The sequence below is a fragment of the Malaclemys terrapin genome, chromosome 5 (genome assembly GCF_027887155.1).
Source record: "Malaclemys terrapin pileata isolate rMalTer1 chromosome 5, rMalTer1.hap1, whole genome shotgun sequence".
NCBI lineage: Eukaryota > Metazoa > Chordata > Testudines > Emydidae > Malaclemys > Malaclemys terrapin.
The window spans coordinates 134,827,656-135,047,158 of record NC_071509.1 but is presented as its reverse complement, the minus strand read 5'-3'; the positions used below and the strand labels follow the sequence as shown (position 1 = coordinate 135,047,158).

General features: G+C 47.0%; 4 protein-coding genes across 11 annotated transcripts; 1 reads left to right on the top strand and 3 right to left on the bottom strand.

Annotated features, from left to right (window-relative positions):
- Positions 1-9,195: 9,195 nt before the first annotated feature.
- Positions 9,196-98,155, top strand: CSGALNACT1 (chondroitin sulfate N-acetylgalactosaminyltransferase 1). Of its 7 annotated transcripts, none has more exons than XM_054030358.1 (10): positions 9,196-9,432; positions 9,929-10,015; positions 56,601-56,704; positions 58,930-59,837; positions 74,180-74,396; positions 75,795-75,896; positions 84,559-84,737; positions 85,212-85,306; positions 89,386-89,467; positions 97,128-98,155. In XM_054030358.1, exons 4-10 carry the CDS (start codon positions 59,204-59,206, stop codon positions 97,409-97,411), a joined length of 1,593 nt encoding a protein of 530 aa, XP_053886333.1. In that variant the 5' UTR covers positions 9,196-9,432; positions 9,929-10,015; positions 56,601-56,704; positions 58,930-59,203; the 3' UTR covers positions 97,412-98,155. The 7 variants fall into 7 exon arrangements, with proteins under 7 accessions (XP_053886333.1, XP_053886334.1, XP_053886332.1 ...); XM_054030359.1 differs by having other exon boundaries at positions 56,601-56,738; XM_054030357.1 differs by lacking the exon at positions 56,601-56,704.
- A 2,819-nt stretch (positions 98,156-100,974) lies between these two features.
- SH2D4A (SH2 domain containing 4A) lies at positions 100,975-131,755 on the bottom strand. Of its 2 annotated transcripts, XM_054030366.1 has the most exons (10): positions 129,287-131,755; positions 127,927-128,294; positions 125,197-125,344; positions 122,699-122,864; positions 112,947-113,027; positions 111,398-111,536; positions 110,040-110,256; positions 107,960-108,090; positions 105,298-105,518; positions 100,975-103,568 (listed from the first exon to the last, which is right to left on the bottom strand). In XM_054030366.1, exons 2-10 carry the CDS (start codon positions 128,099-128,101, stop codon positions 103,476-103,478), a joined length of 1,371 nt encoding a protein of 456 aa, XP_053886341.1. In that variant the 5' UTR covers positions 128,102-128,294; positions 129,287-131,755; the 3' UTR covers positions 100,975-103,475. The 2 variants fall into 2 exon arrangements, with proteins under 2 accessions (XP_053886341.1, XP_053886342.1); XM_054030367.1 differs by lacking the exon at positions 129,287-131,755 and having other exon boundaries at positions 127,927-129,272.
- Positions 131,756-136,864: 5,109 nt separating this feature from the next.
- Positions 136,865-179,423, bottom strand: GSR (glutathione-disulfide reductase). The gene is made up of 13 exons (XM_054030365.1): positions 179,244-179,423; positions 175,759-175,785; positions 175,162-175,250; positions 174,515-174,584; positions 170,748-170,895; positions 165,920-165,974; positions 164,225-164,324; positions 158,770-158,856; positions 155,335-155,496; positions 154,532-154,643; positions 151,848-151,979; positions 143,605-143,738; positions 136,865-137,310 (listed from the first exon to the last, which is right to left on the bottom strand). The coding sequence occupies exons 1-13, from the start codon at positions 179,400-179,402 to the stop codon at positions 137,161-137,163; spliced, it is 1,425 nt and encodes a 474-aa protein (XP_053886340.1). The 5' UTR covers positions 179,403-179,423; the 3' UTR covers positions 136,865-137,160.
- A 9,981-nt stretch (positions 179,424-189,404) lies between these two features.
- PPP2CB (protein phosphatase 2 catalytic subunit beta) lies at positions 189,405-217,617 on the bottom strand. The gene is made up of 7 exons (XM_054030102.1): positions 217,345-217,617; positions 205,991-206,200; positions 205,584-205,757; positions 204,167-204,256; positions 199,929-200,090; positions 196,689-196,807; positions 189,405-190,095 (listed from the first exon to the last, which is right to left on the bottom strand). Exons 1-7 carry the CDS (start codon positions 217,444-217,446, stop codon positions 190,023-190,025), a joined length of 930 nt encoding a protein of 309 aa, XP_053886077.1. The 5' UTR covers positions 217,447-217,617; the 3' UTR covers positions 189,405-190,022.
- Between the last annotated feature and the right edge of the window lie 1,886 nt (positions 217,618-219,503).

Below are 219,503 nucleotides of genomic sequence, written 5' to 3'. Positions count from 1 at the left end.
AAATTATTTGATTTAATTTGCTTGTTACTGTATAATTTACATATAACCATTAACTTGATCCCCCATGTATTTGCATGCATTACTTGTGAAAGGTGTAGGTCTGATAGCCCTGGACTGGTGAAAGAAGTCCTGTACTGATCTACAGGGGCAATATTCCTCCACACACTGCCCTGCCAGCATGTCTCAAGGGATTTGGGGATGGGGGAGGGGAGTCTACCTGTAGGGGTAACAGGGCTAGTGCAGACTCTGTGGCCTATGCAACTCTTGGCCTCTCTGATGAGTCTGCAATTAGCAGAAGATGGGAACTGGAACTGACCCACCAAATATCCATAAGATGGAAACAGCATTCAGCCCCTCGCCAGCAGAGCTGGATTAAAACTGGCGATCTGCAGATGAAAGCTTTTGCAGCTCATTAGCAATTCAGATGCATCAAGTCTCTCAATAGGTACTGACGTAAAAGGGGGTCTATATTACATTGAAAAAAGACAAAACAACCCCACAATCAAACTACATTACAGAGCATTAGACTTGCAAGATCAAGCACTCACAAATTAGGCAATGCCAGCATTAAAGCGGCCTGTGGAACCTTAGTTCTGCCCCCATGTGCATAAGCATTATGATACAGTCTTTAATTATATGCCTGTGTTTGCTAGATGATAGTAAAATGTTAGGAATTAAGATCCCAGAGATCTAGTCCTGGCTCAGGGAGCAGAGTGTGGTCTGAACAGAGGTTACAAACAGCATAGCCCAGCATGTTGATCACAGTGGTCAACCTTTATTGAAGCTGTTGCTGGCACAGGGGCCCGAGGACAGCAACAGTGGGGTTCGTTGCCCGGAGTGCTTCACGCCAATAAACATACCGGGGTGGAGAAACAATCAAAGTTTATTTGAGATCTCAAAGTGGTGCAAGGAGACAGGCAAGTCTCAAATCAAGCACACCAGCAAAAACAGTTTCTCTTCTTTATACATTTTACAACTAAGCCCCCCCCCCTCTCACCCTCTCTATCACCTCCCCTCTACTCCCCCTCCCCTCTCTACCGAAGGCATGTTTATACATTTAAGCAATTAAATCATTCTAGGGCTATAAATCTAGCTTGTTAGTAACACTCCTCTAAACAGTTATTTGGTCCTGTTTACCCTTAGTTTATTACCCCTTCCCCAGCTAGAAACATGCAAACCTCATCATTATTGTTTGGTACCTGGTTTGAGCAAGGTCGTAATTGCTAACTGGCTGTTTACATATTCCAATTCCTGTCCTTGGCTTTTGAGGTTGATTAGAGTTAAACATGGAAGGACAGAGTTTAAACATGGAAGAACTCTGGCTCAGGCAGGCCTAGTAACCCCAACAAAGCTAAAATTCCTGAAATCCAGAGCACTCAAAACCCCAGGGTGTAGAAGCTAGAGCTGGTCCGGTGCTTGCCACGGCGCTCCGTATTTTAGGATATGTGCCTCAAATCTTTGTATTCAGTGCTCTGGGTTTCTTTGTCTGGAATTTAAGTGGGTGGCAGTGAATGAATTTATCACCAACTCACTTAAGTGTTACAAGGCAAATTAAAACTGCAGAACGTTTACAAGAATAAGTGCATCCTCACAACTGAAAACTTGCTGTTTTGTTAAGGAATAGTACATTTTGTTGACACTTGCGAGCAGTTCTGATACTATGTCTGTTTTGCAGGCACAAGCGAGGAGGAGTGCAGAAGGACATGTGTGGTTACACCAGAGGGAAGTACTTTATTCATGATAACACAGAAGAAGTGACACGGGCAGTCAACACTACTTTCAGGTGAGTGTGCAGTTAACTTCTCCCTTTCCTTACTGCACAGGGATTGGGGTATCCATTCAGTGACCAGTTAGTCCTGCCTCCAGAGCCTGTGGATTCCCTGAGCTCCATCTAGGACACTGGTCCAAAATAAGTTCAGCGAGACAAGGGACATTTCTTTGCAATTGGAACTGTCTGGCTGAATATGGGACCAGTGACAACCACACTGGGCCTCCATGCTGTCTCCCGGCACTCTTCCCTGCCAGCTCAACTGCAGACATGCTGCCAATCAGGGCCTGACCTGGCTGAAGCTACTCCAGATCCCTCTTTATATGGCAGGGTTCTTCAGTGTAGAAAGGGTCAACAGAAAAGGCAATGTGGTTTGGGACTATATTACCTTTTCCAGGTGTGTGGAGCTGGCAGTGTCTCCCTCTGGTTCTCCCCTAGGCCCACATGTTCCCTCTTCCTGCACAGATCCTGGACCCCATGGAGACTCAAGAGGGTTCCATGTGGGTCCAGTGGTCTGCGTGCATGGAGCTGGTTGCAAGATGGGGTGTTAATATGGAGAAGATCACCCTCCTAAAGACTGTAACCTGCATGGACTGTTTTTCTCCTGGAAGCTTCTAAAATATATCTTAACAAAGCCCATAGATAGCACCTATCAAAGTGTAACAATGTCCCTGAACAAGCCCTGTGTGGGGACTGAATCCTGGACCTGTGGATTTAAAAACATGAGCCATGTCTGATTGAAGTAAAGAATCAGACTAGTTATCTAAGGGTAATCTAGCCTGCAGTTAGATACCTGTGGCTGGCCCATGCCAGCTGACTCGGGCTTGTGGGGCTGTTTAATTGCGGTATAGACCTTGGGGCTCAGGCTGCAGCCTGAGCTCAGGGACTGTCCCACCTTGCAGGGTCCTAGAGCCTGGACTCCAGCCCGAGCCCAAACATATACACTGCAATTAAACAGCCCCTCAGCCCAAGCCTCGGGAGTCCCGTGGGCCACTCACAGGTTTTTAATTGCAGGGTAGACATACCCTAAGGTACATCTAAGCAGGGCCGGCTTTAGGAAGTGCGGGGCCCAATTCGAACATTTTCGGTGGGGCCCCGGCAGGGATGACTAACAACAACAAAAAAAACGTTAAAAAAGCCTTTCATTTCTTCCATGTATTATTTACTTTCCATAACTATATAAATAATGAAATTATATATTATGTACATTGCATCATATATGCTGTTGATCGGTTATTAATGAACTTCATTTCACATGTGTGGGTCCCCGCCACTCCCTGGGGGTGTGCTAGGGTGACCAGATGTCCCAATTTTATAGGGACAGTCCTGATTTTTTGGTCTTTTTCTTATATAGGATCCTATTACCCCCCATCCCTGTCCCGATATTTCACACTTGCTGTCTGGTCACCCTAGTGGTGTGCACATGTGTGGGTCCCAGCTGCTCCCTGCCCCCCTCATGGAAGCAGGTGTGCAGGGTTACTGCCCTGGGAACTGCAGGGCACCAGTGGACATGGGGCTGGCTGGAGGCAGGGCAGGGGCTGACTGGAGGTAGGGTCTGGCTGCAGGCAGGGCAAGGGGTGCAGGGCTGGCTGGAGACAGGGGTGTGTGGGGCGGGCTGGCTGGCTTCAGGCAGGGCCGCAGGGGGGTGCGGCAGGGGTTGGCAGGGCTGGAGACAGAGAAGTGCGGGACTGGCTGGCTTCAGGCAGGGGGGTGCGGCAGGGGTTGGCTGGAGACAGGGCAGGGGGTATGGGGCTGGCTGCAGGCAGGGCAGGGGGTGCAGGGCTTGTGTGGGCAGGGCAGGGGGTGCAGGGTTGGTGCGGGCGAGAGAGGTGTGGGGCTGGCTGGCTTCGGGCAGGGCCACAGGGGGGTGCGGCAGGGGTTGGCTGGAGACAGGGCAGAGGGTGCGGCAGGGGTTGGCTGTGGGCAGGGGGTGCGGCAGGGGCTGGCTGTGGGCAGGGCAGGGGGTGCGGCAGGGGCTGGCTGTGGGCAGGGCAGGGTGTGCGGCAGGGGCTGGCTGTGGGCAGGGCAGGGTGTGCGGCAGGGGCTGACTGCAGGCAGGGGGTGCAGAGCTGTCTGGAAACTGGGGCTGGCTGCGGGCAGGGGGTGCGGGGTTTGTGTGGGCAGGGGGTGCAGCAGAGGCAGATGGAGCCCTGGCCCTTTAAATAGCCCCCGAACCCCCCATTACCCCAGGGCTCTGGGGGCAATTTAAAGGGCCCGGGGCTCTCCTGCTTCTACCGCCCCGGCCCTTTAAATAGCCATGGGAGCCCTGGGGAAGTGGCGGGGCTCCCGCGGCTATTTAAAGGACCGGGACAGCAGAGGCAGCTGGAGCCCCAGCCCTTTAAATAGCTCCCAGAGCCCCCCGCTATCCCAGGGCTCTGGGGGCTATTTAAAGGGCCGAGGCGGTAGAGGCAGCGGGAGCCCCGGACTTTTTAAATAGCCCCCAGAGCCCTGCAGCCCTACCCCAGGGCTCCAGCAGTGGGGCTCTGGTGGCAATTTAAAGGGCCTGGGGCTCCAGCCTCTGCTGGGAGCCCCAGGCCCTTTAAATTGCCCCGTGGGGAAGCCGGGCCATCCCGGTACGGCGCACCGGCTCTTGTTGGTACACCGTACCGGGCTTGGGTGCGGGGCCCTCTTAGGTGTGGGGCCTGATTCAGGGGAATTGGCCTAAAGCCGGCCCTGCATCTAAGGGTATGTCAACACTGGAATAAAAGACCCCAGCAAAGCTGCAGCTGGCCTGGGTCAGCTGACTCGGGCTTGGGGGGCTCAGGCTGCAGGACTCAAACTTGCTGTGTAGATGTTCAGGTGGGACCCCAGGCTCTAGGACCATCCCCCTGACAGTCTGTACCCATGTGTTCTTCACCCTTTTTCAAAACCATAATGAAATTTGTACAAAGTATGCTTTGCGGGGTGTCATTTGAAAACTCATCATTTGGTTGCTGACCATTATTCTCCTGGTAAAATACACGTGGCAACATTGTATGTAAAGTTATACAATTCCACTGTATAACATTACTGAGACAGGTTCAAGTTTAGAAAAGCAGCCACAAACCAATTCCTCAAAATAAAAGACAAACTGATGCCTCAGCAAGGTGTCATCAAAATCAAATGGATTATCACCTGGTGAAGCAGCAACTCTTCGGCAGGAAAAAGGGTGTGATATTATTTTCAAAGAAAAAGAAAGCTATAAGAAAGGATAACAGTGGCCCCAAAATACTCCTTCCTTTCTCTGTGCTCACGGCATCAGCAACACCTGAAGGACAAGGAAATTAACACTGAACACGGGGAGGGTTACTGACTGAAAGGATTCCTGCCAGTAAGACTGCTAGAGTATGTGGTAAGAGAAACCTTTGCTTTGAATTCATTTGGCTTGTTAAGTTAAATATTAATTGTGTTTTATCTTTTATTTTCTTGTGACCAATTCTGACTTTTATGCCTCATTACTTGTAATCACTTAAAATCCATCTTTCTGTAGTTGATAAACTTGTTTTATCTAAACCAGTGTGTGTTTGGATTGAAGTGTTTGGGAAACTTCATTTGGGATTATAACATTTGGGCGTATCACTTTCTATTATGAAATGATGGACTTTATATGAGTTTGTATTGTCAACAAGGGTGCTGGGCAGAATATTTCTAGGGGAAAGTCTGGGACTGGGAGTTTGCTGGTGTTACCCTGCAGAGTAATTCATGGGTGGCTGGCCACAGCTCTCATACAGCATAGTTAGGAGTAATTTACATGCTGGAGGCTGTGTGAGAGCAGACCAGGAGTGGTTGCTCGCTAGAACCAGAACGACCAGAACACCCGGTCGAAAAGGGACCTTGGTGGCTCAGGTCAGCACTGCCGCTCGGGCCGTTAAAAGTCTGGTCGGCGGTGCTGTGGGTCTAAGGCAGGCTAATCTCTATCTGTCCTGGCACCACCCTGTGCCCCAGAAGCAGCCAGCAGGTCTGGCTCCTAGGCAGGAGGCCACAGGGCTCTGTGCACTGGCCCCGCCCCAAGCACCGGCTCTGCACTCTCATTGGCTGGAAACCGCAGCCAATGGGAGCTGGGGGGGTGCCTGCGGGCAAAAGCAACGTGTGGAGCCTCTTAGCCCCCTGCCTAGGAGTCGGACCTGCTGTTTACTGCTTCCGGGGCGCAGTGCGGAGCCAGGACAGGCAGGGAGCCTGCCTTATCCCTGCTGCACCATTGATGGGAGCCCCCCCAAGGTAAGCCCACGCCCCAACCCCCTGCCCCAGCCCTGAGCCCCCAAAACCTGGAACTCCTCTTGCACCCCAAACCCCTCATGCACAGCCCCACCCCAGAGCCTTCACCCCCCCACACACCTCAACCTCCTGCCCCAGCCCAGAGCCCCCTCCCACACCCTGAACCCCTCATCCCCAGCTCTATCCCAGAGCCTGCACCCCCAGCCCAGAGCCTGTATCCCCTCCTGCACTCTAACCCACTGCCTCAATCCACAGCCCCTTGCAGGGTTCCAGATCTGGGGCTCCAGCCTGAGCCCAAACCTCTACACAGCAGTTTTACAACCCTGCAGCCCGAGACCTGCAGGCCCAAGTCAGCTGACCTAAGCCAGCTGTGGATGTTTAATTGATGGGTTGACGTACCCTTAGAGTAGCAGTTCTCAACCCATGGGACGCACGTGGCCCTATTAGCACACAGCTGCGGCTCACTTCAGCTGTGTGCTAGAGGCCAGCCTATGTGCCGGGGTCTGGCAGGTTCCCAGCTGCCTGACATAGAGGGGTCTGGGTTTCCTAGCTGCCCATCGCAGCAAAGTCAGGGCTTCCGGGACAGCCCCTCGGGGTTGGGGGCCTGAGATCTGGGACAGCTGCTCAGCCCTGGTCCAGGGTCCGGGGCAGCCGGCCCGCCCCATGTGGCGGGGGTCCGGGGCTGGGGCAGCCTGCCCCATGGGGTCTGGGGCATCCGGCCGGGCCTGTGGGGCTCGGGGAAGCTATGTGGTGCGGGATCTGGGGCTGCCGGTCCACCCCAGGTGGGCTGCCCTGCCACCCACTCTCTGCGGCCCAGGTAACACATTGTGGGCTACATATGCACTTAAGTAACCCACCAAACAGTAATAATGGGGACAGAGCAAACTGTATGGTACTTAAGTCCCTTGTCCATTGTGTTAAATGCCAGTTCTCCTTTGCTTACGTGCCTGATGTTCTTTATCCTTCTAGTACCTTGGGTGAATGTTGTTTGCAGCTCACTGTGGTTCCAGCACCATTACTCATTGATTTCTCAAAATAATCTTTTAAAAATCGGTATTGATTTTACAGGAGCTGTCAGTTACTGCCCCTGCAGCCTCCTTCTGGTCTCAGCTTGCTGGCTTTATACAAGCTCAGCCTGCCCCTGCCCATCTGGGCGTCAGCTGGCTCTCAGGCAGGTGCAGCCTATCAGGTTAATTGTCCTCACAACCTGCTCTGCCTTTTGTGAGATGGGCACTCCATTGCATCCCTCTCTTTACTTCTCTCCCTTGTGAAAACTGGCCATTTATTCCTACTCTTTGTTTTCTGTCTTTGAACCAGGTACTGATTCATGAGAGACCGGTCCTTTTATCCCATGACTGCCTACTTTGCTAATGAGCCTTTGGTGTGGAACTTCATCAGAGGCTTTCTGAAAGTCCAAAACCTGCCACAAAGAGGAAACAATGGAGTTTTGGAAACAAGGGAGGAGCTGACAGAGATGTTCCGGATCCAGCAGGTATCCATCTCTGTCCTACTGTCCTATCAGTGTGACAGCCTGGGATGCATGCACAAATGGCAATTTTCCATAGTTTATAACTTGGATGGATTTTCATGGCACAGCAAAAGGCACCTCTCTGACCCCAGGGCTAACCTCCTCCTAATTCCAGTTCTCTGTTCCAAACCCCTGAAGTGCTAGAGCTGTTCAAAAGTCCAGTCAAACAAAGGTATAGCCCAAAGCACTGATTATTCATTCATCTCATTCTCAGAAATGACTAAACCTTTTAGGATCAAATTTAACAAAAAAATTCAGCAGACACCACACATGGCACATTTCGATCATTGAGGCTGAAATTTCAAAAGTTCTAGGCATCTGAAAACTGCTTTATAATAGGAAGTATTAGGCAGCCTTAATAGTAGGTATTGCTACTGCCCATCATGCAACTGTTGTACTATTTGTTACTCCTCTTAGCCCTGCCCAGCTATTTGCCCTGGTTTCTGTTCCTCCTACATGCACTGGTGAAATTGTTAATTGAATTGTGAACATTCTCTTCACAGCTACTCCTGTGCAAGGCCACTAAAGGCAGTTGGTTCACCTGGGCTACCTCCCTGCACACAATGAGTTGGCTAGGTATAACGGAGGCCAAACAACGAGCAAGTGGTCTGTGGACCATCAGTGGTCTATGGAATCTCTAGCACCAAGTAAGAGATGCATCATATAAGTACAGTCCCTTCCTAAAACTACTTTCTAAGCCAGGGGTGGGCAAACTTTTTGACCTGGTGGCCAGTTGGGGTATAGAAATTGTATGGCGGGCCATGAATGCTCCCAAAATTGGGGTTGGGGTGCAGGAGAGGGTGCGGGCTCTGGGGTGGGCTGGGGATGAGGAGTTTGTGGTATAGGAGGATGCTCCGGGCTGGGACCGAGGGGTTCGGAGGGCAGGAGGGGGATTAGGGCTTGGGCAGGGGTTCAGGTTCTGGCTGGGGGTGCGGGCTCTGGGGTGGGCTGGGGATGAGGAGTTTGTGGTATAGGAGGATGCTCCGGGCTGGGACCGAGGGGTTCAGAGGGTGCGAGGGGGATCAGGGCTGGGGCAGGGGGTTGGGGTGTGGGGAGAGGCTTAGGGGTGCAGGCTCCAAGCAGCACTTACCTCAAGCGGCTCCCGGAAGCAGCGGCATGTAGTGGCCCCCCACCCTCGGAGCGGGGCCATGCCGCGGCTTCTGGGAGCCGTGTGGTGCGCCCCCCAACCCGGCACCCCGGCTGGAGCGCCAGAGCAGAGCTGAGCTGCGTGATGCAGCCCCCGATCCAGCCCCCGGCTGCAGCACCAGAGCAGGGCAAGCCCCAGACCCCGCTCCCGAGCAGGAGCTCGTGGGCCAGCTTAAAACGGTTTGCCCACCCCTGTTCTAAGCATACATTGAATAACATAAAGAGTGGGTTATGCAGTCAATAGGATTCTCTCTACAAGTTCTGGTAATTCAGTGACAAGACTGCCAGTTGGAATATGCGTAGATGTTTTCTCCACTTCCTATACATAAATAAACACTGCTTGTGTGTGTAACTGTCCTCATGCTATGTCGGAAAGCCAGCTGAATGGCATGCGGACAGAAACCGTCCTTTAGTGATTGTCTCTTGAAGTAGCATGGCTCCTCTGTAAGAGCCTGAGGAGTGGGACTGGATCCAGCCAGCCCTGGGAGAGGATGCTGAGAGCATACTGAAGAGCTGTCTTCAGCCAAGGCTTGCCAGTTTAACAACTCAGTTCACTGTTCCATTTGCACACTGGGCTCTTTGACGCAACAGAGAAAGATGCCTTTTTTTTTTCTTCCTCTTAAATCTGCCTGGCCAATTTAAAGCTTGTGGATTCTTTCTTCCCCCTCAGGGAAAGCTTATGAGAGGATTTTCTTTTTTTAACAGTTCATTCCATGAAACTGTTTTTTTTTTTCCCCCCCTGTAGATTGTTTGCTGTCAGGAAACGTTGAAGCTGAACACAAGGCTTTCATTGCAGGTCAGTAGCTGAACTCTCGACCGAAGCATTTAACGTTCAAGTGTTGCTTTAGCAAGTACCAGAGTTTGCTAGAGACAAGTTAGCAAAGTTGTATCATTCCAGTCAATGCAAAGCTGCCTTCTTAGTGGAAATGTTAGTTTAGCTCTTCAGGGGTTTGCAAGATTAGTTTTGTCATCTTTGTCATGGAGACAAATGGGCCAAATTGATGCCGGTTGTCACTTTATTGAGAATAGTGGTGTAACTCTAAGGGTCAATCTGCCTCTGTGTCATTTAATCACTGTATGGCTTCGTTCACTTAACATTTAGTAAGACCTACAAGGAATTTTCAGGACAGCAATCTTCTTTTTCTCTTATTTTGTAAGAATTATATTTTTGAGTTGTAATTTGTTCACTCACTTCTTTTTACCGGTGTTCCTTCGAAAGCCTTTTACTACTTTGTACAGGCACTCTGCAGGGAAGGCAGTTATATACAATTGTCTTTTGTATTTCCTTTTAGATTTCTATCAAAAGACCTAAAATTAGTTGCATCAGGAAGGAAGGATGTAGGTGTATCATTATTGCCTCTTTCCAGCCTGTAATTGAGGTAAGTCACTTGTTCTTCTTTCCTTGTCTCTGAAATTAGTCTTTGAAATGGATTCGTTATTGTTCTCCTCTGTACTGTATTTATGGGCATCCTCCTTTTATTTGCTATTTATTCATTTTTCTCCAGTCTGATTAAAAACAGATGGTTGATCAAGTCAGAATCGTAAAACTGTTTAATTAAATCCTATACTTTTTATTCCAATGCTACCCTGGGTAGTTCCCTCCCCCACTCCCCCCCCTCCTGTTATCATCATGGTAAATAGTGTGGGTGTGTGAATATTGTTCTGGGCTGGTCAATTCTCACACCAACTTTGCAAAATGGAAAAGATTTTGACTCCAGTATTCAGCACTTTTCTCCTGTGATGGCTTTCCGGGAGTGTGTAAGTTTAATTGGATTGTTTCAGAACACATTGAATGTATTTCTGACCAGGCACGTTTTTTAAAAATGACATCTTGAAGCTAAACAGGCAACCCACAAAATAATAATTTCCATCAGGCTGTGGATTTTCATTCCCCTCAAAATCCCCTGGGATTATGAAGAAATTTATAACTTTCCAAAATATCAAGTCAATATTGATAGAGCCCAGTTCATGTGACAGATGTGGTGGTGGCATTGGCTCTACACAATTATAGAAAATAAAATTGTAGTGAAGTGATTAGTCTGAGTGATTATTCTCTGGGGAACTAAAGAATTATCACTTTAGTTAATTTTATTTTTCAAATGAGTTGAGCTCTGGTTAGCACTGTGGAGAGACTGATTGTCCTTCCAGAGTTAAGATTGCAGCAAGCAAGTTATTATGAGTCCGATTTTGACACGCACTCTGTAATTTCATCATTATTAAATCAATCAATTGGGAACTATACGTGGCACATCTTAGCCAGGGAAAGTTTAGTTCAAGGTGAACACTCTGGTATGCGGAGATGGGGCTTAGGGGGGTGGGTCAGAACACTTTCAATTTTGAAAATCCTTCTAGCCCTTTCTTTTGGCTCCTCACATCTCTGAAATGGTTTGCTCGATGACTTCCAAACTGGGCTGGCCTGGCTGAGGAGAGGTGCTTTTTAGTGGTTCGTGGGAGTTGAGATGCAGTGAAGATTAGTGGAGGAATTACAAAGCTACACAGAGCTGTTTTCAAGCACCTATAACAACATATCATTTATAATATCTCCACATGAATAACTTAAGAAAAAGATAGTTAAGGCTCAATAGATTTTAGAACTTTCTTTGACATCAAGCCAAATCTTTGCAACCCTCTCTATCAGATATTTCTGAGGGGGAAAAATATATATATATCCTCTAACTTGAAAGATTAGAAATGCACAATGAAGGATTGTAGCCAGTTCCTCACTGACCAGTAATTGCATATTCATTAACACAACAACCAATTTCCAGTGTGCTCTTGACTTTAATTTTGCCTTCTTAAGTCTTGAAACTCAACAATGTAATCAACTAGTGTCAAAATATAACACACCTTTTCCTAAATGAATTTTCAACAGAATGGGTATGACTCTCCAGTGTATTACGCTACTGGGATTATACTACCTTTCTTATTGCGCCTGCTCTGGGGTGGGGAACGTGCCTCACTCATTTAAAAGGGAACTGGTGGGGGGTGGGGAAGAGGGTGAGGATAAATGACACCAGGATTCCAAAGCCAGTGCCGAGCTACTGGATCACTGATGGGGAGTTGGGTGTGGATCTGCAGTTCATTCTCCCAGGGGCCAGACCCCACCTCTCCTACAGAATGCTTAGGTAGAGATTCTGAAAGCTGGTCTCCTCCATAGGTTTTGTTGCAGGAGGGAATGGTTTTCCCCAAATAGTTATGCTTATGATACCGGCTATGTTGTTCCTGTCTTGGTGACATTGACTGTAGTTGTAAAATGCATTGATATAAACACAGCTAGCTAGTTCATCCCATTTTGATCTTCCTTATATAAAACAAAACCTTTACATGCTTCCTTCTGAGATGCTTGGATGGGAACAGCATATGCACATCTGCCCTCTTGGGTAAGTATCTATCTCCATCTCAATCAATTCTGTCAGAGGTTTGTGCATTCTTTTGCATCTTGTCCTTCATGGTGAGAGCAGTAAAATTGGCATAGCTGGCTGGTAATAACTTCTTCCTGCAGTCATGAAATACTTCAGCCTTACGGCACAACTGAATTTGCTGTATGAGGGGCAGTGTGTCAAGGCTGCTAAGCCCCAGGCAAAGCACCTGCTTGTTAGAAAATGGACAGCAGTGCAAAACGGTATGCTGGAGCAGCAGAAGCCGCTTTGTAGTGACTGCTGATGCTGGCTTCCCGTGCAACCCCATTAAGTCTGAGGGCATGGGGACCTGAGAATAGGAGACCAGGGGAAATGCAGAGGGGCAGGGATCTAGAAGGGGGTGCAGAGAGTATGTAAGGGGCTGAGAGGGATGTGGACTGGGGGACACATGGAGGGTGGCAAGGAATCAGGCTCTACCATCTTAGAATAGGGTGTCCTGGAGGTGGGACAGCATGGAGTTGGGGGGGAGGCAGGAGATTGGTATGGCATGACGGAATGGACACAAAGGGGTGTACAGAACATGGGGACATAGCAGAAGGTCATAGACAGAGGCATCAACAGGATGGTCCAGTGGATGTGGGTGACCTGGGTTCTATTCCTGCCTGTGCCATTGACCTGCTATGTGCCTCAGCTTACCCTCACATCCCTTTGTCTGTCTTGCCTATTTAGATTGCAAGCTCTCAGGGCAGGGTGCTTTCTCACTGTGTGTTTGCACAGCACCCACTGCTGTTGGGCCCCAATCTCAGTAAACGCCTCTAGGCACCAATTTATTTATTTAATAAGGAACCCACAAAATACTATAAAAACAGTCCCCTGGAATTCTGCAGCCAAGAGAAGCCTTTGGCAGAGCTCTGTTCTGCTGCTGGAAGGCTGCAGTGAAACACAGTGTTTGCTTCTTCCTACGTTTTTAAGTAAGATCCTTTCATTGTCACTGGAGCACTCCTAGGCTCAAGAGAAAAGATTTAAATGAAAATCACCCAGCATAGGCGTGTGCACAGGGTGTGCTGGATGTGCTCAGGCACACCCTAATGCCCGCGGGCCAGATCCGGCCCCTCAAGGCTTTGGATTCGGCCTGCGGGATTTGTCCCCCGTGGTGCCGCAGGTCCCGCACCACTCTCAGAAGTGGCTGGCACCACATCCCTGGGGCCTGGAGAGGGATGGGGGGTGGGGCAGAGGGCTCCGTGCATTGCTCCAAGCACCGACCCCCACAGCTCCCATTGGCTGGGAACGGGGAACCACAGCCAATGGGAGCTTCGTGGGAAGTACCTGGAGGCGTGGCAAGGGCAGCGCGCAGAGCCCTGTGCCCCCCTCCCCCAGGGCTGCGCAGGGACATGGTGAGCGGCGTGGCATGGGGCCAGGGCAGGCAGCCAGGGAGCGCGCCGCTGCAGGTAAGCGGCACCGGGCCGGAGCCCGAACCCCTCCTGCACCCTGCCCCCCAACTCCCTGCCCTGAGCCCCCTGCCTGTACCCCGCACTCCTCCTGCACCCCAACCCCCTGCCCTAAGCCCCCTGCCCTGAGCCCCAGCTGCACCCCGCATTCCTCCTCTGCCCCAATCCCTTGCCCTGAGCCCCTTCCTGCACACCGCACCCCCTCCCACCCCCTGCACTCCCTCCCACACCCCAACCTTTATGATGTCTGCCTTAAAAATAAATAAATAAATAAAATTCCCTGGGTGCACACCCTAATGAAATGTGCTACGCATGCTTATGTCACCCAGTCCATAATTTCAGGATTCCTCTCAGCAGTGATCAGTAACTGAAGACAGGCTTATTCTCCCCCTGGACAATGACCTCTGCCCTTAGAATCTTCTCCCTTCTCTGTCTCACTGAAGTGTTGAAACAACAACAACAGCAGCTTCTTCCAGATGTTGTGTTTGGGACTCCAGGCTATGGTGACATTCTTAATACAGTGACTACCTGAGGCGCCTGAAATGACCACATGTGCATTAGGAAAATTAATGAAGAAATTGGCACAGGCTTTGCTGGGGTGTTTTTTTAGCTGCTTCTTCCAAAAATACTAATGTTGAGTCTCTCTAGCTGAAAAGGTGAATTGCAAGTCAAGGGCAAAATCATTTATTCAGCTGCTGATCCTTCTCTCGTTAGAACAGCGAGACTGACCAAGAGAGTTGTAATTATTACATCTCCTCCCTAGAAAGTCGAACAAAACCAAAACCACCCGGCCTCTTCCATTTACTAGGAGTGCTGGAATAAATGCATGTTCAGCTGTGTAGAACAAGCGCCTTCCTCTCACGTTCCTGGAGTCGGAGCAATCCGTGTCCTGTCCCTAGAAGAAGCAGGCATTGCTCTTTATTCTTGTTAGCCTTGCAGACCCAGAACACCTACAATGCGAGTGAGTTGGATTCTGTTCCATTTTGTGCATCATCAATAGACTTCGTTTACTGCAGGCCAGATTGGAATACTGGGAGGCAAAACTGCAGCTGGACCAGGGCTGCTCACTCAGCTACAATGACTCACCCCCCTTCTGCGGCATGAGGGAGACCCTGGTGCGCATCTACCTCAAGTGCACCAGGTTGCAACCCCTTATCCCGCCCCTTCCAAACCTTCTCCTTAGGCTCTGGCTGCACTTTCCTCCACACTTCCTGCTCTATGCACACCCATTCCGTGGCCCCATGAAGTTGCAAACCTCCTCGTTCACCTTCTCCTGGCGCTCGCCAAGGTGGCCATCCACTGTACTAGGAGGAGGATGCTGGATGGGGGAGGTACTCTGCAAATGCACAGCCTCTTGCCGCTCCTCCCGGAAGTCACGTCTCTGGGCAGAGTTCCTCTGGGCCACATCCACTGGCTCCCTGGATGCCTTCGAGGAGCAATGGGCGCTGCCCAGGCTTCTCTGCTCAGTGTCCCCCTCTGGCTCCCTGCTTTTGACCCTATGACCTCACTCCCATCCCTGATTTCTCATTTGTTGCCCCCCGAACTCTTTTGATGCCTGGGTCCAGTGGCTCCTCCCCTTAGGCTGGAGGAGGGCCTTTAGATGTGGGCGGGCTTGTGCCCGCCCAAACCTGGCAAATCAATAGATACAGTGACTCACCCGTCCAGCAGAACCTTCCATGACACATTGCCCAGGCATGCTTCAGCAACTCAGCTGCACTAACTCATCCCTCAAGAGAGCCTGCAGTGACTCAACACTCAGAAAAGGTGCAGCAACCTATTCATAGGCAGAGCCCTAGTGAGATGACCCCAGGGCACAGATATTTCATCCTCACCACCCTCCTGATGCCTTGTCGTGTTACAGACTCCCTAGACTTCCCTCCTGCCTTTGATCCTGCCCCAGCCTTGTTCCAGCCTTGACTGTGCTCTATTCTGACCCTGCTCCAACCCTACACCTGCCCCTTGACCCCCCAGATCCTTGGACTGACTTGAGCCCAGTATCAACTTCAGCCTACTTCCAGACTCTATGATCCTGATTTGGCTTGCCTTTGGACTCTGACCCATAGCCTGTCCCCCTGTTTCAGTGCTGCCCTCGGCCCAGTTCCAGCTCTATGTCTGCCTTCGAAAACGTTCCAGCCACCAGAACTGACAGCCTAGAACCCAGAGCCCGACAGATAACATGGACTAAGGTTCTACTCCGTATGAGCAAGGCTAAGTTCCACTGGAGTCAGTAGGACAATGCACAGAGTAAACAACTACTGAATGTAAATCAGGGTCCTAAATTCTAGTCAGTTACACTTGTGCAACCCCATTAAGGGCCTGAGCCAACTCCTGGTGAAAGCAGTGAGTCTTTCCCTTGATTTATGCGGGCAGTGGATCAGGCCCTAATGGGGTTGCATAGCAGGATGAACTGGGATGCCCAGGATATCTGATGTTCTTTTTTGGCGTACAACATGTTTATTCTTATTGATGGTGATGTGTGGGCTGGAAAGAGCTTATCCTGACTTTCTGATCCCAGGCTGCGTGTACAAGACTGGCCGTTTACAAAAGCTGCCTTTCTGTTTGTAAACTGAGCACATTTGACATGGAGATTGCTAAGAAATGATAAACTTGGCCATTTTTATGGAGTCCCCTTTTCAGAGCAGAGCTTCCTGCCAGTGAGAGCTGTTAGTCTATGGAAGGTGTTCTCCCAAGGAAGTGTTGGGAGACCCATCACCAGAGACATTTAAAACTGGGTTGGGCAAAACACTGGAAAATATTCTGCAGGGAGTGATCTGCCATTGTCAGGGGGGTAGCATAGATGACTTGATTCGTTTCTTTATCAATTTTTATGGTGCATTAATGGAATGGGCCATCCCTTCAATTATTTTCGATGGATGCATCCTTAGTGTTAGGTTGCTTTGGGAGTACTGAAACACGAATAGCTCAGTGGTTTGAGCATTGGCCTGCTAAACCCAGGGTTGTGAGTTCAATCCTTGAGGGGGCCACTTGGGGATCTGGGGCAAAATCAGTACTTGGTCCTGCTAGTGAAGGCAGGGGGCTGGACTTGATGACCTTTCAAGGTCACTTCCAGTTCTAGGAGATGGGATATCTCCATTAATTTCATTTCATTTACCTTTGCACGTACATCAGCCCAGTTTTCAGGAAGGAAAAAATATGGCTCTAGTGAAGCAACCTGGAATCCTTCTGAAATGAGACTCCTGGAAAAAATATTTTTCCTCCCTCCTGCCCCCTGCAATTTTAAACCACAGAGAAATCTTTGGGAAAACAATGGGAGTGACTTGGTCTGTGGATGTCTCTCTCCCAGGTTGGCATACACTGGCACAGCTGGTACTCCTAACCATGCAGCGGGCATGCCACTGGCAGGAGTGGGCATGGCTGGAGCACAGTGAGGTCTAATGATCCTGGGGGTGTGTGTTGGAATGACCCTTTGCGACCGTTTGCAAGTTGGAGCAGCCGTGAGGATCAAGAGGTTGGGCGGGGGGGTTTAAGCTATGGTGACTATTTCTAGGCCAGGCCTTCTTGCTCTTCCCCTTTGTGTGGAAAAAATCCTTTGGACTTGATCTAAGATCTCTCTGTGCTACCAAAGTGACAAGTTGCATTCCTTAAGCATTAAAATGCAGGCCAAATTTCAGATGGTCCCCAAAGTAATCTGAAGGGGAAGCCGATAAAGAAGAGAATATCCGTATTAAAGACCATATCAATCAGAGATAATTCAGAGACCATCTTTGTCTCACAGCTTCCTACAGCAAGGGGACAGTATTCATCAACTCCTGTGTGACAGGAATCCCAGGGGAATCAGCTGAGGGGTCACTCAATTAGGCTGAACTGCAAAGAATGGGGCAGACAATCCCCAAAGCTGGTGGATATTCCAATACTTAGATTTACCAAGCCGGCACAAAACCTTCTATAATACTCCACTGGTTACCCAGAAGTCAATAACATAGTTCTCTTAAAGTAACCCAGCCTCAGGCCTCCACCTAGGTACCCAAGTCAAATATGATGAAGATTACTGAAAATCTTATTCATCGTATAAAAAAGTTCTACCAATCCCAAAGAATCGGACACATTACCTCCCTGGTTACTGAATATTCCAGATCTTGCCCAAATACATGCTTATAGCCAATTCTTATTAACTAAACTAAAATTTATTAAAAAAAGAAAAGAGAGTTTAGGTTAAAAGACCAGTATACATACAGATATGAGTATAATTCTTGAGGTTCAGATTCATAGCAGAGATGGTGAGCTTTGTCATTGCAAAGAGTTCTTTCAGAATTGGTCCATAGGCAATTGTCCAGATTATATTCAGGGTGGTCCAGTCAGAGCTGGGATCTCAGTCTTGTGGTTTCAGCTTTCCCTGCATTGGAGCATCAAGCAGAGCTGAGATGACAGGATCCGGACCCAAGGGTCTTTTATACAGTGTTCTAGCAGCCACGTGCCCACACAGTCCTGGGTGAACAATAGGCTTTTGATGTAACCTTCTGTCTCCTAAGCACTAACGATAATTAGTTACACAAATTAACATGGGGCAATTTATCCATTAGGCAGTCTATCACAAACTTCAAAGAGACATACAGACAGTGACATTATTTCACCCAAGATTCATCTAAATGTTAATATTCCCTTTTGACCTCGGAATTAATAGTTATAGTGCCAGACAGGAACTGTCTGTTTACATGGCTAGCATTTATGAATACATGCATACAATTAGTATCACTTCTAACTTCTAAACATAGGCTAGAACTTTGAAATGCAAACCTATCTAGGATTGAATGGCCCTCATTACCATTCGCATACTTTCTAACATGACTTTAAAGGTTGGCTCTGGGTTATTTAGCCTGCAAGCTGCTTAACCTTTTCCAGCCATGTGTCACACTTTGTGTAAGATTTGTTGCAATTATATAACAGTGGTAGCAATAATGATTTGCATGATTATATTTTAATTAGACAACATCACATCCTGTATTCCCTTAGGAGGAATGATTATGTCAAAGCAGTGGTTGCTTTGGATTATCACTCAGCTCCAGTGTAGGATTTTCAGAGGTTTATATATATATATAGAGAGAGATATACCTATCTCATAGAACTGGAAGGGACCCTGAAGGGTCATCAAGTCCAGCCCCCTGCCTTCACTAGCAGGACCAAGTACTGGTTTTGCCCCAGATCCCTTGGCCCCCTCAAGGATTGAACTCTCAATCCTGGGTTTAGCAGGCTAATGCTCAAACCACTGAGCTATCCCTCCCCCCTCTGATGTTTGCCCATCAGTCGGAGTTTAGGCCAATCCCTGCTTTTAACATATAGTGCAACAGCTCCTCAAGATCAGTGTGATGCCCCTGGTTCTTCCTCATTGGGCTAACTTGACATTGGTCTCAGAGAAAAATGCCCATTTCTTTGTAACCTATTTCTTAAATGCTGGGTGGGTGAAGTCTGTGGCTGCACAGTTTACTCTCTGGTCAAACTGAAGTTATGGACCAAGATCTTCAGAAACAGAAGCCTGTGGTTAGGTTATAAAGCAATATTTAGGGACTTAAATAAACAGCCTAATTTTCAAGAGTGTTAAGCGCCCAGCAGCGTCCACTGATTGGATGGGAGTTCTTAGGTTTTCAGCACTTTTGAAAGTCAGATCACTTTTGAGATCTGAGTAAGGATTTAGGAGTAAAATTACCCAGAGCACCTGAGTGATTTAGGAACCTAACTCCCTTGAAAATGGGGCTTAGGCTGCTCAAATTTTGAAAATGTTACCTTCAAAACCTAATTTTAGAAAATCTTGGCCACTGTGATTAGAGCACAATCAGTAAGTCTTATATGTGTCTGATGTCTGTGTCAATCACTCAGTAGTGGAGAGAGGGTGTGATGGGCTGCAGTCATGAGAAATCCCCTAGCTACCACCTGAGTGGAACAAGGACTGTACTGGGGAAAGGACCGTGCCCAGGCTAGAAATGAGTCTAGTCTGTGAAAGAAGCTTACTGGAACATCTCAGAGTGAGATTTCATCTCTGTTCAGTTTCCTACTGTATTAGGCTTAGACTTGCGTGTTTTTTATTTATTTTGCTTGGTAATTTACTTTGTTCTGTCTATTGTTACTTGGAACCACTTAAATCCTACTTTTTATACTTAATAAAATCACTTTTTGCTTATTAATTGACCCAGAGCAAGTAATTAATACCTGGGGGAGCAAACAGTTGTGCATATCTCTCTATCAGTGTTATACAGGGCGAACAATTTATGAGTTTACCCTGTACAAGCTTTATACAGAGTAAAACTGATTTATTTGGGGTTTGGATCCCATTGGGAACTGGATGTCTGGGTGCTAGAGACAGGAGAACTTCTTAAGCCGTTTTCAGTTAAGCCTGCAGCTTTTGGGGGACGTGGTTCAGACCCTGCGTCTGTGTTGGAGCAGACTGGCGTGTCTGGCTCAACAAGGCAGTCTGAAGTCCCAAGCTGCTGGGCTCAGAGGTAGTCTCAGCACATCAGGTTGCACTCCCAAGGGGGTTTCTGTGACCCAACCCATCACAGAGGGGTTAAAAGGTCATCCGTTCTGGAGGATGCATTGTGTGGATTTAGGCTGCTCCAATGTACACTTGGGACTGGACCAAGCTCTAATCAATCCCAGAATAAGGTGGGCATACATGTGGCTTTGCTTCTATTCCCATCCCATCATTGCTGCACTGGGTGCATCTTGGCCTGACCAGAAAATCTGGCCCTGTATCCCTAAAGATTTGTCAGCATTAGGGATTTTTGCACTAGTGTAGCTATACCAAAGCACTTGCTCCACACTGGGGGTGAACATTCCCATAGCTACATTGGTGTAAAAATCCCTAATGCCGCTGGGCCCTGGGAGTTTAATTTATGCTCAATTGTTGACTCCCGCTCTGTTCCCATGCACTTTATTTAGGAATAATTGGAAGCATATATCTGCCCAACCCAGCCTCTTTTCAGTTTGGATGTTTTTGTTGCAAAGTTTATACACGGATATTGACAAGATATAGAGTATTGTTCAGTGTGACATAAATAACCGACATAAAAATTGTTTTTTCATAAATTACCTTTAAATAAAGAGCTTCATAAGGGAAAATATAACACACCTGAATGGTGCTTCAAATGCTAGAGCTTTAGAAATAAATCAATACACACTTTAGATTAACCATTTTATCATGACAGTGGAGGTGGCTGGCTGAGCACTATATGTGTTAGGCTGGTTTTAATTATGGATGCACAAAACAGCCTAAAGAAAATGTCACCCGTCCTCCAACTTGTATGACTGTGAAATGTGATTTTACTAGTGGTCAGGCCCTGTGGTTTTCTAACACCTAACCACATCAAATATACGTCCCTGGGAATGAACTGCCCTCCAAATATCACAGTTCTCTCCAAGCATTTGTCAGGAAATGGAAAGCACTTAATGCAAAAGGAATGAGAGGAAAGAGTCTCAAAGTCATAGGAGAGAGGGAGAAACAACCTTTCCCGCTAAAACTCCCAACAATTAATGTTACTAAGATACCAGTGTTTTTAACTCCACAACCTTAGGGTATGTCTACACTACCCGCCGGATCGGTGGGTAGTGATCGATCTATTGGGGATCGATGTATCGCGTCTCGTCTAGACGTGATACATCGATCCCCGAACGCGCTTCCCGTCAACTCTGGAACTCCACCAGGACGAGAAGCGGAAGCGGAGTCGACAGGGGAGCGGCGGCCGTCAATCCCGTGCCGCTAGGATGCAAAGTAAGTCAATCCAAGATATGTCGACTGCAGCTACACTGTTCTCGTAGCTGAAGTTGCATATCTTAGCTCGATTTCACACACACCCCCCAGTGTAGACCAGGCCTTAGAGCTGCAAGAAAAGACTTTTACTAAATGGTGTAACGTGCATCTCAAGTCAATGAACTACTATATAAAGAAAGTCTGGGCTCCTGGTCTTTAGCTGCGGCCAAGAAAGAGCTTACAACACACCGTGTGTGTGTGTGTGTGTGTGTGTATGTGCATGCACATCTCTAAAGATGGATTTAAACATCCTTTGTGCTCCTTAGAGCCTGAGGCTGCTCTACATCCCATGCACAACCACTTACCCTGGTTGCCAAAGGTTTCAAGGGGCCAACACGTTAGCCAGGAGTTGCTGGGGTCCATGTATCAGAGGGGTAGCTGTGTTAGTCTGAATCTGTAAAAAGCAACAGAGGGTCCTGTGGCACCTTTAAGACTAACAGAAGTATTGGAGCATAAGCTTTCGTGGGTGAATGCCCACTTCATCAGACGCAATGGGGGTCCATGGAATCCCTGAAGTTGCCCCTTACAGCAGCTGCAGGGATGGGTTTGTGTAGGAGCCACTGTGCCAGCTCTGTGCCACTGGGGGAACCCGCTCTGTGGGATGATCAATGCCTGGCTGTTTACACTGCTCTTAGGGTCACTCTTTCCTAGTGGAATGGTACAAGGCAGCGCCACCCCAGGGAGAGTGTGGCCCTGAGATTTTGACGCATGATGTAGATGTTTCTACAAATCAGTCTGCGGATGTGGTGTCTGGTTTTCTTTGCTGGTCACCATTTGCTTCGTCTGGTGAGTCAGAGAGTCTAGGTCCATGTGGAGAAAAGATTTTTTACTTTGTCGGATACAGAACAGTCTATTGGTTTCTTACATGCTGGGTTGAAATCCTGCTGACACAGAGCCACTTGAAAGATCAGCCCCCTTCTGGAGTGTGTAGAGCTTGGGCTGGTTGGTAAACGGATAATACCATGACCCACACCCACAATACTAAGTCTGGGTGACTTTTGTCACTAGATTTAGGAATTAGTGCTTATGTTATGCTTCGTTTCTAGACTGAGCGCCTGTAGGAGCTGAATTTTGAAGAATGCTACTGCAGTCTTTCCTTTGGAGCCTGTGGGAATTTGAGTGATGTGCATGTTTTTATACTGATCCCTGATTTCAAGGTCTTTGAATTTCTCTGAGAAGTGCAATCTTACTCTCCGATGAGTCTCACCTTTTAGCCGTGCCATGTATTCCTCCATTCTGGCAGTCCAGAGTCCAGCAGTTCCTCAATTTACTTCCACTCTCATTGAACTCTCTAACCTGTGCTTAATTTGTGCTAGGGCTGAGCCCCCGGCACCTCTGGGCTGGGCAGTTCAGAGCCCCCGGCACTTCTGGGCTTGGTGCATCCGTTATGAATGTAATAAATTGCTTGAGCCCCGGCACCTTTTTCATTACAAATTAAGCACTGTCTCTAACCCCACAGTCAATTGAAGCAGTCAGTTTGCCGGATTTCTTTTCCATTAAATAAGCAATCAAGTCAGATGGTGCTTATATTTTTTCCCCCAGAGAGCAGAGCTGCAGGTGATGTGTCATTTGCAATAGGGTCTAGCACAGGGGACGGCAACCTTTCAGAAGTGGTGTGCCGAGTCTTCATTTATTCACTCTAATTTAAGGTTTCGTGTGCCAGTAATACATTTTAACGTTTTTAGAAGGTCTCTTTCTATAAGTCTATAATATATAACTAAACTATTGTTGTATGTAAAGTAAATAAGGTTTTTAAAATGTTTAAGAAACTTCATTTAAAATTAAATTAAAATGCAGAGCCCTCGGACCGGTGGCCAGGACCCGGGCAGTGTGAGTGCCACTGAAAATCAGCTCGCGTGCCGCCTTCGGCACGCGTGCCATAGGTTGCCTACCCCTGGTCTTGCATCTTTGATGCAGAGGCCTTTGGCATTTTCCTGACTTTCTGCTTCTGGTACTTCCCAACAGCACAGCAGTGGGCTTTTTCCTTAATATCTATGTTGGTATAAGATGTAAGATTCAAGTTTTAGAGGAGACAGATCAGTGAGAGGAGGCATTGAGGGGGAAGGAAGGCTGAGTAACAGGAGTGGGTGTACAGATAGAAGCCTGCATTGAGGTTGCACAGGTGGGACTGAGAGCATAATTTGGAGACTCTGGAGCTGGATGGGTGTAGCTAAACCTTTAGTACTAATCATGATGCATGTGATGGAAGAATCCAGCATTGCTCTCAGATCCCAGAGTGAGGTAGTCCAGAAACAACATCACTTTGCTTGTACAGTGCACGTTTGATCAGGAAGTCACTAAGAGAGATGATAAACAGGGGACCCACAATGGCATTTTTATAGAGTCCCTTCTCAGAGCAGAACTGCACTTTAAAATCCAGTCCCTTCTCTTGCAGGGGATTGTTCCGCATTTGTAGGCAGATGGACTCTCTAATCTGAGGATTTTTCTGTCTCTAAATTCGATGAGTCTATGGAAGTAGAATCCCTCAGGAGGATGACGGCATTAGTGGACCGAGAGGACTACTCCTCAGGGTATCTGTTGATCGGAATGCTCACATATTCCAGTTATCAATAACTACCAGATGCTATTGCAATTATTGGCGGACTGCAGTAATTTCCAGAACTCCCTCCTATCATTTGGTCTGGCAAATGCATTATGAGTTTCCTTTTCAACTGGTCTGGAAATAGCACAGCCCTCAGGGAGGCTAAATTTTGGTAATTCCCTTCTTTCATTAGCATATGAAGGCATCAGTGGCCTGCTCCCACTTCCATGGAAGTCAACGCTAAACGACCCAGTCAACGACCCAGTGCAGGACCAAGCTCCAGCCTTTCAGGAGGCTAGATTAGCAGCTTGTCAGGTGATATATCTGCTGTCAGGCGTTGGTCGGTCTTCTCCACTGAATTTTGCTCCCTTGGGAGAGTCATTTCGTATTCAGGATTCAGGTCCTGTTTGGATTTGTTTTAAATTTAACCTTAACTCTGAATTTCCTAGGATTGTAATGCTTGGTTTGGGGGTAATTACAACACGCATGTCATATTTTTTAGCCTTAATTTACTGATCTACACTAGAGCTGCTTGCCAAATTTCAAATTGTCAAAGTTGAGGAGGAGGTGTTTCTGTTTTGTTTTTTGAATGGGGCAACATTTTCAAAAGTGCCTAATCCCCATCTTCAAAAGTGAGCTAGACACCTAGTGAACAGCCATACTGCAAGGGGAGGTGTGACTGTAGCGCAGGTAGGCATACCTGCACTAGCTTTAATCATAGCTTTCAATAGCGAAGACTTGGTGGCACTGGCTTCAGCATGGGCTAGCAACCCAAGTAGGTACCCAGGATCCCTGGTGGGCTTGTATTTGGGTGGCTAGCCCAAGTACAAGCCCATGCCACCACATGAGATGTGAGCATGTCTACCTGTGCTACAAACACATCTTCACTTTGCTAAAGTATCATGATCTCATCTGTACTCTCCCCTTTAACTCCAGTTTGGTGTAGCTTCTTGTCTGAGACTTTCTAAAACCATGTGAAGCTGCTGAGCTAGGAGGTGTAAAGATCTTTCAATACATGCAAAATTCAATTCAATTAAGTGCTGTTAGTGAAAGCTGTTAGCACCTCCCTCTCCTCATCTGCTCAGCCAGAGCAATGGAAGGAGGTGGAGGAGGAGAACTGGAGACATTATACGTAGGAAGATAGAAACTGGCCTAGTGAATCCCCCACTGGTACATGGCAGTATTTATTCCATCTGCCACAGTGGGCAATCAGTAATGCTGCAGAGAAAGTCAGTCCCCACCCTGCTTCAATATTGCTTCTACCCAGTCGTGCACTGGTGAGTATTTCCTTATTGAATCCTAGCAGGCAGTTAGGCTGAGATTTGATGGGTGGGGTTCGGGGGTACAGGTTGTTTGAGGCTCCAGAGAGGAGCCCCCTCACAGCTTTTCATCTCAATTTTACTAATAAAGGAAAGTGCCACTGCGCGTCAGGAAACCAAGGGGGAAGTGAGAGGCCATCTCTTGCCCTGGGGAAACTCAGATCCAGGGGAGTTCCTTCTTCATCTTAGGGGAGCTGGAAGAGGACAGCTGGGCTGCACCTTGCCATCAAAAGGACTCTAAAGCATAGGCAAGCTTTCCCTGAAGGTGAGTAGAGAGCTAAGGGAGACTCTGCCGAAGGACGGTTTGGAGCCAGGGGAACGGCTGATAGATTTGCTGTGTGTTACGCCTCTTGAGTGCATCCCTTTCTCTTTGTTCAGGATTATTTGGCCAGCCAAACCACAAGCTTTGCATGACCACTTGGGTGCTTTTGTGGAACTCATGGGGCCACACCCTGAGCTGGTATACACAGCTCTGTTGAAGCCAGTGTAATGATCCCAATGTACATCAGCTGAGGAGATGGCCTATTGAGTATATCATGGGCATAACCCTGGCAATCAACAGGAAAGTCTTGCCAAGAGGCAGGGGGTTGTTTTCATTGTTCTAAACAATTCCGCTGTGAATTCAGAGGGATTAAGGCCAAGGCCAAGGCCTGGCTACAATTCCCCTTTACTTACGATGCAGAACTACGAATGTTATTAGTGATATAATTATCTGGCCATTGAACAAAGCCAGCTTTTGATTTGATTCTGACTTACTGTGACAAGCCAAAGGCTTTAGTTATCATCTTATTGGCTTATGCATCTTCTCTTGCTTGCTCCACTGCAGCTGTAACTCGCAATCCGAGCTGTTGGTTCCTGATTTTCATTGTGCCTGAGGCAGGGAGGATCTCATGATACTGCATAACAATACAGTCAGTGGAAAAACTGGGTTTTCTTTTTGGTATTTGATGTAGACGTTTTGGAGATGCAGTGTCCAGCACATTAGTTTAGGCTCTGCGCCTACCAGTTCATGATGCCAGGGAGAATTGGCTTGCAGAGCTAAATGATATTCTATTACTGAGGTTCAAGTCATATGCCATAACCGTTGCTTCTTTTCCTCTGATCTACCAATTGATTTAGGCTGTCTTCCAGACTAGTTTGCTGACCCCTTTGCCCTGGAAGAAAGATTGAAATCTGTGTGTGCTAACACAGCAGGTACAATTAATGCTTGTTAGCATTTCAGAAATGCTCTGACATTCTTCACCTCGATGCTAAGCAACGATTCTCTCTCTCCTGATGCACTCTTGATCTTCTCTACTCTTCACCTTCTGACAAGTATCTGTAGCCAAACTGGTTAGTGCAGCCAGTAGCAGATCTATGTCAAAAGTTTAGGTCTTTTAGGCCTGAGTCAGCAAAGCAAAGCATTTAAGCATGTGTAAAATTTTAAGCAAGCAAGAAAGACAATTGAAGCCAATGGGATTATTTCCATGCTTAGGATAACCAGATGTCCGGATTTTATAGGGACAGTCTCTATATTTGGGGCTTTATCTTATATAAGCACCTATTACCTTCCACCCCTTGTCCTGACTTTCCACATTAGCTATCTGGTCACCCTATCCAGGCTTAAATTGACACACGTGATTAAGTGCTTTGCTGGATGGGGACAGCAGATGCTAGTAGGTGAATTTGGGGTATGCTCATATGGGAGATGCTAAAGTTTTTAATATGGGAAATCAGGTGTCCTTGTACAATTAGGGTTGCATCTGGCTTTTGCCTTTGACAGGACCTTAGAAGCTCTCAAGCTAAAAGTGTGACTTATTTTACAAAAAAGAGAGAGAAGTGGCTAATGCCCTCCGTATGACCCCACTTAACAACGAACCATTGATAACTTCTCTTTCGACATGGTCTTTCCGCCAGTTGTGCATCCACCTTATAGTAATTTCATATTTTCCTAATTTGCTTATGAGGTGGATGTGGAGCTATGTCAAAAGCCTTATGACAATCCAGATATATCACATCTACAGCTTCCCCCCATCCACTAGACCAGTGGTTCTCAACCAGGGCTATGCATAACCCTCGGGGTATGCAGGGGTCTTCCAGGGGGTACATCAACTCATCTAGATATTTGCCTAGTTTTACAACAGGCTACATGCAAGGTACTAGCGAGGTCAGTACACACTAAAATTTCATACAGACAATAACTTGTTTATACTGCTCTATATACTATATCAGTGTTTCTCAACCTGGGCGGTCGTGAGTTATTTTATAATTATATGGTAAAAATGAGAAAGTAAGCAACTTTTCAGTAATAGTGCGCTGTGGCACTTTTTTGTATTTTTATTTCTGAGTTTGTGAGCTAGTAGTGTTTAAGTGAAGTGAAACTTGGGGGTATGCAAGACAAACCAGCCTCCTGAAAGGGGTACAGTAATCTGGAAAGTTTGAGAACCACTGCACTAGGCCAGTAACCCTGTCCAAGAAGGAAATAATGCAGGGCTTCTCACTGCTTATAGTGTATTCCCACGTGCAGCAGCACACTTAGGGTGTGTCTACACTGGCAGAGTCTCTCCACCGGCAGTTACAGCGCCGCTCAGAGAGCGCTGAAGGGAAACCGCTGTTGTGTGTTCACGCTGTCCGCTGCCTGCACACTAGCGTGTTCACTCTTGCGGCACTTGCATCGGCATTCGGAGCGGCGCACTCTGGGCAGCTATCCCACAAAGCATTTCTTCCTCTTCTGCCACTAAGAGTTGTGGGAAGGCAGAGGGGGTCGCAGGGCATCCTGGGTCCTGTCCCAATGCCCTGTGATGCATTGCTTTGCATTACAGCAATCCCTGTGCTTTTGTCCACATTTGACGCCATCTTTCTGCGGGTTGTGTAGTGCATGCGCTGCCTTTTCGGTCTGCAGGAATGGATCCGGCATTGTTGACCAGTATGCTGCTCACTCCACGAACATGTCACGAGTGGCAGTGGAGTTATTCCTTAAACTACAAAGGCAAGAGGTGTCCGACATTGATGTCGCCACGCGTAGTAGCTATGACATGAGATTGCTTGTGGCATTCACGGAGGTGCTGACCACAGTGGGATTAAAGATTTGTGTATGTCCAGGTATCGTATGCAACCTTGTCCTTTGGAGTACAGTGCAGTGGGTACTGGGAGTCGGCAAGGCTGGACTGTGACAGGGCAGGAGTGGAATGCAGCGAGTACAGACTGGAGCCAGAATGTTGATAAGAATGTGTTGGCGGTGTCTGGGGGGCGCATGGGAAAGAGTTTTGCGACAGCGGCCGCAAGGGAGGGTGGGTGCGGAGGTGCTCGATTTGCAGTGCTAAGAGTGCCTGGAGCATGTCCACTTGCCACTCCATAACGTTTAAGAGCCGCTCTGTGGCTTCGTTTTGGTGTGCCGCGTTCTCCTTTCGTTCCCTCTTCTCACTGTCCTGCTACTCCTTCAATTCTTGTTTTTCTGCCTTGGAGTGCTGCATGACATCACGCAGAAGGTCCTCTCTACTTTTTCGTGGCCACTTTCTAATCCTGCGCAGCCGTTCAGCTGTCAATAACAAAGAGGGAGGCTGGGCTCTCAAGGCCATATCTGTGAAGCCAAAATGCAACATTTTACAGAAGCAGTATTGTTTGCAACACACAGACCACAGTATCAGTGTTTTAAAACACAACCACTATTCACATACCTGTCACTAACTGGCTGACCCCCCAGGCAAGCACACATGAGCCACAAGACCCCCAAAATGGTGAGTAACCACAGGGGCAGGGGAAATCAGTGTTCCAGGACAGTACTGTGCACTGGGCATGTGGCTCTTGGGGAGAGCCAGCACTATAGGGGTGGTGTAACAATGCGGTTCTGGCGGGACCCAACTGAGAGTGCCAATTCAGGACAAATCGCTTAAAACAGGGCAGTTACAGCCCTAGGTTGGGGTTTTTCCACCTCTAAGGCAAACCAAACCAGCCAGACAAAGAGGACTTTGGTCTCACCCCACTGGCTAACCACAAGTCACACAAGCAATTCCCTTAGACACTCCAGTTTCCCAGAATCACCACCAGTGCCACTCATTATGGGAGCAAATGGTTATGAAAACCAATACTCCAGTAAAAGAAAAAAGGTTCTCTCGATCCCAAAGGACCAAGACCCAGACCCAGGTCAATATACAAATCAGATCTTATCCACAAATCACGCTGTTGCCTATCCTTTAGAATCTAAAATCTATAGATTTATTCATAAAAGGAAAAAGATATAGATGAGAGCTAGAATTGGTTAAATGGAATCAATTACATACAGTAATGGCAAAGTTCTTGGTTCAGGCTTGTAGCAGTGATGAAATGAAATAAACTGCAGGTTCAAAATCAAGTCTCTGGAATACATCCCCAGCTGGGATGGGTCATCAGTCCTTTGTATAGAGTTTCAATTTGTAGCAAAGTCCCTCCAGAGGTAAGAAGCAGGAATGAAGACAAGATGGAGGAGAGACATCAGCCTTTTTATAATCTTTTCCAGGTATAAGAAAACCTCTTTGTCCTTACTGTGGAAAATTACAGCAAAATGGAGTTTGGAGTCACATGGGCCAGTTCCTGCATACTTTGCTGAGTTGCAAGGCGTATTTGCCTTTTCTCAATGGGTCAGTTGTATAGCTGATGGTCCTTAATGGGCCATCAAGCAGGCTACGCAGAGCTAACACCAACTTGTCTGGGAAGTTTCCCAGAAGCATAGCATAAGTTTGAAATACAGACAGTATAGAGCCAATATTCATAACTTCAACTACAAAATTGATACACACATAGCATAATCATAACCAGCAAACCATAACCTTGTCTTAGACACCTCCATTTGACCCCCCCTTTATACAAGATTTGGTGCCACTACAGGACTTTGGTTGCAACCATGTTCTATATGGTCCCAGTTCAAATCAATAACATGACAGGGGAGCATTAAAATCATTCCTGTCCCCACATTTTCCACAGGCTGTGTTCATTATGGAAGATATTTCGCTGCTGAGGGTGAGCAGGGAATCAAGGGAGGGTCTTCTCCAAGACTGCGGCTTCCGCCCTGGCCCTTACACGGCTCGCCTGTGTGCAGCTATGGTGTGTGTCCCCCTCCTGAGTGGCTTGGGAAATTTACCCTTAATGGGGCAAGAAACAAAGCAACTCTGCCAAAGACCCTGTGGCAGCGGATTGCCCAGTATCTCCATGAGAGTTTTGTGGAATCTGAGGCAGATTCATGTGAAGTGAAGGAGTCCATCAAGACTCTGTCTCACCGCTCTGACTAGGCATTTGGTGGTACGCGCATCACACAGACACAAGCCTGCCTTCTGCAAATCCCTCCCTGCATGCACAGCACACAGAAAACAAGCTAGCCTTCTGCAACCCTCCTTCCCCCAACAACTCGCTTCAGCAATTCCCCAAATCAAAGCCACTTACCAGGGGCCTCCTCTCCTGTTTCCGCTTTGCCAAGCTCCGACCGCAGTGACTAGCTAGCCACCTCCGGCATAGAGAAGAGTTCCTGGCTGCATGCATCTCTGAACATCGAGTCGTCCTCTGCCTCTGGGTCCCCATCCCCCTCCCCATCCTCATCCAAGATTTCCTCCTCCTGGCTCAGTCCAATCTCAACTGGCACGCAAGCCCCCAAAGTATCCCCGGGGCTCTTCACAGTGGAGGTGGGGTCGCCACTGAGTATCATGTCCAGCTCTTTGTAAAACCGGCAGCTTGTGAGCGCAGCACCGGAGCAGCGGTTTGCCTCCCGTGCCTTGTGGTAGGCGTTCCACAGCTCCTTCACTTTGACCCTGAACTGCAACTTGTCCCAGTCATAGCCCCTTTCTGTCATGCATCATGATATCTGTCCGTAGGTATCCTAATTCCTATGGCTGGAGCGCAACTATGACTGCACTGCTTCCTCTCCCCAATTGCTGATGAGGTCCAGCAGCTCGGCATTGCTCCAAGCGGGGGATCGCCTGGTGCACGGAGCAGCCAGGGTCACCTGGAAAGATGCACTGAGACCACTGCACGCATTGCCAAGCAAACAGGAAGGGGACTTTCAAAATTTCCAAGGAATTTAAAGGGTGGTGCTGATGGTTGATCACCTGAGGGCAGGGCAGTAGACTTCAAATCGATGGTCAGAGAGGTGAGAACAGGCATTGTGGGACACTCCCGGAGGTCAATCACAGCCCTATAACGGCCACGGTGTCCACACCGACACTGTAGCGCTGTAGCCCTGGCACAGAAAACTGTACGCCTCTCGTCGGGGTGGCTTTTTTTACAGCGCTGCAACTGTGCAGTTTCTGTGCACAAAGTGGCTTGGCAGTGTGCACACCTTGGGAGTTACTTTACTGCTGCTTTACTGCGCAGAAACTTGCCAATGTAGACAAGGCCTAACTTGCCGGTCTAAGCAATCATGAGCGTGTTACGCCCGCGCTGTGTTCTTCACACCAGCTGCCAGGAAAGAGGCAGATTGACTAATTGTAAACTTCATGGCGTAGGTTCTGGATGCATTCCATCCCTCTTGGAGACTGTTTCTGGTGTGGATCTGTGGATACCGCCTGAGGTTGGCATGCCATTGTCTTTGCTGTGATGAGCCCTAGGGTGGGGCACTTGCTCCCCCACCCCCAAAATCCATTTCAATCCATCTGAACCACTTTGAACAGCTTTCTTCAATGGTGAATGACCATTCTTTGCCATCACTCTAGATTTATTGCATCTACCTCCCATGCCTTTTCCTCCTCCTCTTGGAGTGGACCTTCTGGTTTGACCCTTTTAAAATTCAACCCTTTTCATTGCTGGTGGCTGGTTCAGGGCTAGGGGGCAGGGAATGTTTTCTACATAAATTATGGCTAGTGTTTTTGCTTCTGGACAATGAGGGCAGAAACGGATGCTCCAAAAAGTGGGTTTATACTTTGACTGATGGGTCAGTCATCCTTAATTAAAATAGATTTTATTTTCATCTTCCCCGATTGTGGCACAGGGTCCTTCTGAGCTGGCTATTAAAGAGACACCAGTGTTGAAAATCACTTTTCCATCTGAAAACGTTGGCACTGATATTGTTAGAAGCAATCCCCAGAGTACTAGAACAAAGCACAGTACATGCTGTTAATATGTTTTCTTCCCATATGTTGGTGCATATTGGCAATATGGACAACACTTTAATTAGTGAGAGTTGGATTAAGGGTTGGAAAACAAAACTACCTTCTATTTTTCTACAAATAAACTTACCTTTGCTTGGTTACTGGGCCAGATTTTCCCCCCCCCCCACTTCCCTCCCCCAAGCTGGTGTAAAATGGCATAGCTCCACTGAAATTAATGGAGCTATGCCAATTTAGTCAATAAAGATACTTTTCCCTTAACACAGAACAGCTTGCGTTGAGTTAAGCTTTCTAGGTGATTGAGTCCTTAACTTTCCTTTTCTCTGAATGGCTATGGTGCTCCCTTTTTTTTGTTCTTTGACCTGATTTTATCACCCCTTGTTACACTGCCCCTGGGACAGATTAAAATCCATCTTCTCCCCGTGTTGAACTGTCAAACCAGTGTGACAAACTAGAGGAGGAGAAGAGAGAGGGGAGGGTATCTGGAAGTTCAACAGCTCAGAAGGCAATTTTCCAGATCAGAAAACAGCTAGAATATGGAGAGAGTTAAATAAGGAATGATTAAATAAACAGGTGAAAAGGGCTGACAGGGTTTCAGTAAGAGGACACCTAAATCAGCATTAGGCCCTGATTCTGCTCTTGGATGCACACGGGCCTTACTCACCCACTCATTGCACAGAGCTAGCTTGAGCTAAAACCAGCATGAAGATATATTTTGGTTAGGGTTAGTGTTAGGGGGGTACCTATATAAGAAAAAGCCCCCAAAATCGGGACTGTCGCTATAAAATTGGGACATCCGGTCACCCCACTGTTATCAAGTGGTTCACCCATATTTACCTCTTAGACCAGATCCTCTGCGCCACTTAATTAAATCTGGTATTGTCTCTCCTCTTATGGGTTCCAGGACAAGCTGCACCAAGAAGTAGTCATTAATGGTGTCTAGAAGGTTTATCACTGCATCCTGTCCTGAGGTGACATGTACCCAATGAAAATGGGGTAGTCGAAATCCCCGATTTTTATTGACTTTTCTATTTCTGTAGCCGCTCTAATCTCCCTGAGCATTTCACGGTCACCATCACCATCCTGGTCAGGTAGTCGGCAATATATTCATACTGCTGTACTCTTATTATTCAGGCAGGAAATTTCTATCCATAGAGATTCTATGGCACAGTTTTATTCATTTAAGATTTTTACTATATTCGACTCTCTGATTTCTTTCACATGTAATACCACTCCCCCACCAGCACGACCTACTCTGTTATTCCTATATATTTTATACTCTTATTACCATGTCCCATTGATTGTCATCATTCCACCAAGTTTCTGTGATGTCTATTATATCAATATCCTCATTGACTACTAAGCACTCAAGTTCACGCATCTTAGTATTTAGACTTCTACATATGTATATAAGCACATATAAAATTTGTCAATATTTAGTTGTCTGCCTTCATGTGATGTAATTGAATGGGACTCTTTCATCTGACTGTTTCTCTTCCACTCCTACCCTGTACTTTATTAACTTCTATCCTCTGCTCCATAGGCCTCTGTTCCCAGGGGGTGCTTGACACCCCCCCGCATCTGCCCCAGGCCCAGCCCTCACTCCACCCCTTCCTCCAAGCCTCCATCCCGTCTCTTCCTGCACCCCCCCCGCTAAACAGCTGATCTATGGTGGGCGGGAGGTGCTGGGAGGGAGGGAAGGGGAGAAGCTGATGGGCGGGGCTGCTGGTGGGCAAGAGGCACTGATGGGGAGGAGGAGAAGCTGATCCGCGGGGCTGCTGGTGGGTGCTGAGCACCCACAATTTTTTTTCCGTAGGTGCTCCAGCCCCAGAGCACCCATGGGGTCGGCACCTATACTCTGCTCTTTAGTAGAATATAGAGAATCCCGTTAATAGATCCTCCCCTAAGGGATGTCAGTCTGAACCATGTGCTCCTCTGCTTCCCCCCTGCCCTTTAGTTTAAAGACTCCTCTACAACCTTTTTAATTTTACATGCCAGCAATCTGGTGCCATTTTGGATTAGGTGGAGCCAAGGCTTCCTGTACAGCTCCTCTTTTCCCAAAAGCTTCCCCAGTTCCTAATAAACCTAAAACCCTCGTCCCTACACCATCGTCTCATCTGCCCATTGAGACCCTGCAGCATAGGCGCTGACTCTGTGGGTGCTCCGGGGCTAGAGCACCCATGCGGAAATATTGGTGGGTGCTTAGCACCCATCGGCACCTCCCCGCCCCAGCTCACCTCTGCTCCTCTCTGCCTCTGCCTTCTCCCCTGAGCGCGCTGCCTGCCCGCTTTTTCCAACCAGCTCCCAGCTCTTGCGCCGCAAAACAGCTGTTTTGCGCAGCTGGGGGTGGGGAAACGCGGCTCGCTCGGGGAAGAGGTGGGGCCGGGGTGGGGATTTGGGGACTGGGTCCAATAGGGGCAGGCAGGGGGCGGAGTTGGGACGGGGATTTGGGGAAGGGGTTGGAATGGGGGCAGAGCAGGGGCAGGGAAAAGGTGGAGTCGGGGCGGGGCCAGGGACAGTGGGCGTGAGCACCCACTGGCGCCAGGGAAAGTTGGCGCCTATGCCCTGCAGTTCTGCCTGTTTAACTGGCCCTGGTCATGGAACTGGAAGTATTTCAGAGAATGCTACCATTGAGGTCCTGGGCTTTAATCTCTTAGCTAGCTGCCTAAATTTGGCCTCCAAGACCTCTCTCTGATCCTTCCCTATATCACTGGTACCTACATGTATCATGACCACCGGCTTGGTGGTCTGTCTAGATGTCTTTAGTGATCTGCAACTTCTCACCTGGTAAACAATTTACCATGCAGTTCTCCTGGTCATCGCAAGCCCAACTCTTTATACTTCTAATAATCTAGTCTCCCATAACTATTGCCTGTCTCTTCCTGATCACTATCCCCCTTCCCCCCCACCCCGGGCGATAGGATACCATGGCATCATCTGGAAGGAGAGTCCCAATTATGGGATCATTTCCCTCCTCTCCAGCTTGATATTCTCCTTCCCAAAGACTTTCATCCTCCTCAGCAGCATAGAAGCTGCCAGATTGGGGATGAGACTGTTCTACTGTGTCCCAGAAAGTCTCCTCTGTGTACCTCTCTGTCTCCCTGGCCTTATCTCCTCCAGTTGAGCCAGTCCGGTCTCAAGAGCCAGAACTCAGTCTTGGTGGGCCATGAGTTGCTTCCCCTGATTTCACACACACATGCCACCTGCCCACAAGGTAGGTAATCATACTGCTACATTCAGTGCAAAAAAGTGGACAGCCTCCACTCTGCTGCTGGACTTCTGCCTGCAATATTGTTACTCCTCATGGGTTTTTTTTGTTTTTGTTTGGTTTTAATTTATTGGGGGGCGGGGAGGTTATTGGCCTACGTTTAGAGAATGTTTGTTTGGTTGTCTATCGGGTGTATGTGGATTTCACGCTCCCTTTCTAAACTCCCTCGCAGATCCCCCCTGTTTGCTGCTCCTGTTTGCTAGCTCCTCTGGTTGCTTAAGAGCTGGCTTCTTAAACTCCTGTTCTCTCCAAGTAGTTCCCCTCCCACCCCCCCGTCAAAGGATCCTGATGGGATGAGGGATCAAAGGAGAGGGAGGAATCCATCCTGGGAGGAGACAGAACTTTTTATTTCTTGACCACATCTTGGCAAAATTAAGAGTGATCTGAATATGTAAATCAGATCAGACCTCTGCTGATGTGGAAGCTCCAGCCTTGACGACTGTGCAAGCCATCTACCCTCAAGCTGCTAAACCAGGATACAGCTTGTGTGGGGAGGAAGAGGAGGAGGGCAGAGGAGTGTCATTCTAGATTCATAGTGGCCCCCAAACATCCATTATTTTTCGCCTATGACTGGAAGGGTCTTAATTAGTCACTTCACTTAAACAGTCCCTTGAGATATGTGTTAACTATTTATGCTAAACAATCTATTCTACCCTGTAGTTAGCTGTGACACTCTGACTGCCTTTCCCAGACCTGAAGAAGAGCTCTGTGAATGCTTGTCTCTCTTACCAACAGAAACTGGTCCAATAAAAAATATTACCTCCCCATCCTTGTCTCTCTAATATCCTGTGACCCACACGCCTACAACAACACTGCATGAACCTTCAGAGACTGAACAAATGAGCAAAACTGCCTTCTCTAAGCCATTCCAGCTGATTGATTCGCTTACTCAGGATTCCTTGTCTCATTTTTTCAGCTTATCAAGTGTCTGTCCAAAGCAGCAGGAATTCTACACCACTGCAATTAATTAAGCACGTTCTCTTTTGTACCACGCCTTTCGCTCTGCAATATCGCAGTGCAGGAATGAATGAGCCTGGTGCTAGCTGGCAAAATACACATCTGAAACTGGTGTTAATTTCAGCCATCACTGCTGTACCACTGCAGCGTGGCCAGGAGAAGCAGGGCTGCTTCCACGTCAGCAGAGGTCTGATTTACATATTCGGATCACTCTTAATTTTGCCAAGCTGTGGTCAAGAAATAAAAAGCTCTTTCTCCTCCCAGGATCAATTCCTCCTTATGCCCGGCTTCTTCTAGAACTTGGTCACTCACATATATTCATGAAAGAATCATTGTCCCTCCTGCAATTCCTTTTTCATCTGGTCTCCTCCTGGATACTCGGTAGTTTTGCTTAACACAAATGATTGTTTAATTATGCTAAAATACAGCCACTTTCTAAAAATCCCATCCCACGGGATTCTCGCGCTTGGGCCTTAGTTTCCCAATGCCAGGCCAGCAGAACTCCTACAACTCTTAGCATTTTGACATCTGCTGGCAGCGGTGGAAGGACTGAATGCAAGCCATACCCCTTACTGTATTTCATGCATGTTACCACCATAGTCATAAACTCTGCCCTCCCAATGTCCTGGTCAGTTTCCTCTTGACTGTCTTCAGCAAAGAAGCTCCCATGCTGCACTTCTGCCTGGTTCCAGCTCTGCACTGGATGGGTGTCCTTTCTGGCACCCCTCCTTCCAGTCGGTTCTGAGCTTTGCTGAAAATGTGAGGCATTTGCTGGTGTTCAGCCCTCTTCTCTGCACCCCGTAAGCAGGTATTGTTTGCTGCCCTAGGACTTTGGGAGCCCCACATCCTCCCTCCAGCACCTCTGTGGCATCTAATTGTTCTCCCTGCTTTGAGATTTTCCTTTTGGGGCAAGTCTTTAAAGGAAGAAAGAGGACAGCATAACAACTTCAAGCATCTATGACCAACGATCTTGTCATCTGACTAGGAGTTAGACATAATCATAGAATGTCAGGGTTGGAAGGGACCTCAGGAGGTCATCTAGTCCAACCCCCTGCTCAAAGCAGGACCAATCCCCAGACATAGTTTTGCCCTAGATCCCTAAATGTTACTCTACGAAAGTCAGGGAGGTAGAATCTGGCCTCAAATTTGAATTCTCTTTTATCATTAATTCTTCCCAAGCGCATGAGTTACACTGCATAGGCATCCCACGACAATGAATTCCATTTGTTGCCATTTAGTCATTAGCCTCCTTCCCCCATCTCTCTCTAGCCCTCCTCGTTGTCTGCCTACATCCTCAGCTATATCAATTATCTCCCCTATCATGAGATTATCTGTGACTATCACACAAAGCAATTTGTATCTGCTTCAAGATTAAGATGTCAGTTAACCCGGGTCTGGGCACTTTTCCCTTTGATATTCTTTGTGTTGTATAAGACAATGCCTCTATTCCGCAGCCGCATTTTAACATTACAGTGTTAGGGCTTTAAAAGGGAAAATTTTGAAGGGAAGTACATTCGATTGCCCATTCCCTTGATATTCTTTCCCACTTTCCCATCTCCTCTCTATCACTGTATTCCACACCTTTCAGTCTACTCTTTTCCCTCCTATCTCCATTTACTAGTAAGAAGAGAAGCTGTTTTCTGATTCATAGTAGAGGGCAAGTGGTTTGACCAGTAACCACCTAGAACCTAGCTTGACGTGTAAGTGAGCAAAAGGAAACCCTTGCTTGGCGTCTCTAAATTAAATTTTACTGCAATCTTAAAAAAAAAATTGTTTGTCGGAACGAAAACCTCATAGGCTAGATTCTGATACCATAACTCACATTGAATAGAAGTTTATTTCATGCTTCAGTGTATTTGTATTCCAGCGTTACTGAGATTGGGGCCCCATTGTGCTAGGCACTGTACAAACACCGAGCAATAGACAGTCCCTGCTTGAAAGAGCTTACAGTCTAAATTGACAAGACAGACCATGTGTGGGAGGGAAGACACAGAGGTCAAATGACTTGCCCAGGGTCACACAGCAGGTGACAGAACCTAGTCTTCTGTTTCCATCCGTAGACAATGCTGCCTTTCATTGAAGTGAGTGGGACTACCTGCAGAGCAGAGAACAGTGCATTGGGAACAAGTGTGGCAGAATCTGCCCCTATACTTGTACAGGGACAAATTTAATTAGCCATCTGTTCATAGTAGACTCTTTTATCTTTTGCTCTTTTATATCCACGTTTGCTTTTACTGGAATATGCCGTGTACTGCAGTTCTAACAACTACTCAAAGTGGTTCTATTTTTAGCCATGTAATAATGGATAAATGTATGACTCTTCAACTAACAAGCTGCTTGTTAGCTTAGATTACTGTCTAATTTGAATTGAATATTACTTTATATATGGAATCAATTATAAATATTAACTAATGTAGGTGGTTTTGGATGTAGCAGAGATAGGCTTATAAAATCAAATGAGGAAGAACTTTTTCCATTTCTTTAACTCTTTTCTTGTCTCCTCTTCCCTCTCCTGTCTTTGTGTTTTTACTGTAATGGGTTATTCCTGTTTCAATGGAAGCCAGCTATCTTCTGAACAAACCCACGACTTAAAGTTGCTGAAGTACTGCATGTAACGTATTGCTACTGCTTTGCGTTGTGCTAAGGGGCTAGACAGTGACTTCAGGCACAGCCCTGAGCAAGGGCTGGAGTGTGAGCTGTGTCACCCCAGGAGTAACCCTGGGAGGTGCTGTGACTCTTAGAAACCCTTCAGAGTCACCATCCCTCCCATGCTCCTGGGTGGTAATCATTTTGGGCTAGGTTCACAAATGAACTTAGGCATTGCAATGCTCAGCATCACCGCATCTAACTGTTAGGCCTAGAAAATGACTAGGATTTACAAAGCCTGAGTTTGGTGCTCCCTTTTACCTTTTTACCAGTGGGTAGGGTGTTCATCTGGGAGATCCTGGGTTCAAGTGCCCCCCATCTGCCTTAGGCAGGAAGGGATTTGAACAGGGATCTCCTACCTCTCAGGTGAGTGTCCTAGCCACTGGGCTATGGGATATTCTGATGCAGGCTCTCTCAGTCTCTCCTGCTGAAGCTGATGTTGTGAAGGCCAAGACTATAACAAGGTTCAAAAAAGAACTAAATAAGTTCATGGAGAATAGGTCCATCAATGGCTATTAGCCAGGATGGGCAGGGATGGTGTCCCTAGCCTCTGTTTGCCAGAAGCTGGGAATGGGCGGCAGGGGCTGGATCACTTGATGATTATCTGTTCTGTTCATTCCCTCTGGGGCACCTGGCATTGGCCACTGTCGGAAGACAGGACACTGGGCTAGATGGACCTTTGGTCTGACCCAGTATGGCTGTTCTTATGTTCCACTGTGGATAAATAATTAGTCGGGGGGTGGGGGGTGGAGGTGGAAGAAGAAAGAGACAGAGAGAGACCGAGCACAAGCATGATAATGACTCTGTGGCTTGGTGGATAGAGCATTCACCCAGGATGTGGGAGAGCCAGCATCCAGTTCCCCCTCTCGAATGGCTCTTTAATTATTGACCCACAGTGGAACAGCTTCAAGTGGAGGGACTGAGGGAGCCCCCCAGCAGACTGTCCCATAGCTCAGTGGTTATACCACTCGCCTGAGAGGTGGGAACTCCCTTCTCCCCTGCAGGCAGAGGGCAGACTTGAACTCCCCCATTCCAGGTGAGTCCCCTAATCACTGAGCAAAAACTTATGAGGGAAGTGCTGGTGATCCTCCCCCAGCTGCCTGGCTGTTTTGTGCGAGCTTGTGTCCGGGGCCTGGTCTGCTAGATGGCCTTCAAGTCCGCCTACCACATTGGGCCTTGCAGGTGAGTTGGGTGGAGGAACACCTATCTTCTACCAATTTGTGCATTGCTCTGGGGCTTAGGAGTCCGGATGCCTAGAGGGAGGCAGTTATGCATGTGCTCAGAGCCAGGAGCATCGGCACCTAGGTAACTTTACTGCAAAAACTTAGGCACCAAGTGAGTTTAGGCACCTACAGACTTCGGCAGCAGCTAAGTGGGGGTTTGGTGAATACTAGTAGTGCCCGGCTCTGGGATTTAGGTACCTAAAGTGTCAGTTATGTGCCTCTGTCCCTTTGTGACTCTAGCCCTTACTGCTGGTCTGTACCAGGAGTAAATGTCTACTGTCCATACCAGTTCAGCTACCCAACTTATGGAATAACATTTTAAGGAGAAGATGAAACAAAGTGATAAATTAAAAAGATACAAGTCATTAGGAGCCAATGGTAGAATCCTAAGGGCATGACTCTCAGAACATGCCTCCCAGCCTGGCTCCATAGACTTGTGTTACTGGGGCTCACGCTAGCGCTCTACGAATAGTTGTGTAGACAGTACTTGGACATTGCGGCTCAGGCCGGAGCTCAGGCTCTCAAGGATGGAGCTCAGGGTCTTGAGTCCCTTCCCCGGGGTTCAGCACATGAACTTCAGCACAAGCTGCAACAGCTACACAGTTCTTTTCACAGTACTAGTGCCAGTCCGTGGACCCGGGCTGGGAGACTCCCTCCCAAACGCAGTATAGACCTGCCCGGAGAGCTGTGAGGGAGCTTAAGAATGAAGTATGAAGTTACAAAAATACGCAATCCCTCATTAAAATCCCCTGTTATACACCTCTACCCTGATACAACGCTGTCCTCAGGAGCCAAAAAATCATACCGCGTTATAGGTGAAACTGCATTATATCGAACCTGCTTTGATCCGCCGGAGTGCGCCGCCCCGCCCCCCGGAGCACTGCTTTACCGCGTTCTATCCGAATTCGTGTTATATCGGGTCGCGTTATATCAGGGTAGAGGTATACTGGAGGATTGGAGGGTAGCAATATTGTACCAATCTTAAAAAAGAGTGGTGGGGTGATTCCGGGAATTATTTACAGGAGGATTCAAAGAAGGATTAAACATTTATATGAATAACGTGAACATCCAACATTTTGCTTCATAGGATGATTTTATTTATTTGTGTTGTTTTTTAATAGTAGGGATACAAACCTTCCTAGTTCAGGGAATAAGCCAACCACTAACTGACAGGGGTTTGGAAGAAATTTTCCCTTTAGACAAGTCATATAAAGGGAAAGTTTCTTCCTAATTGTCTGCTCCAAAGAGTTCTTCCACCTTCCCCTGAAGGAAGAAGTTCCACCTTCCCCTTGCATCTGAAGAAGTGAGGTTCTTACCCACGAAAGCTTATGCTCCCAATACTTCTGTTAGTCTCAAAGGTGCCACAGGACCCTCTGTTGCTTCCCTTGATGTTACTGGCTATTATCAGAGATGAGAGATACTTTACCAGATGGATCACTGGTCCAATCCTGTCTGGCAAATTTCTCTGTTCCAATATATATATTTCAAAACAAAGTATTAAATCAGAGGTGCATAGCAAGCAGAGAAGAGGGTTAAACTAATAAGGCTTACACAGCTGGGTGTTACCAAAACTTGCAAAGAATGGAAAAGGTTTAGATAAGTTCCACTTATCCCAGGTATTCCTACTTCTGGGCTGGGAGGATCCGACTGTCCTGCTGCAGTTTCTGTCTGTCTGTCTCCCACAGTGCACCCCCTCTCCCCTGCCAGGGAAGCTGCTTCCCATGCATATCTCCTCCTACCTTCCTCTCTTGGCAAGGATTTTTAGCAGGTCAGTGTCCTTTTGATCTTAGGCCCACAACCCTAGAAAAAATAAACCTGTTAACCTGGCTGGAGCCAGGCAGGTGGACACGTCTAATTCATAGCAGACCTGCTGTTCTCTTAAGAACCCTAGAAGTATTTTCCCCAAGGATATCTCCTCTGTAGCCATTGTTTTATTTCCTGTTTCCTCTCCCTAACAGCCACTTTTGATTTAACTCCGTGTGGTCAGACAGAATAATATCAAGTAGATAAACTGAGGTACATATAATAGTCATATAAAATAATACAGGTATTTCTCTCGCTCTTTACAACGTTACACTCAGAAATCCTTGTGTACCGATCAAAGATTGTATCCCTTAGGGGCCAGATTGAGAAGCCCTTATTCACACTTACTCATTAGGTGAGCACTTACTCATTCAGACAGTGCCATTGAAACCAGAAGGACTAATTGCATGAGTAAGTGTTCCCTGATGTGAGCAAGGGCTCTAAGTGCTTGTTTTTATAATGAATAAAATGCTGCATAGCACTTACAAACACCCCCAGAAGAACCAATGGTGCAAATACTAGAATGGACGTTTTTAACAGGCTACAGAATCCAGTCACACTTTTTGCTTGTCGTTTAGAAAGTAGGCAGACCAGTGAGCGGATTAAATCGTTGAACTGATGTGAAAAGAGAACAGCTATTAGCTGTATCATTCTGACTTAAATTGAACTGGATTTGCTTTGGAAATGGGGTGATTTTACATTCTTCAGAAAGACTGTATTAAAGCAGGGGGAAAATCTATCCTGATGATTGCCTCTTTTCGACTCCTCTAGCATGCATAGCTGTGCCAGCACACATTCTAGCCAATCCTTGTTAAAATAAAAAACATGCTGTCATTCGCAGGCAGGTTTCCATATGAACAGAAACAAAAAACTTGCTAGCATAAAAGAAATCTCTTTCTCTCAACAATTCTGGTAGGCAGTACTTATTTTTCTGCTTTTCATCTATGTATGAATTTTGGAAATACTAACTTACGTATATTTTATTTCAGGAAACTCTTTGTTTTAGAAGGATAAGAGCTCTAAAAAAGTTGGCTTTGTGTCCACTTTGAGTCTGACTTGCTATATAGAACCAAGTCAGGTACCTTTATGGCGGAATTACAAATACCGTGGCATTTTAGCTTGTTACTGAAGTGTGTGTTTGCAACTTTGCATGTAATGCTAAGCATACATTTTTGTTTGTAATTTAAAGTTGTTGTGAGATGCTGTATTCTTAGGAACCTTTCAGGAAATGTTGATTTGATTGCAGGTCATACTTGTCCTGTTTTCCACAGTTTAAAAAAAAAAAAATCCAGCTGTTACTGGAGAGGGGAAGTTGACTCTCTTCCTTTGGGCAAGGAAGTCTTGATTAGTAAAGCAAGATGTCACCTGGATGAACTGCTGATATTTAACTCCGATTCTATGCTGAATTATTAACAGTTTCAAGAGCTTTTTAAAATTCTTTTGTGTAAACTACAGTTATAGATTGGGTTTTTTTTAAATGTGGAGACAGATGAAAGCCATTAACTTAGGGAATTACCAAAATCTTGGTGCTCCGCTAGAATTTAAGACCTTTAGGTGACTATAAATTGGTACAGTGGGTTATGCAATTTTGATCTTGGGTAAAATTTTCAAAAGTACATAAGTGACTTAGCAGCCTAAATCCCATTTTCAAAAGTGACTTAGACCCCTAGGGGAGTCTAAATACTATTGGCTTCCAGTGATACTTAGACTGCTAAGGGCCAGATATTTAGTTGCCTAACTTCCATTGAAATCAATGGGACTTAAGTGCCTACACACCTGTAAAAATCAGGCTCTTACCAAGTCTGTTTTGAAAATGGGATTTAGACGCCTAAGTCTAGCTGGTTGAAAATGTCATTGAAATATTTTTCCACCGGAAAATGCCATTTTGTCAAAATTGAGATTTTTCCATGAGAAATGGAGCATTTTGACATCAGAATGGAACATTTTAATTTTTCATTTTGAAATATTTTATAATATATTATTGTAATTTATAACATAAAAAATTGAAATTGGAACAAAACGTTTCAGTCGCTCCAAAGCAATGATTTTTTTGTTTTGTTTTGTTTTATGGGCAATTTTTGAATTTGTTGGTTTTCTGATTCGGAATAAAAACAAGTTTTAAAGAGTCAGAATTTCTCATAATATGGAAATTCCAAGTTTTGACCAGTTACACTCCTAAATCACTTACATGCTTTTGAAAACTTTACCTCTAGTTATGCTCTGTGTTGGAAGTGAACTATCAAAGATTTCCTCTACCTAAGGCTGTGCGGGGTCGGGGGGAGAGAGAGAAAAAGAAAGAACTGTTTCTTATATATAGATAGAAGTGACAATATCCTTTTGGAACAAAAATACCCAAAATGGACAGATACACAATTTTGAATGGAGAAAACTTCTCTCTCTCCTCCAAACCAACCTTTGCTGATTGGCATTCTCTGGCCACCTCTGTGGTTCATCTGTTCTTTCTCCAACAGTTATGAACTAGTCAGTACAGCTTTCCTGTTTCAGCATGGTCATGAAAGTGAGCAGACAATATCTGATTATATTGCTCTACAGCCAAAATGCTTCTGAAATAAATGTAGTCAAACTTTACTAATTCTGGGTCACTGAGAATGAAAATGATGCTTAAAATTGTTGATTGGCTCTAGTTTTCAAGATATGCTATTGGGTCAGTATATACGACCCTTGACTTGGGAATGGCGGAGGATAAGTGAGTTATAAAGGGAAGGAATCTCAATTTAAACCAGAAATGACTAAAATACATCTTTGACTGGATCTATGAATAAATCTGACTGGGTTTGGACAGTACTTGCTTTTTAGGCAAAACAATGAATGATGCAATCTGAAGCTGGTATTGCATCATACATGATATGAATTGCATCATGTTATTCCTAGAAGTCATGGATGATGCAATCATAACGAAGTTACATCACTCTGCTGAACAAATTGCCCTATATCAGCTCTAGAAATCATACAGTGTCGTGCTCTCTCATTTGTCAGCGTTTGATTTTGCAAAGGGACACATTTCTGTTTAGCCAAAGTGAGCAGCGATGCCTCGTACTTGTGTGAACAGTGCAGATAACTTCTGCTATGTTTGTGGTGAAGTGACTTTTGCATCACAAAAGCGCAGTATAACCACCATGGTTAAGAAAGCCTATGACCTTTATTTTGACTGCAAAATTGGAGATCAGGACAAGAGGTGGGCCCCACACATATGCTGCAACACTTGTGCAACATCTATGCCTTTTGCAGTGCCAATGATTTGGAGAGAGTCAACAGATCATACCAGCAATTGTTACTTCTGCATGGTGCCTCCAGTTGGGAAAGGTGTGTCGAAGAAGAAAAAGTGGACTGTGCATTATCCAAACATTCCATCAGCTATACGCCCAGTACCCCACAGAGAAGGACTGCCGGTTCCTAATGCACCAGAATCATTCTCACTTGAGTCAGACGAGGAAGAGGATGAAACTTCTGGTCCTGAACCATCAATGTCACAGGACCCACATTTTCTCCCATCTCCTCCTTTGAACCACACCTCATAACACAAGGTGAACTGAATGACCTTGTCAGGGATTTGGAACTACCCAAGAGTAAGGCAGAGCTGTTGGGCTCCAGACTACAGCAGTGAAATCTCCTGGCAGGTGATGTTAGGGTTTCCATGTTCCGTGACCGTCAAAAGGATCTTGTCCCATTCTTCTTCATGGAAGGTGATCTTATAGCCTGCAACAACATCCATGGTGTGACGGCAGCCCTCAACATCGTTCATGATCCAGATGAGTGGAGTCTGTTCATTTGATTCATCGAAGACAAGTCTTAAAGCTGTTTTACTACATAATGGCAATGTTTTGCCATCAATTCCAGTTGGTCATGCAGTCCATATGAATGAAACCTATGACAACATGAAACAACTTTTGAGGTGCATAAACTATGACCAACATCAGTGGCAGCTTTGTGGCGATTTGAAGGTTGTTGCGCTCTTGCTTGGTCTGCAGACTGGATACACAAAGTACTGCTGTTTTCTCTGTGAATGGGATAGTCATGCAAGAGATTCCCACTACATCAAGAAAGATTGGCCACTCCGACAGTCATTGGCACCTGGGAGGAAAAGTGTTCAGCATCCACCACTTGTTGAATCAAGGCAGATTTTGTTACCACCCTTACACATCAAGCTGGGTCTGATGAAGAACTTTGTCAAGGCCATTGACAAAACACAAGCAGCTTTCAAGTACCTCCGTGGAAATTTTCCACAGTTAAGTGAAGCTAAGGTAAAGGAAGGTGTCTTTGTTGGTCCTCAGATTCGTGAACTTCTTTGAGATGATGCATTTGACCATGCACTGCGTGGCAAGGAAAAGACGGCATGGAAAGCCTTCCGGTTAGTGGCAATAAATTTTCTCGGAAACAACAAGGCAGACAACTACAGGTTGTTGGTGGGAAACCTCCTCAAGGCATACAAAAGCGTTGGTTGCAACATGTCACTAAAGATACATTTTTTGCACTCTCATCTAGATTTTTTTTCCACCGAACTGCGGAGCATTGAGCGACGAGCACGGCGAGCGATTTCACCAGGACATTGCAACAATGGAGAAACGCTATCAGGGCAAATGGAGCCCATCAATGCTTGCAGACTATTGCTGGACAGTGACAAGAGATGCTCCATTTAATGAATACAAGAGACAAGCCAAGAAGCGCCGAGTAGACACTGAATAGGACTAAACTATGTACATAATAGTTTTTTGCCTTTTGTTTCATAATAAATTTTATTTATATAACCCTTTTGCTGATTTTTAAAGTGTTCCATAAACAGGACAGGTGAAATATTATCATGTAAAGCAACCATAAACACATGAAAAAACCTAGGTTTACAATTGATGATTAAAACTCTACTATCTCCACAATATACATAGACATAAAATGTAAAAACTTAAATATCTTAGAAACAGTAGCCAATCAGTTGTTTTAATGGTCATATTTGAATTCAGCACATCAAAATACATAATAAATAGCACATTTTATCTCTGAAGCAGGCGACTTCTCAAAAATTGTAGACCAGTGTTGTTATATGAGCTTTAAAAATAATCTAGAAAAACGACCCAGATGTCGTCTGAGAATTCGAGTACTCCAGCAGAGTCTCTCTCTTAGCTAAAGTAATGACAAGAAGTTACTAAATATCTGAGCTTTTTATGGCTTCTGCCCTGCCCCTCCCCAACACCTTCCCCATCCTGCTCACAGTGGGAGTGGTGTGGGGAGGCGTAGAAGATAGCTACACTCCCTCTAGTGGCTTTGCACTAGCAGAAATTCCCACTATACAGGGGAAGCTCCAGCTTGTGGACGTATCCTGGAGAACTCAGCCCTGTATCGCTATTGTCACTCCTCTATTGTTTGTTTGTAAAAAGGATTTTTAATGAGTATCTAATATAGAATAACAACATAAATGCTTTTTTCAAGGCAGTTACTTTAATTCCCTGTCTTCAGCTCCAGCTAAAATGTTGATTATGGTGGCATATAATTGAGCGCTATCTGTCACTTCTCTAAACACACTCTAAAAGTGTACCCAGCATTCCACTCTGCATAGAGGGATGGTTCGGTTTTCCTGCTTCTGGGCATGGCTTATGACATACAAGATCTATTCATTTCCATGTGCTGTATGTGCCTTGTTCATCCAAGTATGCAGAAAGGCTTAGATCTTTCTTCTGTAGTTTATCTTCCATCCCAAAGTGCACTGAAGTCAATGGGAATATTCACAGGCTTAAAGTTATGTGTGTGCTTAAGTACCTTGCTGAATCAGGGCCTAAACCCTGGCCTTATATGTATACTCAGGGTTTATATTTCATCCATGATCTGGCACAGAACCGTGAACATTTATCTTCTGGTACGTTATGATGTAAAGTTGGCAGAATCCCTAGAACCTCTGGCATAAAATGCACTGACTCAGTATATGCAATTTTTAAAACAATTCTAATTTATTAGTAGTTACAAAAACACTCACTACAAAGAGAAAAATTGGCTATCAACCATGAACAACAAACCTGCTTCCCCAGATGGACGTTAAGTCCTTCGTTTTCTACAGATCCTATCTCTACCAGGCTTTGCTATTTCTGGTAAGATTAGTCGTTCCACACTGAATTCTGGGTTTCCATCATGCCTGGCTCTTAAAGGGGCCACAAATTTCCTTCCTTGATGGAGTTCATCCAGTCTTTCCCTGTGCTGAATCACACTGTTGAACAAAACCGAAGAACGTTTGTGATTGATATCTGGGGGGGGGGGGGGGGGAACCACACCATGGTTGTGCCTTTCTCAAGGCAAAGGGCCACCACCGCATCAGAGACCAAACTAAAAATATACCTAAAACCTGATCCAGGATGATTCCTTCCCTTAACCAGCAGAGGTAAAAGAATTTTGTCTTGTTTTTAAGGTGCCCTATTGCAGCCCCGTCCACAATGACCATCGAAGTCATGTTAGAAGCTCAATTTAGCTTGACTTCAACCCTTTTGTAGCTGGGTGGCCCCGACTTGTGTCCCAAAAGGAATTAGATAACCATGTATTCTCTTTTAACAGAGCAAGAATGATGAAAACCCATCTCTAAGCCTCGGGGTTCTCCTTAAGGTCATTGATATGGTTGATGTTGTTACAGGAATATTGCTGTGTGCTCTTCCTTTTGTGGAGTGGGGGTAACATTGGACTGGGGGTTCAGCTCTTCTCCGTGGCACACAGATGAGTTGAGGTAGCACCCATGCATTGGCTCCCCCACATGAAATCTAAAGAAGAGGTTGGCTCTGCAGTTTTCCAACAAGGCAGATGACAGTCAAACGGCAACAGATCAGCCGAATAGTTTGTTAAATTTGGCAACTGCCAAAGGTTTATTAAAATTTACTCCGGGAACAACGCCAGCCAAATGACTGGGCTAAATTCCAGGTCAGTCAAAATCCAGATTGTGAAAAGTTAAGATGATAAATAATGGTTCGCAACAGTTTGGGAACGATCTAGTTATTAGACCCTCCGATGAGAAGTTGTTAATCAGAAATAGCCATTTTATAGAGAGGCACCGTCGTTGTTCCATTCCCATATTTGCTAAGGGCTACAGCATGAGAGGCATCTCTGAGGCAATCAGCCGCACTTTTTATATGTTGTACACGTGTTCCTTGGAGTTGGGGAGAAGATGTGCTCTAACACACTGCATAGTGGCAATGAATGAGGAAATGTGGCTGAAATGAAGAAAGTGGCTGAAACTTCCTGGAAAAAAAATTGACAAATTTGGTGTAATGATGTAATGCCACACGTGTTCACTGTGGGTATTGAACCTGAGACCTTTGGATCTTTAGGCATGAGCCTCTACTTCTTGAACTAAAATAGCCACCTCTGTTAGCCAATACAGGAGCAGACTTATCAGCCTCTGTCTGTGGCTTGGCCTGCACCCGAAGGGAACAGAGCACTACATGAAGTGGGCTGTGTTGGGATTCTCTGGTTTTCAGCTGTTCATGGCTTACTAGGTGGGAGAAGGCTGGCCAAGGCTTAGTTTTTCCAGTGTGAGCAGTGTTCCTCCTAGCCTCCTCCATGTTGCAAAGACAGCTTGGAAGTGGTGCAACTGTCAGGCGATTCCTAAGAAACCCCCGAGGGAATTATGGGAGTTTCCTAGAGAGTGGTGGGAGTTTGACCTCTTTCGCCCACAATTCTCTTAAAAGAACGCCTTAAAATGATGCCTGTTGAAAATCTTCCAAAATACAGCAGGCAAGGAGAGGTGCTGAGACTTATGGGGGACATATTGGGGGGGGCACTGAAGCTCAGTGAGTTTAGCAGAGCGATAGTGTGTCCAGGTGCCTTGTCCACCGTTCAACCTGACGATAGTGGATGCGCCCAACTGTCTGTGCTTTGAGCTGTGAAAAACAGCGGAGTCCTTTACAAATGGCAGCATTCTGGTGTGAAGTGTGTAATTTGGAGGGTGTCATTAAGATAAAATAATAGCTCATTTTGTGAAGTAAAAGGCATGTTGAATTATTTGGGGTGGAGGGACCACACACAGCAGCTAAATGGAAAAACCTTCCGTTTTGGAAGGGTCTGGTTAGGGTTTGAATAATCTCCCCCTAAGCGTTTGTTTTTCTTAGCCTTAATTTTGAATGGCTTGACTTTCACACTTCTTTGCCTTTCAACATTCTAATAATGTTATTTTATCCGGACAGAGTAAATGCTGCAAACAAAAATCTACCTGGATTGTAAGATCACTGGGGCAGGGTCTGTCCTCTTTGTTAACTACCTGTACGGTGCCTAGCACACCGAGGGACTGATCTTTCATTGATGTTCTGTAATAGAAAGAATAACAACACTTTTTTTTTTTCTGGGAATAGTATTTTTTGCTTTTCTTGTGAAAAATGTTTTTGATATTCAAAACAGCTTGTTTATTGAAGGATGTCCAGAACGGTAGCACGTTTGCCCCTTTGCTGCCTGTGTCAGAGAATTGCTTCAAGAAACATTTAGGCTGTATCTCATCTGAGCAGAGAGTGCTCCTGGCCTCAGAACTAGAATCTCCTCTGCAACTCTGTAGCAGACAATGCAGTCGAGATAAAGTTACAGCCCTATCTCACTAATGGGAAACCAATTAAATTAGTAGCACAAGGATATAAAGAGTATTGATGGAAGGAAAAGCAGCGTGTTCCACACTGACTTTTTGTGCCTCTCAGAATTAGAAACCCATTGCAGTATGTTGAATTTAAAACCACTGTCTTTACTTCCAGTTTCCTCCCTGGACAAAACCCCACGATAATACTTCCATGGTCAAGGACACGCTTGTGGGGATTTTTTGATTGTTTTAAGAACCACATTATATCTTTATTTGGGAGGAAAAGACTGGACCTTAACTGTGATTTATAGGAAGAAAACAAAGTAATTGTGTCTCTGTGGGCGGAGTCAGTTACAGAGCATTTTAACACACAGGCACAAGCAGCAACTTCTCTTTCTCCTTGGGGTTACGAAGGGCAGTGCATAGTTTGTATCTCTTTGGTGAAGAACTCTAGCTCCAAAGGTTAAGAAGTCTCTGTACAGTAAGTTTTTCTCTTTTCTCCAAGGGTATGGTATGTGCTATTTATACTTCGATTCTGGACAGGTAATTTTCATAACTAGCCTTTATCTGCATTTCAGTGCTCTGATTCCAAACCAAGTGTGGTAGAGTTTGAAGTGTCCAGGGGATCAGGGCTGCGTGTCACTAAGAGATCAGTATTCTTGTGTATAATTTATTTTAGTAACTTTGTACCCCTTATCTAACCTGTCCTACTGCTTTGTGAATAGAGCAATTATTGCTCCAGGGACAAACCTCTCAGAAAATGAAATATGCAGTCAGACCAAAAAACAAAAAAGCTGGAACAGCTGAGAAAACACTTTTTAAAGGTGTGGGGGCACTTTCATTTTACATTGTGATGGCAAATGTTCTATTCTGTGTGTTGATGTTATGCAAACTAACCATATTATCTGTATAGTTTCATGAATGCATATGGGGCTTTTGTGGATTGCGCACTAGGAGAAAGGGCCGGGTACAGTGAGGGTACAGTAAATTTATCAAAGGGTTGCCTTCTCTCCCCTGTCTTCTGTTCAAATTCCTACCCCTCACCTCTGGACAGACAATTTAGACAAGGCAGACAAAAAAGACAGGACTCTCTTGGAAGAGACTTGGGGGAAAATCCCTGGTCAGCCAGTTAGAAGAAGTCTGTTAAGATTTTCAGAAGGTTTTCTCACCCAGTGAAGGTACGTTTATGTTCTTTGCTCCCAGAGGGTCTGATTCTGGACTCCTTACTCATAGTGGGTAGCATCTCACTCTGTAGTAGCCCAACTGGCTCCATTTTGCATATGGGCACTGTGCATTGAACTGCTGCATTTTGTTAAAATGTTTTAAAAGTTCAAGCAAAATGCCAAGTGCTTCAGGGTACAGTACAGTCCTAGCCCCTGGAGGTTTGGCTGAATGACATGAGCTGGGAGTTGGGGGGGCATTATCACTTCCTTCCTGATCTTTTTACTCATAGATACTGACGTATGCAGTTCATCGGTCGAGGTCTCTCACACACACACAGATTAATCACAGCTTCTCTCATCCCGAGTCCTTTTACCAGGATTTCAGAAGCTTTAGGGGGATAAAGTGAGAGACTAGCAGCAGTCACTTGGGGCAGTGGCGGAGCCACCAGGGCCCAAGAGCTGTGGTGTGAGCGGCAGTCATTGTAGGAATTACACTGCTGAGCCTGTTAAAATATTTAGCATTCTCTGTGTCCCAGGGGCTGGGAGTCTGCCCTGCCCTGCCTTGCAGATAGCGTTCCATATGTCATTGGATCTTCAGTGGAGCAGCTACAGTTTCACTGGCAGCAATTTCCTCTGGGCTGACTTGACGACTTTGCAGTGATAACACTAGGTCATGTGATAAATTAATATTCTTTATACTGCAGTAGTACCTAGAGTGCCTGATCAGGGCCCCTTTGTGCTAGGGGCTGTACGCCATAATGAGAAGGAGGTCTCTGCCCCAAAGAGCTCACAGTCTAAACTGAGGGGAACCTGCTCACCAGAAGGCACAACGTATACCCCAAACTTGGGGAATTAGAGGCATTTGTACCTCTCATGGAAAAGGAGGTGTAGAGAAGGTGGAGAGGTTGTGGACAGTCCCAGTATATGTGCATGGTTTTCCCAGCAGAATCTCTAAGCCCCCAGCCTGTTCCCAGGGATAGCCATCAGCTCTGTGTGGCCCTCTGGCCCTCTTTGGAGCTGCCATTGACTCTGTTCCATGCTCCTGAGATCTAGCTGTCCCCTCCACCAGTAAGTCCCACTCAGATTTCCACTGGGAACCCTGCTTTCTGTGGAGGGAAGGAAGCCAAGCTGCCCTCCCATTTCCATCCCAAGAACACCCCTCTGGACCCACACAGCCATCCAGAAGGTCTCTGCACCGTTTGGGGACAGCAGGACTGTGGCTGTCCACTCGACCCCGTAATAGACGTTTTGGCATGCAGTTCTCAGTTTGTTTTTCTTTCTGTGATTCCGTGGTTGGTATTTGGAGCCAAAATGCTGATCCGAAATGCATGGCTCTCTACATCGTTTTTAACCTCCTGAGACAAATCCCTTGTCATTTGAAATGCTTCTAAAACGCCAAATGCTGGAAGGAAGCAACAGGGGTGTGTGTATTACCCAGAATTCCATGGAAACAAAATGTGGCCCAGATTCCGCCACTGAGCAGTGCCTTGTGCCACGAACAGACCCACTGATTATAGTGAGGCTATTCGCAATATAAGGCCCTACTCACGTGGGTGAGGGTGGCTGCATCTGGCCCTGTGCTGAGAGCAGTGCTATGCACTGCTCTGTGTATGGCATGCAAAGTATATGAAAAACACCCAGTAGGCTGGCAGATTACTACATCTCTGCTACCATTTAGAATTATGGATTGTGACTCACCTGTACATATATTTTATCTGCTTTAATCTCTCAATATCTCTTAGCTAATAAACCTTCCTTTTCTTTTCTTAGATAATAAACCTTTAGTTACTTTACTATAGAATTGGCTACCGGCGTTGCCTTCGGTGTAAGATCTAGGGTACCAAAATGCTGATCTTCCAGGTCTCGGTTAACAGCACAGAGTAATAGGGAAAATGTTCCTGCATATATTGGGTTAAATTACATTAGAGCATCAACACTTTCATTCACTAGCCATGATCAATGGGATTTCATTAGTGCTGCTTGCTTCAGATAGACTAATATTAACCATTGTGCTGTCTGGAGTGCCTGCCTCAGGGCAGACTGCCCAAACTGATGGTGTACTCTGTGATTAGATATCACCAAGCCAGTAACAAATGTGAACTCCTGGATCACTGTGACAGTCTTACCACGGAATCAGGTAGTCCCCTTAGACTCTCAGGTCTGTCTTGCCCTCCAGGCAAGCTGGACTATGTGAAAAACGGTTACTTACACCAAAAATCACACCATATTTGGTTGCTCCCGGTCTCAAGAGACCAGCTACTTACCTCGGATCAATTGGTACCCTAGATCTTACACCGAAGACAACGCTGGCAGCCAATTCTATAGTAAAGTAACGAAAGGTTTATTAGCTAAGAAAAGAAAAGGAAGGTTTATTAGCTAAGAGATATTGAGAGGATAAGCGGGTAAAATATATGTACAGGTGAGTCACAATCCATAATTCCAAATGGTAGCAGAGATGTAGTAATCTGCCAGTTTCCCAAAAGTCTCTCAAGGCTACCCAGAATAACCCTGTGGATCTCTGTCTTCTCGTTCAGTTAGAATCCAGCCTGTCCCGAGATGAAGCATCTTTCCCTGAATCCATACCTATAGCTTCTTCTCACAGAAAACAAGCTGCCAGGGTCACTACCCACGTGGGCTCTTCCTTTGATGATGGAGAGTGAGGAATGCATTTAGAGTCTTTGACCTCCAATCCTCACTTGTTTTGAAATTAGCACTTTTCTGTTAAAATTCTTCATTTGCATTCCACAAGGCTTCTTTCTTGCTTGGTGGGTTATTTAGTTACAGGGCTGTACACAACGTAAATGTTTGCTATTATATTATAACGGGATATAGATAAATGAAAATAATGCCAGTAACATCCCATTAGTTTTCTTGACGTTTAAACACTAAATACACTTAACAATCACTTTGATCTATACTAATACACAAGTAAATTGGCCTGGGGCTTTGGCATGAGCTGGTACCCGGTCTGCCGGAATCACAAGTACACCGGACCCTCGCTAGAACGCGCATCTATATAGCGCGAATTCGCATATAACGCGGTCGCGGCCATGGATCCCAAATTTAATTACTTTAATTGCAATTCATTTGAACGCGGTCCCCGCATTAACGCGGTACCGCGCATGGCTCCCAATTCCCGCCTTCTAGCAAGGGTCCGGTGTACTTAATACAATTAGATATCAAGCACCACAAACACACAGGCATTCTTATGTCATTTTATGGAAAACCTGAGATTGCAGCTGTTTCCCCAGCTAGAGACTCTCCATGTTCTGTAATCTGCTACACATCTTGTCCTCCTAGAGATCCCCCGCACAGTTCCTGCTCTAAGCTTGAGGGCTGCTGCCCAGAAAATGGTACCCTGTCACAGAGACAAGCGGGAGGACACTCATTTCATATCCTGCTGTCAGCTGTGCAAGCAAGGCAGCAGAACTAGCGCTTGTAGCCTGCAGCCCTTGAGTGATCTAATAGGGCTGCTTGAGAAGTTGAGCTAATCAAGGAAGCTGATACATTTAAATGAGCAGATGTGACATGTTGTGGGCGATAGGGGACAGTTGTGTCCCGTCTGTATTCCCCCCACCACCACCACACACACACACACACACCACACACACACACACACACACACTCACTCCCATACAGCACAGGTCAGTGTGATACCACGGTGGAGTTCCCACAGCATCCATTTCTCTCTTGCTATTGGAGTGTCGGTTCAGCGAACAAATCAGTCAGACTACAGAGTATCCTTGAAGTGCATTTAAAGATAGATGTCTGACAAATGAGATTAAAAAATCCCAAAAAAGGAGACCGGGGAGGAGGGGACCCCCTAGACAAAGAGCTGTATGTTTGAGCAAGCATAGCCATGGATACATATTGGAGGGTCAACACTGGAAGAGCTCTTTAACCAAAGCCCTAGCCTGATGCCTCTTTGAGAACTAAAACGGGGTGTTTATCTAAGACATGGATATGTAATTTCGGTTTATGCTCTGTTAGCACAACTAATCCTTTCACTGAAGTTCAGCGTATGCCAATGCAGTCAATGGACTGATTGTGCGAAGTGAAGCATACGTACACAGCAGTTTTTTATGTACTACATCCTACCATTTCCTGCCCTTGCCTCGCTGCCCACTCCCTCTTGCAATCCTTTGGCCACATATGTTCGAGAGTTAAAAATGCCCAAATTAATTTCTGTGCCTTGAATAGCTCCCTTGCATTTCAGGAGACCTGCTTTCATAGCGCATCTGTAGGAAGCAGCTGCGCTCCAGCCTTTCGCAGAACAAAAGGCAAATTGAAGAGGTAGGCAGTTGACAAATGTGAAAGGAATGAAGAGGTGTTACCATGTTGACAGCACCTAGTACACTATGTGCATTTTCAGTGTGAGTGACGGGAAGTCAATTAAAGAAGAGATGATTATGACCAAGTAAGGATTAGCTGGAGCTGGGTGAGCGGCTCTTGAGAAAAGATCATCGAGAAAAGGCAAGGAGAGGTTGATCCACAAGCTCATCTCCGCACTCTCTTCCTGCTGCTCTGAATGTTTTCGTCTATTGCAACAATTCTCCATTGAAATCACTGGCATTTTGTGGGAAATCTTATAAATATTTTATCAGCAGTTCAGTGTCACTGAATAAGTAGAGCTGTATTTTTACAGCCTTCCCCGCAAACAAACCCACACGCCTAAGTGACACCATACAGCTGTCAAATACTGATTAAAAACTAAAGGGCCAGTCATTTCAGTGGAGAATTGCTGTAGTACAAGGCACCAGGGACAATAGAGAGATGGGAAGCCAAGGTTCATACTACAGGTAGCTTTTGTGTATTTTTTTTTTTTTTGTGTCTGTGCTTGCAAGACAATTTCACAACCTTCCCATCTGCTTTCTATCCAGGAATGATCATGTGGGAGATGGCTTGAGCAAACAATCCATAAACTCAGCCTGCTGAAAGTCATCTTGAACCAACAGCGTCTTCCTCCACGATTTAAGAGAAGAATGTGTGTACCTAGCTCTTTTAGGTGACCCCCTCAGGTCAGATTGGCAGGAACCTTTGGGGTTTTGTTTTGTTTTTTCCTCCTTCCTCTGGGGTATGGATCCCCTGCTGGCATCTTCTGGGCATATCTCACCTAATCTATTCTCTGTTGTTGCAGGGACCTTGGGCCTTGGTAGCACCTTGAGCCCTCCTGTTCTCTGTCTGCGACACACAATTTAGTTTCCTGAGGACTGAAATGTTTTGGTCTGCTAAATTCTTTGGGCTCAATATAGAGATATGAGGATGAAAGTCAATGGCCTATAGGCTGTGATATGCAGGAGGTTAGACTAGGAACCTCCTGACTAGATGATCTGATGGTCCCTTTGGTCTTAAACTTTATGAGCTATGAAACTCACATCCACAGCTTTTTACTCATTGTCCCTTAACGTTTGCTCCTACCTCCTTGTCTCCACCTCCATTATATGTACTGGCCTGATCCAAAGCCCGTTGAAGTCCATAGAAAGAACCCCATTGTTTACAGTTGGGTTTGGGTCAAGACCCAGCAATGACCCTAGAAGTTGTATTATTCTCATGACTAAAATATGTTTATCTTGGGATCTGTCATTGTGGGGATATTTGTAGCTAGACTGATGCAGCTGCAAGTAACTGAAGACCGTACCACAAGACAGACATGCAAGGGGGTAGGGTTAAGGCTAACTTTGATTTCATGACTTCTGAGAGCTTAGCAACGCAAATGTAGAGTGGAATTTTCAGTAGCTTTCAGCTCTGCTCCCAGTGAAGTCAATGCTCAAATACTTCAGTAGCAGCAGAGTTAGGCCAACACTGAATGAGTTTGAAAGTCCCATCCATAATCATTTCTTCACATAATTTTTTGTATAGCATTTCCTAGGATTTTTTTTTTTTTTAAAGAACAAAATAATCAAAAGATACCTCCATTATTTACTTAGAAAATTTTCTTTAGATATTACGGAATGCCACAAGTGAAACTGAGGCTGCAAGCCTTGCTGTTGATAATGTTATGTACCCTGCACATAAAATCTGGCCAGATATATCACAGTGCTGAGCTCCTTTGAAAATCTTAATTAGGAACCTGTGTGGGAGCTGAGCTTGCTTGGAAATCTGGTGCTGATTGTGGGTGCTGGGGACTTGAAAATGTGAATTTGTGCTCTTTTGAAAATCTGGCCATGAGATCGCAGCTGCAGGCTTCCTGAAGTGTTTGTAGGATTTAGTAGACTTTCAGGCCTAGACCTTTTGTCCAGTGGGCTTGTCTCCACGGCACAGCAAGGTGCACTGCTGAAGAGCACCAAGGTGTTAAAATCATAGAAGATTAGGGTTGGAAGGGACCTCAGGAGGTCATCTAGTCCAACCCGCTGCTCAAAGCAGGACCAATCCCCAACTATTTTTTTTGCCCCAGATCCCTAAACAGCCCCCTCCAGGATTGAACTCATAACCCTAAGTTTAGCAGGCCAATGCTCAAACCACTGAGCTATCCCTCCTCCCTATTAGACCCGGCTAGCATGCAGTAAGAGTTCCCTAGTGTGCTTTAACTGGGACTACTCAGTGTGTCTAAAGTTTCATAGAGGTCAATGCGAGAAGGGGCCTTGAGTTCATTAGCTCATCTACTCTGACCTGCACATCCCGGGCCATTGCATTTCACCCAGCTAACTCTGTGTTGAACCCAATGACTTTGGTTAAAATAAAGCAATTTAGTCTTCAGGAGACCGAGAACAGGAGAGACCAAGGTGCAACCAATGCCCAAAGCCCCTGGATGGCAGGGAACTCATGAGGTGAGGCCTGCTCAGATAATCCTAGCAGGTGATCCATGCCTAGGATGACCAGACAACAAAAGTGAAAAATCGGGACGGGGTGCAGGGTAATAGGAGCCTATATAAGAAAAAGACCCAAAAATTGGGACTGTCCCTATAAAATCGGGATATCTGGTCACCCTATCCATGCCCCATGCTGCAGAGAAGGGGGGGGGAGGGGGAATCCCAAGCTACCACATGTGTATGTGATTTCCAGGGCCAGCGCCTTAGCACCTCACAGATTTAGCATTGTCCACAGCTGACGAGCCCGTCACAGCATTCTGCACTGCTTAGGCAACTCTCCAAGGCACAGCAGGAAATGCTACTGCACATGTGCACAGTTACCGCCCTCGTCCCTTCTCGACCACTGCCCAGACTATGTTGCGTATGGATCCATAACTGGCCTTTGTCGCTTGTCTTTCAGGTCACCTTTTGCCGACTACTGCAAGCTGATAAGATAACAATGGGAGTGACTGTGGGGAGTGGCAGGTGTCACTCGGCTCACAGCTTCTCCTTTGCAGCTGGGCTCTTAGCACTGCCAAGTACATGTGAGGCTGCACCTGATACCCGAGCGGAGCATGCACTTTAGAAGGAATCTGCCAAACCCACTCGTGTACGTACATGCATCTGTTTAGGGGCTCTGTTTGGACACACACAGCAATGTAGGTGCTGACGTACCCACGCCTGCTCCCGGAGAGATGATGGTTCGGCGAGGGCTGAGTGCCTGGCTCCCTCGGATGGTCGTTCTGCTTGTGGTGCTCTGCTCTGCCGTGTCCGTCCTCTACATGTTGGCCTGTACGCCGAAGGGCATCGATGAGCAGCTTGCATTCCCCAGGGCTAACAGTCCAACGGGAAAGGAGGGGTACCAGGCCATTCTGCAGGAGAGGGAGGAGCAGCACCGCAATTACATCAACAGCCTCAAGAAGCAAATCGCGCAGCTGAAGGACGAGCTGCAGGAGCGGAGCGAGCAGCTGAAGAGCCTACAGGACCATGACACTGACTCGCTGGGCCCAGGGCTGGAGCGCAGCAACCCCGAGAAGACCCCCGCCGACCTGCTGGAGTTCCTGCGCTCCCAAATCGACAGAGCTGAGGTGCACGCCGGTGCCAAGTTGCCCACGGAGTACGCGGCTGTGCCCTTCGAGAGCTTCACCCTGCAGAAGGTGTATCAGCTGGAGACGGGGCTGACACGCCACCCTGAGGAGAAACCCGTGAGGAAGGACAAGCGGGACGAGCTGGCGGAGGCTATTGAGTTGGCCCTGGAGACTTTAAACAGCCCAGACAGTGACAGCAACGCAAATCATCACATGTACGCAGCCTCCGACTTCATAGAAGGTTTGTACCTGTGGGAACAGGGCTCCTTGTTAATGAGGGAGTTTGGTGCTGGTGAATGTCTCTAGTGTTCCCATCTGGGTGTCTGTCCATCCTCTGTCTATCCACAGAACACACATAGTTCAGACAGCTTCAGCCACAGCTTCCCAGTGCTATCCCCAGCCAAAGTGCCTCACCCCTGACCTGAAGGGCTACCTCTAGAGATCAGGGGTAATGTAAAGGGCATTTCTACTCTGAAAGGTGACTTCATAAAAATTGCACCTTCCCCCCCCCCCATCACAGATCTGCTGTCTGTGTGTATTCCCAGGTTTTTACTCCTGCTAGCACTTCAGAGCAGTGCAGCAAGGGCGAGTGAGCTGGACTCGCTCCTGGCTTGTACATAATCATTAACTGAAATGATAGCTAAATTTCAGAGTTTAAGTCCAGGAGGGATCACCAGATCATCCAGCTTGGCCTCCTGTACATCACAGGCCACCATCACCCACACCCAACACCCGCACAGCAAACCCAACAACTGAAAATCAGACCAAAGCATTACAGCCCCCAGGAGACTAAACTATTGTGTGGCACAGGCAGAGAATAGGAGAGACCAAGGTGCACCAATGCCTTAGCTTAGCCCTTAGATCCCAGGTTGAGTTTGCAGGGCTGGCAGCTACAAACCAGCTTTTTACTCATCAATTTGAGATGGTGACTGGGACTGTTTCCCCCCAGGGTGCCACCTGGAACTAGGGTACCACTGAACCCCCCTGACCCACCAGCCTGAGCTCCCTTTATACTGTATTGTTGTGACCAGCCTGCTCTTTCACCAGCACACATACAGGTAGGGGCACACCCCGCTGCAGTTACATGCAGATGCTGTGATCAGCCCTTCATGGGAAGGCTCCCAGCTAGGGAACTTCCCAGCTACTCAGGCATGCACCCCCTCTGGAGTATAAACCCAAAACTATACCGTGTTGCGCTGTACAGGGAACTGTACAGTGTAAGCTCATGAAATTCGCCCCCTCCCTCAATGTGGACAAGAAAATACAACAGCTTTGTGCCCCGAATTATGACTCCCACACACTGATTTTAGACAAAGCAAAAACAAGTTTATGAACTATAAAAGATAGATTTTAAGTGACTATCAGGGATAGCAAACAGATCAAAGCAGATTACCTAGCAAATAAACAAAACATGTAAACTAAGCTTAATATACTATATAGATTGGATTTGAATAACAAATTCTCACCTAAGTGATGATACAAGCAGGCTGCAGATTCTTCAGGGACAAGCTGCACTTGCTTACAGCTTGGAATCCCCAGGTGTGCCATTCACAGGCTAAAAATCCCTTTAACCTGGGTCCAGCACTTCCCCCAGTTCAGTCTTTGTTCCTCAGGTGTTTCCAGGAGTTTTCTTGGTTGGAGGCATCTGTGAAGAACCAAGATGATGTCACTCCCCTGCCTCATATAGCTTTTGCATATGGCGGGAAGCCTTTGTTTCAAAGTTTGGTTCCCACGCCAGTCAGTGGAAAAATACTGATATCCCAAGATGGAGTCCAGCACCAGGTGACCTGGTCACATGTCCCTGTAGTGTCTCAGCATCCATGACTCAGAGGCTGTCTGCAGCCTCCTCAGGAAGGCCCCCAGGTAGGAGATAAGCTTCTCCTAAGGCCTATTGTTTTCCTAATAGCCCTTCCCCACCCAACTATTCAGAATGAAAGCATCTTGTCTAGTCTAGTGGGTGTTCCCCAGGTGAAAACACATTTGTAATACAAATACATAGTCAATATTCCTAACTTTGGATAAAAAAAAAAAGTGCCTCTCGAGCTCTCCTTGGTGTAGGGGTCAGAGGAGAGGGTAGCAGCCATGTCAGTGAGTCTGGGGAGGGTGTTCCATGCGTGGGGGACAGTGTGCAGGAAGGAACGGAGAAGCAGCCAAGTCAGTGGTTGAGTGTCATGTCGATTATGGAGCTATAGGGTGACCTGAAAATGAACAAGGGCAAGCTGAGTAGTAAGGGACAGAGCTGCAAATGTCAGACTTGCCGTACTGGGTGAGACCAGTATCCTGTCTCCAATAGGGGCCTGTACCAGAGCTTCAGAGGGAGTGTACAGAACAGGACAGTTGGAGTGATCCACCTCTGTCTTCTCCTCCTGGCTTTGGGCGGGCAGAGATTTAGGGTCACTCCAAGCATGGGGTTGTGTCCCTGACAATCTTGGCTAATAGCCATTGATGGGCCCATCCTCCATGAATTTATCTAGTTCTTTTTTTGAACCCAGTTATACTTTTGGCCTTCACAACATCCCCTGGCAATGAGTTCCACAGATTAATTGTACGTTGTGTGGAAAAGTACTTCCTCTCATTTGTATTAAACCTACTGCCTGTTAATTTAATTGGGTGAGCCTTGGCTTTTGTATTGTAGGACAGGGTAAACAACACTACTCTGTTCATTTTTCCACCCATTCATGGTTTTATAGAAGGGCCCTGAAGTCAAATAAAAGATCTGTGGCTAATGTGCCAAGTCCATTCCCCAGCCATTACATCACTAGGGTCATTTAAAACTAGGATGTGGCCTATGCAGCTGTGACTGGATCTCTGGGATCTATACTGCTTACGTTGGGAGTGGGATACAGCTATCATGACAAGACCTGTTCATTACTAGAACTGACTGGGCTCTATATAGGGTGACCAGACCGCAAATGTGAAAAATCAGGACGGGGGTGGGGGGTAATAGGAGCCTATATAAGAAAAAGACCCAAAAATCGGGACTGTCCCTATAAAATCAGAACATCTGATCACCCTAGCTCTATAGGTATTGTTTGATATTATATAAAGGTCCAACCAGTTTTTGCAGTTGTGGTGCCTGCACACAGCAGACATGAACACACAGATGTCCTTGCAGGTATTTGGGTTCTCTGTCAGCCTCCTTTCCGTCTGTGCTCTGCTGAACACCTTTCCGTCAGCTGCTCGGATAGACCATCAACTTTCTCTTTTGATTCCATCCCTAGCTGTGTCTTAGGCTGGCATTTTAGGCCCCTCTACACTACAGACATTGCCATGTGGGGGGAACTGCATACTTTGCTGAAGCCTGCCTGAATGTACAAGAGGGACAGGTAGAGCAGTGCCCATGCTGTGGTGCACAAACCTGATTGGGAAGCCTGCCGGAGTAGCACAGCATATCTCAGAACAGGAAGTCGCACCTGGCAAGGATCTGTGTCGGTGCTCTGGGCTGTGTGCAGCCAGCTGAGTGTCACTGCGTGTTATGTTGACAGTGAGGCCTGGTAGAAAAAGGAAGAGTTGGCAGTGCTAGAAAGCAACCTCAACCCTGGTAATACAGTAGCCCTGGATTCACTTCATTTGTGTGCCTGCATTCCCCTTTTTCTGTTTGATGCCAGTAGCTGTAAAGGAGATTTAAGATGCATGGCTAATTAATCCAGCTGAATTTAAGATAAAGGAGGAAATTCATCTCTTTGCTCTTCTGGTAGTTCGGCTGCAGGCTTCTAGCTGACATTTGGCGAGAGTGCGATATGCCTGCCTTTTCCAGCAGGACCACTCTGTCCCTGCATCTTGCAGGATAGGAATGCAGATTCAAGAGCACCTTTGTGGGGTCCCTGCTTTTCGGTTGAATAGCTTATGAACCCTACGGCCTTCGGGTACTAAGGAATGCTTTCTTCATCTGATCCCGATTAGCAAAGGCAAGGCTAACACATTCTCTGGGGTGGTGGAGGCAACCCGTCTCTGCTTCAGTCATTGGTCAGTTGTTACTTTCCCAGCTGCCTCCCCACTGCCGGAGCCTTTCCCCGCTGCCGGAGCCTTTCCCCACTGCCTCACTACTACTGGAGCCTTTCCCCACTGCCTTCTCCCAGCCAGAGCCCTTTCCTGCTGCCAGAGTCTCTCACTGCAACCGGGAAAGGCTCCAGCAGCGGAGAGGCAGTGAGATGCTACACTGCTAAGAATAGCAATGTCGCTGCGGGAGGCACTGTTTGGGCGTGTAGAGCACTGTGTAGGATATATACCCTGGGGATCAGGCATGTAGGGCACTCTGCTCTACTCTACTCTAGTCACGTAAGCCATAGCTCACTGTCTACAGTGCTATTTACACCCGGGCTCGCTGGGAGTGCGGTGTCTGTACTCCACATGCTGCCATACGTGTAGACGTACCTTGGGTTACTCGTTTCTCACCCTGCACCCTCCAGATCCCCAGCCTATTGTTTAATAATATAAAATATATGGTGATGATTTATTCTTTGTATTGCCATCACGCCTAGGAGCGCCAGCCATGGACCAGGACTCCACTGTGCTGGGTGCTGTACGAACACAGAAATAGCTAGATATCAATAATATGGTTCTTATCGTGTACATGAGATAACATATAGAAAAAGATAAATTGAGAGCCAGCGTATTCTTGGGATAGACTAGAACAAAACGTCATGAAATTCTTTTGCCCAAAACCACTATCGGTATAAAAATTCAGACTGGCTACTAGAGATGATCCAGGCCAGAGTCTCTGCTGATGTGAACAGGTGCAGCTCCACTGGTATCCTGGGAAGCAAACCCATTTGTGCCTGCTGAGGATCGGTCGGCTGGCTTATTTATGGCATACCAGTGATTACCTCGAATTCTAGAGCATGCTAAAGCTGCAGGGGAACTGCCTCTCTGTTGGGGAGGGGGAGATGATTAGTAATGATTTATTATTTATTTGTATTACCGGAGCACCCAAGAATCCCAGCCCTGGGCCAGGACCCCATCGTGCAAGGCAAAGCGATGGTATAAGGCCGCTGGCTCCCTGAAGTCACCTCAGAGGGCCAGGGCCAGTTGCAGTGGTGTAACTCAGCCAGGCCTCGGCCTTGTGCTGGCTCCCTGCTCAGAGGTGAAGTTCCCCCCTTTGGCCAGTGTCCTGTTCGGTTGGTGCAGGTTTGCTTGGCCTCTGTGCAGGCTGTGCAAGATCAGGAAGGCGCCCTCTCCCACACTGCAGGGCGGCAGAAGGGGAGAGCAGACTCAAACCCACAGCAAGTAACAGGAGCTACTGTACTGGTAGCATCATTCATTGGCCTAGCGAAGCCATGAATGAGCCCATTGGCCAGGCAGGAGCCCAGGGGTGAAAAAACCCTCTTCTTCCTGCTTCCTAGCAAGACAGCAGCATGTTAGCCTGCATCTCCAGCACCAAATCACTGCTCCAGGTTAGTTCTGGGGCCTGGCTTGGCTGCACAAATGGAGCACTCAGGGCGGACTGAGGAGCATATTTGTGTGCAGAACTACTTGGAAAGTCCCTGATATCTCCCCTCTCTCTCTCTCTCTCTCTCCGTCCTTCAAGAATGAAAAAATGTAATTCAAGCTGCCCAAAGATCAATGGCCCGATATCTCTTAAAGGGGGCAGGGGAGGGGAGCTGGTGTGCCACTTTTCCATCTCAAGTGCCTTGCTACAGAACTTGATTTGGAGGCAGCAGACCTTGCTGCAGCCCACAGGAGACTTCAATAACCAGCTAGATTCACCTGTACGTTCTCGCTGCTCCGTGCCACTCTGGCTGCACAAAGCAGGGGTGAACAGGGTTTACGTGGCCAGTTAAGCCAGGTTTATAGCTGCTTTGTGTCTCTAGAGCAATTCAAAGCAGCTGGAGCCTGCCAGTGAATCTGGCCCATTATTGCACCGATAATGACACTTAACGCTTTTTGTCTTCAAACTGCTTCAAAAACACCGAGGAATGAACCATCTCAGCCCCCTCTGTGGCAGGGTAGGAAGGGTTCTTCTCCCCGCCTGACAGCGGGGCAAATGGAGGCAGATAGTTCAACGTGTCCAAGGCAGCAGGGTGAATTGGTGACAGATCCAGGATTAGAATTCAGGGGTTCCTGAGTCTGACTCTTGTGCTCGGGCCTCTGGATGTCGTGGGGGAAATCCTCCCCCCATTGAAGTCAGTGGGAATTTTGCCATTTGTTTCAGTAGGGCCGGAGTTTCACCCTTTTCTCTAGGTCAGTGGTTCCCAAACTGGGGTTCGGGAACCCCTGGGGGTTCGCAAAATGTTACAGGGGGTTCTCAGGAAAAAATTCCCTAATGGCAGACAGAGATGTCCATAGGGACCCCGGGCCCAGCAGCCCGGAGCCCCTGGACTTCCAAGAGCTAGGCAGATCAAAGCAAGCATCTCTATCACACTGAGGAGATTTAAACTTCAACACTCCTTATAAGAAATGGAAAGGGAGGTGAATATTTTTTGCTGTTTTTAAAATTAAACAGGCAGCTAGTATTGTTTTTAAAATTATTATGAAGAACAAATTTAAGCTTTGTTGTAATGTGCGTTGTTTGCCTGGACTGCTCAAGACCTGAATGCTTGTGTAGGAGGATCTCTTTGAGTTGGCTTCTTAAATACCTTCCTGCTGTTTCACATCTGACACTCCTTGATGAAACATAGGAGCCTTGTCTTATAACAGACTTATTCAAAGTGATACAAGCGACGAAAGTGAGATCTTGGAAGAGTGTTGCCGTTTTCATAATGTAATCAAAATACTGTAATGATAAATAATAATTAATAATAATGTGTAATAAGCATGTCATAAAAACACATTTTATATTTCCAAGATCACTGCTTTTATAATTTATACTCAGGTAAAGGAGAAAATCCCTGGAAATATTCATTTTTAGGAGGGGGTTCGCGAGACTTGACATTTTAGTGAAAGGGGTTCACAGGTTGTTAAAGTTTGGGAACCACTGCTCTAGGTTATGTGGGCCCAGATTCAGCAAAGCACATGCTTAAATCCTACTGATTTAGGCACTTTGCTGAATCTGGGCCTTAATGTCACATCAGATGATCTAAAGAAACCTTGATTCATTGACTCTTGGGAGCTGTTTTTACAGCTGGTATCCGTCACCTTGGTTGGCCACACAGGACCCAATCAATGATTTACAGCAATTGAAAGGTGATAACTTCATCAGGATGTCTCTCAGTTCATTCCCTCTCTTCTCTTTCATATTTCTGTTACTGAAGGAGGGAGTTTGTCCAAGCAGCTCATTAAATTAAAACATTTGATGGAAATGTTTCTGCTGCGTGGTTTGGATGTTTTCAAATAAATTCGTACAGCCTCCTCCTCAGTTCCTAGACAGAACCACTTGTGTTTGGAATCTGCATGCAACACTCCTTCCTGGTGTTTCGGAGTTAAACTCCTTCTCTGCAGCTTTGCTGTAGCCCGAGAATACTTTCCAAAAGTCCAGACAGTTTGACTTCAGTAGTGATATTTGGCAGCGGTTGGAATTTTCCATTTTTCTTGTTCAAAAATGAAAGAGAACCGTACCTCCTCTCGTCTGCTAGTCATTTAGCCTTTGTAGTTGCTGTCTGCTATCTTCATCTTTTCACACAGAGACTCATGTTGTCTGCTTGTTACAATTCTCTCTCTTTTTCTCTTGTGTTCATTGGTTTTCTGCCATGTTTTGGAGTGCTAAGAGGTGACAGTGAAAATTACCATATGGATCATAAACCTTTAATGTGTGTAGCATAAGCATGCAAAGGCATCTTCCCGTCGGGCCAGAGTGAGTCCAGCCAATAGGAGTTAATGAGAAACCTGTTGCTCAGTGGGGCAGGGCAAAATTCAGGGTCAGCTTGTTAATTTGCACAGTGGGTAGTGAAACTGAAAATATTTATAAATCATTCTCCTTCCTGGAGGAAGTAGCTAAGAATAGCTATGACACCATCCTAAAACAGTGTGAGCACTCTTTTTCCTTTGGACCAGTACTAACTCAATGGCCATGCTTTTATCGAAGGGGGCAGAGGCCCACAAAAAGCCCAGAACCCCTTAAAAATGCACTTGCTGAATGAGCAGAGCATTGTGACTTTGTCCTCAGGCAGAAAGGCCATAAGTGATTGTCTAGTAGTTGGGATTTTAAACAAGAAAGTCTCCAGCAAGTCCACTTAACATCTGAGCTCACTCTAGAACAGGTGAGAAGGCAGGGTGAGCTAGTGAAAATGCATCACAAACACCTTGGGACTCTTATAGAGGAGTGAGTTTCTGCCTGAAGGGATTGGAATCTTCTTTGACTAGCACTGAGTTGAGGGAACGTGTGAGGAAGAACATATGTAAGGCTAATATACGTTCTGAAAACATTTGAGATTGTAGGGAGAAATGTAAGCCACAACAAACCCAATTATGGCTCTGAGGGCATGCAACAGTGAAAGAGGAGTTAGCTTAGGTCCAGAGAAAGGTAAAGCCAAGTATGTTTCCATTGATATCAGTAGAGCCTAAGCCCATTTTTAAGTGCTTTGCTGAACTGGGGGTATAACTTTCTTGCGCTGAAGTTATTTTGTTAGGATTCTGTGATTGTATTGGGGTTAGCCCTGGAAGGCAGCACCCGGACTGTTAGCTATTATAACGAAAGCAAGTTTGTCTGAGCTGCAGTACAGAGAGCAGGTCCTTTCCACTTCCACAGCGTGTCTGCACGGTTAGTTCACATAAACTCTGATATTTTTCTCCACGGTCCTAGCTTCTCACAACCCACTATTCCAATTTATTTTTCATCTCCCCATCTGTTTCCCATTAGATTCCAGTTTCTCTCCCCCCCGCATCCCCAAACTCCTGTTTGTCCAGTCCAAATGAGGCTTCCAAGACTCTTCCCTGAGCCCCTATGTTTAACAAAGGGGCCAATCCTTTGTCTTGAAAAACCTGGGACTAATTTGCTTTGGCAGATTACTCCAAGCATTCTGGCAAATCTCAAATATGCTGCTTTGGAAACCAGCAGACATTCTGAAACTAGTTAATGCATTGACAGCAGCAAAAATAACGGATTATCCTGTTCAGATATCATAGCTGCTGTCTACGTTTTACAAAACTTGGTACTTTCTTGGAGAAACTTTTAAAGCAATTTTTTTTTTAGCAAGACTTGTTTGTAGACACAGCTCATTTTCAGTACATTCAAACCCACTTGTCGTACACTTTTGAGTCACAGAACTTGTTAAAAAGGTTTTTGATGGTTTTAGGCATTGTAATGGCAATGAAGGAATTCCTCAGGCAGGGCCGGCTCTAGGCACCAGCAAAACAAGCTGGTGCTTGGGGCGGCGCATTTTTAGGGGCGGCATTCTGGCACGGGCCATGCCGCCCCTAAAAATGTGCCCCGGCCGCCCTAACTCACCTCCGCTGCTGCCGCTCGCTGCAGCTGCTCGGAATCTCCCCCTCCCTCCCGGGTTTGAGAGCCTGGGAGGGAGGGGGAGCAGCGGTGCGTGAATCAGCTGTTTTGCGCGCCGCAGCCGCTTGGGATCTCCCCCTCCCTCCTAGGCTTGAGAGCCTGGGGGGAGGAGGCAGGGCTGGGGATTTGGGGAAGGGACGGAGTTGAGGCGGGGCCGGGGCTGGGGTAAGAAAAAAACGGGGGGGTGGCCAAAATTGTTTTTGCTTGGGGCGGCAAAAATCCGAGAGCCGGCCCTGTCCTCAGGGAATTCAAGGAGTCATAGTACTGAAGCATAAGGGTGTTCTTGTGTTTACATCACTAGATTGTGACTCAGGAGAGGTAGGTTCAACTCCCAGCCTTCCCACTGTGTGACCGTGGGCAAATTACTTAATCTCCCTGTAACTCAGTTTCCCAGCTATAAAGTGGGAATCATATTTCCTTCATCTATTTAGGCTCTAATCCTGCAAAGAATCATGCATTATGGGCTTAATTTAACACACTCTGATTAGTGCCATTGACTTCAACAGAACTATGCTCATGCATAATTTTTGCAGGATGGGTAAGCTTGGATTGTAAACTCCTTGATAGCAGGATGTGTTTTACTGTGTACAGCACCTAACACAATGGGGCCCTGGTCGCTGTTGGGGCCTGTAAATTCTACTGTAATACAAGTCATCAACAACAACAATAATGAGATACAAAAATTGGCATCTAGTTGCATGATAAAGCACCCTTCTTTCCATATTAGTGAACTGCTTACCCAGGGAAAACAAATAGCAGGATAGTTACTGTTTGGCTGGAGTAGAAAAGCATGCAAAGATCTAATGGAAAATTTTAGATGGCTAAATTGTAACAAACAATATAATTTAAGCCTTATTTGCTATTAAAAGTATCTATTTTTCAAATGTATGCAATGTGCTATCAGCATCTCACTCCAATCAAGATTTAAAAAACCCAAACTAATTAAATTTACATAATGTTTAAAAACTAAAGAAAAAAAAACAGACACTAAAGGACCACCTCTGATTCCTAATTAAAGCCTTCTTTCTTGAGCCATCCCTTCAGAAAAAGCCTAAATAAATAGATGCACCTTGCAGCATACTCAAAATATCAACAAACTCTGCATCAGAATAAGGGAGGAAGGAAATTCCAGAGCCACAGAACCTCCATTGATTCTACCTGAATCCCACCTCCCAGACATATATATCCAAGAACTATAAACTCAAGCCATTCAGGTGATCTCAGATGGTCAGCTAAGGCACTGAGAGAGAAGAGAGGCAGTTTCTAAGATATCCAGAGCCCAAACAATACAAGACTTTATAGATCAAAACTCACCTTGAAATGATTAACTTAATGAAGTGGCTGAGCTGTTAACAAAAACATGAAACTTCTCATTGAAATCAGCTACTACCCTGGAGGGGAGCAAATGCTGAAACTCTTTATTTCTAAAAAGGGTCTGGGGTGATCTAGGGATTATAGGCCAGTAAATCATTCTTTTGTACCCAGTAAATTAGCTGAGATTATAATTAAAAATACATTGATAAAATACCTAGACGACGATGATACAGTGGGGATAACCCAGCACAGCGCCTGCCACAGAAAATCACGCCTCACTAATCTATTAGAATTCTCTGAACATGTCCATAAAATCAGAGATAAAGGACAAGCAGTTACCATCATTTATTAGGGCTTTTAAAACAACTGTGACAAAGTCTCTCACAAGAGGGTATCAAGGAAACTAAGTGACCATGGGGGCGAGAGGGGAAAAATACCATTTGTTATGGATCAGACATTGGCTAGGAGACAGAAAACAGAGAGTGCTAAGAAATGGTCATTTGGATAAGGTCATTCATACCAAGATCAAAAAAGAAGGAAACCCCTTTTCCTTGATTTCTTGCAGACCTGCATTTAACTGTGCATTCTGCTAGCCCCTGGAGTTCCTGTGAGAGGCAGAGAAATCCAACTATACTCTTCTGCGGATTATAATTGCTAGGATATTTGTTGCGGCTTTCAAACTGAATTTAAGAAGTGGGTCTGAGAGAGAATAATTAAAATGCCAATGAACCCGAGTAGGACAAAGTGGTTTGCTCAAACACCCAATGTGGGGGTGGGGGTGTCATTCTTAATGGATAAATTCTAAGGCCTGTGGGCCACCTACAGCCCACAAGTCCTTGGAACAGGCCTTTGAGTGGTGCATTGGCCTTGTGCTGGCTCCTCGGCACAGGCTGAATTTCACCCATTAAGTACCTAAAAAGTAACTTTCCTGCAGGAACATAATAATCCACTCCGAGCATTGCGAAATTGCCATATGATATTCGGATGCTGTTAGGAGCGAGACAGGTGCTTTGGCACCATATGTAGTGGTTTATTGAGACACATCAGGTGAGGTAAAGAACAAATCATGTCAAACCAATCTGATAGCTTTCTTTGATAGGATAACGAGTCTTGTGGATAAGGGAGAAGCGGTGGATGTGGTATACCTAGACTTTAGTAAGGCATTTGGTAGGGTCTTGCATGATATTCTTATCGATAAACTAGGCAAATACAACTTAGAAGGGGCTACTATAAGATGGGTGCATAACTGGCTGGATAACCATACTCGGAGAGTAGTTATTAATGGTTCCCAATCCTGCTGGAAAGATATAACAAGTGGGGTTCCGCAGGGGCCTGTTTTGGGACAATATCTTCATCAACGACTTAGATATTGGCATAGAAAGTACGCTTATTAAGTTTGCAGATGATACCAAACTGGGAGGTATTGCAACTGCTTTGGAGGATAGGGTCATAATTCAAATGATCTGGACAAATTGGAGAAATGGTCTGAGGTAAACAGGATGAAGTTTAACAAAGACAAATGCAAAGTGCTCCACTTAGGAAGGAAAAATCAGTTTCACACATACAGAATGGGAAGAGACTGTCTAGGAAGGAGTATGGCAGAAAGGGATCTAGGGTTTATAGTGGACCACAAGCTAAATAAGAGTCAACAGTGTGATGCTCTTGCAAAAAAAGCAAACGTGATTCTGGGATGCATTAACAGGTGTGTTGTGAGCAAGACACAAGAAGTCATTCTTCCGCTCTACTCTGTGCTGGTTAGGCCTCAACTGGAGTATTGTGTCCAGTTCTGGGCACTGCATTTCAAGAAAGATGTGAAGAAATTAGAGAGGGTCCAGAGAAGAACAACAAGAATCATTAAAGGTCTTGAGAACATGACCTATGAAGGAAGGCTGAAAGAATTGGGTTTGTTTAGTTTGGAAAGGAGAAGACTGAGTGGGGACATGATAGCAGTTTTCAGGTATCTAAAAGGGTGTCATAAGGAGGAGGGAGAAAACTTGTTCACCTTAGCCTCTAAGGATAGAACTAGAAGCAATGGACTTAAACTGCAGCAAGGGAGGTCTAGGTTGGACATTAGGAAAAAGTTCCTAACTGTCAGGGTGGTTAAACACTGGAATAAATTGCCTAGGGAGGTTGTGGAATCTCCATCTCTGGAGATATTTAAGAGTAGGTTAGATAAATGTCTATCAGAGATGGTCTGACAGTATTTGGTCCTGCCATGAGGGTAGGAGACTGGACTCGATTACCTCTCAAGGTCCCTTCCAGTCCTAGAATCTATGAATAAGTTCAGCAGCACCACCTTGTGGCTCAGCAAAAATTACACTCCAGCTTCATGAGTTTGGTGCTACATGCCCCAGTGCATGGCGTAAAGACAGGAAATTCACCACAGCAAGCCAATGCAACTAACGCCCCCCAGTGGTATGTGGAGACCTACCCAACTCCTCCACAGGAACATGTCCTGAGGTCTCCAGGCCATTAACAGCCTCGGTGACAAGGCCCAAGGCTCCATCCGTATAGGGGCTAACCCCACAGCCCCTGTCCAGACCTCTCTGCATTCACCCATGGGACGTGACCACCTACCAAACTCTAGCTTCTGGACTATCCCTTCAAGGGATCTAAGCAATTCGGGGGCACTCTGCCTTTGAGCCTGAAAAAATCCTGGAAGAAAAAGACTTTTCTCCCTACTCCAGCCAAAGAGTCGAAGGCCTACTACAATACAAATAAGCTGGAATTTTCCAAGAAGCCTAAGGATATAATACATCCAGCTTTGGTTGCATTTCAATGGGACTTGGGCTTCCAACTCCCCTAGGCTTCTGGGTGTTTTAGGTTTATCCTAGATCTAAAGTGGCTCAAACAGTTTCTGAATTAGCCTCAAGAAAGAGTCCCTGAGATCAACTCTGGCACCACATCCAGAGATTTCCTGGACTCCATTGTTTTGAAGGTCATTACTGTCATACCAGCTCAGTCATACCGGAGATGTCTCAGATTCACAGCTGGTTCCTTGCACTCCAGTGCAGCCAGGCATATGCACCATGGATGGTCTCAGAAGCCAAAGTGGTGATCGCTGCAGCTGTGTGGCAACGAGGGGATCTTCATGATGACATGCTTGGTCACCAAGGTGAAAATCCCCTCAGTGAGCATCCCGAGCAATCTCCGGGTCTCTGCTGCTCATAAGCAAAGGGCAGGGTTCCGTAACATCCTCGCAGTCCCAATGGACATTACTACCCTGGAGGGATAAACCTTCCACGTCTCTAGAAAGCATCTCAAAAATGAGAGCTCACCATAGTCATTTCCTCACTCCCTGGTTTTGCAATTTAATAATGAAGGAGATGGTGTCTACCACGACCTTGGACACTTTCTGTACAGGATTTTTCATCTGTGCCTAATAAAAACTCTCGGGGGGGGGGGGGGGGAGGAACCTGGTAATGTTGCTTCAGATACTTGTCAGTATCAGGAACCTGCTTCCCTGGGGGCTGGATGAATCAAATGTGTGGGGAGAGCTCCTTTCCCAAATCCCCCTGCCTTTTCCATCCCTGTGGACCCAGTGTTTTGGGGGATGACTGGCAGCCGTGTGCATTTGGAACATCTTGAAAATTAAGGAGCAAGCATCTAACAAGTTCTACTGTGGATGTGCAAATGGTGATTCTCAGAGACTTGTCATCTGGGTGGATTTTTACGGGAGATACAAAAGTCATCTTCCTAAAACCTGGGACTGTCCCCCGTCAGATTTTGAGTTCTGGTTTCAAACTATGGAAGAGCTGGTGCACATACTGATTTTTTGTGTCTCATTTATTTGCTGCTAAGTCTAAGTTACAAAAGCCACCTAATATTGCAACTTCTTCATGGGGAATCCAGTTTCATGCTAATGTTTCCCTTCTTTCATATTCTTCGAACAGGCATGTACCGAACAGAAAAAGACAAAGGCACGTTGTATGAGCTGACTTTCAAAGGAGACAGACCACACAAATTCAGACGAACCGTTTTATTCAGACCATTTGGTCCCATCATGAAAGTGAAGAATGAGAACCTCAACATGGCCAACACGCTCATTAACATTGTCGTTCCATTAGCGAAGAGAGCCAGCAAGTTTCGACAATTTATGCAAAATTTCAGGTTTGTTTCTTTTTATGGATCTATAGCTATCTTGATATTTTTATACAGTATGATGCAATTTCTGCAAGCACCAGGGATTTTCCCAGTGGGGAAAAAAATATATTTTTACATAAAACCATCAATTTATCATTAAAAATATCCATTTGCGTTTTGCTTGGATCAACAGATATTTCACATGAACCACAATTAGCTTTAGCAGTGGAGACCAAGGGAAAAGGTAATTTTGCAGTCATCAGTATTTCTGAAGTTGATGCACCATGTACTAGGTATTTCGTTCTTCGGAAACTTGTTATTTCCATCTTTGAGAGAGCAGGTGCCAGAACCACTTCAATGAATGTGTCAGTTTCACTCCCTAAGTAGCACAGGAAGGTTTCTAGAAAATAAGAGTCATTGTATTATCCCTGGACTGCTTGTTGAGGCCTCATTAAAAGGATAGATAGTGACAGAAAGGCAATAAGAAATGTGCCTGGACTCAAGAGTGTTCTCTCCTTGTTACTTTTGATCAAGGCTCTTTCTTTATGCTCTTCTTTCCCAACAGGGCTATAGCAATTGCAGGAATGGATATAATCAAGATGTAGCTCCCAGTCAGAACTAAGAATAACCTGCCCAGTGGTGGGCCTTGCATTCTGATAAGAAAATTGAGAGACACCCAAATAACTTAGCTGTGTAGTTGCCCAAGAAGGACACACATCTTGACAGATACACATATTCTTAGGCCACATGATTTGTTCTCTCTTAGAGAAACGGAGGTGGGTCAGGTTAGGTAATATCTTTCATCGGACTAACTTCGGTTGGTGAGAGAGAAAAGCTTTCGAGCCACACAGAGCTCTTCTTAGGTCTATCTTGAGAGTTTAGTTTGAGTCGATACTCCTTACAGATTTTTCAGGGACCTAACTAGACATGCTAGTATTTAGAAGAAATAGAAATGAGGGTACAGGATTTTATTTCCCCCTTCTCTCACAGCCTCCTGGGGGCTGAGGTAGCACCTGCTGGCTTTAGTAGTTTGCCACACAATTGCTGGCTTTCCTACAGTGGCTTTTCTGTCCATCATCCAGGTGACTGGATGGGCTATTCCAATAGGGTCTGCTGCCATAACTCAGGTAACTACTAGATAACAATTTATAGCCTGCTAATCCAGAGCTGTGAAGGATCTTAGGTTCCATCCTGCAAGCTCATTCGAATGGAGCCAGTGTAGCTCTGGATGGGTTCAAGGATCTCAATGAAGGGCTGCAAAAATCTCACTGGAGCCGTGCAAGGATCTCACTGGAGTGGTACCAGCAGAGAATTTGGTTTGCAAAGTCCAGCACTATCCTACATTCCCAGCTAGAGATGGCAGGTGTTGTTTGGGAAAGCAAACTTCCCAGGGCAATGAATGACTTGTTTTGATGTCTGTTCTAGGGAAATGGGCATTGAGCAAGATGGGAGAATTCACCTCACTGTCGTTTACTTTGGAAAAGAACAAATGAACGAAGTGAAAGCAATACTTGAAAACACATCCAGGTGAGTATGGGTCTACATCGCTGCTTAGTGAGGCATGCTCCTCTCACACGCTGATAGCCCGAGAAGCCAGATTGCCTTTCCCTAGCACTGTCAGTAGGGGAACAGGTCATCCCTCTCTCCTTGTGTCAGTCAGAAATGAGATTACCCTGATGCTCCCTGATCTGCACTTGTGAATATTGATATTTAGAGCCATGGACTTAGGCTAGCGTAACTCCCACTCGACATCTGTAACAATGATCAGGCCTGAATTCCTCTAACCTTTCCATGAGCAGCTTCTATCTGTTGGCACTGAAGCTTAACTCGGAGAAATGTAGGTAGGCTGGGCTTTTCAATCGTGCCTAAGGGCATTAGACACCCAAATCTCATTGAATTTCAAAGGGATTTGGGCACCTAACCCCTTTAGAACTTTTGAAAATGCCAGTCTGAAATAGTTCCTGCACATAGTGAACTGTCGCTTTCCTTTTCTCCACCTTTATTATGACATGACATTTTTATAAGCAAATTACGTAATATGGTCTAGATGAAATTACTATCAGGTGGATACACAACTGGTTGAAAAACTTCTTTAGAGAGTTGTTATCAATGGTTTGCTGTCAAACTGGGAGGAAGTATCTAGTGGGGTCTGTCCTAGGGTTCTGTACTATTCAGGGCTTAAATTCAGCCGGAGCTGTCTGTAGCAGCGCTCTGGTAAATATTGTTAAACCCACAAGGCTGATGCCCCAAGCCCTGCCGCCTCCCATGGGGCGCTCTGGAAAATACTTGTTCAGAATTTAAGCTCTGGTACTAGTCAATATTTTCACGAATGACTTGGATAATGAAGTCGAGAGTACACGTTTCAGATTTGCGGATGGCACCAAGCTGGGAGAGTTCTCTAGCATTTGGGAGAACAGGAATAGAATTCAAACTGACCTTGATAAATTAGAGAATTGGTCTGAAATCTACAAGATGAAATTCATTAAAGATGTGCAAAGTACTACACTTAAGAAGGAAAAATCAAATGCATAACTACAAAATGGGGAATAACTGGCTAGGTGATAGCACTGCTGACAAGGATCTGGATCATATACACTGAATGAGTCAAGTGTGTGATCCTGTTGTGAAAAAAGCAAATCATTCTGGGATATATTAACAGGAGTGTCATATATCAGACATGGGAGGTAACTGTCCTGCTCTATCAGAACTGGTGAGGCCTCAGCTGGAGTACTGTAACCATTTTTGGGCACCCCTCTTTAAGAAAGATGGGAACAAATTGGAGCGAGGCCAGAGGAGAGCAACGAAAATAAGAGATTTTCGAAAACCAGACCTAGGAGGAAAGTTTGAAAGAATTAGGCATGTTTAGTCTAGAGAAGGGAAGGCTGAGGGGAGTCTGTTGTATTAATGTAAATTGAATAAATGGGCCCAAAGGTCTGTAACATGACCCTGTCACTGACTGTTCAACATTAAACCATATTAAACAAGGTTTGGGATTGGATATACAGAGACTTCAGCCGGCTTAGTACCATGGCAAGCACGCCATTAAACATTTTTAGCCTTTTATTAAAATACAGAAAAGAAGGAAACAGCTAACGCATTTGAAATATAAAGTATTACGTTGGGCTTTCATTTTAACCATATCCCATGTTCCTTTCCCTTTAGCTAGAGAGTTTTTAGAAGGAGAAAAAAGCCTTATTTGACAGCCTTTTAGAAGATAATGACTGTCCTCTTTGGAGAAAAGAGATGAAATTCACTGGAGTGGGCTGGAGCTGTCTTTGATGCTGTTGTTGTTAAAGTCCCATTCTATTTCTTAAAAGACCAAACAAGACAAACACACACAAAGGGGAGAGAAAAGAATGGCAAAGATAGAAAATGCAGCTTCTGTCTCTGGTGTTGACTCTCACTGCTGCTGGAAAAACACAGGAACGGCACAGGTCTGATCAGCCACTCTGAGACCTGGCAAACTCGTACCAGCATCTGGCTGGTTAGGGCATTGCATTTAACTGCATTTCTGATCACAGGCGTACAGCAGTGTTGCAAAAATCTACAGTCTTGCCTGACTAAGCCAGATCCTTATTAGACAGAAAGGAAAAGGAGAGGGATAGGAAGGAGAAGAAGAAATAAGGTAGGGAATGAAGAGGACACACGGAGGTGGTGGGCGGAGGAAAGGGGGAGAAACAAAGTCTCAGATCCCAGGTGGTGGTCAGAATTTAGCTGGAGCCACTAGAGGGGCTACTGTCATCTGGCTCCCTCCTTCTGGCCTGGTCTGGTCAGGACTTCTCGTGGGATTCGGACAAAGAAGGTCCAGGGTTCCAGGAGATGGTAGGGCCAGCAGCCATGGGGGTAAAGTGTGCTTCTTCCCCTTCTTTCAGTCAGCCAGTGTCACAGTAGTGAGTATTCCCCTCCAAAGTCTCTTCTTTTAAGGATCCTACAAAAGGAATAGTGGGTGGCATAACCCGTCCCTTCATTATTTTGTCCACCAATTAGGCCTAATTTTTGACAGACCAATTTTGGCTCATTGATTTCAGATCTCACACTTCTCTTAACACTAGGGTGACCATACGTCCTGTTTTGGCCGGGATAGTCAATTTTTTAAACCCTGTCCCAGCTGTCCCGACTTCTTTTTGCATAAGTGGGCACCTGTCCTGTTCACTCTTGCTGACTTCATCAGTTGGCAAGAGCAAATAGGACAAATGGCCATTTTTGTCAAAAAAGTGTGGTGTGGAGGAACGTGCGGGATGGGGGCAAGTGGAGATGCCAGCCCCACGCAAAGGGGGAAGCAGGGCTGGGGGGGCAGGCAGGCTTCCAGCAACAGCCTTGGGGGGGGGGGAGGTGTGAGAGGGGGACAGAGCTCCAGCAACAGTCTCACATGGTGTGTGGGGGGGAAGACAAGGTTTCAGCAACCAGCAACAGCCTCATATGGGGGAGGAAGTGGCGCTCGGGTGAGCAGCTGGGGCCAAGCCCGCAGTCGGGGGGGAGTTCTCTGCAGGAGCTCGGGCGAGTAGCTGGGGGTATCCCATTTTCCCACCCTACTTAACACAGTCCTTGAGTTATTTCAGGAGGCCTTTTTGTTTGGACAAATTCAGTCTTCCTGTTTCCCTTTTGCTCCCTTTTCCCACCAACATTTGTTGCTATAGGTTACGGTGACATTTTGTGAACTGTTACTTGTTTTTCACAGTTGAGCTCACAGGGAGGGCAAATTTGTAGGCCCTGTTATCACAACAAGACCTGAGAACAAACTTCAAATATGTAAAGGGTTGTTATAAAGAGGATTGCGATCAGTTGTACTCCATGTCCACCGAGGGTAGGACAAGAAGTAATCAGCTTAGTTTGTAGCAAGGAAGATTTAGGCTGGACAGTAGGAAAAATTTTCTAACTATAGGGACAGTTAAGAACTGGAACAGGTGACGTAGGGAGGCTGTAGAATCCGTCATTGAAGGTTTTTAAGAACAGGTTGGACAAACACTTATCAGAGATGGTCTAGGTATACTTAATCCTACCTCAGCCTGCGAGGCTGGACTAGATGGCTTCTCAAAGTCCCTTCCAGTGCTACATTTCTCTAGCTCTATCATTAAGAGCTATAAGGAATTACAGAGAAGAAAAGTAGAGGGAGAGAGAGAGAGACTGCTAAACCAGGATCAAAGTTAAAACCGGGTGCTAGCCCAGCTCTGAGCTTTATGCTTCTTCGCACTGTTTCTGTTATGTGACCAAAACAGAGAAATAAAATTATTGTGCCTTTTGAAAATCTGTCAGAAGTCACAGTGGGACTGATTCCTTCTGAAAATCTAGCCTTATCTCAGCAATCTGAGCCGTTGCAGCTTGAGAGTAGATGGTCTGCCTGCTGCTTCTGTTTTTCTCGTGCTCGAGATGCATTCAGCGAGTGCTGCTTTGGAAAATACCAGGCAAAAATACATGGCTCTAGTTCTGAACATTAGTGAATTCTGTTCATTTTGCATTTGCAGTTCTAAGGAGAAAAAGTGTGTAGAGGCCTAGCTTGAAATAATGGATCTATTAAGATAACCCTGCGCTGTTGTCAAAGGGCAGTTCCGTTTGGCAGTTGATTACTTCGCTGTTATTATGTTGTTATTATGCTCAAATGGCATGAAATGGGATTTCAGGAAAAGTTCAGAGTCATTAGCTTGACTCAAACTGTTGGACCATTCCACAGTCTCAGCTGTACCTCGGTTTCAGATTTCGGTCCTGTTCAGTTCTTAGTGCAATAACATCCATTGACGGCGTGGAGGGTGGGGCAAGGTGGGCATTTACTAGAAAATTAGGCTGTATGAGACATTCATGCTGAGGAGTGATGTTCACAAACACCTCTGTGGCCCATGTCGGCACGGACAGTTCGTTTAACAGTGTGTCAGCGAGTCATGGTTAACGCTGTTGTTCCAACCGGTTTTTAACCATAACCAAGTGACATGATGGGAAACACAATGGTCCCTTTCTGTGCTAACAGCTGAGTTGTGTTTGCCATGGGTTCTGCTACCGTGACTCCTCCAACACAACCTAATTTTCTAGTGGTGACCAGCTCTGGGAGAAAGAGCTCTCTTTTAACCCCCCCTGCATGTGATGTGGCTTTTCAGAGGGCAGCTAGAAAGGCCTTGGAAAATTCACCTCAGCGTTACCTGCTCTTGTAGATTATCACCTTCCTAGCCAGGTGACTGTTTCTGGGCAGGTCTCGGGATTCTTAGAACAAGTCTGGCCAGAAAGTGGTACCCGAAGGTACATGAGAGATGTTACTGGAGAGAGCATTCATACGGCGTTATGCTAGAACATGGCAGAGGAGGCCAGTAGGGGGACTGTGGACGGTGGGCCGGCTGTGAACCTACACAGGACCCCTGGAAAGGGCACAAGCGATGTGGCTGGGTCTGCCACTAAATGATCACTCACATGGCTTGTCATTAGGCATATCCCAGGAAGAAGGAATGTGCCTCTCTGTTACTGTTATTAGCAGCAGGATGATACACCGGTGCACATGGCTTCATGCTCAGATAGACTAGCCTTCAGGTTTGGTAGCAGCAGCAAAGGCGGGCTGGAGATGCCGAAATCTGAGTTAGGTAGAATTCATCAGTGGCACAGCCTAGTCCGCACTCTCCTGGTCAGAAAGCTGCTCATGCGTCCTTAGGGGCCAGCACTGCTGTCAGGATTCCGTGGTTCCCACTTCACTGCCAGCGTACAGGGCTGGGCATGCAGGGAGCCAGGGGCCTGCAGGAGTTCAGAGAAAACAATGCTAATGACCCCGGTGTGTGGACCTGCCCATACCTCACTTGTGTCAATGATCCATTTCAGTAGGCTAAGCAGCAATTGGAACGTGATGACGCAGCACAGGAAAAGGGCTGGTTTATAAATATCTGCTCAGCATCATGACCAAGCTACAACAGCTTCTACCGCAGCTGGTGCTGGTGCTGGGAGTTCCTGGCAGGGTGCTGCTGCTGCTGGGGTGATGTGTCTGGCCAAGGCGCAGGGATTACGTTAGACCCATCTGCACATGCCAAAGGAGAAGTTCAGAGCAATGGGATGGAAGACAATGGGGAAATCACCTTCTCTGAGCGAGGAGTACAGCCCCCTGTTACTGAGCCCTCCCTCCCCCTTAGGTACAACCTCCTCCAGAGCACAGCCTCCAATAATGGCTCTGTGGCTGGGTGGGGCAAGGGACTGACAGAGGTCGATGGAATGCCAAGAAGCGCTTGGCCGTTGTCTCTCATGGGTGTGGAATGGAGCCATTCTCCATCATGAGAGGAAGGATGTGGTGAGAGCCTTAATCTGGGACTCCTCCTGTGTGATGTAAGACCAGTCACTTAGGCCTGGATCTTCAAAGGTATTTAGGCACCCGCTTTCCATTGATTTCAATGGGTGTTAGGTGCCTACATAACTTTGAGGATCAGGGTCTCAGTCTTTGTGTGCCTCGGTTTCTCACCTGTACCATGGGGATAACAACATCTTCCTACCTCACAGGGGTGTTGAGGGATCAGTATTTTAAAGATTGCGAGGTGCTCAGATTGTAGGTGATGAGGGCCTGATAAATACCATAGATAGATCATTGTCAGCAGAATTAATTCCCTATTTCTAATGGGTTTGTTAGTTTAACAGAATACTTGTCTTAAACACACTGCCTGTTCAGACCAACTGAGATGAAAGCACCGTGTTCTTCCAGATTGTATTCCACAGGCATTTTTGACTCATTACGCCTTCTAATGATCATTTCAGTCCCTCAGTAAGGCGTTGTCTACACTACACAGCTTTTAGTGACAGGGCCGTCTCGCTAAAAATGTAAATGCTGTTTGTCGGCACTTTTGCTGCCAAAGTACTTCCACCCTCTACGAGCGGGGTTCGCGTTGTCGACAGGAGAGTGCCCCTGCCGACAACGAGCCGTTTACACTGCCACTTGCCGCGCAAAACTTTTGTCTTTCGGGGGGGCTTTTTTAAGCACCTGTGAACGACAAAAGTTTTGTCATTCAATTGGCAGTGTAGACAAAGCCTAAAAGTGATTCCATTTGTTAGCCTATTTTGGAAGCTCCTTGGGACAGACACTACATACTTCTCTGCATCTTCTACAGCTCCAGCTACACCATGCTTAACAAATGCTAAGCGATAAAAATTAAAAGGAAAATCACCATTTGCAATTCGCAGATACATTTCTAATCGGAGAATGATGATGCAGCAGCTCTGCTGTCAAACACAGACGGGATGACAAAGCAGTTGACTTGTGATTTAGCAGCTTGTGGGGTTCTTCCATCTAATGAGATCAGTCACTCCCCACCTTGTGTATCCTGATCAGTAATTAGCCTGGGGATTTAACCAATGTGCACCATCAAAGTGCTGCTTAACGGTCCTAAAATAATTGAAGATGATCACTTTTGGCATCCTTCCAGGAACTTCAGAGCAGACTGCTAGCGCTTCAGTTATTTTGGATCATGCCAGGTTTTAGCACAGAAGCTCCAGGAAAAATAGGGAAATGGCTTACGGACCAGGAGTTGCAGCAAATAGTCATGTTCAGCCTGTCCAGAGTTCAGAGACCCTGACAATTCTGAGCTTGATTTTTCTTTGATGTACTTGGGCTTTGACTGTGAGCTGGCCAATGGCAGGTCAACCAGATATAGGGACGATGGGATTCTTTCAGCACGGGCACACGCTACAGTCAGGCTTCCAGCTTGCCGCAAACCCTTGCAGGGCTAGATGGGTTCTCTGCCTGTGTTTGTTCTGGTTCTTGTATCACGCGGCATTCCCCCAGCTCATATTTACATATACTTGGGTGACCTTCTTACCTTTCCCGTGTTTCACTTTCAGACTTCACTACCAACCTTCTAAGTACCATTGCTAGCTTACCTCACGGCTTGGCGTGGCATAGTTATTGCTTCATGAACCCTTTTCATTTCCCATTTAAGGGCCAGGGCTTCAAACGGTTTCAGCACCTAGCAGAGCTCATTGTTCTCAGTGGGAACTGCTGGGTGTTGAGCATATTTGAAAATCCAGCTACTTCAGTCAGGTGCCTCAGTGGGAGCTGAGCGCTTTTGAAAATCTGGCCCCTAATGTGTTGTGTGTCTCCTGTCTGCTTTGGTATGGCACAAAGGCCTAATTTGCAGAAGTGCTGAGCACCCACAACTCCTGCTGGTGTCAGTGGGAGCTGCAGGCACTCAGCTCCCATGAAGACCAAACCCTGAGGCTACATCTACACTGCAATAACAGACCAGCGGCATGGCGTCTCAGAGCTCAGGTCAACTGACTTGGGCTCGTAGGGCTTGGGCTACCCAGCTAAAAACAGCCCTTTGGGCTCAGGCTGGACTCTGGGCTCAAACCCGGTGAAAGGGGGGGGGGGTGAGGGTCTCAGAGCCCAGGCTCCAGTCTGAGCCCAAATGTCTACAATACTATTTTTAGCCCTGCCTGCAGCCCAAGCCCTGCTAGCCTGAGTCAATTGACCTGAGCTCTGAAACTCGGAGACTTTGGGTCTTTTATTGCAATGTAGTTGTATTCTGAGTCTCTCCGTATTGTTATCCTTGGCTAAGCATGTGTTACCAAGAGCGCAGTTTATCCCTCACACACGTATCCTCTTTTTCACACATGAGCTGTTGAAATAATCTGTTTTTCTGTTATCGGACCACAAGCAGTAAATCCACGTTAGGTTTCTCAAGATGGTTGGATTTAAACCAGGAGCAGTTTTAAGGAATACAGAGTATGTAAAATGGATGTGTTTATCTGGAGGCTGATCCAGAGTCCATAGACGGCAGTGAAAGGACTCCCAGTGACTTCTGTGAGCTTTTGTTAGTTTTTCAATCCAGCTCAGGTACATTTTATTTGATTTTAGGCAATGGTATTTTACATTAATGCACAATGATATCTCTAAAAATTTGAGTGACTATCTCTTTAAAATATTAGTTTTAAAATTTACAACTTGGATATAAAATAGCTAGATGATGGTTTTATTCAAATGGGATCGAACTCCTTCTCTCTTACTGCTGTTTACAGGTTTCTTTCACAGCCTATGAATATTATCCCAGAAATATTAAAAAAGACTTCTAAGTATAAGATCTGAGTTAGATTCCATTCCTAATTTGTCTAGCGTGTCATGGAAATACGCCCCCATTCCTCTTTTTAAATATGTCGTTCAGTAAATACAATGACATTAATGAAGAGTTGACTGCCCCTTTTATCTCTTAAACCTCATCTCACGTACTGCTGCTCCTCCTAGATCAGCTAACTTCAAGAATTTCACCTTTATCCAGCTGAATGAAGAATTTTCGAGAGGGAAAGGATTAGACATAGGTGCTCGCATTTGGAAAGGAAACAACGTCGTTCTCTTTTTTTGTGATGTAGATATATACTTCACTGCTGAATTCCTGAACACCTGTAGATTGAACACACAGCCAGGTATGGCTACCCAGAGCATATACTCCTTTAAACAGGCTTCTCTTTATTGTGTAATAACCTTCACTAACGTGTTCCTTCTTTCCATTCTTAACATTCAGCTCAATTAAGAGTAAAGACCTATATTGCTGATTGTCACATTTTAGATAGAGTGAAAAGAAAAACAAATTGTCAGCTTCCCCTATGATTGAATTCCTTGCCTTTGTCACCTTGTTTTCTGGGGCCCATCTGGGTCATTTTGTCAACCTACATCCGCATGTTCACATTCTCCATCCAAACCACAACACTCGGAGACTGTGGGCCTTATCTAAAACCCAGAGAAGGCAATGGAAGTTTTTCTATAGACTTGAATGGCATTTGGATCAAGCCCTAAGTCTGTTTCCAGCATCACAGAGAAGCACAAGTTTAATCTAGTTTTAGAGCATCAAACAACTTTATTGGTAATAACTTTCTTTTTTAATCCATTGTGATTTCTAGGGAAGAAAGTATTTTACCCAGTTCTTTTCAGCCAGTATAACCCAGGTATAATTTACGGGCACCATGGTTCCATCCCACCCTTAGAACAGCAGCTGGTAAGTAACTGGCTCTAAAAATGCATGCTTTGAACCGCACATAAAACTTCCCCTTCAGGAAGATATCTGTGCTTGCGAATAGAATTTCACCATCTCGGGTCCATTGAGATGCGGTATGCAGAATACGTAATTTATTGTGTCCAGCGCGTTCTGTGGTAATGTTTCACACTCTAGCAGCTTAGCTAACAGCTTTATTTTAAAGCATATTTGATATTTACATTTGTAAATTAAGAATTTAAATGTAGGCTCTTTGTCTGCCAGAAGTGACATTATGTTGACCAGATTCCACTTCAGGGAGTGTACAGCTCTGGGGCTAATGAACCCCTTCATTTTCTTAGCTTCCTCATCTCTCTAAGGTAACAGGACTGTTTCTCTACCTTGTGTTTTGTGAGGCCAAATGATGTCCATAAAGAGTTTGGAGCTCGTTGGACTGATGGTGCAGGAAGGTAATTAATCATTGGAACAGACTCCCACAGGCTGTAGTGTGGATTCTCCATCACTTGAGGTTTAAGTTGAAATTGGATGTCTTTCTAAAAGCTAGGCTCTAGCTCAGGGGTCAGCAACTGCGGCATACGTGCTAAAGGCGGCATGCGGGCTGATTTTTAGTGGCACTCTGCTGCCAGCCGGGGTCCCGGCCGCCGGCCCTGCTCAGCCCGCTGCCGGCCTGGATTACGGAACCCCAGACCAGCAGCGGGATGAGCCGCTCAGCCCACTGCCGATCTGGGGTTCCGGCCGCCGGCCCCACTCAGCCCGCTGCTGGCCTGGATGGATGGAACCTGGGCTGGCAGCAAGCTGAGCGGGGTCGGCGGCTGCCGGTCTGGGGTTCCGTCCACCGCCCGTGCTGCCGGTCTGGCACGCAAAACCTTTTACTTGCACGCGAAACCTTAAATTAAGGAAGAGTTGGCACACCACTTCTCAAAGGTTGCCGACCCCTGATCTAGCTCAACCACAAGGTGTTGGACTCAGTGCAACAATGGCTGGGTGAGGCTGGGTGCTATGCAGGAGGTCAGACTAGATATGATCCTTATGGTCCCTTTTCGCCTTAAAAATGTATGGGCCAGAACATCCACAGGTGTGAATCGTTGTAGCCCCATTGACTTCAGTCCAGCCCCATGCATGAATACGGACAAAGAGTTGCTATTTGAAAGTGAGGCATGCAGTGTGAGTTCAGTCCAGGCGTCTCTGGCGGGCCAGAGGGAAGATAAGTTGGGGAGGAGTCAGAGTGAATCCCCTCTCCAGAGAAGTGACTTTGCTTGGGACAGAAATGTTGCTTTGCAGCACTGTTCTGGAAGCAGACAGCAGAGGTCCATCTCCTTCACGCTCTTGCTCTGTCATGTGCTGATGTTCTAGAAGGTGCTTGAGAAGTTGCTCCATTTACACACACAGTCACTGCACTCCTGTTTCTCCCTAAAGATCCTGCTTATCCGACTGGATCTCCACCCTTGGGCCCACACACATGCGCCCTGGCCTAAGGCGACCCCTGGAGCTTGTAGAATCCAGAAATTAACAAGCCTTATGGCTTCAGCTAGGTTCTCCTCTGCTCAGGTCCGTTCTGACCACAGCCGGTAAAGAGGCCGCCACGGCTTGCCAGAGCTCATTCCACCTCTGTGTCAGGGTTCAGTGTACCCCCTCCCCCCGGTGCCTCTCCCATACAGGAATTGTTTGAGGTGTCATATCAGTAAGGGCCCAACAAGAGCTATAAGGTGGGATTTTGAAAAGGGCCAAAAGGCCAGATTTGCAAAGGCATGTAAGTGTTGCTGCATTCAGCGTTGCAATGGCTAACGGATTTAGATGCCTCATTCTCATTTTCAAAAGTGATTTAGGCACTCACAAGCCTAAATCCCATCAACTGCCAATGAGACTTTGGCTCTTTGGTGCCTAAATCCCATTTGGAAAATGTTAGGCTCCTAAATACATTAGGCACTACACTGCAGCAACACCTTTACAAATCTGGGCTAAGTAACCGAGGCGCACACGCCCCATTGACTTTGCCTTTTGAAAACTCCATCCCAGGTGTTTTAAAATCCTTTCCTGTTATTACCAGACGTACCCTGTCTGAGACATTCTAAAGTGGCTGGCCATATCCATCTCGGATAGAATCAGGAGACACTCCTATCAGATGAGGGGGAAAAAATACAAAATAGGGCTTGTTTACAACGCAGATGATTTGTATGATGAACAGGAAAAAGCTTTTTCCTCATTTACAGTGGGATCAGTGAACAGACAACAGATTCGTGAAACTATGCCGTGTGACGTATCCTCTGTGTTATTAAAACGAGAGCTTGGAAAATCCGTTGAATTGTTTATTCCAAACAAAACCTTTCCTGATACCACCACTGAATTCACACTAGTTCTTATCTTTCTGCTGCAGCCTGGCCCGAGAACCCCAAGCTTGTCAACAGTTTGTATAGGAAAGGAAACAAAAATGTCATTATAAAACTAAAGTTAAACCCCACTGTTCGCTTTGTCAGGACTGCACAAATATTTATAGCTAACATCAGAATCGTGCAATGTGATGCCTGCCTCGGAGAAGCATCTTGCTATAAAGAAGAGACCTTGCCAATATCATTTTTATTTAGTTAATCATATTTTCATTCCAGATTTCTTCCTGGGCAAATGGCCAGCTCAGTGCCATTAAAACAAGAACACTGTTGGCCGCCTACCGTGCTGCGTGCGCAGCTGAGAAAGTAGCCCTCAAAAAGCTTTGAAAGAAATTGATTTGTGCTGTAGCGGCTAGTTCTAATGGGAAATTACAGTGCTAATGCATACAAATAACTTGCTGTAAAGCCACTGCTATGGTGATTTCCTGTTCCAATGCAGGCTTGTAACAGATGGCTTCTTAGTGCCTATTAATGGATTTGCAGTTTATGGCTATTAAAGGGGAAGAAGAAATGAGATCAGAGATGGATGCAGTAGTGGCAGAAAAGCAAAAGGAGCAGGACTCATATAAGAAAAGGCTAGTACTGAAAATGGAGACATGAAAAGAACCAGAAGGGTGGTCAGTTGGCTACACTGGGGCTCGCAATCAGGGGTGAATTCCCAGCTCTGTCACAGACATGTGTAACCTTGGGCAAAGCACATAGGCACCTATTTTTGAAAATCTTGGCCTAATGCCGGGACCCAACACCCCTATTTAGGTGGCCAAGTAGGTGGCCTGATTTTTCAATAGTACTGAGCACCTGGCAGCTCTGCTTGAAGTCAGGGGGCGCTGCTGGGTGCTCAGCTCTTGAGAAAATCAGGCTACTTACTTATACACCACAATACAAACTTAGGCCCATAACTTTAGATCCCTATTTTTGGAGATCTTGGTCTTCACCTCGCTGTGCCTCGAATTGTCATCTGTAAAATCAGGACAATGGCACCTCCGTTGTCTGTCTCATCAATGTAGACGGTTAGCTCCTTGGGGGCTGTGTATTACGTGTCTGTATAGCGCCTGGCACCATAACACCCTGAACTTGGTTAGCTCCTCCGGTCCCAGCGGTATTTCAAATAATATTTCACTCTCACAGGCTCTCCTAATTTTTTATGTCAATTTGTAGGAGGTTTCAAGTCATTTTGTTCCACCAGCCAAATTGCATCTGTAAACAGTGTCATATTGGTTCTGAGTCATTTTAGAAGAGCCCTGATGTCATTTTGCTAGTGCAGCACTCTTGTAAACTGTAATCAAAAGGGGCCACCCATCTGTCCCATACATGAGACTGGCTCACTTCATGATGTATGAATACATCCCCAAGAAAGATTCAGATCCTGTGGAAAATAAGCTGTCATTTAGAATAACAACCTTCCTGGTTATGAAAATAATCTTCAGAAGGTGACTGTTATGATGCAGTGTTTTCCTGAGTCTACAGACAGCCAGCCTGTGGTTAATTTTAGCAGAAACTTTCAGCAGAAGTCTGCCAGTATTGAAGTCAGTTAGAGCTGGGTCAGGCCCTTATCCACTGATGGGGTATAATGCAGTATGGGATAGAAGAAAGTGAGGTGGCTGTCCCCATTCCTAGCCACCCTGTCGGGGTGTCCCTCTTTTGCTCAGGTTACAAATTCTACTGCTCTGATATAAATGTTCCTTTCCCCCCCCCCAGGTTATAAAAAAGGAAACTGGATTCTGGAGAGACTTTGGCTTTGGAATGACATGTCAGTACAGGTCTGATTTTATCAACATAGGTAAGAACATGCACTTAACTAAACCTGCTTTAGAGATGCTGGCTCAGATGCTCTTCCCCAGTGCAGCCCCTTTGTGCAGGGCCGGCCGACAACATTTTGGCACCTGAGGCGGGAGCTCAAATGATGCCCCCATGTCCCTTCGCTTGGCCAAAACTTTGAAAGGTCTCAATTCTGCCTTCTTCCTGTTCTACTCCTCTCATGGTACTGCTCTGCTACCCACCCCAATAAAGGAGAACTAACAACTTAGAATGCCTTGTTCCAAAATTTTAAGTAACACATTTGCTGTTCAGGCGTTTGAAAGTTAACTTTTCTTGTCTGCATAGTAAACACTGGCATTTTTAGCTGTTTGAATAATCAAAGTGGTGCTTTCCGTGCCTTCTTGGCTGCAAAGATTTGAACTGCTTCCTGCTGAAAGTCCACAGTCTGGGCCAGCTCATGCTCCGTTGAGATGGTGGCAAGGCCGACCAGCCTCTCCTGTGTCATTGTGGAGTGTAGATGTGTTTTTATTAACTTCAGCTTGGAGAAGCTGCGTTCTCCAGTGGCAACTGTTACAGGAAGTGTTAGAAGTATGCACAGAGCAACAAAAGCATTTGGAAAGAGGGTGGTCATCTTATTTGTGCACATATATTCCAGAACAGCCTTTGGAGTTGATCCTGCTGAAATGTATCTTGAAAGGGCTTTCAGTTCATCACCTAAATCACTCACATCAATATCGCGCATGTCATCATGTGTCAACACTGTCTCTAGTGCCCTGCATTGCTGGTGTAGGTCTTCTTCAGGTATAGTGAGGAGTTTTGGAATATCATACAACATCCCAAATATACTGCTGTGTTCCTTGAGCTGCATGAAACATTCTTCAACTGACTGTATTGCACAATATAGCACCTGGTTAAAGAATTCCACTTTGAATTGTTGTTTGGGGTCTCTTATGGGATTATCCCGTGCCTCGTAATCAAAATGTCGTCTTCTTCAGTGACTCTTGTATTCTTGAATGGGTGGGAAAATAGCTTCGGTGTGAAGTTCCTCTGCCAACTTCTGTGCACTCTTCAGAATGTTTTGAAATCCCTCATCTGACCGGTAAGACTGTAGGTATGATTGCTTTGTCTGGTTATCATAGAATCATAGAATCTCAGGGTTGGAAGGGACCTCAGGAGGTCATCTAGTCCAACCCCCTGCTCAAAGCAGGACCAATCCCCAGACAGATTTTTGCCCCAGATCCCTAAATGCCCCCCCTCAAGCATTGAACTCGGGTTTAGCAGGCCAATGCTCAAACCACTCAGCGATCCCTCCCCCCAAAATCAAGGAGGGTACTGAAGAGCTGCCTCTTGAAGTTCTTGGGGGATTCCACAGCGGGAAATGATCCCCCCTATACCTGCGCAGGGACTTGAATCCTGGACCCTCTCCCCCACCCCCCTAAAAAGGTCGTTGAGTCCAGCCCCCTGCCTTCACTAGCACTAGTTGTTCCATTGCTCCAGATATATCAAGGTCGACACCTTGGAGTCCCTTGCTTGCAACATTTATTTCAAACAGGATGTCGTGCCACAACACTAAGCCACACAGAAATTGGAAGTTATGTATGTTTCTGGTGATTCCATTTCCCTCTGCCACTGTTCTCCTATGAACAGTTCCTGTCATAGCATTATCCTCCATAATGGCAACTATGGGATCATCTATCTTCCCAATTTGGTGTTTGATAGGCTTTATCGCCTCCACTCGACTTTCCCATCATGTGGCACTCAGTGGTTTCAGAGTCGGAGAGGATATTCCCAGATGTTGCTTCAAAATTTGCCATCGATGAGTTGATGCAGAGAAAAATACATAGATGCTTTGAATTACATTAAAAAATTCGACAAAGAGTCCTGTGGCACCTTATAGACTAACAGAAGTATTGGAGCATGAGCTTTTGTGGGTGAATACCCATTTCATCAGACGCATTAAAAATTCAGCACTCTCACTAGAAGCTGATGCTGCATCACTGACCACCAAGTTCAATGAATGAGAACTGCATGGGACAAAAAAAGCTCGAGGGTTTAACTCTCAGATCCATGTCTGCACTCCTCTGTTCTTTCCTCTCGTGTTGGCACCATTATCGTAGCCCTGACCTCTTATGTCAGCTATCACAATTCCCGTATCTTCCAGCTTTTTAAGAAGCACATTTGTCATACCAGCTCCTGTAGTATCATCAATGTCAATAAATTCTAGAAAATGCTCTCTGACAGTTACCATTGCAGGGACATTTTCACTAAGGTCTGTTGTTGTTACAAAACGCACCATTAAAGTCATTTGTTCCGTATGTCTGATGTCAGGTGTGCAGTCCAGAATAACAGAGTAATGACTTGCTGTCTTCAGATCTGCCACAATCTTCTGTTTGACTTTTGTTGCCAGTAACTGTATGATGTCATTTTGAATTATTTTTCCAAGTGGTGTGTGTACATTTCTTGGGTGGTGACTCTTCTTAGATACTCCTGGAGTACAGTATCAAACTCAGCCATCAGCTCCACAATTTTAAGGAAGTTTCCATTGTTTGGCACATGCAGCTGATCTGAAGTGCCACGCAATGCTAGGTTTTGGGTAGCAAGCATTCTCACAATGGCAATGAGCCTTTTCAGAACATTTTGCCAGTAAAGAGACTCTGGTGCAATTTTCTTTTGATGCTGATCATCTATAGTAGCCTTTAACCTTCGTCACATCTCAAGCTCTTTCCACCTATGGAATCATAGAATATCAGGGTTGGAAGGGAGCTCAGGAGGTCATCTAGTCCAACCCCCTGCTCAAAGCAGGACCAATTCCCAACTAAATCACTGGAATGCTATCTGGTGATTTACTGCCTTCTCATGGCATGCCAGATTTCTAGCCAGATTTTTCCAGTCCTTTGTTCCTGTAGAACCCAATGTGGCTGCAACATTAGACTGCAACAAAAACAGTATGCAGCATTCCGGGTTTTTGAGTACATAAGCCATGGCCTCTCTACTTTGTCACCATTGGGGATTTCACGCCAGTAATGTGGTGAATGGAAACTTCTATTTTCATTGTCTTTGGGGAACATGAAGTTTTTCACTTTCTGTGGCCCATGCAGTACAAGGAAGTCCCTCAGGCTACTGCTCAAGTGGGTCCACAGTCCTGGATCATCTAGACTTAAGGAACTAAACTCAGCAGCAGCTGTTTCTTGCGCCTCCACCACACTCTTCTCTGATCTACACTTTTCTTCAGGAATGTGCATGGTTACATCCATCGGAGATGGAGATATGGATGTTGCAGTAGCTGCCAGGTCACCTGCACTTTGGCTAACTGGAAGATCAGGCACCTCCTCACCACACACATCCTCACTGGGGCTGGAAGGTTCACCATGAACATTTGTGTCTGTGTATCTCAGGAGAGCTCCTTCCTGCTTAGATAGAAAAGCTTCTTTTGCTTTCTGTCTTTTTCTGAATGCTGCCCCAGAGGGGCGTTTTCTTCTTTCACTAGGACGGCTGTTCTGTGCCAGCTATAGTGGCTCTCAACACTCAATTGAAGGGGACAAATAAGCAGGCTGGTAGCAGAGACTGAGTGAGGGAAGATATCAGTGTCTTAAGGGCCTAACTGGCTCCTACTATTTCAGTTGACTGCCTGTTCTCCTCAAGTGGGTTCAGGGAAGCAGCAGGAAACAGGAAGCTCCCTGAGAAGCTGGTGTTAATCAGTCCAGGCTCCTGCGGGTGCTGGAGAGGTACACAAGAGGCTCCTCCTCCTCTCTCTCCCTGCAGCTCCTGCTGCTTTCTGTTATTCCCTATCACCTTTTCGCCTGCCTCCCTGTTATGTCTCTTGTGCCCTCCTTCCTCCAGCACAGCACTCCACCATCTCTGTGCATCTCGAGCAGAGAGAATACATAGGCACCCGCAGCAGACAATTTTCTACACTCTGGGTCCTAGCGACGGCCCCTGCGTGTGCGCGCGCACACACACACACAGAGTTTGGCACCTGAGGCGGCTGCCTCAGTTCGCCTCATGGTGAGGCCAGCCCTGCCTTTGTGCCACTCCCCTGTGAAGGGGCCGTGGCCTACCACTACTGTACTGTGGCTATTCCTACCTGCCATACGGGACGCTGGAGGCTGTAGCCAGCTGGCACACTTTAGAGCAGCCCCAAAGCTACTCTAAACTACTCCAGGACCCTTTGGGCTCCCCAGCCAACCATTAGTTGTGCCCAGTCGCTATTGGGCACAGCTGAGAATCTAGTTCATTTACACCAGGTGTCCCCAACGTGGTGCCTGTGGGCGCCATGGTGCCCACCGGGGCATCTATGTGCACCCACCTACTGGCCGCCAGACAAGCAGCCGCTGAAATGCTGCCGAGAAGCGGCAACGTCAAGAAGTGCTACCGCCAAAATGCCGCCGCATTTCGGCGGCGACGCCTCTCGATGACGCTGCTTCACGGCGGCATTTCGGCGTCTGCTTGTCCAGCAGCCATGGGGTCCTCGGCGGCTAGTCGGCCGGTGCCTGCCCCACAGAAAAGGTTGGGGACCACTGATTTACACTATTTGGGGCTAATTCAGACTGGGTATCAGAAATGTATTATGATGAAACAGCTGTTTCCAGTATAGTCCTTTTAAAATTCTCTATTTAAAATGTCCCTTGGGCCTTTGCATTTGGAAGAGCTGAGGTCAGAGTAGTTGATGGAGAAATCTCACTAGGTCAGTGGTTCCCAAACTTTAACAACCCGCCAACCCCTTTAACTAAAATGTCGTCTGGCGAACCCCCTCATAAAAATGAAATTTCCAGGTATTTTCTCCTTTACGTGAGAATTAATTATAAAAGCCGTGATCTTGGAAATATAAAATTTGTTTTTATGATATGCTTATTACACACTATTATTATTATTTATCATTACAGTATTTTTATTACATTTTGAAAATGGCAACAGTCTTCCAAGATCTCACTTCCGTAGCTTGTATCACTTTGAATAAGCCTGTTATAAGACAAGGCTCCTATGTTTCATCAAGGACTATCAGATGTGAAAGAGCATGAAGATATTTAAGAAGCCATCTCAAAGAGTTCCTCCTATACAAGCATTCAGGTCTTGAGCAGTCCAGGCAACCAATGCACGTTACAACAAAGCTTAAACTTGTTCTTCATAATAATTTTAAAAACAATACTAGCTGCCTATTCAATTTTAAAAATAGCAAAAAATATCCACCTCCCTTTAGGGAATTTTTCCCTGAGAACCCCCTGTAACATTTTGCAAACCCCAGTTTGGGAACCACTGCACTAGGTATAACAGAACTTCCCTCCTTGACATCTTCAAAGAGAGAGGATGAAGAAACAGTGCCTGAGCTCACTTCTTTCTGCACTGTTTGCAGTCAGAGCGAGCGCCCAGTGCTTGGTTAACGGGGGTGTGGGGAGAGGGATGGGTGGCTCCTGGAGAGCATGGTGAATAGCGGGACCCAGTGACTGTTCCTGGCCCTTTTGCACAGGAGTCCCCTCTCCATCAGATGAGAATTCAGATGGCGGGAAGGGTAAGGCATAGCTGGTATTTATGCCTGTGAATGGCCCATGGAGGCAGGCACCACACAGCCTGTCAGACCATTATCTTTACCCTGCCAACCACCATTGACTGCAACAGCAAAACTCCCATTAGTTTCATCCCCAAAGGCACAAACTCAGCAGCAACGCCTCCAGCCGGTAGCCCAGAGCTTTCCTTATAGACACCACCCAATTGCCGCCCTGTGACCAGTGCTGGTGCTGAGAGAGGAGCTGCCTACATTGCCCTGATGGCGACCCAACTCTGACTGTGCAGGGCCTATTTCAGAGCCCAGGGCTCTCCCAGTCCTGCCACCTCTCCTAGTCTCCCATCCCAATTCATAAACCAGAGTCCGAGTGTGCTCACCTGTATACCCTGATCCTGCAGCCAGCAGGGACAGGCTCAGAGATGTTACGGGGGTGCAGAGAGCCCCAGTCAGCCATGTCAGCGTTGCACAGGACAGTAAGCCTGGGCTACACCAGCCTCAAGCTCTCAGTCAACACTCCCTCTCCCACCCCAGGGCTGCTGTGAGTCCAGAAAGGACAGGGACAGGTGCCTCCTTCCTGCTCCCCCCCCCCACTTTTCCCATTTCATCTTTCTTCTCTCCCTCAACCCCCAAATCGAATGGGCTACCAAGTTCCCAACAGCCGCAGGGGATGGGTGACATCAAGCCAGCAGGATGGCTGCTGCTTGGCTTGGGCTCCCCTGGAGTAGTTTATGGCCTTAGAGAATCAGGAGCCACCAGAAACTCAAGTATCTGGAGATCCCCAAGCTCTGGTTGCTCTAGACATTTCCTTCTGGTACCAAGAGCTCCTCTGCAAGCTGCCAGGAGGGCGCAGAACTGCCCAGGGGGCCTGGCTGTCAGAGTATGGTGGAGAGGGGGAGCCCTCTGCCTGCCCCAGACGCAGCCCTTCCAGAATGACCGTCTGCAACCCAGTCAGCAAGGTCAGAGCCTGAGCCGTCACCCAGGAGCAGCCGCGGAGGCAGAACTGGGCGATTCGGGGTCGATTCAGGCATTCCAATCTGCTGGCGGCTTTAGCAGCTGAGAACAAGCACCTAAAAAAAGTGCAGAAGACTGGGGAAGAGAAGAAATAACATTAGAGTCAAAGGACTCCCTCCAGTCCCAGGCAGTTTAGTATCAGGCTTTGAGTTTGAGAAGTGTCATCTGGCCAAAGCTCTAACATACCATTACACTAATAAGCAGCTTCCTTCCTGACACCTGACAGCCAGCAGAACTAAATCACTCCCCTCCACCCTCCCGCACAGCTCTATCCCCCTCCTTCATACCAGCCCACACAAACAGATGCACTTTGCAGGGTACCCTGAAGGTCAACATACCTTGGCTAGTTCAGCCCAGGTGGGGAAGCTTGTTCACCAGCCCTGCATGGAGGATGTTCTGCCCTTGACGCCAGCAGGAGCTTTTGAAAATGAGAAATGCAAATCACAGGCAGTAATTTTTTTTTCTTGGCTTCCAACAGCTGACTTGCTTTCTGACTCCGCTTTGCCCCGGCTTTGCAGAGGTCAAGGCTTATAAAGGAAACGCAATTGCAACCATAAGCTGAGCTCTCATTTAGGAAACGGAGCATGCAAGTGCTGCTCGATGCAAACACAAAGCAGTTTGGTCTGCGGTGGCAGGTCAAGGGAAACAGACGTCTACAAATGTAGGAATGTTTGGCATTTCACGCTGCTTGCTGAAATTGGTCTAAATGTAAACCGCACCAAAGCTGACAGCCACAGAGAAGAGCTGGGGTGTAATACAACCGCAGAACCCCTGTTTTATGAACTAATTGGGGACGGAGGCGTTCATAAAGCTCAAAAAGTTCATAAAATTGAACATCTCAAAATAATAGTAGGCGCAGAGCACAAATTGCGGTGGGGTGCACACCATTGCTTTCTTTTTGTCCTTCAAGCCACTGCCAAGTGAATTCCAAATGTACTGGAGGCATCAGAATGTGATGGGCTGGCAACTTGCTCTTCACTGACCTCACTTTCATTATGTGATCTTTTTTCTTCTGGTCAGGAAAATGGTACATGTAACTGCTCATTTGTAAGACTGGTGTTGGAGGTTTTAATGTAGTTCTAGGCTTACTAGGAGGGATGATTTTCCTAGTTGCGGTTTCCATGCAGAGACCATATATTTCTAGCATTTTGTCTAATTTTCTTTGCACTAGGTGGCTTTGATCTGGACATTAAAGGCTGGGGAGGAGAAGATGTTCATCTCTACCGCAAATACCTTCACAGCAACCTTATCGTGGTCAGGACGCCTGTCCGGGGCCTCTTCCATCTCTGGCACGAAAAGCGCTGCCTGGATGAGCTGAGCCCGGAGCAGTACAAGATGTGCATGCAATCCAAAGCCATGAACGAGGCTTCTCACGGCCAGCTGGGGATGCTCGTCTTCAGGCATGAGATTGAGGCTCACCTACGCAAACAGAAAACCAGCAGCAAAAAGACATGAAGCCAAAACTAGTTGGTCGTATTTTCAAAAAGACTGTAGCTGCTTAAAGAGAGTGCGGGAGCTGGAGCAGAAAAGCTGGAGCTGGCAGGAAAAGGAAGACAAAAGGAAACGCTTGCACTCCCTTTTCTTGCCTTCCTTAGCAGAGCTTTTGAATATGCCATTTAGCCGGCTTTCCCACACTGGCTCATGCCACGGAATTGGAGACAAAGGCAGGGCGAGACGGAAGGTGGTAGAAACCCCCACCTTGTGTTTGATACTCGTGTGCCTAACAAAGGGTTTGTTGCGTTTCACTGGAATATCCATGTGTGATGACAGCTGCCCTGATCCTGCAAAGCCTCATGCCCATCTTTAATATACTCCAGTGGTATTGCTCATACACGTAAGTGTTGGCAGGACCTGGCCTCGCGTGGCCTATGTAATCAAAAGTGAGGAGCGATTTTAGGTATCCACCTTGACACACCTAAAAGGGGCCTGATTTTCAAAAAGCACAGAGCACCTGCCCTTCAAAAAACACTCGTTAAAGGTGGCTCAAATAACATCCACTATCAGTGGTCACATTTGAAAATCTGGGACAGTCTTTAATAGTTAGAGACACATTCGCATGTAGTTTCATAGAACTAAGCATGTAAGAAAAGGCTTTCTAGAATCTAGAAAAGCTAAAGATCAAGTAAAATATGAAATTCCGAAATGCTGGAAAATGGTGTTATACTCCATTCTGTACATTAAACCAAAACTGAAAAGCCATAGCTTGGCGCTTTCTTCGGATTAGTTTGTTACAATGTGTTCTGTTGTTCTAGAGAACTTTAAGTATCTGGGTTGGTTTGTTTTAAAGTGAACATTTTTTTGCTTGTGAGTTATTTTGTGCCGATGTAAGTTTCCTACTTCAGGCCTTACTGAGAAATAGCACAACCTTGCTGTACATTTTGAAAATGGTTTGCAGTTTAGATCATAGATCCATAAATATATCCATTTCTCTCACCAGTCAGGTCTCTATCCTGAAACTGGTTAGCAGGTTGAAATGCACACCTTCTTTCTACTGGAGAAGTGAAGAGAATTCACTTATCTGAAGGAGAACACAAATACTGAAATGAAGGAGAATTTTTTCTATTCCAATAGAAAAGGGAACATAATCTGCAATCCTGATTTAATGACTCTAAATAATTAATGTTGTACATAAGAATGGCCATACTGGGTCAGACCAAAGGTCCATCTAGCCCAGTATCCTGTCTTCCGCCAGTGGCCAATGCCAGGTGCCCCAGAGGGAATGAACAGAACAGCGAATCATCAAGTGATCCATCCCCTGTCGCTCATTCCCAGCTTCTGGCAAACAGAGGCTAGGGACACCATCCCTGCCCATCCTGGCTAATAGCCATTGATGGACCTAATAGGCACCAAAATGAATGAAGGACCTCTTTATGATTTGTTTTTACCAAAGTATTCAGTATAAACCAAATCTAGCATCCCAATGCATAGTGGAGTTTTTTGTAAGTGATATAAGAAATATATTTCTATGAAGGATTAATTGAAGCCTCGAAGACTCAATCCGCTGACAGCATTCCTAAGTGCTTCCCAGAAATTGATCTGCTTTTTAATGTTAAGAGTTTTGTTTGATAGTTGCATCCAGCACTGTTCAAAACATGTCTTATTGCGCTCATAAAATATTTTCTTTTAAGGCTGACTGTTGTTTCATTCATCATTTTAGATTTTATTAACCCACAACAGATGCAATGGCTAGCAGTTTGCTTTCCTAGCTTGATCTCCTTGTTCAGTGGCTTCAGATTCTTTCAAGCCATTTGGGATACAAACTTGTATTGTCATTATTTGTGCATTTACCAGGTGGCAAGCCAGGGGAAGGACGAATGTAAGACAGCAGTGTACAATAGGGTTTATATGGACAGTGTGCAGTAGGCATACTACTCACTACCTCTTTGAAAGCATTCTTTTGCAGGGGGGACATCCTGAAAACACCCTATTGTAAGTACCTTTTTTTACTTGACATTTTGAGTTATAGAAAGTATGCTGAGTTTTCTTTAAAACTTGGTAGAAATGAGTAATAGGTTTTGTGAGACAAGACCTCAGAACACACACCTTGATTATAGTGTCGGCCTATTGAGTTAAAGGGACACCATTCAAATAGTTTATCCCTAGATGTGTGCTGGAGGAATATCGAATGGGAGGCTTTGGATTCTAATGAGCTATTTTACAAAGGGGTAGCACTGTACTGCTTAGAGGAAGAAGTTCAGAGACTTCTGTAGGACCTACCAAAACTGTTTGTCTAAGCATGCTAACTCTGCATAACCAGCTACGTAAGACACCCTGTTTTCAAACCTATGAAAATTATGATAGATAAATCAGTGCACCAGTAGAGGAGAAAGCAACAGGCTTATTTAAATCACACCCTTTGTACACAGCAGATGTCTCCACAGTCCCCGTAAACTGACTTGAGACTAGGTGCGGTGTCTGAGATACTGTGCCTCAAGCTCCCACCCCCCCAAAATGTGATTTGCCTGACAGCACTACCCCGCTTGTGCCCTGTGTGTAGGATGGATCTGAGCACCTTTAAGTCTTAATCCGTCCCTGCCCTTGCCCCTGGAGTATCATCTTCATCCACCCCCTTTCGCGCCATTTCAAGCAGGGCTTTAAATGACCATGCTGTAATCCTGCTGCACCTGGGCCGCAGCAACGCTGTTTCAATCTCTCTGCTGCTCCCTGCAGTGCCCCCTTAATGCAGACGCAGCTTTGGAGAGCACTGGCACGGCATGAATGAGGAGGGAAGGAAGGCAGCCAGCCCGTACAGACTGTGCTGTGCTCTGGACGTTGTGATTGATTACAGCAGCTGGAAATTGCAGCTTGCACCTCTGTAGAAGTTGGACAAAGCGAGGACAGAAGAGAGATCAGGATCCTTGTTAATTACACTCCTCCAGCATAGGACATAGAACTGGCCTCTCAGAACAAGCTACAGCGAGACAATACATAAAGCATAGGCACCGCGGGGAAAAATTGGTGGGTGCTCTGCACCCACCGGCAGCTCCCTGCCCCACCCCAGCTCGCCTCCGCCTCTCCCCTGAGTGCGCCACCGAGTCCTGCTTCTCCCCCTTCCCTCCCAGCGCTTGCACCGCGAAACAACTGTTTTACGCGGCAAGCGATGGGAGGGAGGAGAAGGGGGAGGAGGAGGAACGCGGTGCACTCGGGGAAGAGGCGGGGCCGGGGTGGGAATTTGGGGAGGGGTCTAATAGGGGCAGGGAAGGGGCAGAGTCAGGGTGGGGCCAGGGGGGTGTGAGCACCCACCGGCACCAAGGAAAGTCCACAAATAGGGCTGGAGCTGCCTGGCCTCCCTGCATAGATGCTGGCACATCCTTGGGCTCTGCGGAGAAACACTACCTCAGAAACCTGGAGCAGCTGCCACACTCATCCTGAGGGCTCAGCGAGGCAGCAGCGCCCCTGTATTAGACCCAGGCTTGTACCTTGCACACACAGACCGTGGGTATGGATACGATTTTGTCACAGTAAAATTAGGTAAAATTCACAGAACATTCATGGCAAAAATGTACAAAATCCGGGTATGGTGACGGCAACAAACAATGTGACAATTTAACAAAGTATGACAGTGCAACATTTACACACAAGAACATTAATGCAATCGTTTTCTTTGCCCTGTCAAAGTAAACGGTTTTGAGTTTATATATGCATATTGTGCAATCATTTTTCAACCAAAAATAACAAAAAACTATATACTAAAAATCAGATATTTTTGTTCAAGTCCCTTTTGCAAAGCGTTGCCATTTTGGTCTGACAAGTTATACCTAGACAGCTTGTTGTTTATGCGGCGTCTGTTGTCCCCCAGCACATTTTTACAAGATGAGAAGGAGGGCTCATCACCCACGCTGTAGACTGGTACTGCTAAGCATCGCAGGGCGACTACTGCCAGAGCTGGGAATCTGGCCACCGTGCTTCTCCAGAACTGGAAAACGTCCTTGTTCCGCAATTCTTGAACGGCTCCCCAGTCAGCCCGATACGCTCTCTGTGCTGGAATGTTGTCTTCAAGCAGTGATGTATTTCCAGATCCTGCGAACTCACAAACGTCAAGGTGTTTTGCTTGATTTGGCTCAAATACACGTCCTGCAGTGAAGTAACCGGCAGGTTGGCGAAAGCGGGCGGTTGAGTCAGTGGGCTGGTTTTGCTGGTGTGTGTTGGCAGGTTTCAGAGCGACTCTCTGCCCACACCGCAAGATCGGGCATGTAATTTTTCACTTGATGAGCATGAACTATGGGCTCTTCATAAGCTGTAAGCGTGTTTATGATTCGGGATGCAAACTGTTAGAGCCTGGAGTGCTTCAGTAACTGCTGAGGACTGGTAAAGATCAACAATCTCTGAAACACTTGTACTGCTACGACCAGGCTCCTCTGTAAAAAATGAAACACAATCCTCAGTGTGTTCAGTGTCATAGAGGCTGGAAGGCAGGCGCCACTCTACCATGCAGCAACTACATTTTAAGACCAGAAGTTCCCATGGGGATCATCTAATTTGCCCTCCTGCTTAGCACAGGGCATAAAAACTTCACCCAGTTCTTCCTGCTTCAAGCCCATCCCTTATTGCTGGGCTACAGCGTATTATTTTTCGAACGACAGCTTCCCTTGATTTGAAGACTTCAAGTGATGGCAAATCCACCACATTCCATAGGACACAGATTAGAAGTAAGGTGCCGGATACCCTTTTCAAAATGACCTGAAGGACTTGGTGTTGATGGTTTTCTTAAGTTCTGCAGAACAACCCCAAGCCACATGGAAGAAGAGAAATGAATTGAACTGAAACTGGACTGATTTTTGTTCACAATTTTGAAGCTTGCAAGTTGTCATTAGTGGAGGGGAGGGAGATAATTTGTCGGATTTTCATAATATGCACCATCAATCCTGGTACTGATGCTAAGACACGTTTTAGCATCTCTTCAAGTCTGTGCCTTGATATTTCATACTGCAGCTCTCGGGGACAAAGGCAAGCTCAGCTGTTATGTCAAAGAAAAAGTAGAAGGCCCAGCTCCATTCAGCAGGAGCAGTTCTCTCAGAAATTGATTTGCAGGACTTCAATAAACAGTTACATTACGGAAAAGAGACGGGGGACTTTATTGGCAGGCACCTCTCATTGTTCATGTCCACATTAGACCTGAGTAATACTGACGACTAACAGTAAAAGGCTGCCCAGGAGGCTGGATGTAAACTAGCCCAGGCTCTGTGTGCAAGAGTTAAAACGGCTCAGCCAGATTCCAACTTGGTTTCTTTATTTAACAAACTTGCTGTTTCCCTCCATCTCCAAAGGGCATCATTCCCCCCCCCCCCCATGCAGAGGGGCCAGCACACAGCTTAGTCACCGAGTAAGCCCCACTGAAGCCCTATATACGTGGGTTCATGCGCTGCGCAGGTCTTTGCTGCCCCTCTGCATGGGGTGGATTTTATGGTGGACCCGATGCTGAAGCACACTGAGCGACCTCTACTCCCACTGATTCCAGAGGACTCGGCCTCTTGCAGGACTGATCTGCAATTATGCAACTTACCACTAGGGGCCAAGTCCCCTCCTTGATGCGGCTCCACCCCCTTTGAACAGAGGCGACCCCTTTCTGAGTTTAAAATACCAATTTCACTGCACATCTGGCAACATCCCATTGAATACCAAGTTATGCTGCACTAGCTGAGGGCAAAATGCAGCTTAATCAGAGCCAGCCCCGAGTCATTTACACAAACTATCGCTCTAACCCATGGCAGTATCTTCCTTCAACAGGTTCTTTCCTGAGCTAACCCTGCTCCAGTAAGGTTGAAGCCACTAGCGCTCCTTCATGGCTTGCTAGGCTGCTGAATGCTGCGGCCTGCTGCTGCTAACAGAGAGCAGCGCCCAGCAGTAATCGCCTTTTCACTGCTTTGCTGCTAAACATGTTCAAATCCGGACACTTGTGCGGAGGATTTCACTTGATCGGTGCTGGCTAGGCATTAGGGGGTCCGTCTCTCGGACAACCGTTCATCTGTTCGTTCAGGGGAAGGCACGGGTGTGTGTCACAAGGTGGGAACGGAGGCTTTCACTCAAAGAGATCAAGGTAGTCAGGTTCCAGTCCCTGTTGGCCACATGGGTAAAGCAGCAGCTCCTTCCCCAAAGAAGTGATGGGCTCCTCCTGTTGGCCAAAGGACATTCGTTAAACTCCACAGTCTGAAATGAACACGGGTGCACTTAGGCGCTGATTGACAGCCTGTTGGGGGGCAAGACGTCTTTCCATGGGCTTTGAGACAGAGCAATTGTGACATAGGCCAATCCTCTTTTATTGATATGGTTCGGGCTCACTTCAAAGCCTGCCAGAGTCAAGAGAAAGGCTCCCCTCGATTTCTGGGGGCGTTGGATCTGGGCCTGTATGGCCTTGAGCAGGCCTCACATCCCAACTTAAATGACACAATCCAACACCCTCAGATTGAGAGGAGCTTTAACACTTCGCTCTGCCTCTTTCTGGGCGGCAGCCTCCCGCCAGCCAGTCACCACTTTGGAGGAAGGACTGTCTTCTCCCTCTGCTGTGCCGCAGGTACCAAGCCAGCCATGATCTGCCTCCCCTGGCTTACCGAGGAGATACAAAAGTGAGCCAGTTAACTCAATTACACTGCCCCCCACCCTCCCTCTTCAGCTCCATCTTCCCCACTTGCTGCTGCTGCTCCTCCGTTTTGCTCTGCTCTCATAAGCTAGTAGCAGCCAATGGATTCTCATCCGTTAAAGCACCGTGCTGGGGCGGGGCATGGGGGGGAGGGGGAGAATCCAAAGACACCAACGTTTCTCTTTGTTACCAGTGCTGGCTTCGCTAGTAGGAGCGTCTTTTTGAGACCGGTGGTGTTATTTAAGGGAGTTTCATGCATATCTCATTTAATGTGGGGTGAAATTCACCCCGGGGAGAGGGACTGGTTGAGGACTAAGCAGGGAAGTGCCCTGTTCTGAGAATGGAGGTGGAACAAGCACGTTGGTTTTGTGCCAGCCCTCTGCCCAGGAGTGAGCTTCCCCGAACGCCAACAAATTATCTCTCACTCAAAACAAGTTTTAATACGTTCAGTGAGTTGGCGCTTCCTGTCAGTAGGAGCTGTACCCTCACCAAGTGACACCGGCAATGTGGGAGTCCTGTGGAAACAAGCTCTGCGTCCATTCTTGCTTTAAACACCAGGAGAACGAAGGGCTTTATGAGTTGGCCACAAACCAGACAGTGGTGCCCCAGGAAACACCTTCTCAGAGCAGCTGAATGTTTTAGAAGCGCTCAGATGGTGAAATTCAGTCCTGGGCAGAGGGGCAGCACAAGACCAGGTGCCCAATAATTGCCACCTATGCCTTCACACTAGGGCTGCTGTGGTGCATGACCTGGGTGCTGCACCTGGGCATCCCCCACCCCAAACACGCTCCTTCCAACTGGTCCTCTGCTGACCACAAATGACCTTCATTATCTCCACTAACGGAGCCCCTCGGTTGGAGCTTGGCACGTGAGAAATGCTGATTCCTGAATCCGAAGCAACGGGAAACTATATCAAAGAGGGGCCCAGCCTGCTTCATTCCACACTGCTCTGCGCTACCTTTGCTGCATGTGGGGCCTTGCTTTTATCAAACGGAAAGGTGGTTTATTGCCCTGTAACCCTACAGTTCCCAGCACACAGTTGGTTCATGGAAGGGAAAAATGTAGGGACAGTCCCAAATCATGTACTGAGGTTACCAGAAAAGCTGGTTTGTTGATAAACTTGCCTCTGCCTGCTGGTGGCTTTCCTTTGCATTACGGTAGCCTGTGCTCGGTGCTGTACAAACAAAGAGACAGCCTCCGCCCCAAAGAGCTTTAGGCCAGTTACGAAGATGAATTGTTACTACAAGCATTGAGAGGGGCTCACCTTGTGGTAGTTGACAAGGTCGGCCAGTGTCGCATGCTGCAGCTGGTCCACTCCCAGGAAGCTGTAGGCGCTGCTGGAGGCGTCTATTAGAAAGTGCTTACAGCCCTCCGGGGACAGATGGCAGAGTGCGTAGCCTTTGATCTTCTCACTGACCCGGACCAGAAAGCTCCCGGGCTCCGATTTGCTCAGGAGCTCCTCTGCTTGCCTCAGGGTTAAGATACCTGCCAAAAGCAAACCACAGCGCTTACAGGAGAGAAGCAGTGTGGGGGGAGTGGAGAGCTGAATGTAGCAATGCTAAGAAGGATGCAGTTTTAACCCTCTAAACTAATCTGTAGCATTTACATCAGGCAGTACGTCTCAGCTGCATTTCACAGCCTAACCACTTTGCTCTAGGCCAGATCGTGGCCCAGCTCACACAGCTGCGCTAGCAGGAGCTGCGCGGCAGCCAGCCGGCAGGGCCAGGTAAGGGGGATAAGAAGGGAGGCAGACAAATACCTTAGCTAGCTAGGTTAGCCTGCTGTTAAAGTCTCCACATCCTGAAGGACGTTGGAATTACAGACGCCCTCACTTACCTATGGTTTACAGTTTCTTTTAACTGCTTACTCCTCTCGCCAGGAAACGCTCTCACAGGCCGAGCCAAGTCAAGAGACCGAGCACACTGCTAGGAGAGATGCTCGCGCCCATTCTGTTTTGTACAGAGCTCAGTTGTATAACATTCTTGTTGCACCTTCAGAGTCTTTCGTGCCACGTGAGTTGGTCCTGTTAGCGCTGGCTGTCACATCAGCCCAGAGAACAACTCCGCTCGCGCCCACATGCACAACGTGCGGGGTCTAGTGACTCAGGAGATGTTTGTATTGCAGAGAGAGGTGCAATTGCCGCTCGGGCAGGGCGCTAGTTTAAATCCAGTTAGCATGACTCAAAGCAGTGACATCACAGCCATGCAGGCCAAGAGTAGGTAGCCAGGGTTCCCCCCTTCACTACTATTTTTAGCCACACTAGCTAGATTATAGCTAGTGCAGGTAGTCCTGCCTGACTGCAGTGCAAACGTACCCGTAGGTGCAACGTACATTAAAATTACATGATTGCAGATGTGCTCTACCAAGCAAACGCTCCTCACTGAAGTGCTCATAAAGGGACCCAATGATATTAACATTTTTACGGTTTGTTGCTTTTGCTTGGTCTAGAATTGTTGGATCAGCTTCTCCATGGCCACCCCCACCCGCCTCCTTAAGCCAGGACACGTGCTAGGGCCTGACTTGTTCCCTTAGTGGTATAATAAATACCATCCTTGGCTCTTTTCAGCTGCAGATCTCAAAGCAGTTGACGGAGAACGTTTGGGATCTCTAACCCCATTTTACTGGTGGGAGACGGCGGCAAAGAGCAGAGACGTCACTTCCCCAGGTCAGTGGCAGAGGAACAGAACCCAGGTCTGCTGAGTCCCACCCTAGCTCCCTACTCTTGATAGCACTGCCACCTGCCAAACACCCTGCAGAGGCTTAGCTTAGAAAGCAGCACCTCGTGTACAGAATGTGGAAGGTCTTTTAGGCCAGTCCAATAAGCAGCCAGAAGTATCAAGCTGTGAATTACATTTGCCTTTTGGGCACAAGTTTCCATCCAGAAGAATGGACTAACTGAGAATGCCCTCCTGGTGGGGTAGGGTGGGGTGGGAAACATGGCCCTTCCTTTCTGATAGGCTATGTCTCCTTGCTTGACTTTGTCGCATTAGCGGGGCTGGGCGCGGCACTGCAGACCCACGGAGCCTGTGCGATTGGCACAACATTTACAAAACAGCTGGCCAGGCCTGACATTTTTGGTTTGAAATCATTTTCCTTCTCCCACGTGGCTTACCTGCCACGGCTGATGAGCACCGTCTGCCCAATTAGAGGGGCAGAGCAGGGAAATGACTTGGCCAAGGCCCCCCCAGCAGGGCTCCTGAGTGCCAGGCCTGCACCCTCTGCACTGTACCATGCTGCCTTCCCGGCTAGATCTCCTTGCTGAGAGGGACTATTAGCAAAGCACTCTACAGTCACTCTCTTTAATGGAGTGGAAGAGGTTGGTCAAATTTGTTCATACCCACTCTGGGTCATCGCTCTACCCAGCATGCCTCTTGTGCCTTGACACACTCTTTCCGTGGGGTCTATTATTTGTATTGTGGTAGGGCCTAAGTGCTCCAGTCATGGACCAGCACACCAGTGCGCTAGGTGCTGCACAAACACAGAACTAGCAGGCAGTCCCTACCCCAAAGAGCTTGCAGCCCAAGCATCCGCAGCACATGACAAATGATCTTTTAGGCCCTGATCCAGCAAGGCACTTAGCACATGGCTTTAAATGTGTAGCTGCTCCACAGACTTCAAGTGAAGTTGAGGATCCAGCTGAAGATTTTCCACTAGTAGGAGGCTGGTCATGATGGGCACGGGTGAAGGGAAAGGTGCTATCCATGATATGTAGCAGTAGAGTCTGGCAGCAGAGATTTGGCAAAGGGACACTCAATATAACGTGTGAGATGCAGTTTGTATGTGCTCAGCGTGGGTTACCGTTGTGCTCTTGGGGCACATGCTGTCTGGAGACATTTCTCAGACCAGGAATGGACCTGGCCTGGGATGGCTTTCCACGGACCACTTTCCTAAGGGCAGGAGAGGGGCTGGGAAGCTGCAACACTCACCATGGAACCAGGGTGCTATCCTGTCCGTGGATTTCTCATAACCCGCCCGAAGAGGAAACTGCTCTTCTTTAAACCACCTGATGATGCTCTCCTGGGTGGAAGTGGAGAGGGTCCTCTGCACGCCCGGATTCCTACGGTTCCAAGAGACTCGTGGTTTGTACAGTGAGGTCACACCCCAGAATTCAAGTTCTGTTCTCTACAGGTTCTTCTACCGTGCTCATCACGGCAGTGTGCGAGGCCCAGATGCCCAAAGGTATGTAGGCAACTAACTCCCATCAAAACCAATTGCAGTTAGGCACAGAAATACCTTTGAGAGTCTAGGCCTGAGGACCTACGTTAGCTTTGCCAAAGAGCAGCTGCTTAGGTCTTGGGGCGTGGATGCTCTCTGGTCAGATGGATTAAAGCTGGCCTAATACGCCGGGGGTCATTGTATTATTGGAGGTACCCACATCCATTGAAAGGGGCACTTCTGCCTGGCTCTAGGAGCTCATTGAGAATTCTTAAATATACAGCTGGGACACGGCCCTGCAGCTAGAGCAGGCTAAGAGAGGATTTATTCCCTCTCCCCTGGGGAAAACTCTGCTGAACACACACGTTTACCAGAATCTCTCTTTGAAATTCCCCAGATTTTTTGCCAAACCCCAAAGAACTTCATTTTTTTTAAATCAAACTAAAAAGTGACAAAAATGGAGAGAAAAATTGTGAAGATTTCCACTTCGTCACAAAGCCATTTTCCACAGAGGAAAAAAAGCCGATGGATAATTATTGGCTGGCTCTAGATATCCCTCACTCTCAATCGTTAATCAACACGCCCACTGCAGCCAGCAGCAAAACATGAGATCTGCCCCCAGAGCCAGTGCACTCGCACAGCCTGGAGAGCCTGGGGCCCTTGCAGCATGGCTGGCAGGTCAGTGATTGGGACTAGTTCCCAAACCCAGGGGCTCATGGAGGGCACCCTGCCAGCTGTCCCTCTCTGGTGGGGCCCCAGCAGATCTCAGCTGCAAGGGGGATCTCTCAGAGGAGATGGTCCAAGGCCGTATAAGGCTTGAAAGGTTAAAACCAATTCTGCCAGTGCAGATCCAGGAGCGCCTGGGGTCACATGCTCCCATAACAAACGACCGTCCGAATTCTGCACCAGCTGCAGTTTCCAGGTAGGTTCCAGCGGTGGCCCTGGGCAGTGCACACTTCAGTCGCACATTAGCTGGGAGACGGTAAATAAAAATGGCTAGGAGTCCTGAGCCCGTCAGGAGAACACGTACCCGTCTGTGCAGCCCTAACACAAATCCCTATTTGAGATGGCAGCTGCTAACCCAGCTCTCCCCAGAGGCGAGCTTACAGGGCGGGAGAGGGTCAGGGTGCAGTATTTCCCACCAAATGGAACGTGGAGGGAGCAGACAAGGTCCCAGCAGAGCAGCCCTCAGTGGTGGGGGAGGCTGCCCTTTTCAAGTGAGAAGACGTGCAGGGCTGGGTGTCTGGGATCTCAGAAAGACAGATGGTTCTCAGTGGCTGTGGGTCCCAGAATCCTGTGGCATTTTGGTACCAATTTGTGAAGTCAGCAAGAGTGTACCATGCACCCATCGGCCCAGCTCCATGGACGTCAACGATCCTTTCAGTTCACTGGGTTGCCTTTTACAGAACGTGGCCACCACACTCAAGCTGTGGATCTGGCCCAACATGTTGTGCAGGCCCAAAATTCGGGGCTGCCTGTGGAATCTGAGGGAATACACTGGAGTCACGTCAGGGGGAATATTGCCAGGGGAGCCCAAAGCATTCACTTCACTGAGATGGGCTGCTGGAACCATGGGGTTTACACCAGCTGACACTGATTTGTATCCTTAATTAAATACTTCAAAGAGATGAAGTCCTGGTTAATCATCATCTTCGCTAATAAGGAATAGATCTGTCATGTCCATAGCACCTTGCCTTGGAAGAGCATGCAGCGTAGACAGACTGTGTCTGAGGAAAGGTGTCATGGTAGCGTATGAAGGTTACTAATCTCTAAGCCCTAGGAACACCCCTACTATCCCCGTCCCACAACAGAAAGATCCCAGACACTTTCATCACCGGGGGCAGTTCTTACCTGTTGGGCCTCCCATTGGCTACCCCAGAGTTTAGGGTTTTAGGCTTGGGTGGAAGGGAAGGACGGGGGGGCAAGCTGCGCTCCTTGCTCCCAAAATTCTTGGCAACTTCGGCTACCTTCCCTTTGTGAATCCCTTGCAGCGACAGCCTGTTGTAGTCGTCCCTGGCCTGCTTTGCAATGGAGCGTCTCCTCTCATCAGCGGCTTTGGATTTCCTCACTGGAACAGAAGGGAGGCTTTGAAACCCACTGCCCCTTTACACACCCCCAGGCTAGCTGAAGCTAAGTAGTTGCCTATTTCATATGGGCTAGATTGTGCCTTGAGGTCACCTCTAGACCCAGCTCCTCCCCCATCCCCAGTTCTGCCCGAGGCCCTCTCCTGAGGGCACCTGGGCTGTGCAGTAATCAAAGGGCAGGAAAAAGTGCTTGTGAAACCGGGGGATTTAGGGGCTGTTGTAGGCTCTCAAACTACTTTTGAAACTGACTAGTTTCCAGGGCGGCGACGACCTTGGTAACAGTGCACTGCTGCGTAGCGAGGACTCCAGAGATGGCGGAACGTAGGGTGAAAAGCCCCAAGCCGGGGTACGGTGGCAGAAGGCTGGCGTAACATGTCAATGGGTATGCTACCGGGGATGGGTGAGAGTCAGTGCAGGCACGCCTGGGGTATTTAGTCACCTACGTAGCACCTGATTTTCACAAATATGACACGCCCAGTTGGGAGCGGCTGGATGCTCAGAACTTTGACAATCAGACCAGTTATTTAGTTGCCTTGGTGTGGCCTAACTTTAGGGACCTGGTTTTTAAAACCCCTAGCTGGAAGTGAGACATATTTGTAATACACCATCCCCATCTCCTGGACACCCAGGGACATGGCAGCTTCTGGCCTTCAACCACTAACTGTAGGGCAATGCCCCCTCACAGGGCACAGCAGGAGACGCCTGCCCCAGAGCGCTAGCAGAGTTCTGGAATCAATATGGAACCAGCGGGGACAGCTCTGCCCTGCCCTACAGAGCCAGCTCCCCACACACACTGCAGGGCTGAAAGTATCCAAGCACCTTCCCAGCCAAAACTTTTCAGAATTTTTTGTTCCATGAAATTTTTTGACAATTTGATGTTCTGCTCCAATTCTGAATGGAAACTAATTTCAAAACATCCATATTTCCCATGGGACGACAACCCCATTTCCTAACCACCTGTAGTTGTCATGCTACAGAGCCGGGTGACTCTTGGCCAGCTTAGCTATCTAGTGATGTTGCATTCATCAAGAGAGGCCCCATCCATCAGCCAAGTGACCAGCAGAAGAATCCACCCAGTTAAAGGAAGGGGAGAATAGAAAAAAGGGCAACACCAGTGTCTCTTACAGGATTCCTGCCACTCGGGATCGTCCTTGTCCGATTTCTGCCCTGACTCCTGGGTCTCCTTCCGGTCGTTGTTAGTGGGCAGCTCCCCCTCTGCCGATGCTCTCATCCCTCCTGGCCTCCTCCTTGATAGATCCTTCCCCTGATAGGAGACAATAGGTGTAATGCCTGGTGCCCGGCTTGCTTTCTGCTGACTGCCTTTAGCAGTCTCTGGACACCAGGGATTCGTTTCTTTAGGGTCTCCTGTGAAATAAGTGGGGTTCCCCAAGACACCGACCCTCCCTCCTCCCCACTACCTGGGAGCCCAGGGCTTCTGGGGTCCATTCGTGGGCACAGACTACGCAGCTCATCAGGCCAGGGCAGGTTGAGCTCGAGGGGTAGGAAGTGACATTAAGTGACTCTAAAGGCCAGATGCTGAGCTGTGGCCAAGGAGCGCTCCGGGAGGGAGTGGAGGGGGCTGTTTTATCCTCAGCTGGCTCCGGACCAGCCCACTCCTCCACACAGACCAGAGCAGCTGCCAAAGACCTGCAAGGCCCCATTCTGGGCCTCACTGAGACCTTACAAATATCCTATTGATTCTTGTTTCACTCACACCCCAGGACACCTCAAGCCCCTTTTCCATTGCCAGCTTTGCTTTAAGATCCTCCTGCACCAGGTTCAGAGCTGCTTGTAGAGGAGAGAGTTTGGCGTCAGCCTGGAAAAGCTCTTTGGCTGTCTCTGCCCCGGGCACAGCATCACACAGGAAATCTATGAAGCGTGAACATGCTGCAATGGCCTGTTGGACAATGGTGCGTCCCCTGCTACCATCCTGAGTCCCAGTCTTGGTTACTTGAACTCAGGAGAGAGAAAGCAGAGATCGGAAAGGGCCAGAGAAGGGCAAGAGCGACCGTCTGGCAAAATTGTAATACTGCCAAAGTGGGGCTATTTAGCTTGGAGAGGAGAATTTGAGGGGACGCTGCTGAGATGACGGGTGTGCTGAAAAAGGGCCAGCCCCTCCTTTGCTAGCCCGAAACCTGGGCTGCTAGCCCCCACTCTGCCCCTTCCCCACAAGGCCCCATCTTCATTCTGCCTCTTCCCACCCCCCACTCCGCCCCCTCCCCGAGGCCCCCGCCCACCCACCGCTCTCCACCTCCCCCAAAACCCTCCCTGAGCCGCCAGACAGCTGTTTGGTAGTGGTGCCGCCCCCTATTGGCTGTTGGGAGGTGTCACCCAACAGCTGATGAGCGGGGCAGGGAACAGCACCCATGGAGTCGGCGCCTATGATGGTAGGGAACTCTTGGTACTATGGTACCACATTAGTCAGTGCTGGGAGGCGGTGCCCTGCATGGTGGGGGCCAGAGACATTATGCCTGTATGGGGTGGGACAATGATTCTTGCTACCTAGCTTTTAAGAGATGTAACCACCCCGGGAGCTATGATGCCAGCTGTGGGTCCTGAGGAGCCACCTAGGCTGGGTGAACGTCCCTGGCCAGCTCTGCCTGCTTGAGGGGCTGCAGAGCAGAATCTAGCCCCCTGCCTGGGCGTGTTAAAAGCACGCGGGCTCACTGCTTACCTGCTGAACGTCGTACTTCTTCGTCTGAGCCTTGGAATCTGCCAACATCTGGTGCACGTCTCTGCCTTTACTGGGAGCACCCTAGACGTTCAATGGCAAACAAATCCAGCGTTAGCATTGGAGCTCCTCCCATTCCTCCACGGTCCGTATACACATCAGCCCAGCTCTGGCCCCTGTGTCGAAACATCATGCTGGAGCTTTTGTTTAAAATCGCACTCTTTTTAATATCTCCAGATAGTAAGAATGTGGTGGCCCTTTTACTGCCCATCTCACGGCTGGTCCCTGGACACACTGCTCCCTCCTTGGGAATCTCACACATGTCGTTTATTCCAGACCCTGCAGTTCATCATCAGATGGGATTGTTTCCCAATCAAGATCGAGGTCTGATTGTGCTTGGTGCTGTACGAAGTGAGAGACGGTCCCTGCCCTGGTGAGTTTACAGTGTAAAGAGACAAGAGAGGCAAAGGGTGGCTGAAAGACAGAACCAGCATCCCCATCTCAGAGATGAGGAATTGAGACATGCAGATTAGGTGACTTGCCCTAGGACACACAAAGATGGGACCAGGCCACAGCTCTCATGAGTCCCATTCCAGTGCCTGAGCCCCAAGCCCTGCCTTCCTTTCTACTGCATCTCACTGAGACTGGGGTGACCCTTAGTCCCTACACCGTGGGGGGCTGAGGACCTCACAACTAGAGCTTTTGGACACCCCTGACCTCTGACTTAGAGAGATAAGGAAGAAGGGACCCCTGTAGCCTGAAAGAGCGCTGCATGTGTGTGAATGAAACCTTTTCTGCATTCTAGAGCCCTCCCCTCTGAATACAACTCTCCTGCAATAGTCTCTCTAACCAAGGCCTGCCCATGTCACGGCCTGGCCCTCCTAAAGGCAGTGGCTGAATGGAGAGGAAGGAAGGCCTCGGGGTTAGGACTTGGGAGACCCAGACTCAAGTGTCTGCTCTGCCACAGACTCCCTGTGTGAGCTTGGGCAATTCACTTAGTCTCTCTGTGCCTCAGCCCCCCAGCCATGCAATGGGGATAACAGCAGTGCCCTACCTAACAAGCTACTAGGAGGATTAGTGTGTTAAAGAGTGTGCTTGGATCCTGTGGTGACAGGGACCATGTCAATACTATAGATCGATGCTTGCTGAGAGAGTTTGCCAGCGGCCAGAATCCCGGTTATCAAGCTGGGTTATCGTGGGTTTCTTGTACTTTGAGACAAACACAGCTGGCTTATCTCTGAACCCTCCTACACAGAACTGAATGTGGAGGTCAAAGCCACCTCTGTCGGCGTGGGTGATAATGCTCTTCTGGAACTCCACTGTGGGACTTTATTGGCGTCCCCTTCCTCAGAACCATTATTCCCCCTTAAATATTAACCCAAGTGTCTCTCCCTGCTCTGCTCAGACAGAGACATGGAAATGGAAGTCATTCACCTTTCCCAGGTGAAAAAACAACAACAAAATGCTCAGATGCAGTTACGGATGTAAATCGTTCTCGTGTCAGTTATTAGAACAAAGGAGATGTAAAAAAAGGACAAGCCTTAGAAAGCACAATGCCCATCCCACATCTTGGCCTATGTCTCATCTCAGGATTGCCAGTCTCGGTCATTCAGAAAACATTGAAGGGTTTGACAAATCATGAGAGTGTCTTAAAAATCATAAGATTTTAAAAAATTGGGGGGGGGGGGGGGATTCTTTCCCTTCTGGTTTTTGAGCTTTCAGTGATCGTGTTTTAAGCTCCTCTCTGCAACCATGAGAAATAGAAATCTCCTTCAGTGAGAAAATAAAGCTGAGATTCTCACCTAATCCCATGACTCCAGGAGTTGAGACTTTAAGAAAAACACCACACATTGGAAGACTTGCAATAAAACCCAGGAGAGCTGGCAACACTGAGGTCACCTCATGGATGCCTTGCTGTCAACTCAGGCTCGATGTGGCCAAAACCAAGCCTCAAGTTACCTTGCTTTTCTACATTGATGACAGAGCCACATGTGGTTTTAGACACACACTTGCAATTCTACACAAAAGTAACAACTACGGACCTAACCCAAACTCCACTGCACTCAATGGAAGTCTTTCCACTAACTTGAATGGCTTTAAACATGCCAGTGATATGTGTGGTTAATAGATATTTAGCTCAGTAGCCTGTTGTGTTTCCTCCATGAATAATAAGTAGTGGTTAATGCTGGAATGCATCTCTAATTGATTTCTTTCCAACCACTTTAAAATCATTGATTTGTAATCCCACGGCAAAAATATCGCCAGAGAGGAAACATTCTCAACAAAAAGTTTGACCCAAGCAGTATAAAAGACGGTTACTCACCGTTGTAACTGTTGTTCTTCGAGATGTGTTGCTCATATCCATTCCATTAGGTGTGTGCGCGCCGCGTGCACGATCGTCGGAAGATTTTCTACCCTAGCAACACCGGCGGGTCGGCTGTGGAGCCCCCTAGAGTGGCGCCTTCATGGCGCTGAATATATACCCCAGCCGACCCGGGGCCCCTCAGTTCCTTCTTGCCGGCTACTCCGACAGTGGGGACGGGGGGCGGGTTTGGAATGGATATGAGCAACACATCTCGAAGAACAACAGTTACAACGGTGAGTAACCGTCTTTTCTTCTTCGAGTGCTTGCTCATATCCATTCCATTAGGTGACTCCCAAGCCCAACTTAGGTGGTGGGGTCGGAGTGAGACATTGCTGTGTGCAAAACCGCTGATCCGAAAGCAGCATCGTCTCTGGACTGCTGCACTAGTGCATAGTGAGCTGTAAATGTGTGGACTGATGACCAAACCGCTGCTCTACAAATGTCCTGGATCGGAACTTGTGCCAGGAAAGCCGTCGAGGAAGCCTGGGCCCTCGTGGAGTGAGCGGTGAGGTGCGGTGCTGAGACACCTGCCAGGTCATAGCAAGTCCGGATGCAAGACGTAATCCAGGAGGATAGGCATTGTGAGGAGACCGGTGAGCCTTTCATTCGGTCGGCCACTGCAACGAAGAGTTGTGTCGTCTTTCTAAAGTGCTTTGTGCGGTCAATATAGAAGGCCAGGGCCCTTCGTACGTCCAGGGAATGCAAACGTTGATCCTGGCGAGTGGCATGTGGTTTGGGATGAAAGACCGGGAGAAAGATGTCCTGGTTGATATGAAAAGGAGAAACCACCTTAGGGAGAAAGGCAGGATGTGGACGAAGCTGCACTTTATCCTTATGGAAAACTGTATAAGGGGGCTCGGATGTAAGCGCCCTGAGTTCAGAAACGCGCCTTGCTGAGGTGATGGCTACAAGGAAGGCTGTCTTCCAGGATAGGTACAAAAGTGAACAGGTGGCCAGTGGCTCGAATGGAGGACCTGTGAGCTTGGAGAGAACCAGGTTGAGCTCCCACGTCTGAACGGGCTGACGTTGTTGTGGGTACATCAGGTCTAAGCCCTTGAGGAATCTAACGACCATCGGGTTAGAGAATACCGAGGACGCGAGTTCCCCTGGGTGAAAGGCCGATATAGCGGCCAGGTGAACTCTAATTGAAGATATCGCCAACCCCTGCTGTTTTAGGGAGAGGAGATATTCCAAAATGAGAGGAATGGGTGCCTGCAACGGGGACATGGCTCGTTGTTCGCACCAACAGGAGAACCGCTTCCACTTGGCCAGGTACGTGGTGCATGTTGAGGGCTTCCTACTGCTCAGCAGAATCTGTTGGACAGAGTGCGAGCATTGCTGCTCTGCCTGGGTGAACCATGGAGCAGCCACGCCGTGAGGTGGAGTGATTGCAGGTCGGGGTGACGCAGCCGGCCGTGGTCCTGAGAGATGAGATCCGGACACAACGGAAGCGGGATCGGTGTCTGAACCGAGAGTTCCAACAGTGTGGTGTACCAATGTTGTCTCGGCCACGCTGGAGCGACCAGAATTACCTGTGCCTGGTCTCTGCGCAATTTTAACAGTACCTTGTGGACCAGAGGAAACGGAGGGAAGGCATAAAACAGGTGGTCTTTCCAGGGAAGGAGAAACGCATCCGAGAGGGAGCCCGGAGCTCGACCTTGCAGGGAGCAGAACACGTGGCACTTCCTGTTGTCTCGAGATGCAAACAGGTCTATCTGGGGAAACCCCCACCTCCGGAAGATGGAATGTATGATGTCCGGACGGATAGACCACTCGTGCGTCTGGAAGGACCTGCTGAGTCGGTCCGCTAGAGTGTTCTGGACTCCAGGGAGGAACGATGCCGTGAGATGGATTGAGTGGGCGATGCAGAAGTCCCACAGGCGAATGGCCTCTTGGCATAGAATTGACGAACGTGCTCCTCCTTGCTTGTTGATGTAAAACATGGCCGTGGTGTTGTCGATGAGAACTAACACACATCGGCCACGTAGGAGGTTGAGAAATGCCTGGCACGCCAGGCGCACCGCCATCAGTTCCCGAACATTGATGTGCAGGGCTAGCTGGGGTGCAGTCCACAGGCCCTGGGTATGGTGTTCGTTGAGATGGGCGCCCCAACCCAGAGATGAAGCGTCTGTGACCAGGTGCAGAGAGGGTTGTGGGGCGTGAAATGGCATCCCCTCGCAGACCACATTGTGATCTAGCCACCAGGTGAGGGAGGTCAGGACCGAGATCGGGACCGTGACCACCATGTTCAGGCTGTCCCGATGTGGTCGATATATTGACGACACCCAGGTCTGGAGTGGGCGAAGCCGAAGTCTGGCATGCCTGGTTACGTACGTGCAGGAGGCCATGTGACCCAGCAGGGTAAGGCACGACCTCACCGTGGTAGTTGGGAACGCCTGGAGCCCTTGAATGAGGCTCGTGATGGTGCCAAATCGGTTGTCTGGCAGGATGGCTTGTGCACGTCTGGAGTCTAGAACTGCGCCTATGAATTCTATTCTCTGGGTAGGTTCTAGAGTGGATTTGTCCTTGTTGAGTAGGATGCCCAACTCGTTGAATGTGTGCACTATTATGTGGACGTGAGCTTGAACTTGCTCCTTGGTGCGACCGCGTACCAGCCAGTCGTCTAGGTACGGGAACACCTGTATCCCTTGCCGACGAAGGTACGCTGCCACGACAGCCATACATTTCGTGAACACTCTTGGGGCCGAGGATAGGCCGAAGGGAAGGACTGCAAATTGGTAGTGCACCATGTTTACCACAAATCGCAGGAAGCGTCTGTGAGGTGGGTAAATTGAGATGTGAAAGTATGCGTCTTTCATGTCGAGGGCGGCGAACCAGTCTCCAGGATCGAGGGAAGGGATAATGGCCCCCAAAGAGACCATGCGGAACTTCAACTTTACTACGAATTTGTTGAGTCCGCGCAAGTCCAAGATGGGCCGCAGACCTCCTTTGGACTTGGGGATCAGGAAGTAACGGGAATAAAATCCCCTGCCCCTTAACTCTACTGGAACCTCCTCTATGGCCCCCATAGCAAGGAGCGTGGAAACCTCCTGTATAAGAAGTTGCTCGTGAGAAGGGTCCCTGAAGAGGGACGGGGAAGGGGGGTGGAAGGGGGGGATAGAAGAAAACTGGATAGTGTATCCCCTCTCCACTGTGCGGAGGACCCAACGGTCCGAAGTTATAAGGGACCAAGCACGGTGGAAGTGGGAGAGACGATCCCGAAAGGAGGGGGCTGGATCCTGGGGGATGACTGGGGCGCCGTCCTCGACCGCACCTTCAAAAGTTCTGCCTGGGGCCTGAAGGTGGTCTAGGTGGCCCCTGGTTCTGGCCGGGTTGAGGGCCGGCCCACCTTCTTCTACCACCTCGCCCTCGCCTCCGGGTCGAGTCCTGTCTCTGACGAGGCGGGGGGGGGGGGGTAGAAGCGCTGAGGCTGCGGCCTAAATGGTCTGCGCTGAGGGCCCACAACATGCATCCCCAGGGAGCGCATGATTGTTCTCGAGTCCTTGAGGCTCTGCAGGCGAGAGTCCGTCTTGTCCGAGAACAATCCACGTCCCTCAAAGGGCAGATCCTGTAGGGTTTGCTGTAGCTCCGGAGGCAAACCCGAAACTTGAAGCCAGGAGATCCTCCGCATAGCGATACCCGAAGCCAGGGTCCTCGCAGCTGAGTCTGCTATGTCCAAGGAGGCCTGCAAGGAGGTCCGAGCCACCTTCTTACCCTCCTCTACCATGGCTCCAAACTCTTCCCTGGACTCTTGGGGAATCAACTCCTTAAACTTCCCCATAGAGTTCCAGGAGTTAAAATTGTAACGGCTCAATAGCGCCTGTTGGTTCGCCGCTCTAAGTTGCAGCCCTCCGGCTGAGTAAACCTTACGGCCAAACAAATCGAGCCGCTTAGCCTCTTTTGATTTAGGCGCTGCAGCCTGCTGGCCGTGGCGCTCTCGTGCGTTCACTGATTCCACCACCAGTGAACACGGTTGGGGGTGGGTATACAAGTACCCGTAGTCCTTAGACGGGACAAAGTACTTCCTTTCCACCCCTCTCGCTGTGGGTGGGATAGAGGCAGGAGTTTGCCATATCGTATCCGCATTGGTTTGTATCGTGCGGATCAGGGGTAGCGCCACCCTCGATGGGGCATCCGCTCCGAGGATGTTCACGATAGGGTCCTGTACTTCCACTATCTCCTCCGCCTGCAGGTCCATATTACGGGCCATCCTACGCAGGAGATCCTGGTGAGCCCGAAGATCTATCGGAGGGGGACCCGTACATGAAGTGCCCGCCACTGCCTCATCCGGAGAGGAGGAGGAAGATGCCTCCAGTGGTACTGGATCCAAGGGGGGGTCCTGATCCCCCTGCTCTTGGGCCGGAGCATCACCTGTACTCGGGTCTATGGTGTCAGGTGGCGTGGACACGGAAGCCTCCATGCCCCCTGGCGGAGGCCGAGAGATGGTGGATTCTGGGGCCCTTCTAACCGAGTGACCCGAGCGAGAGGTCGATGGTATTGGAGCCCCTTGCTCCTGGTGGTACGCCCACGGGGTCCAAAATGACCAGTGAGATGGTCCATGAGAGTGGTCCTCTGCCATCTCCTGCCAATGGCCCAAGTTCCGTTCCTCGGCTTGCCCTTGAGGGGGGTATGCCGATCTCGACAGGTCCTCCGAGGAGCGAGACACCGATCTTGACGGCCATGGCGGTGCCGAGAGAGATGAAACGACCCCCGTGGGCTGCGGTGCCGCACGGTACCGGTCCGGAGATGATCTATCTCTGCGCGGTGCCGGCGAACGGTGCCGGGACCGCGATCGGTGCCGATGACCTCGTCGGTGCCGGGAGCCGGATCTGGACCTCGACGAGGACCTGGAGTATGCCCGGTGCCGGGAGCGGCCTCTCGACGTCGAGCGTCGACCGTAGCGGTGCCGAGAACTACGTCTCGACGTTGATCGGTGCCGACGATCATAGCGGTGCCGAGACGTAGACCGGTGCCGCGACGAAGATCTTGGCCGCGAGTACGACCGGTGCCGAGGTGATATTCGGTGCCGGGACTGCGAGCGGCGTGGGGACCTGCTTCTGGACCTGGACCGGTGCCGAGGTTCCAGCCCTTGTGATGGAGGGCGCATCAAGGCAGGTTTCCCCCTTGACTGGACCGGGCGGGTCAACGGTGCCGTCGGTGCCAGTGGTTGAGGCGGTGCCGGCTCTGTGAGAGCTATCAAGTCTCTCGCCGCCACGAAGGTCTCCGGAGTCGACGGGAGTTGTATTACCGCCGGTCTCGGTGGAGACGCTATCTGCACCGGACTCAACGGCCTCGGTGCCGGAGTCGACAGTGCTGGAGGCACCTGTTTCCGGTGCTCCACCGGCGCACTCGGCTCTACCCCCGGCACTGGGGGAGCCGGCGTCTTCGGTACAGAGGTCCCCGTCTTATGGGCTTTTTTATGCCCCGGGGATAATGACCGGCGCCGAGGTGCCTGCTGCGGTGCCGACGAGGTCCGGTGCCGGGGAGGTTTGTCCGACACCGCCCGCGTTGTCGGCATTGCCGGTGCTGCTGGGGCACTGCGCACCGAGGCGCTAGGTGCCTGGGCCTGGCTCGTAGAAGGAGTGTCCGGGCTAAGTGCCGCCTCCATCAGGAGTTGCCGGAGCCGAAAGTCCCGCTCTTTCTTGGTCCTTGGTCTGAAGGCCTTACAGATCTTGCACTTATCTGTTTGGTGGGACTCTCCCAGGCACTTCAGACAGGAGTCGTGCGGGTCGCTCGTGGGCATAGGTTTAGCGCAGGAGGCGCACTGCTTGAAGCCGGGAGCTCTGGGCATGAGCCCGGGCCCGCGGCCGAGGGAGAAAGGGGGCGACGACCCCCTTAGTCCCCTGGACTATTATAACAAATCTAACAACTTTAAACTATTTAACTATTAAACTACAAACACTAGAACTATAACTATAACTACAACTGCGAATAACTAATTAAGCTAGGGAGAGTGGAGAACAGCTATGCCGCGCTCCACAGTTCCAACGACCGTCAGGGGCGGTAAGAAGGAACTGAGGGGGCGCCGGGTCGGCTGGGGTATATATTCAGCGCCATGAAGGCGCCACTCTAGGGGGCTCCACAGCCGACCCGCCGGTGTTGCTAGGGTAGAAAATCTTCCGACGATCGTGCACGCAGCGCGCACACACCTAATGGAATGGATATGAGCAAGCACTCGAAGAAGACCTTCCAGCTTTGGAAGTCATAAAATAGTTTTAACTTTATAAAAAGAAATACAAGCCTGCACTTTAAAAATGCCAATAGCAGACACTGACCTCACGCGCTCGCTGTAGCACTGGAGCGCGGAGGAGAAAAAATCCGACTCTGAATACATTCATTTCCATCTATTGTTAGTTTTACCATAAAACATCTGCCAGAAACTAGGAAGCATCAGGGTTCATTTTGCTCTTAACAGAAACCTGCCTCGTTAGGTTTATTTATTGATCAGAATAAAATCAGTGGCCCAAATTAGTTCCAGCAGTGGAAATCTAGAAAAACTCCAGTGGAGTCATCAGAATTTGGCCCAGAGTTTTTAGTTTTGTCTGTTCTAGTTTAGTGGCAGGACTAGGGTGACCAGACAGCAAGTGTGAAAAATTGGGACCGGGGTGGGGGGGTAATAGGAACCTGTATAAGAAAAAGACCCAAAAATCGGGACTGTCCCTATAAAATCGAGATATCTGGTCACCCTAGGCAGGACTATAATGCCAGACATAGAAACCACTGAAATCATTATGGCACCTGAAATGTTGCTTTCATTGTGGATAGCGCCTCATCCTTCAAAGCAACGTTTCAGATGCCATAAAGATGACTCCTGATAGCTCAGAAACAATGCAATATCAGGGCTCATTTTGATCTCAGCAGAGGATTGCCTCTTTAAGTTTATTTATTGTTTGTATTACAGTAGCACCAGAAGTCCCAGACTGAGAGACAGTGCTCCATTGTGCCAGGCAGTGCACACGTGCAGACATGAACTGTGAGAGACAGTCCTGTCCCAAAGAGCTCGCAGTCTAGACAGACAGACAAAGGATAAGAAAGGAAGTATTAGAATCCCCATTTTACAGATGGGAGACTGAGGCACAGAAAAACAAAGTGACTTGCTCATTACTACAGAGAGAGAGGCTGGTGCGGCTCGTAACAGAGCCCAGATGCCCCAAGTCCCATGCTAGTACTTCAGCCACAAGACTATCCTTCCTCTCAAGGAGATTGCTCTCCTGAGTTGCATGGCTTTTCCAAAACAGAGATAAAAGGAACCTTTAAAAATCAAATGGCGTTTTCCAATTCATGTTTCAATTTATCAAACACTGGCCCCATTCAGCATAGAGTCTTTGCAACCCCCACCTCGTGAAGTTATGCACTTCTGAGCAGTGTTAGGAGAACAGAAAACAAGTACCTGGGCATGATCCCAACTTCTCTCCTCTTTATCAGCTGTTATCACATCTTCCTTCTCCCTCTCTCCGGTTTTTTCCTCCTTCCTTTTGGCATCTGCCCCACCCAGGGCTCCTGGCTGAGAATGCAGGAAGCATGGTACAGCCGGTTCTAGGAATGTTTGACTTCCTCTGTGAAGACACCAAGCAGGAATTTTGGAATAGAATCAATAGCCTTCAGCCTTCCAAACTACTGAAAGGACATGACATGGCAATGAAGCAATTCCGCGGCCCAGCAGCAACTCACAGAGATGAGCACTATGTCCATGCTCCTGGTGCGGAGACAATTAAAGTAATCACTCACTGCAGTTAATTGTGCATCCACATGCAGGCAGATACCTATTGGCATAGAAATCACTCCCGAATATCAGCTGTGGTGATGAGCGGGATGCTGCCCACCCGAGCTCTCACGGGACCATCCCATAGCACTGTAAGTAGATACTGTTCAAAGGTCATATTTTCAGGAGCACCAGCACAGGGCTGGGATTAGAGCAGGGGTGGGCAAACTATGGCCGTGGGACTGTCCTGCCCGGCCCCTGAGCTCCTGGCCCAGGAGGCTCGCCCCCGGCCCCTCCCCAGCTGTTCCCTCTCCCCCGCAGCCTCACCTCACTCGCCCCGCCGCTGGCACAATGCTCTGGGCAGCAGGGCTGTGAGCTCCTGGGGCAGCGCAGCTGCAGAGCCCAGCCTGACCCAGTGCTCTGTGCTGTGTGGTGGTGGCGGTGACGTGGCCTGGCTCCAGCCACCGGTGCTCCAGGCAGCGCGGTAAGGGGGCAGGAGAGTTCTGGGGGTGGTCAGGAGGGGCAATGGGGTTGAATGGTGGCAGGGTCCCGGGGGGAAGGAGGAAGGATTGGAAGGAGGGGGTTTGGATGGGGCGGCAGGGGGCAGTAAGGGGCAGGGGTTCTGGGGGCAGTCAAGGGACAGGGAGAAGGGGTGGTTGGATGGGGCGGGGGTCCTGGGGGGGGGGGGGGGGGGGGCGTCAGGAATGAGAAAAGGGGTTGGATGAGGCGGCGGGGGTCCGGGAGCGGGGGGGTGTGGATGGAGCAGGGGTCCCAGAGGGGCTGTCAGGGAACAGGGGGAAGGGGGGTTGGATGGGGCAGGAGTCCCGGGTGGGCAGATAGGAGGTGGGGGCTGGGCCACAACCCCCTCCCCTAACCGGCCCTCCATACAATTTACGAAACTCAATGCGGCCCTCAGGCCAAAAAGTTTGCCCGCCCCTGGGTTAGAGTCCTGGGTCAATGTGCATATGGCAGCAGGGTAAGAGGGGCTCCTGCATGCTGGAGGCAGGGGGCATCTGGAGACCCCATGTTATCCCTAGTCTGCATCCTCCGCCATCTGCAAATGGCCTGGGACAATCCAGGTGCCCATGGAACCTCCTCCCCCAACCGCCGCGCAGGTAAAACAAACCAACCAGCTCCTTTCCCCAGCGCTCAATCCCCCCTTTATCTAAACTGATGGTCAGAGTCATCTGCAAATCATTTGTTAGTAGGCAAATCCACTCTCATGATTCGCATACAATGTTAGCAACCCAGCTTCCCCATCCCCCCACCAAAGGGCCAGACCCCAGAGAAGATCACCTGGCAGCCTCAGAGCCCTTCCCAGATGACTCAGGCCTCATCTCAGGGAGACACCCTGCTGCCCTGCCTGGGAGCTGAGGGCCAAGGCTGGCACCTTCAAAGGGCTTGTCCAGGAGGCAGCCCAGCCGCATGGCCGGGTGGAGGAAGGTACAGCCACGGGCAGCTGGTAGAGGAGGCAGCAGCCTGTCAAAGGGGTTCTCAAGAAGCAGCTCGTTGGGGCCCGTGCGCCGGCCAGCCAACTCACCAGCCAGGAAGGCCGAATGAAGCTCCCCGGGACACCTCAGTCCAAGGCATGTTCCCCAGGGTTGGCTTTATTTTCAAACAAGAGCAAATGCACCCAGACCACCGTGCCACCCACCTAGGGCTTTCCCAGCTTCCACCAGCATGGATGGGAGGGACACACCCTTCCCAAACAGTGCTTCGCCCACACAGCACTCCCTGTCCCCGAGGCAAGAAGCCAGACATCTGCCTCCCTGTAGGCCATGTGCTCGCTCCCAGGCATGTGCCCTGCGCCTCCAGTCCCCAGTTTTAGGGCCCAAGCCCAGATCTTCCTAGATATATTGGTATAGATATTCCTAGGTATAAATCAGTGGGAGTTAGGGCCTAATTACCTGTGAGGATCTAGGCCCAAGTGCCTAAAAGACACAGGCCCTTAAGACCTAGTGCCTCTCTCTGGATGTAGTGTGGGTGGAAGGAGACTGGAGAAATCCCCACAGACTGCAGGGGAGAAACACACCGAACTTTGCTCCATCCCAGCTCTCCCTTTTATCTTGCACTGATTATCATTTATTAAAAAGCACCTTCCGCCTTAGCCACCGGAGGAGCCACCACCTGAGTAACCGCAAACCTGTCCAACCGGCTCCTGGGGCTGGGGCTGAGTGCTGCCTTACCTGGCTTCCCCTGCTTCTTGCTGAGCCCTCCGTGCCTGGATTTCCTCGCAGATCACATCATAAGGCTTATCCGACGTGTGCTCGCCCATGACCCAGACCCAGACTTCGCTGTCCGTGCCGAGCTTCCACTTCACCGACTTCCCGAGCGCTGCAAGACAAACACTCGGGGCATTGGCCACTAAAGCTCCGGTGGCGCTCGTGACCCTGTGACCGAACACACCCCTGTATTCACACCCTACACACCCCGGTCATAATCTTAGTTTTCAAATGACACCTCTCCAGGGGTATTTTGTACAAATAGCTCCCTGATCAACAACGGGGTGAAATGTGTGTAGCAACATTTCATGGAGAGTTAGGGACAGACGCTGAAATTGGGACTGATGTATGTTTACCAGACCAGTCTGGGGTAAACTAGTTTCTCAAAGACAAAGGACAAGCTGGCGCCTCTAGCCAGGTGTCATCAACGTTAACTGGCAATCACCTGTCAAGTGGCAGCGAAGGGGGGGCAGGAACAGATCGATTTGCATTTGAACAAACAACACGGAACCGCCTTCACCGCAAGACCCATATCTTCACCCTCACGGGGGAAGGAATTTTATCTAGAGGTGACCCTCATGACTGGACTATAAAAGAGAAGGCCAACCCCCCCCTCCTCCCGTATTCTCTCTTTCTCACTCCCTCTTTCACCTAAGAAGACAAAAGGTACCTGGGAATTTAGTCAGCCCTGTTGCTGGGAAATGTGAGAAGGGTTTCTGAAACCTTGAACCAAGTCTAGCTGGTTTAGTTACTAGAAAGTGTGTGATCTTTATTTCCTCTAGGAACCATTTATGACCGTAATGCCTTATACTCACTTCAAATCTATCGCCTTGTAATTAAATCAACTTGTTTTATTCGTTAAGCAAAACGAATCCAGTGTTGTGTGTAAACTGAGCTGTTTGGGTGACTCCAGTTAAAGTACCAAACTGTTGTACATTGATCCCTTACAGGGGCAACAGACTGGACAGAGGACAATGCACATTTTGGGGGAAATTGGGGACTGGGAATGCGTTGGGGTCACCCTGCAGGCAGTAAGCAGGACTGTGGCTGTTGTGTGGCTGGCAGGTTGTGGCTATATGCAGACACTCAGGGTGTGACCTGCATGCTGGCAGGCTGGGTGTGTGGGGCCCAGGTTGGGAGCAATGGCAACAAAGCATTTGCGGAGCATTGCAGAGCAGGGGGTGACAACTCCTCATTAGTCTGGACTGCCCCCCAGAACGCGATACCCCCAACCCTTGGTTACCTGAGGGCTAACTGCTTGGCAGGGGGGCAGGGCGGTTGTTCAGGGGAGGAAGCTGCTAGCAATTTGACATGATTTGCCAAGCTCTATTCAAAACGCCACTCTCGGTTTGAGCAGCAGCAGCCCGGGTCAGATTCGGAGCCCCTCCCCCACGAGTAGGGCCTTACACCACAAGCAGCTAGACTGTAGTCAATGGGGCTATTTGTGGAGTAGGGCATGATCCCAGATGCAGGGCGCAGGAGCAGACCACAGAGGAGACAGTGTGGCCTAGTGGATAGAGCACAGGACTGGAACTCAGGGGACCTGGACTGTATTTCCAGCTTTGCCACTGGTCTGCTGGATGACCTTGGGTGAGTCACTTCATCGCCCAGTGCTTCAGTTTCCCCATCTGTGACATGGGAATAGCGACACTGATCTCCCTTGTAAAGCACTTTGAGATCCACAGATAGAAAATGCTAGATAAGAGCTTGGGTTGATGCCTATTATTTCCCCCTGGTCATGGACTCCTCCCCTCCAAATTGTCTTAGTCAAATTCTCCCCCACCCCATTCACGTCCCCTTGCCCAGCAGCCTACCCACTCTGAGGCGCTCCCTGTGGCTCCTCAAAGCCCATTTCTCCTACTTGCTAGTTCCAGGAGAGCACCTGACTGGGGAGTCCCACCTGGGGAAACAGAGCTGCTCTCTCACCTGCTAAGACCAGTCTCAGCTGCTCCCTGCCCCCGTGACCCCGAGGCCTCCGGGGAGCGGGAAGGCAGTGGCAGGGAGAGGTATTTCTAAAGGAGGGCTGCTGCAAATGCAAATCTCAAGGCAACCTGGGCTATGGAGTCTCTTGAACCCTGGGTGTCCTCCTCTCCTGTGACAGACATTCTGCCTCCCCTTACTGAGCTAGATAGTGCAGCCAGCACCCAGCCCATGCTGACCTGCTTAAAAAATCCTTCAGCCATCTGGCTTCCTGAAGAAGAGGGTCAAAAGTAACACAGTCCATTAGGCTACCCGCGGCCCGAAGCCCGCTACTGCTTCAGCCCAGAGCGTGGTGCCTACAGAGCACGGCACCTAGTTAATTATTTCTCTTAGGGTAGCACAACAGGCTCTGTTGTGCCGGGCCCCTGCTCCAAAGCGCTCCGTCTAAGCAGACAAGGGAAGCATTGTGGGCCCCGTGTTACAGGCAGAGACATTAAGGGATTTGCCCAAGGTTACTGAGCAAAGACTAGGACCTGGGCCCGGCTGTTAGGGGTCACAGGGCAGCGCCTGAACCCCTAGCCTTGGCTGTGTTCATTTGCCACCTCCTCGTAGAAAGATTTTTTCCTGCAGTAACCCTGGCACACACACACACACACACCCCCCCCCGGAGCTGTAACTTGAGCTGTAACCACTTTTCACCCAACAGCAGGTTGCTTGTAACCCGGCACAGCCGTATTTACCAGGCAGCAAGCCCAGCGCTGGGGTGCCGGTTACCTTTCCGCTGGGTCACTTTCTTCGCCGAGTTCTTGTCTGTGGCAGCTTCTCTCTCCTTCCACCGTCTGACCTGCTCCTGCCTCATCTTGAGGAAGAGGATCTGTTTCTGCTCCTCGCTGAGCTCTGCCAGCAGCTCAGGAGCGATGTACATTTCTGCCAGGATCTGCTGCAGCATGGCCGCGGCTCTGGCACATCAGCACTCCTGGCAACACGCTTCGAAGACAGGATTCTCCTTCCCAGGCCAGGCACAGCTGCACCAACACCAACAAAATCTCTCCACACCCAAAGCAGGCAGCAGGAACTCAGACTCACCATGGCAATTATAATCCCATCTCTCCACCTATTTTCGCTCAGACTTCCTGCACAGACTGAAAAAAGTAAATAAGCAGCTTGGAACCTCTGATTATGATTCACGGAAATCACAGGAGATCTGAACTTGCCGGCAGAGCTTAAAGAAAAGATGTGTCCTTGATCATCCAGGGATGAACTGCCAAGATTTATAGTGAGAAAATTCTTTTACTGCCCCAGTAAATTTCACTGATACTGTGTGGAAGAGAGTTCCCTGTATCACAAAAATCAGAGGTGTGGCTTACTTTGAGCTAGGCAAACATGCCATTACCTGGTGAGAGAGCAATGACCCAATGAATCTACAGCTCCCTCCCCCTCCCCCTCCACAGAGAAACTCCTTTGGGAATTGACTGGCACACTCCAATTTGCCCAATGCAGAATGGGGTGAGATGGGGGTTTTGGGAACCCACTCTGTCCACAAAATCTCTCAAGTTACGACAACTTTTTTCAGCTAGATGGGCACCAGCAGCACAGCTAGTCCTTCTGCCCCAGCTCTCACCAGGCCTGAGCAGCCCAGGGTGACCCCCAGGCAGACAAGGCTGGAGCCATACGGAAGCGGGGAGCGACGTGGGGAAGACAGGGAAACAGTTAACAAGGTCAGTGGGCACAAGCGAGAACCTCTTTCTCCAGAGAATTGTGAATGCTACGTTTGATCTTTGAACGCTTTAAGGGCTCTCTCCTCCACACTCACGCTCTCCCTGCCCCACGCTGCAGCCCCCTCCAGAACTCGCTTCCTACCCCCTGCCTCGGTGGTTCAAATGAAAGGCTTTCTGCTTCTTGACCCACATGCACCAAGGCGTTGTCTCCTGAAAGGTTACCTTGGGTTTGCAACCCAGGCAAGCGCTCAGCACAAACCCATCCACCCCCTCTCAGGCCAGACACCCACTGCATGTGGTCTGCTTCAAAGTACTGCTGGGAGTCAGTCCCCACTTGGGAGTTAGATGCGTTTGCTGAACGGTCCCTTTCTTTCTAATCACACCTGCCAGACGTGAGAAGAAGAAAAGTTCCTTACCTTTCACAGCCACCTCTGGAGCTACCTGGGAGAGGCTTGCTGGCCTCGTAAGCAGGAGATATATCCCATAGTCACAGCACTCCCAGACGTTTTGCCTTTATTGCTGAGAGAAGGGACTTGGCCAATTAGGCACCAGACGACATCTCAAGGGCTGAACAGCACCCTGGGTGTTCCAACCAGGCTCAAATCTCCTGGAAGCCCTGCAGGTGGAAGTAAAACAATATCTCAGCTTCAATGTTTTTATTTTCAAAACAAGGCACTGGTCAGCCCTCATCCGGAGGGGTGTGTCCAATTATGCTCACCCATGTCTGAGCCAGGTGGATTCACGCCAAAACAGGTACTGAGCAAGTCGACGAGGCTGCGCAGCGGAACGGAGAGTCCGAGGAGAGGAAAACAGCTTGGCTAGTTCAGCCAAGCAAAACGCAGGCTGAGGGGCAGCTGGTAGAAATACAGCAGAGAGGGGTAAACCCCGGGGAGGGAGAAGAGCTATTGAATGTAAAGGACAATGTTGGCACAAGGACCCATGGGGATAAACTGGCCATGAATCAATGTAGGCTGGGCAATGAACAGAAGGCTTCTGTCCATCAGAGGAGTGAGGGCCTGGAACAGCCTCCCCATAGGAGCAGTGGGCCAAACAACCCCACTAGCTTTAGGATGGAGCTTGATACATAGATGATGGGGCAGCATGGGACTGGACTCACTGACCCAGGAGTTTCATGCCACTCCTATGCCCTTGTGATGGGGTGCCAACCCCCCCCACACACAGGTGGTGAACCCGCCCAGTGGCACCTGGAGGGTCGTCCATGTCTAATTAATGATGAAACCCAGCGGGGGTGGCTGGGTGTGCTACAAGCAGAGGAAGTTTATAGCAGAAGGGCGGCAGGGAGAAACCCAGCAATCATTCTGCGGATAGCAGGGAGTGAGGAGACCCGTAGGAATGGGGAGACGACTGCAGGGTGAGTAGAAAGCCCAGGGAAAGTCTCAATAGGAAGGAGTCCAGGGAAGTACCAGCAGAGTCCACTGGTGAAGTGACCCGTGACTGCCTGTCCTAGGGTTCCTGGACTGGATCCCAGCATAGGAGGAAGACCTGGGTTCTCCTACCAGCCACAGGCAGGGTGCTGTGAAGGCCCTCAAAAGGGGAACTGGACTGCAGGGCGCAGAACGAAGGGCAGCAGCGCAGGCAGAGGGATCAGACATCTGTTTTCACTGGATTTTCTGTTACCTCGGCAGGACTGGGACTAACTGCGACCGGGCCAGAAGGCTAAGTCACGAGAAGAGGCACCTTACATGCCCCTCCTCTGCTGGGACGTTCTGCCCCAAACTTGGTCGATTGGGCCTCCTCTAGGGCGGAGTGCTTCCGTGGGGTTGGTGTCCACCACCCCGGTGTCCCTATCCAAGTGCGACCTCAGATCAGACATGGGGACCTGCTGAATTTAAGCCGATTAGTCAGTGGAGAAAACGAAACTAACCAGGAGTCCCTCAGTACCAGGAAAGAGGGTAGGCTGTGTCTTCACTGAAGTGCTACAGTGGCGCAGCAGCTGCGTATTAAGTGTAGCCAAGCCCGGGCACAAGACCAATAGTTAAAAAGTACCATAAGGGGACACTGAAAAGAACTTTGAAGAGAAAGTTCAAGAGGGCGTGAAACTGTTAAGAAACAAACAGGTGAGGTCTGTGCAGACCACCCACCGGATTCCAGCCAGCGGGTTTGGTTGGCTGGCCGGCCCCAGTCGACGAATCCCCTTTCCAACCCTAGCCCTAGGCCGGGGAGCCCTACTGACCTAAATAATAACCTAAGGAAAAGGAGCCCTTCCTTTTGTAATCCTAGCCCTAGTATGGACAAACCTTCTAACACAACCCCTAATCCTGTGATAGGAAACCATGTTCTTTATAACCCTAAACCCAGGATGGGGAGCCCTACTGACTCCAACCCTAACTGTAGGCCAAGAAGCCCTGCTGATCCCAATTCTAGGCCTAAGTTGAGGAGCCCAAGACTTTGCAACCCTACGCTGGATCTCTACTGAACTAAACCATAGACTGGGGGTGCCCGCTACTTTATAACCCTAGCCCTAGGCTGGGTGCCCCATCCTTTGCAAATCTAACCCCTAAACAGGGATCCCTCCTGATCTAATCCTGAGCCTAGGGACCCCTCTGACACTGGCAGACAAGGTGCCAAGCTCATGCCAAGGCCCCCAGGCCTCACTGAACACTGATAATGCATAGCTGGAAACCAGTCTGGCTCGCCTGTCTGTTAGTATACTTAAAATAGGTACTACAGTTATAGAGCTGTGTTTAGCATTTGGACCTTATGAAATGCTTGTGAGCTGCTGCATGCATTATCTCACTTATAACCTCTGTATCTCATGTTATAAGGTAATGTTTAAGTGTTTGCTCTGTAACTATAAAAGTATTTGCTATGAGAGTGGGGCAGGCGGGAAGGGGGAAACCCAGGTCAGGCAAGCAGCATTACCAAATGTGAAATACTAGTTTACCACAAGAGGTGTCATCTCCTGCCCAACAAAAGAAGGCCTATAGACACCAGACAAACCATTGTGGAACATCAATGGACAAAAGACTTTGTTGATTCTTTTCCCCCACACCCAGGAACAGGGGGAATGCGCAAACATTCATCCCATCACACCCTGAACTCTGGGGAATAAAGATTAAGCCTAGCTCTAGGTTGGGGAGCCATCCTAACCCTAACCGTAGACCAGGGACCCTCTTTGTCAGGCACTGCCTCCCAGTAGTCAGGCCTAGTGGTTGGAGTGCAGTTGAAGCCAGACATAGGGTCAGACTGGGCCAAAGGTGGCCCTGCAGTCGAGATCCGGGGACAGGCCAGAGTCAGAACCGAGATTGGAGTCCATCGATAAAGTCCAGCTGCAAGTCAGGGGTCGAAGACAGGTGGTCCAAAGTCAGTACTGTAGTTAAAGCCCAGGTACACGCTAAAGAGCAAAGCCGGATGATCAGAGTCCAAGGGTGAAGGAGAGGAGGAAAGGCTGGAGCAAAGTCAGGGTAGGGCAAGAACAAGACTGGACCAGGGCTCAGGCTCCGCTGATGCAGAGACAGGCTGGGAGTGTGGAGAGTCCAATACACAGTGTGGCTGCGGGAGGGTTCCTGGTAGGCTAGTGCTGTTCACAGACACATCTGTAGCTTTGGCGGAGCTAGGGAAATAGCTGGGCCTGGGGGTCACCTGACCCAGGCTCTACGGCGATAGGTTGCTACCGCATGCCTGAGGGCAAGTTACTGCCGGATCTGTGGGCAGGGTACATGGGCGCAGCTGGGTTGTTGCTGCATGTCTGAGAGATGGCTCACTGAAGCACAGGGGATGAGCAGGTGTAGCGCCCCCCCCTTACTGAAGGCCCCTCGGCTTAAGGGGAGAAGCCACTGGAGTTAGGCATCAACTAACCAAGGGGGACAACAAATGAAAAAAATGTGATGGGAGTGAAGGTTACAGGGATAAAATCAGGATACAAAAGGGAACGTCGAGTAGAGAACGCTGGACGGGAGCCTCTGCTCCTTAAAAGCATCTAGGGAGCCCTACCCTTTGCAACCCTACCTCGAGCCCAGAGAACCCTACTGATCCCAACCCTCGCCCTAGGCAGCCTAACCATAACTCTAAACCAGGGATCCCTACTGAACCAAACCATAACTCCAGCCTGGTGGGGGCCCTCTACTTTGTAACCTTAACCCTAGGCCAGAGAGCCCTACCCTCTGCAAATGTAACATAGACCGGTGATCTCTACTGACCCAACCCTAACTTTTGGCCAGGGATCCCTACTGAATGCAACTTTAATCTGATGCCGGGGGCCCTACTCTTTGTACCCACAGCCCTATGACAGAGAGCCCTACCTTTTGTAATCCTAGCCAGAGTCTAGGGTGCCCTACTGAACCCAACACTAATCCTAGGCTGGGGAGCCATACACTTTCTAACTCTACCCCAAGGCAGGGGAACTCTACTGAAACCAACCCTAACCCTAGAATGAGGCATCCTACTGCCCCTCACAGTAACCCTAGGCTGCAGACTCTTTCCATCTGTAACCTTAACTTGGGTAAACCCTGTGACCCCACCCCTAACCATACATAGGGGAGCCATGATTACCCCAACCCCAGGCCAAGAAGCCATATCCTTTGTAATCCTAATGCAAAGCCAGTCAGCTCTACTGACCCCAACCTAACCCTAAACCAGGGAGTCCTATTTTTTATAGCCCTCACCATACCTAGGGGACCACACAAACTTGACCCCTAATTCGGGGGCAGCGAGTCCTATCATTGTACCTAACCTTAGGCTGGCAAGCCCTACTGACCCCAACCCTAACCAAAGAAAGGGAGCCCTCCCCTTTGTAAAGCTAACCCTAGAATAGGAACGCCTTCTGGCCCAATCCCTAATCCTACAACAGGAAAACCATATTCTTTGTAACCTAAACCTAGGACGGGGAGCCCTACTGACTTGACCTAACTCCAGGGCTAGTGAGTATTATCCTTTGTAACCATAACCCTAGACTGGGAATCCCTATTGACCACAACCCTACCCCTAGGATGGGGAGCCCTACTGATACCAACTCTAGCCTTAGGATGGGAAGCCCTACCCTTTGCAACCCTAACCTTCGGCCAGGGAGTCCTAACCTTTGTGACTAATCATAGCCTGGGGAGCCTACTGACCCCAATCCTAGGCCAGGGAAACCTACTGACCCCACCCCTAACTCTAGGCTGAGGAGCCATACCCTTTATAATCTGAACTCTTGCAAAGGGATTAATATACACATCAGTTTGCTACCGTAAATGGAATTACCCACAGTTCAGTTTAAAGACAAAACTGGACTGATTTTAATTGAAGAATTCAATAAATGTATTTAAACTACAAAGTAGGGCTGTCAATTAATCCCACTTAACTCACACGATTAACAAAAAATTAATCGCACAGGTAAACAATAGAATACCGATTGGAATTTATTAAATATTTTTGGATGTTTTTCTACATTTTCAAATATACCGATTTCTATTACAACACAAAATGCAAAGTGTATAGTGTTCACTTTATATTTATTACAAATATTTGCACTGTAAAAATGATAAACAAAAGAAACAGTCTTTTTCAATTCACCTCATACAAATACTGTAGTGCAATCTCTTTATTGTGAAAGTGTAACTTACAAATGTAGATTTTTTTTGTTACGTAACTGCACTCAAAAACAAAATGTAAAACTTTAGAGCCTATAAGTCCACTCAGTCGTACTTCTTGCTCAAATAAACAAGTTTGATTACAATTTTCAGGAGATAATGCTGCCTGCTTCTTGTTTACAATGTCAACTGAAAGTGAGAACAGGTGTTCGCATGGCACTGTTGTAGCTGGAATTGCAAGGTATTTATGTGCCAGATGCGCTAAAGATTCATATGTCCCCCTTCATGCTTTGGCCACCATTCCAGAGGACATGCTTCCATACTGATGATGCTCGTTAAAAAAAAATAATGCATTAATTAAATTTGTGACTGAACTCCTTGGGGGTTAATTGTATGTCTCCTGTTCTATTTTATCTGCATTCTGCCATATGTTTCATGTTATAGCAGTCTCTGATGATGACTCAGCACACGTTGGTTTTAAGAACCCTTTCACAGCAGATTTGACAAATGTAAAGAAGGTACCAATGTGAGATTTCTAAAAATAGCTACAGCATTCGACCCAAAGTTTAAGAATCTGAAGTGCCTTCCAAAATCTGAGAGGGATGAGTGATGGAGCATGCTTTTAGAGTCTTAAAAGAGTAACATTCAGATGCGGAAACTACAGAACCCGAACCACCAAAAAAGAAATTCGACCTTCTGCTGGTGGCATCTGACTCAGATGATGAAAATGAATATGTGTTGGTCGGCTCTGCTTTTGATCGTTATCGAGCAGAACCCATTATCAGCATGGATGCATGTCCTCTGGAAGGGTGGTTGAAGCATCAAGGGACATAGGAATCTTTAGCACATCTGGCATGTAAATATCTTGCGACACCAGCTACAACAGTGCCATCCGAACGCCTGTTCTCACTTTCAGGTGACGTTGTAAACAGGAAGCAGGCAACATTTTCTCCTGCAAATTGTAACCAAACTTGTTTGTCTGAGCGATTGGCTGAACAAGAAGTAGGACTGAGTGGACTTGTAGGCTCTAAAGTTTTACATTGTTTTATTTTTGAATGCAAGGTTTTTTTGTACTGTACATATGTAAGTTCAACTTCCATGATAAAGAGAGTGCACTACGATATTAGGTGAATTGAAAACTACTATTTATTTTGGGTTTTTTTACATTGCAAATATTTGTAATAAAAATAAATATAAAGTGAGCACTGTACACTTTGTATTGTGTTGTAATTGAAATCAATATATTTGAAAATGTAGAAAACATCAAAAAATATTTAAATCAATGGTATGCTATTATTAACAGCGCAATTAATTGTTTTAATCGCTTGACAGTCCTACTACAAAGAGATTGATTTTAAGTGAGTACAAGTATATGGCATTAAAATCAGAAATGGTTACAAGAGAAATCAATATAAACCCTTCCTAGGACTAAAACTCAACAAGATAGACTTGGTTCAAGATAAAATTCTTACCACATGGTCCCAGCAACAAAGGTGACCAGATTTCAGGTCAAGATCCCAACCTCAAATGGGATGGTTTCTTTTGTCTTCTCACATGGAAGAGCAAGAGATGAATAGGACGAGAGAACTTGGTGTGTTCCCCCCCCCTCACTTTTTATAGTTCAGTCACCCTTTGAAATCCATTTTCCTGAGGGTTACCCCTAGATAAACTTCATTTCCGCTCTGAGGTTGGAGTCAAGGAGTCTGGTGGTGAAGGAGCTGCTGGTGGCTGTCTGCTAAAATGCAGACATTTTTGTCCCTGCTCCCACCCCCGTTCCTTGCCAAAGAATAGTCACTTGATAGGTGATGGCCCATTACCTTTGATGACACCTGACCAGAGCTGTCAGCTCGTCCTTTGTCTTTGAGAAACAAGTTTAACCACACCCAGACTTATCTGGTAAACACACTTCATTCATGATTTCAGCTTATGTTTAAACTTTACATATAATGTTGCTTCACACATTTCTCTGTGATATTATTGACCAGTGAGTTATTAGTTTTCAAATGATACTTCACAAGGCATATTTTGTATAACAGTGTATAGGGTGCGAATACAGGGGTGCATTCTGTCACACTCATCGCCACTGTAATCCCCATGAGGGGTTGGAAGACAAGACTCCCCCTTTGCAGAATCTTAGCACCCAGGCTCCAGCCCGAGCATCGACACCACAATTAAACAGCCCTTTAGCCCATGCCCTGAAAGCCAGAGTCAAGCTTTTTACATTACAGTATAGATATACCCTGAAATTCCTTCTGCAGATCGTAACCCAGGAGTAGCTTTTCTGTGTGCACAGAGCCATGCTGGATAAGAGAGGAGGAAGATGATTCTACATGTCCACATGAAAAAAAACAAATGGTTAAAGTAATAAAAACTGGAGACATCTCTTTTGCCCCAGCTAGCTTAGCCAGTCAGAACATGGGCTTAGTTTAGCTAATGAGGCCTGAGATAATAAAGCAAGAACCAAAGATTTTAAACCATTTTATTTATTTTTCATTCTAAACCAAGGAAGCTTCAAGAAACCAAGCTGTTTGGATGAGATGAACAGATGCTGCCGCTGGTTTTTTGGACATCTCTAAGATTTTTTCTACATATATTCATAGATTACAAAAACAGAAGAATCTGATTATCTGGAGTGTCATAGAAAAGGAAGAGTTTGTAAAAGTGGCACCAAGAAGAAAAATCATGATTCTGCAAGTCTATTTAGTTTTTTGGCTGCCATATTGAAGATCTGTTTGCAAGCACCAGAAATTCACCACCTTTCAACGGAGCGTGACCAGCTCTTCTGCTGAAGTTGGGTGAATGGCAACCGTCTCATCAAAGCTGGCCTTTGTTGCTCCCATTTTGACTGCTACAGCGAAACCTTGCAGCATTTCGTCACATCCTAGGCCCTGCATGTGTAGTCCCACCACCTTCAAATAATAAGAAACTTAATTTATTAAAGATGAGCATGTCATGACAGTCATCACTGCACCCCAGCTAGAGAATCTTCATCACCCTGATCATTCATTGGCATAGAGGGAAAGCTACTGTTGACCCAGTTGACAGCCTTTCAAATAACAAATCTACATATGATTAGATGTTCAAAAACGTTAGTGAAGAGTTAAGGTTGCCCAGTGCTGTTTCCAGCCTGTGGAAATCAGCTAGCTTCAGAACGTGGAAAGTGGCTAATGTAAACCTCTGAAAACCAGGAAATACAAAAAGTTAAGGTCTCTGCCATCCCCCCAACACAACCATAACTCTGTGCCCCCACTGCTGGCAAAACCACTGGGAATAGGTCAGCATGGATATGGCAAAGGTTAAACTACCAGGAAGGTAGAGGATTCTCCATCTCTTGAAATGTTCAAATCAAGACTGGATGCCTGTCTCAAAGATACTTTAGTCAAACCCATATTAGGCCCAATACAGGTGTAACTGGATGAAATTCTATAGACTGTGTTATACATGAGGTCAGACTAGACGGGCATAATGGACCCCTCCAACCTTAAATTCTATAAGTAGATATGAGGAAGGACTAAAACCGTGCCATTGTTTGTGTTGTGTTCTATAGATCTGAATTCTAGCAAATCTGCATACCCTTCCAAGGTATTTTCACTGTGTTAGTTGTAACTGTACTGAATGGTGGAGGGATTAGCTGGAGCTGCTTGGCAAAGCTGACTGATATGATTAGAAGCGTGTGTACCTTGAAGGATCAAAGATAATTTTGCCACTCAATTTTGTAGGTTATGTCAGCAGAAATGCACTAGAGAAAGTTACTTACCTTTGTAACTGAAGCTCCCAGCCAGAGAGGCTAGCCCCCGGTCCCTCCCCTGCTGTCCCCCCTCCCCTGAAGCCATGCCACGCCACGGGCAGCACTGTGGCCCGCCACTTCTGCAGGGCAGTGCAGTGGTGTGGCTGGCTCCACCTGGGCAGCGAGCTCCTGCTGCTCTGAGCGGCATGGTAAGGGGCTGGAGAGGGGGGGGGGTTGGATAGGGGATGGTGTCCTGGGAGGGCAGTTAGGGACGGGGGTGTCCCGGGAGGGGGTGGTCAGGGGACAAGGAGCGGGGGGGGGGGGGGGAGAGGGTTGGATGGGTCGGGAGTTTTGAGGGGGGCTGTTGGGGACGGGAAGTGGGAGGAGGTGAATGGGGGCAGGGGGCAGGCTGTTTGGGGAGGCACAACCTTCCCTACCCGGCCCTCCATACAGTTTTGCAACCCCAATGTGGCCCTTGGGTCAAAAAGTTTGCCCACCCCTGTTCTAGATGTATAGTCCCTACCTGTATTCCATTGTGAGTGCACATTAACTCCATGTGTCTGGATTGAGAGAATTCTTGAAAGCACCATCCACTGGTCTGTGCATGTGCCTCCAACCAAGGAGATAAAGGGCAGAGCAGATCATTGCTTTTCCTGCCGCAAACAGGAAAATAACCGAAGCAGCGGGGAAGGAGGGTGGATAGTGGAATACAAATAGGGGCCACACATCTTGAAGGACCTCCAATTACAAAGGTTAAGTAACTGTTTCGTCTTCTTTGAGCGCTGGTACCTATGTAAATTCCACTGTGGGTCACTGACAAGTAGTACTCAAGGAGGAGGCAGTTAAGGGGATGCAGGCAGCGGAGCCATTTGAAGGACCACCGTCCCAAAGGATGTGTCAGCACAGGAGTCCTGAACTGAAGCATGATGTCTTGAAAATGCATGGACAGAACGCCACGTAACTGTTCTGCAAATGTCCAGTAGAGGTACTTCTTGGAGTGATGGCACTGATGTTGGTTGTGCACTTGTAGAATAAGCGTGAGAGGAAGTCATATTAGATAACTTGTAGCAGTGTAAGATCCAGGCCAATATCCATTTAAAGATGCTCTGAGAGGATATAGTTTGACCTCAAACTCTTTTCACTCAGCAATAAGCAATCTGGGAGATTTTCTGGTTGGTTTTGTTTTTGTAGATAAAAGGCTAGGGCTCGATGCACATCAAGAAAATGAAGTCTCCTCTTTTCTTCAGATGTGTGTGGTTTTGGGGAAAAAACACAGATAAATGAATTGACTGGTCTAAGTGAAATGTTGAAATTATGTTGGAGGTGAATTTAGGGTGCAAATGCAATGAAACCTGACTCTATGGAATATGGTGTAAGGTGGACATGCCAGCAGCTCTCTGAGCTCACACACCATTCTGGCTGAGGTGATGGCCACCAGAAATGCAACCTTCAAGGACAGGAGAGACACGAAACATGTAGATAGTGGTTTGAAGGGAGGCTTAGTGAGCACCAAAGAACAAGGTTTAAGTCCTGTTAGGTCGTAGGTTTCCTTACTGGTGGAAAGGTTCTGATTAGCCCTTCCAGAATCTGGTAGTCAGTGGGTGAACAAAGACTGAGTAACCATTTGAAGCTGAGTGGTACACACTGTTTGCTGCCAGGTGGACCCATCCAGACCTGATGGAAAAATCTGTGGGTTTTGAATGAAAGATGATAGTCGCACAGCTTCAGAACAAGAACTGTTCATTCATGTCAAGATATGTATCCCATAATACCCTGCAAAGCTGACGTAATCTTTGGTACTAGAAAATCCAAAACCTCTCAAATCCAAAACATTTTAATTCTATGTCTTGGTACAGGGTGGCAGGTGCCTTCATGGGCAACTAGTTTGGAATGTAGTATCCAAATCAGAGAGAAGGAAAGGTACCCTGGTACTGGAAAAACAAGGTAAAAAGCTGATTGGATGACTTGTGCACTTTCAATTTTGTTATAAATATAGGTAGAGGGTTGGGTATTTTGGGGGGGGGGGGTATTTCAAAACACACTTTCTGTGTAAGGGGCACTGCACGTTGCAAGAAAACAGTTTCCCAGAAGGAGTGGTATGTATATCTCCTTTTCATATTGTACTATTTTGTCTTTAGACAATAAATTGGTTAAGCTTGGTTATTTGGTCTCAAGCATTTTTAATATAGAATTGCAAGTGTAATCAAAATCAACTGGCAGAGTAGTTGGGGTGCTCTGGCAGATCTGTGGGGTGCAAGGAGTTGGAGTGCACTGCCCTGACAGAGCTGTGGGGTGCCATGCCTCCCTCACCTGAGTGCCAAACCACTCTTGCCTCTCCATCCCACCCCATTTATCCCTTTTCCCATAATCTCCCCTCCCCTCACTGCAGCCTCACGTCCCTCTCTCCTCATTTCTCCACTCCTCCACCCCTAATATCCCTCCGGACACATTAAATAAAATAAATTATAAATAAATTAATGGAGATATCCCATCTCCTAGAACTGGAAGGGACCTTGAAAGGTCATCGAGTCCAGCCCCCTGCCTTCACTAGCAGGACCAAGTACTGATTTTGCCCCAGATCCCCAAGTGGCCCCCTCAAGGATTGAACTCACAACCCTGGGTTTAGCAGGCCAATGCTCAAACCACTGAGCTATCCCTCCCTCTCACATGTCTAACCCGCCCCCGGCCCCCACCAAAGACTGATTAGATCCCCTTCCTGCCCCCAAATAAAATTGCCACCCAGGCCTCAAATTGTAGTAACCTTCAGCAACTTAATCCAAAAGTCCCTTTGTTTTAGGTGAGGGGTGGTGATGACTTGGTCCTTAGTTATGTTAACTGAAGGGTGAGTTCACAGCCATCAAGAGGGTCTGTGAACCATCCAGTCATTAGTATCTTTCAGTTTAACACTACAAGACAGAAGGAGGAAATCAATTTTGGGGGCTAGCCAGTAACTCAAGAAAACCAGTGGCCAAATAATCCCAAATGTGGATCAACACCACTATATCCCCGCCCCATGAGGCACATAACATTTCAAAGCAATCAGTTCACCATTCGGATTTTACAGCACTTAGAAAAGTCGACCTTAAAGCATATAGAATGGAGGGAATGGAAACCCTCTAGCCGTTTTTCTGTATTGGTGCATGTCTAGTGTAAAAATGTCCATTTTCTTAAATATTCCCAATTTTGGTCCCCCAAAAACATAGTGAGTGCCATGCACTACCCTGGGTAAAACTTGAGAGAAACTATTTTGACCCATAGCCCACCAAAAGTTTGATATCTAGAGCCCTGCACAGATACACAAATGTGTATCTGCATCCAATCTGCAAAAATTATCTGCAGATAGCCATGTCTGCAGATATCCTTGGATTTGCAGGGCTCTACACTGGGGGCCAGACTAAGGCTCTGAGGCACACCTCCCCCCGGATCCCGGTCGGGAAAAGACGTGCCTGCAGCTGTGGGGAGCCATCGCAGACCCTCCACCTGCTGTAGGCATGGGGCCTGAGCAGCCCCCCTGCCCAGTATCGCAGTCCCCCGCCCAGGGCAGGTGGAGAGACCCAGGATCCCCACAGCTGCCAGTGCGGCTCTCCCTGTCCTGGCTCCATCTGGGGAGGGGAGCGGCTTGGAGCCACAGCCCGGCCATGATAAGAGCCAGGCAGGCAGCTGTGCAGAGCCACAACGGACCCTCCACCTGCCTTAGTCACGCCGCGGTTCCTCACAGCTGCCCGCCCGCTCTTACCATCAGAGCCCTGCGTGGATACAAAATTTGTATCCCTATCCACCCTGGCATCCCCAGAAATGGTCCACGGATCTCCATGAATTTGCAGGGCTCTACTGATCTCTAACTTTGAGCAAAAAAATTCCACTTGACAACTTTTAAGTGGCTATTTTTGGGGAGGGGTGTTTATTCCTCTGGAACCCCTTGCTCATCTGACTCCGAATTTGGGTCACTAAGCCTACCCTGCACTGTTCCGAGGCACTCCAAATTTCAAATCCACCCACGCACATCGACTTTAGGGGACTTAGAAAGCTCACTCTTTAAACAGATGTCACGACGTAACCTTAAACGGTGGTGCGCCCATGCCACTATAATATTCGTATCATACATGGAACTTGCAACAACCTCTATAATGAGGCTGCTTAAAACTTTCCATTACAGAAGATTCTTTTGACCTCTTGTTAAAGTTGTACATAATCAAATTTGTTTTTACCTTTTTCCTTAAAAAAAAACTAGGAAATGACCTATAAAAAACCTGTTAGAGGAATATTATTTAGGTTGTGAAGTCAAGCACTTGAAAGTTAGCAAATGCCAAATCCCCTTTGACACATGCATTACAATAGTCTTTAATTTCATTATCATAAGCTATTTTTTCCACATTACACCTGCTTCATTCAGTTCCAAGGTTGGGCCGAATTAAGGTCATGGAGTCACAGGGTCTGGTCTATGCCCCAGCCTGTAAGTACTCTCCTAGGAGTGATCCTTTAAAGTGTGCTAGGTTTCAAGGACCCACACAATTCCACCGGGGCAGGACCATGACCACCAAGACTGGGCCTTCAGTACCAGCTAACCTTCTCTCTCTTTCTCTCTGTGGCTCCCTGCAGTGAATCCAACCAAGCTAGACTGCTGCAGGCTTGTACTGTAGCCCTTCAGGGCAGAATGCTGTCAGTGAGTATTCACAGCAATACAGGCACCCTTTTCCAAAACCACCACCATTTACTAGTCACCTGGCATATAGAACCTGAATGTCCTCAGGTTAGCAAAGTGAGACAGAAGTTAAGCCATAATCCACCCAGGTCGAATCAGTGCCCATCCTCAGCCAGCCATGCTGTGATGGACTCCATCTCTTGCTTCCTTTCTTCCCTTGTCTCCCTGGTTTGGACTCGAGTTCCTCCCCCGCCCCCCCAAAAAACCCCAACCACAACAAAAATACACCCCTGCTGGCAGTCATATGACACTTTGTTCTCCAGTTCAGTTCTCAAGTCCTATCTGCTGGTGTTTCCTGCTGTTAGCTGAGTGCTCAGTCACTGGCTATTGATTTGGGTTGGTTTGAGCCAGTTCTTTAATGAGTGTATTCATTCCCTCCAGACAGCAAGGTGACACACACACACTTCCTACCCTGATCCAGGAGCAGTTGTTAACCCTTCTGCACCCACTGGATAGCAATGCAACATTCAGATGGAAACAGGCATGCCAGGATTCATACAAATATTACAGAAAATTTTCCACTTTTCACAGTTTGACTTTGCAATTTGAATAATGTTTTTAACGTATGTTTGTATGTAATATTTAATGTAAAGTATTCTTTTTAGAAAGGCAATTTATGTCTATGAACAAAAACACTGTAATGGAAGAGCTGGAATTAAATATGCTACGTCAGTTATTTTACCTTTAGCTAAACAGACTTGGATAACAGCAGAATACAGGCTGCTGCATTATCTGGAACATTTTAGCTATCCGTTCTTGTTTCGTTTTGCTCACCTTCTCTTCTTTGCCGGCACAAACCAGTTTCATGACACACTTAGTTTTCCTTTGAGTTACAGCGTGATACATGGGGGTGAAAGAGGTGGTGTAGATCTTCACATTCTCTTTTCCATATGTAGAAATGGCTTCCTCTGAAACACACAAAAGAGACATTTGACTCCACAAAACAAAAAACTGTTACATGGGCTGCAGGGACTAAGGGCTAGTCTACACTACTGCGCTACCTCAACACAGTGGCCAATAGTAGCTGTGGAGTCGGCACTGGGGGCGGGGGCAGCGCGCGGAGACCCTCTGCCCCCATCAGCGGCCGCAGGGACATGCCGGCGGCTTCCAGTAGCAGCGCAGAGCCAGGGCAGGCAGTGAGCCTGCCTTAGCCCCGTGGCACCACCAGACTTTCAGTGCCTAAAATCTCCCAGTTTGGCTTCAGTAGCCTCCGGGAGATCGAGCACGATTCTGGGAGACTCCTGGTGAAACCAGAAGGGTTGGCAACCCTACCACCTTCAAAATGGCTGTCATAACCTTTCGCTATAAATGGGACTGAAGCACCAGATGGCTTCAGTTGGTGGCCATTTTGAGAAGGAAGGCTCTCTCTGTTCTCAATGGGACTGAGTGTGTCTGCCTGCTCATAGCCTAGACTCCAGGCCCACCCTCTCTCCTGAAGGCAGCTGCAGCATCAGTCTCACTGAGAACAATGGGAGATGGTGGCCTACTTGAAAACGGTTAGTTCTTCATGACAGTTAAGCTTTCAATTATGAAAAACAGCAAAAACTGACCTTTAATCCTAAATATATTCAAAAACTACCCACTGCGTCAGATCTACTCAGATAAACCAGAATTGAGGGAGAAACAGGGAGATTCCAGAGGCAGGGGAATGTGCGAGTGGTGAAAGGTTGCATGTGTGAAGGGTTATGCATGTAGGTGCAGGGGAAATCTGGGGAGCTGTCCAGAAGAACACAGGAGGTCGGGGGAACTGCAATATACAATCCACCTCCTTTGCACAGCTCTGGCAAAATAAAGGAGCTGTAAACCCAGTTTATCTGGCCTGTAAATCTGGCTGATTTGTGCTGTTCTTGAGTAGGAAAAAGGGTACCGGTGAACCTAGCTATTTAAGGTAAAAAAATTTAAAAGTGATTTAAGACTGATACTTCATCCTTTCATATCATTAGAAATATCCCAGAGTAACATTCCTGTGAACTGTTGACGTATGACATTTTTCATTTAAGAGTCCAAACAGGGAAATTCCCAGACAAAAAACTACAATGAGATGCAGTTACAGCAGAGAGTACATCTGGATAATTTAGGGTAAACTACTTTACCAGAGATATTCACCCTAAGCGCCCCTGTATTCACACCTTACACACTACTGCAAAATGTTGCTGTACAACATATACCTTGTAAGGTATCATCTGAAAACTAATAGCACTCTGGTCATTAATATCATTGTAAAATGCATGTGTTAACTTTATATCTGAAGCTATGAATTCCCCCTGTATAATGTTACTATAACAGGTTTAAGAAGACAGCCTGGCCTAGGCAAAGATGATAAACAGATCTGCCCTAGACAAAGGAATGTGGTTTACCTCAGTTTACATACTAGGCCTTGGCTACACTTGAGAGTTACAGCGCAATAAAGCCGCCCCCAGCGCTATACCTCACTTCCCGTACACACTGGCAAGGCACGTACAGCGCTGTATCTCCGTGGCTACAGCGCTGCAGGTACTCCACCTCACCAAGAGGTGGTGCGGAGCTGGTGCGGAGTGGCTGAGACGCTGGTGCTCCAGTGTAAACGGGGAGTAACCTTATTACGCAGTGATTGACCTCCGGAAACTCCCCATCATCCTTTTAAGTGAAGCTTCCTCTCTTGTTCCTCTCTTTGTTTTGTTGTGAACTCCGGATGCTCCGGGAGCTGCTTATCAAAAAAACAAACACAGCTACTGTTTGCTGTGAATGAGTAGAAGCAGGCGGGGGGGCTCCCTTGGGAACGCCCACAGCTAATGTTTGCTTGAAGAGAGAGGCGGCGTGGGGGGGTGGGGGGGTCCGTTTCGGTGAGCAGCTGCTTATCTAGTCTGTGATTAAAAAACGAACAGCTGCTGTTTGCTTTCAATGAGTGAGAGAGGGGTGGAGAAGGGAGTGGGGTCAGAACTTGCAAGGCAGGGTGCTGACACAGTGTCCGCACTCCAAAAAACCCACTCTCTCTTCCCCACGCTCCCTGTCACACTCCACCCCACCCCCCACTTGAAAAGCACATTGCAGCCACTTGAACGCTGGGATAGCTGTAGGGTTACTATACGTCCGGATTTTCCCAGACATGTCCCGCTTTTTGGGCCTCAAATCCCCGTCCGGGGGGAAATCCCAAAAAGCCGAACATGTCCGGGAAAATCGGGACATGCGGGGCCGGGGGTGCTGGGCCGGGGGCTGGTCCGGCGGTGCTGAGTCGGGGGCCGGGCCGGGGCCGCTGCCGCTGGGCCCGGGCCAGGGGTACTCGGCCAGGGGCTGGCACCCCAGGGCCCGAGCCGAGCCAGGCTGGAGACGCCGGGGGGCCCAGACTGGGCCGCGTCTCCTCCCCCCACCCCACCCCCGCTTACCTGCTGCCTGCTTCAGGCTTCCCGCGAATCAAATGTTCGCAGGAAGCAGGGGAGGGGGCGGAGTTGGGGCGGGGACTGTGGGGAAGGGGTGGAGTTGGGGCGGGGGCATGAACGGGGCTGGGGGCGGGGCCGGGGCCCCGTGGAGTGTCCTCTTTTTGGAAACTCAAAATATGGTAACCCTAGATAGCTGCCCATAATGCACTGCTCCCAATGCCGCTGCAAATGCTGCAAATGTGGCCACGCCAGTGTGCTGGCAGCTGTTGGTGTGGACAGACTGCAGCACTTTCCCTACTCAGCTGTACGAAGGCGGGTTTACCTCACAGCGCTGTACAGCTGCAAGTGTAGCCATACCCTTAGCTGTAAACAAAGCTATCAAGCAGACCAGCAGGGGTTATCTTCAGCCTGAACTCAAGCGACAGAGAATTATCAGAGCTCCATGAACAGTCCCCAGGAGGCCTTCCTAACTCTGAGAACAAAGACAATTCTTTGGGAATACAAAGACTAGAGAGAGACTCCTTAGGTGAAAGATCCAATTGAACACATGGGAAACCAACATCTTGTACTTCTGTGGAAGGTCCTCCTGACTGAGAGACAGTCAGGGGTGAAAGTAGTTTAAAGGACTTACCGGTACGCCAGAGTCCTGAGCGGGGTGTGGCCTCAACGGGAAGAGGCGTGGCCTCAACTAGAAGAGGCGGGGCCTTTCAAGATTTAAAGGCCCTGGGGCTCCAGCTGTGGCTGGGAGCCCCAGGGCCTTTAAATCACCCTGGATCTACCAGCTGCAGAGGCGGCTGGGAGCCCCGGGGCTCAGGGGTGAATTAAAGGACCCGGGGTTCCGGCCACCACGGAGCTCCAGGCCCTTTAAATCACCGCGGGAGCCCTGCCACCGCTACCCGGGGCGGCAGGGCTCGGGCTAGGGCTGGGGTAGCAGCTGCCGGAGCTCCGCCGGTGCTTTAAAGGGCCTGGGGCTCCCCACAGCTGCTGGAGCCCTGGGCCCTTTAAATCACCGCCGGTCCGGTCTGGCACAGCGTACCAGCTCTTGACAGTACACCGTACTGGACCGTACCAGCTAACTTTCACCTCTGGAGACAGTCAGCCATGCTGGACCAAGAGTAATGGGTGAGTGAAACCATCTTAAACAGAGACTGTGCCTTGCTAGATAAGTTTTAGACTTTTAGATGTATATTTCATTTTCATTTGCTTGCAACTATCTCTACCTTTATTTCTTTTACTTGGCATCACATAACTTACATCCTGTTGTTAATTAAGTTGTTTTATTTTAATCTAAACCAACCCAGTGCTGTGTCTGAAGTAATTGTTAACTCCAGCTATTGTGGCAAGCTGCTGGATACGGTCTCTTTAAAGGAGCAAACAAACCTTATTATTTATCAGAGTGGTTCAGGAGAGGGCTGGAGATATCAAGGCAGATGGTTCTGGGGAAACTTGGGACTGAAAGTGTCCTGACGTCACCTTGCCAGGTATAACTACAGCTGGTGGAAACCAGGGTGAGGCTGTTGCGTTGCGGCAGGCTGCTGGGGTCAGAAGTGTTGGACCAAGGCTGCACAGCACACAGACACTCAGGGTACCCTGTATGTTTGTCTGCTGACTGTTTATGTCCAGGCTACAAGCCACATTAAGAGAGCATTTAAGGCACCACCCATGGTTACAGTGCAGGAGGTGACAACGCCTTACTGGTCCGGACTGCAATCCAAAATGTGACCATAACTATCCCAAAACCAAGCAGTCTGAACGCAGGAAGTCACAGTTAAAGTTACAAATAAACAAAACCAACCACGTTAAGGTAAGAAATGTAGTTAAGGACACCCAAACAACTATAACCCTGCTCTGTCAGACTCATCCAGCATCCCATGTGATTAAAACTCACTGAAATGTTGTGCACAGGCTACTTTGAAGATTTTTTTTTAAATGGATTAATAGTCTTGTCCCCCATAACTTAAAAGTTTTTCTTTCAGCAGAAACCTTAACTCTGCCCTGTAGTGACATCATGCAAAAGCCATTCAGCTATGAGTAAGGCACTTTAGTGTTTGTGGACCTTGATGAAATAAAACCAATTTTGAAAGAATATTAGATTTTGCAACTCTCCCACCCCACCCAGATGGTGTTATTACCGGGCAGACTTAAGGTCGTTTGGGTGCCCTAACTATATTTTAATACCTAATGTTAAACTTAAAAGGAAATTCAAACAGGCTTATCAATGAATCTCCTGGTTTGGGGATAGGTACACTGTAGTTTATTTTACATTACTGATAGGCACTTTCAATGTGTTTTTTGTCTGGAAATATAAGTTATAAGTCAGCCTGACTGATATTAGGTAAGGACACATGAACCCCAACTGTTTAATAACAGTTCCTTCCCAAGGGAAGTAGTAATAAATACACATCTCTTACATTGGGCTTAGCATGTTCAAAGCACTTTACAAACATTAACTGAATAACAGGGTGGATAAAAATCAAAGATTTAAATGATTAAAAAAATTGAATTTAAATCAGATCTTTTTAAAAATTGAATACAGGTTTGTTTGTTTTTAAATAAACCTATTGAAAATTAAATTTGAAATGATATCATGTATTAAGGCCTAAACTTTTTTTATACTTATTTTAAATTATTTTCATAGATTATAATATTAAGCAGTACATGTTTGCTGCCATGTTTTAAAGAAAGTCAAAGCACTGTACTGATGGACATCACTAGCTAAAGCACCTGGAACCAAAGTTTGTTGAAGTGCTAACCCATCTTTTGATAGCAGTAACTATGTGACGAACTGGGACTGTTCCTTTGGGACTCCTCCCTGTTATCTCCTGACCGGCTCTTTACAAACTCATCGGCCAGCCGCCCTGCATGTCGCGGGTTCTCTGGCTTTCTGTCCACCAGCCACAGCCTCAGGTCGGATGGGCACCGCTCATACAGTTGCTCCAGTACCAGCAGTTTGACCAGGTCCTCCTTCGTCTGGGCCCCATCAGCCCACTTGCTGGCGTATCCTTCCATGCAGACGGCTAGTTGCAGATATGAGATCTCAGGGGTTTTATCCTGACTCCGGAACCTTTCCCGGTACATCTCAGGAGTCAGCCCAAACTCACGTAGCAGGGCCTTTTTGAATAGTTCGTAGTCCCCTTTCTCTGCCTCTTCCAGTTGGCGGTACAATGCCACGGCTTTGGGGTCCAGTAAGGGGGTAAGGACCCGGAGTCTGTCTGCGGGATCAACCTGGTGCAGCTCGCAGGCCGTCTCAAAGGCCTCCAGGAAGTCATCCATGTCCTCCCCCTCCTTGTGTGGGGCCAGGATGCACTTATCAAAGCTCCGTGCAGTCCTGGGTCCCCCCTCACTCACCGCAGCCGGGGGTTCGCTGCCCTTCAATCTTGCCAGTTCCAGTTCATGCTGACGCTGTCTCTCTTCATGCTGTCTCTGTCGTTCACGATCCTCCAGCTCTCTCAGTTTTAGCTCTTTCTCCCATTCCAGCCAATTCCACTCCACGGATGCCAAACGTCGCCGGGGGGATCCTCTGCTGGCCGGCGAGCTTCGCCGGGTGGATCCCCTGCTGGCCGGGGGGGTCACGGCGCCCTCGGTATTTGCTGGGCTCCTCCCCACCCTTCCCCTAGGCATAGGAAGGAGGGGTCTCGGGAAGCCCTCAGCAGCCGGCTGACCACTCCCAGCTGGGACAGACACTGGTGCCTGCGCTGCGTTTGCCAGGCTGCTTCCCTGAGACACAGGGATCAGTTCATTCGCGCGATCTTCCGCCTCCAGCCGGGCAATGAGCTGTTCTTTGGTGAGCCTCCCACTGCGCAGCCCCCTCTGCTTGCACAGCTCCACCAGGTCGCTCTTAAGCCGCTTGGCATACATCTTCCTGCTGGCCACTCACCGGCCTGTGTGCTCACAGCTCCCCACAGTTCCCAGGGGGACCCCTAGTGTGTCAGCCCTTCTCGAGGTCACCACCTCTCTGCCAGGGTCGAGCTGCAGACTCCTCTGCCCCTGAGACCACTCGCTGCGATCCCCCCGGGGGACCCTGTTACCGCAAAAGTCCTTCTCACTAGTCACACACTCCCAGGGGTAATAACCGTCTCTCTCTCACTCTTCAGCACGCCTGGTCCCCGTCAATCCCCCTTCATTTTACTGCTCCCCAGTCACTTACTGCAGGAAGCGCCGTCCATGGGGTGCAGTAGATCCCGCCGCTGCCACCAGTTGTCACGGAGTATTGGGGGACTCAGGGCCCTGCACCCCCGGCTTCCTGCGATTCACCATGACTCTCAGCCAGCCAGTAAAGCAGAAGGTTTATTTGGATGACAGGAGTACAGTCCAAGACAGGTCTTGCAGGCACAGACAACAGGGCCCCCCTCAGTTAGGTCCAGCTTGGGGTCCCAGGGCATCCCAGCCCACCCCCCTTTGGGGGGTCAGAGCCATCTCTGCCTCCCAGCCATCAATCCAGCCTGCTTCCAGCACTCTGCCTTCAGCGACCCCTCCCACAGCCTTTGTTCAGTTTCCCGGGCCAAGGTGTCACCTGGTCTCCAACCCCTTCCTGGGTTCTCGTGTTACACACTCAGGTATGCGCCTTCGGGCAGACTCCCATCCCCCGATGCAGACCATCCTAGCCACACTCCCCTGTCAGCACTCACACACCCCAGCAAGAACAGTCCCAGTTCGTCACACTCCTTCTGCAGGTTCACAGAAAATATTTTCTTCTTTCAATTTACTTAACTAGTTCAATTGATGACTAGTTCAGTCAAAGTTAAGAAACCAACTGGAAGTTGAAAAGAAGGAAAGCTTGTTTTCCCCTTCCAATCTATGAATATAAACTAAGTGTGAGGGGATGAGATCGATTAGTTCAAAAATTATGAAAGACATGGTGACCAGAATCAATCAGTTCAATCAATCAACTACAGACAATACTTTTTGTTTAATAAATCAGCTAAGTTTTAAATGCAAAATATGTTCAGATAAACTCCCTCCCCCCACTTATGTATCCAGCACATTTAAGGTAGTTTTGTATAATAAAATTAAAATACTGTTTTTGTACATTTTAATTGAATTTCCACACAAATACAGTTTGACACAAATTACAAGTAAAAAATTAATCTAGTAAAAAGTTAAGCTCTATTGTTTAATTAAATATGTACAGATCTAGCATATTGTCCTGGTTAGCAAAAAGCAGCACCAAATTGGTCCAGTGAAGGCAATGGGAAGATTCAATGGGAGTTGGGTTAGGCCCATAGTTAAACATAAATCCAGACTAAAACTCCTGCATCACCACATGCCTCCATCCCTGACTTTCAGGACCTACCTGCAGAGCTGAATATAGTCTCACATCCATTCTAGTCTTGGCCTCTGCTGAAACTGCCGTAAGTATCAGTGCCAGACTGCGATGGGGCATTAAGTGATGCACATGTCCACTAGCTGAGTTGAGGCCATGTACTTGTTCCAGGGGGCCACACAGCCTTTCAAAGAGGAAGTGACTTCTGCTCACTACACACCTAGCCTCGATATGAACATGGTACTTACAGGTGAGAGAGGCACCATATCCTGTTACTGTCCTCCCCCCTAAACTGAATTTTAAGACAACATGATTCAGTCAATTGTCATGGCTATCATTACTGAAACACAGAACATGAATAAGGAGACACCAAAGCAGTGTTTTCACTTGGACCCTACCTTCCGTGAGTCCCACCGTTCCGATTGGCGGGTGGCTGAAGACCACGGTAGGAATGTTGCTGTAGTCGAGTTTGGAATCCTGCTTGCCTTCAAACAGTCTATGCGCCAGTTTCCTTCCAGCTGCTATTGCAACTGTAAGTATGGAAATAGGAATACATGCTTACACCATCTAACACAGGCTAACAGTCAGATATCCTGCAGCTAATTAGTGGCCTGTACTGGATGATTTAGAGCAGGATCCAACCTTATATTTATGGACTGTAGAGGACAAAAACACCAGAAGGTTGCAACTGATGGGTAACATTTTCAAAATCACTTGTCACTTAGGGGCCTAAGCCTCACTGAAAGCCATTTAATGACTTGTCACGACTTTCAGTGAGATTTTGGCTGCTAAGCAGGTAATTCACTTTTGAAAATGCCTGGGCTACTCTTAAATGATACCTGCAGAGCTACACTGGTTAATGGGCCTGGATGACGTTTTACCAACATAGCTGTGCTGCTATAAGCCCTAGTGTACATGAAGTTATACTAGCATAACTGTTTATGGCAATATAGCGTATGCTGGTTTGGGGACACAGCAACTATCCGGAAATAACTGAGCCCACACACGTAGGATTTTGCCAATATAGCTATACCAGGAAAACCCTCCTAGTGTAGACAAGGCCACAGGTGCTTTTGAAAATTTCCCCCTTAAACTCTGCAAATCCAGGGTTCATCTTATCCATGGCTGAGAGGCTCAATGTTTGAACCAGTGTGCCTCTGTGAAAAGAGTTGTTTTTCTGCATTGGAACTTTGCCATAGGAAGTCATTGTGGGAGTCATCAGCGTACGGATCGTGTTCCTCTTTGTGATGTGTGGGGCAGCAGCTAGTATTACACCCACTTGGCACAAATACAACTGTGAACAAGCAAGGCCAGGGTGCAGCTTCATCACTACTTTCAATAATTCCTTTCCCAATTGCTTTGCAAATTTCTATATCCAGCACCTACATCTTTTGGTTTTTATGCTTGACAACAAATGGAGTTTTCCCAGCACTCAGATACTATCAGCACCCGAATAAGGACGCCACCCTGAATCATGGGAAACTGTATTTGAGTGGTCCCCATTCTATATGGGCTCTGACCTATTTTCTTTCCATACATGCTGCTCTCCTCTTCCCCATATCCCACTCCATGTAGCAGTGACTACAGGTCGTCTACATCAACTTTCGAAGGGGTAGCCGTGTTAGTCTGGATCTGTAAAAGCAGCAAAGAGTCCTGTGGCACCTTATAGACTAACAGACGTACTGGAGCATGAGCTTTCATGGGTGAATACCCACTTCTTCAGATGCATGCATCCGAAGAAGTGGGTATTCACCCATGAAAGCTCATGCTCCAATACGTCTGTTAGTCTATAAGGTGCCACAGGACTCTTTGCTGCTTTTACATCAACTCTGTGCACACACATCCTTACCACTTTGCACACACCTGCAGCTAGCTCTGGGCAAGTGATATTTCCTCTCCCAGGAACTATCAGCTCCCTCCACTGACAGCTGGAGGGGCAGAGTGGAGAGGAGACACAAACCTTGCACCACCGAGGCCTTGAGTGGAGAGGGGCAGCATGAGGGACTGTGCAGAAATAACTTGTGTAGGAGCAAAGGGAAGATCAGTCAGCCAAAAAAAATATGATGTATGTTTGCGAGTTAAGCTATGTTAATGCACAAACATTAAATTCAACATGACATTAATAAGTGTGAAGGCTGGATAATAAAGGACACCAGATGGAGAAGGCAACCCGTTGAACCATGCCACATTACACACACACTGCCAAAATATCTTATGCAGATGATACAGGACAAGGGCCTTTGGTGTCTTATCTGGTCCTAAAACAGTCAATGTGCTGCATGTACGAGCTGACACGCACCTTGACCACCTCTGCCAGCTGGTATGTCAGGTGGCTGGCAAAAATCACACAATGTAGAGGAATTATAGCACCCAGCCTCTGAAAATGTTGGAAGGAGTTGAGCAGCAGGGGCAAGAAGAATGGATTCTTCCTCACCCACCCTCACACTTTAAGCAGGAGGAAGGAGAGGAGTTTCGATTGTTTTTAAATGGGGTTGGAAGTGTCACTGCAATTAATTTGTTTGTTTCTCTTTGCCACCATTAGGCTCTCTGGGGACTTGTGCTCCTAAGTCACATAGGCAGTTCTGAAAACCCCACTAACTTTTGGCTCCTATTTTTGAAAATGTTGCCCCTAGTGGCTAAATGTAGGTAAGTGAGTATATCATCACAAAAAGAAGAACAGGAGTACTTGTGGCACCTTAGAGACTAACAAATTTATTAGAGCATAAGCTTTCGTGGACTACAGCCCACTTCTTGATCCGAAGAAGTGGGCTGTAGTCCACGAAAGCTTATGCTCTAATAAATTTGTTAGTCTCTAAGGTGCCACAAGTACTCCTGTTCTTCTTTTTGCGGATACAGACTAACACGGCTGCTACTCTGAAATATATCATCACAGGTATGATGCGTGCGTCCGATGAAGTGGGCTGTAGCCCACGAAAGCTTATGCTCAAATAAATGTGTTAGTCTCTAAAATGCCACAAGTACTCCTGTTCTTTTTGCAGATACAGGCTGCTACTCTGAAACCTATCACAAGTATGGGATCCCCTAGGTGGCAGTACAGCGGAATGCAATACAGGCCTATTACCTGGGGTCAGGAGTGCTTTTCCACATACATCCCCGACAGCGTAGATCCCTTTCCTGCTGGTGTTCTGGAACTCATCGACTACAATGTGACCTTTAGCATCTAACTTAAGATCCTAGTATTGGAAACAGCAAATACGTTAATATACACACTAGACATTATGGGGGGGAAACGTCAGACTCAAGGAACATTTCACAGTATCATACCCTGTTCAAAGTGACAATTTACATTCCTACGAAATATGAAGCCTAACTCTGCAATATGAAGTTTAAAAATAAACATAGGAAAAAGTTTCACATATTTACCTTAATTTTTCACATAGTTTCAAAAGGCCCAACCAGTGAAAAGAGTGGTGCTAAGAACAGTTTGGTCTCCCACCCTCTGCAGCGGTTACAACATTTTCAGCTCCAGCCCAGGAGAACAATGTTTCAAGGACGAGAGTTATTTTATAATGCAGTGTCATCATTCATAGATGATTTGGCTATCAAAGGCACTGAGTTACCCTTGCCCTAATTTATCTATAAGGTCTCCAGTCAGTGCTGGAAGATGCAATTAAAAACTTCATCATACTTAAATATTTGTGGGTTTGTTTTCATACTACCCTCTTTAGCCCAGGGCTTTTCAAGTGTAGAGTATTATATGGGATTATATTATAACCTTGGCTGTGGTCCTGCCATAAACTCCATGCAGATACAGGGGTCTGTTCCTGCAGAGGTAGGTCATGGAAGAACTGGGGCCACATATGCAAGGAGCTAATACAATGTGCATTTTCATAATTACTAGGATATAAAGTCTTTCCATCTCACCAGTTTGTCTAGATTAAGCCCCTCAGTGTTTGGATTTCGTCCAATGGCCCACAGCAGACAGTCAACATCCAGGATTTTGCTAACTGTGGGTTTGTGACCTGGTGCAGAGGATATCACCGTTACCTCCAACAATCCAAGAGGAGATTTTGTAACCGATTTGACCTATTGGTAACCACAAATACAGATTAAGATTAAAAGAGGAACCTTTGGGGTGAGTCACTGTCACCAAAACCAGCTTAAAGTAAACATGAAAGATCAAACCCAGCTATTTATAACTGGAGCACACGCCAAATGCAATGCCAATAATTAAAAAAATTATTTGTGCTTTTGCAACAAAATTTAAAGAGAGACTTATAGGCAATGTCCCAAATTGCACATGGTAACAGACGTTGAGCTGAGTATGAGGTGTTTGTTGGCCATGCTTACAGGATGGGGGACTAGCCTGAGAATCAGTGACTCGGAAAAAGATTTGGGGGTTGTCATGGATAATCAGCTGAACATGAACTGCCAGTGTGACACTGTGGCAAAGACAGCTAATGTGATCCTTGGATGCATAAACTGGAGTATCTCAAGTAAAAGAAGAGAGGTTACATTACCTCTATTTGGCATTGATTCAACTGCTGCTGGAATACTATGTCCAGTTCTGGTGTCCATAATTCAAGAAGGATGTTACATTGGAGAGGGATCAGAGAAGATCCACAAGAACGATTAGAGGATTAAAAAACATGCCTTTTAGTGATTGAGCTCCTGGAGCTCAGTCTATTTAGCTAACAAAAGAGATGATTAGGGATGACTTGGTTACAGTCTGTAAATACCTACATGGGGAACAAATATTTAATAATGGGCTCTTCAGTCTAGCAGAGAAAGGTATAAACCCGATCCAATGACTGGAAGTTGAAGCTAGACAAAATCAGACTAGAAATACAGCATACATTTTTAACAGTGAGAGTATTTAGCCACTGGAACAATTTACCAATGGTTGTGACAGATTCTCCATCAGTGGCTATTTTTAAAATCAAGATTGGATTGTTTTTTCAAAAGATCTGCTCTAGGAGTTTGGCGGAAGTTCTATGACCTGTGATATACCAGAGGTCAGACTAGATGATCCCAATGGTCCCTTCTGGCCTTGGGATCTATGATTTACCATAGCGTGTAGAGCCCGTCTTGGACTAGAACCCCACTTTGGTAGGCACTGTATGAACAGAACAAAAAGACACTCCCCACACCAGGCAATTCACAGTCGAAGGTGCTCAGGACCATGGAACAGCAAGTCTATGGAGGCATGGCTTTCCTTCAGTGGGCCAAGAGCCAGAGCCAAGATGGTCTCTGCATAGCTATGTCTGCACCCCCTGAGAAGGCAGCCGTATTAGATGCGTCCAATCTGTTTTAGAGTCATTCAGGAATTTGTCAAGGAGCTGATAGCCAGTGCCAAGGGAGAGTTATACCTGCCTGGTGAGTAAGGCCAGGTAGCCTGCAACCATCACCTGTGAGGCTGCAGAGAAGTAGGCCTCCCTGCCAAGCAGTCTAACCCCTACACATCTCCCTCCTGGGGCACAGATCATGACTAAAGCTATGATTTTTTCACCAAGGTCACGGACGTGACAGAATCTGTGACTTCCAGCGACCTCCGTGAATTCAGCCCGGTCAGCCAGGAGCTGCAGGGTTCTGTGGTTGGGGGTCCTCCAGAGTTTACAGCCACCATGGGTGGTGGGGCCGCAGCTCCAGGCCACCACGGGCAGTGGGGACCCGGGAAGTCCGAGCCACCATGGGTGGCAGGTCCCCAGATTTCTGAGCCACTGCGGGCATCACCACCTTCAAAGCTCCCAGCTGCTGCAGGTGGCAGAAGTACTCCAGAGCTCCAAACCCTCACAGGCGTTGGGAGCCCCCAGAGCTGGGAGCAGCCCCCGCAGCTGCCCAACCTCTGCAGGCGGTATGGGGACCCCACGGCTGGGCTCCCCATTTTGTCAGCGATATTTTTAGTAAAAGTCAGGGACAGGTCACAGGCTTCTGTGAATTTTTCTTTATTGCCAGTGATCTGTGACTTTTACTAAAAACATCCATGACAAAATCTTAGCCTTAATCCTGGTGCACCTAGATGTGTCAATTTCTCATTGACTTCTGGAACAAGGTAAGCAAGGGTGAGGGAGAGCTGAAGTGAAGACACATTCTTCTGAATGTGAAAGGAAAGCCCTTCTGAAGGGCTCAGTAGCATCCACCCGTACTCCTACATACTGGTCCGTGACTGGTTCCAGGGAACCCTCGGCTGCTGTGGTCAGTCTCCACAGTTGTGGTGGTTTGAGAGTACATGGAACTTCTCCTGCACTGCTGTCAGCATGACAGAGGGTCCCTTACCCTGCACAGGAGATCCTTGAAGGTCAAGAGGGCACAGGGGTGCTTTGAGTCACCACTTGGTCTGGGAAGAGGGAGCAGGAGGAAGAAGACACATGATAGGGCCAGGAGGATCATCATAGGGTGGCTTATTTAGACCTCCTCTCCATCTCACAACCTGGTTCTTCTCCAAGGCAACCTAGCGCCTGGTCTGGTTTGTCATGCTGAGATTGGGAGCCCACACTGTCCAAGAGGGGACAATTCCATAGACGCCCAGAGAGCCACCTGGTATCTGCAGAGGGTGACTCCAGGGTGGCTCTCCCCCACACCACTGGAGGAGATGAGGACCCCAAAGCCTGTGTCTCTGGTGTCTTGGGGTGCTGAGGATAGAGCCCAATTTTGGCTCCAAGACAACTCAAGGAGGAGAGAAGCTCTAATGTTTGGCCCTGAGACAGGAAAGCGATGCCTTGGAACAGCACACTGCCAACGGGGCAGAAACACAAAACGGTGTTGCAGTGTGATAAACCGCTAATAGGTAAGAACAACAAAAGCTAAAGAGCAGGACTTTTCCTTCGGGGGAGCCACTATAGGGGCAGATGGACTCCGCTAAGTTCCCACTCGCTGACATAAGAGAACTGAGACGGACAGGGACCACACTGCCCTATATGCCCTTGGGTGTAGAGACAAGAGGGAATGCAGGGCACAGGCATGGCTCCACTGGTTGGTTCCAAACCTACAGGCACGAGGCACATGTGCACCATGCATAAGGTTCACATAGATGATAGCCAAAGCACTGTCTTATTGTGTGTTCCCCTTCCCCCATCTACTACCTAACAATGTTCCAGAGACAAGAGCTGCTGTGGAATTACATAGCAGAAAATGAAATATAGCTCCACGCAGGGCATTTACAAAGCATTGATCTAGGAGTGATAAACTAGCAATTTAGTATTCAGATATGAATATCTCACCGTGGCCATGATCAGATGCTATAACAGTGCTGAGGAAAATTAGGACATTTTAAGCAAAAATGAAATAAAAAAGAATCAAATTATGGGTCCACAGGAGAGACTCAAACCTAAATAAGGAAGTGAGTGGGTAATACTGTACCAGTGAATGCTTCCAGACATCTATGCCAGCATTCTCCAGTTCCTGAGTGCAGTTTGCGCTGATCATTGAATCAAAAGTCCTTAACACCTGCATGGAAACCCATACAATCCATCAAGATTACATGCAATTTACTATGTTCCCATATAAATGCTACTTTCACACACACCTCTAGTTTGTACCTATTCTTTTCTTGTCCTGTTGCAATCAAACAAAAGTTATGGATTGTGTGAGCGTGCCCATAGTTCTGTAACTACATGGTAATTAGGGCAAACTACTTTAGTGAAAAAATGGTTATTAACCTTACATTACTACTGTTCTTTGAGAGGTGTTGCACATGTCCATTCCACTCTTAGTGTGTGTGCGGGCGCACAGTTGCCAGAATTTTTTCCCTTAGTGGTACCTGTTGGGGTGGCTCAAGCACACTTTGCTGGTGCTGGTATGAAGGGCCAGCAGACCGTGAGCCCCCTCAGTTTCTTCTTTCTGGAGACTCCGATGAAGAGGGGTTGGAGGGGGGTCGTGGAACAGACATGTGCAACGCATCTCGAAGAACAACAATTACGAAAGGTTAGCAGCTGTTTCTCTTCTTTGAGTGATTGCACATGTGCATGCCACTGTTGGTGACTCCCAAGCAGTTAAACAGACACTGGGATCGGAGTCCGTGCACACACAGAATGTAGTACAGCTCGACAAAATTTGGCATCATCTCTTCAGTATATGCTGATGGTAGGGTGACCAGACAGCAAACATGAGAAATCGGGACAGGGGGTGGGAGGTAATAGGAGCCTATATAAGAAAAAGACCCAAAAATCGGGACTGTCCCTATAAAATCGGGACATCTGGTCACCCTAGCTGATGGGGTAATGGAAGGCGAAAGCGCACACCAATGACCAGGTAGCTGCTTTACAAACATCCTTAATAGAGCCTTTTTGAAGTTGGGGGAAGGGATGCAGGGGTCTGCCACAGCCCATTAACTTGATCCAGAATGCCCTCACTGAGAGGCAGGGCCACTCTGGAAGACCTGCAATGCTAAAATATTGAGCAGATGGTGAGAGGATTCTTTACCTTCCTCTACCTGTATGCCCAGACTTAAGGCCACCCTCTGACAATTCTTGGTGTGCCTTATAGTCATCTGGTGCAGGCAACATGCCCACTCCTGAGACTGCATCATCACGGGGGGAGGAAGAGGATGTCACAACTGGCTGTAGATGCTCTTCTTCCATTTCTTGATCTATAGGGTCTTGTTGAGCTGGCTCTTGATGTCCTGTATTGGGCTTGGTACTGGAGTCAGGAATCGGTGTGGTCTAGTGGGTAGGTGCCACATGCCTTTCCGATGCCACGGAAACCAGGGAAAGCCCCCTTGGATTCCAAAGATGCCATTCGACCGGCATAGGCCCCCAGTGACCTCCTGGCCAACCACTCAATGGTACTCCTGTGACCCGATCTATGGAAGGGTAGAAACATCTAGAGGAGGGATAGCAAATGTGACTCAAAGGATGGGAAATATAGGACCCAACTCTTGATTCACAAGATAACTCTCCTTCCACTGACCATGGATGCACCGTTCAAGACAGAGCCGGCGACTGGTGCCAAGGTGCAGAGGCCCACAGAGAAATAAACATTGCAAGTTTTCCCTTTGACCGTACCAAAGGGCAAGCTGCCAGTGGTACATAAAGCTGGCATGGTACTGAGCATTGTAGCAATCCTGCTGGTTCTCCTGTGTCCACTGGCACTGACAGCATCAACTCTTGTACTATTGGCAGTACTGGCACTGACATGGTCAGGAGGACCCTGGCAGCTGCAAATGCCTCTGGTGTGATCCGTACTGAGACAATGTCGGTACGGTGTGGTGCCACAGATGTGGAAGGAGCTCCTTCTGGCTCTGGACTCGACGGAACTGCTAGGCACCAGAGTCAATGGTGCCATCTTGTGCAGTACCGAAGCAGAGGAATGCCTAGACTTCGACAGCATTCTACTCTTTTCCCCCATGCTTAGCAGAGTTTGGTGCCGAGGACCTTCCTCTCTTGGCAGTCTGCTTCTTAGGCACTGGAGATAGCGAATGGTATTGGGACTCAGGCAAGGTAGGAGGCGCACTCTTTACCAACACCGAGGCATTCAGTGCCGAGTCTGACTGACCTGGATCAGATGCAGGTCTCAAGGCTGCCTCCATGAGCAGAAACTTGAGCATGGCTTCTCAATCATTCTTCATGTGATGCTTAAAGTCTCTGCAAATTTGGCAATGCTCCCCAATACGAGCTTCCTTAGGGCACTTCAAACAACTTGAGTGCAGGTTGCTCATGGGCATAGCCTTATTGCAGGAACTTCAGGGCTTGAATCAACTGGGAATCAACCAAAACCCTCAGATGGGGTAAAAACCGAACTAACTAAAGACTAATAACCTTAATGCTGGTGCCAGAAGCATGTGGCAGCACAGGGCACTTGAGCCACCCCCATGGGTCCCACGGAGGGAAAAATTTCTGGCAACTGTGCGTGGGGTGTGCACACACCAAGAGTGGAATGCTCACGTGCAATCACTCGAAGAACTGATTTTGCTCAAACTTTTTTAAAAAGTCCTGAACTGAGATAAGGCAAAGAAGGTGCCAGCCCAAACACATGCTCTTCTAGTGAGATCCATTGCGTATGGGTGCCAGTGCAGGAATGTGCTTTGTTCATTGTGGGTATGTCCACAATAGGCTTTTCTCCCAAAGTTTCAACTGGGCTAGCAAAGAAAGTGCCCCCAGCAGGCTGACCTCTGTGCAGGTCACTGCCCTGTTGCCCCACCCAAGGCAGCAGAACAGCACTAGTTTTACTCTGTCTGAGCCTCTGACAGTTACAGAGACTGGGACAAGGATGTCTAAGGTATTTGGGCCAACAGCAAATACTTTTGTCCTGTATCCTTATAATCTCCTCCTCCTTCTCTTAAAAAACTAGGACATTAAATAGAAATGATAATGGTGAATTAACCATTATTAAAGAAGTTGCACAGTCAAAATCAGAGTCATGAAATGCAGAGGTTAAAGGCAAGCTGTAAAAAGGAAAAAAAATGCCCAATGATTTTCTCTGCTTAATTCTGACATTAGAAAATCAAGTGCTGTGTACTCCAGAAGATACTGTTGACTGGAGCCCTAGGCCTGATCTAAACACAAGTTAAATCAGTTTATCAACCCTGTGATAGTTGGGAGATGTGTGTATCAGATTAGGAATTCCATTTTTATTTTGTGAATGAGATTGTAACAGTTCTTGTGGATTAGAGCGGACATTTTGTAGCAGAACCTGGGTCTGGAAAACTGTGACAGAGCCTTCAAGGGACATCAACGCTCAACGACTCTTTACTACAGAAACAATAAGAGTTCTGCTGACAGGGACACTGACTTCGAATGGACCCTGCCTAAAAGCCTGTGGAGAGGAGGGGGTTGGAGCCAGGAAATTCCCCAGTGGAAGTGAATGGGCAAGAGAGTTCAAAGAATGGTTTGAAAGGAGACCGCTCTGTGAAAGGGGACCATCCCATGGCTACCAATATGGGCTGGTCCCTGCTCTCTGGACGGACACATCTGTTGTGACTGGATTCAACCACTGAATCCCATGCACCTCTAAGCTTGCAGGTATGGATAGTGACTGGTCACTGTTCCTAGCTAGGTTTCTCAGGCTCCCTCTGAGATGCAGACTCTGTCTGACAGCCTTCTTGGGCAGTGAGACCTTGGAATCAGAGCAACAGCCCACCTAAGCCCCCCGTGCTTAGACAAACTCCCCCCAGACTCCGCTTGGCTATGTGAGCTCTGATTTCCTAGTTACAATCTTCAGGGACAATGTGGCAGTAAAGCAAGTAACTCAGGCTTTGCAAAGGAGTTTCTTACACTTTACTCTGTAACTCTTTCGTGCTTGTTTCAGATCTATGGAAAACAAACTCCTGAATGCAATCCCCCATCTGACCTCACCACTCCCAAGAGTCCTGGGATTGGTACAAGTCCTTAGGGCTCAACATCCCGCTGGCGTTCCTGCTTCTGACAGTGGAGTGGAGGACCCCTTCACAGAGAGCAGCTTCCTTGTAAAACTGTCTGTTCCCTCTCTTACTAATGAGCTTCTGCCGGGGAACATCCAGGCTCCAAAACATACATACATGTGCACACAACTTCTGGGTAGAAAGTCCATTCAAGGTCAGTTGCCCTTTGGTAGAACCCTCATTGTTCCTATATGGGAGAGTTGTTCAATGCTGATGTCCCTTGAATGCTCTGTCACAGCTTCCCAGACATAACCCTTGCTACAAAATGTATGCACTAATCCACAAGGACTATAATCATACATGGCATTCACAAAACAAAAATGGAATTCCTAATCCAACAGACACATCCCCCAGACTGTCACAGAGCTCTTGTGTGGGCACTCATTTTAGCTTAAGTTAAGTTAAAGAAATGCAAGGCACTCTTAGACTGAAGAGCATCCACACAAGGAGGTGGCTCTGATCTAACTACAGCAACTTCAAACCCATTTAATTAAGGTTTCAGATTTTATGTATCCGCAAAAAGAACAGGAGTACTTGTGGCACCTTAGAGACTAACAAATTTATGCATCCGAAGAAGTGGGCTGTAGTCCACGAAAGCTTATGCTCTAATAAATTTGTTAGTCTCTAAGGTGCCACAAGTACTCCTGTTCTTTTTCCATTTAATTAAGTTGGTGTGAAATGTGTACAGACACGGACCCAGTAAAATAACATCACAAAAGTGAGAGGAGTGAATGCTGAGTAACTGACAGACTGTTTAGAGTTGTTTTTGTTTACACCTATTTAACGCTAGCATCTAATGAAAATTTGGGAGAAAGTCTGTGAATAGACTCAACACCCCTTGTGTTGTGGTTAGAAAGCTGACAATGCACATCTCCTGACAACCTCAAGAAGTCTTCCAGCAAAAAAACAGGGAGGAGCAGACATGTCATTCCTGTTATTTCTAAAGAAAATAAGAAAAAAACATTGACAAAAACCTAGACATTTTTTACTTATAGGGCTCAAGTGCAATGTTTAGAAATCCTTTAATAGTGACCTTTAAGGTTCCTACAGGTGTAATAAGTAGCCCACATTACAGACCCCTTCTCTAGTATTTTCTATTATTTTCTGTCTAGCTCAATATTCTGTTTTAGACCATAACATACAAAACATGCTACATGGCCCAGTTATTACTGGAAGTTTAATTTTTGTATCTCTTGGTATTGAGATTTTAACTCTGTAACTTGAACGTTGCATTACAACTTTTTGTATGTTATTTATATTACTAAGTCAAATCAACTTCTCTAAATTCATGTGATCAGCCACAACAAACTGCAAGTTATTCTGCCCAGCAATTTCATTTGGCTCAGAGGCTCAAAACGCGTTCAGCCATTTAGGGCACAGAAAGCATCTATGCTATTTTTAACTGGTACGGAGATCACTGGAGAAGTAAGCAACAGTGGATATTATGATCTGTTGTACCTTGTCATGACGTATCAGTAAGGATGTCTTTGATCCCAGTGTGGAAAGGATTCCGGCTATCTCCACAGCAATGTATCCAGCACCAACAACAACACTGCGCCTGAGGAAAAGCAGCACGATCACACATACAGCATCAGAGATAACAGAACAGACCTTTGGCACTGGTTCTTACTGCTTAAACGAAAGGACAAGGGGTCTCCTGTAATCCAGACATGTCTTGGTTCTGGGACTATTTCACTTGTGACGTTGCACCCCACCGCTACATTATATGTTCTTTCCAACGATCTCAGGCTTTAACTCAACGGCCACATATGTTGTAAACCTACTTTATTAACTACATGCTACAAGAAAACCAACTCACAAAATGAGCCATCTTACACTGCGTTTTGATGGGGTATTGATATGGTTACCATGACAGTTGTTTTTGGCTCACTTACAAAGCTATGATTTTAAGTCAAGTCAATTTCCCCCCAACCACATAAAGGAAGATTGAAAAGGAAAGCAAGATGCCATTTAAGAGTCAGGCACGGGTGTGTGGCTGCAGAGTGGTTATGCCAAGCAAAAGTTGGCATCCTCTCTTGGGCGGGCAGGGACACTCTTGTCCATTGACATTGGGTCAGGCAGGAGACCAGGGAGTTGGAGGCAGGGTGAGTGAAACAGGCAAAATAGCAGGATCAGCCGAGGCATCCTCAGACAAGCCACCGGGGAGCCTGTACAAGATGCCTGGGCACAATGTCAATCCAGGGGCTGAGGCTCGGTTGGCCTGTCAGCCATTATTTTCTGCTCCAAATGGAGAACCTGAGAAAAGCTAGAAGAAAGGCACAGACACCAACACAAAGAACAGGATGCCATGCTCTGGATGGAGTCTCTACAGTTTCATATCTTTCCCTCGTTCATGGGAATGAACCAGTCTCTCAGTCTTCCCATAATCCCAAGGGCGCTGTCCATAGGTCTTAAATCATTGCAACCTCCTTCCTAAAGGCAGATTGTCAGCAGGTGGGTTATGTTGTCACCACACACACTGGGGGCAGTGGTACATGTACTCACTAGCCAGTATTTTAGTCATGGGGACTATCCTTCTGGCTGTGAAGGTTGCATGGGACTCCCATACGGCTTTAACAGTAGCTGGAGAGAATGTGGCAAAGCAGTGCCAAATAAGTCACTCCTGCTTCTCCAAGGGCTTAGACCAGTGTGTCACTGTCACTGACGACTAAAGCCTTGCAACCCATTATGACCTGACTACAAATGACAGGTTTGGGTCTGAAAACTACCCAACCTTCTTGGGATCAGGCCAGCTCTCCTCCTGCCCATGGGGTCGGCAGAGCAGTGGCTGCGTGCCCTGCTTCTGCCACTCACTGCGCTGGGGAGTGAGTCTGACAATGAGTTGCAATGCCTCTCCACAGCGCATGAAAGACAAGAAGCAAAGATTCAAAGAGCCTTGTGCTGCTCTAACGTAGTTATTTAAGAAAAAAAGTCCTGTATTTTAATAAACACAAGGCAAGGGGTCAGAATCACCTCTGTCCTGGCTCTTTCTGATCAGGCGGTGTTTTATACCCATTTTGCACAGGAATAAGTTACTGCACAGGGGCAGGGTACAACAAATTGAGTCCTGTGTGCTTTGCTTTGAGCAGCATGCTGAGAGCAGCCTAAGATAGCAGATTTTGCTACTGAGAGTCTATTTTTTGGTTTGCTTACCTGGGCAATTCTTCAAGTTCAAAAAATCCATCACTGGTGATTCCCAAGCTGGCACCTGCAAAGTAAATTTCACACAAACCATGACATCAGGGCCACCCAGAGAATTCAGGGGGTCTAGGGCAAAGCAATTTCGGGGGCCCCTTCCATAAAAAAAAGTTGCAATACTATAGAATAAAACTATATTTTCATGGGGGCCCCTCTGGGGCAAATTGCGCCCCCCCCCCAGGCGGCCCTGCATGACATGCTCTCTCCCAGTAACAAAACTCTGCTTTTTCTTAGTAGCATTTGTACATTTCAACACAACATTGTTTAGTTTAGATTTACATTTCTTGCTGTCAGCTTTACATACAAACTAATCCCAAGCATACAAACATTTGACTTGTTTTTAAAGCTCATTTCCCCACTTCAACAGTGGAAGAGAGAGGGCACCTCTTTACTTTGCAAAACTGAGTTTAGGATTGAAAGAAAGTATTGTAAGCAGAGCTTGAAAAACCTCCCAGACACCTGCTTGCCAAAGAGACTATATGCCTAAACCCACCACAAGAGCCATGTCCCTAAAGCTATGCAAATTTCATTTGCATTGACACATTTTCATTCTTCCTAATTAATCAGTTTGATCGCCCCACAAAAATCAGCTGAACTCCACTCGTTCCTCCTCAAATCCAATCAATTCTGCTCTCTCTACCCCCTCAAAACCCCCAATTCTGTTAACCCCAATCAATGCTGTCCCTCAAAGTGTGATTAACTCTGCTCCCTCGTCCCTGTAAAAGTCAGTCAGTCAGTTCAGTCTTGTCTTCATAGTAAAGAAAGTGTATTTTAACATGTTAGCTCACACATGTTACAGTCCTAGTGTAGTTGTAGTTTTAACAAGGTAAGTTGTAGTTTAACACTAGCTGTCACTTTGTACTAGCTGGTGGAGGTGAACACTAAGATTGTAATGGGTTACCTATCAGGCTTTAAACACACCTTTTTTCTAGTGCAGGCAGGACCTAAGAGGCTGCTCTATTCCTTGCCAAAATAACCGAGGGATGTCTACACTCCGAGCTGGGGATGTAATTCCCAGCGCGAGTTGACATACAAGCACACTCAGACACTAAAACTAGAGTATCAGAGGGGTAGCCGTGTTAGTCTGAATCTGTAAAAAGCAACGGAGGGTCCTGTGGCACCTTTGAGACTAACAGTTAGTCTCAAAGGTGCCACAGGACCCTCCGTTGCTTTTTAAAACTAGAGTGTAAGTGTCAGGAGGGGCTAGTCACCCCAAGTACAGACCCGTCCAAGAGGCTAAGCACATATTTGGGGTAGCTAGCTCCTCCCACCACTCATGCCACCGCGGCTACACTCTACTTTTAGCATGCTAGCTCAGCCAGAGCTAGTGCAGGTATGTTTTTTCAAGCTGGAATTTACACGTCTAGCTCAAAGTTTGACATACTCTTAGCGGTACCAGTGCTGATATGCTCATCTTTCCTCTTCCCTGGGCTAAAGAAAGAGCAGTGCAGAAAGCTGTTCCACTGTCTTCAGTCCCCCTCCTTTCCACAGAGGGAGCCGGTAATTCCTCAGCTCCATTCACTCACCAAAAAATCTCTACGTACCTCATGCACGTTGGAGAGTTTGATTTTCAGGCTGTGGTTTTAAGTAACAAAACAGGGAAAGGTAGAGCAGATACTAAAACCTGACTGATGACCTCTAATTTCTTTTCCCCCTTAAAAAACTAACCAAAATAACACATTAAGATTATAATGAAAGGGTTTCCAAATATTTTTATTGAGGACATTCAGAAGGTATGTAAGGTTTCAAAACTACTAAGATCAATACCAGTTTTGCTTCTTTAAAAAATAAAAAATCCTTCTTTACATATTATATATTTTTTTAAACCTTAAAATCATCAGGGATGTCCAGACTGATTTCATTCTGTGGGAGGGTTTCCTAGAATTCTCAGGGGAGGTATAATGAGAGCGCTCACACCTTCAGTAAAGTGGGAAGGGCCTTGAATTTTTAACAAAGACTTCCCACCTCTCAATTGCATCTGAAGAAGTGAGGTTCTTACCCATGAAAGCTTATGCTCCCAATACTTCTGTTAGTCTTAAAGGTGCCACAGGACCCTCTGTTGCTTTTTACAGATTCAGACTAACACGGCTACCCCTCTGATACTTGACACCTCAATTGTTAGTCAGCGAAGTTAAATAAGTGTTAATAAAAAAAAGTTTCAAGCAGGGACTAGAAATCCTTTTGCTCAGCTTTCTAGCTCTGGACTGTTGATACTAGCTCTTCAGTCACCATAGAACTCCAGTAACTCCTCACTTAAAGTTGTCCCGGTTAACATTGTTACGTTGCTGATCATTTAGGGCACATGCTCATTTAAAGTTGTGCAATGCTCCCTTCTAACGCTGTTTGGCAGCCGCCTGCTTTGTCCACTGCTTGCAGGAAGAGTAGTCCATTGCAACTAGCTGGTGGGGGCTTGGAACCAGGGTGGACCGGCAGCCCCCCCATCAGCTCCCCGCTCACCTAAGTTCCCTGTGCGGCAGCTGCCCAGCAGGCTAGCAATTGCCGGCAGTTCAGCTGTCCCTCCCCCCACTGCCATGTGCTGCTCCTGCCCTATGCCTTGGAGCTGCTCCCCGAGACTCCTGCTTGCTGTGCGGGGGGAGGAAAGGAAGAGGGGGGCTGTCAGGGTGTCCCCCTGCTCCTTCACCCCGCTTACCCCATCTCCATAGAGCGGGGGGGGACACACGACAGGGCTCAGGACGGAGGGAGCTTGCTGGCAGCAGCTGCGGTCTCAGCAAGCTGATCTAATTAACAAGGCAGTGTACCTAAGAGTGGGGTCAGCGTACTTAAAGGGGAAATGCGCATCTCTCTCTCACACACACGGTGTGTGTCTGTCTGCGATGCTGTCTCCCCTCCCTCCATTCCTGATGCCTTGTAGAGTGTGAGAGTTAACCCTTGAGGGCTCAGCCAATTGCTAGTTCATCGTTTAGCAGTAAGGCATTCCCTGGGAAATATCCCACCCTCTGACTCCTCCATCTCAACCAAGCTTCACAATCATCATCACTGTCTAATTTGTTTAAAACTTATACTGTGTGTGTGTGTGTATATATATATATATATCTTCTTTTGTCTGGTGAAAAAAATTTCTCTGGAACCTAACCCCCTCATTTACATTAATTCTTATGGGGAAATTGGATTTGCTTAACATCGTTTTGCTTAAAGTCGCATTTTTCAGGAACATAACTACAACGTTAAGTGAGGAGTTACTGTACGATGTCAAGAGTGAAGCCTGCTTGGTGTATGCATTCCCCTTACTGACACACACATGGTGCAGAATCTCAGCTTTCATTATCATGAAGTACATTTTTAGTCCTCATGGGTGCAAAAAATATGTTTAAAATGTGAGCCAATGCAGTGAGCTCTGCCTGAGACTACAGGGAGCCTGAAACAAGGGCTGAGAGCTGTGAACTCTCCTGCCATCATTAATCTCATTTGAACGTAAACGCTAAAGGCCAGAGATGGCACTTCACAGACAAAGGTAACTATTTTGTAGAGGGTCATTCTAACAGCTGAAACAGGAAATAGATTGAGAAAGAAGCTCTCAAAGTGGTGTGAATTAGGAGCTGCTGCCAGGAAGGAAATACCAAGAGAGGAACAGAGGATACACCCTCAAAGCCAGGGTAAGAAAATAAACAGACAGGAGGCTGGGGAAAGGGAAAAAAACAAAGGGCAGAAACAGCAGGAGTCCTCTCAAAAGGGAGCAGATTCTCCACGCAGTGATACTGAATGTGACAGTAAATAATAACTAAGTTTAATCACTACATAACGGCCACACTCTACCTCTGATCTTTGTGCAACTCTCATTGACCTCAGTGGGAGAGCCACTGTGGATTAAAAGGAGTATTAGGTTATACATTTAGACCCAGTCCATAAATTTGGAACTCTCTACCAAATGGGTGGGACACCCCTGCCACAGAGCCTTCCAGTCTACTCAGGATCCAATTTTTCTAACAAGCAGGACAAAAAAACTGTTAGCTTTCAGATCTTTCTATATCATAAACAGGCACAAGTGCTCCCTGTCACTCTGCGCACCCTTTGCAGGTATGTCCACCCTCAGCCTCCTAAGTCTGGAACAGTCTCTCTCATTTCCACAGCCATAACAAACCAGAATGCTTTCCATAAAAAATGCAAAGTGATAAAAGCTTCAGGTAGCAAAGTTCAACGTCCATGCTGAACCGAATGCGACTTCTGGGCTGACCTAAATGTTGCATCAGTTCCTTCCTATTTTGTGGAAAGGTATTTTCAGTAAAAGCAGAATTGTTTAAAGGAGAACAAGCTGCGCAAGCCCCTACATTTAGTGTCTAACATTCAGTGACATGCATATTGCCCTCATAATAAGCAGATTAGCAGTTTTGAACAGGCAGATCCAATTTGGCTTAAGGGAAAATTGGCAAACACAGTGTCTGTCCAAGTCACCTGTGGAGCTGCTGGAAGCACACCTTACAAACCTTAACTGATGGCACCAAGGATCCTGACCTGGAGCCTCATCCAAAGTTCACTGAAGTCAGTGGGAATCTTTCCACAGACTCCAGAAGGCTTTGGATCAGACCTCTTTCTATGTAGGCCAAAGTTCCATTTATAAGAGGCAGGGAACAGTAGAATGCTGAGAACAAATATACTTTCTAAGGGTACATTCTATATAGACCACCGAGGCCAGAGAGACTAGAGTGTACCGGAGCTACACTATTTGCACTGGAAAAATAGGAAGGCCTATTGTAACTCTCATGAAATCTCCTCCCACAGGAGTACTTGCATGCCATGATGTTGATCAAATTATTTAAAGACTTACCAGGGATTTCACTGTCAGGGGTAACTGATGGTCGCCCACCGGTGGCTATAAGGATGTGGGGAGCGGTGTATTTTTTACCATTGACTTCTACCGTAGGCTCAGGATCAGACGTAAAAGCTGCATGGCCATGAATGGTTTCTATGTGAGCCTATAAAAACAAATTTTAGATTGTACTGTTATTCTATAAATCACAGAACCAGATGCTAGAGAAAGAATGAACCTTTCCTAATTATCAAAGCAGAAAAGTAGTAAGACAGCTCTCAGATTCAGCATTTCAATTTCTGAGAAGTGCTACTAATGGCTTACATTTTCAAAAGTGACTAGTGATTTTGGGTACCCACTCCAAAAAATGCTCAAGAACCACCCTCTAAAAATCAGGCCCCTTTACGATATCTCACGTGGGCACCTAAAATCATGAGCCAGTTTGAAAACGTAGGCCTACGCTCATCTAGTAATCTGAAATGTTTGTAAATATAATGAAAGCCTTCAATCTGCACCACAAGCCACTGTATGTTATGGAGAGCTAATGAAGATTAAACTCCAGCCAGCTAAAACACGACTAAGCTGGTAAGAAACAGTTACTTACTGTAACTGTGGTTCTTCGAGATGTGATCCAGACACGTATTCCACACTAGGTATGTGTGCACTGTAGACAGATGATTTTGCCTAGCAGTACCAGAAGAGGGACAGTGCTCATGCCTTGTGGCCAAAACCCGCCCCCTGGCTAGACGAGGCAGTGCCACACCAACTCCCCATGAATTCCTTTGCACCAACTCCCAGAAACTCGACTCGGATGCAAAGGGGATGGAGCGCGGGTTGTGGAATACACATCTGCATCACATTTTAAAAAAAAATAAATGTCAGTTACAGGAAGTAACTGTTTCTTCTTCAAGTAGATGCAGCCATGTATTCTACTTAGGAGACACAGAAGCAGCATTCGCAGGAGGTGGGGTTCAGAGTATATTTAAACAAGGACTGCAGGATCATCTTCCCAAAGTTTGCATCTTCTCTGGATGCTGCAGTAATGGGATAATGGTTCATACATACATATATATCGATGACTATGTGGCAGCTCTGCAAATATCCAATATTAAGTGGTCACTTAAGAATGCTATTGATGTAGCTCTCGCTCTCATAGAATGACCTCACACGCAGAGGGGGCCTACCCAAAACTGTTTTGTATGCAATCTTGATACAGAAAGTTATCCACTTAAGAGACCGTCTGTGAGGAGACTGCCTGTCTCTTCACAGTCTGCATACAACACAAACAGATGCGACAAACCACAAAAAGGTTTAGAGAAAAGGCTAAACATCATCTGATGTCTAACATGTGACGATGCTGTCCCTGTGGAGATGAGTGCGGCTTAGGAACAAAAACACAGGCAAACATACCGCCTATTTAAACGAAACCGAGACACCACTCTAGACGCAAATTTTGGGTGAGGTGGCAATGTCACTTTTTCTTTGGAGAATTGCACGTAAGGAGGCTCTGCCATCGAAGCCTGCAACTCTCACACTCTCCTTGCAGACGTCATTGCCATGAAGAATGCAGTTTTTTTCTCATAGAGAGGAAAGGGGCAAGATGCCAGAGGATTGAATGAAGGTTCCATCAGAGCCGCTAAGACTGTGCTAAGGTCCTATAAGGGACCAGTTCCTGCACTGGCAGATGGAGACGAAGGATTCCTTTTAAGAATCTAGCCATCACAGCACTGGAAAATACCAATCTTCCACGAATGGGTGGATGAAAGGCTGAGATCACCACTAGATACTCCCTCAATAAGCTAAATGGAAGGCCCAACAGCTGAAGATGCAGCAAATACTTCAAGATATCTTGGATACTACCCAGCATTGGCTGAACTCCACAGGCCAATGACCACATAGAAAAACCTTTTCACTTTTTCAAACAGGCCAACTTGGTAGATGGTTTTCTATACTGAGTAGGACTTGTCGAACAGACGACAAACATCACTCTTCCTCTTCATTCAACCACGAAGCAGCCAAGCAGTGAGATATAGGGAACTGAGCGCAGGATGCAAACATGATTCTGTGAGAGTAGGTCAGACTGGAGAGGAAAGCATATGGGAGGCCAAATCAACAGTGCAAGAAGGTCAGAAAACCAACACTGCCTCGGACATGACGGTGCAATGAGGATGACATTGGCCTGATCTGCTTTCAGCTTGAGAATGATCTGTGGAATGATCAGGGTCAGAGAAAAAGCATATAGGAGAGTTGACTGCCAGCTGCCGTGGACGGCATCACTCAGGGAGCCTGGGCTGAGGCCCCCCTCGAGTGCAGAATAGACTACATTTCCTGTTGTCCCTTGTAGCGAACAGGTTGATCATCGGCATGCCCCAAGCAGCAAAGATGACTTTCAGAACATGGACTTCACTGACCACTTGTGACTCAGGGAAAAATTCCTCCCAAGATGGTCCATGAGATGATTCTAGACCCCGGGGAACTGACTGGCTATCGGAGTGATATTCTCTTCAGTGCAGAACAGCCACAGCCTGACCACCTCTTGGTGTGTGCTCACCCTTGTCGGTTCACATAATACATCACAACGCTATTGTCAGTAAGTATGTGAACCATTGAACCTTTGATGCAGTCTAGGAAAACATGACCAGCAATGTAGATGGCCCAAAGCTTCCTGCTCCAAATGACCACAGACCCTGAACCTTCAGCGACCCCAGACGCTCTCCCCAACCTACCAGGGAGGCATCGGTGACAACAGTCCTGGTTGGTAAGGGCCGGGCAAAGGGAATGCCCTGACATACATTCTCCTGATCCATCCACCAGTGCAAGAAGTCCAGGGTCAATGGAGGGAGGCAGACCAACCTGTCTAAGGGATGAAGGGCCGGATGGTAAACTGTTCTGGGCCACATCTGAAGAAGGCGAAGGCATTGAAGAGGGCAACTTGTGCATTGAACCACCTGTGTGTATGTGGACATGTGGCCCACATGCCTCAGACACATGAGAATTGTCATGGAAGGTTGAGACTGCAGCATGAGACAAAGGTGATAAAAGTGTCTGGAAAAGGTCAGTCTACAAAACTACTTTTGGACTCTATTAAGGTCCCAATGAATTCAATTTTCCAAGTAGAGACCAATGTTGACTTTCTGATGTTCAGTAGGAGACCCAGACAGTTGAGTAAATGCAGTGTGATGCATACATGAGAAAGGACTTCTTCTCTGGACCTGCCCCTTAGTAGCCAGTCATCTGGAGGTATGCCATCACCACAACCACACATTTGGTAAAGACCCGGGGAGTGGAAGACAGACCAAAAGGAAGGGACGTGTACTGAAAATGATGGTTAGCCATGACAAACCAAAGAAATCCCGCCTCATATAGCCAGGGAAGGGGCTATGGCCACGAGGTGTGAACACACCCCTCTACGGATACTGCTAGGCAAAATTCTCTGGGTTCAGTGCACTTGGCACAAACACCTAAGTAGAATACATGGCCGCATCTACTCGCAGTAGTGTGCACCATCACCTTATACAGACTGGGGGAACAGGAGGAAAAAATGGCTCTCACTGGTTAATGAAGTGGGAATCATTCTTAAAACCACAGAAATGTGCTTTGGCACAGGAGAAGGGTTTTTATAACTATTGGGAACGGAACCTGCACTGACCAAAGATAAAAAACCAAGCTAAACTCTCTTGGAAAGCCTTCATAGGTTCTGGGAAAATATGACAGTTTACAGGGGCATAGAAGAGGCTCTGTAATTTTAAGATCTGTTACTTGTACATGAACCAAAATTTACAAACCTTGTTTAAGTTATTTTGATAGATCCCATTCAGGCGGCTCACATAAGCATCACGCTTTTCTTTAATCACTCTGCAATAAAATGTAGTCACTGTCACTATATAAGCTTTTACTCACTGCTAATAAGAATACACAGCAAAAAAAATGGCGGCTAGCTTTAAAATCCAACCTCATTAGATATGCAAACACAAAAAGGTCATCGGATAAAGTCAATGAAAACGCTGCAGGGATGTGGGAGGGACAGGAAGGGGGGTTCAGGGGCATGGAGCACATGAAACAAACCACTATATAGCTGGTTATGTCATTAATGACAAGAGGTTTTCTTGAGCAAGGCCCAGAGCTTGCTGGCAACTGACTCCCCATCCTGTATGGCACTGGCAAAACTGGCCCATGGGCCCAGGCATTCCACACTGGCTATGAGGGACATGGAACCAAACTGCAAGCAACTGAGTAAGCCTTGTTCCTCCCCCAGTGCACCTAGGGCATTATAAGCAGACATGGTCTCAGAAAAGAACTGCTTATACATGGTCACAGCGAGAGAATTGCTTATACGTAAAGAAAATACAATATTTACATAAAATGTATTGTGCTTTAAAAGGATAAATGTAAACAAGACTTTGCCACCTGGAATACTGAATCTTAGACATACCGCCAATTAAACTTCACATTGGGGGTTTCAAAGCCATAATCGGCATGATCATGGATGAATTCAAAGTGGACAGCTGTGTTCCACATCACCTGTCACAGAGGTAAAGAGAACAGTAATTCAGCACAGCATTAATGAAAAAAGCATCAACTGTGTCTATAAAAAGCGACAAAGAGTCCTGTGGCACCTTACAGACTAACAGCTAACTAAATGTAGCTCTTCATTTCTCATCAGACTTGAAATAGTACCATAGGAAAACAGCTTTTGTGAGACTAAGGAAAATACTAAAACAACAAATTCTGCTCACAGATACCCTGATGTAACCTCACTAATGCCAATAGGTCTGCATCCATGGGCCTAAGAGCACAATTTGTCCCTTGGATATTCATTTTACCTAGAAATAGTCTAACCAGCCTATTCAGCCTTAGGCAAAAAAGCAAAGTAAGGATTGTGGAATGGAGTATTTTTGAGAGTGCCCCTAACTGTAGCTGCACCCTATTAAGTTCATCTACTCTCCCAACATCCGTGTTATGAAGAATTGAATACAGACACATGCATTTCAACACAAAGACAATATGAAAGAAGAAAAAAAAAATCTACCTTTTTTGGTACACATCCAACATTCACCTAAGAGAGAAGAATATTAAGTCTACATTTGTCATTATGATAATAAAATCAATACTTAGAAAATAGTAAGTCCACTAACTAAAGCTTCCCAAAATAGATGCCAATTCCGCACCTTTCTCCCACTCCCTACAATGCAGAAATATCAAAGTCATTTTGAGTTGGGCAAAGAGACATTCATGTTTGATACTTTAGTTCCTATTACCAAATTCAGAGGTTCCAATCCCACAGGGCTAACTCAGCCCTTCACCCTTCTAAAGTAAGTTAAAAAACATGTATCGTGCCCATTTTAAAGCTGTTGTTTTTCAATGGATTCTTAAGAGGATTTCCTGTCTGCTCAGCAAGGATAGTAAAGATTGCATAGCACTTTTTATAAAGGAATACAAATATAGCTCAGTGTCTTCAGCTAACACTTCCCCTCTCCCCACTACTGTGTAACTTTTGAGGTAGTGGCCAAGTGATCAGAGCACACAACTGGAAGCCAGCTTTGAGTTCTAATCTCATTTGCCATGAGCTTTTTCAATGAACCCCTTTTGTGCCTCAGTTTCTCCAACTGTTAAAAATGTAACTATGCTAATATTGCTCTGATATCTTTCAAATGACTGGGTCAGCTTCTATGGGTTCACAACCTTCTGCCCTTGAAGCAAATTCATATTGAACACAAGGCCAGTGAACTCACAAACACGTCTTTGGGGTAATAAGCAGTTGTACACAGAGCAATATACCCAGGTCCCAGTCTGACAGCCTAAAACAGCAAGATTCCACCTTGAGACAAAGGCAAGATGCCAGACTGCTGAGGGGGTGCACTCAGAGGCCAGAAAAGGGGCAGACTTGCCACAAACCAAGATACTTACCAAACAGACCTGTTTAAACCAATCACCATGAAGCCACTCCCTCCTTTACTTCAGATTTATGCAACACTAGTTTGTTCACTCCTCAAAGTAGTTGTATTTCCTGTTTTAACTAGCTGGCAAGTGACATAAAATTCACCCTGACCTTATTTTTAGGAGTGGCAGAGGTATAGGAAATACTAGGAGCTCACAGGAGATTAAATGAGGATTTTTCCTTCCGGTTATTGGCCCTATAATACAAATGTATTCATACTTTTCATTAAAAGTTTTCTTCCTAAAGAGCTTCATCAAAACTTTGCAGCCTTTTTCCTGTCAATAGGCAAGCAAGTACACATACATTGCACAGATCCACCACCCTGTCTGAAGGAAAGGTACTTCAAAATACTTAAAACACTTTTTCAGGAGAATCTGAAAATAGAAGTTTATTAAAATGCCTACAGTTGCACCAGAACACAGCTCTGTACTCTGCTATATTCTCGTCATCTCTACTCTTTGCTTTTGCTAGCATAAGAAAGATTATTTTGTGTGTGTACCGTTTTATCTGAAAAACACAAATCCTCTATTTTATCTACTGTGAACCAGCTCCTCAGCTTGTATATTCTGACTACACCAATTACGTCAATGAACAATCTGACCCTGTAAGTCAGAAATAAACGGATACTAACTAGCATTGTTTTAATAACAACTTCTGGTGAAACCTGAGTTTGGTAATATTCCAATGAAGTTACACTAGCTTTCACAACAACACTGTAGCACCATCACCTTCTATGTAAAAAGCTCTATATTCAGGACTTGATTCTGTTCTTAGAAAGGTCAGCAAATCTCTCAAACGTATGCTGATTTTACAAGATACGTTAAGATGGGCATCTCAAAGAGAGAGAGAAAAATCAGAGCCAATTTTTTTCTTAAAAATCCTACATTGTCTAATTAACTGGGGCAGCAGAGCAGAGTACATTGCTCATTTGGAATTCTGTAAATCTGTACAAACTAAGGTGCTGGAAAAGCGTCTGTTGTGTTCTGAACACACACAAATAATTTTAAAATTGGTTGTAAGCTATTTTAATGTCTCCTATGTGTGGAGAACCTAGCACAGCAGGACACTGATCCTACCTGAGGGCTCTACAGTCTTGGTCCCACAACAATAAATATTATTATAAACAACATCAGCACCCCACACAAAAAATGGGGGCGGGGAATTCCTGGTCTTTCCTGGCTTTTGTCAGTTTGTTTCACACACTTTAAAATTAATAAGGCTCTATATTAATTAATTGCTAATATGTTTTCTAAACACACCCTTCTTCCTAAAAGAAATAGAAGGTAATGGTCAGCTGAAAATGCATCTGATTTAGAAAAAGTCTGACCTGGATGGGCCCCATCCCCTTATAGGCGTGTAAGGAACAATGACTATTGTGAAAATTCAGTAATACAGAACATCCATAAAGCCAGCTGTCCTCGTGAAGAAAGATGTGTGACCAATCTGAGTTGTGCAACACCTGACAATACCACTTTGTCGACGTGCTGGCATTGTCTCTATTTGTGACAGTCACTGCAGTTAAATAAAAGGGTTCGAACAAAGAGCTTACAGCCTAGCAGGTACTGGCACCACTAAACTGATGCTCACAGAGCAACGGTGGCATCCTGCCACTCAGTGCACACAAACCACACCTGTTCTTGGAGCTCATTGCCCTTCTACAAGGCTAGACGAGTTCTGGAAAGAAAACCCCAGCTGGCCCAGATATCTGCCCCAGGATTACTCATTAGAGCCCCTCTTTGCAACATGTCGTCACCCCCACCTCCCCAAGCCACATCCATACACATACCCCACCGCCCCAAGCCACATCCATACACACACATCCACACCCCCAGCCATGTTCATCCACCTACACCAGGGTTTCTCAAACTGGGGGTCGGGACCCCTCGGGGCTCGCGAGGTTATTACATGGGGGGTCACGAGTTGTCACCCTCCACCCCAAGTCCTGCTTTGCCTCCAGCATTTATAATAGTGCTAAATATATAAAAAAGTGTTTTTAATGCATAAGGAGGGTCACAATCAGAGAAGTGCTGTGTGAAAGGGGTCACCAGTACAAAAGTCTGAGAACCCCTGATCTACACACACACACACCATCCCCAGTCACATCCATCCACACACACCCCTACCCCCTCACCCCACCCTCATCCACACACACCCTGCCCCAGTTCCCCCACACCCTTCCCCCTCACCCTGCCCCACCCGTCCCAGCCCTGTCCATCCACACACCCTGCCCCAACCCCCCCACATCCCCGCTGCCCCAGACCCTGCACATCTCTTCCCCCTCACCCTGCCCCATCCATCCCAGCCCCCCATACCCCTGCCCCAACCCCCCCACATCCCCGCTGCCCCAGACCCTGCACATCTCTTCCCCCTCACCCTGCCCCACCCATCCCAGCCCCCCATACCCCTGCCCCAACCCCCCCACATCCCCGCTGCCCCAGTCCCTTCACACCCCTTCCCCCCTCACCCTGCCCCACCCGTCCCAGCCCCTGCACACTCCTTCCCCCTCATCCCTGGCCCCCACAGCCCTGCCCCACCCGCCCCAGCCCCCCACACGCAGCCCCGCCCCCCGCACTCACGCAGGTGCCCCCCAGGCGCTGATGCTCCACGACAGCCACGCGGGCCCCGAGCTCGGCCGCGCGCCGCGCGCTCGCCAGCCCGCCCGAGCCGCCTCCCAGCACCAGATAGTCGAAGGCGGCGGCCATGGCTCGAGGCGGCAGGGAGCGGAGTGCGGGCATGGAGCGAGGGGGGGGCGCTGCTGAGTCACGGTGACAGGGCGGGAGCGCGGCTCTGGGGGCGGAGCTCGGAGAGGGCGTGGCTTGGGAGGGCTCCCTGCTCAGGGAGGGAACGGGCGGGGCTTCGAGGGAAGGGGCGGGGCGTGCTCGTGTGGGGGCGGGGCTCCGGCGGGCGGGGGCTCAGGGCCCAGTAGGGGGAGCCCGGCTGGGGTGACCAGACAGCAAGTGTGAAAAATCAGGATGGGGGTGGGGGGTAATAGGAGCCCATATTTAAAAGCCCCAAATATCAGGACTGTCCCTATAAAATGGGGACATCTGGGCAGAAGGGGGGGGGTGTTACAACCCCACAGGCTCAGGCCCTGCTTTTAAAGAGTCTCTCAGAGCAACCCCCTCCCTTTTAAGGGTAAGTCACGTAGCCTCAGTGCCGCCTCCCCGCCCTCCTGCTTCCCACGCTGGGTGACGCCGGGTGAGCTCAGCGGCTGGCAGAGACCTGTCCCCACGCCAGGGACTTGTACAGCCCGGCACGGAGGTGCAGTGACACCTAGGCAGCAATTGCAGCAGAGAGTAGGATTTATGAGTCAGCTGGAACACAGCAGGGGCAGGCCTTAGGTTTGCGCAGGAAAATCAAGGTTAAAGCATAGTGCGCGGTGGTCCAGCCGGAGCAGCTCGCCAGCCAGGCTGTACTGAACTTTCAGGCTCTGGCTCTCTGACTTTTTTTATGCAGTGCCAGCTTCGTACAGAAACCCACACGTGCCACACCTTGAAATCCACCCCACCATCAACCTCAGCCTGGACCAGTCCACACAAGAGATCCAGTTTCTGGACACTACAGTGCAAATAAGTGATGGTCACATAAACACCACCCTATACCGGAAACCTACTGACCGCTATACGTACCTACATGCCTCCAGTTTCCATTCAAGACACATCACACGATCCATTGTCTACAGCCAAGTCCTAAGATACAACCGAATTTGCTCCAACCCCTCAGACAGAGGCAAACACCTACAAGATCTTTATCAAGCATTCGTAAAACTACAATACCCACCCGGGGAAGTGAGGAAACAGATTGACAGAGCAAGACAGGTACCCAGAAATCACCTACTACAGGACAGGCCCAACAAGGACAATAACAGAACACCACTGGCCATCACATACAGCCCCCAGCTAAAACCTCTCCAGCGCATTAGCCACGATCTACAACCTATCCTGGAAAATGATCCTTCACTCTCACAGACCTTGGGAGGCAGGCCAGTCCTCGCTTACAGACAACCCCCCAACCTGAAGCAAATACTCACCAGCAACTACACACCACACCACAGAAACACCAACCCAGGAACCAATCCCTGTAGCAAACCTCGTTGCCTACTCTGTCCCCATATCTACTCTGGCGACACCATCAGAGGACCCAACCACATCAGCCATACCATCAAGGGCTCATTCACCTGCACATCCACTAACGTTATATGCCATCATGTGCCAGCAATGCCCCTCTGCCATGTACATTGGCCAAACCGGACAGTCCCTCCGGAAAAGAATAAATGGACACAAATCGGACATCAGGAATGGTAACATACAAAAGCCAGTAAGTGAACACTTCAATCTCCCTGGTCATTCTATTACAGATTTAAAAGTCACTATCATTGAACAAGAAAACTTCAGAAACAGACTTCAAAGAGAAACAGCAGAACTAAAATTCATTTGCAAATTTAACACCATTAATCTGGGCTTGAATAGGGACTGGGAGTGGCTGGCTCATTACAGAAGCAGCTTTTCCTCTCCTGGAATTGACACCTCCTCATCTATTATTGGGAGTGGACTACATCCACCCTGATTGAATTGGCCCTGTCAAGTAACTCCCTGCTCTCCATGTGTCAGTATATAATGCCTGCATCTGTAACTTTCACTCTAAGCATCCGAAGAAGTGAGGTTTTTACCCACGAAAGCTTATGCCCAAATAAATCTGTTAGTCTTTAAGGTGCTACCAGACTCCTTGATGTTTTTGTAGATACAGACTAACATGGCTACCCCTGATGCTTGATTACAAAATGACATTGCAAGATCCATAGACTAAAGTGGAAATTTACAAGTATAAAGCTGGGGTGTTTTGCCATAGAACTCTGGGTTCAATCCTGCAAAGCCTCAGCACATCGGATCACGACCGACAGAACCCAGCTCCTCACTCGTGCTCAGTCTAACTGGTAACTTTAAGACCATCTGCAGGGTGTGTGTGTGTGCGCGCATGTGCTAACCGTTGTATTTTCAATAAACACAGTGTATTGCCTTTTCCCCTCAAAAAGATCCCGTGTGCTTCTTATAAGCATAACAATATGTGTGAAGCAGGAAAGCTGGAGAGGCTGCGTGGCCAACCTTGAAGGAAGAGTGAGACCCCTTATGGAGGAGGGAGTTTCAGAGTTGAGTTCAGCATCGAAGGAAGTACAACAGAGCCTAACACAGCATCAGAACTGAGCACATTTCTTGTTTCTGGCTGGGGAAAACAGGTCTATCCAAAGGGTACCCTATTATCAAAATATACTGTGAATGGAATCTATTTTTCATTTGTGGTTGTGAGCACCTGGAAGATAAGCTGCTGTGATGACTGACTGCAGATACACCAATTCCAAACTTTGGCGAAAAGTGGGGAGCTCTTGGCCCTTGTCAGTTGATATAGAACATTCATGACATGTTGTCCGTCGTGACTTATGTGTTTGCCCCTAATCAATGTTAGAAATTGGTGACAAGCATATATGACTGCCCTGAGTTCTAGGATGTGGAATAGAGTGACGTCGTGAGGTGTTTACCTGCCTTGGGCCCTGTTCACGTCCAGATGTGCTCCCCAAACCAACAGGGAAGCATCCATCATTATAACAACTGTCAGGGAACGGCGTGCGAAAAGGACTCTTGGGCAAGTGTGGATATTTCCACCAATTGAGAGATTCCTTCGTGAAGGAGGGTATGGAAAGTAATTTGGTTAGTTTGTGTCTGCTCAGTGCACAAACAGTCCTAAGCCACCCTTGAAGGCAATGCATTCTCAGTCTTGCATGGTCTATAAACAAAAGTGCCAGCTACCACATGTCCCAGTAGCTGAAGACAATTCTTAACAAGGGAACATGGGCTGATCTGGATTGTGTTTATGATGTTGGATAAGGCTACCACTCTGTCCACGGGGAGGTAGACTCTTGCTGCTATTGAATAGAGATAAGATACTATGAATTCTACCTTTGTACAGGAGTCAGGGTGGATTTTTGAGTGTTCAATTGTAGGCCAAGTTCAAGGTTGAGGTCTATGGTCTTGCAAGTGACCAGTAAAGTTTCATCATGGGAGCAACTTTTCAGAAAACCAGTTGTCTAGGTAAGGGAACACCAGAGTTCCTGTTCCGTGGAGGGGTGTAGCTGCTACTGACATAACCTTTGAAAAGACCCTTGGAGCAGATGAGAGGCTGAACTAGAATACTCTGTACTGAAAGTGGGCCTAACCAACAGTAAAACACAGGAACCTTTTGTGATATGGGTGGGTTGGATTGGTAATGTGCATTTTGAAGGTTAAGGGCTGAGAACCAAGCCCCTTGGTCCAGTGATGGAATTATTGCTGCAGGCATCAGCACTTTGAATTTTTGTGCCTTCACAACAGTGTTGAGTAACCTTAGTCTAGGATGGGTCTCCAACTGCTGTTCTTTTTTGGAACCAAGAAGTACCTGGAATAAAAACCCTTCCCTTCGTGCTCAATGGGAATAGGTTCTATAGCACCCAAGAGTATGAGAGAGTATGTCTCATTTTAGAAGATGCTTGTAAGAGGGATCGGCAGGCAGAAGAGAAGTAAAGTGAATGTAATACCCTGAGGACATGATCTCCAAAACCCACCTGTCCGTAGTGATAGACTCCCAAGCCCACCAGAAGTGGTAAAGATAATTGTCAAAGGGAGGAAGGCGGGTGAATCATTGCAGTAGATATGAATGGGGAGGGTAGCTCAGGATCTCGACCACCGCATCAAAATTGGTGCTGCATAGTTGCAAGACCAAAGATTTGAAAGTGGATAGTTTTCTCCTCTGGAACCGGTCTCTTGCATTGATCATATGATCTCTGGGAGCTCGAGAATTGGGTGTGGCAGGATCTCTGCACTGTCTGGAACTTACCCCGACCCACAGGAGAAAGCGTAGCATAAATCCCCAGAGAACACCAAGTGGCCCTGGAGGCCTTTAATGCGTGCAGAGATTTGTCCTTTCTGTCAATAAACAATTTAGTGTCATCAAAAAGCAGATCTTCGACTGTATTCTGGACCTCCTTTGGAAATTGAGAGCTGGAGCCAGGAGGCCCTCCTCCTAACTACCGCTGTAGAAATCAAACAAGTGCCAGTATCTGCAGTGCCAAGAGAGGCCTGTGGAGATGTGCTGGCAAGAAGCTGGTCTTTGGCAATAATTGCCTGGAATTGCTCTCTGTGTTCTGTTGGTAAATGCTCAATAAAGGAGTTAAGCTTAGTAGAATTTGTCTGGGTGTATTTCGCCATCAATGCCTGGCGTAAGGTGACCAGACGTTCCGATATTTGGGTGGTTGTCCCGCGTCCCGAGCGATCTTTGTCCCGATAGTTCGCTCCGCTGGCAGCACTCGTTTTTGTTGTGTTTTTTTTCTTCTCCGCTTTCAGCACTCCGCTTTTTTTTTGCTCCGCTGGCGGACCCCTCCCCCCCATGGGTCCCAATATTTTTTTCATCTCATCTCATCTGGTCACCCTAGCCTGGCGGTTGGCAATTCTGAACTGTAAAATAGAGGACAAATACGATTTTCTACCAAACAAGTCAAGGAGATTATGATCTATCATAGGGCACAGATTTAGCTTGGTTCTGCCTTTCACATTTGTTAACCACCTTGATCACCAGAGAGTTAGGAGAGGGATGAGAAAATAAAAACTGAGTCCTTAGAGGGGACATAATATTTCTTATCTGTTCTCTTGCACATGGGCAGAGTTGTGACCGGGGTGTGCCAGATGTCCCTTCTGGACCCTCCAAAGGTTTCTTTAAAAGACAAGGCAATGCAGGCAGATGAAGCTGTAGGAAGGATGTCAAGCAGGTTATGATGTGGCTCTTTGACCTCTTCAGGAAGGATCTGCAAAGAATCTGCAATTCTCTTGTTATGGTTCTAGAATTACTTGAAATTGTCTGCCAGGGATGGTGGAGGTAACATACTAGCTTCATCCCAGAATGAAGAAAAGATGTTGGATGGTAGAGGGACCTATTCATCATGCCTAGCTTCCTGTTCCTCAAAGGTTCCTTCCTAAGATACTGGTTTCCTAGAGAGGGTGGGTGATGAAGGTTGTCTAACGGCCAATGGGGTGGTACATATGGCATGGGTGGAGGCATCCACGGATGCCTCCCAGCAGCAAGATGGTGGCTGTGGACATCTTTCATGAGCGAGATCTATTTCCTCGGAGACCTCTGCAAAAGTGCCTCTCTCGCTCTCTCCTCCCCCCCTTAGTGCACAGCCAAAGCTTCCTCAGCAGCAGAGTTTGGGCTGGAGGCTGAGCTGCAGCGGAGGGAGGAGCTGGGGGTAGAGGTGGAGCTGGTCTGGGGGCAGAAAGGGAAGGAAGACAGAGCTGAGCAGGGGGCAGAGTGGAGCCAGAGCAGAGTTTTGGGTGGGGGAGTGGAACTAGAGGCGGATCTGGCATAGAGGTGAACCTGGGCCTGGAGGTGGAGCAGGACTGGGGGCTGAACAGGTTTGGGCAGAGCAGGGTTGGAAGTATGACACACACTCTCCCTCCCCATCCCACATGGGGCTGGCCTGGGCCTGGAGGTAAAGCAAGACTGGTGGCTGAAGAGGGTTGAGGGGAGTGAGGCTCAGGGCAGAGGGGGACTGGGAGCATGGTTCTCTCCCCATGCCCACGGGGACTGGTCAGGGTCCCACCACCCTGCATGGTTGGGTTTAGGGAGTCCCCTAACCTCCATCAGAGGCCAGGTGCAATAAGCTCTCCATCTTATTTAACTGAAGTTTGATCTTCCTGTTTTTTCTGGCTCTAGATTTTAAATACCAGACAGAAGTTGCATTTTTGGGATATACAAGATTCCCCAAGGCAACGGATACACCGAGAGTGTCAGTAACTCACTAGGATTGCCTCCCACCACAGTAGGTAATGTTTGAAACCAGGAGACCAAGGCATCCCCTCCCAGTAATGTAAAGCTCCCACTAGGAGAGAAAATCCAATGGGTAAGTTTTTTCTTAAAGCTACTGTTACTAGAACTACTACTAAACTACACTAATAACTATAATTAACTACTCTAAGGGCTTGTCTACATTACCCACAGGATCGACGGGCAGCGATTGATCCAGCAGGAGTGTGTGTCAATTTATCACGACTACTCTAGATGCGATAAATTGACCGCCGAGCGCTCTCCTGTCAACTCTGGAGCAAGAGGCGCAGGCGGAGTCGACTGGGGAACATCAGCTGTCGACTCACTGCAGTGAAGACAGCAGTGAGTAGATCTAAGTGAACTTCAGCTACGTAGCTGAAGTTGCATAACTTAGATCAATTCCCCCTCCCCTCCAGTGTAGACCAGGCCTAAGAGGTGTGGGGACACAGCTGAGGTAAAACTCAACACCAATCACGGCTAAGCTCCGCCTCAGGCCAAGGTGGTAGAGAAGGAACCGAGGGTAGTTCGTCCACGCAGCGTTTTAGTACAAGCGTGGAGCACAAGAATGGGTAACACGCGTGCGGGCCACACTCTGCTTTTGTGACATCTCCAATCAAAGGTGCAGGAGGAGCACCCAGTAGTGACACTACTCTAAGAAGGTTAGATCACAGCCCAACCTTTTGCTAAACTCTCTCCTTTTTGGACTACTACTTTACACAAATCTCATTTTAGCTGTTCTCATTTGCCAGATCTGTGAAAATTTTCCCCTAAAAGCCTGGAAAATGTCTTAGATGTCTCCCACTACACAAAATGAAGGTAGTCAATGAAAGGTGGTGTTATTTCAAGACTTTCCTGTCAAGTGTGCTGCTTTTAGCTCAATACAACTAAAAGAATCCTTCTAGCAGGATGGAAGTCAGTGAGAGCAGTCTTTGGAACCCATAGGGCAGTGGTTCTCAACCTTTCCAGACTACTGTGCCCCTTCCTGGGGTCTGATTTGTCTTGGGTACCCCAAGTTTCACCTCACTTAAAAACTACTTGCTTACAAAATCAAACTTAAAAACACAAAAGTGTCTCAGCACGCTATTACTGAAAAATTGCCTCCTTTCTCATTTTTACTAGAATTATAAAATGAATCGATTGGAATATAAATAAATATTGTGCTTACATTTCAGTATGATATTTATCATATAATGGTATATATAGCAGTATAAACAAGTCCTTGTATGAAATTTTAGTTTGTACTGACTTGGCTAGTGCTTTTAATGTAGCCTGTTGTAAAATTAGACAAATTGACAAGACCTCTGCACATACACGTAGACCTGGTTGAGAACCACTGCCAGAGGGGAGTTGATAAATCTCTGTTGTTGAAGGTACCAGGTCAGACCCATGCAAGAAGTCACATTGCCAATACTGCATGTTAGCTGCCAATTCTTACTTGCAGTGTGGCTAATAAACTTTTACACACCAATAATAAGTCCAGGTCATGGGTATTTTTATCCTCAAGTGTGAATCCATGGGCTCCAGCCTGATGCTTCCCATAAGAACATAAGAAAGGCCGTACCGGGTCAGACCAAAGGTCCATCTAGCCCAGTATCCTGTCTACCGACAGTGGCCAATGCCAGGTGCCCCAGAGGGAGTGAACCCAACAGGCAACGATCAAGTGATCTCTCTCCTGCCATCCATCTCCATCCTCTGACAGAGGCTAGGGACACCCCCCCCCCCATTGGCAAGTGCCATTATCCATGAGCCCATGCTCAGGGCCCTGATTACCTGCACCTCAAAACTGGAGTTACTGAGGCTCCCCTCAAATGCTCAGCATGCAATCCAAGGAGGTGATCAAAGGCAAAGGATGGGAGCTCTTAGGTGTGTCTGGCACCAAGGGCTCAACATCACAGCAACAGCACCAATGACACTGGTTAATCCCAGACTCAGTCTGATGCTCATTCCATGGTGAAGCCACCCCAGAAAGTCCTTTTCTTGGCTTGGTACAGGGAGCTAGTTGTTGCACATTGTTCAGTGTGACTCCCGGGATAGGTTATAGGCAAAGTAAATGCTGATCTATAGTAAAGTGAATGGCAGCCCAATCTGGGAGAGCTAGGTCCATGAGAAACCTCAGCACAGACCTTCACCTCTATCCCTTGGGGAGCAGCTCTTTGCAGAGCTTGATCCGAAGCACCTGCCTCTGCTGACCCACGTGAATCTGGGGATTTTAGTGCCACTGAAGTGTAGTAGAACCCTCAGAGCTGGAATCTTGGCACATGGTCCTTCAGAAGCAAATGGGTATGATCCTTGGCACTCCACTCATCAACCACAATACTGCTAAAGTCAGACCAAACTACTTTGACAGTGGTCTCTGCTGTTGGTGGTGCTGGACCCCCAGAACCAAATTTGGATTGATCCAGATTGAATCAGGGACCTTGGTGTTTCTCATGCCAGTGGCAGAACCACTTTAACAGGCGGTTCTCCAGAGGTAACTGCAGGACTCAACTCAGCACTGAACTCCACTGATACAGACAGTAACCATGACACTGTTTATGCTAAAAGAAAAGCAGAAAGTGGACTGTGCAAAGTCTTCAGGACTCATTAGGTCAACCCAGACATATCTGGAGACCTCTGAGCCACTTATGTTGCACACAAATCAGTGTTTCCAAAATGATTGTACCGGACTTATTTGTATTATCACTGAGCCTAGGAGCTCTGTTCACAGATTGTACAGTACCTAGCCTATGCCCCAAAGCTCACATGGTTGATCAAGTGGATCTGGGAACACTGATGAACTTTTATTGGGCACAGAAGCAGTTCAACAATTGGCAGTATTGGATCCTCAGTTGACTGCACGGATCTGGGGATCTCACTGCCTCTTATGGTGGGCACAAAACCACTTTGGTAAGCAGTTCTCCAGATTCAACGGTGACAAGTATTCAGCACCAAACTATAATGACCCAAAATCACATTGACGAATAGATCGCCAGAGTCCATTTGCTGGATCCATGGCACCAGATTTGCTTTATCATCTGATGACCGTGGCACTTACAGGAGGAACTTGTGGTAAAAATGCAGAACTTCCAGACTATCAGCTTTAGTCGGTCAGACATGAAATGCCTTCTCAATCTGGGGGTATGAGATGGCTCATGCTTTCGTGGGTCCAGACAATGCCCAGGCCATATGGGCCTCTTAAGAAAAGCTGACTAACAACCTGACTACAAACAAATAGCCCTTAAAGGGCAGAAGAAATAAACCAGTGAAGAAGCATTGAGCAGGATCTCAGCTCACTGTGCCTTAGAAGAAACTGAAGGGCAGGTGGGATCACTCCCCCCTTTTATACCCTCTGAACCTTCCATGAGGGAGGGATGAGTGGCTGTAAGAGACCTGCTCACTAGATGATTCTGGAAGCTCATTGTGTAAGCATCTTGATTCCACAAGTGCAGATGACACTTGGAAAACTACTGTTACTTTATGATCTCCAAGCACAAGAACATCCTTTGGATGATTCATCTTTTAAACTGTCATACACCAGTATCTATAGTACCACCTCATACTGCATGGTTGCCAAGAATGCTCAACTTCTAGTGACTCCACCAGGAGAGAAGGGAGCTGCTCAGCATCCTGAAGGAGGTGGCCCTCCATTGATTAACATGCTTGTACTGTGTTGACAATCATCCCATTAGGAGTGTTCTATTGTATACTATGGCCAAAAAGTACACACATTAACCTCTTCACCAAGTAGGCTCTATGTTCTTAGAAGTAAACAGAAACCTAGAAATAGATAAATACTTTACAACCCAAACACCTTTTGTGTTGAGGTTGAGTAGCTGTAGCACATTCTGAAATGACAGTTACATATAATCATTTCACAAATGCAGATCACACCATTTTAGAATACCCATCTGTTTTGGTTTACAATTTCAAGTTTATTTGTTCAAATACACCAGATAAGATGCAAGCACTTCCATGACAAATATACAGGGAAAAAAAATAGGATCAACACAGAACGATATGTTAACTAAAAAAGGGAAAGCTCTTTAAATGTTATGACAACATACTCCCAACAGGAACTATTTCCATTCTCCAGTTAAGTTAATCATACATGTCAATAAAACAAAGTGTGGTGGGTTGAGCGAGAAGTTAGTTGTGTATTGTCCTTAAAAATAAACTCCAAACTCTAATTAATGCCAGTTAAACACTACAACTAAATTTACAAATAAGCATAAAAGGAGATGAAAGTGTTAGAATTACCTTTTCTCTTTGAGCAGTCCAGAAGAAAACAATTACTACAAATACAGCAGGCAAACTGACTGTTGGACTGATTGTTATAAGATACATAGTGTTGTACTGAATTCAGTCTCAAATTGTGCTAAATGCTCATCCTCGGTATGGCACATTTTGGTCCATGATGGGGGTTTTAGGCCGAGACAGATCCCAATTGCTTAGAGAAATGTGTAAATTATTGTTGCTTTTTTAAAATGCCAAGTGTACTTCCTCCTACAAAGGGCGGTGTGAGGAGATGTTTATAGAAAGTAGTCTGGAGTACGACGGGTAACATGAGGCTCTCCACGACGAGGTGCAGGGTCAAATTGAAGGCTGTAGTAAAAGGAACAAATAAATGTTTTGCCGCTACAATGAACGTTTAGTGAATTTTTAAATACAAATACGAAACATTTTCCCCACTGCTAGGCTGTAACTTACCCCAAACTCTCCACCCAATGCACCATATATGCAAGTCTAGAAAAAACTCCCCTAAATTTTATCATTTTATGGGAGGCAAACACTTATGAACTGGCATAGGCAATTACATGAAATAAAGATCATCACTGGCCACAGTTTGTTGAAGCCCATCTCTAGTCTCACTAAAGGCCCTCTGAGCAGAATTCTCTATCATAAGCAATCCATTTCTCATCGCAAAACAATGCGCCCACTTTGCCTCCTGGATGTAGTAAGGTTCAAAAATACTAGGGATTAGCTAAATGCACTTCGGAGTAATATTTCACTGCTCTGCCGCTAAGCATCAAAATAAGGAGCTGCACCACTAAGACGTAATTAGCAATTCATGTGTTGTGTAACAACTGCACAGATATGCAGCTTAACATTAAACAATATATCAAGTTCAGTATAACATTTTTAAATACTTTTATCCATCATGGCTCTCCTGCTCTCCTCTCCCCCTCAGAAGAGAAGTCCGAAAAAGAAGGGGTGGTGGTGAATATAGACGCCTACCTCACTGCCTTTGAGGCGGCTTGAAATTTGACCCAGGTCAATCGTGTGGACTGGCTCCATTGTCTCACGCCCTTACTTGGTCCCAAAGCGATAGAGACTTATAGCCCGATGGATGAGTTGATACTGGAGACTATGAATAGTTCAAAAAGTCTCTACTGCTTAAGTTTGAATTGACACCTGAGGCTCATAAGAAAATGGTTTGGTGTGTGCAAATAAACAAGAGGTGACATATATGGAAGTTGCACTAAAGGGAGAATATCTCCACAAATGGGGTAAAAGTACAGACATCACTATACTGGAAGGTTGATATGACCTGGTTGGGTTAGAGCAACTCTGAGATATGTCCCCAACAAGTTTAAAATGTGGTTAGTGGATAGGAAGCCCAAGGAGCTCACAGTGTAGGCCTGTTGGCAGATGAATTTGTAAACAGTAGGTATGAAAAGAAATTCAACGAGTACTGGCTGAAACACAGGAACCAATGAAAGGCCCTAGAGAAGGATTCAGATAAATCCAAGTGTGTGGCAGTGGACAGGGAGAACATCTGACTCTGGTAGACTCCAGCCGAGGGATCTCAAAGAACTGAGGTTCAGCCTTTGTAGGATGACAGGGCATAAGTAAGCGTACTGTCCAAGGCCTGAGATACTGATGTTTGTCCGGGATCGAGGGGTTAACTTTCACTCTATCCAGCCAAAAAGACAGCCTGTACTTCAACTTTAGAGTGAACTGTTACACTAAACTTTCGGAGCAAAGCAGTCACAAAACCAAGTCCTCTTGGGGACATGGTGCACTGTCAGATGAGCTCCTATCCCAGGCACCGGTGCACATGTCCTGTTGTATTCTCATGAGTTCAGACTCTGACCCCAGCAGCAGGAGCGCAAGGTGGTTGTTAAACGGGAAACATCTTTAGACACCTAAAGTTGCAAATAGGTGTCTCGGAGGATTTTCAAGAGTCTCTAGGCCCCTAACGCTCAGTTTCCCCACACCATTTTTTCCTGTCCTTTGGGGTTATTTCCACATGTAGTCTAGCAGCCAGTTAAATTTCTCCGTGCCCACACCATTTTAGGCATTGTCCACTGGTCTCAACCTTCTGAGCTACCTTCTTCACCTACTTTTTTGGCCTCGTTAAGACTCAACTTTCTTGATTTATTTGTGTATTTGTTGTCTCAAGTGATGCCACAGCTGAGGCTACTAAGGAAATTAGTGCCCATTTTCAGTAACTCCTCAGACCCACTTACTGAAGGGTTACTACTGCTTGTTAATATCCTAGAGTAGGAATCAACCCTGTAATTCTCCAAGGAGAAGGATAAGCTACTTACCATAGTGACTGAGACAAATGTTTATATGGATCTGCACTCCTCCCCCACTTCTTTGGAGCCTCATTAAGGATTCCTGAATTAGTAGTAGGAACTGAGGATGCACTTGAAGGCACTCCCTCTTTTGTACCCTTCTGTCCCAGAGCATTTCAAGAGGAAGGGTGTGCCCAGGTTTTGGATCCATACAGGTAATTATCTTGAAGATTAGTTACTATGGTCATTGTTTATACATCCACAAACTCTAATAAGGTCTCATTTTCCAGAGTTTTCCAAGCTTTGGGTAATGACTGCTTCATTTCAAAACAAAAACATCCCACCAATTTTAGGTCACTCATTAGTCCTATTTTACAAGTTTTGAAGTCTTTTCCCAAAATCAAAATGCCTCAGAAAAAATAACCTTCATAGAGGATTTTTACATACACAACTAGACTTTAAAATTCCAACTCATGCAAGCCTTTCCCGCCAGGTTTCAATAATGCCAACTAGGTTAAATTTATGCTCAAATGAGCAATTCCAAAGGCTCTTAACACTGATGCCTAGACAACAGAAGAATTTCTTCTCTTCACATCCCTTGCACCTTGCTTAATTTAGTTCTCCACATCATAATTTTGATCCACAGCTGTGCTCATTCATTCCCCCTTTTCACCCTCCCCTTTTGTTAGTTTAATACCCTCCTGGCTAGTGTAGCCAGCCTGTCCCCTAGAAGACTGGTCCACTTTCTACTGAGATGGAAGCCATCCAAACTAAACATACCATAAAGGTGGACCAATATTTCACAAAGCCAAATCCCTCTACCTTATGCTACGTCACCAGCAGTTCACGTCCAGAATCCTTTGCTTTCTGTCTACTTTTGCTCACAGAACAGGAACGGTCTTGATCACTTGGACCTTCTTCTGTAGCCTTCCAAGACCCCTGAAGTTGTCTATAATCTGTTAGGTATTCCATGAGGCAGTGTCATCAGCACCAATGCCAATGGATCCTTGCCCAGGAAGACAACATGCAATCTAGTTGTCCACCAGTCCCTTGCAGAAAGTTCATCATGGATTGTCAGTCTTACTTGGATGGTTGGAGAACTTTGTGGGCAGACTTCATTGTCTTACGAGTTGATCTGGGCAGCCATTCACAAGTGTCCCATTTAGTTTTCCATTCCATTCAGACAGCTGGATTGTTAGAGGTTTTCTGCAGTTTCCACACCAAGAACATAATCATGATAAAATGGTTACTAACGTTTCTCAGCGGTTGTTCTTTGAGATGTGTTGCACATGTCCATTCCAATCCTGGCATGTGCGTGCCCCACACATAGTCGCTAGAAATTTCTCTCCTAGGTGGTACCTGTTGAGGCAGCTTAAGCGCCCTCTGCGCCGCACGCTGCTGGTGTCTGTATAAAGGGCCCAGCTTACCCTGAGCCCCTCAGTTCCATCTTTCTGGAAACTCCAATGTAGAGCAGCAAGAGAGTGGGTTGTGGAATGGATATGTGCAACATCTCGAAGAACAGAGTTACAGAAGTTTAGGAACTTTTTTCTTCGAGTGACTGCACTCTTGGTGACTCCCAAGCAGCAATATAGGGGGTGGAGGGATTGGAGTTCTTATACACACACAGACTCGACCAAATCTGGCATCCTCTCTAGAGTATGGGGTGATGGTGTAAGAGGAGGAGAAAGCATGCACCAATGAACAGGTTGCTGCTTTGCAAATGTCCTGCATAAGGATCTGAGCTAGGTATGCCACATAGGATGCTTGAGGTCTTGTGGAGTGAGCTGTCAGTTTGACTGGTGGTGAAATGCCTGCCAGATCATAAACAAGCATGGATACAGGAAGTTATTGGCAGACCATTCATTCTGTCTGTTATAACTAAAAACAGTTGGATGGACCGCCAAAATGGTTTGGTCCCATCTATGTAGAACGCCAGTTGCTAATCTCTATTTGCATGTGGGTTTGGATAAAAAACAGTTAAGTTTCAAACTTTCGTAACAATCAATTTACTACTTTAGAGAGAAACGCTCTCATCTGGGTTAAGCAAACTTTATCTTTAAAGAAGACTGTATACAGTGGTTCAGATGTGAGGGCATGCAGTTCAGAAATCCGTCTGACACAAGCGATAGCAATTAGGAGGAAAGGTGTAAGAAGCACATTGCTAACAGTTCAAATGGTGGTCCCATAAGTTTGGACAAGACCAAGTTCAGGTCCCAAGGGTGGGGGGCAACAGGCTCCCTTAATTGAGGGTACAACCTTTCCAGGCCTTTAAGGAATCCAATTGTGATGTCATTAGGGAAAAACACAACAGTTATCTGTGTGAGTGTAGAAAGCTGATATTGCTGCCAGGTGAACCTTGAGAGAGGAAATTGCTAAATCGTGTTTCAGGTGCAGCAGATAGTTGAGTATGTGTTGAATGGATGCTTGCATCAGGGAGAGACTCATTTGAAAGGCCCAGACAGAGAACTGCTTCCATTTTGACAGACAGGTGGCCCTGGTGGAGGGCTTTCTGCTACTTAGTAAGACCTGGCAAGCTTGCTCCGAGCAAACCTGTTCTCTGGGATTTAGCCATAGAGCTTCCAGGCTGTTAGATGAAGGGATTGCAGGTTCAGGTGGAGCAGCCAATCGTGTGGTCTTGGGAGATCAGATCCAGGTGCAGTGGGATTGAGATTGGAGTTGCCACTGAGAGATCCAGTAAAGTTGAAAATCAGCACTAGTGGGACTACACTGGGGCTACTAACATAACCTGGGTGTGATCCCTCTTGATCTTTAGCAGCACTCTGTAGGGGAGGGATTGGGGGGAAATATAGTAAAGCTTTTCTGTTCAGAATAGCAGGAAGATGTCTGTTATTGAGCCCAGACTGTAGCCTGGCAGGGAGCAAAACTGATGACATTTTCTGTTAGACATTTTTTGTGAACTAGTACATGTGGAGAGTCCCCCACAGCTGGAAAATGCATCTGGCTATATCCAGGTGAAGAGACCACTCGTTCTGCACTCCTGAAAGATAACAGGTCTCAAGGTTGGCTGAACAAGCTATGCAAAATTCCCACAGGTGAACTGCTTCCTGCCTCCTCCCTGCCGGTTGAAGTAAAACGTAACTGCGGTGTTGTCTATAAGAACAGATTTCTCCCTCTGATATGATATAGCAAAGCTTGACAGGCAAGAAACATCACCCTGAGTTCTCTGATAGTGGTATGAAGAGAGCGCTTCCTCAAGGACCAAAGACCCTGAGACCAGAGGGGCTCCCCACTCTAGAGCCGATGCATTTGAGACCAGAGTCATTGATGGTTTAGGATGAATGAAGGGAATTCCTGCAGGAAATTCAGGACTTGAAGCCTAGTGACCAAAGCATCCCTCGGCACCGGGAATTGAATGAAACCCTCATATGGGATAAAGCTTAACTAGCTAAACTAATAACCTTCTTGTCACTGAACTATTTTGGGTAAAATTAGAGAATACAGTCCACTGAACACTTGCAAAAGCAAGGAAAGCAGTTAAAGCAACTATCTCAGCTGGTAAGAAGGAACTTTGGGGGCTCGGGACCAGCTGGGCCCTTTATACCAAGGCCAGCGGTGCGTGGTAGCAGAGGGTGCTCGAGCCACCCCGACGGGTACCACTGAGGGGAAAATTTCTGGTGACTGTGCATGGGGTATGCGCACACCAAGAGTGGAATGCACATGTGCAATCACTCAATGAAGGAAGCGGTGTGAAATTCTTCCTGGTCTTCTCTGAAAGTCACAGTATTCCCATTCTTGTCAGCCTTAGTTGTGTAGAATGCCAGTGGGTCCTTTGGTGCTTACAAACTCCCAAGCCTCTAGTTTCCACTCTCTGGTTCCTTGGTTAACCAATTCTTTTCTTTCACACTACCTCCAAGCACAATATCTGCAGCGACACTCACTGAAACTCCCGTTTGCCACTCTTGTTCACCTGCCTTCTCTCTTTCAATCAACCTCAAACTGTAAACAAAATTAGTCCCCAAAGTACAGAAAGAAAAAAGCAAACAAAGAAGGGTAGCATCAAGGACACTGCACAATCTTAGCTTTCTGCAACTTTGGCAGTTAGAAGGAACTGAACAGTGGCTTGGGTCTTCCCCCCACCCCTATTTTTATATCACTGCAACCTCCAGGGATGGAAGGGACAAGTAGTCCCAATGGACACAGCTTTCCAAAGGGTTCCAGAAGCTTATGGCAGAGGTGCAGGGATTCCACAAGTGAGAACATGCTGAGGCCACTTGAAGATCAGATGTTAAGATTTCAAAATGAAGCCCTAGGGTATGTAAAACTGATTTTTCTTCTTTTATTATTGATATTTTTCTATTCATCTTATATATATGTTGCTTTTGTAGTCTTTACAGTTAGGGATATGAAGGCCAGGTACTCAAACTCTCCGATAGTGGGATTGCATCACCTTTCTGAAGGGATCCCCGGTCACTAAGAAAAGGCTGTGGCAATCCTAAGGGTGACTCACTGCCATGTTTCTCAAAGGTCAATGCCAACTAAAACTACCCTTGTAAACCCCTTCATCAAGTTATTATCACGTGATCAACTTCTATTTCCATTTGTGCATCACACTCTTGATTCATTAGAGTGAGAGTAGCACCATTAGTTCTAAGATCTGCATCTCTACCCTTTTGAAAGAAAAGACAGACACTTGAAACAAGGTAAGTTACTCACAAGGAATATTTTAAAGTGTCATCTAGTTCCATGATAGCAGCCTGGTTCCCACAACGATAGCAGTAATTGGGTGCACTGAAAATGGTAACCACATTTCGATCATGACACCAGTTGTAACCCTGTAATGTAAAAGAATTAAATTCTCAGTTAAAAATCTTAGTACAGATCATAAGAGTGGCCATGCTTGGTTAGACCAAAGGTCCATCTAGCCCAGTGTCCTGTCTTCTGACAGTGGCCAATGCCAGGTGCCAAACAAGGAATGAACAGAACAGGTAAATCATCAAGTGATCCATCCCCTGTCATCCATTCCCAGCTTCTGGCAAACAGAGGCTAGGGACACCATCCTTGCCCATCCTGACTAATAGCCATTGATGGACCTATCCTCCATGAATTTATCTAGTTCTTTTTTGAACCCTGTTATAGACTTGGCCTTCACAACATCCTCTGGCAAAGAGTTCCACAGGTTGACTGTGCATTGTGTGAAAAAATACTTCCTTTTGTTTGTTTTAAATATATTGCCTATTAATTTTATTTGGTGACCCCTAGTTTGTGTGTTATGAGACTGAGTAAACAACACTTCCTTATTTACTTTCTCCACACCAGTCATGATTTTGTAGACTTCAATCATATCCCCACTTAGTCGGATCTTTTCTGCTGAAGAGTCCCAGTCTTATTAATCCCTCCTCATACAGAAGCTGTTCCATATCCCTAATCATTTTTGTTGCTCTTTTCTGAACCTTTTCCAATTCCAAAATATCCTTTTTGAGATGGGGCGACTACATCTGCATGCAGTATTCAAGATATGGGCATACCATGGACTTATATAGAAGCAATGTAATATTTTCTGTCTTATTATCTATCCCTTTCTTAATGATTCCCAAAGTTGTTTCCTTTTTTGACGGCCACTGCACATTGAGTGGATGTTTTCAGAGAACTATCCACAAGGACTCCCAGATCTCTTTCTTGAGTGGTAACAGCTAATTTAGACCCCATCATTTTATATGAATAGTTGGGATGTTTTCCAATGTGCATTACTTTGCATTTATCAATACTAAATTTCATCTGCCATTTTTTTGCCCAGTCACCCAATTTTGAGAGATCCTTTTGTAGCTCTTCGCCGTCTGCCTGGGACTTCACTATCTCCAGTAGTTTTGTATCTTCTGCAAATTTTGTCACCTCACTGTTTACCCTTTTTTCCAGATCATTTATGAATATGTTGAATAGGACAGAGCCCAGTACAGACCCTTGGGGACACCACTATTTCTCTCTCTCCATTCTGAGAATTGACCATTTATTCCTACCCTTTGTTTATCATCTTTTAATCAGTTACCAATCCATGAGAGGACCTTCCCTCTTATCTCATGCATGACAGCTTACTTTGCTTAAAAGCCTTTGGTTAGAGATCTTGTCAAAGGCTTTCTGAAAATTTAAGTACATTATATCCACTGGATCCCTCTTGTCCACATACTTATTTATCCCCTCAAAAAATTCTAGTAGATAGGTGAGGCATGATCTCCCTTTACAAAAATCATGTTGACACTTCCCCAACAAATTATGTTCATCTATGTGGCCGACAAATTTGTTCGTTACTATAGTTTTAACCAGTTTGCCTGGTACTGAAGTCAGGCTTACCGGCCTGTAATTGCCAGGATCACCTCTGGAGCCCTTTTTAAAAACTGGCATCACATTAGCTATCCTCCAGTCATTTGGTACAAGTCTGAAAGCTCCTCTTAAAAGCTTAAATGGATTTTGAGCATTTAATAGGGCAGCCTTCTTTTAAGTGTTTCCATTTTGCAATGATCTCAATCTTCAAATACAGTAAAAACTTTGTTAACTGGCATGTTGGGTGAATGGGGGGTGCCAGTAAGTAAAAAATTACGGTCAACTAAGAGGGAGGGAGTTTGGATGTGGGAGGGGGCTCAGAGGGGGTGCAGAGTGTCGGATCCAGGTGGGGGAGGGATAGCTCCGTGGTTTGAGCATTGGCCTGCTAAACCCAGGGTTGTGAGTTCAATCACTGAGGGGGCCATTTAGGGATCTGGGGCAAAAATCTGTCTGGGGATTTGGTCCTGCTTTAAGCAAGGGGTTGGACTAGATGACCTCCTGACATCCCTTCCAACCTTGATATTCTATGATTCAGGTGGCTCCCCACAAGTGGCGACCTGTCCCTGCTGCTCCTAGGCAGAGGCATGGCTAGGCAGCTCTGCGCGCTGCCTCTGCAGTTGCCACTGGCCGTGGTTCCTGGCCAATGGGAGCTGTAGAGCCAGCACTTGGGGCGGGGGCAGCACGCAGATCCGCCTAGCAACCCCATCACCTACGAGCAGCAGGGACAGGTTGCTGCTTGTAGGGAGCCTGCTGGCCCTGTGCTACCTGGACTATAAACCGGACTTTCAATGAAGATCAGAAATGGTGGTTTATTTAGCTGATTGTTAAAGTACCGGATAACACAGCTTTTACTGTAATTGTTTCTTAGCAGCTATTTCAAAATGAGAAGTAAACACTGTGTAGACATGAAAAACTTTTTAAACCTTTACATATTAAGGTAACAGCACAGGTTATAAATGACTAATTATTGGTAATTTAAACTATTCATGACTTCCATGTTTATTAGTACCTTTGTTTGCAAATTCCAGAAAACAGTACCCTAAACATACCTAGATGTTTTTAAACAGAAATGTTTAATTTTTTTTAAATCTGAGAATTGACATTCGAGCTCATCAGCTTACATACTCTACATGTTTTTATGTACAGCACAAGCTATAAAGGATCTACTTTAACTGAATTAAAAATAAAAATGCTCCATTGACCCACCTGGCATTTTTCCAGTAATGCTATGTTCTATCTATACCAGCTGGATGGTTTAATCCCTGTTGCAACTGACTGCTACATATTACAGGATAGCCTATTTAACACATTAGTAGAGGAAAAGATTGTCAGAATGCAAGCAGACTATACTTTTGTAACCACTCCTTAGCATGAGCCATCTTTATTCCCTTTGACTAACTCACTTTAAAAAAAACAAACAAACAAAAAACCAACGCATTCTCTTACTACTTCAGCTAAAATGCCAAGTGTAAAGTATTACTTTTCAGGCCTATTGCACATTATGAAAAGCCTCTCGGGATTTAGAAAGTAAGCCTGTAAACTATGGACAACCTTGCATTTATAAGAAATTATGTCTTCTTCAGTATTTGTATCACTTCATCTAGGGTACGCTATCATAACAAAATACGCTCACCATACCTCCATCACAAGTTGATGAGCACGGGAGACCAGTGTAAGACCATTGGCATGGTTAAATGTTTCAGAGATATCCTGTCCAAACGTGTAGCCAGCACCACGTGGAGAAATACCCCAGCCTCCACGATCATCTGGATCTGACCATAAGAGATCACACATTGGGCCCTAACAAGGAAAGCAGAAATTTTACTTGGAAGAAAAATATTAAAAAGTCTACTTTGAAAGGCATTTTATTTACAAACATTTCCAAGCCCTCATTCTCTGAATATATGCTAAATATTCTATTTTTTTTTTTTAAAACACACACTTTCACTGTATAGTATTTCATAATCTTAAAAAGGGTACTCACTACTTATATAGTACTGACAATCCCAGATGTTCACAGATCATGAATCAGTCTCCAAATATCACGACATTGGCTTAAATATCATGAGTTTAAACAACGTTAAATTTGGTGCTCTTTGTAGTTTTCGTCTGGTTTGAGTCTGGGGAGAGGGTGGGAGGCAGCACTCACATCAAGTTTAAGCTTTTCTCCGCAACCAAGACTAGAAACTTTTTTCTAAAGTGAAAGCGGAGATTCTCATGTAATTTTGTTAGGAGATGGAGCTTTAAGTGAAATATCAAATATCATGAGTCTCATGATAAAAATCACAAGAGTTGGCAATACTGTTTATAAACCCTCAGAGCTTGAAACTAAAATGATTCCTCCACAATTCCTCCCTCATGTGTGCCCACTGACTGACACTGCAGGCTTGCTCATGAACACTGGCTTAATAGTCTTTTCGAAAATAGGGAATACAGTAACTCCTCACTCAACGTTGTAGTTATGTTTCTGAAAAATGCGACTTTAAGCAAAACGATGTTAAGCGAATCCAATTTCCCCATAAGAATTAATGTAAATGAGGGGGTTAGGTTCCAGGGAAATTTTTTTCACCAGATGAAAATTAATTTTATATATACATATACACAAACATATATATACACATACACACACACACACACACACACAGTATAAGTTTCAAACAAACAATTTAATACTGGTACACACTGATGATGATTGTGAAGCTTGGTTGAGATGGAGGAGTCAGAGGGTGGGATATTTCCCAGGGAATGCCTTACTGCTAAATGATGAACTAGCAATTGGCTGAGCCCTCAAGGGTTAACTCTCACACTCTACAAGGCAGCAGGAATGGAGGGAGGGGAGACAGCAACACCGTGAATGTGAGATGCACATTTCCCCTTTAAGTACGCTTACCCTACTCTTGGGTACACTGCCTTGTTAATTAGATCAGCTTGCTGAGACTGCAGCTGCTGCCAGCAAGCTCCCTCCGTCCTGAGCCCTGTCGTGTGTCCCCCCTGCTCTATAGAAGATGGGGTAAGTGGGGTGCAGGAGCAGGGGGACACCCTATCAGCCCCCCTCTTTCTCTCCTCCCTCCCTGCACAGCAAGCAGGAGTCTCAGGGAGCAGCTCCAAGGCAGGGGGCAGGAGCAGCACAGAGCAGTGGGGGGAGGGACAGCTGAACTGCCGGCAATTGATAGCCTGCTGGGCAGCTGCCGCACAGGGAACTTGGGGGAGCTGATAGGGGGCTGCCAGTCCACCCTGGTTCCAAGCCCCCCACCAGCGAGCTACAACGGGCTGTTCTTCCTGCAAGCAGTGGACAAAGCAGGCGGCTGCCAAACGACATTAGAAGGGAGCATTGCACAACTTTAAACGAGCCTGTTCCCTAATTGATCAGCAACGTAACCACGAAACAACGTTAACCAGGATGACTTTAAGTGAGGAGTTACTGTACTTGACCACATCATGGGTGAGAAAACAAATTATGAAAATTATATTGATGTAGATATAAATAACCATAGAATCATATGGTTAGAAGGAACCACAAGGGTCATCTAGTCTAACCTCCTGCCAAGATGCAGGATTTTTTATGTCTAAAGCATCTAATGATGAGAGAGTCTCTAGTTCCCTCAAACTAATCTCCTGTCCTACTGTAGAGGTTTACATATCTCAGCAGGAGCAACCAGAATTTCATTCCCAAACTGAAGTTATTCTGTCATTTAACTAGTTTATATTAGTTGTGCCAACTATTTCAGTCAGTTAACTAGTCCATGCATTAGTCAGTGTATTTTGCTGACAAGAGAGCAAGTGTGTATGTACAGCACTAGCCAGGAAATTTCATTCCTGACTAGACAGCTACCCCTGACAGAGTTTGGCCCCATCACACTTGCTGAAGCTCAGAAAGTTGTGAAAAAGTATTAGAGCACAAGCTGCAAGGCAGATCCCTGCCCTTCTGGCTAGAGAAAGCCAGCAGGGAACTATGCCCACTACTAAAAGTTAAAGAAGTCAAAGAAGGAAAGCTGCCGGGCTCCTTGAAAAACAGAGTAGACTACCCAATCCCCCTGAATTCAACAGTACAAACTGAAAACATCAATTACTGTCCCACCTCCAGCCTTGCACTGCTGTCAAAATAATTAAGCAGAAACCACCAAATGCCAACATCTGATGTCACCCAACATCCTGCATGTCTCAGCTACAATTCAGACAAGGGCAGAGCACAAATATATCCCTTGAATCATCAATAGATGACCTCTTTTTGGCAACTACAAGCAGGATGAAAAGGTTGTGAAAACCAAGTTGACAAGTGGAAAAAGGGCAGAGCTCTGGTGCAGAGTCCAATGCATTCTCCACCTGGCTACTTAGGGTACATCTACACTGGAATAAAAGACCTGTGGCTGGTCTGGGTCAGCTGAAGTGTAAAATTGCTGTAGTTGTTCAGGATCTGGGACCCCACAAGGTGGGAGGGTCCTAGAGTCTGAGCTGGAGCCCAGGCCTGAATGTCTACACTGCGATTTTACAGCCCAAAAGCCCAGGCCAAAGACAGCTAACCCAAGCCAGCCGCGAACATGGTGTGGGTCTTTGATTCCAGTGTAGACAAACCCTTAGAGGATGCAGGAGAAAAACAGAGTGGCTTCTACCTTGGAGCTGGCCCAGCTCTTCAATTGTCTCTAATCTGCCTGAGCCAGGCTCCAGGTACTCTGCAGCAAAATGGACCTAAATTCTCCAGACACTCCAGAGAGGTTTTTACTGAATTAAATATGAAAAATCAGTCAGTGACCCCTGCTATTTAATCTGATGTTCAATTTTATGTTCTCGTATTTTCAGTTTTCAATATGCTGCAGATTTTTGTACTGACAATGCCTAATCACATTGTAGAAGTTGCTAGGGAAACGAGAGGTTTTGGAACGCTGGGAATTGTAGCATCAGCAAGATGAACAAGCATATTAGCTAGATATTTCTGTTAGATTGATCGATGGTTAAATTTTGCATTTAAACCACTTCCCCTTGCTTTCCAAGTCAACAAGTCTAAAGTGTATGGGGCAGTTCCTAGTTTACGTCTGCCTGAGTCTTTGCTGCATTGTTTTACATGGATTACATTTTTAAGCATATCTTTGCTACCATAAGAGCTAGGATACATATATTTGTTTTTCTGTGAAAACTCAGATACCAGACAACAATTTTATGTCAAGACCCAAGTTCCACAGAAAAGCCAAACAGCCATGAAATCTCAGAATATCCGAGTCCTTTGACTAAGTAGTGGGTATTCTATTTGGAGCTTCCCATTCCTCCTGGGAGAGATGTATGCTTCACTTTTCCCCCTCAGATGGATGCTAGAAGAGACTTTGTTATTCTTCACACTTCACTCTCCACTCTCTTGATTGGTTTCTATCCCTCAGTCTATTTTGCATGCACTCTCCCCTCTCCTGTTTGGTTTGTCTTTCCTGCTCCCCACAGAATTATGTCCTTGCTGCAAAGTAAAGTTGACCAAATTCTTGTAAATTGCACTCCACTACAGGTAACCTATTTACCAGGGCAACTTGAGCAGAAGTGGCATTTATTCACATGGTAAGCGTGAACTTGTCTAACACGAGATGTGCAAACCAGTACATGCACTTCCCTATCCAAATATTTCATCAATTTTGGGGCTGATGAGGTGGTACTCAAAGTCAGAGAAGATAAGAGTGTGGGAAATACTACTACCTCTCCCTTTGCCAATTCTGCTGTCATAACATGCTGGTTTGGTTTATTTTATTTATTTAAAACTACAATAAATGTCTGTTACAATCTACTGTATCACTATGTACCTCACTTTACAATATCGGATTTCAAAATGGAGGATAAACGTGCATATAAAAATACCCAAACGTATTTGTAAAGTCACAGCGCATTTCCTTTCAGGTTACCTCATGTGGAACTTCCTGTAGACGATCCAGAGCTCTGATATGATCCAGTGTATCTATAGATGGAGAGAGACCCCCATGGAGACAGAATATCTGTCCAGGAACAAAAAAATAATATTGATTCTGACCAAGAAAAGACCTCATTTTTAAAAGTAAAATTAACTAGCTTATGCTTCATAGCATTCTAAACCTCATGGCACGGATCACAGTTCTCACACTCAAAAATTAATTCCACCGAAAGAAAGACACACTGAATTCTGTAAGTGGTGAAGATCACCAAAGAAAGAGTATCCTTACACCGGTAAGGTAATATTTTTTCACTTTTGTTTCAGAAATACTTTGACTCCCACAGCACTTAACATATGGGGTACAACCTGCACGTCAATCAGGAGGGGACTCCTGCCTACTGAGGTGGCATGTTAGGGAAGAAAAGTAAAATCCTGCACTAGTTAGGACAGCAGGACCCAAGATGGGATGGAAAGAGCAGCCCTTCCTGCCCGGGCTCCATCACACACTACCCAACCTGGTTGCAACTTCTCAATCATCTTCTCCTCCTACCACTCAGTTCTGGTAAGGTACATGTGGACCTTCAAAGCAGCACAAACAGTTTCCACACCTCTGAAGCTGCCTTTCAGAGTGCTGTAAAGGCAGCTTGGAAAAGGAAGCACTCACACCAGTGTCCGATTCAATTCAGCAGAAGTCCCCACAACTCCCACTTGAACCAGCCTAGGTTTATTTTGGTCATGACTCCAATCCAAACCTAGGTGGGTTGCAGCCAGAAATCACCAGGTTCTGGGTAAAAGTCAGACTCAGTGCCACGATTAATTTTTCAAGTCATCCTGGAAGCTGTTGTGAATGATATCTGCTATTCACCACAACCAGAGCTATTCTTATGACATCTTTCACAATGAATTAGTTATTATAAATGGCATGTAGCAAATCAAGGCCAGGAACAAAATACTCTAACTTGTAAACAGAATGGAAAACAAACTGCTTAAAAAAGTTTTATAGGTATAAGAGTTAGAAGTACACCTCTACCCCGATAGAACACGAATACTGATATAACACGGTAAAGCAGTGCTCTGGGGGGCGAGGCTGCACACTCCGGTGGATCAAAGCAAGTTCAATATAACGCGGTTTCACCTATAAGGCAGTAAGACTTTTTGGCTTCCAAGGACAGCGTTATATTGAGGTAGAGGTGTACAATAAAGACAGGCCTCAGTGAATAAACGACTGAGCTGATTCTCACTAATGTTACAAACATGTGTTATACTCAAAGCATGACACAAGCAGAGCTCCGAAAAGGAGTTTGAGGCCATCTATTCTTAGGAGGTCAGACTAGATAAGTGAAGTACTCCCATCTGACCTTAAAATCTATGAGTAAGGTCTATTATCCTCTGTAGAATATACAAAAGCTTACCTGGCCATCTACTAGAGCTGTAAGTGGAAGATAATCAAACAGATCTGTGAAATACTTCCAAACATTGGCATTTCCATACTTTCGTAGACACTCATCATAAAAGCCATACACTTGTGTAATTTGTCTGCTCTCATGATTTCCTCTCAGTATTGTAATGCGTTCTGGATAACGCACCTAGCAATGGAAAGAGAACAATCATTTATAACATCAAACAATAGATTTCTGATTAGTGTTAACTGCATGCCATTTTGAACATGTAAAAAATATTAAGCTTCTTGTCAAACATTTTAACAAAGTGCAATCTTCTAGTCTGCAAATTACATTTCAGCTCATTCCTCCAGCCCCCAATTTGTTTCAGAACTCTTGCAATGTGAGGGGTTTTATACTTCCTTAAAATAAAAGTGTACCTTTAGTGCCACAAGAAGAGTCACTGTTTCCACCGAGTAATAGCCTCTATCCACATAGTCTCCCATGAACAGGTAGTTTGTGTCTGGCGATTTCCCACCAATTCTGAAGAGTTCCATAAGATCATGGAATTGACCATGGACATCCCCACACACTGTAACAGGGCAACGCACCTCCTGCACATTTGATTCTTTTGTAAGTATTTCTTTAGCCTAATAGAAGATAGAGATAACATTTAGGACAAGAGGTAAGGTAAAACATATTTTGTAAACAGATTCAGTAAGTTGTTTCAGTGCCTACACGTTACAATCCCAATTTCCTGATAGGTTTTGAGATACAGGGAAAAGCCAGGCTGTGATATAAGCAGAGCCGTAATTGCTGTGGGGAAATCTGGCCAACTTTGTATACGTTGGAGGTCAAATCATTGGGATTGTATTGCACTGTCAATGTTTTGAGCACATTAGTTTTCTACAAAAGGAAATATGCACACAATGCAAAAAAAGTGTTGACAGGATACTCATAGGTTCACAGATTTTCAGACCAGAAAGGACAATCATCATCTAGCCCAGGGGTCGGCAACCTTTCAGAAGTTCTGTGCCGAGTCTTCATTTATTCACTCTAATTTAAGGTTTCACGTGCCAGTAATATATGTTAACGTTTTTAGAAGGTCTCTTTCTATAAGTCTATAAAATATAACTAAACTATTGTTGTATGTAAAGTAAATAAGGTTTCTAAAGTATTTAAGAAGCTTCATTTAAAATTAAATTAAAATGCAGAGTCCCCTGGACCGGTGGCCAGGACCCGGGCAGTGTGAATGCCACTGACAATCAGCTCGCGTGCCGCCTTCGGCACGTGTGCCATAGATTGCCTACCCCTGATCTAGCCTGACTTACTATATAACTTAGGCTAGAAAAAACAGCCAATCATGATTTAAACATTTCAAGTGATTCAGAATCTACCACATCCCCAAGTATGTTGTTTTCTAGTGGTTAACTGCTTACTGTTACCTCACTTCCAATTTGAATTTTTCTAGCTTTAATTTAAAGCCACAGGATTTTGTTATACCTTCTTCTGCTAGATTAATCAGCCCTCTGCTATCGCATAGCTTTCCCACACAACAGCTAGTTGTAGATCATGATCAAGTCACCTCTTAACAGTCTCTTCGAAAAGCTAAAAAGAGTGAGTTCTTTAAGTCTCACTGTAAGGCAGGCTTTCCAAATCTCAAATTGTTCTTGTGGCTCTGAATCCTCTCTAATTTGTCAATATTCTTTTTGAAAAGCAGATACCAGAACAGAAAACAATATTCCAGTACATTTCAGAAGTGCTGAACACAGCAGCAAACAGCTCCCTATTTAAGTCCAATTGATTTTGAAAGGACTAATGGTTCTTAAAAAATATCCTTTATCTATGCATCTTGATGGCAGATTACCCGTCAATTAAATTACACCAGAATGCACTAACATTCCGAAACATATATAAGTATGTTCAAAAAAAGTTTAGGTCGCAGTCATGCATTCCAAAGTTACAAAACACAAGATTTATGGTTGCCCATGCAATCTTAATTCTGTCCCCTTGTGTGTCCAACCTGTGCACTGAATGAGGTAAGTGTCTTCTCAGGGGAACTATATGATTGAAGACTATAATACAGTAGTCTTTAATCCTATACTACCACAATGAAAAGTTACCTGGGTTGCAAAATCAAGCACTTTTACAGTTGCCTGCACAACTGTAATTTGATCTCTGTGTATATTCATTGTGCTGGAAGGACTTTGGGGTGAGTGTTACTCCATAAAACAAAAAAATCTAGTTAAACAAATCTAGGTTCTAAAATGTGTGTTATGATTTTGTATGTAACCATTAGTTTCCAATGCTTCTATTTGCCACCTTTTGAATCTCTTATCTTTGTTCAAAAAACTTTTGCTTATTTTCACCAAAAAGATATTTAAATCCAGTACTGTGTTAAATGGAGCCATGCTCAGAGGTCACACTGGTAAACTTATATGCACTGTTCTTTTAGAAAGAGCACACCCATGACTGCTGAAAGTGTCCAGGGACCAAAGGCTGCACACTTGAGGGAGATGCTTGGCAGACTTGGGGTCAGAGCATACCTATCGCTAACTGGCAGAGGGATAGCAAAGCCTGCACAGGCCTAGAGGGGAGAGCTTGTGTTACCCCTGGCTAGTGGAGCTGACCCACAGCAAGCACAGAGGAAGGTCCTCACATTCCTGGGTGGCAGCAATTAAGGGAAAGATGGGCTAGGTCCAGGAGGTGGCGTTCTCTTCCTCCCCTCCTCCAGCAGATGCATGGCTAACCCATGTGGTGTTGGAGGTCACTAGAACACTGGGGCCATGCACTGGGTCTCGGGGGAGGATGGAGACAGGAAGGACTCCAGTTACTTCAGCAACTCCTAGGTATTACTAGTGCTGTAGGTGCTGCTGCTGCTTTAGTAACTGCATGGGCCTAGCTCTTGATTGATTTAATTTTACATTATTTTAGCAGACAACATTTTCCAGAGGAGTGCAAGTGAGAGAAGGTAAACAGTAATTTAACAGTTTAACTGAGCTAAACGCAAATGTTCTTAGGAAGCTAGAAACGTAAGAGGCAGCTGTGGATAAAGAGAGCTAAGAGTACACAACAATATTTCTCTCACCAACCCTGTCAGCAGGTCCACTCCCCAAAATTTTTTAAAGCGCAACTAGCACCCCTATCCGATTAACCCACAGTTGATAGATCTAGTGTTATAGACCAGAAATCGGCTAAGACACAGGAAGGAGCAGGAACAATTTTCATCTAAGTCGAGTGCCTCAATGTTCCAGTCTAAGTTGAGTGTTAAATATCAGGAAGGGAGGTGAACAGCGAAATAACTTTGTATTCTGCAAATTTTGCTAACATTAGTCAAGCACAGAGGACTAGGAGGAACTTTAGAGATGTAATTAAGCTACGTGATGGGCAACACGATAGCAAATGAAGTTCAGTGTCGATAAACGTAAAGTAACGCATGTTGGAGGGAAACTTTAAACTGCTCAGACCCTCACATGGTTCTAAACTACACCTCTTCCCTGATATAATGTGACGCGATATAACACGAATTCGACTATAACGCAGTAAAGCAGTGCTCCGGGGGGGGGGCGCTGCACACTCCGGCGGATCAAAGCAAGTTCAATATAATGCGGTTTCACCTATAACGCAGTAAGATTTTTTGGCTCCCGAGAACAGCGTTATATCGGGGTAGAGGTGTATATGAACTCACGAAAGGGACCTGCACAACACTGTGAACAGCTCATTCAAGACCTCTGCTCAATATGCAGCTGCCATCTATCCTATTCTGTTACTGAAAAAGGGACCAAAAAAAAAAAAAAAAGGCTAACACTGGGAGCTAAATTTCTTAAAAGGTACCATTTAATTAAAATTAGAATTCTTGAGCCAATGAACATATTTACTTGTAGATTCTTAGGAAATTTTTACTCAAAAAACTATAGTAATTCTGGCACAGTACGCTGTATTTTTCAGACATAAAATGTTGAATCCCTGCTTTAAGTGCAAAACTCATCCTCAACTATGGAGACATCACTGAAGGCTCCATGAAAAACAGGTCAATAAATGTTTGGTGTCTTCCAGGGGGAGGAGAAGGGGGAAATCTCTTGATGAGCTACATTAGCTGAGCCCAAACAAACGTTTGCCAGGGATGCCAACAAACATCCTTAGCAAATGGACAGGCTCAATATTCTTCATCCAACCCTTCCTCTGTTTCCATTTTAATCTTCCCCACACATTTGTAAGCTTTTGTACTGATCTAAACCACAAGCTTATCTCCAGTTCATCCTCTGTTTGGCTATAACTGTACTTGTCAAGTTTCAGAAAAAACTTCTCATTTATTATCCTAGGTCCTAATTCTTGTTCCAAATTTGAGGGCTACTTTTTATACATTTTGGGGGTGGAGACGGGAGAGTAGCTTAGTCCTACTAAATAAAAAAAATAAAATCCTGTTTTCTCTAGGACCCTAAGCTAATTCAGAATCACAATGCTCTTGTAAATAAGAACTTCCTCCTGCTGGTCCTACAGAGCTGAATCTATGACAAAGTGAGATATTTATAGATAAGCGTGACATTTAATATAGCTCTTGATCTGAATGTCATACAGTAGACACCGTTGTACCACAGCCACGATCTTGCATTTTACCCATGCAACACAATGTGTAAGTAATGTTTGCTTATTCTTACAGCGCATTTTCTAAGAAAATCCAGGCAGCTCTAACCTAATTATTTATACCGTACTCTTCACAGCAGCATCTGAACTATTCTACAGACCTTTAGCTGCTTTTGGCTCAGAAGACTGTGGATGTTTTCAAGACGTTCCTCCTAGAAATCTATTATCCTGGGACTTTTAAGTCCCAGAATCCATTCGTCACACTGGGCCTGTGAACACTTACATATGCAGACTTGTCCTACAATTCAGCATTTGCCGCTTTGGCATTGTAACTTCCACATTCAATTGCACGGAAAGGGAGCAGAATACAGCCTCAGGTGGGACATGAGGAGGCGGCTCCACACATGAAGAGGTTTCATGTCCCTCTATCACCAAATTGAGCTACAAGAGAGAGAAAACTCTGGGACCGCCCCAGCTCTAGCCATTGGCTGTATTATGTTATGGGGGAGGGGGAGGCTGAGAAGCCTTCATACGATTAAATGTATTTTGGATTCTCTGGAGCTGGAACTGACATTCCAGTGCCAGGCTCACCATTTTCCACTTATTTTATGGACAGGAGAATTGCCATAGTGGTGCAGAGGCTGGAATGCAATACAGACCAGTGTTTTCTGTATGGAGTGTACAACATATGGAAGTCCAAGAAAGATATCATGAGTTGACAGAGTATGCAGTAACAGCTAGTTTTACAGACCCAAGTGATAACTACTGCAGAAATCCCTGAGATAAAGGGGCATGAAGAGTGTAAGGCTTCAACAACCATTCTAGTGTTCTCAAACAGACTTCATTCTTTTCCTCAACCAAGTCAGAGTTCTACTACTGAAAAAAATCAAGCCATACTCTGGGACCACACAGGTCATTGTCAATCACATGGGCAATTTGGTTGATGTCACCTATTCTGGTCTTTAAAGGTTAGTGATGCCAGTGTATAAAAGTGGAACTATGACGACACAAATATAGCATTTGACTTAACTGCAAAATTACTGAAGATAGGCAATAAGAGAGCAAAGCTAGGAGATCAAATCTTGGTTTAAAGTTATACCAATTTTTAAACTTGTTATGTAAAGCCTCCACTCAAATGCGATTGTAAGATCTGTAACTTGTATCATGAAGTTTTGCCACCTTTTTGCGACTTTGTAACTTCAGCGATTGTTAGCACAGCCTTTGAAGTTTTGTAACCTTTGCAAGCTCGGTAAACTTTTCAAGTTACCACTTGTATGAACTTCCAAGCTTTGTAATATCCCATCCCTCAGAGAGAGTGTGAAGGAGGGAGTGTGAAGAAGGGAGTGTACGTGGGACTGGGCGGAGAGGAACTACAAGGAGAAGAGAGCCTGGAGACAGGTATGCCTGATGTAATCTGCCCTGAGAAGGCAATCACGGAGTGCTATAAAGGAAAGTTGCATGAAAGGAACAGGGACCGGGAATACTTCTCGGTGATGGACACAGAAGAAAAACTCAGTGTACGTGACAGGAGCACCCAGTTCCAAAATAAAAGGAAGCAGCCACGCACACAAGCGGCTGCTCCTTGACCTGCTCCGCAGCCTGGATTCGTGACTGCGGGCGGACACACCAGATCTCCCACGCTTCGGCTTCTCGGTCTCCGGTAACTCTCCGCCTGTGTAAGTGTGGGGGTGCATGAAGGTCTGAATGCGGTGAATGCGTGCGTGTATGAATAAGCTCCATCTCTTTTCTATCTGACCCAACAACGGCATTGTAATAAAACTAACACAAGTGTGACCCTGGGTTGGTTTTTAGGGGAACAGAGGTAACAAAACTGACTACATTTCAAGAAGTAGCTTTACGCACTACAACTGCCCCCAAGCCTTCTTGCTAGTTATATTGGGGTATTTTCTTGTTTCAAACATGAATCACATAAAGGAGAAACTAAGTATAGTCAGTCTGAATGATCCCATGTGTAGTCTAAATTAAAACTGAAAAAAAAAAAAAAAAAGAAAGATTCACTAATGTATCCTGAGAAAGGTCCCTGAAGAGAGATGGGTGGTAGGCAAGGACTGGAACTGAACAGAACTGCCCAGGGGTTCTCAAACTGGGGGTCGGGACCCCTCAGGGGGTCGCGAGGTTATTACATGGGGGGTCGTGAACTGTAGCCTCCACCCCAAACACCACTTTGCCTCCAGCATTTATAATGGTGTTAAATATATAAAAAAGTGTTTTTAATTTATAAGGAGGGGGGTGGGGGTGGTGTCGCACTCAGAGACTTGCTATGTGAAAGGGGTCACCAGGTCAAAAATTTGAGAGCCACTGGAATAGCCTATGACAGTCTGTATGACCCACCAGTCTAATGCAATTCCAGCCCATGCTTGTGAGAAGGAAAGTGGGGAAAAGGAGAGTGTCAGATTATGGTGACAGGATTGGTGAGGCACTGAATCAGTAGAAGAGAAAAAAATTTATCTGCAGGAAAAGCATGGTTTCTTTTTGGAAGGATCCAAGGACCTCTGATGCTGGTAGAGAGGTCAAGTGTCTGCAATGACCTTGCAACACTGTATTATTTGTTTAATTAGCTGGAGCTTACAGACCCAAGGTGCACCAGCTAGCACTAGAATCCCTGAAGGTATGGAGTGCCTCGTCCATTTTCAGGCTGAAGAGTTCAGATCCTGCAAACTGTATCCTTAATGGCCATTTGGAGCTGCTTTGATATACCCAACTATTGTAACCAGGATGCTCTGTGCACTGTGATGGCTGTGGCCACCAATCAGAGGCATCTAGGTCTACCTGAAGAGATGTCTTCACCAGTAGTCCATCTGTCATGATGTCTCTAAGCTCCATTCTATCCTCTTGTGGGATCTTCTTGAGAAAAGGTGTTATCCTATCCCATGTAAGGAAATAATTTCACCAAAAGAGCTTAGAATTTGGTGATACACATTTGGAGAGTTGCAAAATAAGCTTTTCTGCCTAACAACATCAGCCTGTTTGTCCACTCTCCTCCTTTTACACACAGAGCCTTTGGAGGTCCCATTTACATAGATTTCTCCTGTACCACATGGCCAACTGGAGCAAATTGTGTTGGTAAGATCAGAAGTACCCAAAGCCCTTACGTGGGACATGATTCTTATCTTCTCTCCTGTTTGTTAGGGGAAAAAGAGGCTAGAGTGAGTCACAGATCTTTTGCTGGTTTGAAGACCTCTTCATGGAGGGGCACTGCCACCCTGCTTGTGTTGAAAAGTTTGTGCCTTCTGTGCCAATAACAGTTCTACATTTAACATGTTAGCTGTTCTCTGCAGAAAGTCTTGGAATGTTCTAAAGTAATCACACAGGGAGACTGGATTATAGTGTAACTGCTTCATCTGGTGATGAGGGGCAAGTAGACCAGTTGCAGATTCTGGGTTATCAGTGCAGTTATCTCGGGGATCCTCAAAATTTTCCTCCACCTCCTGTGTTTCAACACTTCTAGCCAGTTTTGACTTGCCTGGAAAAGAGACCTATGAGGGGAGTTGCCTCTGGGAGGTTGAGCCGGGAGAATCCACATTGTCCAGTACAGTCAGTGTATTCCGTAAGGATACAGCTAAGGAGGTGCGGGAACCAAGAGAGAGGAGTGAGGGCACAAATGAGACATTGTGTGCATCTGAGGTACTCAGATTTATTTTAGAGGAGGACCCCCAATGTGACCCTTGGATCAATCCCCGATGATCAAAGACAATACTGAATCCTCCTGTTCCAGAGAAGGTTGAGAGGGTCAGGGTTCTGGGGAGGGCTTAAAACTCGGCTCTGAGAAAGTAGAATGAAGAGAAGTATATTGGATCAAAAAGGCTACTGATCGCCTATGTGCCAGGGTATCTGGCAGACATTGGAACAATGGTGCAGTATCATACTGGGGAGGCAACTGGTGTTAAGGAGGTGTTTCAGTACCCTTCCATCAGAACCCACACCAAGTCCAACACAAGGGACTCCAACCTTGGTGTCACCAGAATATCCCCTTACACTATCGACGCTGTGGACACCAGCTCAAGGCCCCCAATACATCTCAGGAATTGCTGTCAAGGTCAACTGAGTGGTCCAATCTGAAGAGGACCAATATACTGAATAACAACTGGGATTGTGGATTTTCCTCAGACAGAACACACATCAGGTTTGACTGTCATGGACATGACTCCACCACATGCTAGCAGTGATTGAAGCCTGAGGCTTTTGATTCCTCTTGAGGAGTGAAAGGTACCTCAGCACTGACTGGCTGGTAATAACCAAAAAAGGCTGCCACTTGTTATCTAAACTTACTAAGAAACTGGGTTAAGAACTAGAAGAGAATTTAAATTTGCTTTGTGAAGTCAAGGAGCTATAGAGAGCAGAACAGATAGTACGAAGTTTCCACTTACTGCCTTGGATAAGGGATCTCACAAGACTGGGTGACAAAATGGCAGCTTAAATTCAGTGTTGATAAATGCAAAGTAATGCACATTGGAAAACATAATCCCAACTAAACATATAACATGATGGGGTCTAAATTAGCTGTTACCACTCAAGCAAAAAAATCTTGGAGTCGTGGGTAGTTCTCTGAAAATATCCAATGTGCTGCAGCAGTCAAAAAAAGCTAACAATGCTGGGAATCACTAGGAAAGGGATAGATAACTAGATAGAAAACATCATATTGCCTCTATATAAATCCATGGTACACCCACATCTTGAATACTGCGTGCAGATGTGGTCACCCCATTTAAAAAAGATATATTAGAATTAGAAAAGGTAGAGAAAAATGCAACAAAAATGATTAGTGGTATGGAACAGCTTCTGTATGAGGAGAGATTAATAAGACTGGGACTTTTCAGCTTGGAAAAGAGACGACTAAGAGGGGATATGATTGAGGTGTATAAAATCATGATTGGTGTAGAAAAAGTAAATATGGAAGTGCTATTTACTCCTTCTCATAACAGAGGAACTAGGGGTCACCAAATGAAATTAATAGGCAGCAAGTATTTCTTCACACAACGCACTCAACCTGTGGAATTCTTTGCCAGAGGATGTTGTGAAGCCCAAGACTACAACAGGGTTCAAAAAAGAACTAGATAAGTTCCTGGAGAGTAGATCCATCAATGGCTATTAGCCAGGATGGGCAGGAATGGTGTCCCTAGCGTCTGTTTGCCGTGAGGTTGGGAAGAAATGACAGGGAATGGATCACTTAATGATTACCTGTTCCGTTCATTCCCTCTGAAGCACCTGGCATTGGCCACTGTCGGAAGACAGGATACTGGACTAGATGGACCTTTGCTCTGACCCAGTATGTACCAAGAAACCAAGAGGCATTGGGGTCATGCTGCCCTTCATGCCATTAAATGCAAGAACGTGAAGGTACAGACACTGCTGACTCAGAAGGTTCCAAACCCACATGTGTATTGAGAGTGGTATCCATACAGATGATTCTCAAAGAAGCAGCTTAGATTCTGCAGAAGCTATGGCAGTGTTTCCCTCCTCCCCCAAATCAGGAAAGCTTCCTAGTCACCAGTGACAAACAGACATGCCTCACTCAGGGGTTTGGCACACTTTCCATGACTAGCTCTGAAAACAGTTTTACAATAGCTACAGTTGGTTATATTATTAATTAGTATTTGTATTACAGAGGCCTCTAGGCCTCAACCATGACTAGCACACCTTTAAGATAGGTGGGTGGCTTCCAATTCCTGTTGAGGGTTTGAAAGGGATCACTGGACCTGTGCTTTAATCAGCTACAAGTAATTTTCCTGTTAGTACAGTCTATATAGTTTAGCCTGTCAAATTTAAACTATGAAGAAACATAATTTAAGTCCTGTGAAGACAAGGCTCAATATTATTTAGCTGCCATGATCTTAGACATTAGGTGGAGAAGACAGAAATTGATCAACACTCTTAATTGGAGATACAGAAATAGCGCCAAGCACTTCTAAAAGGTAAGTAAGTTGCTAGTAAGATATTGTGTACTTATAACACACACTTCCTTTAACCTTACATCAGATATTTTTCTTTGCAGGGATTCCTTTATGTATGATAAATACAGTGCACCTTCTCCAAGATTACAGCATTGTGTGGACAGAATGTATTTTCAGAAAATTTATAAGAGTTAGTTTAAGTTCAAATTAAATAAAACTAGGTCCCTTTAAGAAATTTAGCATGGGTCAATCTTTGTCTGACTAAGCAAAATAATGGACTAACAAACAACACAATTTCTGTATAGAAAATTAAAATCATGTGCACTGGCTATAAAAACATAAGAACAACCTTACTGGGTCGGACCAACGCTCCATCTAGCCCAGTATCCTGTCTTCCGACAGTGGCCAATGCCAGGTGCCCCAAAGGGAATGAACAGAACAGGTCATCATCAAGTGATCCATCCTGTCACCCATTCCCAGCTTCTGGCAAACCGGCTAGAGCACCACCCCTGCCCATCCTGGCTAATAGTCATTGATAAACCTGTCCGGCTGCATGAATTTATCTAGTTCTGTATTTGAAGCAGTTAAATGTAATTAAGCCAAATCATTAACAATTTTACCTAGTTGCTAAAATTATACAGACTACTAATCCAGGCAACAGCTACTGTGATGCAAGAGGTAACTCAACCAACCAAACCACAATCCATTCTCTAGCTAGTGGACATGCATTCATGCTATTGGCTGTAACAAGACGGCGGTAGGAAGGGGACTGGACATCTGTTTAGAACGGTCACTGGTAAATTATTCGGCCCATCATTGCTTTTCCGGGGCTACCTGCTTGCCCTGTGAAGTTTCGCATTGCACTGCTGCCTTGGCTCTCCCGTGCGCCCAGACACAAACCCAGAGACGCTGGGATACAGAGACCGGGCCAGCCACCCCCTTCACAAAGCGTGGGCAATGTAACCTTCACTCTGCCCCGCAGCGATACAGCGACAGGGGAAAATAGGTGTATCCCCCCCCCCCGCTTACCTTGGGAGCGAAGCTACTGCGGGCCCGCAAACAGCGGCCTCCCAGCTGCATGGCTCGGGACCGGACAGCCCCATCCCAGGCCGGAGTGCGGGTTGCTGGGGACAGCCCCGTGCCTCCAAATAGCGGAGCGCGGAGCTCCTGGGTCCATAACGCTCCGGTTCCGGGATCCCAGCCCCCCCGTAACTCCACGTTCGCTCCCCGGCGCCGCCAGTCACTGCGGGACCCCCCGCGCCGAGCGGGCCGGGCCGGGCGGGCCCAGGCGGACTCACCTTCTCGCAGAGGCTCCGCACCTGGCTCTCGCTCAGCTGCTTGCACTCGTTGAGCTGCTCGATCCACTGGTCCAGCTCCTTGGAGAAGCCCTTCTCCTCCATGGCGGGGCGGGGCGGGGCTCGGCGCCGCGCGGCCCGGTCCGGTCCGGTCCCGCCAACGGCCACGGGGCAACGGTGGGTGCGCGAGGCCCGGCCCGACCCGCTCCGCTCCGCTGCCGGCCCTCCCCCGCGCCGCGGAATGGCGATGGCGGCCGCCGGATGCTGCGCCCTCGTGGCCCCGCCCCCTTCCCCGCGCCGCCGCTTCCGGCCCCACCCCCCTCCTACGGTGGTCGCTTCCGGGAGGGGAGGGGCGGCGGGGGGTGGGGGACTGGAGCCGGCAAGAGCGTCCCCGCCACAGCGCCGCGCAGAGCCCCTCGCCCGCGTGCCCAGAGAGGGGCCGCGGCCGGCGGGGGAGCTGCAGCCGAGTACGGGGGGGGGGTCAGTGTACTGGGGTGGGGATATGGGGGTACGAGAAGGGGGGGGTCAGTGTACTGGGGTGGGGATATGGGGGTACGGGAAGGGGGGGTCAGTGTACTGGGATGGGGATATGGGGGTATGAGAAGGGGGGTCAGTGTACTGGGGTGGGTATTTGGGGGTACGAGAAGGGGGGTCAGTGTACTGGGGTGGGGATATGGGGGTATGAGAAGGGGGGTCAGTGTACTGGGGTGGGGATATGGGGGTACGGGAAGGGGGGTCAGTGTACTGGGGTGGGGATATGGGGGTACGGGAAGGGGGGTCAGTGTACTGGGGTGGGGATATGGGGGTACGGAAGGGGGGTCAGTGTACTGGGGTGGGGATATGGGGGTACGGAAGGGGGGTCAGTGTACTGGGGTGGGGATATGGGGGTACGGAAGGGGGGTCAGTGTACTGGGGTGGGGATATGGGGGTACGGGAGGGGGGTCAGTGTACTGGGGTGGGGGATATGGGGGTACGAGAAGGGGGTCAGTGTACTGGGATGGGGATATGGGGGTACGAGAAGGGGGGTCAGTGTACTGGGATGGGGATATGGGGGTACGAGAAGGGGGGTCAGTGTACTGGGGTGGGGGATATGGGGGTACGGGAAGGGGGGTCAGTGTACTGGGGTGGGGGATATGGGGGTACGGGAAGGGGGGTCAGTGTACTGGGGTGGGGATATGGGGGTACGAGAAGGGGGTCAGTGTACTGGGGTGGGGATATGGGGGTACGAGAAGGGGGGTCAGTGTACTGGGGTGGGGATATGGGGGTACGGGAAGGGGGGTCAGTGTACTGGGGTGGGGATATGGGGGTACGGGAAGGGAGGGGTCAGTGTACTGGGGTGGGGATATGGGGGTACGGGAAGGGGGGTCAGTGTACTGGGGTGGGGATATGGGGGTACGAGAAGGGGGGTCAGTGTACTGGGGTGGGGATATGGGGGTACGAGAAGGGGGGTCAGTGTACTGGGGTGGGGATATGGGGGTACGGGAAGGGGGGTCAGTGTACTGGGGTGGGGATATGGGGGTACGAGAAGGGGGGTCAGTGTACTGGGGTGGGGATATGGGGGTACGAGAAGGGGGGTCAGTGTACTGGGGTGGGGATATGGGGGTACGAGAAGGGGGGTCAGTGTACTGGGGTGGGGATATGGGGGTACGGGAAGGGGGTCAGTGTACTGGGGTGGGGATATGGGGGTACGGGAAGGGGGTCAGTGTACTGGGGTGGGGATATGGGGGTACGAGAAGGGGGGTCAGTGTACTGGGGTGGGGATATGGGGGTACGGGAAGGGGGGTCAGTGTACTGGGGTGGGGATATGGGGGTACGGGAAGGGGGTCAGTGTACTGGGGTGGGGATATGGGGGTACGGGAAGGGGGGTCAGTGTACTGGGGTGGGGATATGGGGGTACGGGAAGGGGGTCAGTGTACTGGGGTGGGGATATGGGGGTACGGAAGGGGGGTCAGTGTACTGGGGTGGGGATATGGGGGTACGGAAGGGGGGTCAGTGTACTGGGGTGGGGATATGGGGGTACGGAAGGGGGGTCAGTGTACTGGGGTGGGGATATGGGGGTACGAGAAGGGGGGTCAGTGTACTGGGGTGGGGATATGGGGGTACGGGAAGGGGGGTCAGTGTACTGGGGTGGGGATATGGGGGTACGAGAAGGGGGGTCAGTG

Excerpts from the sequence above, each read along its gene's own strand:
- PPP2CB (XM_054030102.1), bottom strand. The coding sequence starts at position 217,446 with ATGGAGGAGAAGGGCTTCTCCAAGGAGCTGGACCAGTGGATCGAGCAG. Across the intron at positions 205,758-205,990 it reads CTCTTCTTGTGGCACTAAAG|GTGCGTTATCCAGAACGCAT; the intron begins GTACACTTTTAT and ends TTCCATTGCTAG. Across the intron at positions 204,257-205,583 it reads CAGCTCTAGTAGATGGCCAG|ATATTCTGTCTCCATGGGGG; the intron begins GTAAGCTTTTGT and ends GTTCCTGGACAG.
- GSR (XM_054030365.1), bottom strand. The coding sequence starts at position 179,402 with ATGCCCGCACTCCGCTCCCTGCCGCCTCGAGCCATGGCCGCCGCCTTC. Across the intron at positions 164,325-165,919 it reads GAACTTGAAGAATTGCCCAG|GCGCAGTGTTGTTGTTGGTG; the intron begins GTAAGCAAACCA and ends GCTTTTCCTCAG. Across the intron at positions 154,644-155,334 it reads GGCTTAATCTAGACAAACTG|GATCTTAAGTTAGATGCTAA; the intron begins GTGAGATGGAAA and ends TTCCAATACTAG.
- CSGALNACT1 (XM_054030357.1), top strand. The coding sequence starts at position 59,204 with ATGATGGTTCGGCGAGGGCTGAGTGCCTGGCTCCCTCGGATGGTCGTT. Across the intron at positions 75,897-84,558 it reads ATACTTGAAAACACATCCAG|ATCAGCTAACTTCAAGAATT; the intron begins GTGAGTATGGGT and ends TGCTCCTCCTAG. Across the intron at positions 85,307-89,385 it reads CACCCTTAGAACAGCAGCTG|GTTATAAAAAAGGAAACTGG; the intron begins GTAAGTAACTGG and ends CCCCCCCCCCAG.
- SH2D4A (XM_054030366.1), bottom strand. The coding sequence starts at position 128,101 with ATGCTGCAGCAGATCCTGGCAGAAATGTACATCGCTCCTGAGCTGCTG. Across the intron at positions 125,345-127,926 it reads GAAAGTGACCCAGCGGAAAG|CGCTCGGGAAGTCGGTGAAG; the intron begins GTAACCGGCACC and ends TTTGTCTTGCAG. Across the intron at positions 113,028-122,698 it reads GAAGTTGGGATCATGCCCAG|GGTGCTCCCAGTAAAGGCAG; the intron begins GTACTTGTTTTC and ends TTGAACGTCTAG.